Source organism: Schistocerca piceifrons, chromosome 2, assembly GCF_021461385.2.
Source record: "Schistocerca piceifrons isolate TAMUIC-IGC-003096 chromosome 2, iqSchPice1.1, whole genome shotgun sequence".
NCBI classification, from domain to species: domain Eukaryota; kingdom Metazoa; phylum Arthropoda; class Insecta; order Orthoptera; family Acrididae; genus Schistocerca; species Schistocerca piceifrons.
Genome location: NC_060139.1, coordinates 224,893,987 through 225,182,344, shown reverse-complemented (window position 1 = coordinate 225,182,344; position 288,358 = coordinate 224,893,987). Strand labels below are relative to the sequence as shown.

Sequence of the window (288,358 nt, the reverse complement as noted above, 5' to 3'; positions counted from 1 at the left end):
TTACCGATGCCACCGGTGATACATGGTCTGGAACGCGACACTGCATTACCGATGCCATTGTCCTGCGGCGAACCAAGGTAGCAGCCATTGCCTCTGAGGTCAGATTGACTGTCGAAAATGTTCGTGTCATCATTAAGGACAGATTGAAATTTCACAAAGTGTCCGCCCAATGGATGCCTCACGGTTTTCAGTCATCACAGGAAGCAGTTCGAATGAGACACGACTCTCTTTTCAACATCCGCAGAGCTATGCCAAAGTAGGGAATGAGTTCCTATCATATTGTTCACTGGAGACATCGTTTCATCACTCCTAACCCGAGTCAAAGCAATAAAATCTCTAGAGGAAGCATGCAGAGTTCTTGCCACCCAAAAAAATCGAAGGCTACCGACACAAGTGCTAGAAAGGTTACGCTTAACTCTTTCTCATGAAGAGGTATACCTTTTCATCGACTTCCTGCAGCATGGGGGAACGGTGAATGTGTAGCGATACTCAGAAGCCTCGAATATTCATAGAAAAGCGTTTAAATCGAAACGACCAGGACAACTCACCAGCGAGGTCATTCTGCTCTGTAACAGTGCAAGGCCCCATACAGTAAACACCGTCAGGAAGTTGTCTCAGATATTCAAATGGGAGGTCAGCAGTCACCCTCCGTACAGTCCTAAGCTGTCTCACTGTGATGGCATTTTTGTTGAGCCACAGAAGATTCTGCGACGCAGTTGATTCTCTTCAGATGAGGACGTCATGCATCAAGTTCAGAAATTTTTCTCAAAGCAGCCCCACGAATTTTACGAGACTGCCGTTCACTTCCTGGTGTCGCATGGGACGCGTGACTCGACAATTAGAACCAAGCACCTAATAGGATTGTTAACTAGGCAACTTTGAAATAAAGGTAGAGGTTTCTGCATATGATTCTTTTTTTAATGTCTGTCATATATTAAGGGTGAAATGCGATTACGTCAGTCTTTTCTCATCACGGAAAGATATAGGAAGTTACTGTCTGTTACCGCATCCATTTCTTCACCTACAGCAACACACGGACAACTGTATCTTCAGCATTTATGCCAGTGTAAGATACACTCCACGTGCTGTCATGCTCAAAAGTATCGGCACAACCGGCATTGCTTTCTACCTGATTTGTATTCAATCCACATAATTTTCTTGCAATCTTTAATCTCTTTTCGGTACAGTCGGTTGACTATACAAAATGTTTCCTACAAGAGACAACTAAAGAACACAGCTCTGTACGGCAATCAGTTCAAATGCAAATTAATACCGTGATAATGCAAACACCAGGAAACAAAGTCTTTAGCTTTTGTAAACTCAAATTTATTACAACCCATAACATTTCAAAAAGTAAGTTCAACTTGACATTATATGACGACATTTTTTTACTGGACTGGGAAACACAACGCCCATCCAACAACTATTGTCCCTGTTAAACTACCAAGTAAGATCTTAACTACGGTCTCAGTCACAAGAAACAATGTGTGTTTAAACTTGAAATGACACGACGTAAAGTTTATGTCGAACGGGAATTCGAACCCAGCACCTAACACGATAGTCAACTAAGCGTAACAAATGCTACATATTGAATTTTTTTCACCGGTAGTGAAATGGCTGAAACTGAAATGATTAGACCAATAATCCTTACTGGGATTCGAAACCAGCACCTATCGCCATCGTCCTCTAGCCACGAATAGACTTCAGGTATCTATTTATTTCACTAGCAGCAAGATGTTTGCAGGCCTCAAATGGAAATAACATGACGAAAAGTTGTGTGTGACTGGGACTCGAATCCCGCACATATCATTGTTGACTACACACTAAGAAATATTAACTACAGAATGCTTTTTCACCAGTAGCTAGGAGTAGCACGTGATGAAACGTTCTCTGTGCGGGGAAGAGAAACGTGCACCTATCGTTGGCTACACTCCGTACAAATACTTTCAGAAAAGACTTCTTGACACTTAAATCTATAGTCGATGTTAATGAATTTCTCTTCTTCAGAAACGCTATCCTTGCCATAGCCAGACCACATTTTATATCCTCTCTATTTCGACCATCATCAGTTATTTTGCTCCCCAAACAGCAAAACTCATTTACTACTTTAAGTGTCTCATTTCCTAATCCAATACCCTCAGCATCACCTAATTCAATTCGACTACATTCCATTATCCTCGTTTTGCTTTTGTTGATGTTCATCCTATATTCTCCTTTCAAGACACTGTCCATTCCGTTCAGCTGCTCTTCCAGGTCCTTTGCTGTACCTGACAGAATTACAAAGTCGCAGGCAAACCTCAAAATCTTTATTTTTTTCTCCATGGACTGTAATTCCTACTCCACATTTTTCTTTTGTTTCCTTTACTGCTTGCTCAATATATAGATTGAATAACCTATACTTTAGGTATTTCGACTTCTAATCAATGCTGTGGCAGCCTGTGCTACTGCGTCCTTGAAGCAGAAGGTGCTAACCATCTAAAGAAACACATTGCCCCAGTGAATGTATTCTTCAAATGGTTCAAATGGCTCTGAGCGCTATGGGACTCAACATCTTAGGTCATAAGTCCCCTAGAACTTAGAACTACTTAAACCTAACTAACCTAAGGACATCACACACACCCATGCCCGAGGCAGGATTCGAACCTGCGACCGTAGCAGTCCCGCGGTTCCGGACTGCAGTGCCAGAACCGCACGGCCACCGCGGCCGGCGAATGTATTCTTCCTCTCACTAGCTTAATGGAGAATTGGAAACCTTGTAGAATGTAGATGTAGATGTAGATGTCCAGTGTCATAATTTCTTAAATTTTTCACCTTCTGATCTAGCGGGTATTCAAATAAGGTTGCAATAAGACTTAAGATGGACAACTATGTGAGTATCGATTTTCTTCCTGGAGTGGTTCAGAACTATCCTACTAAATTCACTTGGTATTTTCTTGTAATTACCAATAAACGATCTGAACGTTTCTCACTAAAAGTTTCATACTGGGCTATTAAAATAATGATTTCATTCTGTGCAGAAAGACCTATCTAGGACTAATCTCGTGTCTTACTGTGGCAAAGAGGGTATACTGGAAGCAATCCCTGGCTCACTAGCTGTGAGGAACGTGACAACTCTGTTAAGTTCCAGTCTTGCTGACTTAGATACTCTGTCATATTTTTATCTCTTCTCTTACCGAGCTACAAGTTTCCTGTTCGAAAATAAGTAGGGAACTCTTAATCTCTCCATCTTAAGTCTTATTGCAACCTTATTTGAATACCCGCTAGATCAGAAGGTGAAAAATTTAAGAAATTATGACACTGGACATCTACATCTATGAGCCGGCCGAAGTGGCCGTGCGGTTAAAGGCGCTGTAGTCTGGAACCGCAAGACCGCTACGGTCGCAGGTTCGAATCCTGCCTCGGGCATGGATGTTTGTGATGTCCTTAGGTTAGTTAGGTTTAACTAGTTCTAAGTTCTAGGGGACTAATGACCTCAGCAGTTGAGTCCCATAGTGCTCAGAGCCATTTGAACTATCTACATCTATGTGATTACTCCGCACTTCATCGAACCACCTTCAAACTATTTCTCTATCGTTTCACTCTCGAACAGCGTACGGGGAAAACGAACACTTAAATCAATCCGTGCGAGCTCTATGATTTCTCTTATTTTATTATGATGATCGTTTCTCCCTACGTAGGTGGGCGCCAACAAAGTATTTTTGTATTCTGACGAGATAGTTGGTGACTGAAATTTCATGACAAGATCTTGCCGCAACGAAAAACGCCTTCGTTTTACTGTTTGTCTCCCGAATTCGCCTATCACACCGTAACACTCTCTCTCCCATTTCGTGATAATACAAGAGGAGCTGCCTTCTTTGAATTTTTTTCGATGTGTCCCGTCAATCCTATCTGATGCTGATCCCACGCCTCAAACCAGATCTCCAGAAGAGAATGGACAAGCGTAATGTAAGCAGTCTCTTTAGTACAACTATTCCATTTTCTAAGTGTTCGGCCAACAATTCGCAGTCTTTGGTTTGGTTTCCCCACATTATCTATGTAATCGTTGCAATTTATGTTATTCGTAATTGTAATCCCGATGTATTTAGTTTAGGGCCTTTAGATTAGTGTGATTTATCGCGTGTCCGAAATGTAGCTAATTCCTGTAGCACTCGTGTGGATCACTTCACAATTTTCACTATTTGGAGTCAATTGTCATTTTTCGCACCACACGTATAACTTGTCTAAATTTTTTCGCTATTGGTTTTGATCATCTGATGACTTTAAAAGACGGTAAATGACAGCATCATCTGGAAACAATCTAAGCCGGCCGGTGTAGCCGTGCGGTTCTAGGCGCTTCAGTCTGGAACCGCGTGACCACTACGGTCGCAGGTTCGAATCCTGCCTCGGGCATGGATGTGTGAGTTGTCCTTAGGTTGGTTACGTTTAAGTAGTTCTAAGTTCTAGGGGACTGATGACCATAGATGTTAAGTCCCATAGTGCTCAGAGCCATTTGAACCAATCCAAACAATCTAAGAGGACTGCTCAGATTGTTTTCTAAATCGATTGTATAGATCAGGAACAGCAGAGAGCCTTGGGAAAGGCAAAATATTCCTTCTGTTTTACTCGACGACGTTTCGTCAGTCACTACGAAATGTGAGCTGTGTGACAGGAAACCACGAATCTAGTCGCACAACTGAGGCGATATTCCGTAGGCACGCAGTTTGGTTAGAAGACGCTTGTTAGGAATGGTGTCGAAAAACATGGAATCAATTTGACATCCCCTGTCGACAGCACTCGATACTTCGTGAGTATAAAGAGCTAGTTGTGTTTCGCAAGAACGATGTTTTCTAAATCCGTACTGAGTATGTGTCAATAAATCGTTTTCTTCGAGGTACTTCATAATGATCGAACACTGTATATGTTCCAAAACCCTACTGCAAATCGACGTTAGCCTATAATTCAACGGATTACTCCTACTTCCCTTTTTGGGTATTGGTGTGACTTGAGCAATTTTCCAGTCTTTAGGTACGGTTATTTCTGTGAGCGAGTGGTTGTATATAATTGCTTAATATGGAGCTATTGTATCAGCATACTCTGAGAGGAACCTGACTGGTATACAATCTGGACTAGAAGCCTTGCCTTTATTAAGTGATTTATGCTGCTTCGCGACACCGAGGATATCTACTTCTATATTTCTCATCTTGGTAGTTGTTCTTGATTGGAATTCAGGAATGTTTACTTCGTCTTCTTTGGTGAAGAAGTTTCGGAAAGCCGTATTTAATAACTCTGCTTTAGTGGCACTGTCATCAGTGACTTCACCGTTGTTATCGCGCAGTGAAGGTATTGATTTCGTCTTGCCACTGGTGTGCTTTATGTATGACCAGAATCTCTTTGGGTTCTCTGCCAGATTGCGAGACCGAGTTTCGTTGTGGAAATTATTAAAAGCATCTCGCATTGAAGTACGCACTATATTTCAAACTTCTGTAAAACTTCGCCAGTCTTGGAGACTTTGTGTTCTTTAAAACATATATTTTTTTCTGTTTGCACTGACATAATTAAAATTTTTGCGAATCCACAGTTTCATCGCTTTATTTGTGGGACTGCATTATTTGTTAAATGGGCTTCTTTGTGGGTCTACTCCCACTGCCAGATTGACATATTTTTGTGGTAGTGCCAAAATGGTTCTTGGGTAGGAACGAAGGTTTCAAGTAGACACAGACCATATTGAAGTCAAAAGTGTATAATATCTTACTAATGCATAAAATTCTGGGAAGCTCATATTGCGAAGATTTTTATTTATTGAACTAGATTTTCGTAGTAAGGTTATTATGGTAAGTTGTAATTCATTTATACTAGCTCATTGCTTATTTTACACCACTTCTCATCGATTTATTGGTGATAACAGGAAAAATTGAGAAATAAATTAATCATCGACGGTATATTCTCTCCTGTTAAGTAAAACAGTCTAATAATGCTTATATGGTTTTTGGATTCCACATCTGTTGTAAGCTACTGATTTGGAGATAAAACACGTCGTCAGTCCAAGTTTAAATTACATTTTCGCGCTGAACGATATTTTCTTGACTCCATGATAACAAGCGAGAAAGGTCTAAATGTGGAGAACTCTTTACTTTGGCACCTAAGCTCAATAATATGAAAGTCTTGCTTATAATAAAGTCCTCTTTTGTTTAACATTATGTTTCCAAGGCTCATCCTCTTCATTCTTTTTCTGAAAGACTGTCATGCGTCTATGAATTCGCATATAAACATTAACGACATTGCTAATATTGGTATTGTATGGGCGTTGAGAATTTTATTGGACTCATGCTTTTACTGTGAGCTCAGAGATGTAATGGGAGGTACTATTCCTAGTCTGGAACCAGTTTTACCATATTTGATCAATATTTTTAAGTATTCATATATTAGCGCTTGCATTCCCTCGCCACGCTGGTGTTGCTTGCCAGCGGGCAGACAGAGCGGGAACTTAACGATAGGGGAATTCCGGACAGGATGCATTGTCGACTGCTGCTTCCTCAGGTGTCTGCACGGCTCGCTACAGAACCCTACTTATCTGTTTTAGCCGCGTCGCTGCACTGACCAGCAACAAGGTACAAACTCAATCTCCCTTTCGGTAATTAATACACTGACGGAAAAAAATTGCAACACCAAAAAATAATTAATGTAGAGTAATCAAATTCCGGGGGCACGTTTGTCTAGGTAACATACCTAAGTGATCAGCAGTGGAATATAACAGGTTTATGTAAGTGCAAGATAAGCCATTGCAAATTTCAACTGCTGGTACATTAATAACAGGCCTAACTGCCAGGATTTTGAATGTAAGTATGGAAACATGCACGCACTGTGCTATATAGGTGCCGGATGTCAGTTTGTGAGATGGAGTTCAATGCCTAATGCTCTTGATCGGTCAATGGGGGGACGGTTAATATTGTTTGTGGACGACGTTGGAGTTCTCGTCCGATAATGTCCCATATGCGCTCGACCTGAGACACATCTGGTGATCGAGCAGGTCAAGGCAACATGTCGACGCTCTGCAGAGAATATTGGGTTACAACAGCGGTGTGTCGAAAATCGTTATCCTGTTGGAAAATACCACCTGGAATGTTGTTCAGGAATTGCAGCACGACAGGTCGAACCACCAGATCGAGGTACAAATTTGCAGTCAGGGTGCGTGATATAACCACGAAAGTGCTCCTGTTGTCATACGAAATCGCACCCCACACCACAAGCCCATTGTGTCTAGCATGCAGACTGGTTGGTTGCAGGCCCTCAACTGGCCTCCTCCTAACCAACACCGAGGCAAAACAAACTTTCATGAAAAAACACAAGAGACCTCCACCCTACCCTCCAATGAGCCCTCGCTTGACATCACTGAAATCGCAAATGGTGGTGGTTTGGGGCCAGTGGAATGCACACAACAGGGCGTCTGAAAAAAATGGTTCAAATGGCTCTGAGCACTATGTGCTCGGTTGGATACAGATCTGGTGATCGAGCAGGTCACGGCAACATGTCAACGCACTTTAGAGCATATTGGGTTACAACAGCGGTGTGTCGACAAGCGTTATCCTGTTGGAAAATACCCCAGTGGAATGTTGTTCATGAATGGCAGCACGACAGGGCGAATCACCAGATAATCTGAGGTCATCAGTCCCCTAGACCTAGAACTACTTAAACCTAACTAACCTCAGGACATCATACACATCCATGCCCGAGGCAGGATTCGAACCTGCGACCATAGCAGCAGCGCGGTTCCGGACTGAAGCGACTAGAACCGCTGGGCCACAACGGCCGGCCAGGGCGTCTGACTCGGAGCCATCCTTGAAGTAACCTATTTGTAACAGTTCAGTTCGTTTTGGTGCTGCCGACTGCTCCTCAAATTGCTGCTGCAGATGCAGTGTGATGAGCCAAGGCCATGCGCCCTCTCGGTAGTGCCATGTGACCATATTAATTCCCGCTCTTCACGTGACTGTACGTGCTCGTGACCACCGCTGCCAGACATCACGTACAGTGGCTACATTCCTGCCAAGTCTTTCTGCAGTCTACATCTACATCTACATCCACACTCCGAAAGCCACCTGACGGTGTGTGGTGGAGGGTACTTTGAGTACCTCTATCGGTTCTCCATTCTATTCCAGTCTCGTATTGTTCGTGGAAAGAAAGATTGTCGGTATGCCTCTGTGTGGGCGATAATCTCTCTGATTTTATCCTCATGGTCTCTTCGCGAGACATACGTAGGAGAGAGCAATATACTGCTTGACTCCTCGGTGAAGGTATGTTCTCGAAACTTCAACAAAAGCCCGTACGGACCTACTACTGAGCGTCTCTCCTGCAAAGTCTTCCGCTAGAGTTTACCTATCATCTCCGTAACGCTTTCGCGATTACTAAATGATCCTGTAACTAAGCGCGCTGCTCTCCGTTGGGTCTTCTCTATCTCTTTTATCAACACTATCTGGTACGGATTCCACACTGGTGAGCAGTATTCAATCAGTGGGCGAACAAGCGTACTGTAACCTACTTCCTTTGTTTTCGGACTGCAATTCCTTAGGATTCTTCCAATGATTCTCAATCTGGCATCTGCTTAACCGACGATCAACTTTATATGATCATTCCATTTTAAATCACTCCTAATGCCTACTCCCAGATAATTTATGGAATTAACTGCTTCCAGTTGCTGACCTGCTATATTGTAGCTAAATGATAAAGGATCTTCCTTTCTGTGTATTCGCAGCACATTACACTTGTCTATATTGAGATTCAATTGCCATTCCCTGCACCATGCGTCAATTCGTTGTAGATCCTCCAGCATTTCAGTACAATTTTCCATTCTTACAACCTCTCCATATACCACAACATCATCCGTAAAAAGCCTCAGTGAACTTCCGATGTTATCCACAAGGTCATTTATGTATATTGTGAATAGCAGCGGTCCTACGACACTCCCCTGCGGCAGACCAGAAATCACTCTTACTTCGGAAGACCTCTCTCCATTGAGAATGACATGCTGCGTTCTGTTATCTAGGAGCTCTTCAATCCAATCACATAATTGGTCTGATAGTCCATATGCTCTTACTTTGTTCATTAAACGACTGTCGGGAACTGTATCGAACGCCTTGCAGAAGTCAAGAAACACGGCATCTACCTGGGAACCCGTGTCTATGGCCCTCTGAGTCTCGTGGACGAATAGCGCGAGCTGGGTTTCACACGATGTTCTCGCAGAAGGAAAATCCAGGTTCCCCTAGCCCTATTACATGACCGCATTCAGACTCAGAGAGGCGCTGCTAATAGCGTCTTCGTTGCTTTAAACTCACCACGTCCATTCCCAGAGGTAACTAACGCTCACGACCAGTACTCGTACTAACGCTCACGACCATTAAAGAGTGTATTTAAAGCAAACCTGATTTGCCTCCTCATAATGGCGCTACTGACGCGACTTTCATGCGACGTGTGCGACATTTTAATACACATCATCTTTCAGATGTAGAAACACGCCTTCTAACTTTCGTTTGTATCGCACGAGACCTTCTTGTCGATTTTTTTTTTTACTTTCAGGGTATACAGGGTGATTTAGTTGCCTCTACCGCTGGATTTTATGGAACACGAAACGCCTTCAAACACCACAAGCAGTGTTTTAATACTCCCTCGCTCCCTACTCGCAAACTATTAGTCCTACAGAAAAATTTAACAGGACCTTTTTGTAGGAAATTCAGTGTAGCTAAATTTTGTAATGGAATACATTTCCGATAGAGGCTGTAGTTTTCGAATTATTCAAGAAAAACATACAAATATTACATGCAAAAGCGGTTCTTTTCAACAGCTCGAAAACCGTGACCTCCAGCGAAAATGCATCTCAGTACGAATTTTAACTAGATTAAATTCCCTGCAAAAAGGTCGTGATCATTTTTTCTGTAGTACTAATAGCTGCACGAAGCAAGCGAGAGAATATGAAAATCTCGTGTGCTGTTTTTGAAGGCATTGCTGGTTGCATAAAACCAACCGGAAGGGGGTTGCTGACTCGCCCTGTATAATACATATATCATATATATATATATGAGACCCACTGCTTTAACATCACAGTAGGAAACCAGGATCCCAGTCCAATATAAAAATTTTCTTCACATAATTTCATGCTGAAACTTTCTATTTGAAATGTCGTTCATTGTAATAAATCTGAGTTTAGAAGTGCTGAAGATTGTGTCATCTGTAATAATGTGCTTCTTGACCTCTACATTATCGTGACATTAGTTTGCATCTGGACTGACTGCCATAGAGAGCTATGTTCTATGGTTGTCTCTGGTACTAATCATTTTGTGAAGTCAAACGTCTGTACTGAAAAGGGATTAGAGGCCCTGCAAGGAAATTACGTAATGTCGGTTGCATACAAATAAGCGGAACACCATTCTGGTTGTTCAGACATTTTTCAAAATGATAAGGCTGATCGAAAGCAGGATAGACGCAGTGATAACCGACGACCAATTTGGCTTTAGAAGAGGCGTAGGCATAGGAGAAGTGATACTCGACTGATGATTAATTCTTGAGAAAAGACTAAACAAGGCTGAAGACATACGATTATATAAGGTGTTTCACAACTCATGGTACACACTTCTAGAGGTTGTAGAGAGGACTTAGTAGGTCAATTTTTACACAGCAACCCATCTCCAGAAACGGTTCGTTTCCATGTTAGAAGAAAAACAAGACGTACAGATTTGACTCCTATTTACTTTGACATTACAACAGTTGTTCGAAATGACGACCACCAAGTTCGGTGCACGCAGTGTATATGTGCAGTAAGTTCACATAATCTCTGTCCATCACGCGTGGTGGATAGTTAATTACTTCTGCTGCAACCGTGATTCAGAACTTCCTCCGGCTGTACGGGGGCCTCGTAAACAAGACTCTTCAAGTGGCCCCACAAAAAAAGGTCAAAAGGGGTGAAATATGATGGGGAATTGGGTGGTCAAGGAAGTGGTCCACCTCGACCGGAAAATGTACCGCCGTGCCATCAGGCTGGAACCAGAATTGGTGCCGAATGTCTAGTGGCACATCTGCCAAAACTCCGCAGCACTTGTAGCAAGAATATCAAGTACCTGGCGGCCATTAGGCGGGGAGGAAGGATCTGAGGCCCAATCAAACGACCATCGCAGATACCAGCACAGACACTGCTGCCGAAGGTGTGCTGAAATCTTCGTGTACCCGTGGCTTTGTGGTTTTATTGATCCCAAATGTTGCTATTACAAGCGTTCAAAACTCATTCCGTTTCTAAATGCGCTTCGTCTGTGAACAAAATTCTCCTTAGAAACCGAGGAAAATCCACACGACAGTGTAAAAACAAAGTACAGAAATTGACCATGGGACAAAATTCACGCGGAGGAGTGGCGTGTACCTCCTGAGGGTGATATGCGTGGAGTTGCTGTTTATGCAGAACACCCCAGACAGACGAGTGAGACACATGCACGTCACGGCCAATGCCTCGAGTACTCGTCGATGGGTTTCTTCAACTGATGAAGCACTTTCTCTTCCAAAACGACAGTGCGCCGCCTTCTTGGAATACAACAGTTTGTTCTGTCGCTCGTGAACTTCCCACTTTCCCGCAGCCGTTTTTCTACTTTGAGAAACATGGGGAGAGTCGAAGGTACACTGTCTGGAAAATACTCATCGTGCAAACACTGAGCTTCTCTTCCATTACAGCGAGCTTCACCGGGAATTAACAACACATCGGTGTACCCTGAGACCATGTACTCTGGCAGTCTGGTATTTCAGTACTAGTCATCGTAATGTCAATTGACTCATCACCAGCAAGCATTAAAACAAGGGAAATAGCAGATAGCAGATAGAAGGAGAGGACATCACGTCACATCGTGTCGTCGTACCAGTCATGAATGTGGGTAGCGAGCTGCGATTGAGTAGCTCTTGTTTTCTTTGTAACACGGAAACGAATCGTTTCCGGACTTGGGTTCCTATGTACAACTTGCTCTACTAAGTCAACTCTACAACCTCTAGAAGTTTGTAAGCTGAATTGTGAAACACCTGTATACTGCCGTCGTCAGCTTAGAAAAAGCATTTTATAGGGTAGACTGAGGACTGCTTTTTGAGATGCTGAGAGAGAGTGGCATAAAGTATAAGGGCAGAAGAGAAACCCAGAGACTTTAGTAGTGCGTAGCGATCAGGAAGTCATGGACTAAGATCGCTCCCCAACGCTTTCTGTGACTAAAATAAGATACCAGGCATTGCAAAATATAATTCAATGTTTCATTAGAATATACACTGACGTGACAAAAGTCATTTGATGCCTCCTAACATCGTTTCAGTCCTCATTTTGCCAGGCTTAATGCAGTAAGTCGACGTGGCATGGTAGCAAGTCGCTGGAAGTCCCTGGAGAAACACTGAATCATGCTACCTCTACAGCCGTCCATAACTGCGAATGGTTGGCAGTGCAGGATTTTGTGCACAAACTGACCTCTCGATTATGTCCCACAAATGTTCGATGGGATTCATGTCTTACGATCTGATTGGCCAATGCATTCCTTCGAATTTCCAGAATGTTCTGACATGGCGCATTGTAATCCAAAAATTTCATCGTTGTTTGGGAACAGAAAGTCCATGAATGGTTGCAAATGGTCTCCAAGTATACTAACATAACGATTTATAGTCAATGATCTGTCCAGTTGGACCGGAGGACACATTCCATTCTATGTAAACACAGCCTATGCCATTATGGAGCCACCACCAGCTTGCACAATGCTTTGTTGACATTTTGGGTCCATGGCTTCGGGGAGCGGGGGTTCTGTGCCACACACTCGAAGCCTACCATCAGCTCTTACCAACTGAAATCGGGACTCATCTGACCAGGCCATTGTTTTCCAGTCGTCTAGGATCCACCGAAATGGTCACGAGCCCAGGAGAGACCCTGCATAGTATGTACTGTTACCAAAGGCACTCGTGTCGGTCGTCTGCTCCCGTACCGATGGTACATTAACGCAAGATTTTTGCCGCACCGTCCTAACGGATACGTTCGTTGTACGTCCCACATTGATTTCTACGGTTGTTTTGCGCATTGTCGCTTGTATGATACCACTGATATCTCTACGCGAACGCCGCTGCTCTCGATCGTTAGATGAAGGCCGTTAGTCACTGGCTTGTCTATGGGGAGAGGTAGAACCTGGAATTTGGTATTTTCTGCGCACTCTTCACATTGTGAATCTCAGAATATTGAATTCCCAAACGATTTGCAAAACTGAATATCCCATGCGTTTAGCTCCAACAACTATTTCGCGTTCAAAGTCTATCAACTCCCGTCCTTTGGCCGTGGTCCCGTTGGAAACCTTTTCATACGAATCATCTGAGTACATATAACAGCATTACCAATGCACTGCCGGCCGGAGTGGCCATGCGGTTCTAGGCGCTACAGTCTGGAACCGCGAGATCGCTGCGGTCGCAGGTTCGAATCCTGCCTCGGGCATGGATGTGTGTGATGTCCTTAGGTTAGTTAGGTTTAAGTAGGTCTAAGTTCTAGGGGACTGATGACCTCAGAAGTTGAGTCCCATAGTGCTCAGAGCCATTTGAACCAATGCACTGTCCTTTTATACCTTGTGTATGCGATTCTACCGCCATCTGTATATGTTCTTATCGCTGTCCCATGACTTTTGACACCTCAGTGTATACCTCCTTATGCCCGTGAGCTGAAAAGTGCAATAAAATGCACCTCTAGTTCAACAGTTGTGCATTTACACGATTCATCATTATCGTATTTCAAACATCGCTTTTCGACCCAGCTACAGAGTGGTCACAAGGTTAATTACAGCTTCAAATAAAATTTTCAGTGCTAGAAATATGTTCATAGCTGATCAGTTAAACATTTTAGGATCCATATTACTATACGACAGCTTTCTTCTTCATACATGGTACATTTTCTCTGTATTTTCTTTGCAACCTATAATTACTGTTCCGTATTTTTGTACCGTACCTACAAATCTTAATGGAGGTTTTCAGTTTTGCGCTGTTTTAAGACTACACTCTGCGGTTTGAGTGCTCCTCGGGTGACAGAACATTCCGCATCAGACATAAATGCTAAATCCACCATCGGTGAATGCGCGTTGTGTCAACCCGACAATAGCGGAAAATTTCTCCAGGAAACAGGTGACGCTCTTGTTTTTTGTTTGCTTCTGGCCTCAGTACTTACGTCGGTAACACACTGAACGAACAATGCTACAAATCGACGGTTTGTCGTAGCGGTCTCGTACGCGATTCAGGATTTCTTCTAGCCGGGAGAGCAAATTACCTGGCACGTTTTGTTCGTAAATTCGTACTGCTTCTTTATCACGTCTTCCGTGCGGGTGACGCTCCTCTTACTAGCGCTCTACTTTCGCATCTCATCCGCAGAAAAACCGCTCTAAACCCGTGTGATGAATAGTCCGTACTGTGAGGAGGAGAATTTCTCCTGTTCAGAGTTCGCAGCGGTGCCGCCGCCGCGTCTGTGGAGCGATTACTTTACTTCCTTAGAAATGTTATTTAGACCTAGCACCCATTTCGCATGCGATGAAAATTAGTGGATAAGTTCTCGGCTTGCTTGATTTCTTGTTTTGTGAATCTAAACGTATGGACATAAATAAATGGCCGTAAGAGGATTTTTATGAAGGATACAGATGGAGCAAAAACAACAGCTTGAAAACAGCAGCTTGACATACATGTTTAAAAATAACAATCTGAGATTTAGAAGGATCGTGTTCTAGTATAGAGGAAACTCTAACTGAAATATAACACACAATATGTAATATCGCCGCCTCTAGCGACAAGCACATTCTTTCCTTTTAATTTCGCAGAGCATATTATTATTACCCTTTGATCGAACCAAGTTATGTGTCCAATAAATTTTTCTGAGTTTGTGACCACATTGTCAATATGTAAAACTACCGAGGTTTCGGTCCCTGTTGCAAGTACTTAATTTTACATGTCCTTCTTGGTCACATAAATTTTTACATTTCACTATGACCAGTTTCGGCTACTGCTATCTTCAGATCTGTTACAAAAACAAAAAAAGTGTAACCAACTAACCTAGTTTGTTGACACTAAATCTATAAAAATCCTGGTGCTACATAAGAAAGATAAAATGTTTACGTGGATACTAGCTATACATACCATAAAATATTCCGATGTAGTATCAACGTCAAACTAAACATGTAGGTACATAGTAAGTGCTGGTGATGATCAGAATGCGTCTGGTATTTATGCAAGGAAACTGAGGCCTGAAGTGGGCACTATAGCCAGGCTACATGATTAACTAGTTTCGCAATTGTAATGGTTAAAATGTGCTGTGCGTAGTCGTTAATTAAAATTACCTCACATGGGTTCTCTGTAGGACGTTCTTGTTTTCCTGCTGTGGAACTTTCGGAGGCCCAGTCTCCTCGTCGCCGGCAGCCGGCGCACACAGAGAAGCCACGACGTGCCGCCATTGAGACCACACTCCAGATGTATTATAGACTATCAATTTTTGTAATTTTTAATTAATAGTCACTGCTTCGTTACTTTCCTTACAACTGCATTTATGGCAATTGATCTGTTCGGCTGGAAGATTTTCTTTATTTTATAGGTGTTTTTAATCTTATACTTTTTATACTGGCTTTTATACAACCGTATGTTTTACCCTGCCAGGCTGGAAGCTTCGCATTATTAATATTTGCACTTTTTATGTGGAACTATGGATCCAATTCCACGTGGAATATGTCAGTACATGTTTTATTATCAGACGCTCGTTTTCCCATGTGAAGTAATTTTAATTAATGACTACGCAAACCACATTTTAACCATTACAATTGCGAAACTAGTTAATCATGTAGCCTAGCTATAGTGCCCACTTCAGGCCTCAGTTTCCTTGCATAAATACCAGACGCATTCTGATCATCACCAGCACTTACTATGTACCTACATGTTTAGTTTGACGTTGATACTACATCAGAATATTTTATAGTATGTATAGCTAGTATACATGTAAACATTTTATCTTTCATATGTAGCACCAGGACTTCTATAGATTTAGTGTCAGTAAACTAGGTTAGCTGGTTATTAACTTTTTGTTTTTGTTTGTAACAGATCTGAAAATTGCAGTAGCCGAAACCGGTCATAATGAAATGTAAAGATTTATGTGATCAAGACGGACCTGTAAAGTAAAGTGTCAAAAATATGATCACGGACTAATTTTCAGACTTTATATCTTCAATTAATAACCTGTTTCAAGTGACCTTCTTCAGGGTGACAATGACGGTGGAAGCCTACGTTTATATTTAAGTTACATGTTCGTTATAAATCACAGAAGCGTATCTGTGCCAGACTGAAGGCACTCTTGCTTGTGCTGCCGAAGACCTTAAGCCACGGGATTCGATCTCATATTTATCTAAGCACATCTTTCAAGAACATCGGAAGGACAACAGATATTTTTCACGGTTTTTCACCAGTGTAAGACGGAGAAAAACCTTCTATAGTTCACATGTAATATTTCTACGAGGAATTAACCCTAAAGAATGAACAAAAAGCAACAGTACGCCTACCAGCAGCAGTTGTTGGCTAATGGGTTAGAGGCCAGTAGTAGTTTCACAGCGGAAGAACTGAATACCTAACGGAAAAGTAACATTCTACGAGGCGAAGCGTGGAATGTCAGAAGTCTGAACGTGGTAGGGAAGCCAGAAAATCTGAAGAGGGAAACTCAAAGACAATCTAGATATACACTGAGGTGACAAAACTTACGTGATACCCCCTACTATCGTGTCGGGAGACACGCTGCCTCTATAGTTGCTCACAACTGCAAAAGAGTTGCCGGTGGACGATGTTGTGCACAAACTGGCCTCCAGATTATGTCCCATAAATGTTCTATGGGATCCATATGGAGCGATCTGGATGACAAATCAGTCACTCGAACTGTCCACAATGTTCCTCAAACCAATCGCGAACAATTGTGTGCCGATTACATTGTTCATTGTCATCCATACAATTTCCATCGTTGTTTGGGAGCGTGAAGTCCATGAATGGCTACAAAAGGTCTCCAGGTAGTCGAACAGAACTATTTCCAGTCGGTGATCGGTTCAGTTGGATCCGAGAACCCGGTCATTTCCGCGTCAATACAGCCCATACTATTATGGAGCCAACACCAGCTTGAACAGTTGTCGACAACTTTGGTCCATTGCTTCGTGGGAACTGCGCCACCCTCTAACTCTACCATCATCTCTTACCAACTGAAATCGGACCTCATCTGACTATGACGTGGTTTTCTTGTCGTCTAGGATACAACCAATATGATCAAGAGCCCAGGAGAAGCGCTGCAGACGGTGTTGCGCTGTTAGCAATGGCACTCGTGTTGATCGTCTGCTGTCACAGGCCGTTAACGTCACCTTTCGCCTCGCTGTCCTTACAGATAATTCGTTGCACATCCCACATTAATTTGTGCGGTTATTTCATGTAGTTTTGCTTGTCTATTAGCACTGGCAACTCCATGCAAACGCCTCTCCTCACGCTCGTTAAGTGAAGGCCATGAGACACTGAGTTGAGAGGTAATGCCTGAAGTTTGGTAAACTCGGCACACTCTTATCGCTGTGGATCACGGAATGGTGAATTTTTAACGATTTCCGAAATGGAATGCCCCATGTGTCCAGCTCCAAACACCAGTCCGCGTTCAATGCCTGTTAATTCCCATCGAGCGGCCATAATAAGGTCTGAAACCTTTTCACATGAATCAGCTGAGTAGAAATGACAGCACCGCCAATGCACTGGTCTTTTATATCTTGTATATGCGATACTGTGGCCATTTGTATATGTGTATATCGCTATCCCGTGACTTTTGTCACGTTAGTATAGTGCTGTGTTAACTAAGTGAAATTGAATGAAGATAATGGTTTCTGGTCAAACGAACATATGTTAATATCAACAGCAGCAGGAAAAAGTGTAACAGGAGCATGTTCCTCACGAATAGGAAGGCACATGAATCAGCTCAGTAGAAATGACAGCACCGCCAATGCACTGGTCTTTTATATCTTGTATATGCGGTACTGTGGCCATTTGTATATGTGTATATCGCTATCCCATGACTTTTGTCACGTTAGTATAGTGCTGCGTCAACTAAGTGAAATTGAATGAAGATAATGGTTTCTGGTCAAACGAACATATGTTAATACCAACAGCAGCAGGAAAAAGTGTAACCGGAGCATGTTCCTCACGAATAGGAAGGCACATGAATCAGCTGAGTAGAAATGACAGCACCGCCAATGCACTGGTCTTTTATATCTTGTATATGCGATACTGTGGCCATTTGTATATGTGTATATTTCTATCCCGTGACTTTTGTCACGTTAGTATAGTGCTGCGTCAACTAAGTGAAATTGAATGAAGATAATGGTTTCTGGTCAAACGAACATACGTTAATATCAACAGCAGCAGGAAAAAGTGTAACGGGAGCATGTTCCTCACGAATAGGAAGGTCGGGCAGAGAGAGTGGCTTCCTGCGAACAGTTCAGTGATAGGATTATTCTCATCATAGTCGACAGCAAACCAACGCCAGCGTCAATAGTTCAGGATGAGATGAAGAAAGTATATGATTAAATTGAATGTGCAATTCTGCACATAAATAAGAATGTAATTCTAATAATTAAGGGTAAATTAAAATCTGTAGTAGGGGAAGAAACAGAGTTACAGAATAATATGTGTTTGGTAGTAGGAATGTGATAGAAAAAAGATTGTGTTCAACCACAAATGTGGGCTAGTAATAGCGAATACACTGTTCAAAAATCATAAGAGGAAGGTTTTTATTTATGCATTACAGACTCCTATGCTGCAATAGGCCTACATAAAGAAAAACTTCCCTCGAGGCCAAAATAATGTGAGTGGTCACTTGTAATTTTTTCTTCGGCGATATTACGAAAACAGCCTCAGTCTTCTCGAAATATCATGGTTAAAGTACAGACATCTCGTTATTTTATTCATTAAACTTTGAGTGATGTCACTACTATCCAAGGTGAATACTATCATCGAGACACCACAGCGACAGACACACTGTAGCAGGACTGTTGGAATATCAACATGATGGGAGATTACTGTTGGTCACTTCACAGAGGGCTGGGCTTCATACAACAGGTAGTTCATCGGAGATAAAACTATATTAGATCGTTGGAAAAGAAACCAATGAATTATAAGACAATGGATTCTTATGTACCAAACAGGTGTTTTTGCGCGTTAATGTAGAATTTCGCACCGTTTGCTCTCATCGTCTGGCTAAGTGTCGAGATATTGCCCCTACAGTTCTGTAAGAGGAGGCAATCGCTCTCTTCACAACCACATGGCTGATATAACAAGAAATAAATCTTTAGACGTCTATGAAAAACTTTGAAAATTTGTCAATAGAGCTCATACTCGCCCAATAGGTATGTCACAATTTCATATTACGACTGCTTGGTTGTGTTCTGTTTCGCAGCAGACTCTCGCATGTTTTTATTGAGTGCTGTTACGCAGTAGGAATAGATTAACCATGAAGCCGATCGAAAAATCTGACTCGCGTGACTTCTCGTGGTAATTTATACCCTGTGAAAAGCTGAACTGGGTCAGACACGAGTTCACACTTATCCAACAGCGCGCAACATATCGTACTAGGACACGGATCGTGTAAGATGCAGTCTGACATAGGGCTTGTGAAAGTCGAAATATGAGCCGTGAAGCCAGAGAAAAGTACTCTACATCAGATACACGGATCGATTGCGATACATTATCCGAAGTACCACTTAAATACGTGCCGTAACTCAGTGACAACTCACTCTTTGTGTTTTCAGGGCGGTCACATCCGTCGAATAAAGCTGCACTATGTTGATTCATTGCTAGATCAACAGAAGAGAGACGAGTGAACTGCTTTTGGAGGCTCGATTCTGCTCTTGAAGCCATTTCGACACACACTTACGGGGTGGTAATTATTGAACTATAAGAAATAAAATGTAAATTAGTTACAAACTACGGCATACACTCATTTTTTTCGACATGGAATCGCCACTACAGATACTCGGATTTAGGTTATGACATTTTCGATATGCCTACCATCATTGGCGATGATGTGGCGCAGACAAATAGCGAAATTCTGCATGACCCGCTGAAGTGTCTGAACATCAGTGCTGTCGATTACCTCAGTGGCTGTTTTCAGTTCAGCAATGGTTCTGAGGTTATTGCTGTGCGCCTTGCCTTTAATATACCCCACAAAAAGGAGTCGCATGTGTTCAGATCCGGAGAATATGGCGGCCAATCCAGATCCATGGTAGTTTCCTCTGGGTACCCAAGAGCCTGAATTCAGTCCCCGAAGTGCTCCTCCAGGACGTCAATCACGCTCCTGCTTCGATGGGGATGAGCTCCTTCTTCCATGAATGATATCTTGGCGAAATCAGGGCCACTTTGGATAATGGGGATGAAATCATCTTCCAAAACCTTCACGTACCGTTCGGCAGTCACCGTGCCATCAAGGAATATCGCGTAGTTTACCCCGCGACTGGACACAACACGCCACACAGTCACCCGTTGAGGATTAAGAGACTCCTCAATCGCGAAATGCTGACTCTCAGTCCCTCAAATGCACCAATTTAGCTTAGTGACAAACCGTTCCAAACTAAAGTGGACTTCATCGCTAAACCAAACCAAACATGTGCATACTAATTCCCATCATGCCCCGCGGCCAACTGTGCAGTATGAACGTCTTAACGCAAACCGTTCAGAAGTTATGACGATTTTATATCATATAGTTCAATAATTGACACCATGTATAAAGGTGAATTACAGCACATAATGATAATGGAAAATCTCGTTCTGACCTGTGAAGACAGTCTTTCTAGGCTAACATTGTTTCACAGGACGGATCCACACTGTGGTGCGTGGGTGGTCCCTAAAATTACCATGAAAACATCATACAGACTATATCATCGCTCGTTTTGTCTTCCATTCTTCGAATTCATGTTGGTTACCGAACTTCTGCCAACTAGTCGGCAACTAGTCGCGCTATCCATATCCAGCATACCATCAAACAATATCAAATTTTGACTGTGATTCGTTTTGCTTGATTTGTTTCTCTAAGTGTGTAGCGCCGTCTAAAAAACGAACGTTGACTGTAATTAGAGCAGTTAACACTACTGTTGCTTTCGCCTAACTAGAGAGAATATTGTTCCACCAACTTGTTGTTCCCATTTCGGCAGAGGCCGTTCTTGCTACTTCCAATTCTGTAAATTGCCATAAGATGTTAAGTGAATCACTTAAGCTGTCGCTCAGAATAATTATAGCCCCAGTCTCTGCCCACGACATCCAAACAACATTCTTTCAATTTTAAGAAAGAGAGCCGTTGCAGAGTTTCGGAGAAACACACAGGTCTGGGCAACTGGAAACTATTTATCTTCTAAAATGAGTGTAAGAAACAATGATATGTAAATCTGGCCTTTAATAAGAATTGTTGCGGTATTGTATACTTCTTGCCACAAGCCGAGATTGTATGTCATATTGATATAGTCCGTTTTTTATTCGCTTACTAATAATGAATAGTGTAAATTTTATAATTTCCTCTCTGATGCCAGTGTTTTCTATGTTTTTTACCCTTTTAATTCGCAGGGCGGCGTGTTCTAGATCGAATGTTTTCATGTGGATCCCAGTGATATGAGACCGGGAAGAGAATTTCAGTTGGATATACTTTCGAGATGATTTCCAGCTTCAGCATAAGCCTTACAACCAAAATAAACTTCATGAAAATAGTAGTCGGAACAGCAAGATTCGTGCTGTTTGAATGTACTGCTAGAGAAGATATACAGACTGGGAAAAATAAATCTTCCCAATAAAATATTTTATGCACCTTAAGGTAGGCAACCCAACTTGCGTCATCCACTTTTACTTTTCACGCTCAAACAGGATGTCCCTCCGAAGAGTCATCAGACTCCTTTTCTTTGGTGTTTTGGCAGGTATTTGCAATTTCGTTTTTGCAATGTGTAGCTGTCGTCATCCCAAAACTACTGCTCACCTAGCCTTTCATTCGGCACTTAGTGTCGACGGAAAGCGTCATTTTTTCCCCGTTACGAAGACAATGCTTTGTAAAGTGGATTTTTACGTGCGAATTCGATAGAATGGTCTCAAATTAGTCTAAAACGATATTAGTTTCTTAGAATGCGTTAACAGGGACATTAAAAAACGAAAAACGTCCAGTTTCCATCAGCGACAGCACCTCTCTGGCCTGCTGCTGCCATGCAGCAGCGCAGCTCAGTCCCTGGTGCGTCGCACTAGACTAATTTGCACCGCTCTATCGAATGAGCACTTAAAATTTCGCTTTAAAAATCATTGTCTTTCTAACGGCAACCGACTCCATCTACTCTTTGTAAATACATAAACACAGCGGGATGACTGCAAGAAATTTTAAGATAAGGTAAAAATAGCATATAAAGGCATTGAAGAGTGAATGTATCCACTCCACATATGTAGAACATCTAAAAAAAGAAAATGGCTATCGTACTGGGATACGGCGTCTTATTCCACAACAACAAAAGAAAATAAATGCTCTCTCTACAGCAGAAATGTTCAACCTCTGAGCTTACCTGGGCCACATTAGAAGCAGATGAATATTTTGGGCCGCACATAATACACTTAACACTAACAATAACCGCTGGAGAGAAAGAAGACTTTTGGAGGTATAGAGCTAACACATTTAAGAATTTATTAATTTATGATTCTTTATTCCCAAGAAGCAAGATGCAATTAATTTGTCATTTTAAAGATCAAGTACCATTAATAATTTATATGTAAGTAATTACAATTACAAGTACGTACTGTGAATAACAGTTCCATGAGGCGTCCTTGAATTATGGATAATGACTGACCTCCACATGTGGTTACTCATCTTCAGTCACAGTATCAAACATGCTGGCAATAATTCACCGCTAGCTCCTGTTACCTTGTTCCAGTTGGCAGTAGTTCCAAGACGACGACGTCCGCCATCTGCCGACAAGTACAGATCAAAGACAACCGTGTTATAAAGAACTATCTTTGCTGTGGGTGGAGTGTGAGAGGAATGAGCATGATGACCGTTGCGGAGCGACGATGGGCAAGACAATCAGCCATCACGTGCAGTACTAACATGTTTTACTTAGTTCCGATTATTTGAAACGGTAGTAAGTACACGCGAAAGTAAAAAGAGTTCGTTAATGCCCATTATAGAAACATTAATGTTCAGATGTGGATCTTATTTGTGGTAATGCATATGATATCAACTTAAACCTGTTATAACGGAATTGTGGTGGTATCAGATAGCAAAAATTGGTAATAATTGTAATCCACATGAAGATTTCTAGCTTCTACCGACTTGTAGTGATTAGAACTACGGTGAAAAAGGTTCTTTATCACAATTTTACAGAAATGACACAGCATTTCCTTGAATTTCCATAAATTAATTTCATTGTACGTCTCTAAATCTCTTGTTTCGCAGTTGAAACTGAAGTATGATTAAATTAACAGACCAGCGCATGTGACGGATTGGCGGGTTATGAGAGCGAGACTCTGGCGGTTGAAGTGTAGCACGGGCAGCAGTGAGATAGACCAATGTGAGAACAGCAGCGTGGACAAACGCTCACTTCTTGGACTTAAATGATACTTGCTATGGGCTACATGCGTCCCACGGGCTGCGGGTTGGACACCCTTACTCTACAGGAAGAATACCTCATGCAAAAGGCCATAAAACTGGAGCTTTTCTCAATGGCCAAAAGAGCAATAACAGAAGAAAAATATTCATATCAGCTCATAGTTTGCCATTAAAAAAAATTGACACACACACACACATACACACACACACGCGCGCGAGCGCACTCAAGTACGCCACCACCCTCGCTCCCTCCAACCCCACCCCATACCCTACTCCAGTCTCACTTTCTACAGCTCAATAGCCAAAAGCATATGAGCAAGAACCTATACAGAGTGTAATGCGTGTAAGTGCAGATATTTTTATATGTGGTACCTTCATGCGTACACACATCAGTGTGTCGGTTGTTTTTCTCTTCCTTGGACACTCTCCCAAACTGACCTTATGTCTTCTCCGTGGTCGTAACTGCACCACTAGGTGGACTATGCTTGTCAGTATTGACTAATCGTTTTGTGTCCATGTGTCCACACTTCCAAACCTAATTTGCTGACCAGGGGAAAATAAACATTAATGGATTGTCCTTACCACATGTAGCTGGAGGTACTACCCAACCAAAAACATACGACTTGTAATAGCTACAATTGTTATTATGCAAATGACGTAAATACTGGTGTTATGTTGTTAAGGACAACGATCCCAGTCACCAATGGAAATATCTGAACTTACACCTATTACAACCTGTAGGTTATGTGTAGAGAAATGTTTAAATGTGACATATCAACTGGAACAAACCTGTACTGTGTGCATCTAGTAGACACAGAACAACAGTTGGATGGATGAATAGGACATAAAATGAATTCAGGTGTAAAATACACAACAATGTAATTTTAAATAGAAATAGATTTAAATGAGCTGCTAAGAATCACTACAGCTCTCCTATCGAAATATGTATGATTAAATAAATTCCTTTGTGTTACAGACCACTGAAGATGACTAATATGAAAAGGTGAAACGTATTTGATGCACACAAATAAATTCGGTTGTAAAAGGTGGAATTTTTGTTATTATATGATAAAGCATAATTGGATTAAGATGGATTTCCACAGGCAGCTCACATATGGGAACCGCCTGCTGATTCACTGTCATGCCAACTTACACTAAGTTTCGGAAGTCAGAAGCCGTTCAACTTTCCTTCGTGATATCGCTTCCTGCGCCGTGACATACAAGCTTCAGCAGAACCGCTTGGCGGATCTGATCTCTTTCTGCTCTAATTTGCAACAAAATATGTCTTCAATCATTTGTTTATGTACATGAAATATTATTATCGTGTCAAAATAATGGGTTTAGTTTCAATTAATTAAATAAATACACTGTAAAGTGGCACAATGTTCTTAAACCAATGATAGGAATCTCATTTTAGCATCCAGCAAGTCCTTATAATCATTTATTTGTAGTAAAGTAACACACCATCGTTTGAAGTGAGAAAACGGATTCTGAAAGTATTATAACTGGAAGTGTGAACTTGATCAGGTCCACAGTACTGCAGAACAGTCAATACTGTAAAAGTACTTTTTATTTCAGTACAAAGAGAATAATTTTTTGCTTTACCCATTGAGCGTAAATATTAGAGTGAAATGGAAATTTATTTGTGGCATTAGAGAACTAAATGTAAAAGTGAACGCAACAGTGTTTGTATTGGTGCTAACTATGAGTAATGACTGTTCTGCACAGTAACATAAAGTTTGGTTACAAAAATAAGTGGCGTACAGGCAAAGGATACGTTATATTTACAGAGCCTTGACTAAACATAAAAACAAAGACAAAGCATGACTGTTGAGATGAAAACCTCAATTTTCCTCCAGTGCATTATAGATAGCATAAACTTTAGTTTCTGATCTACCTTCTGTGTATTGTAGGTAACTTAAAAAATTAGAAATTGTGTCCTTCCGAATGGTATTTATGTACTGCAGGGTCTCAAACAGCCAAGTGTAGCAATGTTCCGTGTTATTTAGTCTGAACTAGCGCGGCTACTCTTATTCTACTAGCGGAACTTAGATAAAGTAGTTTTCTTGTTTCAATAACTGTAAAATTTTATCATGAGTGAGAAGTGTGGGCTTTGCCGTAGGTTCGTGAGTAGTGGATTGCGGTGTGAGACTTGTTCGAAGTATTTTCACTGGTGGGAATGCAGTGGGGAAGCCAGTGAGCATTCTGGTGAGATCCTCTCCTGGAACTGCAGGTTATGTAGCCAGAGTAAGTTGATAGAGGAGCAGGAGCGTAAGATCTGTGCCCTTCAGGTGCAGTTGAAAAACGCAGACGAGGAGCTAGGTAGGATGAAGAGGGAGAAGGGGGTTGGGGAATGGGAGCTGGCTGTTAGCAAGAGATCTGCTAGGAGAAGGAGATTTTCAGATAGTTTTACTATTGGTGTTTGCAATAGATATGACCAACTGTCAGAGTTTAGTGGAGAGGAATCTCTAGTAGCTGTAGATGTAGGAAATATGCAGCAGACCTCAGCAGTTACGGTGGCTAGGACAGTTGCAAAATCTAAAACAAAGAAAAAGGTTCTGCTGGTAGGTAGTTCTCATGGTAGAGGTGTAGGTCAGCAGTTGCAGGAAGTGTTGGGGAGTGAGTACCAGGTCACCAGCATTGTGAAGCCTAATGCAGGATTGGCTCAGGTGACTGTTAACATAGGGGTTTATGTAGGGATTTTACTAAAGAGGATCAGGTAGTGATTGTGGGTGGGGCTGGTAACAGTATTGATAGGGATGGGGAGTATGACATAGATGGTGACCTGGAAAAGATAGCCACTCAGACTGGCAACACGAATGTGCATTTCGTTCAAAATGGTTCAAATGGCTCTGAGCACTATGGGACTTAACATCTATGGTCATCAGTCCCCTAGAACTTAGAACTACTTAAACCTAACTAACCTAAGGAAATCACACAACACCCAGTCATGACGAGGCAGAGAAAATCCCTGACCCCGCAGTGAATCGAACCCAGGAACCCGGGCGCGGGAAGTGAGAACGCTACCGCACGACCACGAGCTGCGGACTGTGCATTTCGTGGAACTGTTTCAGCGTCACGATCGGCCTCATGGTAATACAGCCGTCAAGCGTAATAACATGAGACTTGGGGGTGCGCTGATGACAGAAGGCATGAGTCACATTTCAGTGGAGTCGGTGGAGTCTATCAGCAGGACGGGTTTCACTAGACATGGCCTGCACCTCAACAGGTATGGAAAGGGGAGGTTGGCAAAGCTTATAGGTGACAGCATAGGTGGGGGTGGTGGGATCACTCATGGGAAAATTCCTGTACTAGTGGGTGTTAGAGCTGCACCTTTTTAGACTGAAGTCAGCTGATAGGTATTCCTGCTTAAGGTAAGTCTCTCTAACAAAGAAACCACTTTTGACAAAGCTTAGGTATCCGAGTAATGAGTGAATTAGTATATTTCATCAAAATATGCAAGGTGTTAGAGATAAAGTTAGTGAACTGCTTATAGATGTTGACTCTGAATTTATTGATATATCTGAACACTTCTTAAACAAGGAGATAATTCAGAGGCTTCTTTTACCAGGATGCAGGTTGGCTGGCAGCTTTTCTAGGAGCTCTACGCGGTGTGAGGGAGTAGCCATGTATGTGAAAAACGGTATCCCATTTGAGTCAACTGATGTTTCAAAGTACTGCACTGAAAAGGTGTTTGAATGTTGTGCAGGTGTGGTTAAATTTAGTGGAGTTAAACTTCTAACTGTTGTTATTTATAGATGCCCAGACTCCGATTTCACAACATTTTTGCTAAAGCTAGAGGAAGTACTTGGTTCACTTTATAGGACATACAAAAAGTTAGTTATATGTGGTGACTTTAATATTACTTGTATAAATGATTGTGCAAGGAAAAGGATGCTGGTAGACCTCCTTAATTCGTATAATCTTATGCAAACCGTATTCTTTCCAACGAGAGTGCAAGGGAACAGTAGAACAACCATAGACAACATTTTTGTTCATTCCTCATTACTAGAAGGGCATTCTGTTAGCAAAAAAGTGAATGGCTTTTCAGATCATGATGCACAAGTTTTAACTCTAAAAGATTTTTGTGCTGCAACACATGTTACATATAGGTATCAACTTTTTAGGAAAGCTGATCCAGTTGCTGTAGAGACCTTTGTAAACCTTATCAAGGAACAAGAGTGGCAAGATGTTTATAGTGCTGATACAGTAGACAATAAATATAATGCTATCCTCAAGACTTGTCTCGTGCTCTTTGAAAGTTGCTTTCCGTTAGAACGTTCAAAACAGGGTACTAGCACAAACAGGCAGCCTGGGTGGCTGACTAGAGGGATAAGAATGTCCTGTAGAACAAAGTGGCAGTTATATCAAAACGTTAGATACAGTCAAAATCTAAATGTAGCAGCCCATTACAAACAGTATTTTAAGGTGCTTAAAAAATTTATTAGGAAGGCAAAAAGTATGTGGTATGCAGATAGAATAGCCAAGTCTCAGGATAAAATTAAAACCATATGGTCAGTCGTAAAGGAAGTGGCTGGTCTGCAGAGACGGGTCGAGGGTATAGAATCAGTGGGTAGTGGGAATGTCCGTGTTACTGATAAGTCACATATGTGTACAGTATTTAATAATCACTTTCTGAATATAGCAGGTGAACTAAATAGAAACCTAGTCCCAACAGGGAATCATATAGCGCTCGTAGAAAAAAATGTTCCGAGACTGTTACCTGAAATGCTCCTCCATGATACTGACAAGAGGGAGCTTGAGTTAATAATTAAATCACTAAAGACCAAGAACTCTCATGGATATGACGGGGTATCTAGCAGAATACTGAAGTATTGTTCTATGTATGTTAGCCCAGTACTTAGCCATATCTGTAACTTTTCCTTTAGGAGTGGTCAGTTTCCTGACCGATTAAAGTACTCAGTAGTGAAGCCACTTTATAAAAAGGGAGACAGGGATAATGTTGACAATTATAGACCTATTTCTATGCCATCGGTGTTTGCTAAAGTTATCGAGAAGGTTGTTTAGACAAGGTTCCTGGAGCATTTAAATTCACATAATCTGCTGTCAAATGTACAGTTTGGTTTTAGAAATAGTTTAGCAACTGAAAATGCTATATTCTCTTTTCTCTGTGAGGTTTTGGACGGATTAAATAAAAGGTTGCGAACGCTAGGCGTTTTCTTTGATTTAACGAAGGCTTTTGACTCTGTTGACCACAAAATATTACTGCAGAAGTTGAACCATTATGGAGTAAGGGGAGTAGCATACAATTGGTTCGCCTCTTACTTTAAGAACAGAAAGCAGAAGGTAATTCTCCGCAATATTGAGAGTGGTAGTGATGTTCAGTCCCAATGGGCCACTGTTAAGTTGGGCGTTCCCCAAGGGCCGGTGCTGGGGCCGCAGGTCTTTCTTATTTATATAAATGATATGCCTTCTAGTATTACAGGTGGTTTAAAAATATTTCTGTTTGCTGATGACACCAGCTTGGTAGTGATGGATCTTGTGTGTCATATTGAAACATTATCAAATAATGTAGTTCATGAAATAAGTTTATGGCTTGTGGAAAATAATTTGATGCTAAATCACAGTAAGAATCAGTTTTTACAGTTTCTAACTCACAATTTAACAAGAACTGATATTTTTATCAGACAGAATGGGCATATTATAAGCGAGACGGAAGAGTTCAAGTTCCTAGGTTTTCGGATAGATAGTAAGCTGTTGTGGAAAGCCCTCAGGATCTTGTTCAGAAACTAAATGCTGCTTTATTTACCATTAGAACAGTATCTGAAATAAGTGACAGTTCAACACGAAAAGTAGTCTACTTCGCATATTTTCATACGCTTATGTCACATGGTATTAATTTTGGGGTAATTCTTCTGATTCAAAAAAGATATTTTTGGCTCAAACTGGGCTGTTCGAGCTATATGTGGTGTAAGTTCGAGAACCTCTTGTCGACCCCTATTCAATAGTCTGGGAATTCTGACATTGCCTCACAGTATGTATTTTCTTTAATGTCGTTTGTTGTTAGCAATATTAGTTTATTCCCGAGAGTTAGCAGCTTTCACTCACTTAATACTAGGCAAAAATCAAATCTACATGTGGAATGCACTTCTTTGACTCTTGTGCAGAAAGGAGTGCACTATTCTGCTGCATCCATTTTCAATAAGCTACCACAAGAACTCAAAAATCTTAGCAGTGGCCCAAACGCTTTTAAGTCCAAACTGAAGAGGTTCCTCATGTCTCACTCCTTCTATTCTGTCGAGGAGCTCCTGGAAGAGCAGAAAAATTAAGCAAATTCCAGTGTTACAATTCTGATTTTCTTTATTTAAATTTACGAATTGCGCCTGAATACGTTTCTTGTATTTCATTTTATCTGTTTCTACTACCGTGTTATAATTTCATGTATTGACTCGTTCCATGACCATGGAGACTTCTCCTTAATTTGGTCCCACGGAACAATAAATAAAAAAATAAAAATAAAAAACGAGTTTTAGACTTTTGTATAGATCTAGAAATGTGGCTCAGTAGAGTTTCAAAACTGATTTTTCTTACTCGAAAATAATTTGCGAACGAAACGTCGACCTCGACCGATAGTTCCCTTACTAGCGTATTGAATGTCTAAAAACGATTCCTATGAGGTACTCATTTTCATACCAAACATTTGTGGATCCATCTTTTCTTTGTCAGCATCTTTACAAGCTCTTCGTCTAATAGTTGGGCCACTGCCATACGAATAACGTCACTTGTCACCGTCTTGAAAGTCGAGTAATTAGCTTGTAATGTGGTTTGTAACGTGTCATCTCAACTCATGTGGATAGTATTAAAACCATGTGGAAAATTAAAAGGTGTGAATATGACAGCCTAATGTATTATGATGTTATATGTGTTGCGTGTATATTGTTACAGAAACAGACAGATTCTGGAGAAAGCGAGAAGCTGCCATGTCTGCTGGAACCAGAGATACTTGCGTAACCTCCCTACGAGAGGCAAACATGCAGCGCAAAAAGTTGGAACTATTCCACATCGTGGTGGCTTAATTTAATGATCTGTACCTTGTACCTTGTGACCTACTATCAGACTTTCGTACAAACTTCATCTACACGGTTCCGAAGATGGCAAGAGCCGACAAGTGCGAAGATTAACGCACAATCAGCTTTACAGCTCATGCATCCGAGTTGCTGACAAGAATAATACAGAAGAATGGAACAGAAAACTGGCGATTTGTTAGATGACGATCAGTTTGGCTTCAGGAAAGGGAAATACAATACACAGGCAGTTCTGACGTTGCGTTTCATAATGGAAACAAGACTGAAGAAACATCAAGAGACATTCATAGGATTTGTCGACCTGGAAAAAACGTTCGACAGTATAAAATGGTCAATATCATCGAAATTCTGAGAAAAAGAGGGGTAAACTATAGAGAAAGGCGACTGATGTACAACATGCATAAGAACCAAGAGGGAACGGTAACAGTTGAAAACCAAGTACGAAGTGCTCTGATTAAAAAGAGTATAAGACAGGGATGTTGTCTTCTGCCCCTACTGTTCAATCGATACTTCAGAGAAGCTATGTCGGAATTAAAGGAAAGGTTCAAGAGTTGGATTAAAATTCAGGGTGAAAGGTTATCTATCAGTGATACGATTTGCTGATGGTATTGTTACCCTCAATGAAGCCGAAGGAGAATTACCGAATCTGTTGAATGGAATGAACAGAATATGGATTGAGAGTAAATCAAAGAAGCACGAAAGTAATGAGAAGCAGCGAGAAATTTAACATCAGAATTGGTGATCACGAAGTAAATGAAATTAAGGAATTCTGATACCTAGGCAACAAAAGAAACCAAGACGGACTGAACAAAGAGGACATAAAAAACAGACTGGCACTAGCAAAAACAGAGTTCTCAGCCAAGAGAAGTCTACTAGTAACAAACACACGTCTTAATTTGAAGAAGAAATTTCGGAGAATGTATGTCTGGTGCACAGAATTGTATAGCAGTGAGACATGGAGAGTGGGAAAACCGGAACGGAAGAGAATCGAAGCATTTGAGATGTGGTGCTACAGAAGAATGTTGAAAATTAGGTAGACTGATAAGATAACGAATGAGCAGGTTCTCCTCAGAATCGGAAAGGAAACGAGTTTGTGAAAAACGTTGACAAGAAGAAGGGACAGGATGATAGGAAATTTGTTAAGACATCATGGAATGACATCCATGGTACTAGAGAGGGCTGTAGAGGGTGAAGAGTGTACAGGAACACAGAGATTGAACACATCCAGCAAATAATTGAGGATATAGGTTGCAAGTGCTACTCTGAGATGAAAAAGTTGGTACAGGAGAGGAATTTGTGGGTGGCCACATCAAACCAGTCAGAAGACTGATCCCAAAATGGACAGAGAGGAGTGCAGAGAGTACAGTGAGTACATGCGCTCTGTACCGAGTTGGTCTATAGAGCGGTATTGTTTCGGGAAGTTCAGCCTGAGTGTTGACTTACTGGTGATGTATGTGGTTCAGTAACCTTAAATAGAGATTTTGGTGAAGATTTACCGTGGTTACATTGAGTAACTTTTGTAAGGAAATTCATTGTAAAGGGAGAAAATTTACATTAGAATTTTTGGAGCTTTGGGAAGCAGCTAGGGTGTATTTATTCGATTTGAATCAAAAAGAGATTTTAAATGAATATTGCTTTATCACAAGTCGCCTTTAGTGGTTCGGAAATTTTGATTGGTAGTTATTTGGAGTTGGTTTTGTTTCCGATTCTGTTACATTTTTCGAGCTGGTGTCCTGCTGTGAACACACTTGTAGAGAGAGCTGTTTCAATTTTTTTGATGACCGTGGTATATGCTAGCTATGAGATCGAAAGACAACTCATTGTGCTGAATTGTTAAGCAGGCACTAGGCAAGTTGTCCTGGAACTGTTGGTTGGTGCATAAGTTCGTAGGGTTTTTTCATAAGTTTAATAAACACAATAGCTACACATTTCAGGGACATTAATCATAAGTAATATATTCTCCTTCACTATTAACAAGAGTCTGCCAATGTTGGGGTAACTTTTCGATTCCGCGACTGTAGAAATCTCGTGGTTTTGGCGCGAATAACTCGTCGATCCATATTCAGAGCGCATTTACATCTGGAAAGGAAGTTCCTTAAAGGTTGATGGACAGAGAGAGGAAAAGGTGAAAATCTGAGGGCGCAAGAGCAGGCGAATAACGTGGGTGCAGAATTACTTGCCAACCGAATAGCTGTCTAGCAGAATGCAGACGAGCATGATCATGGAGTACTACACTTCACGAAGTCCTGATCGTTGTTGTTGTATTGGGTCTGAAAGAGGTCTCAGTTGTTGACAATAAATGTCAGCAGTGTAGGTCACACCTTTGAGAAGCAATTCCCAGTACACCACACAGTGCTACTCCGCCAGATGCACGCAGCTTTTTGTGCAGGGAGTTGAGGGTGACGCCCTACATCGCTCCTGTCTGCTGCCTGTGTATCGGGTGAATGACTCATGCGTGCTCAGTGACAGATGATCCTGAAGCGGGTTCAGTCGAGTAAGTAGTTCCAATTTCATCCACCAGAGTCCAGTAGTGCACAGAGACATTCAAGAAACAGGTCAAGAGAATGTTTTGTGATTTTTTTTTATTTCTTGGAGGCTTTTTTTGTTTATTTATGTTTGTACGGTTTTGTATATGCTTTTAGTAGTGTGAATATGTAGATCATTGTTCTACTGATAAACGCTGTACGAACTAGAGTGAGAAATATTTAAGACAATCTGAATGCAGACGCTGGGGAATTGGGTATCATAATACGTTAAGTAAATTTATGGACAAAGGAAAGCTAATTCGAGTGCAAAGGGAAAATTAATAACGTAAAGTGTAAACAAAATTTTAGAAGGTTAAGTATTTATTTAGGAAAAAGCACAGTTCGAAAGTGTGTTATTTGTTGATTGGTTAGTCATTAAAAGCGCGGACTAACGCGGGAGAATAATGTTTTTCTATTGGCCTTAAAGAAAACTGACCAATCAGAACGGAGTATACCTTGCGCGTCTTTTCTCTTGGAGATATACAATGCTTACAGCGGTCTAAGGAAGTCGGAGCCTAGCCTTTCAATGGTATGGTCGTGTGTAGTATGAGCTCCAAGGAGGTTATAGTTGCCGGTTTTAGTTGTGCTACATGCCTCAATAGTGCTTTAAAGTGAAGGCATATTTATTCCGATGTGTTTTTTTTTTTTTAGAAAGTACAGATTTTTAAGCAATTTTGTGTATGAGAAAAGACAGTAATTTCGCGTGCCATATTGCGATATTGCGCAGATCGGCGACTAAAAACGTGAGTGTATTATACACTGATAACCTTAATAGTATGGCGAATATTTTCATTTAAGAACAATCCGTACTTAGTAGCTGTTCAGATTTCGGGAAATACGTTACCATAAACTTGCTATAGTGACTGAAAGGATTTGTGCATGACTGTATCAGGATTAACAAAGGCTTGGCAGTGAACCTGTAATTCTCTACTTCAGAATATACCGAAGTTTTGCCAGTATTTTCACCTTTCATTCAAAATCAAGATCTTTTCCCGATTCTTAGAACAGTTACGTTGTATGCAGCCTGATGCGAGTTGCAGTTCGGTAGGTTTCTGCTCGGCTTCCCTACTGGCGATCTGCAGCAACGAGTTCATAGGTAGGTGCAGGTAAAAAGGACGAAATGGTTACGTTCTATGCAGCCTGGTGCGAGTTGCAGTACAATAGGTTCCCGCTCGGTTTTCTACTGGCGGTCTGCTGCAACAAGTTCACCGGTAGATGCAAGTACAAAGGACATAAAGAACCGCGCCGACGCACAACTGTGGCGAGAAAACAGTTGAAAAGTCGTAGTTCATTCAATCCGTGGTCGAGAGAAATTTTGTGGAAGACCGTATAATGAATGACAATGCAAAATTTAGTAAATAGGTACACGCGGAATTTTGAACGGAACCCGTTTCGAGTCGCCGGAGAGACTTAACAACAAAGAAGAGGATATTAAAACAGTGGCAATAACAACGAGGGCGCATCGAGTCAGCAGCGCTCAGCGAAAGATAAGTTTGTTACATTTATTGTGTGTGTGTGTGTGTGTGTGCTGAAAAGCTGAGTAAAGTGGAAAGTGATAACGATTTTGTAAATACGATAAAAGACTAAGAACTCTCATTCAGTGTAAGTGCTTTGAAAACTAGCACGCCGGAACAGAGAGAAGGAGTAGATGTTAAAGTAAAAGAGGAGGTTTTTGAAGATATTTCTTTGTTATTTACGGACAGAGGAGTAAAAAATGGCTCTGAGCACTATAGGACTTAACATCTATGGTCATCAGTCCCCTAGAACTTAGAACTACTTAAACCTAACTAACCTAAGGACAGCACACAACACGACAGAGGAGTAGAATTTGCTTCAAGTATGTTAGTTAATGTAGCTAGTGGGGTTAATGTAAATCCTGAAAGTGACCTTAAGCTTGAAATCAAAAATGGCTCTGAGCACTATGGGACTTAACATCTGTGGTCATCAGTCCCCTAGAACTTAGAACTACTTAAACCTAACTAACCTAAGGACATCACACACATCCATGCCCGAGGCAGAATTCGAACCTGCGACCGTAGCGGTCGCGCGGTTCCAGACTGTAGCGCCTTTAAGCTTGAAATCGGTAACGACCAGTTGTGTGGTAACAGTGTGGGTAGCGTTACTGAAACAAATGTGTCAAATGTTGACATCGAAGTTGGTATAGTACCCCTGGAACAAAGTAAATAGGAAACAGTAACGCAGAAAATAGAACCTGGAAATATGCAAGAAATGTTTGCAGCATTAATGGCTTCTATAAAAGATGGACATACCAAATTGGCTGAAACCATTGGTTAGAAGATTGAAAAGTAAACTAATGATTTTAATGAAAAACTCGCAAAGCAGATTCCGGTTTTAAAAGAAATATGAAAAAATTGATTTGAAGTCGCTAGAAAGTAAAGTGTGTGGCAAAATTTCTCAAGTTGAGAATAACTGCCAACACTCCATTAAAACTGTAAAAAGTGAATTAACAGATGCCTTTAAAAAAAGTTGCTATTGGAAACAAACAAAGGGTAGATTTGATTAAAGGAAGTGTGCGGAAAGTGGAGGTCAAAATAGCGGCGGTAGAGTCTATATGTGTAAATGATCACAAATTGTTAGACAGTAAAATCGCCGGCCGGCGTGGCCGTGCGGTTAAAGGCGCTTCGGTCTGGAACCGCGTGACCGCTACGGTCGCAGGTTCGAATCCTGCCTCGGGCATGGATGTGTGTGATGTCCTTAGGTTAGTTAGATTTAATTAGTTCTAAGTTCTAGGCGACTGAAGACCTCAGAAGTTGAGTCGCATAGTGCTCAGAGCCATTTGAACCATTTGAACAGTAAAATCAGTTCTGAATATGCGAAATGTATGAATGAAGTAAACAGCGTGTCTGACCGAGTGGGTGTGTCTGAAGAAAATGTTCTTCAGCTAACTGATCAGGTAGAAGAGGTTGAAAATATGTTGGATGAGCATAGCAGTAGATTATACCAAGCTGAAACTAACCTCAGACATGGAAATAACAGTAGTGGGTGTAGTTTTGTAGTAGAATCGTCTGAAATGTCATGACAGACAGTTTTTAAATTTTGATCCAACAAGAAATGTACATCCAAAAGAATTTTGGAACGACTTTGAAGGTGTTCTACCTAGTTTGTGGTCAGACAGACAAATTAAGGTTTATTACGTCTAAAGCCTTGGGAGAGGCTAGAATTTGGAGGATTATCGTTACTGAACAGTACGATACTCCAGAAAAATTTAAAGAGGCAGTTTTTAAAGAACATCGGGGCAAGCAATACCAAATGAAGTTGCTAAATAGCTTGTGGGCTGGGTAAAGTTTAATCCCAGAAAGGAAAGCGTAAGAAAGCTTGCAGTAACGTGGATGACAAATTTGTTGTATTTAAACAATAAAGTCGAGCCAGAACAAATTGTTATGGGCCTAGAAGGTAAACTGCCCATGAACTGACGAAACAAAATTATTGCATCATAAATTCATTAGTTATTTGGAGGTGAGGAGTTGTTGTATGAAGAGGACCATTCAAATAGTAATGTCAGTCCACCAAATAATGCAGGACTGCGGCAGAATGTAAACGTTAACCGAACTGGCGTGTACAGTGCATACAGCAGGAGCAGAGGTGCCGGGAGGTGGCGTTATCCAGCAAATGACAGGCGAAATAATGGGGAGCAGGTGCACAGTTATCGATCGTATTCTCCGGTGCGAGAAGATGATGTTGCCCCAAGGCGATAGCAAAGAGGGTTAAACATAAGAAATGATACAAAACCCCATAATCCGTTAAACTGTTTCGATAGAAGGGATGTGAACGATTTGTTGGAGGAGGGTTCTGACACTAGCAATGAAATTAAGGTGTAGAGTCAGCCAGTAATTAGTCTGCAAGAGTGTAACGAAGAAGTACAGTGTTTAGCGGATAGTTAGAATCATTGCCAAGTAGAAATGAACTTGCAATAATGCCACTAATGGGGGTGCAGATAATTGTAGCAATAGGAAAAGTCAAAATAACCTGTTAAACACGAAGTTCTGTTGCCAGTAAAAATAAATGGTGTGCAAGTACTCCATAACTTTCTTGTAATCCCTGAACTATGTATGAAAATACTAATTCGCATAATTTCTTTAACCAGTACAAAGGGAGGTTAAATTTTAATGAAAATGTAGTAATTTTTTAGATAAATGGGAAAGCTGTGGTTGTACCATTACTCGAAAAAATAATTTGAGCAAAGAATAAGTAGCCAGTATACCAATTAGGTATTATAGAAGGATGGAAGATACAGAGGGCTGCAATGAGTATGGGGATCATGTGGGGGTGAACCCTAAAGAAATGAGGGTGGTTCAAGAAAAAATAGAACAAAAAGAAAAAGAGGTACCAGACTTAGAGGAGCATCAGAGGGACAAATTAAAAGAAGTGCTACTAGATCACAAAAATGTTTTCTTTAATCAACCTGGCTTAATCAAGAAAAATGAATGCTACTTAAATGAAAAACATGACACTCCTTTTTTCAAAAAACCTATACCTATCTCTGAACGCCACAGCGAAGTTGTTAGAGATTTGATACATAATTTGATTAAATGGGGAATTGTTGAAAAGGCTGTGAGCGTATATAGCAATCCAGTGGTTATGGTAACTAAAAAAGATGCATCTGTAAGATTGGTGCTGGACGCTAGGGCTTTAAATAAAATAGTTTTACCAGAAAGTGAACGGCCAGAAAACATCAATGAGTTACTGCAAAAATTTAAGGGACCTAATTATTTTACATCCATAGACGTGACGTGCTGTTATTGGAATCTGCCATTGGCCTGTGAATCTAGAAAATATATGCTTTTTTATTTGAAGGCAGATGTTATCAATATAAGGTGGTACCCTTTGGTTTAAATATAAGTGTGTTTGCATTTGTCAGAGCTATGTCACAAGTGTTGGGGGATGAACTACTTAAGAAAATAACAGTGTATGTAGATGATGTTTGAATTTCTACTGCCACATCGGAAGAACATCGTCTGAAAGAAGAGATACCATCTTCATGTAGATAAGGCTTACCGGCCATTGATCTTCTTCAGTGCGGATGCACTCACATTGCCCGAACTCTTACGGGAATCGGTTGACTGACTGCCGCGAGTAATGAGTATAGTGGGCAGGGGCACTTCAAACGTAGTGTGTGGACAGTAATTAGGGAATGTGGGTCTCATTGGGAGCGTGCCAGAGATAAGTCCCTGCAGTCCCACTATCCTCGGTGGCTCAGACGGATAGAGTATCTGCCATGTGAACAGGAGGTCCCGTGTTCGAGTCCCCATCGGGGCATACATTTTCAACTGTCCCCGTTGATATTTATCAACGCATGTAAGCAGCTAAAGGTCTGGATTTCATTGTAATTTCATGCTAATCAGAGGTTACTGGTACCTGTATAGTGTTAGGTATTTGTTTGATAAGTGCCACAACCAGCGATATCGTAATTTTTTGTGTACCTTTTGCAAAAGGCTTAGCAATACTATAGATATTTAACGTTATAGGATATGAATTTTGTTATTTATGCTCTGTGTAACTAATTATTTACACTGTAGAATAGAAATGTGGCGTTAAACAATTAATGAACATGCTTAATTTAAAGCACCATTGATATTTTGCTAGTAATAGTGCAGACTGGCACAGCGTTCAAGGACAAAGCAAAATAGATGAAATATTTTTCTCTTAGTTTTATCATCTATAATAAGGCAAACAGTTTACTCTGGAACATGTATCAGGAAAGTTAGCTTAAAGAACTGTGGAATTCTTATTGTACATTCTGTCAGACTGTGTTAATCCATTAGCAAGTTGTTGTGAAAAGTTAACATACTGTATAGGTGAGGAAGGACAATAATTTTACTCAGCCACAGGGTCAATAATGGCAAAGTTCAAATCTTTCGATTTTATTAGAGCATTATGAGATGTGCAAATTGCTGACCACAGTAGTTGGTCATTGGCAATTTAATTCTTTATCTATCTTTGTCCACTAGTTTCTTTATAACCCTTTACCATTCACCGTATTTAGGAACCTAAAACTCTGGATTCTCGGGTGTACTCAGATACGAATTCATTCTGAGACAGAATTTTAACCACGAGCAAATGGAACATGTGAAAGTCTTGAATGGGTACTGCATATCAACAATTCATTGTGCATTACCTACATTAGCACCTTCTTTCCGATCAGTTAGTTTTTCAGGTAAAGAAGTGAATCTAACAAGGAATTTGATATCAATAACACAAGTTAAGTAACTTCAACTCCTTCTACTAAATAAAGTAGTAGTTGCCATGACCACAGTGAAGGTATTCATCGAAGGTCCACAGGTCATCCAACAATAATGTGAGTCATGATCAGAGATAAAAATCAGAATGTAGTCAATGACATTTTGTGGAGGAATTAAAATTAGGGATGAAATCTGGTGGGCATCACTTCCCATAGTTTAAATCGATGGGTTCAGTGCACCCTGTGATTTTTCTTAAGTCTTTTCAGGTAGCCTCACACTCATCAACTGGGTAATTATAAAACCGTGAGGTTTATAGTAAGTCTTTTAGATGAAGACACTTCGCCTTGAGCCATATTGAATTTGATTTGATTTTCCACTGTTGAAAGTTTCGCCAAGGTGTTTAAGGCCGTGTAGTGAAATGACAGTGCTCAATGGAAATTGAAGTAAGAGTCAGCAGTAAAACGATATCTAAGTCAAAGACAGGAACTTTGTTGAGTGTCATTTTAACCAAGCATTGCACGTGGATGAGCCATTCAATGAAATGCATTTTATTAGGCTTTAATTACACCTTTACCTAATAAGGTGCAAGATTTGGTGGGTGAGAGGTGGGCACAGGCCCAGTCCCTATTAGAATTCCTAGACCATCTACATTATTTGAATAAAGACAAAGATAAATCTGGCATGAGATCATCTAACTGATTAGAAATTAATGGGAATGGCAATAAATTCAATAAAGGAAGGAGTAAATGACAAAGGGATGAGCATACCTTGGATGCCTTGCAATGTACTGTTCAGAAGAGATGTCAATCCACTCGTACTCATACGGATTTATGGACAGCCCTGCAGGATTCACGGTGTCAATTCCTCCAGCGCTGCTTCAGACATTATTGGAGTCCATGCCACGTCGTGTTTCGGCACTTCTGCGTGTTCGCGGGGTCCCTACACGATATTAGGCATGTGTACTCTTCAGCGTATTTGAAAGATAATATGATGCAAATACACGTGTATTTGCACGACTTTTTATTGATCTTCCAATGTTATTTGGCTGTTTAACTGATATTTAATGGTTCAAATGGCTCTGAGCACTATGGGACTCAACTGCTGAGGTCAATAGTCCCCTAGAACTTAGAACTAGTTAAACCTAACTAACCTAAGGACATCACAAACATCCATGCCCGAGGCAGGATTCGAACCTGCGACCGTAGCGGTCTTGCGGTTCCAGACTGCAGCGCCTTTAACCGCACGGCCATAACTGATATTTATTTTTGGAAGTTGAATGAATCTACATTTTGTGGAAACTTCCGTTAATACTATGTATATATAAGGTAGATATGTGTGAAAATACTTGGCTCATACTACAACTAAATAGATCATCATATCTTTTTGTTGAAACTAACATTAAAAACCCTAAAAATATCCAGCGTTACTGTATGAGTAAATATTGTATTATTGCACACGCAAGTATTTCACTTTAATGTAATGAGATCTTTAATTAAGGTTGACAATGATTATCACTTACAAGGGTTACTTACTTCCTACTCTCACTTATATTTTACAGGAGAATGTATGGCATTCCGGAGTTTAATAATTTCATTTGGAAAAGTATCAAAATCATCACATGCAAATAGCCTAAAAATGAGTCTATGTTATAATTATTGGCTTTAAAGTTTCGACACTAAATCTGTCTCTGCATAAGTCCATAAGCCATTTCTGATAGAGAACACTCAGTCTACAGCGGCGTTAGTGCAAGAGAGAGCTAGCACAAATGCAGTAATGAGCAGTAAATTTATGCAGTAGACAGCCTACCATGCAAGGAAGTCGAAAATGATGAGGCACTTTTCACCAACACACTTAACAGTTCTTAATTCACTGCATTTCACTTCAAATACATTAACATGCTTCACTTTCTCAAAAAGTTCACCTTCATGTACTTCTTTCAGAATATTTTCCTCAGTCTCTATGTAACTGACTTCCACACAAAGGGATATCTGAGTGAACCGAATAAAATGGTTTCAACACATGAAAGGGATAAACCCTATTTTCAATATATTCAGTTAATGTGTTATAAAATAAACCTGAGATGTTCAAGGGGTCAGAATCTTTGAACAAGCCATCTTCTTGCAATGTACTTACCAAAGGCTAAATTCTTGTAGTTTGAAAATTGTCATTCTTCCCCGACTTCATTTTCCTTAGCAGTATCTCCAAATTCTCCAAAACATCATCTGCTGATGTGTCTGCTGCCTTAATAGTTTTTATTGTTGGCCATGCTTTCATCAACAATAAAAACATCTCCAGTGGACTCTGAATAAAATAGACCCACAGCAGTGATCGAGTCTCCCTAAGGAATGATTATAAGTAGGACTTTTTATTGAGACGATAAATAAAATTTTAGTCCTTCATAAATATCAGTAATTCTGTGAACACCTGGTTCTAAGGAATGGACCTTTGTTTGAAATACTACCAAGTATCTGTTTATATTCCACTTCAGAAAAATCACAAAAGTCTTTTTAGTTCTTCAACATAAATTATGTAAATGTGGAAATATTGGAAAGTTTTGTTTAAAATGGTTTCTGTGTCTGCTGGGGGAATATCAGCATTGGCATGTACTGCACTATGTATTATGTATTCTGTACAACCAACACCATGAACATTGCTCTTCAGTGAAGGTTTACGTCTTGCAACAAAATTGTTTTGTCTCTTTCTTCCTGCACTTAGAAAGTTTGTACTGCAGTTGTCACTAAAGAATGCAACAAATTTATCCTCAGGTGGAATTTATTAATAAATTTATGAAGAATTTTCCCAATAAGATTTGTTATAACATCAGCCATTTCACCTGTTATGTTCTGGAAATTTGAATCCACTTACTTGATACAAAAATCTAACAAGCACTGTCATCATTTTTACAATTTTTTTATTATAAGTGTCCACAATAACTGAAATATACTTCACATCTTTCAACTCCAGAGAAATTTGATACAGTGTTTGTTGATACAACACATTCGCTGTAACAGATTCACATTTTGTTCTAGAACAGGTAAATTTCTACTCAGACAGTTTCCTGATGATCACAGCAGTGCAGTCCATTGACCTAGAGGAATGTCTTTCATCAGATAGTGAGCCACGTATTTACAATGCCACTATTCTCACATTTTGCAAGAAAATATATGATGCTTTACACTAAATTGCTAGCTTGTGTTTCTTCACCTTAATTTGTTGCACAATATCAGATTGACCTCCATGGTCGACTGAAAAAGTAGTTTTATATAACGTGCAAAATAATTTCTGGCTTTGCTGTTCTGATAGCAGAAATGGAAACTCAGTTTTAATTTCATCAAAAAACACATTTCTGTGAAAAGTTTGGAATACATCACATGTAGTCACATATCCTGTGACTCTAATGGTTTAAAACCACACTTCTGAATGTGGCGACCTGAAGCAACAGGCAATGCACAAAGAAAGCAGAAGCGACAAACTGCTCGCCATGTGAAAGAAGGTAAATAGTACCGACGAAAGAACTTAAAAATCGTGTTTCATTAAGTTTGGATCAATTAAACAGTGTAGTTTCCTTATTCTTAGTTATGACCACATTTGTTGTCCATTTGATTAGACTACACATTAAACAAAACATGCTATTTCAAAATATACAGTTCAATGAAAACAGGACAGTATACATCTTGTATGTATTTTGTGGGGACAGACAGTTGAGTTAGATAAGGGATTATAGTGAAAGTGTGCTAGCAATACTTTTTTCGTGTCAAGATAACGAGAGGAAGTTCTAAGTGCAAAGAAGAAGAATTGAGAATTTTGTTTAAGTTATCCACATACTAGTGCCACCTCAGTTTGATGAAATGATGTCCATCAGTAGCACCTGAAAGAGGAACTGGGGACAGCTCCGTGTTAATATCTGCAGCCAACTCAGTTTTTACTTGTATGCCTTTTACCTTGTAGATGAGAGACTAGCGCTGCAAAAGACAATAATAGTTACTGTTATCTACAAGATAAACTGTTTTCATATATCCACCTTTATTGGACTCACTCATAAAGCAGAGGAGGTAAAAATACCATGAATACGATTGTATCCTAGGATGTAGAACGCATCATATTATTACAGTAATAAACACATGTACAATGCGGTACAAAAAAAAGTAGCATTGTTGCGGGTGGAGCTTGTGTAGTACGCATTTCTGCCACTACGCGTCTATAGCACATCTCATTGCCAATACAGTACCACCTGTGTAGTCGACCTGGCTTGTCCTGTTCGTTCGAAGTGATTATTTTTGTGAACAAACTTGCAGCTGTGAAATTTTGTTTTCTACTCGGTAAAAATGTTACTGAAACTGTTTTAATGCTGAAAACAGCTTACCAAGGTGAAGTTATGGGAAAAACTGAAGTGTGTGAGTTTATTCCCTCAAGTCAGACCGTCAATCAAATCTTTTATTTGGACGTTTTGAGAAGATTGCGCAACAAACCCGGTTTGTTGCACACAGGAGACTGATTCTTCCACCATGACAACGCTCCTTCATACACAGCCATCGCTATTAAACAGTTTTTGGCTTAAAATAGCATTTTTCTGCTGTCGCACGCACCTTACTCGCCTGATCTGGCTCCGTGTTACTTTTTATTAGTTCCATGCAGGAAAAGAAGCATGAGAGAACACCGATTTCACAACATTGAGGGAGTCAAGAAAAAAATGGGGGAGGAACTGTCAGCCATTTCTAAAGATGATTACAAAAAATGTTTCAAAGAGTGGAAGCACCGTTGGGAGAAATGTATTTGTTGTAATGGACAATATATTGAAGGGGATAACATTGTTTTCTAAACAATTTGAAAATATATAGCTTTTCAAAAATAATTCCGGTTTCCTTGGTACCCTACTCATAAATAGTTGTGAGACTTACAATATAAATAATGTGTAAACAGATATATTAGAAAGCGAGGCTCAAATGTTCATGTAAAAACTCAGGTAATAGTAGTAATAATAGTCATACAAACAAATTATAAGGCTTACATTATTATTCATATAAAAACTTTATATCAGTAAGTGATATAACGGTGCTACAGAGTAAGTTGGCGTAGCAGTGCTTAAAATTAAACATGGTTCACGAAGTATTTACTGTTGTCAAAAAATTCCTGTAATGAATAGAAAGACCTTTCGAAAAGATAAAGTTTAAGCTGTTTTTTTATTTAATCATATCCCAATGACTGACTTAATATGAACTAACCGTTTTGTATAATTTTATGTTGGAATAATGTACTCCTTTCTGTACCATGCTGATCGTCAGATTTTTTAAATATTTTTGTGAAGTTCATATTTACTTCTTATATCATAATCATAACATACACTGTTTATTTTGTAAATTGTGCAGTTCTTGTTGACGCCACATACTTGTTTTGTGTGGGATGGTTGTAAAGTCAATACTTATTTTTAATTCTGATTCTCTTAGAAAGTGGCATCAGCTCTTGCTGGCATAATAATGCTGATTATTGTGAGGTTTATCATTTATGATTTCAGAGGTTGATTGAGTAGAAATTAAAAAATGTATGGCTGGTGTGCTCACACCAGAAGACAGAGTGAAGATTGTGCTAGGTATGAAGTCTTGTGACTGGTGGTGCACGTTCAGAGATGGCTGAGGCAAGAGAGAGGCAGGAATGCAATGCTTAACCGTAAGACAATAAAAAACTGTGTAAGAAATTAATGGCTAATAGTAGTGAGAAAGATACAAGTCGATCTGGAAGACCCTCAGTATCCAAATCAGAAGACAATGTGAATGTTGTTCAGCACATTTTTGAACAGAGCCCTTCAAAGTCATAAAGATAAGTTGCTAGCGAAAAGGGATTGTTACACCACAAATTAATGACCGTTTTAAAATGTGAGCTTTTTTTCAACTTTGGAAGTCGCATGATATGCAATGAAGACTGCAACAGGAGAATCGTATTTTGCAAGGTTATGCTTGGTTGGGGAAATTATTATCCTGATCTGTATGACATTATCCTGTGTTCTAATGAAGCATTATTTCACGTTGCAAGTTTTGTGAACCGCCACAGTTGTCATTATTGAGCAAGTTTGAATACAAACGTAATGTTTGAAAAAAATGCAGTCAGTACCAAAGGTAACCATCTGGTGTGGGATGATGTCAAGCAGCTTCATTGGCCGATACATGCACCATGAATGGTGCAAAATACTTGGAGATGCTTTAAACATATGTATACCCTGTGATTCAAGAATCTCAAAATGGTGGGGAATTATTGCTCATGCAAGCTGTAGATCTGCCTCCTTACATAATTACAATGAGAGAATGGTTTCATGACAATTTCCCTGGTAGATAGATTGGCTGCCAGAAACCGACATAATAAACTGTAGGCAGCCCTGCCATCTAACCCCATGTGACTTCTTCCTTTGGGGTTGGGTTAAGGAACATGTGTAAAAGTTATAACTGAAGGATATTAACAGTGGAGCAAAATATCCACGAAGTTTTTGCAAATGTCCCAGCTGAGATTCTAAGAAAAGCAGGGATTCTGTTCCTAAAAGATTCAAGGTTTGTGTGGAAAATGTAGGTGTATACATTGAAATGTAATTTAATAACCAAATGAACATACCAGTAATGTTCCAAATTGAAATAAAGCTATGACTAATTGTGTACTTTTTGAAACATTCATTATTACAAATAGGCCCTGAGTTTACAACCACCCTGTAGATTCACAACAATTTTTTTATTGTTGTTACAGTTTCGGTATTCGCTGTAGGGACAACTTCTCATATCTTCACTGTTAAAGAACTATAAGCAGCTACCTTCGTATCTCGATCACTGTATTTCTTGCTGTTTATGAAAAATTAACATGTGTGACTTCTATACATTTCAATAAATTCTGCAATAAACGTCCTGTAGTACTGATGTGTATAAGTCATAGTAAAATTCGCTATGCACAATCAGACGCGAAACTCTAGAATGTACATATAGCTGACTCAAACACATTTCACATGTTACATTTGCAGCGATCACCTGTCCACACGCTACGATATTTGTCTCCGCAGATGTTGTACATGTAGTAAGTTCATTGTATGTGGACGGGACCGCACCTTTATTTATACAGGGTGAGTCACCTAACATTACCGCTGGATGTATTTCGTAAACCACATCAAATACTGACGAATCGATTCCACAGACCGAACGTGAGGAGAGGGGCTAGTGTGATTGGTTAATACAAACCATTAAAAAATGCACGGAAGTATGTTTTTAACACAAATCTACGTTTTTTTAAATGGAACCCCGTTAGTTTTGTTAGCACATCTGAACATATAAAAAAGTACGTGATCAGTGCCGTTTGTTGCATTGTAAAATGTTAATTACATCCGGAGATATTGTAACCTAAAGTTGACGCTTGAGTACCACTCCTCCGCTGTTCGATCGTGTGTATCGGAGAGCACCGAATTACGTAGGGATCCAATGGAAACGGTGATGGACCTTAGGTACAGAAGAGACTGGAACAGCACATTACGTCCACATGCTAACACCTTTTTATTGGTCTTTGAACTGACGCACATGTACATTACCATGAGAGGTGAGGTACACGTTCGACGGGCGTTTCATAGGACGTGGAGGACACATAAATTGGCCAGCCCGTTCTCCTGATCTTACACCTCTGGACTTCTTTCTGTGGGGTACGTTAAAGGAGAATGTGTACCGTGATGTGCCTACAACCCCAGAGGATATGAAACAACGTATTGTGGCAGCCATCGGCGACATTACACCAGATGTACTGCGGCGTGTACGAGATTCATTACGCCAGAGATTGCAATTGTGTGCAGCAAATGATGGCCACCACATTGAACATCTATTGGCCTGACATGTCGGGACACACACTATTCCACTCCGTAATGGAAAACGGAAACCACGTGTGTACGTGTACCTCACCCCTCATGGTAATGTACATGTGCGTCAGTGAAAAAGACCAATAAAAAGGTGTTAGCATGTGGACGTAATGTGCTGTTCCAGTCTCTTCTGTACCTAAGGTCCATCACCGTTTCCATTGGATCCCTACGTAATTCGGTGCTCTCCAATACACACGATCGAACAGCGGAGGAGTGGTACTCAAGCGTCAACTTTAGGTTACAATATCTCCGGATGTAATTAACATTTTACAATGCAACAAACGGCACTGATCACGTACTTTTTTATATGTTCAGATGTGCTAACAAAACTAACGGGGTTCCATTTAAAAAAACGTAGGTTTGTGTTGAAAAACATACTTCCGTGCATTTTTTAATGGTTTGTGTGGTGTCACCGCTAGGTGGTAGATTAAATCGGCCGCGGTCCATTTAGTACATGTCGGACCCGCGTGTCGCCACTGTGTGATCGCAGACCTAGCGCTACCACAAGGCAGGTCTCGTGATACGAACAAGCACTCGTCCCAGTTGGACGGACGACCTAGCTAGCGACTAGATGTACGAAGCCTTTCTCTCTCATTAGCCGAGAGACAGAATAGCCTTCAGCTAAGTTAATGGCTACCAACTAGCAAGGCGCCATTAGCCTTACCGTGATTGTAATTAAAGTCTCCTGTGTATCGTCAAGAGCGATGTACCACAATGATTGATTAAAGATAAGTATTAATCTAGCTACGTACTTTTCTTCATAGCATTAATTACGTAGCCTGTTCCAGACTTGACGCCCGTCGGCGTGTGTGCACGCGTGTCTTTCCTTCGGCTACCTCCAGTGGCGTAACAGTATTGTTACGTCACAACAGATTGGCGACGAGAAAACGCTTCTTTCTGATTGCTTACATTTATTTGTGTCATGGCTTCGCCACATTCTCCAGATGTACTGTCCGAATTTTATCGCTTGCAGAATCAGCAGACGCAGGCGTTATTGGATGCCCTTGGACAGCTCGTCCAGGGTCAACGTGCCATTCGAACCGATGCGGCCGCCGCCGCTTCACCGGTACCGCAGCCACAACTTGCAGTTGCACCGCCTTTTAGGCACTACGACCCGAACCACGAGACTTGGCAGGAATGGTCCCGCCAGTTCACCTTCCACCTCGCCGCCTACAAAATTCAAGGTAATGAGCGGCAGCCGTTTTTGCTTTCTTGTGTCGGTGTGTCCACCTACCGTGTGATAGTGAAATTGTTTCCCCGACGCGACGTAGCAACTCTGTCCTACGAGGAAATTTTGTCTGCTTTAGATGCCTATTTCAAAGAAACAGTTAATGTGGTTGCAAAACGGTATACGTTTTTTCGTACAAAACGTACGGCCAGTCAAACTAATAGGGAGTGGATAGCAACATTGCAAGGACTTACTAGGGACTGTGCCTTTGACTGTGACTGTGGTCTTTCTTATTCAGATACAATGATACATGATGCAATTGCACAGAACGTTTCTGATGTTCGCATACGGGAGCAAATATTGAAACTAGTTAATCCCTCCCTTCAACAAGTGATCGACGTATTAGATAGACAAGACACACTTGACTGTGCTCAGGAATCTTTTGAAACTTCGCCAGCCGTGTGTAACATTAACCGGCCCGCCGGGCGAGCTGCGCGGCCCGGTCAACTGCCCTCGCGCAAACAAACGCAGCTGCCGCCGCGTTATAAGCCACGTGTGCCGCGCCAGCCCACAAATGCAGTGAAATCATGCTCGCGGTGTGCTACTAGACATTCGCGTGAACATTGCCCGTCACGCCAAGCTATTTGCTTTTTCTGTAATAGGAAAGGACATGTTCAAAGTGTTTGTCAGAAAAAGCTCCGATCAGACAATCACAATCATTCCAGGCCCTTTGCTTCGCGCCGGAATCGAACCAAGGACACTCAGGATCGTGGACCTTCGCCCATGGACATTCATGTAGTTAATTCCGATTCGTCCAGTGCCACTTTCTCTCACAGTGACTGTGTTCGTCCTGCAAAAACTGTGCGTCGACGTCGCCGGAAATCACGTCAATTAGCAAGTAATTCTGTACCAGTGTCTATTCAAGTTGCACAGAAAAGTCACTCTTGTCGTCAGCAGGACAATAAACTTTTTGTGGACTTAGACTTTGAAGGCAAAGTGATACCATTCCAGCTCGATACCGGAGCTGCAGTTTCATTGCTCAATCACGACACGTACAAACAACTGGGCGCCCCTCCGTTGCGTGCCGCAAATGTTCAGTTACAAAGTTATTCCGGACAGACACTTCCTGTGTTAGGACAGTGCACTTTTCTTGCAACATACAAGGGACAAACAAAACTTGTGTCGTTTTACGTTCTTCGTTCTTCTTCTGCAGTGAACTTGTTTGGCTTAGATTTATTTCAGTTGTTTAACATGTCTATTGTAAATCAGGTCCTATCAGTGCATCAGACTGTGCCTTCAGACAGTGTTTCTCGCTTATGTGACGAATTTGCAGACATTATTGCACCGGGCTTAGGTTGCGCTAAAAACTATGAAGCACATTTGGAACTGAAAGTAAACACGCAACCGAAATTTTTCAGAGCGCGCAATGTTACCCACGCATTGCGTGATGAGGTCGCCGGAACATTAAACTATCTAGAATCACAGGGTGTGAGTGGATGTGCGCAATGCCTCTTCCATTTCAGCTCCGCTTCATCGCTTGCGCCGTACAGGTGTTCCGTTTCTCTGGACGACGGAATGCGAACGCGCCTTTCGCCAGTTGAAATCGGCGTTGCTTTCTCATACCTGCCTCACGCCTTTCGATCCCCAGAAACCCCTTTTGGTGATGGTAGATGCATCGGATTTCGGGATCGGTGCTGTCCTTGCGCACAAAGTTGGCTCGCATGATCGCCCTATTGCCTTTGCGTCCAAATTGCTCTCGTCTGCGCAAAGAAATTACTCACAGATAGAGAAAGAAGCTTTGGCTCTCGTGTTTGGTGTTACTAAGTTCCATGATTTCTTGTATGGTCGTCACTTTACCATCATCACAGACCACAAACCTTTGACATCGCTTTTTCATCCGAACAAGCCTGTACCTCCACGTACAGCGCAGAAATTCATTCGCTGGTCTATTTTTCTCTCGCAGTACCGCTACGATATCTTGTATCGGTCCACTGCTCAGCACGGAATCGCCGATGCGTTCTCCCGTTTGCCTGTTGCTGAGGATAAAGCATTCGATTCTTCCGAACTTGCTTGCCTGTTCATTGATTCGGAAACCGATGAAGTGGTCGAATCGTTTCCGATTGATTTTCGTCGTGTAGCTACAGCCACAGCTGCTGACCCTGTCCTTGCTACTGTTTTGCGTTTTGTTGCTACGCAATGGCCTTTGTCAAAGTCTCGGATTGCGGATCCGTTGGTTCGCCGATTTTTTGCTCACAAGGAGAGACTTTTTGTTCGACGTGGTGTTTTGTTGTTGCGTTCTGATAATGATCAGTCCAGAGTCGTGGTCCCACGTTCGTTACAGTCCTCTGTCTTACGGCTTCTTCACCAAGGACATTGGGGTATAGTGCGAACGAAACAACTTGCTCGTCAGCACTGTACTTGGTTCGGAATCGATGCTGCGATTACGAATATGTGTTCTTCTTGCATGGCGTGTGCCGAACAACAATCCGCACGCCGCGGAAAGTCTTTGCATGGCCAAAAGCCACTTTCCCTTGGCAACGCTTGCACATCGATTTTGCTGGTCCATTCTGGAATGCTCGATGGTTGGTTCTGGTCGACACCTTCAGTAATTTTCCTTTTGTTGTCCGGATGTCTTCCACGACGTCCTCCGCCACCATCCAAGCGTTGTCTGCTATCTTTTGTATTGAAGGTCTTCCGCAGACTATTGTTTCCGACAATGGCCCACAATTCATGTCCGCAGAATTTGTCATTCTGCCAGGCCAATGGTATTCAACATCTGACATCCGCGCCGTTTTCGCCTCAGTCAAACGGTGCCGCTGAACGATTGGTCCGGACTTTCAAGTCACAGATGTTGAAATTGAAAGAGTCGCATTCTCGGGAGGACGCATTGTTGCTCTTTTTGTCTTCGTATCGCTCTCAACCCCGAGATGGTCGCTCGCCGGCTGAGTTGCTCCACGGTCGTCCTCATCGCACCTTGATGTCTTTGCTGCATCCGCCGCATCAGGTTCCTGTGCAGCGGCAGACTCCTGCTTTTGCTCCAGGCGACGTTGTATTCTATCGCAACTATCGCGATTCATGGCGTTGGCTCGCAGGGCGCATTCTTCGCTGCCTCGGCCGCGCGATGTATTTGGTTTTGGGGGCCTCTGGTGAGGTGCGTCGGCATCTCACTCAGCTGCGCCTCTGTCGTCGCACGGGTTCTGCCGCTCCCCGTCTGCTTTCAGCGACGGTGCCGTCAGGTCAGCGCCCTGGGGACCCATCTACTGGCTCGCCTCATCCCCAGGTGTTACCGACGATGCCTTCCATTTTGCCCCATGGCGACGCGCCGCCGCAGCAGCCGCCGCCGCCGCCGCCGCCGCCGCAGCCGCCGGTACTCCGGCCGGCGCCGCCCGCATTCGACGCTTCGCTGCAGCCGCCATGCGCCTCCCAGGGTCACGCGCCGCCGATCGCTTCCCGTGACCAGCTGTCCTCCGCCATGGAACTCCCGCCCGCTCCGGACAACATGACGTCATCGCGCGTCGGCTACCCCGACGCAATGGAGGTCGACCCTTCGGCCCCTCCTGTTTCTTTACGGGCGCATACACCGCATGTTGACGTGCACCCTGGACTAGGTTTTCAGGCGTTTCCTAGCTCCCCTCGGACCGAATGGCCGGGTGCGGGTGGCACAGCCTCGCCTGTTGTTAGGCTCCCCACCTCATCGCATACGTCAACATGGGGTCCTCCCCACGGCGGGCGGAAGCCTTATCTCACGACCGTTCGCCGATTTGCGGGGGAGGTATGTGGTGTCACCGCCAGACACCACACTTGCTAGGTGGTAGATTAAATCGGCCGCGGTCCATTTAGTACATGTCGGACCCGCGTGTCGCCACTGTGTGATCGCAGACCTAGCGCCACCACAAGGCAGGCCTCGTGATACGAACAAGCACTCGTCCCAGTTGGACGGACGACCTAGCTAGCGACTAGATGTACGAAGCCTTTCTCTCTCATTAGCCGAGAGACAGAATAGCCTTCAGCTAAGTTAATGGCTACCAACTAGCAAGGCGCCATTAGCCTTACCGTGATTGTAATTAAAGTCTCCTGTGTATCGTCAAGAGCGATGTACCACAATGATTGATTAAAGATAAGTATTAATCTAGCTACGTACTTTTCTTCATAGCATTAATTACGTAGCCTGTTCCAGACTTGACGCCCGTCGGCGTGTGTGCACGCGTGTCTTTCCTTCGGCTACCTCCAGTGGCGTAACAGTCTTGTTACGTCACAACAGTTTGTATTAACCAATCACACTAGCCCCTCTCCTCACGTTCGGTCTGTGGAATCGATTCGTCAGTATTTGATGTGGTTTACGAAATATATCCAGCGGTAACGTTAGGTGACTCACCCTGTATATACGTCACTAGAGGTACTGTGGCTGCGCTCCTGTCAAAGATATGCTTTGCTCTTCTCAAAGGCGTCGATAGATGTCTCTGTTGTCAAGTTACCATCACAGTCTAACACATACAGTCACAGTACTTCGCTCATTCTTGTTGTACAGTATGGCAAGTGGGCAGAAAGCTGCACTTCTGAGTACGATGTTGGATGACTGCGAATAGCAGCGCTTATATTGATCTGCAACTCAGTTTTTACAAAGTGAGCGCACATAGTCTTATGAAAACCTGCAATAAATACAAAATTACAACTCACTGACAGAAATGGATAAAATTAAGACATTTATCTTTCTTTAGTTTCCTAAGGATCCTGGAAGACACAAAACAGTACATTGCAAGGCAGTCTATTTACGATTTTCTTATAACTTACAGATATTAATGAAGAGAGTCGTTTTCTTCTAAGAACAAAAAATGGCTAGTAAATAGCAGAAGACCCGATCATTTGCAGATGGATCTTGTACATCTACTGAGTAAAGTTAAGTTTTCTTCTTTACACTTGCAGTCAAATCAGTGAATGTGAAACTCAGAAACTTGTACAGATTGCAATACCTATATTATTTAACATACCAAATAAGCCACTAAAAGTGTAGCCAAAAGGAAAACCGCATGGGCATTATAGTAAAACATCAAATGCAATAAAACAGTTTCACAACATATAACAAACCAATTCCACAACTGTTGCTTCATCTGACTCATAAGGGCAATAATCTTCAATAAATCGCTTCTGAAGCAAAGGTAATTGATTACTTTTAAAAAATATTTGTGTATTCGAAAGTTCAGTGGAGTGTAAGGAAGAATTCATACGAAATTGTTATGTGAACAACGAAAGTGCATACCATAATAAGAACAGAAAGTGACAGCAATATATGCTTTTCAGGCATGAAATATGTGTTTATATCCCCTTGCTGTCTGCAAAGTAATTCCCTGAAATTGCATTGATATTCGAAATTATTTCTTCATTTACAGGTTGTAGCACCTGTTAATGAATCAGTGAGATTCAGTTGTTTTTACATTGATTTCGCACTCATTCATACCTCTTGATAATTTACTAATGCTCTGAACGCAAAAATACAGTAACTATTTCATTAAATAAGTCAAAAATAATTGAAAACTAATATTAATCTTAGAGTTGGCTTTCCTGCCGCTAGGGGCGCTAGTGTCATTGAGTTGCAGACAGTAACAATTTTCACAGCAGTCAGTGCTGCGACTGTATATGTAAAACGGTGGTATCATCGTAACTGCAACAGCCATTCGAGCAGACGAATTAAAGCAGCTGGTTAATTCACTGAAAATTTGGAAACTATTGCTGACTTTTCTTTCTTTGAAAGTGAAAACCTGCCCACATTATTTACATAGTGGTTAGTGGTACGAAAAGTACTTAAGAAGCTCCACCAATGATAAATAAATGTGCTGATTGTGTGACGTATGTTCTAATTTATGTAAAAAGTTACAGATCACTGCCAGGAAATTAAACCTTTTGTTTTGCTCTTGAAAGTAACTGAAACAATGAGAGAAACGCCAGTATGAATATGCCTGGACCAGAATATATTTTGTCTACTTACATGCTTTATTTGGAAATGAAGTCCCCTGAATTAACTATTTTACAAATTTTCTTTTGTACTTCATAGGCAGCTGAGAGTGAGTCTAAGTTACCTCTTAATTTTTTCTGACATATGCCAATCTATCTCATATTTTTTTCTGATAGTGGATGATAGTTTATTTTTATCAGATACTCAATATATTTGCAATATACACTCCCGTTTCTATGTGTCGCGCTAAACTTTTAAGTTATTAGCAATGACAAGTCCCAGAAGTTCCCAGAAACGTGAAGGTGAATAATAAAATTTTTGCCAATGGGAGGGTATGAACCAGAATTATCACATTTGTTATTGCACTTCTTCATCCACTACTGAGGACGTTACCCACCACACAACAGGCTTATATAGAGAGTGTCTCATCTAAAACTGCCACCTCAAACACCTCTGGAACAACAATAAATATTCAAAAATGGTTTTTACCAGAATGAACGTACGGCAGAGGCTTAGGAAACCAAATGTTATGCGAAATGTTGAAACGCAAACAAATACTATTTTCAACACAAACTTTTGTGTTTTTAAATGGACACCCCCAATTATTTCGTATGCAAATCAATGGCATGAAAAATCACAAAAATAATGGCGTTGGTTGCATCACAATACGTCTGTTACATCCCGAGATATTGCAAAGTGAAGTTGACACTTGAAATAAGCACAGCTAGTGCACGTCCTGAGACTCCAGTGTGCACCTCACTCTGCCGTTGATCGTGATGTGATTGACGTACTGTCAGTGGAGTGTTAATGCATGGTGTCGTATTGTATGATAACACATCATTGGCCCATATTTCATTGACAGCACTCCTAAAGGGGGATACTTTAGCCCCTTCTTGAGCTGTACCTTACTTGATCCGATCCACCTCTTATAATGTGTAAAACAATGCGGTATCAGAATGATGAATGTACTGTGTATAATGTTTATTGTTGTGAAATAACGACTAGAGGTACAATTAGTGGTAATACACTTGGTTTCATGTTTCTAAACCTCATAAGTTCTGAAATACGTGGCGCGTAAGGGATAGCAACGGCGTCACATTTTCTGACGTAATGCATCGCATCTCGTACTATGCTCAGAGCAGGGGTTGCCTGCACTGGCGCCTGTATCCTGCCGTAAACATACCAATATCACACTTCAGTGTACAAGTGTCTCCTAATCTGGTCTGCTGAACTGCTCTCATACTGTAACGTAATTCACATCCGTTGCCGCATTAAAACCTGTTTTCTTGTGGCTTGTTACATTTGCCGTCATCTATTCGATATGCTGGCATTCAGTAAAGAAGAAAAATTTGATAATATTTTAATTTATGGCGAATTTTACAGGAATGCAACGGTAGCTGCGACACTGTATCCTGAAGGCTGCCCAGATACGTCACGTCGAACCATTGTCAACATCTGGAAGACACTCACTGAAACAGGAAGCTGGGCTCCCACAAAACGTCGATGTACAACGCCAGCGACTGGCAATGGGTACGAAATTGCTGTTCTGGCTGCTGCAGCGCACAATCCTAAGGTGAGTGTACGAGAAATTGCACGAGGTGTAGGAATAAGCCACAGTAGCTGTGCAAAATGTTGCATCGGCGTCGGTTTCATCCATTCCATGTCTCACTGCACCAAGAACTGTATGGGAATGACTTTGAATCCCACTCTGTGTTCTGTCGTTTTGCACTTCAGCAGTTGCAAGGTAATCCAGTATTCCTAAGCAATACGTTGTTTACAGCCGAGGCTTCATTTACAAATCATGGTAATGTGAATCTGTGGAACATGCACTACTGGTCGGTGCAAAATCCCCCCTGGATTCACCAAGTTGCTCATCAGTGACAGTGGAGTGTCAATGTTTGGTGCGGTATCGTTGCTAACTGTATTGTAGGTCCCTATTTTTACCGGGGAATATTGAACAGACAGCGATATCCGTCATTTCTTTAACACACACTAGCGCTCCTCATGGAGGATCTAGGTTTGGAAACACGTCTATCAATGTGGTTCCAACATTGTCCCACACGCAATGCAAAAGTTGCCAGAGACGTTCTAGATGATACATTTCCAAATAGGTGGATGGGACGGGGGAAGGGGGCGGGGGGGGGGGGGGGGGGTTCTGTGCGATTGACACCATTATTAGACCTCTTTCTCTGAGGCACAGTGAAAGACAGCATATCAGTAAGAGCCAACGGCAGTAGAGCATATGCAACATCATATTACTGCGGCGTGTGCGGCAATAACTAGAATCTCTACAATCTGTGCAACACTCTCTCGTTATCTGTCTGCAAACGTTTATTGATGCAAACGGAGGGCACTTCGAATATATGTTGACGTGACACAGTTTGATTGGTCAAGATGTGGGTGTCTTTTCTATGCTGAATGTAATGCACAACACACAGTTTCTGTGGGCGACAGGTCACTAGTAAATGTGTTTAGCAAACTGAATTCAAGTGTGTAATCTCTAATTGTAACTCTATTTGTCATTTCGCTAGAATAAACATAAATTTACAATTTGAAAAACGTAACTTTGCGTTGGACGTGTTACTTGTTTATTTTTGTGGGTTGTGCATACCTTCCCCTTGTGCGAGCCCCTGACACATGCAGCGTGAGGTGCACGCTTGAGTCTCAGGACGTGTGGCAGCTATGCGCTTCATTTATTTCAAGCGTCAGCTTCGCTAAGCAATTTCTCGGGATATAATTGACGTATTCCAATGCAACCAACTCCATTATTTTTGTGATTTTTCATGCTGTTGATTGCATACGAAATAATATGGGGTGTCCTCTTAAAAATAAACAAGTTTGTGTTTGTTTACGTAGTGGTTAATATCCTAATCCCCTGGCCGTTCGTTCATGCTGGTGAAAACCGTTTTTGAATATCTGAATATCTATTGTTGTTCCAGAGATATTTGAGGTGCGACACCCTGTATATAGTGTGAATCACATAAGTTGTAACACCCTTTTTGGTGAGCGATTGCACACATCGAAACACGGTTTTCGGCAAACGAGAATCGAGGGGCACGTATTTTTTGTTCAGTTATTGTTTTTAGCGCTAGTATCAATGGAGATATTTTGAAGCAAGTAATTTTTTTAAATGGAACAATATACTTTACATAACTGCATTCGATAGCTCTTGAGAAGACAATAACAGTGTTATAGCGTTTGTTAATGTTGATGTTGAAACTCCATCATAAAAAATCCAAAAATATCCTAGAATTTGACAGAACGGTGGCCGGAATCGGCATTAGCTGTGCGAACACAGTCAAGCAGAGCTCTTGTGCTTCGCTGTGTCAGAATGTCAACACATTTGCCTATTTAATGCATACACTGCAGGCCACCCATTTCTGTTTCAACGACCGATGACCTCGCAGTTTGAGCTCTTCCCCCAAATCAATCCAACCCAATATGCTTCAACATTCTTTACGTGCAGATATGCACACCAATGAGGAAAAGTTGGACATACTAATTTTATATGGTGAATACAAAAGAAATGCCGTAAAAACAGTGCAGCGCTATAGGACTATCTATCCGAATTGCCAATCTCCGACGCGCCACGTAATTGCACGAATTATTAAGACGCTAGTTCGAACAGTCTGCTCGAACGTCAAAAAGAGGACAAGAAAGAAGACTGCAAACGGCAGAGAACACGAAGAAGTTGTTCTGCTACGATGCTAATGAATCCGCGAAGTGGTACGAGATATATTCCCAAGGAATTTGGAATCAGCCAGTCGAGTGTCATCCACATCGACAGAATTTCAATCCCTATCATTTGTGAGTGAGTCAGGCACTCGACGATGTGATTTCGAACGTCTTACAGAATTCTGCCCTTCAGCAACTGAGAGACGACCCAATCTTTTTCCATAGTGTGCTCTTCACCGACAAAACAATGTGTACTAACCATGCTAATGTAAATTTGTGTAACAGGCACTTACTGAGCAGCCGAAAATCCACACTGGCTCCGTCAGGTGCAGCATCGACAGCCGTGGAGCTTAACTGTATGGTGCGGCATCATAGGAAATTACATTGTGGGATCTTATTTCATCTCAGACGTTCTAAATGGACATTCGTACGTACACTTTCTGACCAACATTCTGCCAGTTGTTCTAGAAGCGGTACCATTGGATATTCGACAGTGCATGTGGCTGCAACATGACAGTTGTCCAGCTTACTCATCCCATGTTGTAATGCAAATACTGAATGAGAACTTTCTTGGACATTGGATAGAACGAAATTCTGTAGTCAAATGGCCTACGAGGTCGCAGATTTGACTCCTCTCGATATCGTTCTTTGGGGAGCACTCAGAGATAAAGTCTATGACGAACCCCAACCAAGCCAGATGATATGTGTCGTTGTATCGCCAGTGCATGGTCTACCGTATTTTCCACTGTAATTACATCTGTTCATTGTTGCAGTGTACAGCTGGTTGCCAAGGTATTTTTAACAAAATGTTTAGTTCACTGAATGTATCCCATATGATATAATTTAGAGCAGTGTTGGTGCAGATAGTTGTCTGACAGCATGTATTAGTAGTGGACTAAAGAGAGAGCGAGCCCATTTTGTTAGTGAGAGTTGCCTATATCAGGGGCAGGTATGTACTCAGGGGTAAATCTATTGTTCTCCTTTGATTGACAGGTACTTAACCTATTGTTCTGCTAAAACCATCCCTCCTTTTGACTGACAGGAACTTAACCTATTGATCCCCCTGCAATCTCCCCTTACCCCCCTCGTCCCTCAGGAAACTGCCCCCTCACTGCTACAAGCACACTTTTCAGGTCTGAGTTATTAGAATAGCCGCTCTCACACTTGCCAATTTGATTGACTACTTAAATAAATTGATCAATTAATTAACCTCTCCCCTTCTGGTAAATCCCTTCCCCTCACACACTCCCACCAGGAAAGTGGAGAGAAAAAGACTCAGTTGAGTGGTCATTTGGAGGGAATTCGATTGTAGTGCATGGAATATTGTTTAAACAATTTAGACAATGTGTGGACTATTGTTTATTTAAACAATTTAGGGGGTTCAAGGCAGTGTATGGAATATATGGAAATTGGTGGAAATCTGGTGGAGACGAAGGATCTTATAACAGGAAATTCAAGGGTATATTGTTTATTTATAAAAATTAAGTTTGTGGGGGTTGGATTTCTCTTGCTCATCATTATCTGCTGTTTGGAAACATGTAGATCTTGTAAGAAGTAATTGCATGGGGAAAATATGTTGCATCACCTAATGTTCAGCACTGTACTCTGCGTGTCTTAACCTAGTGTTTGGCCCTTTATTGGCACTTAACATATTGTTCTGTTAAGTGGTTTTCCATGTCACCCCATTTACTTACACTATTGTACCACCTTTTATACCAAATTAAGTAATTAGTTATGTCCTCCCACCATTTTCTGGTACACTTTTCGACTTTCACACGCTTTTGAACGCCATTTCTGACGTGTTCTTCTTTGTCACTCACCCCCTTAAACTTTTGTACTGCGTTTTACATAAAAATTATGCAAATTAACCTAGTGTTCTGCACTTAACTTGCTGTTCTTCTCCATGTCACCCACTCACACATACCCCCCTCTTAAATATTGTACTGCAAACAACATACAATTAATTCAATATACTTCACATGTATGGGGGTAGATTTTTTTAAATTCAGCGCATCCTATTGGTTGGTGAAATCGATGGAATATAGTTTAAACAAAAGATTACTAGTAAAAAACACATCCTGCCTCTCGACACCCGACACCCATACTGCCAACTCCACACACACCCCCAGGCGTCGGAATGCACCGGCAGTCCCTGCCAAGTGATGACGCAGCCATCAGCTGCCAAACCACACGTAGGTGTCAGTTGAGGTCCCGCAAGAATGAGATGGCAGAATCTCTTTCATACATGATACCCGAGAAATACCGGTTGGAACACGTGTTCACCTAGGTAACGTTGCTGCACGATGATGCATAGCTGCAATGCGGGTCCAGCACCAAGAGAGGTGTTGCGATGCTTCCCAGAATAGCACAGGGTGCATTCTTCCTAAAAATACTAAAGGGACAGCCCACCCATCACTGAATTTACCCGTCAAAGTGCTGCTTCTGCCAGTGTGGGAGCACTGTCTGACCTTTCCTTTCTGCAGATGAGACTTTCAGCAGCAAAAAACTATTTTGTACACACCGCCATATTGCACTGGCAGTTAAAATCCGCAAAGGTGTCAACAAATCATCAAATACTGGGTGATCAAAAGGTCAGTATAAATTTGAAAACTGAATAAATCGCAGAATAATGTAGATAGAGAGGTACAAATTAACACACATGCTTGGAATGACATGGGGTTTTATTAGAACAAAAAAAATGCAAATGTTCAAAAAATTTCCAACAGATGGCGCTTCACCTGATCAGAATAGTAATAATTAGCATAGCAAAGTAAGACAAAGCAAAGATGATGTTCTTTACAGGAAATGCTCAATATGTCCACCATCATTCCTCAACAATAGCTGTAGTCGAGGAATAGTGTTGTGAACAGCACTGTAAAGCATGTCCGGAGTTATGGTGAGGCATTGGCGTCGGATGTTGTCTTTCAGCATCCCTAGAGATGTCGATCGATCACGATACACTTGTGACTTTAGGTAACCCCAAAGCCAATAATCGCATGGACTGAGGTCTGGGTACCTGGGAGGCCAAGCATGACGGAAGTGGCGACTGAGCACACGATCATCACCAAACGACGTGAGCAAGAGATCTTTCATGCATCTACTAATATGGGGTGTTTTTTTTTTGTTCTAAAAAAACCCCATATAATTCCAAGAATGTGTGTCAATTTTTACCTCTCTATCTACATTATTCCAAGGTTTATTAAGTTTTCTAATTTATATTGACTTTTTGATCACCTGGTACATACAAGACTCACAAGAATATTGGGAACCAAGAATATATTTACCAGTGTAACTATAATTAAATATTACGATTGCTGCTGCAGTCTGACACCGATTGATGTACAGGTAATGTCTCTTCTTGATGGCTGTAATTCTGGAACGAATCTCAGTATCTATAGCGCACGTAATTTTCTACATAAAGGTCTGTCTCATACCATCATGGTTATCGATGTGCTGAATCTATAAGTCTCTCGAGATAGGACACATACTCATTTTCTCTGGTCATGCCACAACATAATCCACAGTAACATTACACTGCAATATATACACATTTTACACAAACAGTGCAGTTATCCTTTATACGTCATACATATTTTATCCCTGTACTTACAGTTAAATATTACGATCGCGGTCTCAATTGGACGACCTTCGACAGTGAGCGAAGAATCGGAAATACAACCAGCTAACAGCTATAAATAGAAATATCTGTACCATTCTTAAGACTTGACATACTCCTGCCTTTACTATCACAGTATTCCACATCAAAACCATAACTTCCTTAAGACTGGACATAGTCATTTCTTTTGCATACTTCAGAACACAAACATGTAATTTATAAGCCTGATGTTCATAGTGAACTTACCACACATCCCGTACTACTAAGTATAACATTTCCTCAATAACTTACTGCTGGCGATACGAAATAATACTGACAAAAAATTAACAATGGGTGAACATGTCTCATAAGTTTTCTTGCGAGTGGTACCACTGTGTCTTAGAAAGAGAGGCGTAATCGTCTTACAGACCGCCAAATGTTAAAAAACACAACCATATTACCATCACAAGTGGTATTGGTTCTACAGGTGAATACAAATATCCTTGTTGAAAGCTATACTGGCTTTATAAATCTACGTATGACATTACATCTAAATGAATTGGTTTTTTTTTTTCAGACAAATACCGTGACACTGAATATAGACGGTGATCGCTGTAGTGTACAGTATCAGATCAATAGTGTGGTTACACGTCCCCAACGGTGCAACCTCTTAACAAAATTAACGAATTTAGAAGATGGTTCGGCTAAGGAGCATGGTATGAAAATGGTATTTTCAGTTCACTCACGCCGCCGCCGCTAGATATTTCACCAGTATTTGTAACGCATTCTGTCTTGATGCCGTGTCAGAGGTTCGATGATATATCGACTGGGTTATAGGTGATGGTTGATTGAGAAGAATCATAAACAGTAAATGGTGTGCTGATTGAGGTCATAAGAAATGTACACTAGCTTTTCAGATCTCTAGTGCTACGCTATCTGCTAGAAATGCTGTCTGGGATTTGGAGTCAAGTCTCCCCATTCAAGCACATACCGGCATTGGATCCTAATGAGAGGTCCTCCAACGATTTCAGCCACTGGTAAATCAAATTTCTGGTACTCTCATATCTCGAAATGAGTCACCTTTCTCGAACCTATCTGCTACAGTATAACTCCAACGTCGTTGTAGGCAATCCCTATGCATCTTGCAACTGCTGCCATTTCTGCAGATTTATGCATTTGATCATTCCAATTTAAGTCGGAACTGAGTAGAAGTCAGAGAAAGTTAAATCTACCACCTTCTGCAACCCATGCAGAAACAGGCTAAACTGAGTTACTGCAACAGGACTATGTTTTGCCCGTTCAGTGGAAACCGGATCTGGGAGTAGGGCAAGGATTTTGATACTGCACTGTGGTGCATCCCCAATCTACATACAAGTACTACAGATCCCTCTGTGCCCATTCACATCAATCACCCCAACATGCTATCTTCGTTATTCAGTACCATCCACCAGAGAAAAATTACGAACCATAAAGATACACTAACTTCATGTGATAGAGAACTCGGTAAGAATCTTACCTCATCTCTCTTCTCCCATATAACAAAAACAAATACCCCATGCGTGCCTGCATCGAGCACATGTGATGATCCTATTAAATGTACAGGTATTGATCAACTGCACAGACCAGTTTAAAGTTTCATCATCTGTATTGTAGGAGGATGATCGTATCCCCGCCGAGTATACTGTAAATTGCAATAGACGCTCCCTGTGTCCCTGTCTTGTTGTTTGAAACATTGTTTTTTTCTGCTGTATAACGCTTTGTACACTGCCATACATTATGTTTTTCCACCGCGACTTCAAGGTCCGTGTCAGGTTGAAACTGACATTAACACATTCTGATCCATTGCCTCACACAGAAAACTAGACAGCGCATGTTGTAAATCATGTTGTTACTGCTGCTACCATAACACACCACACACTCTGGATGATTTTAAATAAACTACAGTTGCAACAGGAAACTGGAAGAGTTTGGCGACGTTGTAGAGTGTTTCCAAACTGCATTCCGAAGGTGATTGATGACCTCTACATCTGTCACAGTGACAGAATAACTGATGGCTCTACATTCCATTTCGACTGATTCCTCAAAATGCAGTCATGTACGTGATCCCTGTTTTGATGTTAGCCATGCCCAGAAGGTGTTGCCCCTTCACTGAAATTCATCCTCCAACTCAAACATATGATGTTAGTCAATCATTATGTGGTAACCAACAGTGTGCTAGTGGGCGGATGGGATGGAAGAGATCCCGTTGATGTACTGTGATAATAAACGTCACAGTTGATAGTACTAACAATTTTAGCAATTTTACAGTAATTTCAACACCGATCAATGATGCTACAGCATGTTTCCCAATTTCAGTATCATAGCTAAACCATCCCTTCTCTACTTTGCGAGTATCATTGCAAATGTAGATAGGTGACTGTGCAGAATGTCCAGTCATTGTTAATTCTCGAACACATACATCATCAAAGCATACCAGACAGCGCTCTACATATTTGTGACACCTCGAGCATAGTGCTTAATTTACGATCCATCTCTATGCGGATGTGAGTCACAGAGAATTCTCACAGTCTTAGGCTAAAATTAGAGACTGAAAGATCCCGTCTTTGACCAGCCCACCTTGCAGCACTGTTACCAATTTAATCTCCAGCGGACCATAAGTAGACCTCTACAGTCCTCGTCTTGTGAATGAATGGAAGCTTGCCGAGTCCTCACCCACCCAAGTGCACAAAATTTCTCCAGACGCGTCCATGTCGAGGAGGTTAGCACCCCTTATCGGGGAATAGTAACAGATTTGAACGTGTTGTGATGTAATAGCAGACGGTTAAGAATAACAAGAAACAGGTGATTATTATGCATGATGGAGCTCCAGATGTCTGGAGTTCGAAGCATTTTACGTAAATTAACTACGTTATCAATTTTAAAGTATTGTTCTAGTGTCTGGGATCAGTACTAGGAGGGTATTGGTAAGAGAGAACGTAAACATACGCTCTCCTAAGGCTACACGATACTGCACTTAAAACAGTCTATAATGTCAGATCGCTTGAGTTCCCGAACCATCAGTCATGTGGAATGCAGCACTGTTAATATTCCAATGAAACTAATATATCTACAGCGCGTAACATACATCATCCTTGCAGGTTTCTCTACGATGAACTATAGTAACATATTGTAACACGCAAAAACTACTTCCTCAAAACAGTTGTTTGGTGTGACATGTGCACAATGTAGCTCTCCAGAGATGTTTAGCATCCACTGTTCACATACAATCACGGTTCAGAAATTATACTACGCTCGCATCAGTCGTATGTAATATGATGGTTAGCAACGGAGAATACCTCTTACATGGAAACCGATAAACACATAGCAGTGGCGTCAGAGACGTGAAATTACACGTCATGCCTCCACTAACTCTGTAAACAGGACATCTGTCAAGCAGATGTATACTTGGGGATTGCAGTGTCTCACAAACACCTATCGCTAACTTACAATCATCTTAGTTATGAAACTGAAGTCTCGATTTTATACCCAAGATGCGACAAGGGAATGGAGTACATCGCATAACTCTTCCTTCATTTAGAGGAATGTGTCGAAACAGGATGGTCACGTTTCATCACACATGAGATGGGAGTCCTCTGATGATGGAGAGATTTGCTGTTAACTATCACAAGTAGGCAGTGCTCTAAGTCAAATACAGAACATGTGGTTGTATACGATTCAAACGCAGACTATGTCACACATCCTGACAGAACAGCGGAAAAAAAGGTCAAATGACCTGCGTCAACATCTCCCTCCCTCTCTAGAATGCACCATCAGTCTGTCATTAAATCCTACCTCATTACAGCTCCATCTCAATCAATCATCCCATGCACTCTCTGTTATCCTTTAACACAGGTGCATGTAAGTTTAGAGACAAATTGTTCTCTGTTTCCCTTAAAAGCGTCAAATACAGTAGTCAACTCGCGTGTATCACTGTTACGTCAATAGACATACAGTAGAATGCTGCCTCGACGGAAAAAAGTAACTGTTTCCCTGGTTCCCTTCATTTCCAGGTCGACGATTTCTCGAATTCCTCATGCTGTCGCATACTTGTCCCCATGTACAAGAATTGTTCTGCGCCAAACGGAAGACACGCAATTTCTTCTTCAATTTCCCTCAATTTATACATATTTTCCATCATTTTTCGCAATTTATCGATTTTTTATGTCACTTATACCCACACGATCATGACATAACCTCTCGTTCCGTGTTCTAAACCTGCTTGTAAATGTAGTACAGCTGCCAACACCTAGCGCAAATTCACTGTTTTTCTGATCGGGAGGCGTAGTATAGCACTGTACTCGATTGCATCCAGTCGCCTCCACCCACACATTCCACTTTCGCAGTGCGTTTTCTCTGTTTTCTGTATGTCTGTATATGATGAAATAGTGGGCAGTAGTTAACGCTCTTGGTTGTGTGCTCTAGTGAAGGAATAGTGGTAAGCTTAACCTGTGTTCAAAGGAATACGGTGCCGATTTAAAAGACTGCAGTAACTGCGTCGGTTGGTCGCTGGTCGCGTCCAGGTAGGCTGACTACCGCCAAGAAGACACCGCCGCAATGGTCAAAGCATTGAAGACGGGCAATAAAGCAGAGGATGGGCCCTTGTTAGGCAGGAAGTCGATGAGACGACTGTGAGCATTCTGCGAGTTTCCGTGGGACAGATCACTGGCGCCCAGACGTCCAAATTCTGTTACAAAAACGTATTTGTGAAGGCATGAGGCTTTTAGCGAGTTTATGGCCATTCTTCGGAAACTTCGAAAAGGATGGAACAGGGGGGATAACAATTTTTATGGAGGGCTGTGGTTCCATCCTGGCCACAAAGCTGATTCTTTCTTTCTTTTCTCCCAGTTAACTTTACAGTCTGATTGGTCAAATCGGTGTATGCAGAGCAAGGAGCAGTCTCCCATCTTCGAACGCAGCGCTCCTGCTCGTGATTGGCTTGTGCTAAAGTGGAAGTAGTCTAAGATGTAAATGGGCTTTGTGACTGAGCTGGCGAGGAAAGCGGAGAGAAACAGAAGAGGTCACTCTTGCACTGGTGCTTCGCTAGTGAACTGCAAGTCTCTACCTAAATGGTGAGACTTGTGTCCTTTACTAGTGTGCCACTTAAAGCCTGTGCCAGTCACCTTCTGAACAATCAGAGGTACTGCTTCTAGCATCACGCACACAATGAATGATGCATGGGTGTACTTATTTGTCTTGAGTCGGCCGTCTAAACAGTTGATATATTCTGTCATGCATAGTCGTGGGACGGAGTCAAATTGGTTTGCCAGACCAGCAAACGGGTCCACCTGCACACTGGAATCCACCAGGGTTTGAGAGGCTCACATTCCGAAATAGCCGAATGCGAGACCACGTACTTGCATTTTTTCGGGTGCACGCTATTAATAACAGATTGCTATCATCCATGACTTCAGTCACTGAACGAATCATGGTGTGCCACCCTGACCAGAGAAGGGTAAAGTATTTGCTGCTATGGTGTAGGGCTCCAATATGTGTTTCTCAGCACCCTGTTCTTTCGAACCATAATTTTCTTTTTTGGAATAACAGTGTATAGATGATTGATTGTGGGGTATTTTTTGAGCCATATCCCGGATTCACGTGTATGAAGTCAGATGGAGCTATTAGTGTTCTGGTTAGTGTCATGTGTCGATCCCTAGCTGATCACTTTCTCCACCATAGACCCCATATTAGTGAAAGCGTTTGTCAGATGAAAATGTTTGTGTGACGTTTCTTTAGTCATTTTTTTGTCTTGTTAAGGATGAATAAATCCATTGTCATTTGTGGCCGAGCGGTTCTAGGCGCTTCAGTCTGGAACCGTGCAACCGCTACGGTCGCAGGTTCGAATCCTGCCTCGGCCATGGATCTGTGTGATGTACTTAGGTTGGTTAGGTTTAAGTAGTTCTAAGTTCTAGGGGACTGATGACCGCAGATATTATTAAGTCCCGTAGTGCTCAGACCCATTTGAACCATTTTTATTGTCATTTAGATCACAACTTCTCCCAGTGTTCTGATTAACATTACCGTCGCCATTTTTATTAAAGTCCTGATTACAAAAGAAAGTAGCAAGCTTGCAACTATACACCAATGAGGGGTGCTAACCTCCTCGACAACGGCGCGACTGGAGAAATTTTGTGCACTTGGATGAGTGAGGACTCGTCAGGTTCCATTCATTCACAAGACGTGGAATATAGTGCTCTACTTATGGTCAGTTGCAGATTAAATCGGTAATGGTTCTGCAAGGCGGACTGGTCAAAGACCATGCGAGAGGGTCTTTCAGTATCTAATTTTAGCCTAAGACGGCGAAAATGCTCTGTGACTCCCATCCGCATAGAGACAGATCGTAAATCAAGCGCTAAGCTCGAGGTGTCAGAAATATGTATAGCGCAGTCTGATATACTTTGATGATATATATGTTCGAGAATTGACAATAACTGGACATGCTGCACAGTCATCTATCTACATTTGCAATGATACTCGCAAAGTAGAGAAGGGGTGGTTTAGCTGTGATACTGAAATTGGGAAACATGCTGTCGCATAACTGGTTGGTGTTGAAATTACGATACAATTTCTAAAATGTTTTGCACTACCAGTTGTGATGCTTATTATTACAGTACATCAACGGTGCCTCTTCCATCCCATCCGCCCATTGGCACGGTCTTGGGCACATAATGATTGACTATCATCACATGTTTGAGTTGGAGGAAGAGTTTTGGTGAAGGGACAACACCTTCTGGGGATGGCTAGCACCGAAACAGTGATCGCGTACATGATTGCAATACGAGGAATCAGTCGAAACGGAATGTAGAGCAATCAGCTGTTCCGTCACTGTGACAGATGAGTTTAATTGTAGAGGACGTCAATCACCTTCCGACTGCAGTTTGGAAACAAACCACAATGCCGCCAGACTCTTCCAGTTTCCTTATGTTGTAACTGTCTTTTATTTAAAATCATCCAGTGTGTGTGGTGTGTTATGGTAGCAGAAGTAATAACATGATTTACACTGTGCATCGTCTAGTTTTCTGCTAGAGGCTATGGATCAGAATGTGATAATGTCAGTTTGAACCTGACACAGGCCTCGAAGTCGTGGCAGAAAAACAAAATGTATAGCAGTGTACAAAGCGTTATACAGCAGAAAAAAAATGCTTCAAACAACGAGACAGGGTCACAGGGAGCGTCTCTTGCAATTTACAGTATGGTCTGCGGGATGCGATCATCCTCTTACAATACAGGTGATGAAACTTTAAACTGGTCTGTGCAGTTGATCAATACCTGTACATTTAATAGGGACGTCACATGTGCTCGATGCGGGCACGCATGCGGTATTTGTTTTCGATATATGGGAGGAGAGAGATGAGCTAAAAATCTTATCGAGTTCTCTGTCAGATGAAGTTACTGGAGCTATTATAGTTCGTAATTTTTCTCTGTTCAATGGTACAGAATAATGAAAATATCATGTTGGGGTGATAGATGTGAATGGGCCCTGTGGGATCTGTAGTACTTCTGTGTAGTTTGGGGACACACCACAGTGCAGTATCAAAATCCTCGCCCTTCTCCCAGTTCCCGTTTCCATTGAACGGTCAAAGCATAGTCCTGTCACAGTAACTCAGCTTAGCCTGTTTCTACATGGGTTGCAGAAAGTGGTAGATATAGCTTTCTCCTACTTCTACTCTGTTCCGACTTAAATTAGAATGATCACATGCGTAAAGCCGCAGAAGTGGCAGCAGTTGTAGGATGCATGGGGACTACCTACAACGACGTTGGAATTATACTGTAGCAGATAAGTTCGAGAAATGTGACTCGTATCGAGATATGAGAGTGGCAGAAGTATGATTCACTAGTGGCTGTAACCAGTAAAGGACTTCTCCATAGGATCCAATGCAGGTATGTGCTTGAATGGGAGACTTGATTGCAAATCCCACACAGTATTTCTAGCAGATAGTTTAGCACTAGAGATCTGAAAAGCTAGTATACATTTTTTGTGGCCTCAATCGGCATGCCATCTACTGTTTGTGATGCTTCTCAATCAACCATCGCCTATAACCCAGTCGATATATCACCGAATCTCTGACATAGCATCGAGACAGAATGCGTTACAAATACTGGTGAAATATCTAGCGGCAGCGGTGGAAGGGAGTTGCAAATACCGATTTCATACCACGCTCCTTAGCTGAACCACTTTCTAAATTCGTTAATTTTATGATGAGGTTGCACTGTCGGGGACGTGTAACCACACTGTTGGTCTGATACTATACACTCCAGCGATCACTGTCTATATTCAGTGTCATTATATTTGTCTGGAAAAAAACACTTCATTTAGAGGTAATGCCATACATGGAATTATAAAGCCAATATAGCTTTCAACATGGATACCTGTATTCACCTGTAGTACCAAGACCGCTTGTGATGGTAATATGGTTGTGTTTTTTAACATTTGGCGGTCTGTAAGACGATTGCGCCTCTCTTTCTAAGACACAGTGGTACCACTCGCAATAAAACTTATGAGACATGGCCACCCATTGTTGATTTTCGGTCAGTATTATTTCTTATCGCCAGCAATCAGTTATTGACGAAGTATTATACTTAGTAGGAGGGGATGTGTGATAGGTTCGCCATGAGCATCAGGCTTATGAAGTATGTGTTTGTGTTCTGAAGTATGCAAAAGAAATGACTATGTCCAGTCTTAACCCTAGAAACACCAAGCACGGGCAAAAACTGCCCGTACATTTTTATTTTTTAAAAATGTCATGGCCAATATCCTTTTATGTTTTTGGGTCTTTTTCTATTTGTCTGTTACCTTATAATACAATATTCTGTACGTTTCTATGGTTAAATTTTTATAATTGCAAGTACAAAATAGGAATTTTACGCCCAAGGGCACATTTTGCCCGGGGTTGGTACCATAATTCTTATTATCTTCCCTACAACCACCAAGCATGGGCAAAATTCGCCCGTACGTTTTTCTTTCTTTTATTCAGTTGGCAACCTTGAACATGATTTTTACAGTGGTTTGTTGAGTTTCACTTTCATTGTTGATTTTAGATTTTCCATTAATACTATTAGCAGTTTGTCACAACAGAGCGACGCCTTTATTGTAAAGTAGATTTTGTAAGATGAGTTATAGAAGCTTGAACGACGCAGAGGTTCTTGTAGAACTATTATCAGATTGAAGTAATTTTGAGTCAGATCATACAGAAGTAGAAAAGGATACCAGTGAAGACGTGGAGGGCAATAAAGAAGAAACAGACCATGCAGGTAACGCTCCAAACAAATATGTTACAAGTTCTGGCAGAGTGTATCTTGCAGATGCTCCGAGACATAGTAAAAGGGATTTTGGTAACATAGTCCGTGAACGTCAAGGAATAACCAGTGCTGGGAAAGTAACAGGCATATGTGAATCATTTTCGGAAAATACTTGACCATACAAATGAAGAAGCTGAAAGAGAAAACGTATCCCTGTTAGCGATTCTAAAATATATGCATTGATGAGAATTTTAATTCTAATGGGAGTTTACTGGGACACCAATATTTCTTTATCTGATTTATGGTCAAATTTATTGGGAAGAGCGATTTATAGAGGAGCTATGGGTAAGACAAGAGCATGTCAGCTATTGAAACTTCTTCGCTTTGATGATGAAGGCACCAAGTCAGTAAGACGTGTACGTGACGAATTTGCGCCGCTGCCTGAAGTATTTGAAGTATCGAATGGAATATTCCCACAGTACTTCAGAAGTGGACCTGACAATACAATTGATGAAATGTTGTGTCTTTTCAGAGATCGTTGTCCTTTTCGAAGTTTTCCTCAAAGACAAACCTGGAAAGTATGGAATATTAGTGAGAATGCTTTGTAGTGCGCCTGAACGATACATATTAAAAATGGAAGAATATGCTGGAAAAGACAGTAGACCTGCCAGTGAGCGAGGTCCTCTTGAGATTGTGAAGAGACTGGTGGAGCCAATAAAGAATACAGGCTACAATGTCACAACTGACTGCTTCCGCACATCTGTGGAGTTCGCGGACATTCTCTATGAAGACTACAAACATCCATTGGTTGGGACACTCAAATCAAACAGGAAACAAGTACCGCAGGAACTTAAGACGACAGCAGGCAAAGAGCTATAGTCCTCCAAATTAGCATTCACAGACCCATCTTCTAAGAAGCCGCCGGTAACAATGCTCTCTTACACCACAAAGGAAAAACCAAAGAAAAATCTGTTGATATTGTCTACACAACATCGTAATGCAGGAGTAGAAGTTGATGCACCAAAAAAGAAAACACACATAAACCTGTACTATAATTCTACTAAGGGAGGAGTGGATGCCGTAGCTCAAATGGTTAGGACATACTCTGCAAAAAGGGGTACGAGAAGGTGGCCACTGCAACGTTCTACAGACTACTTGATATGGCTGCAGTTAACTCATACACACTGTTCAAGATGAATGCACCTAAATGGAATGAAGGGAAACCAAACGCCAGAAAACTGTATCTCCATGAACTTTTGAAACCATTCGTAGAAGAGCGAGCCATTGATTTGAAAGGACTCCAGTTGCCTATTATTTTTGCGATGGGAGAGATCCTAGGAAAGAAATTAGAGGTAAACAAAATTGCTGCAAATAAAGAACCTACTAGGAAAGCAAGGTGCTACTTGTGCTTGAGGAATGCAAGTAACCGGAAAGCAAGAGACAACATCACAAAAACCAAGTTAACATGTGGAAGCTGTGGGCGTCATATTTCTAAGACTCATTCAGAATCAACCATTTTGTGTGTAGGAGATAAATGTCATCTATAAGTGAAAATATTCTCTCCAAGTGAAAAGTGTTTTCCGAGAGTTTTCAATGTACAATAACATGTATTTTAGCAAGGGTTTTCATTTCTGTTTTTGAAATTTTCTTTCAGTGACAAAGCTGTATTCAGTTAATAGATCAAAGAGCAAATAGAAACCTTAGAGACCCTTTGTATTCAATTACAAACCTTCTTATCTTGTTTACACAAACTTTAATTGACCAAGATTTGACCATTCTTGGCTGTTATACTCACCCTATGAGTGTTAAAATATTAAGCTTTCAGTTATGTTGTCACTATTTCCTGTTAAACTAATATCTCAATGGAAACAGAATTACATAAAATAAATACATATTACAACAAATTACAAGATTAACAGCTTATTGTAACACGGGCAAAATTTGCCCTTGGTTGGTGCTCCGTGTAACCTAAAATACCTTGGTGTTTCTAGGGTTAAGGAAGGTATGGTTTTGACATGGAATACTATGATAGTAAAGGCAGGAGTATGTCAAATCATAAGAATGTTACAGATATTTCTATTTCCAGAGCAACAGCCGTCAGCAGGGTGTATTTCTGATACTTTGCTCATTGTCGAAGGTCGTCCAAGTGAGACCGCGATCGTAGTATTTGATTGTAAATAAAGGGATAAAATATATATGAGGCCAGTTTTTTTCCTAGGTCGATTCCGTCTATGCATGCTTGGAGTGCAGCGCCAGTGACCTATGGCGCGAATGATTTACGTTTCCGGCTAACGGCATTAGCTGTCTGAATGGAGAGGCCTGTTGGGATGTAGGAATGTAGCTTACTTAACCGTTTCGTCCTTTAGACAGCCGAATAGCTAACTAATACTTAGTTTATGTTGGACAGCTTTCGTCATCGCGTGGAAATTCAAGAAGATTTAATATGGACATGTGTTTGCACTGGACCGTTATTCCTTCCGATGTAAATTGTTCTGTTGACTGCTTCTGCACATTTGGCGCCTTTATTTAGTTGAGGGAACATCGACTGTGGCACGTGCATCTAACAGGTGAAAGACGGGTGGAAGACATATTTGCTGGTTCTGTAGACACGAGAAACACCTTAGTTGACTTTGGCCGGCGGCGTTGACCGAATGGTTCTAGGCGCTACAGTCTGGAACCGCGCGATAGCTACGGTTGCAGGTTCGAATCCTGCCTCGGGCATGGATGTGTGTGATGTCCTTAGGTTAGTTAGGTTTAAGTAGTTCTAAGTTCTAGGGGACTGATGACATCAGAAGTTAAGTCCCATAGTGCTCGGAGCCATTTGAACCATTTTTTTAGTTGACTTTGTAAATTATAGGGATAATTTGGAATCTGTTATATCACCGACATCGGTATTCACGAGTGGAAATATCTGTTTCCTCTAATTTTTTTCGAGCTGTCCCATAAAGGTCTTTGCAGACGGGATAAGTTTCTAGTTACACAATGGCTCACAATGATTTCTTAGTCAGGGAAAAATTGTGTGATCTGGGTGGTGGAAGCTGTGCAGGGAATGCGCTGACGCGAACCATGAATTGGCGGTCTGAATATCATAATTTTTTATACACATATGTTTGATAGACATAAATGTTATGCTGCTGTTTGAACGTAAAGGTACAGTGGCATATGTTCTGACATACCTTTGTGGGAAGTAATCGAATTACTGTTCACATAAAAACAAAAGAATTACGTATGTCTAGTCGTAATGGAAGGATAGATTGGACATGGTGAATTGTGATTTCAACGCACTGAGGAGTATATCTGAACCTAAGTGCTGATAGATTCATTTCGTAAACAGCTGCACAATATAGCAACGCAAGTGTTCAACTGGACCTGCTATAGTGTACAAACAGGTCGGGCAATACGGCTGTAATAATACGTCCCCTCATCGGAAACCCCTAAGCGTACCCTCGAATTTTCCTTGTTGTTCTATCGGTAGTGATGTTGATCACAGTACACCAACCTGCGTCGGTGATGTTTTTCCACGCATTACATCCACGGGTGTGATATTCTTTATCACATAGTGCCGGACGCCTGTCCTTCATAATGCTTGTTTGAGAAAATCTTGGCAGGATGCAACACCTTCCAGAAGCGCTGATTCGAAGACTTTTGTGAGATAATGTCCTAGGACTGAGGAGAATCGAGACATATAGGCGGTGTGAGTGTAGGTATATCATGACTTTTCTGGTGCTGTACAGATATAAAAGATAGCTGCACTGTTTGTGTAAAATGTGTGTATATTGCAGTTTAATGTTACTGTGGATTATGTTGTGGCATGACCAGACAAAATGAGTATGTGTCCTATCTTGAGAGACCTATAGGTTCAGCACATCGATAACCATGACGATATGAGAGAGATATTTACGTGGAAAATTACGTGCACTATAGATACTGAGATTCGTTCCAGAGCCACAGCCATCAAGAGGAGACAGTACCTATACATCGATCGGTGTCAGACTGCAGCAGCCATCGTAATATTTAATTGTAGTTACACTGGTAAATATGTTCCTGGTTCCCAATATTCTTGTAAGTCTTGTATGTATTTCATGATTTGTTGACACCTTTGGGGGTTTTAACTGCCAGTGCAATATTATGGTGTGTACAAAATAGTTTTTTGCTGCTGAAAGTCTCATCTTTTTACGGGTAAATTCAGTGATGGATGGGCTGTCCCATTAGGATTGATAGGAATAAGGCACCCTGTGATATTCTGGGAAGCATTGCAACATCTGTCTTGGTGCTGGACCCGCACTGCAGCTATGCATCATCACGCAGCTATGTTGCCTAGGTGAACACGTGTTTCAACGGGTATTTCTCAGGAGTCATGTATGAAAGAGATTCCGCCACCTCATCCTTGTGGAACCCCAATTGACGCCTATACGTAGTTTGGCAGCTGACGGCCGTGTCGTCACTTCACTGGGACCGCCGGTGCATCCTGACGCCTGGGGGCATTGGTGGAGTCGACAGCGTCGGCGTCAGGTGTCGAGTGGTGGGACGTGGTTTTTTATTAGTGATCTTTTGTTTAAACTATATTCCATCGATTTCACCAACCAATAGGGTGTAGCGAATTAAAAAAAAATACCCCATACATGTGAAGTATATCGAATTACTTTATTTGCATAAATTTTTTATATCAACGTGGTGTTTGTGGTACAATGTGTAACGTTTCCTGGCAGCACACACACACTATTAATAAACTAAAATTTAATTGTACTATATACGCCGCTATGAAGCAATTCGTATATACTGTAATTGTTTAACAAAAAATATTATTTAATTTTGTGTAAAGGACGTTGGTTATTATTGTAATATTTTCTGTAATAATATTCTCGATGTATTTATGATAGTAATATTTCTATACTCATAATGTAATTACGAAATATGTTAATATCTGCGATGAAAAAATGTAAAATATAGCCACAGAGGAAAATAATGTTGTAAGATTACAAAGAGACATTCACAATCAGAAATAGTATAAATAGCACTACATAATGTGCATCCTTTGTCGTCTTCCTCGAGAGCTGAGAGAGAGAGGGACCTGTGACGTAGCATTATATGAATGAGTAGACTTCTTTTGTCTGTATCTATCTTTAGCCGCCATTAGAGGAGAAATTATAAAGGGGTGTAATTTTAATTATGGTTATGGTCTAAATACATTATAATTTATCAAAATTGTGTATTACTAATGTAAATTAGCTTGCCCATGTCATCTATAATATTTCTTTAAAGAATTTTCAGCATTTTTAGCGATTATCGTTGGAGTTGTTGGGCTGTGCCGCGACCGAACGATTTGCAGTGGCGGCACATTTAAAAAATTGTTCCGCTATAAAATTAACCAAACCCGTAAATCGGGAGCAGGTAAAATTAGCAGTGAATTACGAAATATTTGTCTTTTACAGCGATCCTGAGGCTGACTGAATTTATTACTGGTTTTACATTTGTGCATTCATAGGCGGAAAACTAATGTTGAAGTTGTTAATCTGTTGGTTCTTTCAATTTCTAAAGCAAATAACTTAAACGTATAGTGAAGTGTGTTTTGTCAATGATAATTAAACGTTCAGGTCGGCTTGGCAATATTTAACCATTTTATGCTAACAGAGACAGTCTTGTGTTCCATAGCTAACGCCGGGAAAGAATTCAGTAAATATTTAAAAACCTACTGCATCTAGAAAATATGTGCCAAAGCCGAAATACGTAAAAAATTTAATTTAAATAATTTTCAAAGTCATAAATGTTATTAATCAGTTAGTTTAAATTTATCAGCATCAGAGGGTTGGTAAAGTTCACGTAATTTTAAATGTGCTTAATTCTGTCTAAATGAATTTTTATTACCACACGTAGAAAAAGGGGGTTCTACAACAAAGTTCGTGCTGAAAGAGTAAATAACAAAAATGTTTTAAGCCATTTCTTCCCCATTTTCATCCATTCATTTTTACATAATAAATATTTTTTTCCTCATTAAACTGGCGCCCAATGTGGGGCCCGAATAAGCAGTGGCCACAAAATACCCATGAGATAATTAGGGAATTATTGTAGTCGAACTTTGTTGGAGAACAATTAATAATTTTTTCATGTATTGTATGTATTGCCTAACCAATATTCTGTGGTAATACCTGTATATGATTTTTTGCATGAGAACACTATATACCGAGAGGCAAGCTGAAGAAGAGAGATCATTATATCAAAAAATTAATTACCTACCACAATACCAGGGGGCAGCTGCACCCAAGATAGATCACCAAAAGGTAAAGCTACAGTGTACGAGGGTCGGTCAAAAAGTAATGCCTCCCATTTTTTTTCTACTTAAAGAAATTAAGTTAAGTGAAAAATTTGAATTTGGCGCCATTCCTCAAACCTTCTTCTGCAATCCACTGCAGTAGTAACTTTCTGTGTCAACAGGTGGCAGCACAGCAGAAGTTTGTAAGATGGCCGACATCGATGTTCGTTTGAGACAGCGTTGTGTGATTGAATTCTTGAATGCAGAAGGTGAAACGCCCATACGCATTCATGAAAGACTGAAGAAGGTGTATGGTGTTGTGACAGTGGATGTCAGCACTGTTAGACGATGGGTTCGTCGTTGTAAGGAAGCTGAAGGGCAAACACCGTTGACTGACGAAAAGCGGAGCGGCAGGCCGGTGAGTGCAGTGACTCCACACAACATTCAGCAAGTTGATGACATCATTCGTGGTGACCATCGGATGACTGCAGATGAAGTGTGTCGCATTATTTCTCTTAGTAAAGGCAGTGTGATCACGATTATTAAACAATTGGGGTACTCAAAAGTTTGTGCACGGTGGGTTCCAAGAATGTTAACCGATCAGAATAAAGAGGCAAGGAAAACAATAGCCTCCCAACACTTGCAGCGCTTCCGTTTGGAGGGAGATGAGTTTCTGAAAAAAATTGTGACCGGGGACGAAACATGGGTGCATTTTTTTGAACCCGAATCAAAGAGGCAGTCAATGGAGTGGCGTCACACAAGCTCGCCGAGGAAGAAAAAATTCAAAACTGTGCGATCGGCAGGGAAAGTTATGGCAACAGTTTTCTGGGATACAGAGGGTGTGATTCTGGTTGATTTTTTGGAGCAGGGATGCACAATAAATTCTGTTCAATACGTCACAACCCTCAACAAACTTAAAGCACGTCTTCAGCGAGTTCGCCCAACAAAATCAATGGCAGATGTTCTTCTTTTGCATGACAATGCAAGACCACACACCAGTCGTCACACCTCTGACGAGATTGTCAAAATTGGATGGGAAGTTTTGCCTCATCCCCCATACAGCCCTGACCTGGCACCATCAGACTTCCATCTGTTCGGGCCACTAAAAGAAGCTCATCGTGGGATTCATTTTGAAGATGAGGAGGCCGTCAAAACATCCATGCGTCAATGGCTTAGGAAGCAGAGCTGTGATTTTTACCGTGCTGGGATACATGCCCTTGTTCAAAGATGGACCAAAACTGTAGAGATGGGCGGAGATTACATTGAAAAATGACAAAATGATCCTCAATGTTGTGGTTTTCAACCTATGTAATTGCATTTAAATTTCCTGACAATTAAACGTAGAAAAAAAATAGGAGGCATTACTTTTTGACTGACCCTCGTAGTTGTCCTGTGGGTAGTAAAGTAGCCTCAGTGCAGTGTTCTCGGATCATTAGTGGTGTGCTTATGGTTAGCGTTTTTTTTAAAATTACAGGACATTTGTGTAGTTACTCATTGTAGTATATAATAAGTGTGTTTCAACAAATGACCATTTCTTATGTGATTATGTCAGTGAAACCTGAGTGTTAGGATATTTAGTGCAGATTTTGTTTCTTTTGTTGACTATGCTTAGATTGCGTAGTCAGAAAACTATAAACATGGATAATGAACAACAGTTAGCAAGCAGTGATACCGAGTTAGAAAGTGGGGCACAAAGTAATGTTAGTGGCGTAGTTCAGGAAGTACAATGTGAGAATCTGTGGGCAGAAGGGCAAGAAATGTTGCCACTGCCAGCCAGTGATTCAGTTGAAAGTAGAAATACTGTGGCACCCACAAGCACTAGACACTGACCAGAGAGTGGTGAGGTGTCAGAAGTGCAATCATTAAGAGTTATGTTCGAGCGAATGCTCAATTTCCAAGCTACGTTTGTGCATGAAGAAGCAGAGCGTGACCAGTGATTGGTAGCTGAATTTGCACGTATGCAAGCAGAACGAGAAACGGAACGTGATGCTAAACAAGCAGATCGTGATCGATGCCAGCATGAGAGAGACTTGCAGTTAATGCAATCTTTGGAAGCTATGCAAAGTGAGATTATTAGTTTGAGACAAAACTTTGAAACCATACCCAAAGCGGTGCAAGAACTGAGCGAAAGAGTAGATAATATCCAGGTGGCTAACGCCAGTATCGTAGATAAAATCAGTGTACTGGCTAACAGGATGGAAAAATTAGAAATTGACACAAGTCGAACAATAGAGCGGAAAATGTCCGAACAGGCGAATAAAATTGAAAAGGAATCTACGAACTGGTTAGAGGCAAAAGACACCGACCTTAATCAAAACAATAGACGAGAAGGTGCACGCCGAGATTGAGGTCAAAGACGTGGGCTCGAGTGCGGAAGTCTTCTTCTTCTGTAGTGGTAAATCCAAGGATTGGTTTGCAACAGCTACAATGGCAGCTTGTCTCCATTCTGTGCGTCTTTCAGCTTTTCTCTTCATTTCTTTATAGGTGTTACATCCCACATCTTTCACGATTTGATCCATGTACCTCAGTCGTGGTCTTCCTCTTGGTCTTTTTCCCTCGACATATCCCTCTATGATTGTGTTCAGGAGTCCTTTATGTCTTAATAGATGGCCTGTAAATTGCACTCTTCTTTTAACAATGAAGCTCCAGAAGGTTCTCTTCTCACCTGCTCTTTCCAGAACCACTTCGTTCGTGACCTTGTCTATCCATTTTATTTTGAGCATGCGCCTATAGCACCACATTTCAAAAGAATTTAGCTTCTGCTGTTCCTCTGTCCCGAGAGTCCATGTTTCACACCCATAGCATGCCACACTCCACACATATGATTTCAAAAATCTTTTCCTGGTTTCAAGGCTGATGCTCTTAGATGTTAATACGTTTTTCTTCTTGTTAAAAGCAGCCTTTGCTTGAGCTATTCTACTTCTCACTTCTGCCTTGCTCCTTCCATCCCTGGTAATATTACTGCCCAGATAAGTAAATTTATCAACTTGTTCAAGCAGTTCATTGCCTACATGAACTTGGACTTTCACTTGATCTTCTTTGTCGCATGCCATTACTTTTGGTTTTGCTTTATTAATTCTCATATTATATTCTTCACCCATAACTTTATCCATTCTATTCAGTAGGACTACAAGATCTTCTTCACTTTCAGCCAGGGCAGCTATATCATTGGCATATCTTATCATATCTATTCGTTGGCCATGAATTACTACACCTGTCTGTGAATTTTCCCTTACTTTTTTCAGCGCCTCTTCAATGTATACGTTAAAGATAACAGGGGATAGTGCGCAACCTTGCCGGACACCTTTCCGTATCTGCACCTCTTCTTGTTTTGTCCGCCCACAGATAACTGCTGTCTCGTTTTTGTACAGGTTCCATATCATTTTTCTATCTTTATGGTCTATTCCTACTTTTTTGAGTACCTCAAACATCTTATCCCATTTAACATTATCAAAGGCTTTCTCTACATCTACGAAAGCTATGTATGTTTTCAGGTTCTTATCTAGTCGTTTCTCTATTATTAGTTTTAGAGCAAATATGGCTTCTCTGGTTCCTCTATCTTTCCGGAATCCAAACTGGTCTTCGGAGAGTGTAGCTTCGACTTTTTGTTCTATGCGTTTTAGGATAATTGAGGTTAATATTTTAGAGGCGTGAGTAACTAGGCTGAGTGTCCTATAATTTTCACATCTTGTAGCATTTGCCTTCTTTGGAATGGGGACCATAATGTTTTTCTCAAAGTCTGTAGGAATTTTACCCTGCTCGTACATTTTGAAAACAAGATTATACAACTCCTGATTCAGTTTTGCTCCTCCGGATTTCAGAAGTTCGGCTGGGATATTGTCTATACCAGGCGATTTGTTGTTTTTCAATTTTTTCAGAGCTAGTTCAAACTCTACCTTTAATATAGGTTCACCTATGTTGTGTGCATCTACTTCTGTTTCTTCTTCCATGATCTTTTCAGACAGGTCTGGTCCGCTGTACAGTTTTCCTATATATTGTTTCCATCTTCTTGCAACTTCATCATCGTCATCCAACATATTGCCATTTTCATCCATCACAGCCCTACATTTGTTTCTTCTGTCTCCAAAGCAATGTCTCACACATTTATAGGCCTTGTCGATATTTCCCTTGCTCATGTTGTCCTCAACTGAAATACAGAGATCATCAAGGTATTTTTCTCTTGCTTGTTTTGCCTCTCTGTTGATTCTGTTTTTCAGACTCTTGTATTTCTCTTGGTCTTCCTTCTTCACAGAATTTTTTAATTTCCTTCTTTCTTCCATCATATTTAGTAGGTCATTAGTGATCCATTCCTTCCTTTTCTCTGTCCTTTCTTTTCCTATTACTTCTTCTGCTGCTTCTAAAATACCAGTTTTTATTTTTTCCCATCTGCTTTGGATGTCATTGCAGCCCTGTGTATTTGTTTTCTTGTCTGTTTCTAGTTGATAGTGCTTCAGTGTATTTTCGTTTTCCAGGTTTGTCAAATCTCATTTACATGTACTTCTTCTTTTAATGTTCTTGAATTTTAGTTCAGTCATCATAACGAGTATGTGGTCACTTTCCACATCACAGCCTGGATATGATCTGCTGTCCTTAACTTGGTTTTTAAATCTTTGCTTCACTAATATGAAGTCAATTTGGTATCTGTTAATGTCACCAGGCATTTTCCAAGTATATCTTCTTCTTGGATGATGATTAAAGAAGGTATTTGTAATGCAAAGTTTATTTCTTTGGCAGAATTCTACAAGTTTATCCCCTCTTTCATTTCTTAATCCTAATCCAAAATTCCCTGCCACATCCTCTTCTTTACCTTCCCCAACAACGGCATTCATATCTCCCATGATGACAAGGTTTTCAGCTCCTTTAATTCTGCCAATTACTTCTTCAAGGTGGTCATACATCATGTCGATTTCATCATCCTCGTGCCTCGTAGTTGGCATGTATACTTGGATTATGATTGTGTCTCTTGGTTTAGTTTCCAATCGGACATAAATTATCCTCTCACTATGTTGAACAAATCCTTTTACTCTTAACCCCATCTCTTTATTGAAGATAATTCCCACTCCTGCAATCCCGGGACTGTCTTGTGCTGCTCCAGTGTGTATGATTCTGTAATCCCCTGACCAAAAGTTGCCAGCGTTTGGCCATCTCATTTCTGAGACTCCCAGTACATCAATATCCATTCGTTTCATTTCCATTTTCAAATTTTCCAGTTTACCACATTTAAGAAGTGAGTTGACGTTCCATGTTGCTATTCTTCTTACATTAATGCTTTTGGATTTTGGTATCTCTTTAGTTGTCCCCGCCCGGAGATCCGAATGGGGGACTATTTTACCTCCGGAGAATTTAACCAAAGAGCTTTCCATCATAAGCTGTTGATACTTGGGATACCCGCCCGGGTCTTTAATGGTGTGGTTTCCCGTTGCCTTCTCCATTCTATGCCGTTGGCCACCTTGTGGTTCCTCCGCCTTTAGGAGCAGTTTCCCACCCCAAGGGCAAGAGAGTGCCCTTCCTTCTAGCCGCTCATCCGCCCTCCTAGAAGGCCGTTGGTACTTGATAGAAGGTAATCTCCTTGTCCCGGGAGATATTCGGCTCAGTAGAAGTATAGGTTGGAAATGGAAGACCCCTAGCCCTCGAAACCTAATAGCGTCGGGGTTGGAAAAGAACAAGAGTTGGCCGAGGGTGGCCAAATAGGAAAGATAAAAGTGAGAAGCCTGGCATAAGTAAGTGGAAGCAATGCCAGTACTCAGGTTGAGGTAGACGAGAAGGTGCACGCCGAGATTGAGGTCAAAGACGTGGGCTCGAGTGCGGGACCTAAAAATGGCGATGCACACTGACATTCCGCGGTGGCAGCGGAATGTCAACCGTCGTCTTGCGGAGCTGAAAAACGGCTTGTTGCACGGCGACCCACAGGCGTGTGTGACGCCAGCCAGGTCCAACAATGATACGCATATAAATACAGCAGTGAAAAATTGCGACTGCGAGACAGAACAGGCAACTAATGTTCGCGAAACAAATAAATGTCACTCCAAAATAGTGATTGAAGAAAGCCTGATTAAAAACCGACAGTTTCAGATCTTTACAACGGAGAAGAAATCTGTTCACCCTGTAGTATTTATCAAGGGATTTAGAAACATTTTGCCTAGTGTTTGGAGTCATACACAGAAAATACAGTACGTTATGTCTTACATTCAAGGAGATGCTGCATTATGGGCAACCGAAGCAGCTGACAGTTACGACACATTTGAGCAATTTGAAAAGGCATTCTTGGTCAAATATTGGTCAACATGTATTCAGGACAGATTACGGAAAGAGGTATATAATCCAGAGCCGTATTCTCCACGATTAGGCAATTTGCGAAAATATTTTGAGAAATACATTAATAAGACCCGTTACTGGGACGAGCAGATTTCATCCCGGGATTTGATCAGACTTTTGAAATCACACTTGCCGATTCACGTAAAGGAGAAACTTATACACGTACCGGAGAACGACATGGAACATTTCTTGTCTGTTCTGGACTCGATTGACCTGATTCAGGAGGATGTTAAGGCCGCCTCTGAACAGGCTAGAAGTAACGGAAACGGTTACAGAAATGGTCGAAATAACACGCCTCCACCAAATAATGGAAACGGCGGAGGTAACAATAGGAGACAAGATTATGTACAAAACGGGAATAGAGGTAGAGACAGGAACGGCAATAGTCCGCCGGTGAACAATGACAGGAAAAGGAGGTTCGATGACCGATATGAAACAGGCACACCAAGCAATAGTAGATGGAAAAATGCCAGGGGGCCGTGGAACACCAATACCTATAACGATGCAAACCGAACTTGGCCACAGAACCAGAGGCCCAGTCCGGACCGGCAAAACAGTGAAAGATATGACAATAACCGACCGCCACCACAAAATGCGCCAATTGCGCAACCGTGGCGGCCGACGCAACACAACTTACACATAGTGGAGGTCAGCGACACAGAGCAGCCACTCCATCCACCAGTAATAATCCAACAAACTAGATTCAGCCGAGATACGCTCTCCATCGTCGGTTGAGGTTTGGAGTGAGAGCACCCCGACACAGAACAAAACATCGGAAATCTGTATCCTCAGGTATAATGACGGGTTACTGATGGGACATGAATTAATAACTGAACCACCCACGTGCATAAAGGAGCACAAAGACAAAGTAGAGGCGATAATAGGGATCAAAATTAACAATATCGATGTGCAAGCAATCGTAGATACAGGTGCTACTGTCAGCGTCATGAGTATGGACTTATTCAGAGTACTGGGGAAGGAAAAGCGTATGCTGACTTTTCCTGTGAACAATTGCAAAGTCACTGGAGCCATCAGTGCACAGCGATAAATAATTAAACTCCAAGTGTGGGTAGAGATGTATATAGGGGGAGAAGCCATAGCGTGCTCGTTCCTGGTAGTAAAGGGTTTAAAGGTAGCCTCCATTTTGGGGGTAGATTTTTTGAGAGAAAGGGATGCAGTAATCGACCTTCCTCGGGGAAAATAAAGTTTGATGAACACGGGTAGGTGGACAGAATTGTCCATGCTCAGATCTGAAGAGATACATGTGCCTAATTGTAATGCTATTAACATAAAATGTAGGAATCAGTGGATACTACATTTAGACAATCATTCTCTTGGACAAAATCTCTATTATTCAGACGTACAAGGTGATCAATTAAAAGCACATGTGGACGCACTTGTGAACAAAGTATCACATTCCGAAAATTTGAACTCGATGCAACAGCAGGATTTGGTACAGTAAAGGAACGACCAGGAATTGTTAAGGGATATCAATACAATATCGAGGTGAAGCCTCACAAAACCTGCTGTCGAGCCTCATACTCCATTCCTTGGTCCAAGAAGGTAGCTAAAGAAATTAGAAAGCTGATCGAGTGGGGAATAATAGAACCGTCTTTGGCCCCTTATAGTAGTCCTATGTGTTATGTGTAAAAAGGTACACCATTCTTTTGGAAATGAATGAACATTGATGATGTGTGATCTGTAGAGATAATGTACTAGTGTAGAAGTATTTAATTATAAGAATATGATTGACTTTCTCTTTTGTTTATGATTACTTGTGTTATGTCTTCTTTTTAATTAGTGTTAGCTTAAACATGCTCTAAATGTCTGCACAGATAATCCGATTAGTGCAATTATTTGTAGTGTTAAATTGTGACAGATATCAGTCAGGAGGAACATTTTAGTAGTGATTAGTTTGTGTACTGCATGATATTCTATATGTGTGTCGAACTTTAAATATTTCGTGGTACAGCCTTTTATATTACATATATATATATATATATATATATATATATATATATATATATATATATATATATATATATATATGTCTAGCTGTCTGATTGACAGGTTCGAACCCAGAATAATATTAATAATATGAGACCCTGAGAACTTTATTTTCAAACCAGTATTATCAAAGGGAGTAATGCACCCAGTAGTAACCCGAGGGCACCATGGGAGGCAAACTTATTGCAAATTTAAGTAACGCAAAGTTACGCACAAAGAACCTTCAATTGAAGCATGTGCAGATCGAATCAGTAAAATGAGCTAGCCTGATACAGTCCAAGTCAATTTTAGCCTACAGACACTACACTGTAGTTGCGTAAGACCTTGCAAGTAAAGTGAGACATAATTTCAAAGGAGTTATTGAACAATATGCCTGAATCCGGCTGGAATGCACAAATAAAATCTACTCGAACATAAATATAGATGATTTTTGGGCAAACTAATACGAAATTTTAATATTTGTTACCATGTACGCAATTATCACACACCTTGGTAAAGAGCGAACAAAGAAGTTACGAATGTGCTGTTACAAAAAAAATGCACAACGGACATTGTAATTGAAAAAACTTAAACAAAAGTGCAGTATTGTGTGGCAGAGACAGACAGTGACTGTCAAAACTGCAGCAATACGTCACGAGGTTGTTTTGAACAAGCAATAAGAAACTGTATCATTGCCGTGTGTGCAAGTGGACAAGGAACTAACACGACACGAACAGTGAGCCGATAATAGACGGGGGACCAAGCTAGTGTCAAACTATAACTTGTACTGTGCGTGTGTACAAAAAAAATATTCTTTCTGTGTCAAGGGACGCCAGGAAAGCGCATTGACTACAGAGATACATTTTGTTCTAAGGTGAAAACTTGCATGTGACTAATGACAAGTCATGACATGGTGAAAAAATATTGTGTGCCCATAAAACACGTTACTGTGACAACGAAACATTGTGCAAACCAGACTACTGAAGGTCTACTGAATAATAACTGCCATTAACTGTATGCATTCTTTCCCACAGCAGGAAAAATGCCCATAACGATAGTACACTGTTTGTGAACTTGTTGCATGTTTGCTGGAGCACTGCAAGAAGATGTCACACGGGCGAGCTGATATACAACGCGCATCCGGTTACTTCAGCCATGCAGCGGCCGCAGCAACCCGTAGCAGACCAGACAGCCACACGCCTCTCCGCGCCGTAGCTGTCAACACCGGGGGTGGTGACCTACACGGAGCAGACGCGCCGCGCCGCGCCGAGCGCCGCTCAACAATCACTCCGCACCGCTCACCAACTACAGCTTTATTGACATATTCCAAAACATTTACACAAAGTGCATAACATGTCAATGAACTCGATTTTTGAGAAACATTGAACACTTATTATGTATACCCGTAAATTGACGAGAGAAAATGAACACTAACAAGTGTAGGCGATGCATTTGTAACACGTAGGTAGTGAGAACATTATGAAAGTGACGTTGTACTAAATGATTTCAAAAAACTAAGTGATATATCCTAGGACAAGTGACCTCGCAGTATATCGCAAAATGATAATTACGAGTTGTTAAACTCACACAACAAACTTTCGTTGAACTGTATGTGACTGTGATATTATGTAACCATTGACGACAAACTGCTAAATCATTTGAAAACAATTACTGTTAAAGAGACAAGATTAATCATGAACCAACTGGGACGGCTGGGCTCCGGCACAGTTTTGCCCAGGTTTCCTGTCTGCCTTCGCCCAATTGGGGGAGCCATCAACTTGAACATATATAACCCTGGGACTAATTAAAAGAGCCATTCCATAAAAAAAAACGGAATTGTGAAGAACGTTACTGGCACCATTGTGTCAAAGTATAGAAACTCTTTGCCAAATGCTGCCAGGGGGCAATGTAACGTTCCCTGGCAGCACACACACTATTAATAAACTAAAATTTAATTGTACTATATACGCCGCTATGAAGCAATTCGTATATACTGTAATTGTTTAACAAAAATATTATTTAATTTTGTGTAAAGGACGTTGGTTGTTATTGTAATATTTTCTGTAATAATATTCTCGATGTATTTATGATAGTAATATTTCTATACTCATAATGTAATTACGAAATATGTTAATATCTGCGATGAAAAAATGTAAAATATAGCCACAGAGGAAAATAATGTTGTAAGATTACAAAGAGACATTCACAATCAGAAATAGTATAAATAGCACTACATAATGTGCATCCTTTGTCGTCTTCCTCGAGAGCTGAGAGAGAGAGGGACCTGTGACGTAGCATTATATGAATGAGTAGACTTCTTTTGTCTGTATCTATCTTTAGCCGCCATTAGAGGAGAAATTATAAAGGGGTGTAATTTTAATTATGGTTATGGTCTAAATACATTATAATTTATCAAAATTGTGTATTACTAATGTAAATTAGCTTGCCCATGTCATCTATAATATTTCTTTAAAGAATTTTCAGCATTTTTAGCGATTATCGTTGGTGTTGTTGGGCTGTGCCGCGACCGAACGATTTGCAGTGGCGGCACATTTAAAAAATTGTTCCGCTATAAAATTAACCAAACCCGTAAATCGGGAGCAGGTAAAATTAGCAGTGAATTACGAAATATTTTTCTTTTACAGCGATCCTGAGGCTGACTGAATTTATTACTGGTTTTACATTTGTGCATTCATAGGCGGATAACTAACGTTGAAGTTGTTAATCTGTTGGTTCTTTCAATTTCTAAAGCAAATAACTTAAACGTATAGTGAAGTGTGTTTTGTCAATGATAATTAAACGTTCAGGTCGGCTTGGCAATATTTAACCATTTTATGCTAACAGAGACAGTCTTGTGTTCCATAGCTAATGCTGGGAAAGAATTCAGTAAATATTTAAAAACCTACTGCATCTAGAAAATATGTGTCAAGGCCGAAATACGTAAAAAATTTAATTTAAATAATTTTCAAAGTCATAAATGTTACTAATCAGTTAGTTTAAATTTATCAGCATCAGAGGGTTGCTAAAGTTCACGTAATTTTAAATATGCTTAGTTCTGTCTAAATGAATTTTTATTTCCACACATAAAAAAAGAGGGTTCTACAACAAAGTTCGTACTGAAAGGGTAAATAACAAAAATGTTTTAAGCCATTTCTTCCCCATTTTCATCCATTCATTTTTACATAATAAATATTTTTTTTCTCATTAAAAATAGTTAAGGTAAAGGTACGTGTGAGTGGGTGACATGGAGCAGAGCAGCAGGTTAAGTGCAGAACGCTAGGTTAATTTGCATAATTTTTATGTAAAATGTAGTACAATAGTTTAAGGGGGTGTGTGACAAAGAAGAATGCACCAGAAATGGCGTTCAAAAGCATGTGAAATTCGAAAAAATCTACCAGAAAATGGTGGGAGGACATTATTAATTACTTAATTTGATATCAAAGGCGGTACAATAATGTAAGTAAATGTGGGGTGACATGGAAAACCACTTAACAGGACAATACGTTAAGTGCCAACAAAGGACTGAACATTAGGTTAAGACACACAAAGTACAGTGCCGAACATTAGGTTATGCAACATGTTTGCCCCATGCAACTACTTCTTACAAGATCTACATGTTTTCAAGTTTCCAAACAGCAGAGAATGATGAGCAAGAGAAATCCAAACCCCACAAACTAAATTTTTATAAATAAACAATATACCCTTGAATTTCATGTTATAAGATCCTTCATCTCCACCAGATTGCCACCAATTTCCATATATTCCATACACTGCCTTGAATCCCCTAAATTGTTTAAATAAACAATAGTCCACACATTATCTAAAGTGTTTAAACAATATTCCATACACTACAATCGAATTCCTTCCAAATGACCGATCAACTGAGTCTTTTTCCCGCCAATTTCCGGGTGGGAGGGGAGAGGGTTTACCAGAGGGGGAGAGGTTAATTAAGTGATCAGTTTAATTAAGCAGTCAATCAAACTGATAAGTGTGAGAGAGGCTATTCCAATAACTCAGTCCTGAAAGTGTACCTGTAGCAGCAAGGGGAGCAGTTTTCTGAGAGGTGAGGTGGGGAGGGGGAGGTGACAGGGTGAACAATAGATTAAGTGCCTGTCAATCAAATGGAAGGATCCTTTAGCAGAAGAATAGGTTAAGTACTTGTCAATCAAAGGATAACAATAGATTTGCCATTGTGTGCATACCTGCCCCTGATGTAGGTAACCCACACTAATAAAATGGGCTCTTTCTCTCTTTGGTCCACTACTTGTATTTTACCACTAAGAAGCATGCAGCCATGTAGAGGAAAAGAGAGGTCAAATTTTCCTTGTGACATTTAGATATTTAGTACAGTACTTGCTTTTTGTAGCATACAAGACCTCTTTATATTTAAGATATGACAGTTGATTTTTATGTTTTACCTCAGTAAATATTCGAGGACGCACAAAATTCAAATATTTTTGCTAAGCCCTTTTCGATACACTAGATTCTAGTGTATGTCATATTTCCATACGCAGCATGCATAGGTGAACCTGCATCCATATACAGCATGCATAGGTGAACCTGCATCTCGGTTCTAAGTAGGTTAAATGGGACATAAAGCTTCATTCTCGTAGTGCTGGCCTACCTTATGGCATAAAACCACACAGCCTTGTTTGAGACCTGTGCTTGGCAGTGTTTCCACCACAAATGCCGTTTGCGGCCACTGTGTTCTCACATGTTAGCACATTTCTAGAATTTTTGTTATGACATGTTTCAATGTCGACATTAACATACACAGTATCACTGTAATTGTCTTCTCAAGAGCTCACAAACACACTTAAAAAGGTATATGATTCCATTAAGAAATAATGTACTTGCTTCAATATCTCCAGTGTTACCAGCGCTAAAAACATTAAGCAAACAAAAATACACTTGCCCCTCGATGCTCTAATACAAACATATATATATATATATATATATATATATGGAAGTGAAACATGGACAATAAATATGCATAGATTAGACAGGAAGAAAATAGAAGCTTTCGAAATGTGGTGCTACAGAAGAATGCTAAAGATTAGATGGGTAGATCAAGTAACTAATGAGGAAGTACTGGTGAGAAGAGCAGTTTATGGCACAACTTAAGGGGATCACGCCCTGTCTATCTAGCTCATGTTAATTTAAGCAAGTATCTGACCCATTTGTGAAAAAACTATTTGATGCAGGACCTTAATATTTTTACTGTATGTTACATGATGCTAATAGAGCCAACTGTACTAAAATCTACTTTATCCATTTTATAGCTTTTAAGAAATACTTTTTTAAATTTATTAACAAAAAATATTTTTTCTGCAGAAAATATTTTTTATGAACTTCCTAATGGAGGAATATTAATGAATGTAGTACCAGAGGTGGCTTTTTATGTTATGCAAAGTCTCTATCATTTATCTATGATAGTTTCTGATATAATGAGGCATATGTACTGAAAATTTTAGTTTGTGGGAAATTGACTTTAAAGAAAAGAACTTTTGAAATTTGTTACTTACAGTTAATTAAAACTGTCCAGCTGCATATGCATATAATGGCCCTTCTTTGGCCTCTAGCAGGTCTTTCAGCTTCTTTTTCAGATTCCTGGATGTTTGTCTTTCTTTCTTGGCCATATTAAATGCAGACCTATCTGCATCGGCTATCCTCATTTTATCGCATTGTTGCAGCCCAGTGATCATATTTTCACCAGGATTAATTCCAAGCTTTTTCAGTACCCAACACTTTCCACTGTTACCACAATTGAATGTAATAACAGTATCATGAACTCCTAGTTTCATTGTATGCATGCCTACAAATACAGTTTCATGAAGGCAGTTCCAAATTATGCTGTTGAAACATTCATTTGGTTTCTGTGTCTGCATATGCAGACATTTCCTTAGAAGGTCAGGATGAGCCAAGCCTCTGAAAATGGGTTTAATTGGTGTAATAACAGCAGCAAGAAGAGAATGCTGGTGAGAATAAGATTCTCCAGTTGCCTGAGGCGTATTGTATATTCACCACAAATTTTCTCCTGATGGACACAATCCATGACATGGTTCACCATCAGTAGAGGACTTATGGAAGAATATGGCCCAAACATCTCTCTTCATAGCCTCCAGATTTTCTTTATTCCTTCTAACTGCCTGCCCATAGTATACTTACAAGTTTTCTATTTCAGTTTTAGTTAATTGACCCTGCCCGGTCAACAATTTTACATCTTCTAATTTTTTTTCCTCTCATATCAACAGCCTTGTTTCCAAACGTTTTTGAACATGGCCTACACTTTCTATTTTGCTAATAATGGCATCTCTGTAAGACTTAGAGTTCACCACATTGTTGTATGCCTTACTGTGACCATCGCTCAAATATTTGGTGTACCATATGCCTCTTGCTTCTCTGGAGCAATGAAATATTTGTTGTACTCCATGAACTTCCATACCACCACTTGTTCCTCTAAAATTCGCCACGCAGTTGGGTTCTTTATGTTAATTGACTTTGCAAAATTTGCAATATTTAGGCATTATCTCCATATCTAACACTTTAACAGTGTCTAAACTCATGGCAGTCACTACTCCATTCAGATAAGTATGTCCTCTTTTCTGCCAACTTCCATCAAGTGTAACTGCAATATCCAAACATCCATCAATTTCTTCCACTGATTCCCTGGCAGCCGTTTCATGCTTTCCGCACTGACCTCACATACAGCTTTCTCTAATATTGCAGTCAATTTCTCAAATTTATTTGGTGGTTGATGTAAGTTCGTCACTGAACAAAATGTTCTCCCTGCAGCCATGCCCTTGCCAATGGATCGTAAGGCATAAACTAATCTAGTATTGATTTCATAAGGGCCACTTGCATCTGGTTTTGAAGAACTCATATATGAAATCACAGCTGAGCATTTAGCGCAAATTAAATCCAAAGCAATTGCTAGGCCTTTCCCCCCACTGGCACTCTCACAAACTTTCACACTCTGTGACTCACCACACTGTCTACATTGTACAAATTTAGAAATTACATCTGATAATATTCTCAAATTTGTTATAATGTAACTGCACCCCTTGTCACTTACAGTAACTCTCTTGAAATGGAGAGAGCTTCTTTGATATGCACTTGTTGAAGAATTACAATTAGAAACATCATTGCCAGGTGACATAACCTCTTGTACAGAAAGCTTTCTAAACTTGTTTCCTCTAAATTGTCGTTTCTTGAAAATGCCTTTACGTTTCGTCACCTTCAATAAACACAACAAAACACACGAAAACAAGCACTGCAAATGTAAGTATAACAACTACTTGCAATCACACTTGAACAAAACGAAGCACGTGTTTGAAAGCTAGTTGTTTATAAACAGCAGAAACAAAAGAATACCGACTCTTGCATTCCAAGGATAGCCAACACACTCGGGAGTAAAAAAAAACCCTAACATGCAATGTAGGGTATATAAAAATCTGAAACATATGCAGAAAAATGTGTGACAGAAAAGTGGGTGTGGCACATAAACAAACGTGGCAGGAAAATGCCCTTTAAATGCTCGAAAAAAAATTTTTCAGCAAAATTCTTTTCGGACTATTTAAATAAAACCTTTATCTATCAAATATGATGAAAACCGAAAATCGATTTATTTGCGACCTGAAATATGGTGTGGTCCCCTTAACTAGAGGAAGTGGGGAGGACACATTCTGAGGCATCAGGAGATCACCAATTTAGTATTGGAGGGAAGTGGGGAGGGTAAAAATCGTAGAGGGACACCAATAGATGAACACACCAAGCAGGTCCAGAAGGATGTAGGTTGCAGTAGTTACTCAGAGATGAAGAAGCTTGCACAGGTTAGAGTAGCATGGAGAGCTGCATCAAACCAGTCCCTGGACTGAAGACCACAACAACAGCTGTATATAGCCCCCTATTGGGAAATTTTCAGCTATTTCTGAAAAACTTGGATTTTTTTATTGTGCTGTCTGTCAGATAGAGGAAAGCAAATTATTGTTTGTGGGGATTTCAGTGTAGATATTTTGAAAGGGTATGGTAGAAAGAAAGACCTTGAAGTATTACTTGGCTCTTTCGATTTTACATCAGTCACTGATTTTCGTGCTAGGGTAGTACAGGAAATAAGTACACTGATAAATAGTTTTTTATAGAACAAGAAAAAAAATTAATCAAATAAAAACTTTTCCTGTTAAAAGCGGTCTTTCTGATATTGATGCACAGCTAGTTACAATATATATTACATAACTCCACACAACAATGCAGAACAGTCCTCTAGAATAATGTGTTCAATTAATGATTTAACAGTTACAAATTTTCGGGAAAGCTTGCAGCACTTAGACTGGGATGAGGTGTTCAGGGAACCTGATGTTAATTTAAAATTTAACCTATTTCATGATACCTTTGTGAGCATATTTGAAAACAATTTCCCTAAGAAAAGGGTGAAGCATAATTGTAAGAAACCATCTCAAAAACCCTGGGATATGTATCTTACAGTTCGAAGGAGTAATGATCCATAAACAGTCAAACATTTTAAAAACTACTACACTGTAATAAGAAAAATTATTAAAAAGTCCAGAAGTATGTGAATTATGTCTGAGATTTGTACTTCTGATAATAAAAACAGTTTGGGAAGTTGTTAAAAGGGAAACACAACAACTGAGAGGAAAGGAAGACTTTATTTCTATCAAACTCAATGAACAGTTTGTTAAAAAAAGGCAGAAGTAGATACATTTTAAGAATTGTGTGTTGTAAATAAAACAGGACTGAACTGTTCATTAGAAAATGTAAGGCTGTATATGTAAGAGGCAATACCTAGGCAATTCGAAAAGACTGCAGTTCAACCCACTCTCCCATTGATATTAGTTAAATAATGAATTCATTCAAAAGCAAAAGCTTGTATGAAATTGATGGTATTTCCTGCAGAGTAATAAGAGCTCGTTCCCAAAAGATAAGTAGGATTCTTAGCCATAGATATAGTAGCTCACTGAAATATGTCACTTTTCTGAAGTGGCTGAAACATGCTGTTGCTAAACCACTGGATAAAATGGGTGATAGGCCTAATGCTAACAACTACCACCCAATCTCACTTCTGACAGCTTTCTGTAAAATTCTTGAAAAAGTAATGTATTCAACAGTAGGTTCACATATTTGTAAAAATGAAGGACTAAGAAAATGTCAGTTTGGTTTTCAGAAAGGCCTTTCAACAGAAAATGTTACACATACTTTCACTGATCAAATATTAAATGGTCTGAATAATCGAAGATCACCCATCGGGAAATTTTGTGCTCTTTTAACAGCTTTTGACTGTGTAAATCATGAAATTCTTCTAGATAAGTTCAAGTATTGTGGTATGTGTGGGACAGTGTACAAATGATTTAATTCATATTTAACTGGAAGAATGCAAAAGGTTGAAATTAACAATACAGATAATCTGCAAAAATCAGCAGAGTCCTTTAACTGGGGAGGTATGAAGAACAGAGTCCCATGGCGTTCAGTCTTGGATCCTTTATCGTTATTAATACATATTGATGGCTTGCCACTCTACGCTCATAAAGATCCAAAGATAGTTGTTTTGCTGACGATACAAGTATAGCAATTACACCAAACAAGCAAGAATTATCTGAGGATACTCTGAACAATGTCCTTCAGAAAACTATCACATCACACTCTGCAAATGGAATCTCACTAAATTTTGAGAAAACAGTATTTATAGTTCTGTGGAGTAAACGACATAGCACCATTGATAAATGTGGACTTTGAACAGAATTCTGTTGAGTAGGCAGAATATTCAAAATTTCTAAGTGTGTGCACTGATGTGAAATTCAACAGGAAGAATCACATTGATTATCTGCTGAAACATATGAGTTCAGCTTCCTTCTTGCTTCTCCTCAGCGATCGCAGGCCCTGTAGACCGCATGCTGCATCAACTATCTGCTTCCACCGCCTTCTATCTCTCGCAGTCTCTCTTCACCCTGTGGAAATTCCTAATGCACGGTGTCCTTCTCTATGTCATCTTTCCATCTTGTAAGAGGTCGGCCCAATGGTCTTGTTGCCTGGAGAGTTCCTTCAAATGTTTTTTTGGTGATTCTGTTGTTTTCCATTCTTGCCTCGTGTCCAGCCCATTGCAAGCTCCTACTTTTTAATTTCAAGATGATAGTGGGTTGCTTCATTAGCAGCTAAATTTCACTGTTCTTTCGAATTCTCCATATGCCATTCTCCAACACAGGTCCCCAGGTTTTTCTGATTACTTTACTTTCGAAAACATTCAGTTTTTCTCTTTCATTATTTGTAAGTACTATGGGGCACATGATAGTGTTGTATATCTTCATCTTTGTGGTGATTGACAAAGCTTTACTTTTGAGTGGGATGCTTAGTGAGTGCAGACATCTTAACCGTGAGGCCATTCTATTGCTTGTATCCATTGTTATGATATTTTTACTGTTGGAACGTGATCGAAGGTATTTGAACTGAAGAACTTTTCTGAATTTAGAATGTTAGTCAATTTTAAAGTGAGGATTTGGGTTTATTACTCGACCTATTTCCATATATTCTGTTTTCTCTTGGTTAATCAAAAGCCCCATTTTGCTGCCACTGTGCCTGAGAGATCTATACATGTCTTTCAGTTCAGCTACTTATGCTATTAGCGTTACTGCAATTTTGATGATAAACACATCAGTAAATTTGGCTACTATGCCTATTTTCATTCACTGCTTCCATCTGACATCATATTTTGGGGTAATTTATCATTAAGAGAAAAAGTATTCATTGGACAAAAGTGCAGGTCGGAATAATAGATGGAGCTCACTCAAGATCACCTCCAAACATTTATTTAAGGAACTCGAAGTATTCACAGTACCTTCACAATACATATATTCGCTTACGAAATTTGTTATTAATAACCCATCCCAGTTCAAAAATAATAGCAAAGTACATAGCTACAACACTAGAAGAAAGGATGATCTTCACTATTCTGGGTTAAATATGCCTTTGGCACAGAAAGTGGGTACTTGGCTGCTACAAAACTCTTCAGTCATTAACCAAATAAAATTAAATGTCTGTGAGATATCCAATCAGCATTTTGAAAAACTAATTGAAAGATTTTCTGAATAACAACCCCTTCTATTCATTACTTGAATTTTTAGATTTGAAGTAGAAATTGTATAATGATAATGATAATTATAGTAATTATATCTTGTAAAGAAACTTTATGTTAACTGACATATTCCACATCATTATAAAATGCCATGTTCATAGTCTATGGAACAAGTGTTAATGTAATGTAATGCACTTGCGGACGAACAACTCCTCACTGAATTCTTAACTTCGTTGTTCTCTATCCTATAGGCATTTCGTAAATTTCGGATTTTGGCTTTTATTCCATTTTCATCAATATGTGGTACATTTTCCCTCATTTCATTTACATGCTTCTTCCTTCATGTTTCTGTCTTTATAAGTATCACGATGAATAATCCACAAACATGTATGTTTGTAGAATTTCAGAAATTGCACAGTGTACTACAATGGTACTCTCTTTCAAATTCTGAAGGTGGCAGGGGTCGAATACAGGGAGCGAAAGGCTATTTACAATTTGTACAGAAACCAGATGGCAGTTATAAGAGTCGAGGGCATGAAAGGGAAGCAGTGTTTGAGAGGGGAGTGAGACAGGGTTGTTGCCTATCCCCGATGTTATTCGAATCTGTATTTTGAGCAAGCAGTAAAGGAAACAAAAGAAAAATTCGGAGGAGGAATTAAAATCCATGGAGATGAAATAAAAACTTTAAGGTTCGCCAATGACATTGTAATTCCGGCAGGAACAGCAAAACACCTGGAAGAGTAGTTGAACGGAATGGACAGTGTCTTGAAAGGAGGATATAAGATGAACATCAACAAAAGCAAAACGAGGATAATGGAATATAGTCGAATTAAGTTGGCTGGTGCTGGGGGAATTAGACTAGGAAATGAGACACTTGAAGTAGTAGATGAGTTTTGCTATTTGTGGAGCAAAATAACTGATGATGGTCGAAGTAGAGAGGATATAAAATATAGACTGGTAATGGCAAGGAAAGCGTCTCTTTAGTAAAGCATGGAAGTGAAACGTGGACGATAAATAGTTTGGACAAGAAGAGAATAGAAGCTTTCGAAACGTGGTGCAACAGAAGAATGCTAAAGATTAGATGGTTGATCACATAACTAAAGGGGCGGTATTGAATAGACTTAAGGAGAAGAGAAATTTGTGGCACAACTTGACTAGAAGAAGGGATCGGTTGGTAGGACATGTTCTGAGGCATCAAGGGATCACCAATTTAGTATTGGAGGGCAGCGTGGAGGGTAAAAATAATAGAGTGAGACCAAGAGATGAATACACTAAGCGGATTCAAATGGATGTAGGCAGCAGTAGGTACTGGCCGATGAAGAAGCTGGCACAGGATAGAAACCGGTGTCTGTTCTGAAGATCACAACAACTACAACTGCAACGCCCAATTTTTGTCACTGTAATTGCATTTCTGACCTCAGAAACCAAATAAAATTTTCTTAATGTTAACTCTCGAATGTACGAAAACACACTGTATGTCATTCGGCAAGAAGAGTCGTCTCGTGAAGACGACGAAAAAGTAGTGGGGGAAGCCAACTTGCGCAAGTAAGTAGACCCGGTTCTGCTTTCATTTCTACGTACGCCAGTGACGTACGCAGTGACGTTCGATTTTAGGTGTTTACATTGGCATCTATACTTACGTATGTCAAAGTGTACTTATGACACATGTCCATGTAAACTCCGCACATGTGGACGGGCCTCTATCGATTTGTGTCGCTAACTCACAGTGGAATATCTTTCATCCAAAGTTATACTCTGTTTGTTTACTGTCTGTCACGTAGTTGTAACAAGTAATACAAAGTTGGTTTTGTGTGTTCCATAGTGGTATTTGTGAACAAGTGAGTTCTTTTGCTGAATTCTGCTGTGAAATATGATTGTGCCACCGTCAAACGCAGTTTCTGATGATTCAGAAGACGACGTTGAAAATGCTGAAGTAGATATCTATCGCAGGAAGTATCAACTTCTGTTGGAAAGGTGTGAAGTATTACAGCAAGTAAGCATTAATATTTCAATAATGCTTGGAGTGTAAGCACGTGATTAGTGAATTTAACTTTGAAAGGAGCATGTTGAATCGTTTCAGGATAATGAAAGATTGGTGCATAGAATTCAGCATGTTAAAAGGATGCTGCGGAGGTACAGGAGGGACAGGAAGTAAGTAGATAATTTATATATTTCATATTAAGTGTATATGAAATCATCTTTTGCAATCCATTGTAGTTTTTTATTAGTCTGGCTTTTCTAATCAACAAAACTTGTTCAACTTACAAATATCAATATTTCATATTTCTGTATAAATGTCAGAGAATTAATAGATATGCTACGTTTAATATAGAAATCATTAACCAGGAGAACTTAAAAGGGTATGAGACGAAAACTAAGATAAAAAAATCCGTAGATCTTCATAAATGTATTCTACTTATTTACAGAGAATAGTTGCAAACAGCATTCAAATGTTCTGATAAAACACCATGCCCGATTGAAATTACATCTTTTTATATACAAGTGAAAGGCAAATTTACAATGGAAGCTGCATACAGTGTGTTTTTAACGAACTGAAAATGCCACATTTTTAAAAAGCTTTTACATTTGCATGTAGGCCTATGTAATTATAAATACTACAAGTTGTTCTAATGTACCACAGAGCCACTCTGCAGACATGTATAGGATGAAGTACAATCAAAGATACCCCATTTTTGTTTTTTCGTTTCTTGAATGTATTTAATATGGCTAAATTATACTCCTTAGATTATCCAGTAAAAGCGCCTTTACGAAGTTGGCAGCTGTTGTGTTGCTGTTTGTGACAAATTTTCACTCTGGTGTAAATCATTTAGCATTATGCACATGCTGCACAATCTGTCGTATGGTATTTCTGTGTAGCCTGTTATATGTATATTGTCTAGGTGTAAGCAAGATGAAATGTCCTATGTTTTGAGTACACACCTGTATGAATGGTAATTTACAGGACCAGTAACAATCAGTCACAGTTCATTGTAGTTCTGCTTATTGACTGAATTATTCAGTCGTTCTTTTCAAGTGAAACCAGCCTGTGGTCTTACTGTCAGTTGAACCTTGTACGGTAATTGTTTTTTCACCTGAAATTGTTCTTTAGTATTTTAGTTAACTGAACTATCCATTTATTCTTCTGAGAGAAACCAGTCTGTAATACTGCATTTCGCTGAAATAAAGCAGTGGTATACAACCAAGGTATACATACACGCAGAAGGTAGCCCCCCCTGTCTGAGTACGTGAAATCACATCTTGGGGTATGCCAAAGTTTTGTTTTAACTTATTACACATATTCATTTAACTATGCAGTGAATAGACTAATTCGTCTTTTCACAATTAACAACTGGTTAATATTTTGCTGTGGATTATGTTGTTCCAAATGAAATTAATACATAACTAATTAAGCTGATGTATCATTGGCAGTACAAAGTTGAGCAATTACAGCTCCCTTGCTGGTATGTGAAGATGAAAGGAACATTTCCAGATTTTAGTGGCTGTTTGCATTCTGTTTTACGGAAAAAGGTTTCAGAATGTCCATTAATGAAAAGGTTTTGAATCTAGCCATTGAGCATTTATTCCATCACTTATATGTGTTGAAGATGAATATAGTGAGCAGAAAATTATGTTACTAACAAATCGTACCCAAGCAGAGAAACCTGTTTACATTTTACAGCCTTTGAAAGGCAGTGGGTGTAGTATTTGACATTTATGAAGTATTATTCACATTTGCACATTGATACCTCAATTTCACAGTTAAGTCTATCTCTGGCCATAACTGTAAACAATCTATAACCTTTGTGTGTGGATCAAAATGCTGAAATGCTCATTGGCATGGGAATGGAAGAAATAATATAGCCTGATAAAAACGTGATACTTGAGGTAAATTGAGTGTGATACACTTTCTTGTGAGAAAACTGCTTCTGTCAAGTGACAGTATATGCCTAAAAAGCAAGTGTTCAGTCACTGAACAATTTAAATAATGTGTCTCATATGCTTCCTGTTCATGGTGCCACAGCATTCACCAAAAAGAATAGTTGGTAGTTGCATAACAGCAGGAGTAGAGAGAGGCAGAGCTTCAGTAAATTAAAAAAGTAATTGTTCTTTTACTTAAACATAAATCTGTACTGTAGCATCAATTATTAACCTTTTAAAATCTACCAAAAATCCAGATCTAATGCCAGAAGTACAAAACATTTATATTTAAGTGAATAAATACATAAATTTTGAAAATACCACATTTTAAGAAATATGTCTTTTATTCAGTACTCCTTGAAATGAGACGCATTATTTGTCTCTAAAAGTGTAGGTAACTGCAGTCATGGATCATATGCAACCAAAAAGGCTGAAAACTATGTTGGTGAAATTATTCAAACCTGGAGACCGAATGAGAACATTCATATAACCCTGAAATAACTATAAGAAATTCATATCAGTTGGTTGACACATATTGAGTGAAAACCGTAATATCTGGAGATTGAGTGAAAATATTCATATAGCTGATGTAGTGCAGAGACTAGTTTCATTCAACTTTTTTTTTTAAAAAAGAGAGAGAGAGAGAGAGAGAGAGAGAGAGAGAGAGAGAGAGAGAGAGAGAGAGATACTGAGAGACATTCGACTGGCCTATTGTTTGCCCCACTGCTACAAGCAGATCCATTAGATTTATGTAGACAGTCATTGCATACTCCTTGTAACATCAGTTTAATTAGGTCACACAAAAATGATAGCTGTTCTGGTTAAGATGTTGCCTCAGCCAAAACTCCAAAATCTTATATTGGCAGCTTTACCCCCTTATTTTCCTTTGTAGTCTTTTGAGAGTCAAGGTGTAGCATATGTTTATGAATGTGGAGACAAGCAAGTTATAGCCACATCTCCAGCATTCTTATGTGCTCAAAGTTTTTTGAGAATGTAGTTTACAACAGACTATTGGACCACTTCTCTGTTAATAACTATTAACATCAGCTTCGTTTCACATCCATAAAGTCTTCTCTACAACGAATGTAATGTATGGTCGCACAGAGTTCTGGTAGATCTTAACAAGAAAAGTTCCATAGTTAGCATTTTCTGTGATTTTTATCAGATTTTTGATATTGTAGATGTAAAATATACTGGGGGAAAATAATTAAAATGTCAGGGTGTCAAATGGGTTCCTCTTACATAGATTTGGTGATATAACAACCAGAAAACTGGAGGCCATCATCCCCTACAATTTTTGGGTCGACCTAAGCGTCCTATCTCACCCGTCGGCTTTGACCCGTGACGTAAGGCTGTTGTGGTGTGTGATGTTACGGCAGTGCGGAATTTAGTTTGTGAGAGTAGCGTATTTGTAGGTGTCGTTTCGATGCGATCAGTGGTGCTCCCTGGTGGTGTGTTAGGTGATGTTTTTGGTTTAGTTTGCAAATGTGGCGTCGTGTGTGAATTTTGGTAAATTGCTTTTTTTATGTCTTTGGTAGGTATGGATATGACTGACAGGGTCAACAGTTTTCGGTTGTCGGCTATGATGGGGGACAGTGCGTTGTCTCTAATAAATTTTGTTCAACTATTCGGATTTTTCGATGAAGTCGTGAAGTGTTCAGTATGTCGTGAAGAAATGAGGCTTACTTAAAGCTTCGGCGTCTCGGATCAGGGACGGCTGTATGTGGAGATGTCGTAAGGATAACATATCAAGGGAAGTGTTCGATCCCTAAAGTTGGTATTTGTATCGGGAGATGTTTATGAGCAGCTCAAGGGAAGTGTTAGGTCCTAATTTATGGGATCGGGAGCTGCTGTTGAGCTATATAGGTCAAGGTAAGTGTTCGATCCCAAATTTCTAGATCGGGAGCTGCTGTTGAGGTATATAGGTCAAGGGAAGTGTCCGATTCCAGATGATATTGTGTTTAGTGGTATTTGGGGAGTTTTGTGATGTTGGTTTTTTTCGTTGTTTTGTATGGGGGTGGGTGTCTAAATCTGTTTATATTTAGTTTTTCCCCACCCAAAAACCCCCTATTTCCCGTGCTTGTCCCGTTAGTGTCATTAGGCTTTTTGTGGAATGTGCGTGTGTTTGTTTTTCAATGTATTTTCGTCCTCATAATGTGTACGTAACGACTTTATATGCACCATATTGGAATCGTGGTTTATTGTCGTTTCCACCATATTTGTGACATCATGGGTCAAAGCAGATGGGCGGGATCGGACGCTTCGGTATTTCCCAATTTTCCCCTTTGCTCCTCCTGTATACTTACACTGCAAATTTCATGGCAGAAGGTACATAGTATTGTACCATTTGTTACGAGCTTTTTCCCCATTCCAATCACATATGGAACACAGGAAGAACGATGGCTTAATTGCCTGTGACCACGATAACATGTCTAATCTTGTGTTTGCAGTCCCAGTGGGTGCAGTTTGTATGGAGCTGAAATATATTTCTAGAGTCTTTGCGTAGTACTTCCTCTTAAAACTTAGTAAGTAGAATTTTGCTAAATAATTGATGTGTATCTTCAAGTTTCTGCAATTCAGGCTTTTCAGCATTTTTGGCTCTCCCATGAATCAGGCATATCTGATCCATTCATGCTGCAATTCTGTGTATGCTTTTAATACCCACAATTAGTCCTATTTAGTGTTGGTTCCACACACGTAAACAATATTCATAGATGGCACCTTAAGTCTTTTGTGAGTAGTTTCCTTAGTAGACTGATTGATTTTTCCCAGTATCCTTTCATTGAAGTGAAGACCGTCACCTGCTTTACCTATGACTGTGCCAATGTGATTATTGTGCTTCATGTCCATACAAATTGTTACACTCATGTAATTGTCTGAGTTGACTGATTCCAACAGTGACTCATTGATGCTGTAATCATAGTATAGCACTTTTCTGCAATTTGTGAAATGCACAAGTAACATTTCTGAATCTCAGTAGCAAGCTGCCAATCTTTGCTCCACTTTGTAACTTTGTCAGGGTTTGCCTCCACATTTTCACCCTTTTTTCGTACCTGATTGCTTTGATCTATGGCTTTCAGGATGTCATGTGAGGAAAGTGTGATTTGGATTTCGCATGACCTCTGTTTCGAGAATTCATGCTGTTTATTATGGAGGAGGACGTTCTGTTTGAGATACATTATGTTTGAGCTTAGAAACTGTTCTAAGATTCTACGCCATACGGACAGCAATGAGACCAAATGAGAATGAATCACTTCAGCTACCCTTCTTGTAAACGGGTGTGACCTGTGTTTTATTCCACTCTCTGGTGCACAGTTTTTTTTTCCTGATTGGTCTGTGGTCTGCTGTGGTTAAACTGGAAGCTAACTCACCACTTATTCTATGTAGATCTGACAGGGGTGCCTGGACACTTCACTGTCATGCTATTGACTGCCTCTACCAGAATTTCTTTTGGTTTTGTGAGAGGTGGTTTGATAAGATTGCAATACGATAGTCGTTGGAAGTGTCTCACATTGCTGCCCTTTTGATAGCCAAACATATTTCATACAGCATCTCTTTCTGTTAAGCGGTACTCACTGTTTGTTTACAAGTTTCCTTATAGTTAATGTACACCATGAAGAGTCCTTCCTTTCATGATCTACTCTACTAGGTACACATCTATCAAGTGTTTGGTCAACTTCTCTTTTAAGCTTGAGACACAATTCCTCTACATGCTCCTGCTCAGAGATAAATGCTTTGAGATGATTTTTTGTATATGATCTGGGCACCTCTCTGTCTGGATTGTTGAACATTTAAATCTTACTATTGGTTTTAGGTACCATTTGTATTTTAGTAATCATAGTTGCTACTGCTGTCTAAAGGTTATTGATTCTAGTTTCAAATGGCTGAAATGGTTCAAATGGCTCTGAGCACTATGGGACTTAACATCTGAGGTCATCAGTCCCCTAGAACTTAGAACCACTTAAACCTAAGGACATCACACACATCCATGCCCGAGGCAGGATTCGAACCTGCAACCGTAGGGGTCGCGCGGTTACAGACTGAAGTGCCTAGAACCGCTCGGCCACACCGGCTGGTCCAGTTTCAGAGAGATGACATCTGTTTGTTGCCATTCTTGTTAACTATTTGTTCCAAGTAATTTTCAGAAAAAGGAGTCAGTCATGCTGACCACTTATGAAACTGTAACCGTCTTACACTGTTGTGGGATGGTTAGTCTCTTCCAGTAATGACAGTGTGATAGGGAACATTTGTGTTAGAGGGTTGAGGGATTCTCTAAACTTTTATGTTTGATCCATGGGGCGAGAATGGTGTCTAATAGAAAGAAACAATTTTATAATGCCCCAATGATTTCATTTGCATCTTCAGTTTTTATCTAGATGGATCTGAATTTCTTGTCTGCTGCCACAAATACACCCCATCCTTTCCCATTGACTTGTTCTTTCAATGTATACTTAGATCTAGCCCCAAAATTTCACTGCTATTGATGCCAGATTTCAGTTAGCTTTCAGTATTTAATATGTGAGTCCCACTGCTGTTTAGGATTGCTTCAAACTCTTTATCTTTGTTATGAATGCCTCAGAAATCGATCACTGGGATTTCAGTAGTGTCATCCGTGGTATGCATTTCTTTGGGTCTTACACTAATACTTAGTGTCTTCTGTCATTATCTAGACTGAATGGATAGTCAACTAAAAAAGAAAAAAAGAAAAAAAAAACCTGGAGAGTATACCACATGCAGGGCAGCCTCTGATGAATAGTGGCTACCTGATGCAATTAGTTTCCACCCTGTACAAAACCTAAATCCTGTGGTTTCTGTGATGTGTTGCATGAGATCCCGACTTTGCCACCATTGTGTTGTTTACCAACAAGTGCACCTTCCATCGGGATAGCCTTTACAACAATCAAAACGTTCATTACTAGGCAAGGGGAAATCCTCACGTCATGTAAATCCACGGACGCCAGGAACAATTTTTGCTCAACATTTGGGCAGGCATTGTGGGTGGCAATCTGATTGGGTTGGTCCATCAACGTCCTTGACTTACCGGGCAAATTACCTTCACTTTTTGCAAGAAACACTACCCAGCTTGCTGGAAGGTGTTCCCCTTGACATACGGCGTAGGCCTGTGGTTGCAGCATGATGGGGTGCCGCACATAACAGTTGTGCTCTGCATGGATATTTAAATGAACTCTTCGATGGCCAAGTAATAGGCAGAGGTGCTCGAAGGACATGGCCTCCATGATCACCAGACCTTACACCACTGGACTTTTTCTTGTTGGGATTCTTCAAAGTTCTAGTCCACCCACCTGGATGCGAGCCACCCAGGAACGAAGAGGAATTAATGGGTTGCATTCAACATGCCGCCAGTCACATCAGGGCAATGCCAGGAATCTTTGAAAGTGTTAGACATTACCAAGCTTGTGCCACATCAGAGGGTCGCCAGTTCAAGCACCTGCTTTAAGTAAACAACATCCTAGCTACAAAAAAATGCCCTTTCCAGGGCCGACACAATTTGTAAGAGACTTTCTGTGTACGAACTGGTAGCTGTTGATGGATTTGTTCCCAATACGTCGTATCATGAAACCACAATTGTGGTTACTCAGTCAGTAAAATTGTACTGCAGTCAGCCTCAAATGCTGGTTCTCTAAATTTCCTCAATAGCGATTCATGAAAAGAACGCCTCCTTTCCTCTAGAGACTCCCACCCGAGTTTCTGAAGCATTTCCGTAACACTCGCGTGATGATCAAACCTACCAGTAACAAATCTAGCAGCTCGCCTCTGAATTGCTTCTATGTCCTCCTTCAATCCGACCTGATAGGGATCCCAAATGCTCGAGCAGTACTCAAGAATAGGTCGTATTAGTGTTTTATAAGTGGTCTCATTTAGAGATGAACCACATCTTCCCAAAATTCTATCAATGAACCGAAGACGACTAACCGCCTTCCCCACAACTGCCATTACATGCTTGTCCCACTTCATATCGCTATGCAATGTTATTCCCAAATAGTTAATCGACGTGACTGTGTCAAGCGCTACTCTACTAATGGAGTATTCAAACATTACAGGATTCTTTTTCCTATTCATCTGCATTAATTTACATTTATCTATATTTAGAGTTAGCTGCCATCCTTTACACCAATCGCAAATCCTGTCCAAGTCATCTTGTATCCTCCTACAGCCACTCAACGACGACACCTTCCTGTAGACCACAGCATCATCAGCAAACAGCCGCACATTGCTATCAACCATATCCAAAAGATCATTTATGTAGATAGAAAACAACAGCGGACCTACCATACTTCCCTGGGGCACTCCAGATGGTACCCTCACCTCCGAGGAACACTCACCATTGAGGACAACATACTGGGTTCTATTACTTAAGAAGTCTTCGAGCCACTCACATACTTGGGAACCAATCCCATATGCTCGTACCTTAGTTAGGAGTCTGCAGTGGGGCACCGAGTCAAACGCTTTCCGGAAGCCAAGGAATATGGCATCCGTCTGATACCCTTCATCCGTGGTTCGCAAGATATCATGTGAAAAAAGGCGAGCAGTGTTTCGCAGGAGTGATGCTTTCTAAAGCGGTGCTGATGCGTGGACAGCAACTTCTCTGTCTTACGGAAATTCATTATATTCGAACTGAGAATATGTTCGAGAATCCTGCAACAAACCGATGTTAAGGATATTGGTCTGTATTTTTGAGGATCCGTCCTTCTGCGCTTCTTATATACAGGCGTCACCTGTGCTTTTTTCCAGTTGTTTTGGACTTTATGTTGGGCAAGAAATTCACGGTAAATGCAAGCTAAGTAAGGAGCCAATGCAGTAGAGTACTCCCTGTAAAACCGAATTGGAATCCCATCCAGACCTGGCGATTTATTTATTTTCAACCCATTCAGCTGCTTCACTACCCCAGGGATGTCTATCACTATGTCCTCCATACGGGAATCTGTACGAGACTCAAACAGCGGTATGTTTGTACGATCCTCCTGCGTGAAGGATTTCTCAAATGCTAAATTTAAAATTTCAGCTTTTGTTTTGCTGTCTTCCATTGCCAGGCCAGACTGATCAGTGAGTGAGTGGATGGAAGCCTTCGACCCGCCTACCGATTTTATGTAAGACCAGAATTTCCTTGGGTTTTCAGCAAGGTCTTTTGCTAAGGTATGACGGTTGTAGTGGTTCAATGCTTCGCGCATCGCTCTTTTTACAGCAGCACGAATCTCTACTAACTTTTGCCTGTCCTCATTCTCCTGATCTTTCTTGTACTGTGAGTGCAACTGCCTTTGCTTCCTGAGCATTCTCCGAATTGCGCTGTTAAACTACGGTGGGTCTTTTCTGTCTGTAACCCACTTTTTCGGCACATACGTGTCCAATGCATGATTTACAATGTGCCCATAATTCTTCCACGTCCATCGTACTGGAAGTAAATGGAGTCAATTCATTTACTAAGTGGGATGCTAACAATTGGTTAACTGCTCTTTCTAGTAAGAATACCACCCCCCCCCCCCCCCCCCCCCAGCCTTCTTGACCGACTTTTTAACTTTCGTAACCATAGTCGTAAGGACATCATCTTGATCACTAATTCCTGTCTCAACACTGACACCGTCGATGAGGTCTGTCTGTTCGTGGCTACCAGATCTAAAATACTTTCATTACGTGTTGGCTGTTGATTTAGCTGCTCAAGACAGTTTTCAAATAATGTATTCAAAAGTAATTCACACGACGGCTTGTCTGTACCACCTGTAATGAACCCATAGACATCCCAGTCTATACTAGGTATGTTGAAATCGCCTCCGACTAATATAGCATGATCCGGGTACTTCTGCGACACAGAATGTAGACTCCCTTTGAATGATTCTAGAACTGTCACGGTTGAACCTGCTGGCTGGTAATAACACCCCGCAATTAACTTTATTTCCCGTAGCCCTGTTAAACGTGTCCAGATAACTTCACAATCACACTCTACTTCGACCTCAGTAGACACAATATTTTTGTCAACTGCAATGAAGACACCACCTCCTACAGTGTCTAATCTGTCTTTCCGATACATGTTCCAACCCTCACTGAATATTTCAGAACTTCCTATCTCAGGGTTCAGCCAGGTCTCAGTCCTGAGAATAATTTGCGCGCCATACGCTTCCTGGAGGGCAGTACGTTCAGGAACTTTATTCTGAACACTCTGAAAATTTACTGCCCATATCTTGATAGCTGAAGTGTCCTTATACTGAGCGCATCCTGATTTCCCTGCCTGCACGCCGACTGGTGAGTGTTCATCAGGACACCTCGCACTACGGCCTAGCCTAAAAAAAATCCATGTGCACGCCATAAGTACTCTGCTACCTGAGTAGCAGCTTCCTTTGTGTAGTGCACCCCTGACCTATCTAGGGGCGTCCTACAATTCCCGACCCAATACCATCACAGAGTCGACGAAGCCTCTGGTTGAGACCCTCCACTCGGCTCAAAACCAAAGGACCCCGATCCACTCTGGGAACGATGCTGCAAATAGAGAGCTCTGCTTGCACCCCGCGTGCGAGGCCAGCGGTCTTCACCAAATCCGCCAGATGCCTGTACGAACTGAGGATCGCCTCAGAACCCAAGCGACAGGCATCATTGGCGCCGACGTGAGCAACTACTTGCAGACGACTGCACCCCGTATGCACGATAGCCGCAGGCAAGGCCGCCTCCAAATCTTGGATGAGGCCCCCCGGCAGACAAACCGAGTGCACATTGGATTTCTTTCCAGCCGTGTACGCTATTTCCCTAAGGGGCGCCATCACCCGGCTAACGTTGGAGCTCCCAATAACCAGCAAGCCTTTGCCCCCGTGTGCCTGCTTGGGCCCTGCTGAAGGAGCGGCCACCTGCCCACTGACAGGATGAATGGGCGAGGCCAGCCAGCCAGCCCCCACATTGACCCTCCGCCTCGAATGCATTGTAGTCCGCCACTCACCCTGAGGTGAGGGTGGCCCCAACGCGCCGGGTACACTAGAAGGTGCCTCGACGACTGAGTCAGCGGACGCAGCAAGCGACACCTGGGGTGTCTCAAGCGACGCGCCAGACCCTCTGCCCGTCACTGCACCTCGAGGCAGCAGCCTGAAGGCGGCTGACCATGGCCAACAGCACACTCAGCTGCTCACGAACCGCGGCCAGTTCCTCCTGCGCCCACACACAGCATGCACACGCCCTACCCATCCTACTGCTAATATCTAATGACTGCGCAAATTTATGCTCTACGGCTATCAATAAGCAATATTACTCCTCTCGAATACGAGAATACGCAAGGATTTTATGTAATTAAATTTGCAAGCCCACAAACACTCGGAAAGAAATTAAGAATCAAACTACAAAACAAATATGAAAGCTCAATATGCAGCTCGCTACTGCACTGATACTTCACCAGCGGCTGCTCAAGGCTCACTGAGCTGTGTCAAAAGCGCGCTGACTGTCCAAAACAAACAACTGACTGACTAACCACAATTGAGGAAATTTAGAGAACCAGCATTTGAGGCTGACTGCAGTACAATTTTAATGCCGCCAACTTACATTTCGCAGAAAGACCACAAAGATAAGATAAGAGAGATTAGGGCTCGTACAGAGGCATATAGGCAGTCATTTTTCCTCTCGTTCTGTTTGGGTGTGGAACAGGGAGAGAAGATGCTAGTTGTGGTATGAGGTACCCTCCGCCATGCACAGCATGGTGGATTGCGGAGTAGGGATGTAGATGTGGAATGGATGTGTTGGGACCCCAGTGGATTCGCTCCCAGCCCCCCCCCCCTCCCTCCCTCCCTCCAGAATGGAAGGCTGGCATGCTACCACCGACCGTGCAGGCCACCTTGGGTAAATCGTGATCTCCAGCAGGCTAAGTACTCGTGGTCATGCATTGTCCAGAGCATCCAGCAACAGGGCAATCCTGCTACCAAGTTTCCGTAGTTTAAAAATTGTGCATTGTTGACCTACACAACATTATTAGTTTTGGTTCCTACTGGAATCAGCTATCCAGGGTTAAAATTTCATGACAAAATTTTTCTCCACCATGTGTGTATCAGTTCTAAAGCAGAAATCTGCTGTTAGGAATCTTACAACAGAAAAGGTAAAATTCCTTATAACTACAGCAAGACTAAGATAAGCTGCCACAGTGAAATTTTTGTTTTGAGAACTTACGCAAGTCACAGTATAGAATGGAAAAATTCTTCTGCAAGTTGTGTGCAAAAATTAACCACTGACTTTTATTTGTACTTCTTCCTTTTTAAGCAATAACATTGTGTATGATAGATGAGTATAATAAAAACCTAAAATATTAGGCATTAAATTTATTTTCTGTAGCTACTTATTTATTTACAGGGTAAGGCCATTCACAGTTCTAAGATTTTAAAGGTTAATTTTCTGAATATAGAGTTCTTTCTTCAGATTTTTGATGGACTGCCTTGACCAGCATGGAGATAATTGGCGGAATGCATACCTTCAGCTTTCATTAGATGAACCAAGCTCTTCTGCAACAGTTAAAACGGAGAAGCATCAGTCCAAAAATATAGAACGGACACCTTCAACAAAGGTATAGCACATATTTTCTTATTGACAATGAGCTTACAAACCTATTATCCGTAACAATACACTTATGAAAGTATGATGAGCCATCATGATTGCGAACTTTGACACACATGTATTATTATAATTTTTATTCTCTTTCTGACATGACTGAGCAGAGGTCTGATTTGTATTGTAAATGGACTGTAATATTAGACTGAATTTGTGCTCACTCAAAATTATGTTTGCAGTGGTGTCTGTATGATGTCCAGGGGAATTATGTACCTAACTTTTTTTAATTATCATTTGTAAGATCCACACTTTGGAACTGAATGCGTAATAAGCAGACTAATACTTATGTGAACCATATTCCATAGACATCTAGAGGAATCTCTCTAAAGTTGTCCAAGATACGATAGTGGAGTAATATAATAAGTGCCAAAAGTAATTGTATTGTAACAAAATGTAATTGCTTTCACATTATTTTTAAGAATTCCTGTGAAGAGTTCAGAATAAATCTTTAATTTACGTTAGTGTAAGGTATAATTAAGGACATCAGACTTCCTCATGTACAGCAACACAAAATCAGTGATAATTAAGAAGTGTAATGAAATTTGATATTTTCCCAATTCCCATGCAAAAATTTACTGATATTGGTAATTACTAATTATTCAATGTCGAAATTGGATCTTGACCTTTCTCTCGAGGCTTGGGTTTGTATATAATGACCATTATTTTCCTCAATATGCAACTGCTGACCTAGGCGTAATATTAACCAGTAACAATTTTATTCCCTGATTTAACATTCCTTATCCTTTACCACAGTAAATAGTACCAAAACCAATGATCTTCAATATGGTATTTCAATTATAAACTGCACATTTTTGTAGTGTGCAAGTATAAATACAAAAACCATCAAATAAAATATGTACTTCAGCTTTGCCAATGTGTAAATCAGCCACAAGAACTACTGCATTAAAGCCACACCGTGTGTTCAGGTGTGACATGTGGCCTGTAATTGATTAAGTGCTGTGATGATCTCTCCTTTGGCAAAAGATAACAGATTAGTCCCCCCATCTGTGTCTGTTACAGTGGACTACCAAGAGAGAGGTAATCATCAGCACAACCAATGGAAGGGTAACATTCTGTGAGTCAGAGCATAAAATGTCAGAAACTTAAGTGTGGTGGGGAAGCTAGAAAATATGCAGAGAGTCAAACTAGATATAGTGGGGATCAGTGAAGTGAAATGGAAAGAAGAGATGGATTTCTGGTCAGACGAAAATAGGGTCATATCAACAGCAGTAGGAATTGTTATGAATAGGAAGGTAGGGCAGAGAGAGTGAATTACTGCAAATACTTAAGAGATAGGGTTGTTCTCATCAAAATTGAAAGCAGATCAACACCAACAATAGTAGTTCAGCCACACATGCAATGGCCTAAGCATAAGATGAAGAGATAGAGACAGTATATGAGGATCTGAAATGGGTAATTCAGTGTGTAAAAGGAAATGATAACCTAACAAACATGAAGGATTGGAAAGTGGTAGTAGGAGAAGGAACAGCAGAAAGAGAAACAGGAAATTATGGGCTTGGTAGTAGAAATAACAGAGAAAGACCAATGGAATTTTACAGTGAATTTCAGCTGGTAATAGTGAATACACTGTTCAGAAATCATGAGAGGAGGAGGTATGTTTGGAAAAGAGCTCGAGGTACGGGAAGATTCCAGTTGGATTACATCATGATCAGACAGTGAATCTGAAATAGGAAATGATTTGTATGACAGTTTAGTACTGATGAAGAGAAGGCAGAAGCTGGAGAGATTCATCCAGAAGAATAATTATGGAAAGAAGTGAAATACTGAGGCTTGGCGAGATATGTTTGACGTTCTCTGGGAGTAAAGATAGTAGATAATGAATACCACATTAGGCAGTTCATCTGAAGAGGAATGGACGTCCCTAAAAATGGCAATTACATGTTAAGACAGACAAGCATAAATACAAAGAAGGTAACTATGAAGAAATGTTTCAAGTAATGAAGGAAGGTGGATATACAAAAATGTGCAGTGAAACTATAGTTCAATTCTTTTATCTTGGTGGCTCGCGCATGCCAGCCCAGACGCGGAAGATTGCTGCGTTGCCAGTTGCACACGACGCACGCGCCAATAGAAGCAGCGCCATAGTATAGCATAGTTCGCAAGCTTACGTGTAGGGGGAGCGCGCAGTTCATGAAGTAAAGCCACCACGGCCGCATTAACCCTTTCGCTGCTACAAAGACGTGCTCCCTGCATTCCGCGCTGTGCGCGATTTTGTCACTGCACTGCTCGCCTGTGCAGACGCATCGTGTTCCGACTGCTTTGACACTCTTATCAATCGATTCCACAAAAACTATTTGGCCCAAAAATTAGATTTTTACACATCTTCTTGACTGATACCTTCCCCCCATAAATGACTTAATTTTGTTTCGATGTTCAACACAGTTATTATGCAGCATTAACTACAGTAAACCATTGCACAAAATTTTGAAGAGTTTGCAGAGGTAAAAGTCCATAGAGTATACTTTCTGTATGGTCGATTTTAGTTGCCACAATGTTGAGAATGAAATGTGGACAAGATACCCAAAGTTCATATAAAATTTACTGTATAACAATAGCTCATTTAAGTACGACATAGGTGTCGTATGTAATATTGAGAAATATTCCGTCTTTCGCGACTGTAACAAAAGTTTTATTTACACTGAGCACATTTGGCTTTATTTTAAAGCACTTCAATCAATCAAAAGGAAGTAGACAAAATACATTAAACAAAACTGTGGACTTACAAAAACATTAGAACTTGAATATACCGTCTATCAGTGAAGTGCTCTGAGCTATGTCAAATATAATTTTTGTGTGTGGCACACACAAACATCATTTATTTGCTAAAACACTGATCTGCCAACACAAACGTTGAATATTGTGTTACCGCAGCACAAAACTACGAAAGGTGATTTGGCAATGGAGGAGACAAAATACTGTCCACTGAAGATGCTTCAAAAGAGAGAAACGCGTCTGGTCTAAATAAGTCCCTTATTACAGTTGCAGAAGAGTAGGATTCAGTAGCATTGGTAAAACTGCGACTGTGGAACAAAAACAAGAAAGAGAACATGAGTGCCATTGTGTATGTGCCATACCTTTCCTTGATTGAAGTGCTTTAAAATAAAGCCAAACGCATCCGGTGTAAATAATACTTTTATTACAGTCGCGAAAGATGGAATATTTCTCAATATTACAGACGACACCTATGTCGTACTTAAATGAGATTTTGTTATACAGTAAATTTTATATGAAATTTAGGTATCTTGTCCACATTTCATTCTCAACATTGTGGCAACTAAAATCGACCATACGGAAAGTATACGCTATGGACTTCTACCTCTGCAAACTCTTCGAAATTTCGTGCAATGGTTTACTACATTTAATGCTGCATAATAACTGCGTTGAACATTGAAACAAAATTAAGTCATTTATGGGGAGAAGGTATCAGTCAATAAGACGTGTAAAAATCAAATTTTTGGGCCAAATAGTTTTTGTGAAATCGAATGATAAGTGTGTCAAAGCAGTGGGAACACCATGTGTCTGCACAGGCGAGCAGTGCAGTGATGACAAAATCGCGCACAGCGTGGAATGCGGGGAGCACGTGTCTGCAGCAGCGAAAGGGTTAATGAAGAGACAAAGCACTAGAAATTTCAAAAAATTGCATTCAAACGAATATAATTTGTGAAGTAAGGCACTTCGATATTGTTTTTAAATAATGAAAATATTAAGCACCGCACAAGGTTTCAACTCCTAACCTTTCACGTAGGAGCCCAACACCTTCACTGTTACGCTAACGCACCTCGTCTGACTACACAACGCCACGAGGAATATAAGACATCACGCAGAATACTTACCAACAGTGTTTGCATGACTATGAATTACTCACACTTCGTCGAAGTAAAATAGGAAATAAACAATTACCGCTGTTCTTTATTGTGAAAAAGCGGTTCGTGAGAATGATACAAACACCTTTCCTTGCTATCGCCTGAATTAGGAGTCTTATTGCTTGTTTGGTTTAATCAGTTAATAGAATATGAAGCAATTGGTATAAAGAATGCTTTTTCCAAACTTTCTATAAAAGAATGTCTGCTATCAAGACATTGCTTTTGTTCTATTACTTTATTTATGACTGAACGTTTCTAAAACTGAAGACACTCGTCCATGCTCTGCACTGCAGTCGAGATGTGGCAACGTCGTTCTCTGTTCATTGGCTGACTGTGTTTTGTGACCTCAGATGCGCAGAACGAACCTAAACTTGGCCGCCAACATAAATGACACGCACTTTAGAATACAGAAATATGTCTCTTAGAAATGAAATAAATAGGAACTGCAGAAAAGCCTAGGCAAAATGGTTGTAGGAAAAATTTGAAGAAATCAAAACAGAAGTGGTTGTCAGAAGAAATGATTCAGCATAGAGCAGTCAAACAACCTTCAGTGAAATTAGAAGCAAGGGCATCAGCATTAAAAGTGGAATGGGAATTGCACTGTTAATCACAGAGGAGAGAGTGGGTAAGTGGAAAGAGTTCATTGAAGGCCAGTATAAGGGGGAGGATTTGTCTGATGACATGATTGAGGAGGACAGAGTAGTCTACGTAAGACAGTGGATCCAGTATTAGAGTCAGAGTTTACTAGAGCTTTGGAAGTCTTGCTGTCCAATAAGGCAGAAAGGATAGATAACATTCCTTCAGAATTTCTAACGTCGTTGGGGGAAGTGGTTGTTGTTTAGAATCTGAGGATGTAGACATATCATCGGACTTTCATAAAAATACCAGTCACACAGTTCCCAAGATAGCAAGGGCAGACAAGTGTGAGAATTATCACATAGTCGGCTTTACATCTCAAGCATCCTATCTGCTGGAAAGAATAATTAGCTTTAGGAAAAGTAAGGGCACAAAAGAGGCAGTTCTCAGATTGTGACTGATATTGTAACAAGACTTAAGGAAAATCGAGACATGTTCATATGTTTTGTAAGCATTCACCAATGCAAAGTAGTACAGGATGTTCGAAGTTCTGAGAAAAACAGGAATAAACTATAGGGAAACATGGATTAATATACAGCATGAACAAGAACCAAGACTGAAATGCTCAGATTAAAAAGGGTGTAAAACAGGGATGTGATCTTTCACTCCTGCTCTTCAGTATATACATCGAGAAAGCAATGGGAGAAATAAAAGAAAGGTTCAGAGTGGGCTTAAAGTTCATAGTGAAAGGATATCAGTGATAAGAGCTGGTGATGGTATTGCTATATTCAGTGAAAGTGAAGAAGAATTATAGGATGTGTTCAACAGAATGAACACTCTAATGAGTACAGAATAGGGTCTGAGAGTAAACCAAAGAAAGACTAAGGTGATGAGGAGGAATATCAGAAAAATGAGTTGATCTCTAAACATAACATGAACATTAGTTACTGTGAAGTAGATGGAGTTAAGGACTTCTGCTATCTTGGTCGCAAAATAACAGGTAACTGATAAGGCAAGGGCGACATATAAAGTATATTAGCACAGGCAAAGAGGGCATTGCTGGGCAAGAGAATTTTGCAATTGTCAGACATCAGCCCTAATCTTATGAAGAAATTTCTGAGAATTTATGTTTAGAGCACAGCATTATCTGGTAGTAAATAATGGACTGGGAAAACCCAAATAGAAGAGAATTGAAGCATTTGAGATTTGAAGCTACAGAAGGATGCTGAGAATGAGGTAGACTTAAGGTAAGGTGTGAGGAATTTCTCTGCAGAATTGGCACAAAACACTGGCAAGAAGAAGGGACAGAATGATAGGACATGTGTTAAGAGACCAGGGAATAACTTCGATGGTACTAGACGAACCCGTAGAGGGTAGAAACTGTAGGGGAAGACAGATATTGGAATGCAGCCAACAGATCATTGAGGACAGAGCATGTAAGTGCTACACTGAGGTGAAGAGTTGGCACAAGAAAATAATTTTTAGCAGGCTGCCTCAAACCGATCATAAAGACTGATGACTCTGAAAAAATCAACATGGTGTCTGCATGCTGGGTTCTCTTCTATCAGCCAATCAGTCCTTGGGCTACACCACAGATTAGGCTGCAAACCATGGAAAGCTGCTGAATTATTTTTAATGTAACAGTTTCCATGAATTTAAAGATCTGTCATGCACCAAGAGCTAAATTTGACAGGAAGTATACTAAATGTATAGTACCTTTAACAATTCATATTTGTCTATTCAGTACATTTTTGAAGGTAAATTATTTTGAAACCTAAAAGCTAGGCCTACAATATTAGTAATGTAAAATACATCTTTTATATTATTATGAATGTCACCTTTCCTAAGTTGATTATCTTTATTTACATTCTGGTATGAATAAATCAAGCATATCCAACGAGTTAGGAAATATATTCCTGCTCTATTGCCAGTACCAGTAATATTACGTTGCCACTGAAAATTAAAGTTTTGAAATAGAAAATGAGTCAGACTCACAGAAAATTTTGTTAGATACTGTGATGAAATATATATTATTTTGTTTGTTTACAGAACTTTACATAGGATCGTGTTGATGGATTTATTGGGTTTTTTATGCCTTCTCTTTTTGTAAAGTTGACTTAATAATCTAAGGTGAACAGTGTATGTTATGAAAGCTGCAGGTTGTTTTCATGACTCAGGGGAAGCATTCAAATAAATGAATGTAGCAAAGTTCCCGAAACCACAAGCAAATTATTGGCTGATACAGCTTACTTAACAGTCTAGGACTGAACCAAGATGGGCCTTTTCTCCCCAATTAGAAATGATGTCCATCTATGGCAGCTGGATGGAAAAATCATGACTTTATGGCAGCATGTTTCTTTGTCTTCCATTCCATAAAATTTGACATGACTCAAACCACTGGGGTTGAAATTCCACACTTTTTCCTCTTTTATGAGGTAGAGAATAACTTTCTTTTTCCAACTGTTTGATTTGGGTCCACATTTGAGCACACCTATAATGTTCTTCAGGGTTTACTAAAATTGCTTATCTGTTTGAAACTGGATGTAATCCCACCAGGCTGTAACAGATCTTGGTTCTGAATGGAAAAAAAGGTAAACTACCTTTGTCATTAAGAGAGGGGTGTCATTTGGGGTGTTGAGGACAGATGTTAGCAAAGTGTCATACAGCCAGGTTTACATTTACACTTATGTGGGAGTAGAAAAGTGTCCTTATAGCTTGTGACACACACTGAATGCATCCATTTTTGGACCGAGCCTTTTCCGCAGCTCGATAAGGGCTGTACAAGGAAGCAATAGAGAGGGGGGGGGGACACAGGGGCACGATTTTGGCAGTAGAGTGTGGAAGTTCATATCAGCCTTGACTGCAGGATGGTGTCAACAGTGCTGCTACACTGAGAAAATGACAATTTCTTGTGAACAGTGTGGCAGATGGGCAAACGCTATCTGTGTGCGATCGGTGAAGTCACAGTATTTTCTCTCATGCTCGCCAATGGGAAATCTGCATTTTAATAAAATTGAAGAGAGATATTTTGAGAAACTAGTGAGAATTCAGTAATGAATTAAAATTCTGCACACCATATTATGGGAGGGGGCAAATGGCCCCCTTACACCCGGCTCTCCACCACCTCTCCCCTTTGTGATTTTACAGGACACTAAAAATAACATTTAAAGAAACATTGTAAGTATAATTGCATAGGCTTCTGCAGCCAGATTCAGTTAACATAAAAGTTTTCTGTGTATGGCACCGCATCGTATTGTATAAAACTACTGCTGGAGAAAATAAATGTTTCAGCAATGGTTGCAGCGGCCTCCTCCTGGTTCTACTGGTGCATTCTAGCTATGCTGTCCCTTATATTTTGTTATTACTGTTCACTGCACAAACCATTACATCATAATTTTAAAAAGATTGTTCATTTCATTGGTCACGTAAGGAAGAAGGAGAGGGAACTTTATTTTAATAGGTTACTGTGGTGGAGGGAAAGCGTAACCTCTGTTATCTATTGGCTCTTGTATTGAGTGCCATGATTTGTGATAACCAGCGAATGAGAAGTTGGTTCCTGTTTACTAAGTGCTGGACGTCGGCCGCACAGCGGCAGTTACTCGCCATTAGTGCTCACGCCTCGTGTTGATAGTACGTCTATTGGGCTCCGATTGCTGGCAGCCAAGATGGGGCAAGCCTGAGTCCATCCTCTCTATTCACGTTCTTAGGGTGTTTAAGTATTTCGATGGCCTCTCTGATTTTGTGTTTTGTCATAATCGGCTGCTTGGCCGACACACAGGCTTCGCTAAATTTTATTTCTTTCACACAGTCTTGTTGATGGTCGGCCTCTGCAAATCTGTTGTGTTGCCCTAGACGAATGTAGTGCTCATGTTCCCAAACTAGTGTTGCTATCGGCCTGCCAGTCTCACCTATGTATGCCTCTCCACATTTGCATTCCACCTTGTGCACACCTGCAGTGTGTAATGCATCCACCCTGTCCATAGTGGAGCCTAGCACGTCATGGATCCTGTGACCAGGTTCTTCAGTGAAGCCTGTGAGTTGGCCAAGCAGCCGATGATGATGAAATGCAAAATCAGAGAGGCCATTGAAATACTTAAAACATCCTAAGAACATGAATAGAGAGGATGGACTCAGGCTTGCCCCATCTTGGCTGCCAGCAATCAGAGCCAACAGACTGCACTGTCAACACGAGGCGCGAGCACTACCGATGTGTAACTGAACACACCAGTAGACCCAGGAGGAGGCCACTGCAACCGTGGCCAAGGCGTTGGTTTTCTCCGGCAGTAATTTTATAGAATATGATGTGGTACCATACCCAGAAAACTTTTATGTAAACATGTTGAGTGTTGTTTTTGACTCCCAAGACACAAATTTGTGTCCAGTGCTGTGATTCTGTTGTGGAAGCAGACCCAGCAGGTGCCATCTTCATTTTCATGTTTGCGGCTCCAGAAAGTGATGTATTTTGTAGTTTTGTATTTGTCTGCATACTACAAAAATATGCAGTTTAATTGAGGTGCCACAATGAAGATCCCTTCAAAACACCCTCATTGTTGCTATGATTTGTCGTGTAAAAGTATCAGGAAATGTACTGTCAGTGGAAAAAACTGGTACCTCTATTCCAAGCTCAGGCTGTTTTAATATGGGTCCATTATTGAAGGAAAGGCGTTTTTAATGATGTATCTAGCAAACTACATGATCTTTGTTAGTGGTGACATAGCAGGGAGCCTGTTTAGTGTATTTAGAATACCAGGTACCTTCAGAGTAGATGTGCTGAAGGGATATAAATCCCTTTCAAATTTACTGAAAAAGTAACTTTCTAAGCCAACATAAAATATGGACTTTTCAAATTTTTGGTTTTGTGCTGTAGACAGTTTTGGCTTCCGTGTTCGAAATGGATTTCAAGAGACTGTTTTCACATTATTGAAAAGTGTTGACAGAGAAGCAGCACAGAGTCTTGGAAGAGAACATCATATTGTGACACTTACTTCGAAAACCTTTCGACAGTATTTGGTTGGCGAGTTCTTTAACTTCATAGTTATAATATAAATGTTTCCTTTTTCCAGTAATAGAAACAATTGTAATGTAATTGACTGCCATACTTTGATTTTCAATAAAACTCTGATAAACAATGAGTTAAGACAAAATAAAGAGCATTCTCCAAAAATAAGTTGTCATAAAAACACAAAAATTGGCAGTAACAAGAAACAATGTCCCTAAGTATGATTAATGGAAAAAATAATTTCTCTGGATTTAAAAATCTTTTGTAAACTGCAGCAATAAAATGTTATCAAAAAGATGTTTGAATGAAATTTTGAGGCAGGTGAGTACACTAAATATCTTTAAAAACAGTAATTTCAATAATAAAAGCAATATGATGAAATAGTTCATTTTATACCTTTGCTTTATTATTACCATGGTGTTGGGGTTTATTGTTAATATTATTGTATGGAATGACATGGTTAACAATTCAGATAAAATGAAAAGGCACTGAAAAATGGGTGTGAACATGGGTAAAAGAAAACTTTTGCCCTTTCAGTGTGCCATGTCCAGTATGTCAGTAAGCTTATGGTTAAAGCCTTAAGCTCTGCCAGAGGCAAATCTTGGGAAGGGGGGTGGGGGCTAAAATCCTGGATTTGACTCCAGTTTCTACCTAGCAGTTTATCTAGTAAAACACTGCCTATACAAATGTCATCTCAGTGCACAATTAGACTTCAGCAAGGTGTGGTCAGCTCAGTGTAAACACCATGACATAGCAGAGTAGCATATGTGCATTTCTTTATAACAAAAACCTAGAATTTCAACAGCAGTTGAGAGTTTTTACACTTTTCCTGTTGATTTATAAAAATAACATAAATTACTCGAGTGAACTTCGTCAATGCCAAGGTTGATACCTCGTGATTTGAACAAGAAAAGAAGTGGAATTGCAAAGAATCTCATCAAGAACTGGATGTAATTACAAAAGGAAAGCCACGCAAAGGATATGTTCCTCAGAAAAATAAGTTACAACTGAAGCAGTTTTGCGGTAAAAATATCAGTAGATAAAAGAATTAATATTTTGATCAGAGGTACCTCTGTTATCCCTAATAACCAAGATAATGGGTGGGAGAGAACCTAGTCACATCACCAGAAGAGATAATGAATAAGAGTGCGAGAAAAATTACAGGAAATAAATTGGTTAATGATATGAATAAAATTGCAGTTCAAACATTATCCCTGTAAGACTGAAGCTTAGAGGATCACAGTTATGCTGAAAAAGTAGTTGGAAGTGGAGTCATTCTTAATTTTGCACTGAGTGATTAATAGCAAGTAGTAACATAGGAACCTCATATGTCTAGCATCTCAATCATTGTTTGTTCCATTAACCGTTTTCTTCATTGTGTAAGTTTGATTTGGGCCATTAGTAATAACTTTCATACAACTGTGAGTAAAATTAGAGTACTAAAATATGAATAAGACCACAGACAGATCAGTTAAAGGGAGGACTGTTCACTAGTGAAGGAAATTGAAATCCATGTGAGGCAGAATATACTAGTATGAAAGATTCATGATACAATGAACAGATCAAAAGCTTGTTAGAATCTGAGGTACTAATTAACCAAAATAGGTCTCCCAAAGCTAAATACCTATAAAAATCAGAGAAGTCACATGAGGATTATATTTCATGAAAGCAGGTATGTTTTATTTGATAAAATTGAATTACTGCCTCTTCCCTGAGGGATCTTACTTATTTTCCTTCTGTCATATATAAAGGATCACATCTACAATTATATCTGTTAAAATTCTCTGTCCAGAACTTGAGTGGTGTCATGGGCCATCACATACTCTCTCCAATATTTTCAGAGCAGTAAATGATCAGACCATACTTCTTTAGTGATATTAATTATATCACCCAGTCTTTTAAGAACCAATATACCAAACTTTTAAATACAAACTAGAGAAATGTATCAGAAGTTGGTTTATACGTTATTGGAGCAATATTTTGGAGAATGGCAGGAAAAATTCTAAGAAGCTTAACATGCAACATAACACACTTGTGGAGAGTAGACTAATATGACAGACATTGCCCCTCACATAAATTGTTTTGAATGTATGTGTTAGATGGCTTTCAGAAGGTTTCATATGATACGATGCCTCATGGATTCTGTTAGCATCAAATTTCATATCATTACTATTCTCTGTTTATCCTCACTCTCTCCACATCTTGCTTTAACCACGGCTCAGTTTCATAAATGTCATACATGTAACATAATTATATATCAGGAAGAGTCAAATGGAAACTATAAACATATAAGAAAAGAGAGAATGTGGTAAACATGCTGCTAATGGTATCCTGATTGTTTACTCCTTGACAGCTGTCATGGAGATGTCTGAAGTAGCACAAAGATAGCTACCCCTTTGGCAACCAACAGTACTCTGTTATTTGGTTTCTCATAGTGTAAGTGTGACATGTATTGTAGTTTGTAAAGATCCAAGATGGTGTTGCATGTTTGTCACAGCAGTCTATGAATGAAGTTAGAAGTTCCCAAATGGTTGGGTGTCCATGGTCAACACTCTTTGTGAGGCACAATGCATTGTAACTTCTGAAAACACTGCAGTCATTGTGATATAAAATTGAAAGTGCCATGTGGCATTTAAGCAACCATAGTCATGGTTGATCACACCACACTGTGCATGATCTCCAATTTCACAAAGAGCGTGCTAGATAAGTGTCCCGGAAGTTGGCTCCTGAATTTTTGCAGCAAATTTTTTATGCATGTCAGCACCTTCTGCAATACTTCGCACAAGTATGTATTGGTTGTGTGCAAGAATCATTGCTTGTTTCATGAATGATTGCACAAACTCCAATTCTTTTTTGAGGCACTTTGTGCATTGAAAATGGAGGAAATTAGGCCAAAAGTGTTTCATCAGGAGACTGGACAGGTAGAAAACAACTGAAGTTATCCTTAGCACCTATTGGTAACCCAGCATTAGTATGAAATACATTGGTCACACGACTAGTGACAGTCACCAGAACATCTTAAACCAAGATTGTTATTCGATGAGCATAAAAGACCTCATAGTTTAGCCAGCAAGATCATCTTTCACACAGCCCAAAAGAGCTCACAGCTTTGTTGGCGGACAAAAGATGCATTTACCTTTATGTTTCTCCAATAATCTTCCTATTTTCAAAGAAACTTTACCAACATATTGGAAAATGACCATTCCCCTTTGTTCTTCACTTTGTCTAAGATGCACAATGAAGTGGTTGCTTTGGATGTTGGTCCACAGAGCAAGAGCCCTATCAGATTCAGACAGCGTATCTGATGAGATATGCCATCTCTGTACTGTATTTTTAGAGGATGGATATTCTGAACAGTAAAATTCACTGTGCCTTGCGCCCAGCACATTCTAGATGAAATGAGAAACTGGAATAAAGTGAAGAACAAAGAGGAATGGTCATCTTGCTGTAGGTTGGCAATGTTTCTTTGAAAATATAAAGATTATTAGAAAAACAAAGCTAAATGCGTCTTTTGTCTGCCAACAAAGCTGTGAGCTCTTTTGGGCTGTGTGAAAGATGACAGTGGTTTAAGAAGGCCTTGTGTCTGTAAGATTCCCTGCAGCTGTGGGCCATCATACATTCGACACACTTGTCATACTGTGGAGGACAGATGCGTTCAACATTGATGACACACACATCTGGATCAGCAGAGAAATCTGCAGCAGTCAAGCATTGTCTCAGTACAGGACAAAATTCTCTCATTGTCCTCTTGTACTGGGACAGCATTATTAAAGCAGCATTGGAAATTCACAGCTTACTAATGTGCTGAACAGGGACACAGAGCACCGACTTATTACAGCGTGGGATCGAGTGCTGGCCATGTTAAGATCACAAAGAGAAACTATTGGTTGTACAAGGGGTGACGCCGTGGTGGCGACAGATTTTCAGATGATAGCGGCAAGGATGGGCACACGCCAATGTGGATAAGTATATTGGCAGGCGGATCCCAATAGAGGCTGCTGGAGTGCAGCAGCACACAGTGTGACTGACAGATGCTGAGCATTTGTTGAAGTTGTTGGTTCATTGTCTGACAGGTGACATACACTATGTGATCAAAAGTATCCAGACACCCCCAAAAACACACATTTAGCATATTAGATGCATTGTGCTACCACCTACTGCCAGGTGCTCCATGTCACTGACCTCAGTAGTCATTAGACATCGTGAGAGAGCAGAATGGAGCACTCCACAGAACTCACGGACTTCGAACGCGGTCAGGTGATTGGGTGTCACTTGTGTCATACATCTGTACATGAGATGTCCACACTCCTAAACATCCCTAGGTCCACTGTTTCCAATGTGATAGTGAAGTGGAAACGTGTACAGCACAAAAGCGTACAGGCCGACCTCGTCTGTTGACTGACAGAGACTGCTGACAGTTGCAGAGGGTCGTAATGTGTAATAGCGACATCTATCCAGACTATCACACATGAATTCCAAACTACATCAGGATCCACTGCAAGTACTATGACAGTTAGGTGGGAGATGAGAAAATTTGGATTTCATGGTCGATCAGCAGCTCATAAGCCACACATCACGCCGGTAAATGGGAAACAATGCCTCGCTTGGTGTAAGGAGCGTAAACATGGAAAGACATTGAATCACAGTGCACAAAGTGGTGATCCGGCAGGGTGTGGGTACGGCGAATGCCCGGTGAACGTCATCTGCCAGCATGTGTAGTGCCAACAGCAAAATTCGGAGGGGGTGGTTTTATGGTGTGGTCATGTTTTTCATGGAGGGAGGCTTGCACCCCTTTGTTGTTTTGCATGACACTATCACAGCACAGGCCTACATTGATATTTTAAGCACCTTCTTGCTTCCCACTGTTGAAGAGCAATTTGGGGATGGCGATTGCACCTTTCAACATGATCGAGCACCTGTTCATAATGCACGACCTGTGGCGGAGTGGTCACAAGACAATAGCGTTTCTGTAATGGACTGACCTGCACGTAGTCCTGACCTGAATCCTATAGAACACCTTTGGGATGGTTCGGAACACCGACTTCGTGCCAGACCTCACTGACTGACATTGATACCTCTCCTCAGTGCAGCACTCTATGAACAGTGGGCTGCTATTCCCCAAGAAATCTTCCAGCACCTGATTGAGCTTATGCCTGCAAGATTGGAAGCTGTCATCAAGGCTAAGGGTGGGCCAACACCATATTGAATTCCAGCATAATCGATGGAGGACGCCACGAACTTTTAAGTCATTTTCAGCCAGGTGTCTGAATACTTTTGATCACATGGTGTAGCTGTCACTCTCACTGCCGATCAAGGTATCTGCACTACTGGTCGCACCAAATTTGATACGTTCATGCCTGTGCACTTTCTTCTCAGACTGGCATAAATAGGAGGCTTCAGTCACAGTCTCAACAATGTGTACGTCGCACCTGAAGATGGTGATCAGTTGCACTGATTAAACATTGTGGAAATTTCACATTGTCTTACATCTTGCCCAAGAACGAGGAAAGCCTCAAGGAACAAATAATTAATTTTACTAATGATGAGAACAAAAGAGGTTTGATAGTGCTGACAGAGATGATGACAGCAAAAGTTGGCAAGTTAAAGGTAAGTAAGTCAGTGGTGTCCAAATTATGGAAGAATGGACGCGATGCCAACTGTGTCAGAATTCAAGTATCGTGTCCTTTTGAGGCAAACTGAGGAGCCACTTGATTGAGAAGTAGTGGCTCCAATCTGGATTGAGACGTAGCGGCTCTGGTCCCATAAACTGACATATGTCCGGGAGAGCAGTGTGCTAACAACATACCCCTCCATAACCACATCCAGTCATGGCTGAGGATGACATGGCAGCTGGTCGGTACTGTTGGGCCTTCATGGCCTGAGTTTACTATGTAGATAAATGTATTATCAGGTAGCGATTTCTGCAATATGTTGAGCAATATAAAGAAAACTGCCTGCACAAACTTCACAGCTTTTGTCACACAAACCAGGACTTTTCCATTTATGGGGCTTGATTTTAGTAAATGGCTGAATGAATGAATAATTATTTGCGGATGAGAGAACAGTTCTTCTACAATAAAGTGAACTAAAGCAGCCATCGATTTATTTGTTTTTCATGATCACCTCACTGAGAACAAATGTTGCAGCTTGGCAGTGGCTGACAAGAATTGTCAAACAATGCTAGGCAACATTTCATTGTTGTGAATGAAGAGTTTTGTTTTGTTGTCAGTTCTCTATGATTGTAATAGGAAATCTCTGGACTGTCATGCAGAAAAAACTTAAAAATACATAGAGACAAGGAAAGCTGAACTTTTCATATTTTAAGGGAGCACCATCCTCCTCTTTATTCCACTGATGCTATCATTCCATTTGATGCTAAATTCCATACAAATGATCTGGAGTCTTGCAAAAGAGTATAATCCATAGTTTTAATATGTCAAGCATCTCATTCTTAACCTGAAAAAATAACAGCTGATGTTTTTGCTGCTAATAAATGTTGTGTGTCACCTACTCTGGTGCGAGCCTGTCAATGTAATGATACTTCAGTGACTTGTGTATCATATTCAAGTTGCTTTTCAGTTGCCATCAAAGGCTCCTTACACATGTTTCAACAAACACGGGACTTTCAGGCTATTAGCCAAATACACTACCCCACCCCTGTGCCGTGTGTTTGTGGGGCAACTTTTGGCACCCCATGGGCCTGATTCACGTACTTACTCATGGGCTGCCTCGTCGCAGCATGACAGCAATGCTCCAAATGCATAAAGTCAAAATTACAGTGTCCATGACTTTAATTTTTATGGGGTAGCACATTGATATGGATAGCACCTGTTTTTGAGGAAGGTCTCATTTCATGTGAAACCCAGATTTTTACCGTGGGCCAGGTTGAAGCCAGTCCTGGGCTACTGGTTGCCCACCTATGTTCTATACCACACAGTCAACTTGCATTTGCTGTTTTTGTGATACTAGATTTAGTGTGATGACACAGGAGACTTGGAGGGCTGTGCATCATGGAGAGAGGAAAAAAAAAAGTGTGCAATTTCTATTGCTACTACGGGAGAGATACCATGATGGTGACAGACAGAGAAACTGAAAATATAAAGTCATTCAATATGGCTTCAAACAAAACAGTAGATGACAAATCTACAGTCATTGTTGAGGAATATCACTAAGAAAGGTAGTTTTACTGATACGATCAGCGAAGTGTCATGAGCGGCTAATGTGAGAAATAGTCTACATTCTGGTCTTGCAGTAAATTGGAACTCCATTGTGCAGCACTTAAATACATGTGACAGCACTCCAATTTTAAGAATACTGGAGTGTATGCTATTGTTAACCCGCCCCCGCACTCCCCTCTGTGATTCTTGGGTGTAAACAATGGTGCTGCCACCATGGCCAGGTTACCCGTAAAAACCCTTTATTATTTGTCTTGATTGTAATTTCAGTATCATATTATACATAAGTAAATTTTCCGTACTTATAGGGAACTGCAGCAAGCGAGAAGATAAGTCGCAAATCTGGGAATAGTTCAACAGGAAAACGTAAAGGAACTAAACATGCTGATCCAAATGCTCCAAAACGGCCAGCAAACCCTTTCTTACAGTTTTGTCAAGAACAGCGGCCAATTGTTATGGAACGCTTAGGACACGAACAAAAAGGAGAAGCAGAAACATCTCGTCAAGAACTTACAAGGCAGTTAGCTAGTCGGTGGAACACCCTTCCAGCTGAAGATAAAAAGGTATTTGGATGCTAAATAAGCATTAAAACATACATGATATTTTGCAACAGTTGTTTAGTTACAATTATGTATTAGTGTCCTTGTGTCTGTCATAGATACAACCTTAACATAAAACATGCTCTTTGAAGTTTAATTTTTTCAAAAAAAAAAAAAAAAAAAAAAAAAATAAATAAATAAATAAAAGTTGTCATTGGTGGAGACAACATCATAAACTGTGTTTCATGTGCATTTTACTACAGAATACATGATTTTGTATAATGGTCAGGAACTGAAATACACAATTATTTCAAGCTTGCAGCTGCTTATGTCAATTTCTCTTTACTGCTGCTAGGAGTTTTTTTAATAAGCATTATTTCTTTATGGTAAGTACATAGGTAAGCTGTAATACCAGTAGTGTTATAATATCTTGGTACACGGCACTGTGTTACAGGTTTACTACGATATGTACGAGAAGTCAAAGGAGAAGTATGCAGCCGAGATGCAGATGTATGCAAAGCGTACCCAGACTCCTGTGGAAGATGATGTGTGAACTAAACTAACAAATATACAGCCACACATGGAATCAAACACACTGTTTGTTGTTATCTGTTATTTTGGACGGAGGTTAGGAGTGCTTTGTCTTCTTGTGTAAATTGAACACTGGAGTGAAATGTGACATTGGCTTGCAACCTCAGTTTGTCACTGTATTTATTTTCATGTCAATGTATCTAGAGGCAGTGAAGCCAATTAAAGATATGTGTAAGAAGAGCTTTCTTGGGGAAGTTGAAATAATGTATCACTCCAGTAGATACCTTTTTACTTAAGCTTGTTCCTCTTGAATGGATGGTGGCAGCTACAGCTTAAAGGCACAGACACCCATTACGGTACACTTGACCAATGATGGAACCTGTGTTTGTAAAGTAAATTTACAAAAAGAAGACTTTTACTACATATTTTTAGACAGCAGTAAAGGGCATGAGTTCTGTGTAGCATACTACGAGATGAAACATGGCTGCAAGATAGTGACCTGCTGCAGTAATCCGATTGTTGGTAGGTCTGGTATATCTATTCCATATGATACTCTGTCACATTACAGAGCTGCTTCCTGCTCCATTCATGGATGTGACATGGAAAGAATAATAAACTAAAAACTGTTTATATGACTGCAGGAATTTCTTTTTTTTCCTCCCCATGCTGGCTGTGTGTGTGGCTGTTCCCAAGAGGTGAACAAGATGTTCCCAGTTCTGGATCAGCAGAAGTTAGTTGGCTTTGACCCACTTGTGTTTTGTATCTGGTCACTGCCTACCTCAGCGATCTAATACAGAATTTTGCATATGTAGCCACAGGGAAGTGAATGTTATTCTGTGTTCCAAATCAGTACATCTATTGACAAGTGATGAAGCCCATCATGGGCAGCACCAGATAGACCTTCGCCCTCAGAGAATGGCAAAGGGTACTAGAACTATATAAATAAAGATTTGTTCCAGTTGTCGTCATGAACAGTGACATATAAGCAGGCTTCAGCTCTCTCAGAGTTTATAATTTTGCAAAGATAATCCTGGGAAATCACTAGGAACTACTGGCTAAAAAGAGGTAAATTTAAAATTTATGTACAGAACTTTCATCAACACTTATTTTTGAAGAACAAGAGCAACTTATTGATATTTTTTTCAGATTCCAATTGAAATCTAAGTTAATTTCCTCATTACTGCTAGGGTTTTGGGGCACATTGAAGCAGGAGTATCCACAAGTAGGTAACAAGACCCTGCAGGTTTTGATACTTGTTGCAAGATCCTACTTACTTGATGTAGGTTTTTTTTAGCACTGGCAGTCATCATCACGAAATACAGATTGCAAAAGACTGTAGAAAGAGAGAGAGATGCAAGTTGCAATTTCCAATCTTCTCTCAAGATTTGAAGAACTGATGACAAAGTTGATTGAAATGTGTTTCCAATAATTAATAAAGAAATTACTATACTTTGAAACATAAGTTTATTTACCCAATACTTTGAATTAGTTGTGATGTGCAAAAGGAGGCACAAGTATTTATGTTTCGCTGTGGACCCAAGACACTTAAAGACCAGTGCAGTGGATGAATAAAGCTGCAATAATATACATTGATTTTTGAAATCCCACCATAGCATAGTGGTTAAGTTATTTGGCTGGTATGCTGAAGCCAATGGACTCCCATTATTGATACTGCTGAATCAGACAGTAGCAACAATACTAATGAATTATGAATGGATGAGAAATATAATGAGACTGATTTAAAGCGATTTTTGTGCACTTAGAAGTCAGTATCACATGTTAATAAATGTTCAGAATTGTAATCAATCTTTTTATTGCTACACTGCAAGTTTTTCTACTGGTCCTCTTTAATTTTAAATTGGTTATGAGAACTGGTATGGAATTAGTAGCAATAAGCACCATCATTCAATATGAAACTAACCATTTCAATTCCACAAGTCCTGAAAGCTTTTGTTATATGCTCTCTTAGTTTTTAAGTATGTAAATAAGCAATATGTAGCAGTTGACAGCTGATATGGTGGCCAGTATCAGAATGCATTCATCTCCTTGTGAATACACTACAGATGCTACTTATAGTGGACGTATAACCTTGTAAGAATGCCTAATGAAACCTGTAGAACTGGTTAGCCCTTCTGGTCTTAAGTATTGATCATGAGAAAAGCTGTTGTTCTTCAGTATGTATGAAAATGTAGTGGCTAATCAGTATAGAAATATTCTGCAGCAAAATGATTTAATGACACATTTTGTACACCACTGCAATGTGAGCCATGGAAATAAATTTGAGTCACAGCATCAAACTACTTTAATATTATTTCTTATTCACAAGAATCTTATTCCATGCAGTGATATGTTGTGACTCACTAACAGGAATATAATACTCTTCTTGTATTCATTCTAATATCTTTCATAAGAGAATTGGCGACGCAATAAAGTTATTTCATAAACATGCAAAGTGGCCCTTTGCTGTATCTGATTAATCTTTTATTTTGCTCACATAGGTCTGTCACTTTAATAAATTGCGAAACATATGCTTTGCAAAATACTTCAGATGTACAGGGTTTGGGCAAAAATATGAAAACATGGCAAGAAATACATGCTTGAACAAAAGTGCAGATAGTAGCCAAGCTTACAGGTTGCACTGTTGTTCAGTGTGTTTCAGAAGAAAGTTTATATCTGAAGAGCTTTCTTCACTTGTGCAACAAATCAGTGTGTGTGTGTGTGTGTGTGTGTGTGTGTGTGTGTGTGTGTGTGTGTGGAGGGGGGGGGGGGGGAGGAAGCTACAGCACACATTTCCAATACATCTATACTGCGGGTTCATGAAATTCCTCTTGGAAACTGATCCCAGGAGGGGCGACTTAAATTGGCCTCCCTGCTGTTCAGATTTGAGCCCTATGGATTTTTTCTTATGGGGATATGTCACAGCAGAAGAGTATGCCAATAATCTGACTTCTCTGGAGGAAAATAAAGAAAAATAACAATAGTGAAGCGGCAGCCATCCCAGTTTCTGAATGCCAAGTTGCCATGCAGAATTTTGTTCATTGTTTAAATGAGTGAATAGGCACACTGGATTGCATTTAAATGACATGTTTAAGAAATGAATTCCTTAACTGTGTATTTCAGTAATAACAGGGTGTATACATGGACAAGGAAAAAAAAATTCCCGGATTTCCCGGTTAAAAATACACTTTCTCCCGGGTGAAAATAAACTATTCCCGTGTTAAGTTACTGTATACTTTTCCTCGGCACTGTAAAACTTATCAGTCATTTGAACGTTTATGGTTTTATACGCCAATGAAAAATTCCCGGCACTTTAGAAAACGATACTCGTGGGAGGGGGAGGGGGGGGGGGGAGGAGGAACACGTTCTGGAAAGATCTTTGATGTGCCGTGAGCTCGCCAGCTGATGACAGCGTAGGACACGTGATGTAGTCAGCCAATAGCAAGATCACTCTTAAGTAGCGCGAACACGCAAATAAGAAAAGTTAATGGTTTAAATTAATATACATAGTGTTGCTACAAGAAAATGGTTTCACATATAATCGTGGTCTCTAAGATCAATAAGCTGTAAGAGAAGCTAAGCTTCCACATATAATGTTGATCTTTTTGCACGTGTTACACTTTGAGATATATCACACTAATGTGTACTACTAAAATTTTTAATAACGACGTAAGTGTCTGATCTTCTGAGCTCGAAATTCTTCTAGATAGTCTTACTCAAAGAGTTGATTTTTAATTGAGAGTCAACCGCTCTGTGATTTAAGAAATTCATCGTACATTATCGCACGTAGTTCATCTTATGTAAAAGGAAATTTAAAAACCTTCAACGCAATCGAGGCGGGTGTTTAGTTTTTTAATATAATTTAAAGGAAATTTACTTTGAAAGTAACGCTTTTCAAACCACCATATTTTCCCGTGACCTGTTAGAAACTGATTCGTTTCAGCAGTTGCCAGAGAGCGCCATATAACAGGTGCCACTGCTATTGGGCAGCTATGATGATGCAGGAAGCTATTACATTCGTACATGTAAAACATTAAAAGATTTGCAGTATATTACAAAAGAAACAAGGCATCAGAGAATACTTCAAGAGCATTGGAATTTCCTGAACCATACTAAAATACATAATTCGGCTGAATGTACACATTCGTATGTCCAGATTCGGATCCAAATTTTCTTGATTACCAGTACTGTATTATCTCATGTTTGATTCTTTATTATGGCATAATAACATGCGAGCTAGGAGATGGAAAATGTGCACTTGAAATGCAGCGAATAGTTTAAACTAGCCAACAGTGTGAAATGAAACACTTCGTTTCAAATAAATTGACTGCCTCAGCGCTAAAGATTAATAAAAGCCAAATCTCTTTAGCAAACCGACAAAAATAAGTTCATTGTTGTGCAAGGTTATTAATGCTTGACTGTCAGAAAGATGGAAATAAAACCTGAAACTAATAACATATTTTAGTCTTCCGTAATTACGCGAACGTATTTTAATTCATTTGACGCGACACAACTGCGCATGCACAAGAGCCCGCCCGCAACTACTCAAACGAGTCTAATGTACACAGCTGTCATCGAAGGCAATTTGCTGTTAGGAGGCATTGCATAGTCTTCCTAAAGCCTTTGACACACTTTGCTGTTGGCAGACGCTCGTATGAGCACTATGTTTTGCTGTTGTATATGGCGAATTTACTGTGCTACTTAAGTTTTATTTTCGTTATTTTTTTTCTCATTCATGTTTTGTTGCTGCAGTATTATTCTGCAGAAGCGGGGTACAATAAAATTATTTGTTGGAGAATTGGTTCTTACCAGGCAAAATCACAAAAATTTCACTGAAAACTAAAACAAAGAAAAATTCCCGGAATTCAAAAAAATTCCTGGGTTTTTCCTGGGTTTCTCCCGGATGAAAAAATTCCCGGGTTTTTCCCGGATCTCCCAGTTGTCCTGGGTCATATACACCCTGAATAAAGATTTTGTCACAGGACTTCAATCTCTATTTTACTCTGACAGATCAAAAAGAAAGTTTCTTTTGAGACACCCTGTATCTGATCACCAATGGCACCTGTGCCAAGCCTTCAATAAGATGCAAGTGTCATTTGTGGTCAGAACAGTGCTCTGTGTAGTTGGTAGTGAAATTATTTAAGGACAAAGTGACTTTGCACATGGGAAAATTGTTGGTGCTCGTATGGTCAGTGCTTCATAACCAAAGTAGCTGAAGTGTTTGGTGTTTCAGGGAGACACCATACAAAGAAAGAGGGAAAATATAATCTGCTAAATCAGTGCACAAGTGTATGTTAAGTGGTCATGATGGTGTCCCTGAAGAGCATTGTGGCAAAAAATAAGAGAATGACAGCTACAAAAGGTGCTGCAGAACTGGATATCACACTTGCAAACCTTGTCAGCACTAAAATAATGTGAAGGAAGCTCCATAACTAGGGAACTGCAGGGTGACCTGGCATTCCAATCCACTCTTCAGTGATTCAAATACCTGCAACTGGAAAATGTGGTGCCAAAGCAATAAAACTTGGACTGTGGAGCAATGGAAGAAAGTCATTTGGTCAGATGTGCCTTGTTTCACGCCGTTTCCCACCTCTGGCAGAGTTCATAGGCCAAGAGTGAAACATGGTGGGTTTAGGTGATGATTTGGGCAGCCATATTGTATTCCGTAGGGCTCATCGATAGTCTGCAAAGTTGCACTAATGACAAGGATCACGTGACCATTGTCACTGATCAGTTCTGTCCCACTGTACAAGGTTTGTTCCCCAACAGTGCTACTGTGTTCCAAGATGGCAAGGGCCCTATTCACACAACTTGCGTCATCTAGAACTGGTTTTATAAGCATGAGGACGAATTGTCGCATCTGTCCTGATAATCGGTCACCAGATCTCTCAATATTATTGAGCCTTTGTTGTCTACTTTGGATGTTCGTTATCCACCTCCATCATTGTTACCTGAACTTGCCACTATTTTGCAAGAAGAATGGAATAAGATTTCCTTGAAAAACATGTAGGATCTCAATTTATTCATTCCAAGATGACTTAGAAGCTGTTTTGAAAGGCAACAGGTTACTTTAGTAGTATTAAATGTGGTAATTTTAGTCTAACCCTGTACATCTTGAGGTAAATAACGTACCTTATAGTGAAAGTTTGGCAACACTTTTTAAAATTACTCAGTTCTAACTGTGGATAGGATTATGTCATCATATAGACTAGCAAACTTACATTTTTATTGCACAATAAACTTACCAGCAGTATGTGATTATTAGCAATGGCTTTTCTGCAAACTTAGAGTTTGCCATTACAGTAAAAGCAAGGACAAATGTTCTTTTGCTAACACACATTATTTCTTAATTCAAAATGACTTCTTACAACAAATATAGTGGCAATGAATGATACTTCAGTGCCTATGTATTTACTTACTGTGCAATAAAATGCTGGAATGAATAATTACCATAATCCATTAGTCAGATTTTAGCATTTGGTCCTAGTATTTTTGGAAACAACAAGAATCAGCCAGCAGTTACTAAAAGGAGCTCTAGAAGAAACATTTTATGCCAATGTCTTCATTGTAGTTTGTTATGGAAAAGTGGAGGGTAGCGAGGAAGTTGTTTTACAACATGGTGCTCTGTTACTGACAATGATGCAAAGGCCTGTTCTGCTCTATAGCTGACAAATAAAAAACCATGATTTAGATTTAAAAGAGTATTTCAGAATGTGTGGCTGCTAAGTGGCTGTGATGGAGGCTGTCTCTCGACATGGACCCAACTCCACAGCTGCTGGGAGTACTCCCAAAGATGCAATCACAGTGGCAGGTGGTAGTGTGTAAAGCGATGGATAGCAACAGTGCTAAACTGGAATTTCATGACAATTTACAACAAGACGACGACGCCACATTGTGGCTCTCCAATAGTTGTTGTTGTTGTTGTTGTGGTCTTCAGTCCTGAGACTGGTTTGATGCAGCTCTCCATGCTACTCTATCCTGTGCAAGCTGCTTCATCTCCCAGTACCTACTGCAACCTACATCCTTCTGAATCTGCTTAGTGTATTCATCTCTTGGTCTCCCTCTATGATTTTTACCCTCCACGCTGCCCTCCAATGCTAAATTTGTGATCCCTTGATGCCTCAAAACATGTCCTACCAACCGATCCCTTCTTCTAGTCAAGTTGTGCCACAAACTTCTCTTCTCCCCAATCCTATTCAATACCTCCTCATTAGTTACGTGATCTACCCACCTTATCTTCAGCATTCTTCTGTAGCACCACATTTCGAAAGCTTCTATTCTCTTCTTGTCCAAACTGGTTATCGTCCATGTTTCACTTCCATACATGGCTACACTCCATACAAATACTTTCAGAAATGACTTCCTGACACTTAAATCTATACTCGATGTTAGCAAATTTCTCTTCTTCAGAAACGATTTCCTTGCCATTGCCAGTCTACATTTTATATCCTCTCTACATCGACCATCATCCGTTATTGTACTCCCTAAATAGCAAAACTCCTTTACTACTTTAAGTGTCTCATTACCTAATCTAATCCCCTCAGCATCACCCGATTTAATCTGACTACATTCCATTATCCTCGTTTTGCTTCTGTTGATGTTCATCTTATATGCTCCTTTCAAGACACTGTCCATTCCGTTCAACTGCTCTTCCAAGTCCTTTGCTGTCTCTGACAGAATTACAATGTCATCGGCGAACCTCAAAGTTTTTACTTCTTCTCCATGAATTTTAATACCTACTCCGAATTTTTCTTTTGTTTCCTTTACTGCTTGCTCAATATACAGATTAAATAACATCGGAGAGAGGCTACAACCCTGTCTCACTCCTTTCCCAACCACTGCTTCCCTTTCATGCCCCTCGACTCTTATAACTGCCATCTGGTTTCTGTACAAATTGTAAATAGCCTTTCGCTCCCTGTATTTCACCCCTGCCACCTTCAGAATTTGAAAGAGAGTATTCCAGTTAACATTGTCAAAAGCTTTCTCTAAGTCTACAAATGCTAGAAACGTAGGTTTGCCTTTTCTTAATCTTTCTTCTAAGATAAGTCGTAAGGTTAGTATTGCCTCACGTGTTCCAACTTTTCTACGGAATCCAAACTGATCTTCCCCGAGGTCCGCTTCTACTAGTTTTTCCATTCGTCTGTAAAGAATTCGCGTTAGTATTTTGCAGCTGTGACTTATTAAACTGATAGTTCGGTAATTTTCACATCTGTCAACACCTGCTTTCTTTGGGATTGGAATTATTATATTCTTCTTGAAGTCTGTGGGTATTTCGCCTGTCTCATACATCTTGCTCACCAGATGGTAGAGTTTTGTCATGACTGGCTCTCCCAAGGCCATCAGTAGTTCTAATGGAATGTTGTCTACTCCCGGGGCCTTGTTTCGACTCAGGTCTTTCAGTGTTCTGTCAAACTCTTCACGCAGTATCTTATCTCCCATTTCATCTTCATCTACATCCTCTTCCATTTCCATAATATTGTCCTCAAGTACATCGCCCTTGTATAAACCCTCTATATACTCCTTCCACCTCTCTGCCTTCCCTTCTTTGCTTAGAACTGGGTTGCCATCTGAGCTGTTGATATTCATACAAGTGGTTCTCTTCTCTCCAAAGGTCTCTTTAATTTTCCTGTAGGCAGTATCTATCTTACCCCTAGTGAGACAAGCCTCTACATCCTTACATTTGTCCTCTAGCCATCCCTGCTTAGCCATTTTGCACTTCCTGTCGATCTCATTTTTGAGACGTTTGTATTCCTTTTTGCCTGCTTCATTTACTGCATTTTTATATTTTCTCCTTTCATCAATTAAATTCAGTATTTCTCCTGTTACCCAAGGATTTCTATTAGCCCTCATCTTTTTACCCACTTGATCCTCTGCTGCCTTCACTACTTCATCCCTCAGACCTACCCATTCTTCTTCTACTGTGTTTCTTTCCCCCATTTCTGTCAATTGTTCCCTTATGCTCTCCCTGAAACTCTCTACAAACTCTGGTTCTTTCAGTTTATCCAGGTCCCATCTCCTTAAATTCCCACCTTTTTGCAGTTTCTTCAGTTTCAATCTGCAGTTCATAACCAATATATTGTGGTCAGAATCCACATCTGCCCCTGGAAATGTCTTGCAGTTTAAAACCTGGTTCCTAAATCTCTGTCTTACCATTATATAATCTATCTGATACCTTTTACTATCTCCAGGATTCTTCCAGGTATACAACCTTCTTTTATGATTCTTGAACCAAGTGTTAGCTATGATTAAGTTATGCTCTGTGCAAAATTCTACAAGGCGGCTTCCTCTTTCATTTCTTCCCCCCAATCCATATTCACCTACTATGTTTCCTTCTCTCCCTTTTCCTACTGACGAATTCCAGTCACCCATGACTATTAAATTTTCGTCTCCCTTCACTACCTGAATAATTTCTTTTATCTCGTCATACATTTCATCAATTTCTTCATCATCTGCAGAGCTAGTTGCCATATAAACTTGTACTACTGTAGTAGGCATGGGTTTTGTGTCTATCTTGGCCACAATAATGCGTTTACTATGCTGTTTGTAGTAGCTAACCCGCACTCCTATTTTTTTTATTCATTATTAAACCTACTCCTGCATTACCCCTATTTGATTTTGTATTTATAACCCTGTAATCACCTGACCAAAAGTCTTGTTCCTCCTGCCACCGAACTTCACTAATTCCCACTATATCTAACTTTAACCTATCCATTTCCCTTTTTAAATTTTCTAACCTACCTGCCCGATTAAGGGATCTGACATTCCACGCTCCGATCCGTAGAACGCCAGTTTTCTTTCTCCTGATAACGACGTCCTCTTGAGTAGTCGCCGCCCGGAGATCCGAATGGGGGACTATTTTACCTCCGGAATATTTTACCCAAGAGGACGCCATCATCATTTAATCATACAGTAAAGCTGCATGTCCTCGGGAAAAATTACGGCTGTAGTTTCCCCTTGCTTTAAGCCGTTCGCAGTACCAGCACAGCAAGGCCGTTTTGGTTAATGTTACAAGGCCAGATCAGTCAATCATCCAGACTGTTGCCCCTGCAACTACTGAAAAGGCTGCTGCCCCTCTTCAGGAACCACATGTTTGTCTGGCCTCTCAACAGATACCCCTCCGTTGTGGTTGCACCTACGGTACGGCCATCTGTATCGCTGAGGCACGCAAGCCTCCCCACCAACGGCAAGGTCCATGGTTCATGGGGGGTCTCCAATAGTAGGATGAAAAAATCTTCATACTACTTTTTGGGTCATGATGGAGCAGGTTGTTATAACATGTCACAAAGTTATGACTTTTGATATAAAATAATATCAGTTTATGCATGTAGAAACTGACACTTAAGAAAGTTCTCAAGCAACAAGGTCAACAAATTTGAAAAGCACTCCATGACACTAGGGTCATAGTGATAATCATTTATTTCTTTAATAGAGGCTATTTATTCATGATGAAGCATATTACTTCTTCTGTAGCATCACTGATAGGATATACCTGGGATGAAGTCCTTGTTTACCCTCCCACCATCAACAGGTTCACAGTAATGCAAACTGGAACAGTACAATAGTTTTAATGTGAACATTAGCAGCTATGATAACTAAAAAGAATGATGCAGGTTCTGAAATATTTTATGCAATGAGCTTTTTTCTTAGACTGTATTTAGCAGCAAACCACATTGTCACTAAAAACACAGAATAGGATGTGTGTGTCGATTTTTTTGTTGTGTGACTGACAATGCATTACATTGTCCGAGTGGCTCATTGACACTCATTCAAATTTCTTCTGGCTATACGTATTGCAGCACTGTGTACTGCTCACTTATGCAATGCTGTGACCATCATGAGTCACATCCAAAAGCAAACAGTGCTTGCGTTGGACAGCCAGTCTCATGGCAGCCACATGTAAAGATCACATCTTGCACCTTGCAGGTACCTTCTCATGAGAAACTATTGGACGACCCCCCCCCCCCCCCACACACACACACACACACACACGCACACACACGCACACACACACACACACACACACACACACACACACACACACACACACACACACACTCTGCACTCCTTCATTGAAATTGAAGCCATAACACACACAAATTAGTTTGGTTAAATGGACAGAACCAGTTTATTAACTGCTGATGTTTTATGACAACTTGACAGCACAGTATTTTAATCACAGCAATTTTTTTTACAATATTTTTATATACAGCAAAATATGTGAACATAAAAACCAATGTATTACAATGTAAAATTTACATTGAAACATTGCCTTTTAGTACCTTTTTATAAGTCTTCTGAAATTTTTATGCTCTGAAAGAGTCTTTCTCCTTTCTGATGGCTCCCATTGTAGCAATTGCTTCACTTAATCCGGCATGCTTCTGTACTGATGACTCATGTACACGCATAAATGGGTTTATTCGCTTTTCTTCACCTACAGGGGGGAAGAAAGCACACACATACCTAATGTAAAATATGTTTACACTTAGATACAGTTTTTATGTTAGTGTCAACACAAACTATTTCACTTTCACCAGCTTTGAATGGTCAATGTGAGAAATACAACAAAATAAATTGCAATGTCAGAACAGTGTAATAGAGTAGTAGAAATATTTGTAGATCTTAATAAATTTATAACATTTGACCAGATTAGGTACTATAAAATTCAACACAGTGTTTCCTGTTGTGCAAAATTGTGAACAATACAGGAAATTAAATTTGTGTGAAAAGATGACAAGCTGTCTAAAGAAGCAGAATCTTTAAACTTTAGGCAAAAGCACATTTTTGACGAATTTAGCAATTGGGTTTCATCAGCATAGCAGAAAAAAATGTTGATAATAAATTTTTGCAAGTTCGGAACAACGAAATGTTATGGCCCCTGTGCCTAAATTAGCATTAGGAGTACAGAATACTAAATCATAATCTTTAATAAATTAGAAAATTTATTGTATCCAGCAGCTTTGTACAAGTAACAGACTTCTTGGAGGCTCCTGCATATAGTACTTACTAAAAATTCTTCAACATGTAAGGTAAAAATGTATAGTTTCTGAATAAGGTGGGTATGTTTGAAAGTTAGGATAATAGTCAAGGAACAAAATATCCCAATAAGTTTGATAGGTAAGACTCCCAGATAATAAATTAACACAAGTATTCCTACTTTAACTACAAAGTCTCATACAAGAATTATCAAGAGAGAAGAAAATTACGATAATTGCAGATTTCAATGAAAGGAATAAGTTAGTCCAATGAAACAGCAGAATGTACTGATCAGAGTTTGGTATATAGTTACAGGTTAGATACAGAAGTGTGACTGAGCTAACTTAAGTTTATAAAGATAGATGTGTAATTTGACAGGATGATATTGATAAGAGATGGTTCTGTCTTGATTTGAAAATTTCCGATAATTCTGCAAAACATACCACTCCAGTAAAGAAAGCATGAACAGACATATTGTGGGCTTGGAGGAAGTAGTAAACCAGACACTGAATTGTTGTATTACAAGTTCTAAAATCCGACACATTTTCTTTGCACATCTTTAATGAAATCTCTCATCTGAAGTGCAATAAAAATGACAATCAAACTAAAGTGAATTACTTTTGGCAAATAAAAGTGTCAAGTGCTAAAAGAAGACAGCTATACTAGAACCAAATAGTAGTACAAATGAATACTTTACATCAAATTAAATAAAACTGCAAGAGTTTTAATGCAGGAGTTTTAAAAAAGATTCATCCAATTTCACAAGGCAATATCTTCTACATGGATGAAGATACATGAGGGGGTTAATTTCTCCCTTACCCATAGGACTAGAAAGTTTTTATTTTCAACCAACCACCCAGTTTTACAATATTGTGAGGTCGTACCAATTCCTTCATCATTCTTTAGTTAACACAGTGATAAGTTTTGTTGTCATACATCCATGTAAGCAGCAATAATACAAAATGAACAGCGAGCTAGGTGAGAAAAAATTCGTGATCTGTGTAAGAAAATTACCCAAATTCTGAGCTAGCAGCAAAATCCCACAATGAGACAGTTATCTAAAATATAATTAGTAATCAAATAAGTGGTTAGCAGAGATCTGATGCAACTTTGATGTTTAATGTTTCAAGTGGGTCACTACTGTGGGGTAACACTTGTATGTGACAACAGAGTGATATAATGAAACTTCATTTTATTTTTGTTTACTTAAACAGTGATTTAGCTCATATAATTTAATTTCATTTTGTCATTGTTTAATTGAACTCAGATTAAACTGTGATTTTGCTCATATACATTTAACTTCATTATACGTGTAAGTATGTCACGTGCCTGCTCCTGTTACAGGAAACGGCATGCCTGCCCAAGTGTTAGTGTAGGGGTTGTCTTACATTCACAGACAAAGCTTCAGAAAAAGAGGTCATATGCAGATTTGATTTGGAAAATTTGAATGGGTGGGAGAGGAAACACAAGTGCCAGCTTGGCTGAGCATTAGGGCAAATGTGAGATGCGAGGAGGGGAGTGATGAACAAGCAGCACATTTTTTCTTTCTGCCACCATGGGAATGTATGTCATATACATTCTTTGACATTGAACCTGGACGATAGCCAGCTGCTGTAGAGTCTAAGTCAGTACCAACCAATACATTGGACAAGCAACATATCCATACTGATAGTACTCTAAACCCACCTATGTGCACAATCTGCCAACACTGTAGGCTGCAGCAGTTTCTGGAGAAAGTTGTCTTCAGTTAGAGCTGTTGTGCGGCATCTACACACATGGTCTAATGGGTAACTGTATGTGAATCTGAATATGATGTCTAATGCTCGAGAGCACTTGTTGCCTAAATTTTTAGAGCATCTTTTGTCTGAATACTGGAGTCACGAGTGTAATGGTGGCAAAGCTACAACATATTTCATTTTTGGACACACCAGTGGTAACAGTTCTTGCCAATAAAATTTTTGAGACAGATTTCATGCAGAATGTCTGCTTGTGAACACCGCATGCACCAGAACTCTGCGAGTGGCAGTGCTGTGCTCCCTTTGCTTCTGTCAAAAGCACCACCTACTGATCATTGCTCTGAGCAGTATAAAATACTTTATTGCCAATGCCTTCTCTGTGTGATAGCAATGGAAATACTATCGACGACAGTGCTGCCAAAGCAGAGTTACCAAACACAGCCTTCCAAAATCCCTTTACCACAGAAGACGAAGTAAATATTCCTGAATTTGAATGAAGAACAGCTGCCAACATGAGTAATGTAGTAGATATCCTCATAGTAGTGAAACGGCTTAAATCACTTAACAAAAGCAAGTCTTCCGATCCAGACTGTCTACCAGTTATGTTCCTTTCAGAGAGCGCCGATACAACTGCTCCATACTTTGCAATCATACACAACCTTTCGCTCAACGGAAGATCTGCACCCAAATACTGGAAAGTTGCACAGGTCACCACCAATGTTCAAGAAAGGTAGTAGGAGTAATCCACTTAACTTACCAGGCCCATATTATTAACAGTGATATGCGGGAGGATTTTGGAACATATATTGTGTTCAAAAATTATGAATGGTTTACTGACACACTGTCAACAGAGATGTAGAAAACATCGTTCTTGTAAAACACAACTAGGTCTTTACTCACATGAAGTGTTGAGTGCAATTGACAAGGGATGTCAAACTGATTTATTTCTAGATTTCCAGAAGGCTTTTGACACTGCACTACACAAGCATCCTGTAATGAAATTGCATACTTATGGAATATCGTCTCAGTTATGTGACTGGATTCATGATTTTAAGTCAGAGAGGTCACAGTTCATAGTAACTGACGGAAAGTCATCGAATAAAACCGAAGTGATTTCTGGCATTTCCCAAGATAGTTTTATAGGCCCTTTGATGTTCCTTACTTATATAAACAATTTAGGACACAATCTCAGCAGCTGTTTTAGGTTGTTTGCAGATGTCACTGTTTCTCGAGTAGTAAAGATTTCAGAAGATCAAAACAAATTGCAAAATTATTTAGAAAAGATATCTGTATGGTGCGAAAGTTGACAATTGACCCTAAATAATGGGAAGTGTGATGTCATCCACGTGAGTGCTAAAAGGAATTCATTAAACTTTGGTTACACAATAAATCAGTCAAATCTCAAGGCCATAAATTTAGGTAAATGCCTAGGAATTAAAATTATGAACAACTTAAATTGATAGGAACACACAGAAAATGTTGTGGGGAAAGCTAACCAAAGACTGTGTTTTATTGGTAGGACACTTAGAAACTGTAACAAATCTACTAATGAGACTGTCTACATGACACTTGTCCGTCCTCTTTTAGAATACTGCTGTGCGGTGTGGGAAGCCTACCAGATAGAACTGAGAGTACATCAAGAAAGTCCAAAGAAGGGCAGCACATTTTGTATTATTGCGAAATATGTGAGAGAGTGTACCGGACATGATACAGGATCTGGGATGGACTCCATTAAAACAAGTGCATTTATCGTTGTGGTGGAGTCTCACAAAATTTTAATTGTCAACTTTCTCCTCCGAACACGAAAATATTTTGTTGACAGCAACCTACATAGGGAGAAGCAATTGCCATAATAAACTAACGGAAATCAGAGCTCGCACAGAAAGATATAAATATTCATTTTTTTTCCGCACACCGTATGAGCCTGGAATAATAGAGAATTATTGTAAAGGTGGTTTGATGAACCCTCTGCCAGGCACTTAAAAGTGATTTGCAGAGTATCCATGTAGATGCAGATGTAGTTGAGCATTGCTCCACAAAGAATTTCTATAATTTGAATTTCATTCTTGATACCAACAAGCTTCTATCTCATTCCTTTTTGTTTTAGAAGCAATTCTTCATGCAATTTTTTCATCACGAATTTGTGTGTTCATCAAGCCACTGTTAGTAACTGGTGTAGTGTGTGCTTTACTGTCATTGGTTGATTCCTTATGGTAAATGTATGCAATAGACAGTGCTAATACATTGTGGTGTGCTCTGTTCTATAGCAAACTAGGCATGCTGCACATTTTGAGGTCCGTGTATTAACTCAGGGCTAAGGTAATGCTGACTGAAAGTTATATTTAAGGTATTCAGACAGATTTAAACTAACAAAATCACCCAGTTTTTAAGCTACCCAAAGTGGAAGGAAGTTGTTAGTGCCAATGTCAGAAAATTTCTGTAGGGGTCTAGTTACTATTTCAGAGTTTTAACATGGAGGAACTACATTCATCATAACCAGTATGCATATTTCACTACTATTCCCCCGTCATATGGATACTATGTGACAAACAAAACTCAAATTCATGTATTTGACAGTTGATTCGAAGCTCTTCAGACACATTTTTATATTGATACAGCTTGGTTTTCATAAAGCAGGCAACTATATCCATTAGTACAGCTCACCGAGTCAAGATTGTGAGAAGACTTAATGTGTAAAGGTTTTCTTCGAATGTAATTAAGCAATTTCTTCTAGCAATTTTCAGCTCCATTAAATAAAGCAGAAAACAAGGACCTTGAGAGCACTGGTATGCACCACAATTAGAACTGACAACTTTCACTGCACATAGATCACAAGATGTATGTTGACCCACTGAGCTAACAAGATGCTGCTGGGAGAAGGTCTCTCTCATTGCAATATTGGTCACAGTGCCTAATAGCACAATGTTGCAGATAATGAAAGATGTTACTTATGTGAAGTATGTCATTCCTAGAGGAACGCCAAGTGAATTTAGTGGAATAATTCAGGTCCACACACCAAAATAAATGCACTCTGATAAGACTGCCAAATATTTGTAGTGATGTTGCCAATTCTTAGCTGTGCCAGAGGCAGATATGTAGTGAAATGCTTGTCATGCTCACCTTATATGGTCTATCAGAGGGGAGGCACAAGTCCATTTGGTTTTTATGCAGTGTTATCCCCTGATTCTTTCTAACATTGCCTTTCAGGCTATCTGTATTTAAGGCATTCACTTAGATTTAATCTAGAATTCCTCATTTCTGAAGCCTTCCAGCATGTTAACACCAGTATTATAGAATTTCAGAGCAGGGATAGCGAAGCTACAGATCTTAGTTTTCACTCATGCAGCATACGGCTTGTGAAACATTGAGGTATATAACTTTCCATCACAACTAAAATTTCCCCAAAATGCAAATGAATAAAACACTTATACTGTCAGTTTGCAACAAAGCTTACTTCACTGGACCAAAAGTAGTTGGAAATCAATCTTTCCCCATAAGCCATGAAAGAGTAAGGTATCAAAAACTTTGTCTCTCTAATTTCATGTGTCTAAATGCAATCTAATGCCGCATACAAACAGATTTTCACACTACCATGAGAATTCAGAAATACGTTGGTGCGAATGGAAGCATGAAGAAACATAGATAAACAACAGTTTGATGCCATGCAGCAATTTCAATATTCATAAGAGAAGAAACCGAAAATTATGTTCAGTAACACAGAAACTAAACTCTAGAATGAAATTTTAACTCTGCAGCTGAGTGTGCACTGATATGAAACTTCCTGGCAGATTAAAACTGTGTACCAGACTGAGACTTGGACTTGGGACCTTTGCCTTTCACGCCTGAAAAGCCATGTCTCCGCAATATCCTTTCTTCCAGGAGTGCTAGTTCTGTAAGTTTCTCAGGAGAACTTCTGTGAAGTTTGGAAGGTAGCAGACAAGATACTGGCGGAAGTAAAGCTGTGAGGACGGGTCATGAGTCATGCTTGGATAGCTCCGACAGTAGAGCACTTGCCCACAAAAGGCAAAAGTCTCGAGTTTGAGTCTCGGTCCAGCACACGGTTTTAATCTGCCAGGAAGTTTCAGAAATTAAACCGTAGATTTTGAACAGAGAGCAATTCTGTGTCTTCATTTGTTTTTCACCTTGAAATCTAGATTTAAGATGCATACTAACTAGCCTGTTCATTGCTTTTGTAATGTTCCCATATTGTTTGGAGGCTAAATGATGTAAAGAATCCAAATTAACATCTTTGATGGTTCCTTCAAATCTTTCCAGTGCCTTTTGTTTTCTGTTGTTGCTTGGAATTCGTAAAGCAGGCCAGTATGCCTACTCCCACGTGTTAGTGGAATGAGGTTGCCAGAGGCTTCTATTCGAAATCTTGTCACCCGTCAAACAAGCACTTGATTATCTAGACTTTCTATGTTAGTTTACATAGCTACATAAACAAAAGCAAGAAGAAATCCTAATTTATCCATTTGTATAAATCATTCAAACAACTGCAGAACAAACCCATCAAAAATAGTCTGCCACTTACAGTTTTAATACTGTAACTAGCAGCTGAGTCAATGGTAAATTATAGTCATGGTCAAACATTTACAGCTATCTGCAGCTGTGGCAGTGTCCATACTAAATATTCAACCACTGAGAAGTATACTGTGATGCAAATTTATCTTTTGTCACAGCATTGAACGAACAGAAATTGTTGCAGAGTTCTGCCTGTGTCACTAGCCTCCTGTTGAACCTCTTTTCTTATTGGGCTTTTCGTATTGCCCTGAAAACAATACACCAAGGTAAATGTGCATATTCTATGGGGAGAAACTTCCTACATTCTATTCCTCCAGAAACGCTCGTCTTGTGCGTCAGTATCACATAGTGATTGGATAGCTCTTGTGAGTGAACAATTCACAATAATAATAGTAATATTAACAAACTAACAATAAATTAAATTTATAATATCACAGAAGAAGGCTGACAATTAAAAATAAGTAATAACAGGCTGGCACAAGGCTAATGGTTTTTTTTTAGCGTTTTGTTACTAAATTCCATTCTGGCTATTAGCAGAGTAAAAAAGAAAAAACTGATATGATTCATATTTGTAGTCCAACAAGATCAACTGGCAACTACCCTTGCCTCAGATCACGAGGGCATGGTGCCATGGAATGAACATGACACTAAATTGTCATTGCTCTGGTGGTAGTTAATACAGACATTTCACAACATGACATACAAAGCTAATTGAAATGTAAGCACGGAATGACCACCTGGGGTAAAAAAAAATTACACTTACAACATTGATGTCACATAAATGTGATGACTATTCAGAGTACTGTATTCAGTAAAGGAAGAGAATATTACAGGAATTTAGCAGGATCACTCAGCGCCAGTCCCAAAAGTGAGTGAAAGATTGCAAGGCACCCAATATCGTCAGCCATAATACTGCCAAGCCTCAAGCACACTAGCAAAATGAAGAACTTCGTGGGCAACTCACAACGTCCTCACTGCTGTCCACAGCCTGCTCCGGTCCTCAGTGGTGTTAATCTAAGGGAAGATTTCAGGCTGACAGCAAAATTCAAATACTGTCAATGTTGGAAAGCTTTCTTAAAAAAAGAGGAATCCTAGATTAAATCTAAGTGAATGCCTTAAATTCAGATAGTCTGAAAGGCAATGTTGGAGAGAATCAGGAGATAACACTGCATAAAAACCAAATGAGCTTGTGCCTCCCCTCACAGTCCATATAAGTGAACATGATAGGCATTTGACTACATATCTGCCCCTAGAACAGCTAAGAATTGGCAACATAGTTGCAAATAATTGGCAGACTTGTCATAGCGCATTTACTTTTGTGTGTGTACTTTACTTCACTAAATTCACATTCCTCTTCCATTTTGATGACATATGCTGCATACTTCTCACATAAGATGGGAAACCAAGAGAGAAAATTTAATTTTTGAACTCCTGGAATGCCATACTTCACATGAGTAACAACTTTTCTTATCTGCAATGTTGCATTATGAGGCACTGTGTCCAATATTGAAATGAAAGATATCTGATCCCAGCAGCGGCTTGTTAATTCAGTGCTTTTGCAGATGTCTTGCGATGTAAGTGCGCCGAGAGTTGTCAGTTCTAATTGTGGTGTATACAAGTGCTCTCAAGGTCCTTCTTTTCCATTTTATTTGAAGGAGCTCCAAATTGCTAGAACAAATTGTTTAACTACTCCTGAAGAAAGGCGGTACACATTAAGTCTTCTCAAAAGCTCGACTTGGTAAGCTGTATTGATGATTATAGCTGTCTGCTTTATGAAAACCAAGCTGTATCAATATACAAATGTCTCTGAAGACCTTTGAATCAACTGTCAACTAAATGAATTTGAGTTTTGTTTGTCACGTAGGATTCATGTAACAAGGGAATAGTTAAGAAGTGTGCATACTGATTATGATTAACATAGTTACTCTGTGTTAGAACTCTGAAATAGTAATTAGGCATTCCTACAGAAATTTGCTGACACTGGCATTAGCTATATTAGGTAGCTTAACAAAATAGGAAATTTTGTTGGTTTGAATGTAACTGAATACTTCAAATATAACTTTCAATCAGTATTAAGTCCGCCATGAAGTCATACATGACCCTCAAAATGTGCAGCATGTCTGGGTTGCTATAGAGCAGAGCATGCTGCAATGTATTCATAATGTCTACTGTATAGTCACTGTAAGGAATAAACCAATGACATAAAATACACTACACCAGTTAATAACAGTGGCTTTACAAAAACTACAAATTTGCAATGAAAAAATTGCAGTAAGAATCACTTCTAAAACGAAAAGGAATGAGATAGAGGCATTAATAATAACATTAAAGAATTTAGTGAGGTATTCTGATTGGATTGCAAGCTATATAATTAATTTTAAGTCATACTCATGTCTTGCATATTTGTGTAGTACAATACCAATAATATTAAAACAGGTCATCTGTCTCTGTTTGTATCAAGAATGAAATGCCAACTGTAGATTTTCTGTGGAGCAATGCTCAACAACAGTAGAACATTTTATACTGCCCAGAGCAATGAGCAGTAGCTGATGCTTTTGACAAAGGGCGAGGGAAGACAGTGCTGCTGGTTTGCAGATAAATGGTCCCACAGAGCTCTGGCTCATGTTACTGGTCAGTACAGGTACTGTTTGGTGTGTCAGAAAGTGAATTATGTTGCAGCTGTGGAATCGCTACACAGACGTTGCATTCAGATGACACACAGTTTACTGCTAGACCACAAGCGTAGAAGGCACACAACAGCTCTAATAGAAGTTGAGACTTCCTCCAGAAACTACATCAGGCTACAGTGTTGTCAGACCATGCAGCATCCAGACAGATCTATCCTATTTAAACTGCAATTCACCTAAATCCACTTTTAGATGGAACTGGAGTGACTTTAAAATTGAACAAATACTCAGTAACAGAATGTGTTTCTGCAATTGAAAAATTAAACATGTCACTACAAATGGAACATTAGTGTCAACAATGGTACTAATTTGGCTGTTGATTTTTGAAATTGGCAACCTTTTTTTTAGCGGGAATGGGGGGACAGTGCAAAAGTAACTGAGGTCGTAAGTGCTCATATTAGAACACTAATATGAAAAAGAAGTTAAAGCGACTACACATTCAGTCCAATTGGTGCGAGGAAAGATAGCTAAGAACCAAGACTTCCTCTTGGAGGAAGGTCCACAAAATATGTTGTAGAGGTCCCGAACCAAAGATTAAATGTCTTTCACCATGTTGCTACGATGGATAAAAAGAAAAGCACTGTTGACAGACCACACGTCATTTCCTAAAATGATAGAACGTAGCTGGTTAAAAAAAGGGCATTTGGTCAGGAAATGATGAACTGTCAAAGGTCAATGACAATAAGCTCAACAAATGGTGACAATAAGCTTAGCAAATGGTGATGGCTAAAAAGACAGTGCCCAATATGCAACCTAGCTAAAATGATCTGCTTGTGGCAAGAGGGCTGAGAGGAGGTAGGGCAAGCTGCAGGGAGGGGTTTAATTACATGGAGCTTGTTCCCATGACCAGTGATGATGCCAAAGTGACACCACCTGCCAACAGATGGCAACACTGATATCATCTGAAGAAATAGAAGAGATAGCGGGCTAAGACAGGAGGACTGCAGCCTTGGCAGCAGTGTCAGCATCCTCATTTCCTGTCAGACTGACATGACCAGGAACCCACATGAACATCACAGTGGCTCCCTCAATAGCGAACAAGTGGAAGCTTACTTGGAACTGTTGCACTAAGGGATAGACTGCATACAGCACATACAGTCTCCGAAGGGCACTGAGATAATCAGAGCATATGACACAATTAAAAACCGTGTGTCGCCGGTGTACTGAGTGCCTGATAGAGGATGAAGAGCTCTGCTGTAAATAGTGAGCAGTGTCCTGGAAGCTGATACCAAAAATGTCTGTCTTAGAGCCATCAGTGTACACAAAGGTGCTACTGTTACATTGCGTGTGAAGGTCAAGAAACGTACAGTGATAGATCGAATCGGGAGTAGTTTCCTTAGGAAGCAAACGAACTCCAAGATGGGGTGCTGCAAGAAGCCGAGGCGGTGAGGGTTCAAACCCATCAGGAACATGGCAGGTATTGTGAAGTAAAGGTGCCGGAGCAGAAGCCAAAAGTGAACTCCAGGAAATAACAGATAAGAAGAGCGTGTTCAATACTGGCGGTGACATGAGTCATCAAAAAAGGAGGCATGGGATGGGTAGCCAGGTGTGGCAGGCAATAGCACGCATATCCACTGAGGAGAACATGAAGTCAGTATGAAAGCAACAGTTTGGCAGCTTCTGCATAGAGGCTCTCAACCAGGCTAATGTAAAAGGCGCCAGAGGCCATACGGATTCCATGATAGTGGATTGTATTAAGATGCTGTAAAATGGACGGACATGCAAATGAACAAACAAAACACCCTTGGTCTAGTTTTAAGTGGACAATGTATCAGTACAAATGGAGGAGGGTGGTCAGGACATTGGGTACAGCAAGCGGGCATGTAAGACGTGGGAGGACCAAGGAAGTTTTCTATCAAGCATAAGCCCCAGGAATTTAATAGTTTCAGGAATGGAACAGCAATAGGCCCAAGATGAAAAGATGATGGAAGAAACCCACTATGTCGGCAGAAATTCATACAAACGGTTTTGTCAGTGGAAAAGCAAAAGCCACTGTCGATGTACCACGAGTAAAGATGATTAAGACACCACTGAAGATGTTGCTCAAGGAGAAAAATCTATGGAGATCTGCAATAGATCACAAAGTCATTGACAAAAAGGGAGCCGGAGATGCCTGGCAGGAGACAGGCCATAATATGGCTACAGCGAAAAGGATTGCACTCAGGACAGGGTCTTGAGGCAGCCCATTCTCCTGGGTAAAGGTGTCTGACAAGGACCAACCGACGCGTACCATAAAAACTCTGACTTTTAAAAACTCCTGCAGAAAATGAGGCAGGCAACCTAAGAAGCCTAACATGTATAGAGTATGGAGGGTACCAGTCCTCCAGCAGGTATTGTAGGCTTTCTCCAAATCAAAAAACCATGGTCACAGTCTGCTATTTCCACAGCAAACTATTCATGACATGGGTTGACAAAGTGACGAGTTGGTCAACTGCAGAGCAGTGCACTCGAAATCCAAATTGCACAATGGTTAGTTGATCACATAACTTGAGCCACCATACCAGCCGTCCCAAGAATCATACTTTCCATCACCTTGCAACACAGCTGGTGAGAGAAATGAGGTGGTAGCTAGAAGGAAGGTGTTAATCATTACTGTGCTTAGGTATGGGTATGACAGTGGCTTCACGTCAGCCTCCTGGTAATGTGCAATCTGCCCAAATGCAATTGTATGCATGAAGGAGAAGTGCTTGCCACAACATCTGAATATGTACATCTTCTGGCCCTGGGGTGGAAGATTGGGATAAAGTGAGAGCATGATCTAGCTATGTAGCTCCCTCATGGTAAAGGTGACATTGTAACATTCACAATTGTGAGAGGAGAAGAGTATCACCCAAGCCTCCGTCACTCGTTTCTGAGGAAGAAAGGAGGACTGATAGTAGGTGGAGCTTGAAATCTCCACAAAATACCATCCTAAGGTGTTAGAGATAGCAATAGGGTGCAAAATGACATTATCTGCTACTGTCAGGCTGGAAACCACACAGTGGAAGAGGGAGTGAGACTGTCAAAAGAATGAGTAAATGATATCCAGCTAGCTTTTTTGCTATTATGAATACGATGACACTGTGTACGCAAATGTTTATAACAAATATAGCTCACCATTATAGGATGATCACTAAAACCGCAGAGAGCAGCACACCTCTGGGTGCAAACTGCATTGTGGCATGTGGCAGGGGACCGGAACACAGCAAGGTACAGATGAACTGCAAAATATGGAATGTTCTGCGGCAGTAAAAATAAAGTACTCTATCTGGTCATCACAACTGAGGAAATGATGTTTGCAGAAGGTCACCAGGGAAGAGTAAAACCTCCAGTTGGCCTTAAAAAGCCGCCAAGTTGGTTTATACATAGGTGGAGTAGGAGTCAGCAAACTGATAGTGCATGGGAAATGGTCACTTGAGTATATATCTGAGATGACGGACCACTTGAGACAACGGGCAAGGTGGGCAGTGGAGAATGAGCGGTCCAGATGGGAATAGATGTGCATGGAGTCTGAAATGAATGTGGGTGCTCCAGTGTCAAGACAGACAAGGCTGAGTTGATTGAGAAGGTCAGTCAAGAGCGCTCCTCTCTGACAGGTTGTAGAGGAGTCCCAAAGGGGATGGTGCACTTTAAAGTCACCGAGCAGGAGAAAAGGGGTGAGGGATAGAGCAATAAGCTGGAGGAAGTCTGCCCCAGTGACACCAATGGACAGAGGGATAGAGACATTGCAATGAGAAAAAGTGATGTGAGGAAGGATAACATGGACTGCAAAAGCTTGCAGCCAAGTGTTCAGTGAGACGGTTTTGCTATGAATGTCATTCTTGATGAATAGCATGACCCCCCCCCCCCATGAGATGGAATGCCATCCTCTGAGGTAAGGTCAATTCAGACTGGAAGGAAATGCCACATGTCTAAGCGATCACGAGGATGCAATTTTGTTTCTTGGAAGCAGAAAAAAGCGGACACTGGAATTCCAAGAGCAGCTGCGATTCCTGCTTGTTGGATCTAATGCCACAAACATTTCATTGGAGAAGATTCATAACAGGAAATGCGGACTAGGGAACAAATGAAGGGTAATCATCTAGACAGCTGCAGAGTGCCAGGCTTCGAAGATTCACTACTACAGGGCCCAGAGACTGGACGATCCTGTTCCGTAAGATCTACAGAGGCAGTGGCAATCTCCTTGGGTTGGCTTGCAGATTACAGGGCAGAAAAATGGTAGGTGGTGCGCACCAGCCAAATGGAGGTTGAATGGGTGAGGGTATCAAGTGGTGATACCACTGAAGAGGATATCCGAGTTGGGGAAGGAGAAGACCATTTGCCTGTGTGTGATTTCCTAGACGCTTTGTGGTTGTCAGATAAAGACTCAGATGTCTTTTGGCTGGAGGGGGTCAAAAAGCATAAAGTCTCCGTGGGAGTATTCCTTTTGTCTTTTCTGCCCTGCTGGTTGTGAAGCAGTTGATTTTGCCACTGGGGACGAAGATTTAGTAGCTTGCTGCACAGCTGTAGAAGGAGACGGGGATCCTATTGTGCTACTGGGTAATTTCACAACTGTAGTACTGAGCTGGACGTCACAAGCCTGCATCGTAATGTGCTTTGTGGATTGAGGTATGGTGAGAATGGTACTGTAAGTACCAGATGGTAAAATGTAGGGCTTTCAACTAGCCGACAAGTTGTGAGTGACACGGTAAGGTACTGCAGGATGGCCCACTCATCAGGGTACATGGGAGATTTGCGGGATGAGGCAGCATGGTCACCATCACAACTGACACTGCAGGCAGGAGAAGGCAGACAATCTCCTCGAGAGCATCTCCACCACAAGTAACACATTTGGCTGTGTTTTGAAAGGACGTGCGAGTGTGGTTGTAACGCTGACACTGGTGGCAACACCTTGGGTATTGGATATATGTTTAGACCATGACGATTTCATAGCTCGCTTTAATCTTCGATGGAAACGCTACTTAATCAAACGTGAGAAAAAGAGTGCATTTAGGCACTAAGGTAGCAGCAACCTTTTTCATCACCCATTGAACTGCAGTGACACCCCGATCAGACAGCTAAGTTTGTAATTTCTCCCTCTGCCAGACCATCAAGCAGTCAAATGTACATAACACCACACGAAGAATTCAGCATCTGATGGGCCTAAACATGAAGGGGATAGCTGTGGAGGAGCGAAGCAGTTGTTACGCTTGAAAACCACAATTGGTCTCCAGAAGCAAAGACCCATTATGTAAACAAGAGCAGGATTTTACAGGGCCTATAACTGGATCAACACCTTTCTGAATAATAAACAGATTAACCATAGCAAAGGACTGTCCTCCTTTGGTATATGATACCACGAGGAACCAAAGTGCAGCTGGGAGAGTCTTTGAATCTTAGCCTCATTCCGTTTACGTGTAGTGGACATAGACTAAGATGGTGACTGACTCACTGCACAAAAATATCCCCAGGATTTCCAGCATCTCCGATGGTGTGCTGTGACTAATAAAAATACAAACTTTTTTAAAGTATCCACCTGTCTCCTCCCTCCCCTCTCTCTCAGAGGGGGCTCAGCCTCCTTAGGTGATAGTTGACATCTCAGGTCACACACACCTTCTGAACTCACCAACTGGCATTTTGGAAAGGTAACAGCTCAGGTAACCACCCATTCCTAGGCCTGGCTGGTATCAGGGGGTACATGCGAAACCTACTTGTCGACCCAGGGCTGGGAATTATGCATTACCCAGTCACCTATTATGCATGGGCCAGTCTTTAGGAGTGCACAGGGAGGAAGAAGAAACAAAGAGAAACTTCAAATGCCGAGTGGAGGAAAGGTAGGAGAAGGAGAGTGAAGAAATAAAGAAAGAAGAAGAAACAGATGAGGGACTATTCTGATGCCAGACTACTGAAACTTCAGAACACATTGCCAGAAATATACCAGACATAGGAGGAGGAGAGACATGCAGCATGGAAAGGGAAGAGGTGCTGCAAAGGCTGGGGCCTGGTGGTAGCCAAGCACAAACTCACAAAAGTGTGATGAGCCCCCTGGGAGGCGGTTGTAAACAGTGTTAACACTTTTGAGATGGCACCTGGGACTCACTCAGCCACTGGCTATGAGCAGTGCCCCAGTGAGGCTCTCGCTCCGTCTCAAAAGTGCTAATCCCAAGCGGTACCATTTCCAACCGATCCATCTGCAGGGGGCCGGGAAGGACAATGTATTGTTGTCACCTAGTTTGCTTATACTGTCAGCACTGTAAGAACTGTAAATTGTAGCAATCAATAACAAATGGAAATCACAACTATGACTGTGAGAAAAGTGGATCTATGAGTTCATGATTTGTAAGTGGTTCACACACACAATATAATACTAATAGTATGTTAATGGTTATGCAAGAAACAGAGACCATAAAAAACTGTAAAACTGGAAGGAAATTTGATGTCACTGAAGTAAATGTTCATAGGTGGTGTCAGATGAAGAGGAAATTAATGAGCACTCGTTCTACAAGCCAAACTTTCAGGGGACCAAACCAGGGAACGTATCATGAATTGAAGCAGCTGGATCTCAGTACAGACACAAAAAACACAATTAGGGGTTCCCAATTATTCAAGAAATTATTTGAATGAAAGCACTGAGTTGAAAAGGAATTTTCTAGCAGCAACGTATCATCAGGCTAAGAAAATGGCATGACCATTTGCAAGGCCATATGGACAATGCCAATAAGAAATCTGTTTATTTTGATATGCTGTTAAATGTTACTGTTAATGTGAAGGGTGTTATAAGTGTTCCTACAAGAATTTCTGGCCATGTAGAGGCCAGAGTAACAGTAATGCTAAGGCTGTTAGCAGATTGGAAGAAAGATCGTACCATATCTCAACTGGAAAACCATACCGAAAGAAAAACTTCCTGCAGGGCCTATCTCCAAATGCCAAAAAAAGGTATTGATGCCATATGATCAAAGATACGATGGATGAAGTCTGTTTGGAATGGAATACCATGCTATTTGCTGAACACAAAGAAAATGTTGGTGTTGGATTATTTCGGGCAACACAGCCGGGAAGTTAAGGATCTGCTATCAAAGAACAACACAGACCTGGTAATAATTCCTGGTTGCAGAACTTCACAACTTGCAAGTAAGTAATGAAATAAACAGACCTTTTAAGGCTTGCCTGGGACAGATTTACACAAAGTGGTTTCTTCAAGGAGAACATGACCTCAATCCACATTTGGGCCAGTGGGGCCCTTACTGTCTGAGACAAAATATCAACTGAATTTATAATGAAAGGATCCACAAAGTGTTGCATATTCAATCCTAAGGATGGTTCACAAGATGACATGATAGAGGAGGGGGGCCAGGAAGGAAGAAACGATAGCAGGCTTACAGATGATGATGATGACGATGATGATGATGATGATGATGACAAGAAATGGTGGTGGTGATTAAAAACAGTAGTAACACAGACTGCTCACTTATATACTACACAAAAAAGGAAGTGAAGTGTTTATTTCTCCTCATGTTACCAAAATGTAGATAATCAATAAGTCACATAAGATTAGAATAGTTGTAATATTAACTCTTTTAGGTGGATGCTTTAAAAAGTATTTTTATCAGACAGAGTACATTCAAAGTAACAATTTTCTCAAGGACTCTCTCTCTCTCTCTCTCTCTCTCTCTCTCTCTCTCTCTCTCTCTCTCTCTCTCTCTCTCTCTGTGTCTATCTGTCTGTCTCGTTGATAAATATGGTATACTGTAATTACCAAGAAAAATATAAATACTTGTTTAACCAAATACAAAAGCCGCTGTAGACTGATGCAAAGAAAAGTTTATGGTAGCAATGAATGCTTCTGAAATCAATCACTTCATGCAATTCAATAAAATGTTTGTATTTGAATATTCAGTCATTTCACTAATCACATTTTATTATTATTGACAACAGCCGTGAAAGTCTTCGCACATACAATATGACAGTCATTCAATTATCACACTAGGTAGGTGCATAACTGTTCCACATTTTGTGTTTATCCTGTCTATGAGGCCACTGCACAAAGCTCACACCACCCCCAACTACCAGCTGCACAGGAGTGCTCTCCTCAATACCCAATATCATTCCCGACTGGAGCTACTGAACCATAACCATGTCCTTCTCCAGGACTTCGATCGTCTATCACTGTGCATGGAAATGAGGGCCATCCTACCCACAATACTTCCCACCCCTCCTAAAGTGATATTTCACTGATAATTCAACCTACACAGCATCCTGGTTCATCCCTATGCCACTTCCAACCTTTTGCCACAGACATCTGTCCCTGTGGAAAATCAAATTGCAAGACAACATGGTCATGTTATCCTTGGGAGTTATCCTTTCAACACATCCTTTGTTCTCATAATCCTCCTGCCCCATCTTCCACTAACCAACTGCACCCACACCTTCTACCTATCAGACGCTCCTTCCTCTGTCCTGTCGCACCCTCCCAATCCACTCCTCCATGTTATCATGGGCTGCACAAACTCAATGGTTACAGTGCTCTTATGTCACATTCCTACCCTGTGCACTTGCTGCCTCTCCCTCCCACATTCATTCATGTCGTCTTTTTTTTTTTTTTTTACTGTAGCTTAGCTTGTGAAAGGATTCATTAGAAAGCTACAGCAGTTTCTGTTATTAACTGTGGGCTGGGGAAGACAACACTTTCACTGTTCACTGAATTGTCTCATTTATACCTAAATTACAAATATTAACTCATTCCAAGCCAATTTTCTGATCACTGCATTCTCCTCAACTCCTAACTTACCTGTCAGGGCAAGGCAGCATCCACCTTTGAAACCTGGTCTGGCACGCAGTTTTAACTTGTCACACACATTCATTGCAACAAATACTATGACTACAATAAAAGAATTAATTCTCAACTAAATCCTTGTTTTCTATGTTTGAAACATGCTACCAATTTTGTGGTAATCATTCGGGGTTCCAACACCTTAGACACTTTATAGGCCAGACACAAGACAAAGCTACACCAAATCGGCCTGTACCAACGGTCTTTACGTTAGTTACAAATTAGCAAACATGTTGTCCCCTTCTTTGTATCTTTTCTACACAAAAAAGAAAAAAAGGTATGCAGGAAAGAAATATCAGTTAGCACCTAAGCACAGAAAATCTCTGTATGTTATTTGTGAAAGTCTTTAGATTTATGAAGAACAAATAAATCGTGTGTGTATTCATTAATCGTCATATTCCTGCGAAGTCTGAAATTTTTCTCTCTAAGGAAACAGAAAGAAAATTACAGAAGTCACACATTCTCTTTTTCATCTGTAAACGAAAGTAGCATGTGGAGATTAACTCCATAATAGCTTTACTTAAAAAAAAAAACACATCACCAATACACTGTTCCCATTTGCATGAAACTAAGTAAGTAGATGAATAGTTACCAATAGTTGATGGCACAGTTGGTTCCTGCTTTGAGCGTTTTCCCTGTGCCCATTCCATTTTTCTTTTGATGTCTTGGTTGGCAGGTTCAACATGTCCAGCAAATTTTAGGTTAGCAACTGTATATTCATGGCCACAAAAGACCCTCTGGAACATAAAAGTTGTAAATTGGAGTAGTGAAATCCTTTCATTTTTATGCAGATAAGCACATGACGACAAATGTAATTCTGGGCAATTTACCACTCTTACAATCATGAGCCACTAGTGGGTTTAAAACCTCTCAGTTTAGAAATCAAGTACATAATACATTTAATATCCCATATATTTATTTTGTCATGCGTGAATGTAAAAAATTATTCCTGGAATAGAATAACTGAATATTAATAAATGCCAGAGATTACATTTAGCTATTGAAGGACTTTACTGTCAGCAAAGTCGAACCTAGGCTGCCAGGCAGTACTATCCGCACCATTTTAACGTAAGGCTCTTTGTTTCTCTCAGTCTCACAGACAGGGAGGGTTCCCTAATCCTGCAGTGTGAGTGACCAGTTACACCTTTTTAACCTTCCCCAACCTACCACTCTTTCCTCCTTGATGAAGGAGCTAGTAGTTCTTGAAGGTAGACCCATGTTTTTTCCACTTCTAAATATTTCTGTTGGCAGTAATGAAATTTCATCTCCTGAGCAAAAATACTGCCAGCCACTCTGCCTCATTATCATTTCATGAGTTTCTACAGTAAATTTTCCTTTTGATCAAACATAACTAACAGTTTCAGCTATTAAAGAAAAATCAGTCAACAATACAGAAGACTTACCTTTCCTTTTTGTAAGAAAAAGGTCACACTGCACTTTACATGTACTTTTTCTTCATTGTGTTGTGCATTTACTCTCAATTTTGTTTACCCAATCAGACCGGTATCATCAGAATTTGTTTATTTACTGCAGTTATGATTAAAAATCATCTTGCCACTAATGTACAACAAGAGTGCGCAAAGAATCTTCCTTTACTAGTCAAGAACTGACATGCTAGCTCACTTATTACAATGAGCAGTTGTTACTTTATACTTGGGTGCCATTAATTTCACTCATATTACTTTTAAAACAACCATGTGGATAAAGAGGTACAATATGACCTCACTGATTCTTTTATGACATTTTGTGTGTTTCAGATTATGTGGTTTTTCTGCCGTTTAGCTCTTCCATGGAGGCTTGACAAGTCCCTTCTGCAAGAACAGCAGAAAAATATGGGCGTGTTGGAACAGTTGTTGGCTATGCTGACCCACACTCAGCCACCAGTTGTTCACCTGTTGCCATTCCCACTCTTTGATGATTCCACAGGAGACTTGCACGCTTATGAGAAGCAGATTCACCAACATTTCGTGACATTCCAGTTGGTTGACAAGGAAGTTTGTGAGACTATTTTCTTATCATGGATACCACCTTATATGTATCACTTGCTGTACCAGTTAGCTGCTCTCTAGGAACCAACTTCACTTTCTTTTGAAAATTTGTGTACTTTGCTGACCACCTATCACTGCAAGCGTATGCATGTGATAGCTGCTTATGTTGAATTCTACTAAATGTTGCTAACAGCCGCAGCAATCTTATCTTGCTTGGGTGGCCAAGCTTCAGAGCCAAAGTTGTAAATGTTGATTCATCACAGCTAATTCTCAAGAGTTTATGCAGATGCCATAGTCACAGATGCAATCACTCATTTGACACCAGGTCAAAAGGTACATCAATGCGGCCTTCAGATTGAGGACCCTATGTTGGAAGAGGGCGTGAATAACGCACATTTGTTTGAGCTCTCCCACACCAAGTGCCACCAATTACAGGCTTGGAATGATGCTGCCATTGTTGACAGTGTGCAGCCCCAGCACACAAGAGCCTAGCATGGGGGAAGAAAGGGGAGGTAGCCACAATACAAGCAAGTAAACCAGGCCGACACAGACAAACTCAGCATTGGCAGCAGGGACAGTGATCACCACCTCCTTCATGCCCCCTGTTTCGCACAACACAAGTGGGCAGCCGGCACCAAGCGGTGGGCTTCTTGTCCTCAGTATGTCCATCTCTGACAACCTCCCCCCCCCCCCCCCCCTCCCCAAGAGGCAATGGCCTCTGTTAGCTGTTAGTATCAATGGCTAATGTTTGGAGTCCCCAGTGCGTCTGCTATTTTTCAGTGTCTTTTAGACCAGGTTACAACGAATGTCCTTTATTACAGGAACTTCCTTGAGGATACTAACATGACAGCTACTACCTCTGAGGTTCACCCATGTAACCTCCGTTCTTTCTTTACTGTACTACAGGCCACAGGCCTCAAATGTAATCTCACTAAGAATCACTTTTTCCAGCCTTCCACTGTTTATTTGGACCATGAAATTTCCCAGCAGGGATTGTGCCCCATGGAGCAAAATGTTACCATTACAGCTTTTCCCCATCTGTCTGATCTACAGGAACTTTGAGTATTCCTAAGAAAGATGGCTTACTGTCATAAGTTTATTGCCACAGTGGCTATTATTGATCGCCCCCTTGCATTTGTTGCTTCGAAAACATGCTCTGTTTCTTTGGTTTGCAGCTTGTGAGCATGCTTTTGTGCAGCTTAAGGATAGTCTATGCTTTGTGCCTTGTCTTGCAACACTTCAGCACTGCAAGCATATGGTCATGGCTATAGACATTTCCAAATATGGAGTCCTGGCCCATCATCATTCAGATGGCTCTGAACAGCAACAGCTTATGCCTTTGCCCAGAAAACCCTCATGTCAGCTCAGCAACACTATTCTCAGGTGGAAGAAGAAGCACTTGCTATTGTCTAGGCCTTAAAAAAATTCCATGTGTTCTTATAAGATGCAACATTTCAGTCAATTACCAACCATAAGCCCTCAGTTTCACTGTTTAGCCCACAAGCATCCTTACTCGACAAAGCCACTTATCATCTTCAGCACTGGGCTCTGCTCTTGCCCCAATACAATTATGAGGTCCATTTTCATCCCACTTTGCAACATGTGACCATGGATGTTATGTACCGTCTCCCCATGGACCCTAACCCCTCATTCGACCAGGAAAAACTGCGTTGTTTCAACTAGAGACAGAGATGAGGCACACAATGGATGGCTTCTCAATCACCAATTCCCTTGTTGCTTCTGCTGTGGCTGCGGATCTAGCATTCCAGCAGGTCATACATATGATACAACAAGAGGAGCCCAAGCATCCGCCGGGCTGGGCACCAGACCCACTTTGGAATTTTTATGCACTGCGCCTTCGGCTCTCCCTTTTGAATGCCATTATTCTCCTGTCGATGGAAGGGCTCTCTGCCTACATCATGGTTCCAGCACCACAGCAGCAGGAGGTCCTACACTCATTACATCAGCATGAGCTCTAGCACAAAACTATTTGTGCGCCTGGTATGTGTTTTGGCTGGGCATCGATTGAGAGGTGAGGAGTTGAACACCTTGTCATGGCCTGCCCGAAGTGTTCGGAACAGCAAGTGGCACCATGCACTGATTTTTCATAGTGGCTGACCCCTACACAGCCTTGGGAAAGAGTCCGTATTGATTTCACTGCTCCCATCTTTTAGATACTTTCAGGTTATTGGAACTGATGATTTCCCCCCCCCCCCCCCCCTTCTTCTTCTTCACGGCATTCACTGTCCTTCTGCACTAGCAGACACGACTGTCAATGCCCTATCAAAAATATTCTACATAGAAAGCTTGCCTTGCAACCTTGTTTTGGATAATGGTTCTCAGTTTGTGGTACAGTCTTTCAAGGACTTTTGTACACATAATGGCATTTGCCTCGTCATGGTGCCTCCCTTCCATCTGCAGCCAAATGGTGAGGCAGAACAGTTCGTTCTAACATTAAGACGCAGATGTGCAAGTACACCTAAGACTTACTGGTTGAGGAGGTTCTCACATTTCTTTATGCTCTTACAAAACACTAATTGGGGCCAAAAGTCCAACCGACCATCTGCACAGCCATCATCTGCAGATCCTGCTCAACCTCTTGCTGCTGGGTAGGCATCCCCTAGAACCACACATTTCATTAACATTCACATTTGGCACACTAATCTGGCCCAGTGCATTTGGATAGTGCCCTCACTGGATCCTGGCCATTGTCCACAGCTGGCAGCTGCTACATCTTTCTGGTTCGCACCAAAGATAGACTCAAATTAAGCCACAAGAACCAGTTATATGCCAGCCACCGCCTCAGGCCACGAGGCTGACACATTGTTCTTTGTCAGCCCTCACCATTCCAAAGGTCGTGCCTGCCTATCCCATCGGTTGGGGCTTCCTCAGTGTGTTTGCTTCCTGTGTCAGGTGCTGGTGCCTCCCGTGCACTTAACAGGTGCTGCCTTCATTGGGGACAGAAGACAAGTCACCGTCACCAGAGCCTCTCCTCTCCTCTCCAGTCCCCTGTCATCACTGCCTGTGCCAGTGCCCCTTGTCATGGACTCCAACATTTGGATGGCTCCCACCCCATCACCAATCCCGTCAATCTATCGCCCTGGAAGCTGCAGGTGGATGCCATCATCACCCTCACTTTTGTCTGTATACATTGGTCCAAGAGGATTGGGAACTTCTCGTGCCTTCGGCTACCTCCCCCAGTGATGCCACAAATTTCTCTTCAGTCATAGCATTGTGTACAGTGATGTCTGGTCCTTCCCCCGCAAGGAATGAAGAGTAATAATCCACTGGCTACTACACCTAACACCAACAGCAGATGTAAGTTGGGCACTACAGCTGCACATCAGCAGCTAACCGGGAAAGCTGCCAGAGCAGCCTGATCACCAAGTGCCATCACCCGATCCAGTGTATGCCCACAGCACCACACGAGCAACACCTGATGGGGACTGCATCTTTATAAGGGCATGCACAGGGCTCCATGCTATCAGTTGTTTCTGTATTCCAGATGTGTAGTAACTTCACTGCATGCTTGTTATGTCACTCCGTGACCCAATAAATTGTATCTCTTATATGGCCACATGTTTCCTTGTGTTCCTAGTTAGAACAGTGTAACTGATTACTCTTGTAACGTAACACCTTACATATTATTATTACTGCCCATTTCAGAGAATATTTTCGAAAAGAAATAAAGATATGAATAGTAACAGCATGAAAAAAAATTCTACAAAAACAGCTCTCTGTCACAAATTTCTGTTGAGAAAAATTAAAAAGTTCTCTTTTTCTTGTTACTGAATATCATTAATGTTTTGTAATGAGTCTATAATAAAGAACACAGTGTTTAAATTCAGTGCAGACTATACCAGAAGATGTGATTACTATGATTCATCATTTGTAAGCAGAGGTAGTTTAAAGTCCAAGCATCACAAGCAACTTCTTGAGGCACCAAGCTAAGAAGGGCACCAAAGGGGCACTCAACTCCAAAATTTTCTTTGGAATTTCTAAAACCAGTGGGAGAAGTGGCAACCAAATGACCACTGAAGTTGGTTTGTAGAGTCTAACAGACTTCCAGAAAAATATTCATACAATCCCAAAGATAGCGAGACCAGATAAGTGAACAAAATATCACACAATCACCTTAACAGCTGATATATTCAAATTTCTGAGACAAATAACACAGGTTTGCAGAAGAAGAAAAAAAGAAAATTTAAAATCTGTAATATGATGACTTCAGATAATGTAAAAGCACCAAAGACGCAGTTCTGAGATTACGACCAATAATGGAAGCAGAACTTAACAAATATCAAGACTCTTTCACCTTCATTGGATAAAATGTTTGACAATGTAAAATTGTATAGCACATTCAAAATTCTGAAGAGAATAGGTGTAAGTTACTGGGAAAGATGGTAATATATACTATGTACAAGAACAAAAAAAAAAAAATCAGAATGGGATACTGAAATGAAGTGCTCTGTTAAAAAAAAGTGTGTGAGATAGGGATGTAGTCTCTTCCCTGCCCCCCTTTTTCTATATAGCTCACACATCAAAAGAACAATGATGAAAATAAATGAAATGTTCAGGGGTGTGATTAAAATTCTGGCTGAAATGGTAACAATGATAAGATTTGCTGGTAACATAGCTATGCTCAGGGAAAGTGAAAAAGAACTGCAGGACCAATTAAAGCGAATCAAAAAGCTTAATGAACACATGCTATGGATAGATATTAAATCGAAGAAAAATTAAAATAATGCAGTGTAGCAGAAATGAGATTAGTAATTAACTTAATAACAGAATTGGGGACAGCAAAGCAAATGAAGTAAAGTACTTCTGATACCCTGAAAGCAAAAGAACAGAAAATGGATGAAGCCAGGTGGACATAAAAAGCACACTAGCACACTCAAAAGAGGGCATCCCTGTGTTACCACAGAAGGATGTCACAAATAGGTTGACTGACAAGACAAAGAGATTTTCCACAGAACTGGCAACAAGAGAAAAAGATTGAAAACATTAATAAGAAAACCAGACACAATAATAGGGTATGTAAGACATCAATGAAAGTTAACGGTAATCAAGGCAGCAGCAGATGGTAAACACTATGAGAAAAGACAGAGACTGGACTATATCAAACAAATAATTAAGGATGATGGGTGTGAGTTCTAATCTGAGATGAAGAGGTTGGCACTGGAATGAAATTTGTGATCTGCTGCATTAAGCCAGTCTGAAGACTGAAAAGAATGCCAATTACTGTCTGGGTAAGGGAGGGGGGCAAATAAATTGTTTGTGTAGAAAAACATTCTCAAACCAGAACCAGCCCTGGATATAAAACAGAATGGAAATCAGGTTTAATGCTGTAATGACAAAATGGTCATTACAAACTGAGCATACGCTCAGATTGGACATTTGTATGGAGAAAAATTGACTGTAAGATTTAAAGTAACATCCCAGCATTCATTTTAATGTATGTAGAGAGATCACAGAAAACTAAAATTGTGATAGCAAACTCTGCTCCTATCAAATGCAAGTTTTGGGTCTTACGCTGTTGTAACTCTATAGAGCAGGCATGTGTAATCAAATGTTGCACACCTCCAAGGCTGGCCTAACGAGGTCCTCTCACATTGACACGGATAGCGCACTAAGAGCTGCACTGTGTGAAAAACAGCCTTATGTAAGCCGGCATGCTGGGCTGTCAAGCAGACTAATGTTTACATGATGACTGTATATTTAACTGTTAAACTGTGCTTTAATGTATTTTAAGGTTAAATGTGACAGTACGGATTCCTACTACATTCAGTTGGTGTACCTCTTCATGTGGATGCAGAATAAAAGTTGGTTGGTGGAAATTCCGATATTGTGTTTGTACAAACTAAGCACTGTTCAAGCTCACTTTGTGTATCATTTTAAGCCAGTATCAACTACTCATCCTTCATATGATACACTTTTTACATGCATTATTTGGTCCTGTACATTAAATTTGAATTATAGATCGTACTATAATAGTATCAAAATCAATATGACACAAAATGCTGAAGGTATATTTTTGGGCTTCTCTGGAGCTTAAAATACAATTTTGAACAAAAGAGAATTATCAGTATGGCTAGAAGCCCAAACATATACAGTCTCTCTATCACACCATTAAACTGTGAAACATCACACTAAATATTTCAGCAATTGACAGTACAGTCCTAAAAACATTTAAGTACAGATATTCACATGTTTGATCGCAAATTGATGCTGTCTGTACTGACGAAAATCTTATTTTAATGTATCAGAAAAATTACAACAGTTTTTCAGGAGATAATATGGTAAGGAAAATGCATAAAAAGCACATACTGTGTCATCAGGCAATGTTCCTAGTACTTCCACAAGGGCATGGTACATCTGTTGTGGTGTGCCTTCAAAAAAGCGTCCACAACCAGCTATGAAAAGAGTATCACCGGTAAATACAGCAGGTGCTGGCTCTCCATGTGCACCAACTACATAGCATATATGTCCAGAAGTATGGCACGGAGTAGCCAGACAGCGAATATGGAGATTACCCACATTCAACTCATCACCATGCTTGACCTTCCAGGTGAGTGCACCCACGCGCTCATCACCTCCTAAAACTTGCAGTCCTGCCACTTTCTTTGCAATGAATTCATTCCCTCCAGCATGATCCCTGTAATCAGTAAACATGTAAAAAATTACAGCTGTGACTGAAGAACTGGAAAATCAACTTTTTTTTAAACTCTTAGGCATACAGAAAATCATTTATGTTTCACTTGAACTAAGTAATAGTTTGTTAAGGTATCAAAGTGCAAAAAATTATTAAATAATTAAAAATTGTATAATGTCCATCATTTAAGTAACTACCAAAGAACTGTAGTTCTCGTTCTTGGCAGACACCGAAACATACTGACCATGATTTTTAACGAAAGAAGATATTGAAACTGTACTTCAGTGCAGCTTCAGCTTCAATGAATTAAAATTGCACATCTCACTTAATCAATATTAGTAGTTGGGCAGCTTCTAATAAATGTTTATATTTTATTACTATTATCAAATGCACCAACAGACAAAATTTATGAGGACACAACATCGAAGAATATTCAGTGAAAAATACAATTACATTTAAAATTAAGCAACATTTGATTAAATTGTCCACATGGCTTAAAATTGTAAGGGTTGCTTTGGCTATGTATGTTCAATTTGTTGGTTCTTATCCATTGTTTTGGGACACCGCAGAATGATTAAGCTTTTCGTGCACAAAAAACGTAACAGTATGTCAAACTTTAACAGCAGTAGCAGTGAATGTGTTGGAAGGATCCCAGATGTGCAGAAACTTAAAGTGTCTAAAATCTATAGCAAAAATCTATCCATCAAATGCCCACAGAACAGAACTGTTGCATCAGGCAACTTCTATTACCAATTTCAAAAACATGTATATCACATTTTTCTCAATGTTTCTTTCAGCAGTATCCATGTCAACATGGTTTTGCTTCACAATATTAGAAGTTGTTCAGGTGAAGGCCATTTGGGTCAAACTCTTAAAACCATCATTATTGCTCAAATATGTATTTTTTGTGTGGATGATCAAACTCCCAATATATTACAGGCAAATTAGTCTAATGTCCTGTATTTGGTGCTTCACCTCCCCACCCCCCACCCTCTTCCTGGGTGAAGCATTGACACACATTTAGCTCTTACCTGTTCAAGCCTTTTTATAACGCATCCTGCACTTTTGTGTGCAGAGAGGATAAATATTTGCTTCCTCCTCTCTCGGTCTCCACCGGTTACAAAGTCACTACATGTTTATATATCTTTTAGAGGGAGAGCAGAGCCCTTGCTACCTTCAAGTTGCATTGCACATCATGATATCCATCCCCTATAGCTTAATGCACAGTAGCTACCTTGTGAGATCAGAAAGGGAGCCATATCCCAATCAAATTCACACTGCAGGTGAAAGACTGTTGGTCTTGTACACTAACCAGTCTGAATGTGGTTTTTAGGTAGTTTTTCACACTCACTCATTTAGACAAATGCAGGACTCATTCCCAATTTCCATCTCATAAAATAAAATGTACAAATATTTAAAATACGATAACACATAGAATTAAGTTTACACTATTCACAGGCAGAGGGTACACAAGACTTCTCTCCCTTAAAGTAATTGAATAATGAAAACAGCAGACCCTGCATCACAGGACAGATGCTAGGAATCAGAGTTGGATTGTAAATTTTATCAGCACAATTCAAGACGAAAATATAACTTTGATATGTGCTTTTCTTGTTTAACGTTCAGAGTGGGATCCTTTACTCTGTTGCAAATGTCTCCAATAAGTCCTCATTTAATATGAAGCAGAAATTGAGAATACAAAAATGCATAAGAAAATAAAAAGGCACTTCATACTTTAATAGAAATTGAAACCCTTAGTCTATGTTTTCACGTGGCCCAGACTTAATAAAATGCAGAAGTGAGAAAAACGTAGAATTGAGAAAAATGTTAAGAAAAATGCTAAAACCAGCAAAATATAAGCAGAAACATATAAATGGCATATATAATTAAAAATCGTAATCCTCTCCAATAAATCATATAAAATCTATGTAAGTGAAGGACATTAAATGTACAATACAATGTTTAGACTATAATTTGTAGTAATGAATGTCATCAGTTCTTAAGAAAATCACATGTGTACTAGCAAGTAAACCCTGTCCAAAAATTAAAATTGGTGTCTGGGTATAAGTTAATTGAGCATATTTTCTGATATGCTTCGACTACAAGTTATACTTTGAAACAAGTGTTTTTGAGAGATCTTTCCTTAGTGATCACCCAGAAAAAAGTAAAAATTGATGCAACATGGTGAATTAAACCAAAAACTGTGAAGTACAATGAAAGACAAACGGCATCCGAAAAGGTGTGTGTGTGTGTGTGTGTGTGTGTGTGTGTGTGTGTGTGTGTGTGTGTGTGTGTGTGGCGGGGGGCGGTGGGGTGGGGGGGGGGGAGGGGGGTGTTACTTCTGCAGCCAATAGCAGTGCAATGTACTCTGGTGAGGTGAGCAGTGAGCACAGTGCTTATGGTCTTTTCCTTGTTCATTGTGCTGAGTGGTTGAAGCGGAGCATTCTACAATATTGCCTATGTGCACTGCTTTTACTTCGAACTTGTCGCTTGCTGTAGAGCAAACACAGCAAGTTTTGTGAAAACATGTATATACACACAAGTTTTCCTTCACATGTGGTACATATTTATACCAGTGAATGTGAAATACAGTTAAGCCTAATGTGATTTCAATGTTTCTTTGTCTGCCATCAGAAAGCATTAAAAGACATTGAGGACTACAACAAAGATGAACAAGTCATCATGCAACCATTCACTAAACACGTCCTGTTCACTACAATGCTGCACATAGCAAAGGGAGTAGCCTACGTTGGCTGCAGTCAGTAGGGGCACTGTACATTCTGGAGTCTGTCTAAGGGCTGCAAGCAGAACTACCGTAAGTAAAATTAATGCACAGTAGTGAAAAGTGTATGACGTACAACTATATATAAATGAAACCTAAGTGGAAGCTGTGGTCATTCCATTTGCAATACACCTATAGCATCCAACATGACAACTGTTACAAGCTAGTACGGAGAAGTGAAGTGTCGCACAGTGTATGCACCTGCAGTGTCATGTGGTGTAACAGCTGAATTGCTGCTGTCAAGGTTATGTCTGTGTCTGCCTGACCACCACCAGCGGCACAGTTTTTTTTTTTTATTTTTCCTCTAATCAGATGGAAATGTTAAATGAGAACATACTAGTATTATATTCATAATGAATCCCAGACTGTGTTAACACTATGATGAAGAATCGTTGTGGGTTGTGAACCTACATCCTTTCAATATGTCAACCATATCGTTATCCTTTATGCTAAGGCTTAATTGTACGACTGTTGTCTCAAGTCTTGTTTACCCAAGCCTCGTGTTGTTGCTGTGTTATTAATTGACATTTAATGATAAGGACACATATGGGATACATTTTCACTGCATCCTTGCTTTGAAATATCGTATTGTGGCACACACACTCCTATATAAATGAATAATTGAGATGCAAATACTCCACACAAAGTCATTTGCATGTGCTCACAAAAGTCTACAGTCTAAAGACCATTGGTAATGCCATGACTGCATCTGTGTCTATACTCTGCAAACCACCATGAGGTCAACGGCAGAGGATATGTCCCATTGTACCATTTATTAGAGTTTCTTCCTGTTCCATTCATGTAGGGAGAATGGGATGAGCGACTGTCTGAATGCCTCTGTGCACCCATGCTTGTGCATTCTCCATGCACAATGTTTATTCTTAAGTTTTTTATGTTCCATGTTTTTGGTTCTGTATTGACAATCTAGTTCACAATTAATTAGATTCCTGTTTTCATTGAATAAAGAGTTTCCTGTCAAGCTTAACCCTTTGGCATTGGATTAATCAGAATTATTAAGCTGATCAGTTTTAATTACACTGATCCCAAATAAGCTTGCTGTTTATCACTCTATACACTAGAAGCCACTGCATTAGCGTGACGTCGCCATGCTATACAGCTATTGACTGCAGGTGAAAAACGAACATCCAAGATGAGATAATCTGGCAGTATTCACCATATTTCACACTTTTCACTACATAAGCTATAATTTTTTTCTATTTTCAAGGTGAACTTAAATCAAAGAATCCTCAAAACTGTGTGGTTTAAGGTATAATTTGTGGCAGTAGTGTATTGGGAAATGGTTCGATTACCTCATTTTTACATGTGTTCGTGTGGTGTGGTGTGGTGGCGGCACTGACTGCTGGGTGACATAACAAGTCGCCAGCCAGTAAGAACTCGTTAGCTGGAAATGGTCAACGTTTCGTTGGTTCTGAATGAGGATGTTTTTCGAGAATCAGTGTTTGAATTTAAAACGTTGACAATTTACATTGTTACTGAATACAGTACATCAGAAATACATGCAGAAAGACGAGATTGAGTGGTAAGTGGCACAAGAGAAGGTGGATGGGCCCCTTCATCACATGTAAGCTCGGACCGGAACACTTCACATCGACTGTCCGATTTTTCCATTGCTGCCTCAACCTAGCAGTAGTTTTATCATAATTGCGCAGTGGAGCTAAATGTTACAAATTGTGTTGGCAAAGCTAATCATGGATTAAATCAGCATTTCTTTTCTCTTGTCTCCCCTCTCCACAACGGCGTAAAATATTCCCCTAACTCCGTCATCACCCTTGGTGTAAACCATCTGTCTTTTGTGCCACTCAACTTGTTCATCCACATCAAATGTCAAAAGGAAGAAAACAAGCAAGTCAAGCAAGACGTTGAGCAAGAATGCAGAGTCTTACTACAAAGGAACGTAAAATTAGAGAATATTTAGCATTCTTTTATGGGTTTTTCATAGGGGCTATGAATTTATGGTGTATGATCATGAGAAATGTAGAATCAGAGAACGTATAATCAAAGTTCCACTGTACTCCTTTGCAAAAATCAGCTCAATATCTAGATTTAAAAACTAAAGATGCCTACTAGTAGCTACATGAAAAGTAACAACAATCACGATTAACAGGCCTCCATTATTACAGCAAATAAATGTCGTTCATGATAAATATCTATATGCTCACATAGATATTAAGCTAAAATAAGCGAAACAGCGAAGTGGAACGACTAAAATTATTCAGTATCTAAGTAGAAAAGCAACTGATGACCCTAATTTAAAGAAGTCACATCAGCACTGGAGAAGAGGAAATGCAATAATGAAATGCTTGCAACAGATAACGTTTTAAAATCTGAGAAATTAGAACCAAGACAGTGCGCCATGTTAGAAATAAGAACAGAACAGAAACAGAAGCATGAATAGTCAAAAATAGGCATACTGAAAACATAAAAAGAAGCAGAAGTTGCAGCAGAGTTCATATATGCCATGACTGTTTTTACAGATGGTCCTGACTCTGATAACGTTAAGATATGCTTGTGATAGGAATGGAACAGGATATGCTCAGTAGGTGCATGGAATATATCTTGCAAATGAGCTTTTCATGACTCATGTGACTAAGGGGCAGGGCCATCAGTGGCATAAAATGTCCCAGTATATTTTGTATTTAAGATAGCTGGAAGTTTTCAGTTTTTCAGGCAGTGGTCAAGATGATGGGGAAAGTCTGTAACAATTACAATGGAGGACTGATAGCAAGAAATGAAAGCAGGTGTAACACCAGATTCATGTTTGTGTAGCAAACGTGCATCCTAATGTAGGTTTACCAACTACGAAGAGACGGGAGTGTTTCATCATAAACGGATGGCAACAGTGAACAGACAAGTACTGGTGTTTGTTAGTGTGTTAATCAGGACTTATGTGTAGAAATGAATGTAACAGATACGGAAGAAAACAATGAGAAAAGTGCCATAAGTTTCATTACAAGTATTAAGTGAATCTCATCTTTCAAATTTAAGTCAAGTGTTCTATTTAGATTCATTGTAGGTCCACACATTGCTACAGTATGTGCACGCTCTTGCTACCAAGTGTGAGGCTTTGCCAAACACTAATTTTTCAGCCACAAAATTTCTATACAATAAGAATTAGGTATGTCACAAGAAGTCTGGGTAACAGATATGCTACCCTCTCCCTTCCCACCGCTGCAAGCCTTGATCCATTACATTTGGGTGTTGTCATTTTTCACACACAACAAGGTTCCTGTAATGTAATGAAGAAATATCATTTTCTTTACCAGTGATGATGAGTTGTAAGAACAGTTGTTAAATTCACTCCTTCCTGCTGTACAGCCTGCAGTACTTTGTCAGGATCCACAGGATCAACAACAGCTGCTTGTTTTGTTGCTTCATCCACAATCTGAAATAAAAAGAAAAGAAAAAATTAAAAATGATAAAATGAATTCACAGAAAATGTAAAAAGTTCAATGTAAGTAACACTGAACTACTACACAGAACACAGACCTAACTTAACATTTATTACTTGCTCATTCATCCATCTCTATTGAATTTTTCCTTGTATAAACCTCTTTACTTCTAGACTAATTAACAGTAGTATTGTTGCAACACACATGGAATAACAACTGCACACTATTTCCAGAGCACAGACCTAAAGGATGGTATGAATGGATATATTAGTTTCAAAGAAAATGTAATAAACAGACTAGATTGAACTGTCATTTGAAGTCTTTTACATATAACCTTCTGCAATGTTCTTGCAATTTATTGGTATTTAGAATCATTCTTCTACAAATATTCACACTACAATCCATAAAATAGAATGTTTGTGATTTTTGTGGTCTTGAGTCTGAAAATTGGTTTGGTGCAGCTCTACATGCTAGTCTATCCAATGCAAGCCTCTTCATTCAGGCATGGTACTGCAACCTATATACATTTGAACTTGCTTACTGTATTCAAGCCTTGGTCCCCCTCGTCAACTGTTAACCCATACAGTTCCCTTCACTACCAAATGGACAATTCCTTCATGCTTCAGGATATGTCCTATAAACCAATTCCTTCTTTTAGTCAAGTTGTCCTACAAATGTCATTTTTTGCAATGCTATTCTGTTGTAACATGACTAAACAGCGAATGCCTCCATGGCCGGTCTAAAGAGACTGCTCACATCGACACAACCTTATGTAAGACGGCATACTGGGTCCTTGGTCACTGTAATGTTTACTTGACAAATACAGGGTGGGGCAAATAAAAGTGACCCTGATGAGTGGACATGATTGGACATGAATTTACACATTAACAGAGAAGAAAAAGACCTACAGTTACTTCCAACAGGATGGAGCAACTGCCCATACAACTGCCGAACCTTGGTGCACATTCACACAATCTTTGTTAGTAGAGGTCATATGGTCGTAGCCGCAGCTGGCCACCAGATCACCTGATCTGTCAGTGTGCAATTACTTTGTGTGGGGAGCCCTCAAGTCCAAGATGTATCGCAACAACCCTCAGCCTTCAAGAACTGCAGCAGAACATTTCAGATGAGACTGCAGCAATTCCGGTAGTCCACCTTCGCCCAAACAAGGCCAAGATCTGAATAGTGGTCACTTTCAACATCTACTATCATCAGGTTAGTATTGTATTTCCTTTCCTGTGCTGTGTTTCTTTGTACCCTGGCACTCTGTTCTACGGGCCACTTTTATTTGGCGCACACTGTACATATTTCACTGTTAGACTGTGCCCTGATGTACTCCTTGGCTATGTGTATTTGTGCTAATTACTGTGTCATTCAGTGTCTTAGTATATTCCTTCACGTGGAAGCATAATAAAAGTTGGTTGGTGGGAATTCTGATATTGTGTTTGTGCATCGTTACAATATTTTTGACAACAAGTGTGATATTCCACTCCACCTGTTTCATTTGCAGTTCACTGTGGCCAATTTGTCAATGGAAGAAATTCTTCAATACTTCGGTGAACGGCAGTGAGCTCTCACAAACCAGCAGCAGGCTCTCGCCATCACGCAAAACCATTTGGCAGCATCGTTGACGCACCAGGGTTCACAGCCACTGATGCAGCCATATCCCCCCCTTGTTTCCTCTGTATGATGATCCCACAGAAGACTAGGACACACATGAAAAATATCTTTGGCAAAATTTCCAAGCTTTTGATGTTGCCGACTCCAACATGTGTCAGACTTTGATTCTCTTCATGTTTATCACCTTTTGTGTCAGCTAGTTCCTCTTCAGGAAGCTGCCAATCTCTCTCACGATGAAATGTGTCAGCTGCTTTCTACTTAGCATTGTAAATACACTCATGTTGTTGCTGCTCATGTTGAGTTCTAGTGCAACAGCCATACAGAGCTTGGGCAGTGGAGCATCATGGGCTTAGCTGTTTGCCAATTTGTTACTTAAGCTCACCAAAACTCATATTTTGATTCCATGGTTCATGATGTTACAAAACACTTCGCCCCTGATAGAGAAGTTCGTGAATGCACTTTACAATATGCGAATCCCAGTTTTGAACATTGTCCAGTCTTTTGAAGTATCTAGGAAAACCGGAAATTAGATAGAAGTTTGTGGAAAGTAGCCACCATTGCTTCTCCTTCTCAGCTGCCTCAGTTAGATTGCAAGGGGAAGATGATGTTGCAGCCATGCAACCACAGTCTCTTCGGTGCAGTGGGCAGTGTTCTGCTAAACAGCCACAGCAGTCCACTTCACAACAGTGGCCTTGTGCCTCTCCTCCATCATGCCCTTATTGCTTTGTTCAACATGAGTGGGCCATGTGCACAAAGCATTGGGCGACGTGCAATTATTGTAAAATAAAGGGGGACATATTCTGCCAGTGGACAAATTTCAACCTCCTTCGTTAGATATGAACACTGATGTGGACAGCATTTTCCAAGTGATGGTAGCCCCAAACAAACTTTGTACTGAAGTACATCTTATGGACAAAATGTTAAAAATGAAAGCAGATGTGGGTGCCAAGGTACACAGCCTAGAAAGGTACGCCACTCCGGCGAGTGCACTCTGATTAGTCAGTAGCGTATTACATTACTTGGCAGCCAGCACTGGTGCAGTCGTGCTCTCACTAATGGAGAATCTTGCATTTTAAAACAATTTTTCATGTCTCTCTTCATTCCATTTTTAGCATTTCATTGATGATATTCAAGATGATTTGAAAGAAGTAGTTTTTGAAATATTCAAAAGGAAACGTTAAGCAGTAAAAGCACTGATGACAACACTTGTTAACATCCAAACTTAGCTGTAGATGATTGTTACCAAAACTTACGGCTTAAGGACGTGCTACGCTGAATACTTTACAGCCTTATGAGCTGCTATAGTTCACACACATTTACACAATAATATGCTAGAGACCACACCATTTGGCTCTTTAATAAAAAAATCTCATTTGGATGAAAGTTTCCATCACGCGTTTGCAATGCAAAATATTTGCTCCATGAAAAGATGCAAAAATTATTCTGAAATCTAATATTGCAACAAACCACTCATGAGACGGAGAAGTAAGCCCACCTTTCATGTTTGGCTGGTAGATTTGAGTGACATGACATTTTGATGTTTTAATTCCTAACGAACTGTTCATGCTTTTGCACTTGAATGCAATGTATCCCACCAAGTATTTTAAGACTTGGTGAGTAATGTCTTCACTGGAGCTCATTAAGATCACAATCTCAATGGAAATAACCTTCATCTGACGTATTGTAATGTGACAAGTCAGCTACTTTCTTCAACAACTCACAAGAAATAAAATTCTTGAATTCGCCTGCTGTTTCTTCTGCAGAAGTTTCCTCTTTTTCCTCTGCAATTCAAGCACCATGGGATGAAGGCATATTTGTTGCATTACCAGTCAAAATTAGTAAGTGAATTTCATTTTGAACCTTGAAGAGCATCGAGTTATTATAAAATGAGCCAAGACCATGAATTCTAGAAAATAAATTTTCGAGAATCTTGATTCAGTCTGGCAGTCAGGATGTAGGTTGCCACAGCACTTTTCACATCTACGAAAAGTATAAAAAGCACATTTATTGACATAGCAAATCCTTTTTGAAATGAGGAGACTGTTTCCTTCGCCTCGTCACATATTTGAGAAAATCTCCAAAAACCTGTTCATAATCTCTTAGCTTCTGAGGCTGAACCCATAATCACTTCTATTAGGTGCTTTCTGATCTTGGGTGTATCTTGAATTCAACACATCAAAAATGTAGTTTATCATTTCAATGAAGTTTCCTTCACAATCTTTGAGGAAGATGTATCTCACAGCTTGGGTTTTGTGACATGAAAATAGCTACGCAGCCATTCTAATGTTTTGACATGGACGTCCACTCACATTCATGTGAGCTTCCGATAAGTGACAGGTGATCAGGTTTATTTCTGTGTCAATTTCGTATTTTGTAGGATGGAACTCCATTTGGCTTCATCAAATTTCTTGTAGGTAGATGGAAAAACTCATTCTGCATGTCCCGTTTGCAATCCTGAGGATGAACATGTTCAGAACATATCCTTGCATTTTTAATATTGATCCTGTTCTCTAGTTTACAATGACACAACCATTCATGTTGGAGTTCTAAGTGTTTTCAAAACCAATAGTAAAGATTGCCCTTGGTTCTACGTCCAGAGTTGCTGTATTTAGCAACAGCACAGTACAATGTGTTTTTGCTCATTTCACTCGGAAAATACTGTGGATAACTAGCACGATTACAACAGATACCACTTTGTACCAGAATATGCCACAGGTCATGCACGATACTCAAGGAAGCAAGAACACAGCACTAGCAACAACGTGCGAGTCCTGTGAACACAGCGTAGTAGCTGCCCAGTGATGTCACAACTCGCCAGGCCGGGCAACCAGTAAACACAGAGGAACCCAAAGTACATCCCCCTGATGGATTTGAGAGTGACTTCGTTAAATTCTCAAACCTATGTGGACCTTTGATCACCAGCATTGTCTCCTCTCTCTTGTTAGTTGGTAAGTTACAATAAACATCAAATACCCATACTGGAACAGTCTTCTACTCACACTGTGTATACAGGTGTAGTTTGGCCTTTGACTTGTCTAGTAGAGGAAGATGTCAACACTGAAAACTTTTTTGGGTTAGATGCCTTCTAAATTTTAGATCCTCTATTTCTGACAAAGTGCATCTTTTATCTGATCAAGTTCCTTGCCAACAACTGGATGCTCTCTGCTTGGAATTTTCATCACTGTTTTTGGAAGGTTTAGTGTGTGCTACCAATTTTAAGGCTCACATCACAATGAAATTATTGGCATGCCCTCATTTTTTTCGTGCCTGCCCAATCCCAATAGCTTTATGAGAACAAGTCAAATCAGAGCCCGATCACCTCATCTGCTTGGGTGTTGCCAATCCTGTCTCCTCTAGTGAAAGGTATACTCCGTTAGTAACTGTTGCAAAACGTAATGGCAAGCCTCACCTTTTTGATGATTTTAAAAAGACTGTAAATTCACTGTCTATTTTTGATACCTACACCTTACCCTGTCAGGATGAACTCCTACCACAGCTTTCCAGGGACCAGCATTTTTTCCCGAAATAGAGTTCTCAGAAGCCTACTTGCAACTACATCTGGATGATGATTCTAAATGGATTCTCAAAGTGAATGCCCACTTTGGGCTATACTAATACCAACACCTGCCGTTCATGTGGCTAGTGTCCCTGCTATTTTCCAACAGCTTTTGGGGCAACCCATAATCTCCGTGCTGGGTTGCCTGGATGATATTGTGGTCTCCAGTTCCTCAATAGACAAACATTTGCAGAATATTTGTGGCTTGTTCATGGTGCTGCAGGCTACCAGGTTAAAGTATAACTTGGACAAATCATGATTTTTTTTCAGCCATCTATTGTCTATCTCAGTCTGGAAGTCTCACAGGCTGGCATAAAGCCTGTGCGCCAGCATGTCAATGCCTTTGCGGCTTTGCCACGTCCTACCGATGTCAAAGAGTTGCAGGGTTTTCTCAGAAAGATTTTATGTTACCATAAATTTCGTCCTGATGCAGCCACTATGGCTAGGCCCCTTAATGCTCTCTTACATAAAGAAGTTCTTTTCAACTGGTGGCATGCCCGTGATTGTGCTTTCACCATGTTGAAGCACTAAGCATCTTGCTTTGTCATCTTCCAAGCAGGCCAGATCCTCATTTTGGCCACAGACTCCTCCCAATATGGCCTTTTGGCTGTTCTTGTGCACAAATATGTGGATGGTTCCAAACACCTTACTGTGTAGTCTTTCAAAACCCTGAATCAGGTGCAACAGTGCAACTCAGATAGAAAAAGAAACTCTTGCTATTGTGTACACACTAAAAAATTTAATATTTTCATATACAGTTCTAAATTTAATTTGATTACTGATAAAAACCTCTGGTTTCTCTTTTCCATCCTTCAGCATCTCAACCAGAAAAAGTGACTCATCCCCACCTGCAAATGCTGAGCTCTTTTTTTGTCTCACTATAACTACACGATTCATTTCCGCACCATGGTGCAACAGGTTAATGTGGATGCTCTTTCTCGGCTGCCAACTGGTCCCAGTACAGCATTTGATCAGGATGAACTGTTGAGTTTCCATTCAGATGTCGAAGCCCAAAACATTGTGGATGGTTTCCAAATTCTATGATTTGGTGGCTGTCAGGTCGTTCAGTTTGTCCACCATGGCTGACTAGATAAACAACGGACTGGACATCAGATTCCTTGCATAATTATTATGCTCTCTGCCACCACCTCTACATTCTGGTTGGTGTATTTCTGGTGCCTACTGAGGAGTTGGCCCCATGGTTGTGATCCTATCTGCATTGCAGTGGGATGTTATGCACCTTCTCCATCTGAACCCCTGGGCTATTACTTGTACAGAATTGCTGGCCGAGGTATTGACAATTAGATCTCTCGTGTTGTATCAACCTGCTTGGAATTTTTTTTGTGGTTTTAGAGTGCCCAACTACAGTGGTACAGTGGTCATTAGCGCCCAGACTAAATTATGAATGCACTGTGAGGCACAATGTTAAAACAGCAACTGAAAAGGACAACACTATAAAAGGCACAGTAACAAGCAAGGGATTAAAAGAAAACAGCATAATCAAATGTCCTTAGAGAGGTTTGTCAAGTGGATAAAACGAAGAACGCGAGAAGCTGCTCCTGGGTCATCCGCTAAAATGTCATCCAGAGTACATGACAGGCCAAAATCAATGCACAGTGTATTAAAATTTCGACAGGACGTTAAAATGTGGCGTCCCGTCAGCAATTGCCCACATGGGCAGAATGGCGCCAGCACAGCCGTCAGCAGATGGTGGTGGCTGAACCGGAAGTGTCCAATCCGTAACCGGGCCAAAACGACCTCCTCCCACTGAGAAGGGCGTGAAGAGGTCGTCCAAGCTGTGGGGAGAGGTTTCACGGCCCGAAACTTGTTTTCAGTAAGTGCAGACCAATTGGCATGCCACAGCGGTAAAATGCGCTGACAAATGACCCTGCTAACATCAGATGAAGGCACACAACAAGAAGCTGTCCGAGGCTGGAGGACCGCAACCTTGGCCGCGGCATCTGCAGCTTCGTTTCCAGGGATATCGACATGGCCAGGAACCCACATAAAGGTAACCAGAGAACCGTCGTCTGCCAGCTGCGGACGAAAGGGTGAACCGGATACGGATCACTGAGGCTCTGGATGGCACTCAGGGAATCAGAGCAGATGACATAAGCAGAATGTCAGTGGCGGCGGATGTAAAGAACAGCCTGATAGAGGGCAAATAGCTTAGCTGTGAAGACTGAACAATGGCCATGGAGCCGGTATTTGAAACTGTGTGCCTCGACACTAAAAGAACACCCAACACCGTCATTGGTCTTAGAGCCATCTATGTAAATGAAGATCGTATTAATGAACTTCAAACGAAGTTCAACAAACCGCGAGCAGTAAACCGAAGCTGGGGTAATCTCCTTTGGGACCGATCTGAGGTCAAGCTGAACGCGAACCTGAGCCTGGAACCAAAGTGGCGTTTGGCTCTCGCCCACTCGAAAGGTTGCAGGGAGTGGAAAATCAAGTTGCTGAAGGAGGCGACAAAAGCGAACCCCAGGTGGTAGCAGGGCAGATACATAAAACCCGTATTGACGGTCGAGAGAGTTGTCAAAAAAGGAACGATAAGACGGGTGGTCGGGCATTGATAATAGCCGACAGGCATACTGACAAAGCAGTATATCGCACCAGTAGGTTAGTCGCAATTCACCGGCTTCAGCATGAAGACTCTCGACGGGACTAGTATAGAACACTCCGATCGCAAGACGTAACCCCGGATGTTGTATAGAGATGAGGCGGCGTAAGATGGACGGCCGTGCAGAGGAGTATACAAAGCTCCCATAATCCAGCTTTGAGTGGACAATCGACCGATATAGGCGAAGTAGGACGGTTCGATCCGCTCCCCACGACGTACGGGTGAGAACACAAAGGACATTTAGGGAACGGGTACAACAGGCAGCCAAATATGACACATGTGGAGACCAGCTAAGTTTCCTGTCAAATGTCAGACCTAAAAATTTTGTTGTCTCCACGAATGGGAGAGCAACGGGACCGAGATGTAAGGATGGTGGGAGAAACTCTTTATAGTGCCAGAAGTTAATACAGACCGTCTTTTCGGCAGAAATACGCAAACCATTGGCGACACTCCAGGAGTAAAGACAGTCAAGACAATGCTGAAGACAGCGCTCCAGGAAACATGTACGCTAAGCGCTGCAGTAGATGGTAAAATCGTCCATGAAAAGGGAGCCTGTACATTAGCTGGGAGGCAATCCATTATTGGATTGATCGCTATGGCGAAGAGAGCGACACTCAAAACTGAGCCCTGTGGCACCCCATTCTCCTGGCGAAAGGCGTCGGACAGGACAGAACTCGCACATACCCTGAACTTCCGATCCATTAAAAATGCGCGAATAAAAAGAGGGAGGCGACCATGAAGGCCCCAATGTATGCATGGTGTGGAGAATGCCCGCCCTCCAACATGTGTCGTAAGCCTTCTCCAAATCAAAGAACACAGCCACTGCCTGGCGCTTCCACAAGAAGTTATTCATAATGAAGGTAGACAAGGTAACCAGATGGTCAACAGCAGAGTGGTGCCTACGAAATCCACATTGTACATTGGTAAGTAGGCGTCGAGATTCGAGCAGCCAAACCAAACGAGAGTTAACCATTCGTTACATAACCTTACAGACACAGCTGGTAAGGGAAATGGGTCCATAACTGGAAGGCAAGTGCTTGTCCTTCCCTGGCTTAGGAATCGGAACAACAATAGATTCGCACCAGCATATGGGAACATGACCCTCAATCCAGATGCAATTATAAGTACGAAGAAGAAAACCTTTACCAGCAGGAGAAAGGTTCTTCAGCATCTGAATATGAATAGAATCAGAGCCCCGGAGTGGAGGACCGTGACCGGGCAAGTGCACTTTCGAGTTCCTGCATGGTGAATGAGGCATTGTAACTTTCATGATTCGAGGAGCGGAAGTTAGGTGGCCTTGCCTCTTCTGCCTGTTTTTGGGGGAGGATGGCAGAGTGGTAATGAGCGGAGCTCGAAACCTCTGCGAAAAATCGACTGAAGGCATTGGAGACATCCTCAGGGGCCACAAGGACGTCATTCGTGACCGTCAAGCCAGAAACTGGTGAGTGGACCTTAGTGCCAGATAGCCGGCGCAGGCTACCCCAGACAACAGAAGAAGGAGTAAAACTATTGAAGGAGCTTGTGAAAGCAGCCCAGCTGGCTTTCTTGCTTTCTTTAATAGCACAACGACACTGCGCATGTAATCATTTATATTTAATACAAATCGCCATCATAGGGTGGTGTTTAAAGATGCGTAAAGCACGTTGACGAGCACATATAGCGTCTCTGCATGCTGTGGTCCACCAGGGGACCGGTACATGACGTGGAGAAGAGGTAGTATGAGGGATGGAATATTCAGCAGCAGCGAGAATGACTTCTGTGAGGTGTGCAACCTGACTATCGCAGCTTGCGACGTTTTGATCCTGAAATGTCGCCCTGGAAGAGAAGACCCCCCCGGTCTGCTTTGGAGATGTTCCAACAAGTTGAGCATGGAGATGGGGTATGATGCAGGAGATGGATAATACAAGGGAAGTGGTCGCTCAAATACATATGAGGAAGAACTTACCACTCAAACCAACGTGCAAGTTGGGTAGTACATATAGAGAGGTCTAAATGGGAATAGGTATGAGTTGTGTCCGAAAGAAAAGTAGGGGCGCCAGTATTGAAGCAGACAAGATTGAGGTAGTTGAAAAGGTCTGCTACCAGGGAGCCTCTCGGGCAGGATGCTGGAGAGCCCCAAAGGGGATGGGCAGACAACAAAAATGGTGCAGGTAGCTGAGCAATAATTTGCATCATGTCTGCCCTAGTAACGGCAGATGACGATGGAGTGTAAACAGTACAAATGGAAAATGTGAAAGTGAGGAGAGTAATGCAGACGGCAACTGCCTGCAGATCGGTGTGCAATGTGATGGGATTGTAGTAGATATCATCCCGGACCAGCAACATAACCCCTCCATGAGCCGGAATACCTGCCACAGGGGGTAGGTCAAAACGCACAGAGGTATAGTGTGCCAAGTCAATACGATCGCATGGGCGTAGCTTCATTTCCTGGAGAGCTACTACGAGCGGACAGTGCAAGCGTAGCAGCAACTTTAAGTCCTCTCGGTTGGAGTGAATGCCGCGAATATTCCAATGAAGAAGTGGCATTGTGGGAAGAAAATCAAAAAGGAGAAGCAAGAAGGGGTCACCTCAAGGGCCACTGAGGGCCTGGCTTCGAGCAAGCACTGCTGTCGCTATCAATAGGAGGAGAGTCATCATCCATTTTTTCAATAGGTTCATCGGCCATCATGTTAAGATGGTCGGGAGGGGGAGCTTCCTCCGCCTGTGAACGGCCAGAGGTTCAGCTACCAGTGATGCGGCCAGGCGAAACGGATGATGGCCTGGGGCAGCAACTGCTGGGTGTTACAGGAGAAGAAATGCACCGTGGTGGAGAAGAACTTTTCTTCCTATGAGCCTTCTTGCAAGGTCATTTAGTCGAAGTACTGGTCGATGGCTGGGAGTTCGAGGTACGTAAGAAGTCTTCACGGGACGGTTCTTTCTTGAAGGCCCATGCATCTGACTTCTGGGTCTTAGTCTTGGCAGAAGCTGATGAAGGTGCTTGTGTCTTAGGGGTGATGGGAGGAAGAGGAGACGTTGACCGGGCAATCTCAGCACTGGCCGAACGGAGGTCAGATCGCATGTCTGCGTCGATACCTCCCTGGTAGGCCGAGGAGAGGCGAGGATGGTACTGTATTTCCCCGCTGGGAGCAGCGTGGGCTCCCTACTAGCAAAAAGCTTGTGAGCAGCCGAGGTGGACATTTTCTCTTTGACCCGAATTTCCTGTATACAGTGTTCAGCCTTGTAGATGGGACAGTCGCAAGAGGACGCTGCATGGTCACCCTGACAGTTCACACAACGAAGAGACAGAGATGGACAGTCACCCTCATGGGCGTCCCTGCCACAAGTGACGCATGTAGCCGCATTAGAACAAGATTGGCGGGTGTGTTTAAAATGCTGACACTGGTAGCAGCGCGTGTAGGTTATACCGATATGTTTACGTAATGTGTATACATAAACATACAGTTATAAATGTCCCCATTCGTAGTCGCTAATTGTAACAATATGTTTACTTTTGTGCTGTAACATATAGCTACAATCAGCGGTGGAAATATATTTGCGAACGCTGACCGTGTGCGGCTGTTTCTTGTTGGATCGTCTGATCAGTCGGAAGTTGCATTGCAGAGGAGAGTAAATGCCTATTCAAAATATAATTATTTTTGGATAGCTCAACATGAATTTCCTAAGGGACCGTAGTTTATAATGCATTTACCAGTAGAATATGGCACGGAGAAAATATTTCGCCACATACAACTTCCGTCCGAATTAGGCGAAAGAATTCGTGACTGTGAACTCTCTATTTGGCAGAAACATAAAGAAAATTATGTAACTTCATGAAGGAGTGAGACATAGATTCTATATTAAATAAATAGTCCATACACCAGTTCCATTTAACTCTGAATTTATGGCAATTAATAGATGAACTTACACTGCAATGAAGGATTTAACATGGATGCCGTTTTGACTGGCACTTCTCTTCTCGTAATGAAAATAATTCCTTTGACGTTTTCACATACACGTCGCACAATAAATTTACTGCTATGCAGTATTGCACTTTTACTTTACACTAAAATAATATTATTTTTAACGCTAATAATACGGCGGCAAGACATGCGCGTCCGACACAAGAGACAAGAGAAGAATGAGTAAGTGTTCATCGAGAATATATCTCGTACATCAAAAAAAATTGTGTAAAAGTGTTCTTCTTCTGTCCATTTTTCGCGCCGCGGTTTTCAAAGTCAATAACTCACTGCATCTCTGACGGCGCTTCGACAATAAACAAGTTACGTCACAGGTCGTTCACCTTTTACATTCTCGCAACATCATTTGCTAACTGTAGCTGTTGTCGAGTGACTGCTCGATTAGTGAATGATTTAAAAAGATAAGGCAACCACATAATGTTACAGGGTGTCAGGACATAGGGGTGAACAGAAATAACCTCATAGCCTGCTTTAATGTGCGACGGCAGCTGAACACTATCAAAGGTCAAGAAAACTGTCCAGGTCAGTACAAGGTCATTGTCGAACTTTTTCATGACCCTATGGACAGCCGTCACGTCCTGCTCAGCGAGGAAAGACTGAATCTCCTCATCAGTCGATCCGTCGAGTGATCTGGTAGATACCATACCACGCGACGAATTCAAAGTGCGGTGAGCCTCCACCTGGACAGGGAACGTGTACAGGAGTGTGGCCCTAAGGAGTTTTTGTGCCTGAAAGGCGCTCTCAGTTTCCAACAACAAAGTACCGTTATGCATCCTGGTACTAGGCTTGACAGGTCTGGCTATGGCATCTACGCCCTTCTACACCTGTCCACACCTGCGCCATTTCAGAATGTATTCTCCTGTAATGATGACATGACACCTGAACCAGCAGTCGTCCCTTCCAATGATGACATAGACGTCGCCACAATGAATATTTTTCCCCAAGGGGGAAGGAGTCTAATAAACCTAGACAGTATGTATGCATAATTAAACAGTGCGTGCCTCCATGGCCAGCCTAAAGAGGCCACCCCAAATCAGCAAAACAGTCTTATGTAAGCCGGTGCACTGGGAGCTCAGCCACTATAATGTTTATCTGTCAAAGTTATACTTCACTTTTAGATTGTGCCTTAATGTAATGTTCTCCTTGTTTATGTGTGTTTGTACTAATACTATGTCATTCATTGTCTTAGTATACATGTGGGAGCAGACTAAAAGTTGGATGGTGGGAATTCTGACACTGTGTTCGTGCATTGTTACAATGGATCCAGTTCCTCCTAACTAGTTATCTGATCCAAGCAACTAATTTTCCCCTACATTTCAAAAGATTGAATTCTCTTCTTGTTTGAACTGCTTATTGTATAAATTTCACTTCCATACAAGGCTACGCTTCCCACAAATAGCTGCAGAGATGACTTTCTAACACTTAAATTTATGTTTGAAGTTAACAAACTTCTCATTTTCAGAAATGTTTTTCTTGTTATTGCCAGTTTGAATTTTATAGCCTATCTACCTCTGCTGCTGTCAGCTGTGTTGCCAAAATAGCAAAACTGATTTACTACTTTTGTCACATTTCCTATGCTAATCTCCTCAGGATCATCTGATTTAATTCAGCTACATTCAATTGCACTTTCTTTATTGTAATTGAGGCTCATCTTATAACTTCATTTCAAGAGACTATCAATTCTGTTAAACTGCTCTTCCAAGTCCTTAGCCCTCTCTGATAGAATCAAAATGTTGCTGGCAAAGCTAAAAGTATTTATTTCTTCTCCCTGGACTTTAATTCCTTATCCAACTTTCTCTTTTATTTCCTTTACTGCTTGCTCAATGTGCACACTGACTAACTCTTCAGGGAGCACACTGACTAACTCTTCAGGGATAGGCAATAACTTTGTCTTATTTATTTCTCAATTACCACTTCCCTTCAATGTCTTTCACTTTTATCACTACATTCAGGGATCTGTACCTACTGTGAACAACATTTCATTCACTGTATCAATGTCTTTCACTTTTATCACTACATTCAGGGATCTGTACCTACTGTGAACAACATTTCATTCACTGTATTTCACCCCGGCTACCTTCAGAATTTCAAGGAATGTATTCCAGCCAATATTGGCCACAGCTTTCTCTTGCCATAAACATGAATTTGTCTTGAAACTTCCTGGCAGATTAAAACTGTGTGCCGGACTGAGACTCGAACTCGGGGCCTTTGCCTTTCATGGGCAAGTGTTCTACCATCTGAGCTACACAAGCACGATTCACGCCCCGTACCCACAGCTTCACTTCACTGCAAAGTGAAAATCTCATTCTGGAAACATCCCCCAGGCTGCGGCTAAGCCATGTCTCCGCAATATCCTTTCTTTGAGGAGTGCTAGTTCTGCAAGGTTCGCAGGAAAGATTCTGTAAAGTTTGGAAGGCAGGAGATGAGGTACTGGCAGAAGTGAAGCTGAAGACGGGGCGTGAGTCGTGCTTTGGTAGCTCAGATGGTAGAGCACTTGCCCGCAAAAGGCAAAGGTCCCGAGTTCGAGTCTCGGTCCAGCACACACTTTTAATCTGCCATGAAGTTTCATATCAGCACATACTCCGCTGCAGAGTGAAAATCTCATTCTGGACAAATTTGTCTTTCTTTAACCTATCTTCTATGATAAGTCATAGGGTCAAGTAGTGCCCCACCTGTTCCTACACTGCTCCAGAACCCAAACTGACCTTTTCTGAGGTCAGCCACTCATTTTTTCCGTAAATAATCCATGTCAGGCAATTTGCAACCATGACTTAAACTGATAGTGCAGTGATATTTACAACCATCAGTACCTGCTTTGTTTGAAACTGGAATTATTATATTTTCTTGGTGTCTGAGGGTGTTTTGCCAGTCTCTTCCATCTCATGCATCAGATGGAACAGTTTTATCATGGCTGGCTCTCCATTCAATCTCAGTAATTCAGAGGGAGCATCTCCTACTTCATGAGTCTTGTTTTCACCTATGTCTTCCAGTGCTCTGCCAAATTATTTTCAGAGTGTCGTACCTCTCACCTCATTTTCATCTGTTTCCCATTCTCTTTCCATAATATTATCTTGAGAAATGTTTGCCTTATATGGATGTGCTATATATTACTTCCATCTTTCAACCTTCCCTTCTTTGGCTGGTACTGGTTCACTACCTAATATCATTATGTTCATAGAGATATTTCTGTTTTCCTCAAAACGGTTCTCTAATTTTTCCTAAAGGTGGCACCCATCTTCCCCAATGTTGTGTGTGCTCCCACAGCTTTACAATCCCCCTTTAGTCAATCCTGCTTTGCCAGTTTGTACTTTGTCATGGCTCCGGGATACATTAATTCAGTCAACTTTGTGATTTACCACCACATTTATATTTTATTTTCTTTGCATATTTTGCTATCCATCGGGAGCTCTCTTGAGCACTTATACCTCTGCTGCCAGTACCACTTGTCTTCTAATGAGGTAGAAGAGAGATGAGAAAACAATGAAAGAAACTGAATGACACAGTCAGGTTCGTTTTCATATTGGCAAGAAGCCCTACTCCATGGTGAGCAGTGTAATTTATGAGAGAATTGCAATAATGCAAATAAAATGGTTTACTAGATCCAGATTTTTAGTAATTACAAAGGTTTACTATGGCTACCTTTAGAAAATGAAGCTACTGCAAGTCAGGAGATAAAAAGTATTTTTGGTATTAAGAGGAAAGGCAATGTGATAATTAAAAAGGCACGGCGATTATAAATTCCTGTCACTCCCATATTTAAAAAAAAATGTATTCCTTTTGGCTGCATCATTTGCTGCTATTTTTTGTATTCTCTTTCTGTTAATTAAATTCTATCTTGTGTGTTTCGACTGGGAGTAGTTTTCTCTATCATAAACAAGGAGATTTTCACAATGAAATATTTTCAAATATATAGCTTGTTTGACTTACCAAGTACATGTAATTGTCCTGCAGTGCAGACAGAACCTGGACCTTCATGTTTGGGAGTAGTTCTGATTGAGTTATACTATGAGTGCCTCGGAAGCCTACAGATTTCCAAGCTGAAACTGTTCACATAATTTTTTATAGATAAGAAATTCACTTTTCGTAAAACTATAATATAAACAAAAGAAAACTTGTCATATAACTTGTCAACAGGTTTTCTAACAATAACTTCAATTTCACAAACATACATTAAGAAGAGTCTTTTTCCCTATCCTTTTGTAATGGTTTATTATTCAGTATCAACTAGTGCCTATTTATTTGTCGAGTCAGTGGTATCATCACTGACTCCTCCCTACATTTCACTAGCTTCAGTACACTATACTGTTTTCTATCACTTAAATCATTTGGTAACTAAATGAATATTACTACATACAGACTGGATTCACCTCCACTTCCCATTCACTTACATCATGCAGCTGACATTTCATGCTGAAGATGTGTCTTACCCAGTTAGCTTTCGTCTTATAAACCCCAGATAGTATTAATTCAATTCAATTCAATTTCAGTATTATTTGAAATCTTTTCTGATCACTTTACTTTTTTCCATTATTCTCTGGCATCACATCACCCACTTCCTGGATGTTTAGCCTACAGTTTCGCTGGTCATCAGAACCCCCTTCCTCCCCCACTCTCTACCTCCTCCGCCCTCCTCCCTCCCCCCTCTCCATCTTCCTCCCCCACTCTCTCCCCCTCTGCCCCAATTTCAGAACCACAAAGAGCAGTTCTTCAAACTTGGTGTCTAGGCACTAATTCTCTTCTGCCTTTCAGCTTTTGGAATGGCAATCCTTGTCCAATATATTTGATACTACAAGCATATTATGATAATCTGAGTCCTTAAATATTTGAAACAACCAACATTTTCTAGTGCACAAGTTACCATGATGATATGGAAGTTCTGTCATCCTTATACACACATTGGCAATTGAATTTAGCCATACACCTATTATCATGTAAAACACCTTCCTATCTGGTGATGAAAGCAAAAAACTGAAATCGTTCAGAGCCATGGCCATTCAGCCTCCACCCACAGTTAACAAGTACTGGTTGTGGTTGTGTTCAAGGCAAACACATCTCACACTATCACGTCACAGATGTGGGATTGTGATCACATAAGCTGGGAGACTACAGAAGCACCTTTATACTGACACAATTTGGGAGTAATGGAGTATGTGGTGTCTTGCTGAAGACACGGCCCCCACCTTGAGGGTACTGTAAACAAATAAACAGATGCACAGACCGAGTAGTAGATTCCTGTATAATTTCACGGTGAGCGACAATGACCGACTTTCATGGATCTCATTTCATCACATCTCAACATTCTTCCACCCCATCCCCACCCGAGACAATCACCCACTTGAGAAATGCCCTGCTCACAAGAAGACTGCCTCACCTTGTTGTTTCTGACTTATTTGTACTCTGCCAATGAAATGTGCTGAAATTCATCAGTTCGGAAGAATTTTTCCTTGCTTTGAGCATCCAGTGGCAATGTGGGGCTGGGGGAGGGGGCTGGGCTGTAGGGGGAGGGGTGAGGGGAGAGGCGGGGGAGTGGTGGTGGGGGGAGAGGGGGAAGGGTGAGATGGGGGAGTGGTGGTGGGGGGAGAGGGTGGGTGGGGGGAGAGGGGGAAGGGTGAGATGGGGGAGTGGCGGTGGGGGGAGAGGGTGAGGGGTGGGGGGAGAGGGTGAGGGGTGGGGGGAGAGGGTGAGGGGTGGGAGGAGAGGGTGAGGGGTGGGGGGAGAGGCGGGGAGTGGCATTGGGGGGAAAGGGCGAGGGGTGGGGGTGTAGGGGGAGGATGGGGGAGAGATGGGGAGGGATAGGTGAGAGGAGTGTGTGAGAGGGGGTGACGGAGTAGGGAAGGGAGGGAGAGAGAGTGTGAGTGGGGGAGGGAGAGAGAGAGTGAGTGGGGGAGGGAGGGAGGAGAGAGTGAGTAGGGGAGGGAGGAGGGAGAGAGTGAGTGGGGGAGGGAGGGAGGAGAGAGTGAGTAGGGGAGGGAGGAGGGAGAGAGTGAGTGGGGGAGGGAGGGGGGGGAGAGTGAGTGGGGGACAGAGGGAGGGGAGAGAGAGTGAGTGGGGGACAGAGGGAGGGGAGAGAGAGTGAGTGGGGGACAGAGGGAGGGGAGAGAGAGTGAGTGGGGGACAGAGGGAGGGGAGAGAGAGTGAGTGGGGGACAGAGGGAGGGGAGAGAGATTGAGTGGGGGACAGAGGGAGGGGGTGTGAGTGGGGGAGGGAGGGGGTGTGAGTGGGGGAGGGAGGGGGGTGTGAGTGGGGGAGGGAGGGACGGAGGGGGTGTGAGTGGGTGGAGGAGGGAGTGGGGGAGGGAGTGGGGAGAGGGAGGGAGTGGGGGAGGGAGTGGGGGAGGGAGCGGGGGAGGGAGCGGGGGAGGGAGCGGGGGAGGGAGCGGGGGAGGGAGCGGGGGAGGGAGCGGGGGAGGGAGCGGGGGAGGGAGCGGGGGAGGGAGTGGGGGAGGGAGGGAGGGAGTGGAGGAGGGAGGGAGGGAGTGGGGGAGGGAGGGAGGGAGTGGGGGAGGGAGGGAGGGAGTGGGGGAGGGAGGGAGGGAGTGGGGGAGGGAGGGAGGGAGTGGGGGAGGGAGGGAGGGAGTGGGGGAGGGAGGGAGGGAGTGGGGGAGGGAGGGAGGGAGTGGGGGAGGGAGGGAGGGAGTGGGGGAGGGAGGGAGGGAGTGGGGGAGGGAGGGAGGGAGTGGGGGAGGGAGGGAGGGAGTGGGGGAGGGAGGGAGGAAGTGGGGGAGGGAGGGAGTGGGGGAGGGAGGGAGGGAGTGGGGGAGGGAGGGGGAGGGAGGGCGGGGGTGGGGGAGGGAGGGCGGGGGTGGGGGAGGGAGGGAGTGGGGGAGGGAGGGAGGGAGTGGGGGAGGGAGGGAGGGAGTGGGGGAGGGAGGGAGGGAGTGGGGGAGGGAGGGAGGGAGTGGGGGAGGGAGGGAAGGAGGGAGGGAGGGAGGGAGGGAGGGAGGGAGGGAGGGAGGGAGGGAGGGAGGGAGGGAGTGGGGGAGGGAGGGAGGGAGAAGGAAAGAGTGAGAGGGGGAGTGGGGGAGGGAGGGAGTGGGGGAGGGAGGGAGGGAGAAGGAAAGAGTGAGAGGGGGAGTGAGGGTCGGGGAGAGAGAGTGAGTGTGGGAGGGAGGGGGAGAGAGTGGGGGAGGGAGGGAGAGAGAGTGGGGGAGGGAGGGAGAGAGAGTGGGGGAGGGAGGGAGAGAGAGTGGGGGAGGGAGGGAGAGAGAGTGGGGGAGGGAGGGAGAGAGAGTGGGGGAGGGAGTGGGCAAGGCAGGCTTTGTGAAGGTGTTCTGACAAGATGGTCCAACTTAGAAAATAATCTGATCGATATGCAGAAATGATTTGGCAGGGTGGGCAGCAATCTGCAGTTGTTTGCTGCTGATGCTGTAGTGTACAGTAAGGTGTTGAAGATTAGTGATTGCAGGAAGATACATCACGACTTAAGTTGGTGTGATGAATGGCAGCTAGCCCTGTTGCTGTTGTTGTTGTGCAGTCCAGAGACTGGTTTGATGCAGCTCTCCATGCTACTCTACCCTGTTTATCTTCTTCATCTCCCAGTACCTACTGCAACCTACATCTATCTGAATCTGCTTAGTGTATTCATCTCTTGGTCTTGCTCTATTATTTTTAACTTCCACACTTCCCTCCAATACTAAATTGGTGATCCCTTGATGCCACAGAATGTGTCCTACCATCCGATCCCTTCTAGTCTAGTTGTGCCACAAATTCCTCTTCTCTCCTATTCTATTCAGCATCTCCTCATTAGTTACATGATCTACCCATCTAATCTTCGGTACTCTTCTGTAGCATCACATTTTAAAAGCTTCTATTCTCTTCTTGTCTAAACTATTTATCGTCCATACACTCCATACAAATACTTTCAGAAAAAGACTTCCTGACACTTCAGTCTATACTCAATGTCAACATATTTCTATTCTTCAGAAATGCTTTCCTTGCCATTACCGTCTACATTTTATATGCTCTCTAGTTCGACGATCATCATCAGTTATTTTGTTCCCCAAATAGCAAACCTCATCTACTACTTTAAGTGTCTCATTTTCTAATCTAATTCCCTCTGCACCAACTGATTTAATTCAGTTACATTCCATTATTTTCGTTTTGCTTTCATTGATGTCCATCTTGTATCCTCCTTTCAAGACAATGTCCATTCCGTTCAACTGCTCTTCCAGGTCCATTGCTGTCTCTGACAGAATTACAATGTCTTCGGCAAACCTCAAAGTTTTAATTTCTTCACCACGCATTTTAATTCCTACTCCAAATTTTTCTTTTATTGCTCGTTCAATATACAGATTGTATAACATTGGGGATAGGCTACACCCCTGTCTCACTCCCCAACCACTGCATCCCTCTCATGCCCCTCAACTCCACCGTCTGGTTTCTGTACAAATTGTAAATATCCTTTCAGTCCCTGTATTTGACCACTGTCACCTTCAGAATTTGAAGAGAATCTTCCAGTCAATATTGTCAAAAGATTTCTCTAAGTCTACAGATGTTATGAATGTTGATTTCCCTTTCCTTAATCTATCCTCTAAGATAAATCGTAGGATTAGTATTGCCTCATGTGTTCCAACATTTCTATGGAATCCAAACTGATCTTCTCTGAGGTCGGCTTCTACCAGTTTTTCCATTCGTCTGTAAGGAATTCATGTTAGTATTTTGCAGCCGTGACTTATTAAACTAATAGTTCGGTAATTCCCACACCTATCAACACCTCCTTTCCTTGGGATTGGAATTATTATATTCTTCTTGAAGTCTGAGGGTATTTCGCCTGTCTCATACATCTTGCTCACCAGATGATAAAGTTTTGTAAGGGCGGGCTCTCCCAAGGCTATCAGTAGTTCTAGTGGAATGTTGGGACCTTGTTTCGACTTAGGTCCTTCAGTGCTCTGTCAAATTCTTCACGCAGTATCTTATCTCTCATTTCATCTTCATCTATGTCCTCTTCCATTTCCATAATGTCACCCTAAATTACATCGCCCTTGTATAGACCCTCTTTATCCTCCTTCCACCTTTCTGCTTTCCCTTCTTTGCTTAGAGCTGGTTTTCCATCTGAGCTCTTGATACTAATACAAGAGGTTCTCTTTCTGCCAAAGGTCTGTTTAATTTTCCTCTAGGCAGTATCTATCTTACCCCTAGTGATATATGCCTCTACATCATTATATTTGTCCTCTAGCATCCCTGCTTAGCCATTTTGCACTTCCTGTTGATCTCCTTTTTGAGATGTTTGTATTCCTTTTTGCCTGCTTCATTAACTGCATTTTTACATTTTCTCCTTTCATGAATTAAATATCTCTTCTGTTACCCAAGGATATCTACTAGCCCTCATTTTTTTTATCAACTTGATCCTCTGCTGCCTTTAATACTTCATCTCTCAAAGCTAGCAATTCTTCTTTTACTGTATTTCTTTCCCCTGTTCTTGTCAATCGTTCCCCAATGCTCTCCCTGAAACACTGTACAACCTTTGGTTCTTTCAGTTTATACAGGTCCCATCTCCTTAAATTCCCACCTTTTTTCAGTTTCTTCAGTTTTAATCTACAGTTTGTAACCAATAGAGCATGGTCAGAGTCCACATATAACCCTGGAAATGTCTTACAATTTAAAACCAGGTTCCTAAATCTTTTGCTTACCATTATATAATATATCTGAAGCCTTCCAGCATCCCCAGGTCTGTCTCACGTATACGTTTTTTCATGATTCTTGAACCAAGTGTTCACTGTGATTAAGTTATGCTCTGTGCAAAATTCTACCAGGCGGCTTTCTCTTTCATTCCTTACCTCCATTCCATATTCACCTACTACGTTTCCTTCTCTTCCTTTTCCAACCATTGAATTCCAGTCACCTATGACTATTAAAGTTTCGTCTCCCTTCATTATCTGAATAATTTCTTTTATCTCCTCCTGCAATTCTTCTATCTCTTTGTCATCTGTGGAGTTCGTCAGCATATAAACTTGTACTACTGTGGTAGGCTTGGGCGTCATGTCTATCTTGGCTACAATAATGCGTTCACTAAGCTGTTCATAGTAGCTTACCTGCGCTCTCATTGTTTTATTTATTATTAAACCTACTCCTGCATTAGCCCTATTTGATTTTGTATTTATAACCCTGTATTCACATTGAGGAAATATTAGACACAGCACAAGCAGGGTTCAGAAAAGGTAAATCAACAATTGACCAAATATACACACTAAGACAAATATTAGATGAGAATTGGGAACACAATCAGGATACCTTTTGCCTGTTTAAAGATTTCAACAAAGCATATGAAAGTATAGTAAGAGAGGAAATGTGGAGGATAATGGCAGAGTATGGGATACCTGAAAAGCTGATAAAGCTAACTAAAATATGTGTGATGGAATCACAGTATAGAGTGAAAGTACGGGGGAGGGGGAGGGAGGGGTCTCAGAAGCACTTGAAGTAAAAAGAGTAGAGACAGAGAGATATTATATCACCAACCCTGTTCAATTTGGTTCTCAACAACAGCCTGAGAAGAGTAACATGTGAAAGTGCAGGAGTCACCACAGGAAAAAAGATAAATGTCCTGGCTTTTGTGGATTATATTGTGCTGACAGGAAAGAACATAGAAGACCTGGAGAAAATGCAAACTGTGCTAATGGAAGAAGCTAAGAAAGTAGGTCTAAGTATAAATGAAAGTAAAACAAAGCTCATGGTAGCAGGAAAAAGAGCTGATTTAGGACCAAACCATCTAAAAATTGGAAATCTAACAATAAAGAAGACAGACACATTCACATACCTCAGTGTCAACATCAACCAACAAAACCTTATAGAACAAGACATAGTAACAAGAATTCAAGCTGGAGGGAAATGTCTATGAGCTATGCACAACGTCATAAGATCAAAGTTACTATCTAGGAAGGCAAAAATATAACTATATCACACCATCATCAAGCCAATAGTGTGCTATGCAAATGAGACATGGACCGTGACAAAGAAAACGGAGAAAAAACTCATCAATTTTGAAAACAAAGTACTGAGAAAATTATATGGACCAGTGAAAGAAAACTAACAGTGGAGAATAAGGAAAAACAGAGAACTCAATTGTACACACTGCCTGACGTCATAGCAAGTGTGAAAATTAAGAGACTAAGATGGTATGGACATGTGAGAAGGAGGAGGAGAGGGGGAAAACAGGGTAATAAAGGCTGTAATGGATGGAGAAGCTGAAGGAAAGACACCATTAGGACGGCCAAGAATGAGATGGAAGGACAATACCATGGGAGACATGCAGATATTGGGTCTGGGAGATGAAAATGGAGATGACAGAAAAGTGTGGAAGGCTCGAGAGGGTGTGGCGAAGGACCAGCTGCAGTTTGTGTGGCCAGTAAGTAAGTATGTATTCATTCACCTGACCAGAAGTCTTGTTCCTCCTGCAACCGAACTTCACTAATTTCCACTATAATTAACTTTAACCTATCCATCTCCCTTTTTAAATTTTCTAACCTACCTGCCTGATTACGGGATCTGACATTCCACACTCCGATCCTTAGTAGTCACCACCCAGCGATCCAAATGGGGAACTATTTTACCTCCAGGATATTTTACCCAGGAGGATACCATCACCATTCAACCATACAGTAAAGTTACATGTCCTTGGGAAAAATTAAGGCTGTAGTTTCCACTTGCTTTCAGCCGTTCACAGTACCAGCACAGCCAGGCCGTTTTGGTTAATGTTACAAGGTCATACCAGTCAATCATCCACACTGTTGCCCCTGAACTACTGAAAAGGCTGCTGCCCCTTTCCAGGAACCACACGTTTGTCTGGCCTCTCAACAGATACCCCTCTGTCGTGGTTACACCTATGGTACGGTTATCTGTATCGCTGAGGCACACAAGCCTCCCCACAATGGCAAGCTACATGGTTCATGGGGGGAGGCAGCTAGAGAGAGTGATGAGTGGGAATATCAAACCTGTAATGTTCAGAAACAGTATTACTAGTGTCCTGATACATGCAGGTCATTTAAATATCTGGGCATAACATTGCAAAGCAATATGAGGTGGAAAGAGCATTTGAAAACTGTGGAAGGGAAGGCGATTGGTCGACTTCAGTTTATTGAGACAATTTTAGGAAAGAGTAGTTTACCAGTACAGGAGACCATATATAGGACACTGGTGCAACCTGTTCTTGAGTACTGCTCGAGTGTTTGCGATTTGTACCAGGTCAGACTGAAGGAAGATATCTAAGCAATTCAAAAGTGGCCTGCTAGATTTGTTACCTGTAGGTTCAAACAACACGTGTTACGGAGATGCTTCGGGAAGTCAAATGGGAATCCCTGGACGGAAGGCACCATTCTTTTCAAGCAACACTACTGAGAAAATTTAGAGAACCGGCATATGAAGCTGACAGTAGAACGATTCTACTGCTGCCAACATATATTGCACAAAAGGACCATGAAGATAAGATACGAGAAATCAGGGCTTATGCGGAGGCATACTGCAGTCTTTTTCCCTTGCTCTGTTTGTGAGTAGAACAGGAAAGAAAATAAAAAGTAGTTGTACAGAGTACCCTCCACCCCGCACAATGTGGTGGCTTGCGGGGTACCTACATAGATGTCAGAGAATGTGGTGGTCAGAGTGATTACACTCCAAATGAACTGCTACTGGGACACAATTTCTGAATGCCTTTGCATGGGGTGAATACCCTGTCCAAGTGAAGGATATGGTGAGTTGAGTGTTCAGGGTAGCTGAGGATGTGTATTGCACAGTTCAGCAGTCATTGGTGGCAACTGAGCAGTTGAGGAGGAATCAAAGCATCTGCCAGGAGGCTCAGCTTGAGGGATGATAGTTGCAACTCAGAACCAAGAATGGTGCATTAGGTACAGTAGCTGTAATGCTAATTTGGCCACTGATCCATAAAGATGACCACCATAATCCAGTCAAGACAGAATGAGGGCTTTGTAAACATAAAAGAGGGTGGATCAGTTCGCATCCCATGACGTACGACACACAGTGGAGTGCATAGTGTTTCAACTGGCACTTCTTTTTAAGCTGGCAAATATGTGGTAGCCAAGCCAACAGCATAGCAAATAATGGTCCTAAAATGCAAGATGTCTCTTCAAGTATGAGCCATTCATATGAAAATATAGGATGTGGTTGAGCAGTTCTATGTCAGCAGATGTGCATAGCACGTCTTGCCTGTCAGAAACTGGATGCCATAGGTGAGGAACCAGGACCATGTATTCCTTGCAGCAACCCAAAGCAGACACTCAGCAACACTAATGGCTGAAGAAAAGTAGTAAATACATGTCAACATATAGGAATGGTGACAACAGGCCCCACAGCCTCTGCTAGTTTGTTCATTACAATGAGAAAAAGGTTCACACTCACTATGGATGACTGTAGGATTCCATTTTTCCACACACTGTAAGATGGGCTGACTCAAATATGAAATAACTGAAGCTAAAGAAACTCATGGATAAAAACTGGAAAGGACATCTGAAAGCTCTCTCATACAAGGTGGTAAGGATGTGGCAATGCTATCAGGTGTCATATACCTTTCCAAGTCAAAAAGACAGCAATGAGGTGTTGGAAAGTGGCAGAAGTCATCCTTACAGTGAGCTCCAGATGAATTAAGTGGTCAGCTGTGGACCAGACTCACGAAACACTTATAAGGAGTTGGACAAAATACACTATGTGATCAAAAGTATCCGGACACCCCCAAAAACATATTTTTCATATTAGGTGCATTGTGCTGCCACCTAATGCCAGGTACTCCATAACAGTGACCACAGTAGTGATTAGACATAAGAGAGAAGAATGGGGGGCTCCGTTTAACTCACGGACTTCGAACATGGTCAAGTACTTGGGTGTCACTTGTGTCATAGGTCTGTACGCAAGATTTCCACACTCCTAAACACCCTCAAGTCCACTGTTTCCGATGTGGTAGTGAAGTGGAAACATGAAGGGACATGTACAGCACAAAAGCGTACTGGCCGATCTCCTCAACTGACTGACAGAGACCGGCTGCTCACAAGCCACACATCAAACCGGTAAATGCTAAACGACGCCTTGCTTGGTGTAAGGAGTATAAACATTGGATGATTAAACTGTGGAAAAACAATGTGTGGAGCAATGAATCACAGTACACAATGTGGTGATCCGATGGCAGGGTGCAAGTATGGTGAATGCCCAGTGAATGTCATCTGCCAATGTGTGTAGTGCCAACAGTATGTGTAGTGCCAACAGTAAAATTTGGAGGCAGTGGTGTTATGGTGTGGTCGTGTTTTTCATGGAGGGGGCTTGCACCTCTTTTTTTTTTTTTTTTTTGGCACTGTCACAGCACAGGCCTACATTGGTGTTTTAGCACCTTCTGCTTCTCACTGTTGAAGAGCAATTCGGGGATGGCGATAGCATCTTTCAACATGATCTAGCACCTTTACAAAATGCGCGGCCTGTGGCGCAGTGGTTACACGATAATAATATCCCTGTAATGGACTGGCCAGTATAGAGTCCTGACCTGAATCTTATGTAACACCTTTGGGCTGTTTTGGAACGCCGGCTTCGTGCCAGGCCTCACCGACCAACATCGATACCTGCCTCGGTGCAGCACTCCGTGAAGAATGGGATACCATTCCCCAAGAAATCTTCCAGCAACTGATTGAACGTATGCCTGCGACAGCGCAAAATGTCATCAAGGCTAAGGGTGGGCCAATGCCATATTGAGTTCCAGCATTACCAATGGAGGGCGCCACGAACTTTTAAGTCATTTTCAGCCAGGTGTCAATATACTTTTCATCACATAGTGTATGCCTCATCTCAAGAGATTAATTAGTGTAGTTACTGGTTCGCCATTCATTTGATCAACTTACATAGAAAAATCTTGAGTCTGGTAAGTCTAAAGCCATTCATCTCATACCAGTTTTTACCTGTGTTGTTCAGGATAGACAATTGTGCTTTTCCTCCACTTGGTTTGGAACTCATGCTGACACCAGATATGGTTAAAGGTTGCAGAAACATCATATCAGTAAGTCACAGATAGGTGGTGTACTATTTGACTGTGACTTCTAACAGGTCCCATTGTTGTTTTATGGCCAGGAGTCAGAGTGCTGAGGAGTTACCATCCACTGTAAGAAGCTTTATGTAGTCCCAGCAACCACGTAGTAAATTACTGGATCTTATCCACAACCCTTATTTTGTAAAGACAGAATGTGCAGGGATGATTTCTGGATGCAGATGCTCGAACAAAATTTGCTACAAAGAGTTCTGCAATAACTGTAGTGTTGGCATTAAAAGTACCACCTGAAAAGATACCAAGAATACTTGTTAGATGGCTGTAGATACAACACACCTTAGCCATCACATGTTACGAAGAGATAAGGTTCCCCATGTAGTGACTTGTCTCCCCCAAATTCCTTCTGGTGTTTACACGATGGTGTGTCGTAACAAGAGAGCCTTTGAAAGGTAGTAAGGTTTTCCACTTAAGGGTGATATTCATGTTGTTTAAGCACCTCATCCATTGTTTGCCTTTGCAATTTCCAGTGTCCACTATGAGACTTGTTTCCAAGGAGTAGCTCCCAAGAAAAGGGGAGGTCATTAATTTTGCTGTTGTTAATATTCTGGTAGTTATATCCTGTGGTACGTCAATATTTCCTTGTGGAGTAGCATCAGATGATAGGGCAGCACTGAACACATGCCAATCAGCTTTCTTATGGGCCCATCACTGTGCATGCTCAGTCAGGTACAGGTCCACAAGTACCAATGTGACACAGCTGATGTATTTTAGGGTCAACTCTTATTTTTGATATAGTTACAGAGATTATGTAGAACAAATGGATATGTTTCTGAGAACCAAGTTTCCTGAAGGGCAACATATACTGCTGGGTAAAATGACAGCATCTGTCAGAGTTCTGATAGGTGGTGAAAATAACTATTGCAGTCGGTGACGGCTGCAGATGTATCCAGGAGTGGTGGGAAGGAGGTGAGAAGATCGCTCACCTTTCAGCTTCTGCATGTACCACCTGTTGAGTGGGAACTACACTGACATGAATTGTTTTGCTTTAGGGCACAAAAAACCAACTGAAGTCATACGTGTCCATGTCAAAACTATAGAACATGAACACAGGGAGGAGTTAAATGACTATATGTCTGCCCCAATAGACAGAATAGGAGACAGCTAAAAACAGGCAAGTGGAAAAAGGGCTAAAAGAAACACCATACAGAAATGGTGGTCCAAAACTAAAAATGAAATGGCCTCCACCATATTGCTTCAGTGGATAAAAAGTAAAATGCGATCAACAGCTCGCGCATCATTTGCTAAAACAGCTGATAAATCAGGTGGCAAACCCATACTGGAACGTACATGGTTTAAAAAAGGGCATTCCATCAGGAAGTGGGAGACAGTTAAAATTCGGGCGCAATGTGTACAAAGTGGTGGGGTGACGCCACTTAGCAAATGACAATGGCTAAAAAGGCAGTGCCCAATACGCAGCCGAGTTAAAATAATCTCCTCGCAGCGGGAGGGCCGAGAGGAGGTCATCCAAGGTGCTAGGAGAGGCTTAATAAGCCAAAGCTTATTCCCGTAAAGGGAGGACCATTGGTGATGCTAAAGGGACACCAACTCCTGACAGAGGGCAATGCAGAGATCATCAGAGGGAATACAGGTACTCGCAGGCTGAGGTAAAAGAACTGCAGCTTTGGCAGCAGCATCAGCATCCTCATTTCCTGGCACACTGACATGACCAGGAACCCACAGAAACATGACACTTTCTCCACCACGAGTGAGCAAGTGACAGATTTCCTGGACCTGCTGCACTAAGGGATGGGCAGTGTACAGTGCACATACGCTTTGAAGGGCACTAAGTGAGTCTGAGCAGAGGACACAATTGGAAGGCCGTGTCGCCAGATGTACACTGTTGCCTGATACAAGGCGAAGAGCTCGGCTGTAAATACTGGAGAGCCGGAAGCCGATATCAAAAGACAACAGGTGCCAATGACGAAGGCACACCCGACCCCACGGTCAGTCTGAGAGCCATCAGTGAATACAAAGGTAATATCGCGATGTTCCATGTGAAGGTCATGAAACTGAAGGTGATAGACCGAGGCCTCTTCACGAAGCCAAGGTGGTGAAGGTTCACAGCCACCGGGAAAGGTGCAGGTAGTGTGAAGTAAAGCCGCCGTAGCAAGTGGCGAAAGCAGACTCCAGGACGTAACAGAGAAGAGGGACAAGCCCCATACCGACAATCAAAAGAATCATCACAGAAGGAGGTATTCTTTCCTGGCTGGAGGAGAGGAACTGAGGTGCCAGATGCAGGTCCAGCAAAAACTGCATCTGCATTGTGAACCGGTGTGAGCAGTTCTCATTCCCCACTCACTCACTTTGCACATGACATGGAAGCACATGATTGACAACTGTCTTACTCACCATAACATGGACAAAATCTTGCTGAGTGTAGTCGACAGGAAAGTGGCCATGTCATGCAGTTAAGGAAGGAAGGAAGGAAGACAGGGTTTAATGTACATTCGACATTGAAATCATTGGAGATTCCTTTCAAAGGAACCATCCAGGCATTTACCTGAAGCGATTTACGGAAAGCACAGAAAATTTAAGTCTGGATGGCCAGATGTGGGCTTGAACCATAGTCCTCTCAAATGCAAGTCTGGTGTGCCAACCATAGTACCACATCGCTCGGTTGCTGTTTGCCTGAGATTCACCTAGTATTACCACAGCGACTGAGTATGATTATGTATAAGGAAGATTAAAGTGATAATTCAATAAGGAATGTTACTGAAAATCATTGATTTCATTATGGAACTATAAATTTGTGGGCAGCTGATGAAATAATGCTTGCATTGTCATGACATTTATTTTGGACAGAACCAATGAAAGGATTTATAATGAGGAATGTGACAACTGACTACTGTCAACACAGTTTATAATTAACAATAAACTTCAGTCCAGCTACACTGTAGGCTCTCTTAACTACTTCAAGCAAATTATCCAACAGGAGTCATTACAGCTGACAATTGAACTGCACTGACCAGAAAGAAGAAGGAAGCACAAGGTGTGGTGATACGGGTAGCACACTAGACATGCACATACTGCAGATTCGCAGTCTACGTGCAAGTGAACGTGAGCGCACGACATCCGTATTCAGCTGTATCATTAGGAGGGGAATAAGAGATCATCTTCGACAACTTCCGCCAAGCTGTAGGAAGTTTATTCACTGTCTCTCTTGCACACCACAGCTGCATGCAGACCACTCTACCTGCAGGGCTCTACCCAAGAATGAAGGTGATCTTGTCTCGTTGTTGTTGTGGTCTTCAGTCCTGAGACTGGTTTGATGCAGCTCTCCATGCTACTCTATCCTGTGCAAGCTTCTTCATCTCCCAGTACCTACTGCAACCTACATCCTTCTGAATCTGCTTAGTGTATTCATCTCTTGGTCTCCCTCTACGATTTTTACCCTCCACGCTGCCCTCCAATGCTAAATTTGTGATCCCTTGATGCCTCAAAACATGTCCTACCAACCGATCCCTTCTTCTAGTCAAGTTGTGCCACAAACTTCTCTTCTCCCCAATCCTATTCAATACCTCCTCATTAGTTATGTGATCTACCCACCTTATCTTCAGCATTCTTCTGTAGCACCACATTTCGAAAGCTTCTATTCTCTTCTTGTCCAAACTATTTATCGTCCATGACTACACTCCATACAAATACTTTCAGAAACGTTTTCCTGACGCTTAAATCTATACTCGATGTTAACAAATTTCTCTTCTTGAGAAACGCTTTCCTTGCCATTGCCAGTCTACATTTTATATCCTCTCTACTTCAACCATCATCAGTTATTTTGCTCCCCAAATAGCAAAACTCCTTTACTACTTTAAGTGTCTCATTTCCTAATCTAATTCCCTCAGCATCACCCAATTTAATTTGACTACATTCCATTATCCTCGTTTTGCTTTTGTTGATGTTCATCTTATATCCTCCTTTCAAGACACTGTCCATTCCGTTCAACTGCTCTTCCAAGTCCTTTGCTGTCTCTGACAGAATTACAATGTCATCGGCGAACCTCAAAGTTTTTACTTCTTCTCCATGAATTTTAATACCTACTCCGAATTTTTCTTTTGTTTCCTTTACTGCTTGCTCAATATAGCTTGAATAACATCGGGGAGAGGCTACAACCCTGTCTCACTCCTTTCCCAACCACTGCTTCCCTTTCATGCCTCTCGACTCTTATAACTGCCATCTGGTTTCTGTACAAATTGTAAATAGCCTTTCGCTCCCTGTATTTTACCCCTGCCACCAGTCAACATTGTCAAAAGCTTTCTCTAAGTCTACAAATGCTAGAAACGTAGGTTTGCCTTTTCTTAATCTTTCTTCTAAGATAAGTCCTAAGGTTAGTATTGCCTCACATGTTCCAACATTTCTACAGAATCCAAACTGATCTTCCCTGAGGTCCGCTTCTACCAGTTTTTCCATTCGTCTGTAAAGAATTCGCGTTAGTATTTTGCAGCTGTGACTTATTAAACTGATAGTTCGGTAATTTTCACATCTGTCAACACCTGCTTTCTTTGGGATTGGAATTATTATATTCTTCTTGAAGTCTGAGGGTATTTCACCTGTCTCATACATCTTGCTCACCAGATGGTAGAGTTTCGTCAGGACTGGCTCTCCCAAGGCCATCAGTAGTTCTAATGGAACGTTGTCTATTCCCGGGACCTTGTTTCGACTCAGGTCTTTCAGTGCTCTGTCAAACTCTTCACGCAGTATCGTATCTCCCATTTCATCTTCATCTACACCCTCTTCCATTTCCATAATATTGTCCTCAAGTGCATCGCCCTTATATAGACCCTCTATATACTCCTTCCACCTTTCTGCCTTCCCTTCTTTGCTTAGAACTGGGTTGCCATCTGAGCTGTTGATATTCATACAAGTGGTTCTCTTCTCTCCAAAGGTCTCTTTAATTTTCCTGTAGGCAGTATCTATCTTACCCCTAGTGAGACAAGCCTCTACATCCTTACATTTGTCCTCTAGCCATCCCTGCTTAGCCATTTTGCACTTCCTGTCGGTCTCATTTTTGAGACGTTTATATTCCTTTTTGCCTGCTTCATTTACTGCATTTTTATATTTTCTCCTTTCATCAATTAAATTCAATATTTCTTCTGTTACCCAAGGATTTCTATTAGCCCTCGTCTTTTTACCTACTTGATCGTCTGCTGCTTTCACAACTTCATCCCTCAGAGCTACCCATTCTTCTTCTACTGTATTTCTTTCCCCCATTCCTGTCAATTGTTCCCTTATGCTCTCTCTGAAACTCTCTACAACCTCTCATTCTTTCAGTTTATCCAGGTCCCATCTCCTTAAATTCCCACCTTTTTGCAGTTTCTTCAGTTTCAATCTGCAGTTCATAACCAAGAGATTGTGGTCAGAATCCATATCTGCCCCTGGAAATGTCTTACAATTTAAAACCTGGTTCCTAAATCTCTGTCTTACCATTATATATTCTATCTGATACCTTTTAGTATCCCCAGGATTCTTCCAGGTATACAACCTTCTTTTATGATTCTTGAACCAAGTGTTAGCTATGATTAAGTTATGCTCTGTGCAAAATTCTACAAGGCGGCTTCCTCTTTCATTTCTTCCCCCCAATCCATATTCACCTACTATGTTTCCTTCTCTCCCTTTTCCTACTGACAAATTCCAGTCACCCATGACTATTAAATTTTCGTCTCCCTTCACTACCTGAATAATTTCTTTTATCTCGTCATACATTTCATCAATTTCTTCATCATCTGCAGAGATAGTTGGCATATAAACTTGTACTACTGTAGTAGGCATGGGCTTTGTGTCTATCTTGACCACAATAATGCGTTCACTATGCTGTTTGTAGTAGCTAACCCGCACTCCTATTTTTTTATTCATTATCAAACCTACTCCTGCATTACCCCTATTTGATTTTGTATTTATAACCCTGTAATCACCTGACCAAAAGTCTTGTTCCTCCTGCCACCGAACTTCACTAATTCCCACTATATCTAACTTTAACCTATCCATTTCCCTTTTTAAATTTTCTAACCTACCTGCCCGATTAAGGGATCTGACATTCCATGCTCTGATCCGTAGAACGCCAGTTTTCTTTCTCCTGATAACGACGTCCTCTTGAGTAGTCCCCGCCCGGAGATCCGAATGGGGGACTATTTTATCTCCAGAATATTTTACCCAAGAGGACGCCATCATCATTTAATCATAAAGTAAAGCTGCATGTCCTCGGGAAAAATTACGACTGTAGTTTCCCCTTGCTTTCAGCTGTTCGCAGTACCAGCACAGCAAGGCCGTTTTGGTTAATGTTACAAGGCCAGATCAGTCAATCATCCAGACTGTTGCCCCTGCAACTACTGAAAAGGCTGCTGCCCCTCTTCAGGAACCACATGTTTGTCTGGCCTCTCAACAGATACCCCTCCGTTGTGGTTGCACCTACGGTACGGCTATCTGTATCGCTGAGGCACGCAAGCCTCCCCACCAAAGGCAAGGTCCATGGTTCATGGGGGGATCTTGTCTCATAACAAACCAAATTATTCAGATGGCCACCAGTGTCTAACATTGGCAGAGATGTGGATATGTTAATCCTTTCTATAGATGAGGGCCAATTCATCATGCTTGCAAAGTTTGCTGTCATTCAAACTTTATCTAGGCATTCATATTTTTTTTCTTCAGTTTTTCCCTGCTACAAACATGAACAACAGTCAAGGGTTTTGTACTCCTATATCTTTCCTTCTGTCCGCCTTTAAAATGAGACTGTTCTAATACCAACAGGAATGTTGCTCTCCGCAGTTGATACATATTGGCAGTGGGTTGTACGGAATGCTCTCATGCAGCAGCTGTTCACAGTCTTCACAGAAGCCATAAAAACAACACACAAATATTTAAACCTTTACTTTGATCTTTTCAGGCAATACACTGCCTTTGAAAGTCAAAATAAAAAGTGCTAGTTATATTACTGAGCTTCTGAAAGACGAGCAGTGCCGATGACTGAGTAGAAGTCACCATTTTAGTCAGGACCGGGGCACTACGCAATTTGCTTACTGATATTAATTCCCTGAATTTTTGCTCAGTTTTCTGCTAAAAAAAGAGCTCAACATCAACTCGGGTACAAATCAAGTATTGAGGGCATTTCTCACCCTATAGTGCAATGGGTGTCTTATGTGTTAACCATTGCACACAGTCCCCATGCCCCATAGTTAAAAGGAACATACTCCTTGGCATGCATGCTTGCAATGTTTTCAGCTCTGGTGCCAATAATGCATTCCCTGCATTGTAAGGGGGGCTATGACTGGGTGAGGAAACATAATATCCCCTCTCCCTCCCTGTGGACTGGCTACTACATTAGGTTTTGGGCACCTAATTCAATCCAATAACGTAAAAAGTGCTTAGGACAGGATTGCACAGCACATATGTGTCTTGTTAGGTGACCTTCCATGCACTACTCTAAAAGTTTGAAAGAGTGGAGGTCAAACCTGGAAATGAGGACCAAACATGAGTGAGGGAAGTAAGTCTGGGAAAACAGATGGAAGTCAGAATAAAAAGGTAGTCAGAAAGGACGGCAACACAGGAAACAAAAGAGAACTACAATGACTTTGGAATTGTGTGCTTGTCAAGCACGTACTCTCAAAACAAATGTGAGCAACTGGGAAGGGGTTGATGTTTAGGTAACTGACAACATCATGAAACAGTCATCTGATAACTACGTCAATTTGAAACTTAATGTGTCCAGACTCTTCCACGTGTCCAATTTAAAACTTCTTCCATCTTAAACTCAATAGTAACTTTCTGATCATGCAGACGTAAGTCAACAAACGTCCTCCCTTTAATTCCCCCCCCCCCCCCCCCAAAGCATGCTCATCGTAAATTAATTGTTCCCACCAACGCATTTTCAAAGGAAGATGATCTCATTTGGAATAAAAGTCTGCACGATATAATGAAAAAAATGGCTTTCTGACACTGTGCAGAAAGGGAAAAAAACTGCAACATATGTTGCCTCACAAAATAAAATTATTAAAACATTATCTGGTATCGTACTTGCTGCAAAGAGAGAGGTGAAACAGAGTTTGGGGAGTGGAAGGTGTGGAGTAGTGTTAGTGGTAGTGGTAGTGGTGGCAGCAGCATTGTTGGGGATGGGGACAAAAGCAGCGGTAAGATATACGAGGGCCGTTCAGAAAGTAACCTCCGGTTGATTTAAAAAAAAACACCAAGTTAAATAAAAATATTTTAATATATACATCTTACAACTACATCTTTGCACTATTTTTCTACATAGTCTCCATAGCGATTGAGGCACTTATCGTATCTCTTCACAAGCTTTGAAATTCCTTCTGCATAAAAATCACCCGCTTGTGCCTGGAGCCAGCCTGTGACCGCATCTTTGAGCTCTTCGTCGTCATCAATCCGCTGTGACCCGAGCCATTTCTTCAAATGCATGAAGAGGTGATAATCACTTGGCGCCAGGTCTGGGCTGTAAGGTGGATGGTTGATAACGTCCCACTTGAAGGACTCAAGAAGGGCCGTTGTTCTGCGAGCAGAGTGAGGACGGGCGTTATCGTGCAAAAAAAACGATACCGGAAGTCAGCATACCACGGCGTTTGTTCTGTATAGCCCGTCGTAACTTTTTTATTATTTCACAGTACACGTCTTGATTAATGGTCGTACCACGTTCCATGAATTCAACCAACAACACCCCTTTGGCATCCCAAAACACCGTTGCCATCAGTTTTCTGGCAGAAAAATCTTGCGAGGCTTTTCTTGGTTTGGTAGGCGAATTTGAATGTGCCCACATCTTTGATTGTTCTTTTGTATCAGGGTTCATGTACTTAATCCAGGTTTCGTCACCGGTCACGATTCTGTTTAACAATGGTTCTCCTTCGTCCTCATAACGTGACAGAAAGTCTAATGCAGAGGCCATTCTTTGAGTTTTGTGGTGGTCAGTAAGAATTTTGGGCACCCATCGTGCACAGAACTTACGGTAACCCAATCTTGCTGTCACTATCTCGTACAAGAGAGCCTTAGAAATCTGTGGAAAACCAGTAGACAACTCCGACATTGAGAAACGTTGATTTTCACGAACTTTTGCATAAACTGTCTGAACGAGTTCATCAGTCACCAATGATGGTCTACCACTCCTCTCTTCATCATGAACGTTTTCTCGTCCACTTTTAAATAAACGTACCCATTCACGGACAACTCCTTCACTCATAACTCTTGGTCCGTACACGGCACAAAGCTCATGATGAATAGCTGCTGCAGAATATCCTTTGGCTGTAAAAAACCTTATGACAGCACACATTTCACATTTGGCGGGGTTTTCTATTGCAGCACACATTTCAAACTGCCACAAAAACTAAACTAGCGCAGGTACGACGTTCACTCGACCACGGCTTGATGCCGACTGACCTGTTGAGTGCGTGAACGCACAGATGGCGTCGCTACTCCCCCCACAACCCGCACTGTGACCAATCGGAGGTTACTTTCTGAACCGCCCTCGTAGATGTACAGGGATGGGTTGACAGACACAGTAAAACCTTGGACTGAACCATCTAATGCAAACATTTTTGAAGATAATCTGGACTGGATTTTCCTGGTATCCAGATTCTTTCAATTGGTTACCTTTCAAAAACATATTCACATTTTCGTCTTTTAGACACGTAGTAAACCTAAATTACAGAATCTTCCACAACATCTGAATTTACTTTGACATATAACATTTATCTGTTACCACCTGTTTTCATCACAGCTATCTTGATGCAGACGAGACTGTCACACGCCCACTTCAAATCCACAAACAGCAGTACTTGGATATTATTAACTGACTTTTTTCCGCCACAAGAAATCTTCTCTCCCTACAGTTTTATCTTTCCTGCTGACAATTTAATTATATAAATACACCACTGGTAGACGGTCCTGATGGTCTAGCTGTAAAGCAGGTGAGAGAAAACTGAATGGAAACTGGGATTGGATCCTGGCTGGACAACAGAAATTTTCAGTATGCCTTTAATCTAACCTTTACCTCTCAATGATGAGAGAAGTCACCAGGTTTGAATTCCATGTTAAACGGGGGATATCCTTTCCGTAGTTGGATGAATGAAGTCGATTAGGGACATGCAATCACCAAGGTGGCATCCAATTGAAAGACTTGCACCCTGCCACCGCGCCACATGTCATTATTATTACTATTAGTCTCATTACTGCCTTTATGTCTATTACCCAAACATAATCATTCACAAGTCTGTTATCTTTATCAAGGTCTATAACTAACTATATCAAAAGAAGACTTTGGAAATCTATAAGATTATAAGGAGACATAATTGGCTGGCCAGTACCTACCTTCATAAAGAGAAATCTCAGTATTGCATGACAGAGTGATTTGGAAGTACATTGCAGAGCACTCAGACCACACTCGGATGGGCTGAACTGTTGTACTTTTAAATTTGTCCATCAACAATATCCATGACACCATGAAGTTCACAATGGAGATAGAAACAGATGGTACCTCGACATCCTCATCAGCCATAAAGAAAATGAATGTCTCAGCCACAGTGATACCACGAACCCATCCAAACGGACTGATATCTGCATGTTAACAGCTATAACCATACATCAACAAACATTCTGTTCTGAGGACCTTGATGAAACAAGAGGAAGGTGGAAACCTGCCAAAGGAACTGAGCCATTTACAGAAAGTATTCAAGGAAAATGGCTACAAGAGCCACCAAATTTCGCAAGGTATCTTTCCGAAAACACATAAGCAGAAGGACCCGAGGAGGACTCTAAGAAACTTGTGTTTTTGCCATTCTGTGGCTCAGTAACAGGAAAATTTAGCCAGCTACTAAATAGGCATAAAATCATTTCAGTTTTTAGGGATCTAGCAAAAATCTGGCTACTTGTGAGACCTGTGAAAGACGGCATAGGTCTCAGAATACCATGTACATCTGGAGAGTTTTATGTCAAACAGACTGTGTGCACTATCGAACAGCGCAGTGTAGAACACTAGAATGCTCTAATTGTTGGTACCCTGAGAAATCAGCGGTAACAGGGAATGCTCTAGAAAACAGGCATCACATTGCATTCAATGAGTCACCTGTTACTGGGCTGCTGTAATAAAAGAAGCAATTGAGATAAAAATTTGAGACAACACCCTCAATAAAGATGGCAGCCTGTGGTTAAGCACAGGCTGAGACACAGCCATTCAAAGTTTAGTTCTCATGTGTCCTTGAGCCTCTGAATATATAGACAATTATCTATGTACTCAGTAGACCTCTGGATAGTGTTGCAGGTGTAAATCTCCGACCAGAACTACTCGCTGCCAGCTATTCCAATTTCCGATTGCAGACCACTCTGTTTACAAAACTTTAAGTTTGTTAGAAACTCAATCACTGGAGACAAGAGAGGAGACTCAATCACTGCTTTTATTTGTCAGTGCAAAATAACGTATAATGATTTTTTTGAAAAGATTTTAAATTTAATATATAGAAGAGTAACTGGTAGGCTCCCGAAAATCTACTGTGAATTAAGACACTTACAAGCAAATTTGAGTTTCAATCCATCCTTGATGATTTTGCTGCTCGTGGATGATTACTGTAGAATCATTGTACCACTGGGGAAACACTAATGATGTGGAGCTAACTGCCCAAAATACTTTAAACAATGCTCATTCTGCCTCTAGGCTTTACTTGTTACTGGAAGCTCTTGGTCTCTGAATAAAGACTGGGTAAGGACTTTGTTCCAACCCCTTCATTCTCTAACAGAACACAGTTCATGAGAGATTTATCAATGTAGGTGTTTAAAAAACCATTCCTTACACATACATACCCGACCTACCAGTAGCTGAAAATTTTGATTTTATATAAGCTGCACAGAATAACTGTATGATGAGAAGTGTCTTCATAGATATTGTTCTCTTGTACCTTAGGTGTGAAGAAGTGCCACCTTTTCACCAGTTTGAAGTCCATTAATTTTGTAAACTGTATCAAGGCTACCAATGAATTGTTGGGTAATATACTGTAGACATGTAGGTGTGGTTGAGAGCTGTGCTGTGAAGGTCAATTAAAATAAAAAAGTTGGAACATTTATTGGCGAGGACCTTTGATTATATCTTCTTACGGTAGGCATTACACAATTCACTATAAAATCACTTACTTGACACAGAAAACAGTATTGAGATAAGATGAACCACAACATTACGGAAAACCAGTTGTATTTGTGGAGTTGTTTGTAGATATTAATCCTTGTAGAAGTAAACCTAATCAGACAATGATAAAAATAAATTGCATATATAAGTCTGCAATCATGTTTACATATTTTATCCGAATTTCCACCATGGTTTCATTTGATTCTAGTTACATTGCATGTTTTGCCATACAGCCATCACCACATACAAACAGAAGCAGTATGGTCTCGAATCAAACACTAGTTTGTGACATGGATGGTACAGTATCTGCTGAAGATATGCAGTGAACAGAGTTCTCAACAGCTGTATTAAAATAATACTTCTGTAATTGAAACTAAATAAACAGAGTGTTTCACTCCAGAAGGCAAAAGCTAACAAAAGACTTCTCAAAAAGAAAATATTAATTGCTACGTAATGGCACACTGTTCAATTTCACAATATGGTTCAAAGGTCTGTAGTTCAATCTCTGCCAGTCCCATGATTTTTTCTGTCTGTTGTTGCTTCTTTCACCTTTGGAAATAAGTTGTGTAAGTGAAAAATATCTGGATGCACCATAGTTCACAGTCCACCTACAGCTGTAGGTCCCTCTGTAGCTGGCAGAGAAACTTACACTCACTAGCCTGCGAACGACAAGATAAAACCATCTCTAAAACAACCACGACTAGTGAAGCACTGTGGTGGTTAACCCAAACTCTGGGTTGAAGACAGCTTTATGTTTTTTAATAACTTGTGACGAAGCAGGCCGGGATCTCTTCACTTCCTTTCGTTTCACCATCCGCCTCCTTAAATCCATTTTTGCCTCATCACCATTAACATGCATGAGTATAATCTGCATTTCCATAGGAGTGAGTGAGTTTGGCCCTCAGTATTTTAAGGAATATAGCACCATGTCTAATTTTGTGCTTAGTTTTGTCTACGTAATTAATTTCCTAATTAATTTCAACCATCACTAGTTAATACGTTTGTTATAGGGTATTATAGGTTCGCCGATGACATTGTAATTCTGTCAGAGACAGCAAAGGACTTGGAAGAGCAGATGAACGGAATGGATGGTGTCTTGAAGGGAGGATATAAGATGAACAACAACAAAAGCAAAACGAGGATAATGGAATGTAGTCGAATTAAGTCAGGTGATGCTGAGGGAATTAGGTTAGGAAATGAGACACTTAAAGTAGTAAAGGAGTTTTGCTATTTGGGGAGCAAAATAACTGATGATGGTCGAAGTAGAGAGGATATAAAATGTAGACTGGCAATGGCAAGGAAAGCGTTTCTGAAAAAGAGAAATTTGTTAACATCGAGTATAGATTTAAGTGTCAGGAAGTCATTTCTGAAAGTATTTGTATGGAGTGTAGCCATGTCTGGAAGTGAAACATGGACGGTAAATAGTTTGGACAAGAAGAGAATAGAAGCTTTCGAAATGTGGTGCTACAGAAGAATGCTGAAGATTAGATGGGTAGATCACATAACTAATGAGGAAGTATTGAATAGGATTGGGGAGAAAAGAAGTTTGTGGCACAACTTGACCAGAAGAAGGGATCGGTTGGTAGGACATGTTCTGAGGCATCAAGGGATCACCAATTTAGTATTGGAGGGCAGCATGGAGGGTAAAAATCGTAGGGGGAGACCAAGAGATGAATACACTAAGCAGATTCAGAAGGATGTAGGTTGCAGTAGGTACTGGGAGATGAAGAAGCTTGCACAAGATAGAGTAGCATGGAGAGCTGCATCAAACCAGTCTCATGACTGAAGACCACAACAACAACAACATAGGGTGAAATCAGTAATTGTTTCTAGACTTAGATTCTATTGTCAACTTATAAGCAAATATAAATTCTTTAATAATTATAAACATTTGGAAGAACTACTAGAATTCTTAGAGTATTTATTTGACTTTATTAAAAAACATATTAGCAAAGCCAGCCCTTACTTAATTTTAAAATAATTACCAGTTTTGTCAAAAGTATTGCTTGTATAACTATATCTGTTGATTTCATTATGTAAACAAATAATTCCACCTAACATTTGTGATAGAAGGAAATATTAAAAAGGAGGATTTTTGCGGTGTATTCAATTAATTGAATGAGTTATGTTTTAATTGTAATTTCTGTAACTTAAACATCGAACAATGTATAGTATCAGTGCCTATTGAAGTGAGGGTATATGAAGGACCGATTTTTGGTACCGAGACAGTCAGCCCATGGCCAATTTTCAGACGGTAATTGTGCTGGCCATATAATTGTGTAATATCGGGTTTGTTAACAGTGAAAGTCAAGAACTGTGAAACGCCATTGTGCAACTGTTGATTACATCATTTACCGTAGCCAGTGTTGAACTTCCACCCCCCCCCCCCCCCCAATTTTTTAGCCAGTATATCAATACAGTACATTGACACCGAGGACTCATCGAAGGAATAAAGCAGGGAAACGTCACAAACTGACTGCAGAAAGAAAGCCACTGACACAGACTACTCTTGCAGTATTACAATACCAAATGTATTGGAAAATGGATATGAATATATCCAGTGACATAAGTTTCCAACACAATCAAGGATTAGGAACAATTTAATGGTTCTCTGCAATCCAAACAGACCTCAACTAAATTGTAATGATCACAAGTTTGTTTTTAGAAAACTGATGCTTGTTCATAATGATACTGACTTCAGAAACTTATGACTCTTTCTTTTTGCTTTCCTCGATTGTGACAGCAGATTTTATATAACTAGCTCTGCAGATGACAAATTTGAACAAGTATGCGAAGATATAAAAGATGATGGAAATTTAATTGTTGTGGAGAACAGGAATTCAACTGTAGAAAAAGGGAGAGTAGGAAGAATATTGAGAGACTATGAAGTGGGGGAAAGGAATGGCAGATGAAACCACGTAATACACATTTGCATGGAGCATAATTTAGTAATTGCTAAAATTTGCTTTAGGAAGGTGGTTGTAAATGCGAGAGAAATCAGGAGGCACCAAAAGGCAACAGCTAGGCCTACGTTATATAGTAGTAAGGCAGAAACATTGTAACCTGATTTTAAAGCATAAAACATTTAAGGTTACAGGTGTCAGCTGATAATTTACTGGTTTTGAGCTACTTACTACCAAATGACGAGCTATTGAATCAAAGAGAGAAAAATTTATGGCACAACTTTACTAGAAGAAGAAAGAGGGAGGGAGGGAATCTACATCATCAGTTGGCGATTTGAACTAGGCTACTGTGCTCCTGAATGTAGGTCCAACATCACCTCGCTTTGTAGTCCTGTAACAGGCGTGATACCAGTCTGACAATAAAGCAGAACTTGAGGAAAACATAACATTTAAAACATAGATCTAATGTTAAAGCTCGTGGAGTGCTTACTGGTAACATCTTCAACTGGAAATGATATGCCACAGACTACATTATGTGTTTCATGTTCATATCAAAACAACTACAGGTTTTGTGATGAATAATAAACTTAATTTACTTTGCATATACTCAATTTTTATTATGTGACATTATTATTTTGTTGTCACAATATGGTTAGATTAGGCATTCCTGATCACAAAATGTGCATTTGAGAATACATATGCACTGAACAGCCTTCAGTTACCTGTAATCAACTGTTTAAGCTTGTGAACATCTGATGATGGGTTCCTCTCACCTTCAACTCTGAGTGACCAGTTCTCTCTCCTCCACCCAACTTCTGGTAAAAATATGTATTAGAGTACCCTTGCATTTTTCAGTATGGCGTGCATGTAAACAGTAGGCTTCACTAACGGTCAATTTTCTATCATACTCCAATTTTCTGTTTTCATGAGTTAGCTTCATCAACTCACAACCAAATTGTCAACTTCCAACCTAATCTAGACCTTTGGCTACACTACAGATGAATCTGTCACCACAACCAAGATTTCAGGGGAGGTTCAATATGTAACTTTAGCCCAACTTCTGACAATCCAATCTCATATCCTTCCTGAAGAAGGAATGTGTGCTTGCTACAGCTAGGAGCATTATTTATACTTTAGGTGTTTCATGAAAGACTACTGAGAGTTGCACCTCATTGAAAGTAAGTACTGGACAAATCTCTATAGGTATTCACCACACATTTACTCATTCATGAACCTTATTATCAACTGTTCAGAATCTGAAAACAATGACAGCAATCCTAAACAGAACCTCAAGAATAAAAATTACTTCTGCTGCCAAGTTCTTAAGTGTCTTGCACAGAAAGAGGCTAATACGCAGTGATAAAAATATCCCACAACTTTTCTAGAGTGTGAGAGAGAGAGAGAGAGTAGTAGTAGTAGTAGTAGTAGAGGGGTTTTGGGGGCGCACGACAGCAAGGTCTTCAGCACCCGTGCAGTATCATAGTGAGACGGGTGTCAAGAAAAAAAAAACCCTCAGAACATTGACATAAAATGGAACATAAAACACGGGGAACAATCATTGAAAAAATGTGCTCACCCACACCGAAGCGTGGGATGAAGCAGGGCGTCAGCAGTAAAACATGGACAACACAGGAAGAAAATTGTAGAGGGAGCTAAAACAATGTAGCAGATGGAAGTGGCTGGCTGACCGCAAGGAAAAAAGGGGAGGAGTCAGCCACTCTGCAACACACTAAAACCTCCAGCCTAAAAGTTTAGGCCAGAGTCCAGACACATCACAGAACTTAAAAACCCTAGACACACACGTCTCATCGTCAGCTAAAACACAAGGCAGATCCCCATCAACTTGTGCTTCTGCCCTTGCATCACGGTATAAAATGCAGTCTGTTAAAATGTGCCGGACAGAGATGTGCACACCACAAGCGTCACAAAACGGAGGATCTTCCCGCCGTAATAAATAGCTATGCGTCACAGGACAGTGCCCAATCCGCAGACGTGTGAGGGCCACCTCTTCCCGCCTGAGCAACCGGCAGGAGGAACGCCACGGCCGAGTGGTTGACTTTACCGACCGCAGTTTATTGGCCGACACCGCCAGCCATTCGTCCTCCCACAACTCCATGCACTTCCTGTGGAGTGCAGCGATGACTGACTGCAAGGGGATAGGACACTGGGCCACATCATGCTCTCTGCAGGCCTCCTTGGCAGCCCGATCAGCCTGTTCATTGCCCCATATGCCGACATGACCAGGCACCCAGCAGAAGGATACCTCTTTACCCCGCTGTTGGAGCAAGTACAGTTGGCTATGTATCAGCTGGACCATCTCTTCAGTCGGGTACAGGTTCTGCAGCGATTGTAAGGCACTAAGAGAATCGGAGCAGAGAAGAAATCGATCGCCCCGAACACGATGCATCTGCTCCAGTGCCGTCAGGATCGCGTGGAGCTCCGCTGCGAAAACGGTATATTCAGCAGGGAGGCGAATCCGGGTAACATGGCCAGGGAACACCACAGAACAGCCAAGGAAACTCTCCTGAGAGAGAGAGAGAGAGAGAGAGAGAGGGGGGGGGGGAGTTATTACTTCTAGCAGCTACTCATAAACCTTTTTTTTTACTCTTTCCAATCCATCTTCCTGGGGCAAAAATATGAACATCTTTAATACTGGAAGTACATACAATTCACACTACCTGATATGACACATTCATTGGAAAATGTGAAGGGTCTAAGATATTTTTTTACATTATTCTTAAGTATTAAAACTGCTACTACTCCTCAACTGCAAAAACAATTTTTCAGTTCCATAGAGTCTTACTGTTCTTTTGGGCTTAGTGCACTTTGACAACAATTTGTGTTTCACAATACTGAGTATGGGACTAAAGCGTTACAGAAATAATTACTATAAGAGCCTAACATGGAATCAATAAGGGAAGACAATGTGCTTATTACACTTCTACCAGTTATTTGGAATCCAGGAAAACAACATTATTCACTTTTATAATATAATAACTATTCAAGACTTATATAAGCATTGGACATAATAAAGTGAGACTTTCAGAGGCAAAATAAAGTGTAGAAGAGCAGTACCTACTGTTATGTATGTAATTACAAATATCCCACACCAATAATATTAGAATAAGATTTAATTAAACCAAGAATTCAGCCAACAAACCATGTAACTTGTTTTGTTAATGCATTATGAATGAAAACAGCTGGCCAATTTATCATAAGCAGCTCATATGATATTCAATATGTTGGCAACCAATTTTGATATATATTTGGTATGGATAGAAACAAATTATAGCCATTGTGACGTAGTTAAAATGAGTAAAAACAATTCTGAGAATTTGGTCTCCCCATGCAGCAATTCACTGCTCGCCAATACATGATGATCATGTGTTTAAAGGAACTAAGCTTTGGGTCATCAGTCTCACTCGACAGTACAACTACTGAAGAAATAGTCTACATGTTTTGACCGTCATACACAAGAAAATGATACCCCACAGTTTTCTGTAGGGCAATCTTGTATCAACAGTCTACCTAACTATTTCTGTTGAACCAGATGCAAAAGCAACTTGAGATTGATCTCAGCACAGCGTGTAACTTCATTCAACGAAATTATTTACTGTCGACTGTATTCCATACATTAAAACTGTTTACATCCAGTTATAAATAATTCTTGTATTTAATCGTTGTTCATCATTTAATTGTGGCGCACATTTAATAAGCTGAATTAATCTGCTTGTGACAGACCATTAAAAAAATTTCATCGTCTATAAATTTAATATTGTTGATATGTAAATTCATACCAAGATAATTTTGCCCTTACATTTTTTGATGAAATGACTACTTGCAAACTGAACGTATTTTAGCATTGAGTCAATATTCAAAAGCGAGTAACTGTACGAATTACGAATGTGTACTTTAAACATTACCACCTCGATCGAACGATGTAGGCCCCTAATTCACTTCATATCTAGTAGCACCTCCAACTACAGAGCATGAAAGATCTGTACGAAGACTGATTTTTTTGTCATAACAGAAGAATGTCACTACTAAACAGACTTAGACCACTGCACGGAACGGAAATTATATACAAATTATAATTTATATAAAAGCACATTACGTGAAAGTCCTAACGCAGGTAGTCCAATTTTAATAACGTTCTTCAACGCAAACATATCCTGTTTCGAAACTAAGCCGGTGAGCAATGAAAATTATCTAGCTTACACAAGTAATCCTTTGCGAGATAATCCTTGATAGCAGAAAATCAGTATCAGAAAGCACTCCTTCAATCAAATAACTACTAGTCGCAATCAATCAATATCATCGTCGTATCCTCAAGCCAGTCAGCACGACAGTAGTCGGCACCAAGTCGTACCAACTATGGTACCTTAGCTTTAAGGAATTTGACTCACCTTTAAAGTAAGCTGCCGTAAGATTTGTAACAACTCCTGTTGGCAAGAACCGTACAATGTTATTGAACATTGCTCCACGAACGCAAAAAGGTGGGAGACGCTTTTGCAAACATGAACTGCGAACAACTATTCGAAAAATGACCACAGGACATAAATTTCATAAACCATTACCGCCGTGATAACAGGTGTAAACATTCAAGATTGCAACAACGCTCCTACGAAACACGCAAGCACGCTAAACTGCTTGCAGGGTCACTTTCTTCTTCGCTGTTTTCATAACCTTGAATGTCTAATGTGAAATTTCATTCTGACTCATGAAAGTTCGCGCTCGTCTACGCAAAGCACACACATCATTCGGTAACATTTTGTTCGATATCTGAACGGTTTAGTCGTTAGAACAAAACAGATGTTTGTTGAACGAAAACGAATTTCACTCTGTTCAGATTGTGCAGATATAGCTGACGTTAAGCTACTTTCATACAGGCAAAAAAAAATCGGAAGTAGTAGGAATGGAAATAAATTCGTTAGACAAAGCAAGTTAACGGTTCACGATGAAAAGAAAGATACAACGTGAATGATTCATGTCTCAACATGGAAAGCAATACATCAAAATCGATTTGGCAGGTTATAAACAACAGCATACGGAAATGTAAAACTAAAACCCATAACTTCAGACGAGAGAGTAAAGTGACAGAAGATGCTCAACAGATTGCCAATACATTTAATAAATATTATGTTGTCATAGTAACAATCCTAATTTAAAGTATGTGCAACTGAAACACTAAAAACATAAAAATGTCAACTAGTGAAAAGACACCCAGGAACAGAAACTGAAGTGAGAAATATTATTAATAAATTAAAAAACAAAACAGCTGGTGGTACTGAAAGAATTCCAGGCACGGTGATCAAATTTAGTTCCACCAGTTTAGATACTGAGCTATCTAACATTATTTAATATTTCTTTCTGAACAGGGATGTTTCCGTCAAAACTAAACTTATCCATAATAAAGCCATTCTTCGAAAAGGGTAGTGCAGCTGAAATAAATAATTGCAGACTAGTGCCATTATTGACTGGTTTCTCTAAGATAGGTGAGGAGTAATGTACAGCTTCATGAATAAAATAAAATATTGACTAATGCTCAAAATGGGTTTAGAAAAGAACAGACCAACAGAAACAGCAGTCTCAGTTCATGAAAATAGCCCAAAATGTCTTGTATATGAATGAATCAAGCTGTGGGATATTCTTCGATTAAATATTTGATCTAATCAGCCATGACTTACTGCTTATGGAGCTAGGTTGTTACAGGGTCCAGGGACTGGCCTTCAAATTGTTCAAGTCTTATTCATCTGATAGACAACGGAGAATCATGAAGGCAAATTACAACGAAACTAGCTATGGAGTGTCCCAGGTTTCCGTGTTAGGCCCTTGTTCTTGGTATACATAAATGATTTACCAAACCGTCCACACATACAGTGATGTTCGCCAACAATGCAAGCATTTTTACAAAAGGATGCACTGATTATGATCTACAATAGAATGTCTTTAAGATAGTAAATGAGGCAGGAAAACAGCTTTAAGGATAAGGCTTTAGTCATAAATACAAAAATATGTATGGATGAATTTTTGCAATATTAGACAACAGTTAGTAGCACAAAAACTGAGTTAGGGAACTACGCTATTGCACACATTTCATACACCATATTTCTAGACATGTAGGTGGATGAGCACTTGAGATGGGAGAAGCATATAGAAATTTTGAATGAAAAACTAAGTAAATGCTGTTACGTGCTAAGAATGCTTCAGGACTGTTGCAGCATTGAATCATTGATGTGTGACTTTTATGCTTATATCAACAGCTTGCTTAGATATGGTGTGATCTGAGGAACACAGGTATGGCAGAACAAACTTTCAAACAGGGGATATTGGAGTAATGTAAGAAGTTCCCTGGAGAGGATAATATAAGGAATTCCCTGAGGAGGGCAATGAAGGGAAATATTTAAAAATTTTAAAATAATTACACTAGCCAAATGTGTGCTATCTGAAAAATCATCCGGAATTTTCGGTATTGAACAATCAGGTTCGTAACTACAAACAAGAAACAGAAATGATTTTCACAGACACACTCACAAAAAGGCCCATCACCAAAAATGTATACATTACCAGCGCAAAATACTTTTTAGTGCATTGCCCACTATAATAAAGTAAATTAAAGAATTTCATAAATTCAAAGTAGAGCTAAAACAATTCTTAATAATATATACCTTTTATAATGCTGAAGAGTATCCAAATATGAAAAAGTAAAATTATTTACATTTACTGATGCAAGACGATTGTATTGCCAGGTAAGCTAGCAGCTTACTTACTTACAACTTAAAAATAATAAATTTTACTCTAGCTAGTCCTGGCTGTGAACTGACTGCATCCGTACTATGTATATGGTTAATGGGTGAATAAAGAGACTGAACTGAATTCGCTGAGACAAACCTTAACTGAACACACTCAATATTTTCTTAAATTTACTTCCATCACACATGAGCTTATGTGTTCCACTAATAGTTTGGTAGAACTCACGTAATTAATTTCCGTATATTGTGTTGTCAGGATGGAAAAGAATTTGTGGATCAGCTATACAGAAACCAAGTAGCCTAAACTACTCTATGCCTTAGTTCCTCAAAGTATTTTATAAACAACTACAGAAGAGACAAACATGAATGAACAAGAGTGCTAACGTAAATTTTTCTCTTTCTCAAGAAATCCTATGACAAGAAATATAAGCACAGACAGTGTTTGAATTGGTAAATAGCTGCACTTGAAATCAACTAAATTGGGAATCATTAGCTGAGTGAGATCTCAGATGGTACAGTAAATCCACTTCAACATACATAAACAGCCTAAAGCCAGCTTGTTTTATATTTAGTGTTTTTAATCAGCTTTCTACACTGTTTAATTTTCTTGTGGTGAGCTCAGATGTGTGTTCAGCTAACAAAGTTTACTAAAAAATCCGCGGCTCAGTGTCTCTGCTATATGGTGAGTAGCAACTTTCCTTTCACAATATTGTCACATTCCATCCTGGATTTTCCATTGTTTGATTTGGGCATTAGTTTTTTCAAGAACTTTGTGTATTAATAAAATTACAAAGAAGTAACTTGAGAAATGTTGTTTCTAGGGAATTCCTATCTAATAGTACTCAAGAATTCTATACAGTTTTGAACTGTATTCCACAGTAAGCCTAAAGTTGAATGACATATTGTACCGACCATTAGAAAACTGTTTTTATATCCAATCACGTAGAGCTCTTTTGATACAGTAATATGTGATTTTTAAGATTATAATGTTCAGATGTTAGCAATAAAGCACGCTAATCTGTAGAGTATAAATAACAAAAGAAATATTTCTTGAGGAAGAAAAGCAGCCTGCAGCAAATTTTTTCTTTCATTTGTACTTTGAGTTCATGACAATGGGAAAACTGAACTGATCAGGCAAAAATGACTGGTACTGCCTGGTACTAATGTTTTTGTTGAGGTTGTACGAATTCCAATGTGGGTGGCTTATGGATTGAAGCTGGAAGCCAGTGGGTAAAGTTAAAATGAATCTTATTTGTAATAACGGAGCACACATAAAGATCATCTGCGTACAGAACAATTGTTCACAGTGAATGGAGGATGGCTAGAGTACCAAAGATATTTCTCTCTGGAGGAGGGCTAAACTCATGGCGCTTCCAAAGAGTTTTATTATGTGATATTTCATGTCATCAATAGTGAGTCCCCCCCCCCCTCCCCCCCAGAGACCCCTTCACCTAGCACTGGAGGGATGAGGCTGACAAACGTACCAGCTACTCGCATGTTTTTCACACAGTACATTACTTCAGCTGTGCTGTGAAACAGGACATAACTGGTCCATTTCTCAATGAAGAAGTGATGGTGCCAACCCCCTGTTCCCCAGTCTTTAGTCCAGGTGGTACTGGCTAAGGTCCTCAGGTTCGAGTGAAGTTGTCAGATATGGTCATAGTAAGATTGCTGACTAGTGTCAAAGTCGTCAGGTTGAGGCAATGGAAGCATCAGTTGTGGAAGTGACAAATGAGGTGGCCCATTACCATCCCTCTCTTGTTGTGTGTTGTCCTTGCCTGAGCAGCGTTTGCTTCATCAGTATTGTGTGGATCTCAGGAAATCCAGGTGGGTTTATGCAATGCATGGAGATGGTGACCATAGCATGTTGAATGTATTAACTCCCTGTTTCAGTACCGGATGCGGGCCAGGATATGGTAGCTGCAGTGCTGATCCCAGTGTATCATCTTATAATGTATTCACAGTCTGCTAGAGTATTGTGTATGGATATTTTTGGAGAGCAATGGGGTTGTGGTGACGATATTCTTATTCACACTCTGGACTAGGGCTGGTACATCTGTAGTGGCCAGTGGTTATACTGGAGAGATGAATTCTGCCAGTAGTTTGAGTGGCTTCCTGTGTAAAATCTCTGCTAATGAAGATTGGAGGTCTTCTTTGAAAGCAGAATGAAAGACAAATAGGACCTAGGATAAAGACTCTGTCCACTGGTCCTTATGGCACATAAGTGCTGTCTTGAGTGTTTGATGGTACCATTCCAAACATCTGTTGCTCTGCAGACGGTAGATATTTTGTAGATTGGATGGGTGGCAGAGTACCACTTTGGATAGAGTAGGTGAGGTGTTCATTTCTGGACACAATGGTAAGTTGTTGAAACCGTAGAAAAACTTTGGTTTATCTTTCTTCAGGGCTTCTCGTGTAAGATGCATATTTGGTATCCCCTTCAGAAATTGAATTAAAGTACTGTGATCTCTTTAAAATAGTTTTCTTAAGTTAGTACCATTCCTGGGTGTAAGGTGTAGAAACACTTTAGAACAACTCATTGCTGATACAAAGAATGTTTTTTGGCTCAAGAGCATGCCATATGGGCCAAATGTATGCTAATTTTGTTGTTGTGATTATATGTTGGTGCATAAGTTTGTAGTGTTTTTGTTTTACATGCTGATATTCCATTTGCTATGGGTTTATTTATCGATTGTCTTTTTTTAGCTGCTGTTCACTGTTGCAGGCTAGTTATTAACATCACAGTTTTATGTTACTGTTGGTAAATTCTGTTATGTCATAGAATGGGTGGTTTCTTACCAGTCTTGCAGTGTTTGTTTGAATGCCTGTTCTGGTAAATCTTGTGTAGTTTGTGGAAGCTTATTTAATAAATTGTACCTCATGAGTTCATAGCTGTTAAGTGATATTGACAGTCTGTAGCATGGAGTATAAATGCATCTATTGATTCTTGTGGTGTAACACTGAATACTTTCTCTGCATTTTACTTCTGGTAACTTCTACTTCCGCGAACTTCTTCTTTGTATAAATTGAAACACAGTATATGTATAAAGATTTTTTGTTTGCAAAATGGTTTACAGTGTGCCTTTTATGAAGAACCCATAATTACCCTAGTAGCTTTCATCTGCAAGATTAAGATGTCATGCACACAACTTAGAGTTACCCTATAAAATAATATTACTTTGGAAAAATAAAAAATAGGATGCAATAACATTAGATTTTAGGCTTGTAAGAAGCCTTAAAGAGATGAAAATGGCCATTTCAATCCCAGGACCCACAGGATTGAAAGCACTGGCTAAGAGGTACATTGCAGTTCTCCAGACTGGCCGAAGAGATTTCAGTCAGATTGCAGAACGTTGTTGTATGACATCAAGTGTGAGTAGAGACTGATTCTTCTGTATTCTTGTCCAGAACTGAATGAGACTTGATCTCTTCATACATGGAAACCAATTAGCTAATCACATAAAGCCCACTAGATTAAAAATACTAAGTGACTGGCTGTGGGTGTTACGCCTATCCTCCATCTTCAGCAGCAAGTCGCAATCCAATCATTCTATTCTGTCACTCTTTTCAAATATTTGATGTCCATGCCTTTCTTTGTCCACCTAACCTTCTCCCATGTGAGTCCTGAATCAGCACATAAAACTAACCCCTCCCCAATCCCCTTCTGCATTTGTTACCTACAGATCACCTACGTTTCTCACAAACCCAAAACCCAATACCCCTACCACCCCCCACCCCCCTGGAGAATCACTGTACGATGCTGTTCTACACCTGCCCTTTCTCCACATACTACCCTAAAAAAAAAAAAAAAAAAAAAAAAAAAAAAAAAAAAATCTGTAATTGCTCTTCTACCTGAATGTGAAATTTTCCTGGAGATGTACCTATCCTTCCAGACCCAACAGGGAATCCTTCTTCTCTGTTGCAGGGATTCACTCCCCTCAGTCTGTTTCGAACACCTTGTTTTGGTGTCTTCCTAAAAATTCTGATCTCTTTCTCTTCTACATACAACAAATGGCATGTACGCCCTGCCACAAATCCCAGCCTCGTTTCACACCTCATTCCCAAACCAGGATACCCCCACGTCTCACCCATCCCTACTTTCTGTTAGTTACATAACTAAACATAACCAACAATGGCAAAACCAGTGCAGTATATCACTTTACCAGGGTGGAGCGGCTGTCAGACAACCACCCGAAGTACATCCAGATCAAGTAAATCTATCAAGGTGAGGTTTTCGCAATCATAAGTTATAGTGGTCAATGTGATGTAATTTATGATGGGCATGAGTAATGTTTAACATTTGTAGCTGCCTAATTATAACACCAACTTTCTTTTAACAAGATTGGGTTATGTGCTTTTTCTGTGGCACTGGAAAGATCCTCCGAAGGGGATTTCGAGATAAAATGAAGAAAGTGAGGCACCTGGAAGGAAAGGAGGAAATGGAATGAAATTCATGGGTTGGGAGGTTAAGCGAAGTTATTTCAATGACTAAATACAAAATTGAATCAAATTTCCAAAGAACCTAGCAGTATGAGCCCACTTATCAGTATTACATTGCACCCTCTTTGACCTGGGTGCACACACTGATTCGTCTGGGAAGAGTTCATAAAACTTTTGTATCCTTTTCTGAGGGGAGTTGGCCCATAACTTTTATAACTAGCCCTTGATATCTTGTATATTGGCACTGGGACAGAGTTGACATCCGAGTTGGTTTCACAAATGTAACACAGCTCGAAGAAACTTATACTGTACGTAGAAAGAACTGTTACAGTATAGCACAGAAGGTAACAGAAGGACAGACTGACCAAATCTTCGAACACTGCACACCCATCGGCCAATGTTATTGTAATACTGTACTCCTTCCGGTGATTTAAATCGCATCGAGCACGTGTGAGATGCATTACCGTCGTGTACTGTAGCAGTTCTTTCATTGTATGATCCAAGTTTCATCGAGCTATGTTACCTGGCAATGATACGTCATTGGAAATTTACTTTCATCTTTAAGTTTTTCACACAAGTGTATCTTATGTTTGTGTGCTCTGGAATATTGGTTCAAATGGCCCTGAGCACTAAGGGACTTAACTGCTGTGGTCACCAGTCCCCTAGAACTTAGAACTACTTAAACCTAACTAACCTAAGGACATCACACACATCCATGCCCGAGGCAGGATTCGAACCTGCGACCGTAGCGGTTACGCGGTTCCAGACTGTAGCGCCTAGAACCGCACGGCCACTCCGGCCGGCTCTGGAATATTAGATGTTTGTATAAATAACAGCATTCTGCAATGTACGATGTTTGTGTAAATAGCCATACTTCTCTGTTCACGTGTTAAGTTCTGTTCCGGCTGTTATGTTGGTATTCGTAATAAATGTGCTGTCTATGCCAGCTGTTGTATTTCATTGATGACCCAGCTTTCGGAATTGGACTTGAGCGCGGCTACAATATGACATTATCGCTATACAGTAATGCCTACAACACGTTTAAATTATTTTAAAGTCGCTTCTATGTGATTTATAACACCAGGTTGAAGACTCTTTCCATTTTCCTTTTGTGTTGGACGAGACGGATGAAATAACAAGAAAAGAAAAGACTTGCAGACGATCAGCCACATGTTTATGTACACATGACGGTGACTCGAATCATTGTGTACGCTAACTATATGATTATCTCGCTTTATTGGATCATAAGTCATCTCACATTGACACTGACAGTGAAGAACACGCTTGCTTTTGGGATAAATCTAGCTCTCCGCTAAAGCGCTGCGTAGTTCTTGCTCCTGCAAGAGGTGCCTCCGAGCCAAAAATACATTGCTTCGCTGTGATAAGATAAAATCTGATAGTTATGTTTACTAACAACGGTCAAAGGCAGATGTGTTTCGCAATCACCTCTTGACTTGTATTTATTCTGACCAACGTCGGTTTTTGCGCGTAAATACGACAGCAAATTCAAAATACTTTAATATACATTTAACATGCCATTGCTCATAAATAGAGAAACGGAACTCGTCGTATTTCTGCATCGGCTGATATTTGGTAGAGACGGATGGAAGAAGCGGAACATATTCCACGTCTACGTGCTTAAGGTTACTGTGCAATTCGTTATTAAGTGTTTGGCAGAGGGTTCTTAGAACCATTTTAAGACCATTTCTCGAACGTTTCACTTTCGAACAGAACGTGGGAAAAATTAACACCAAATTATTCCACGCGAGCTCTAATTTCTCTTATTTAGTTACGATGGTCTTTCTCCCTACGTAGGTGAGAGTTACCAATTTAGGTGTTCGAAGTAGAAAGCTTGTAATCGAGGTTTCGCGAAAAAATCTCACCAAAAAGAAAAAGTCTATGTTCTAATAATTGCCACTATAACTCGCTTAACGTATCCGTGACGATCTCTTCCCTATTTCGCGATACTAAAAAGTGAGCTGTCCTTCATTGAACGTTTCTGATGTGCTCCGTCAGCCCTATTTGGTAAAGATCCCGTAATAAGCAGCAGTATTCCAGAAGAGAAAGGACAAGCGAAGTGCAGCCAGTCTCTTCAGTAGATTTGTTGCAACTTCTACGTGTTCCGCAAATAAAACGCGGCCTTTATTTCCCCTTTTTTTAGTAATCATTTGGAGGACTTCGCACTTTGTTTAGAATCAATTTCCACTTTTCACACCATGCAAATATGTTGTCGAAATCATTTTTCAATTCTTTTCGATCTTTTGAATACCTTGCTAGATGGTAAATGACAGCTTCATCAGCAAGCAGTCTATGAGGGCTGGTCAGAGTATCCTAAATCGTTTATGTACGAGGGCTATTCGGAAAGTAAGGTCCAATAGATCGCAAAATCTGAACGACGTGAAAATCCGACGAAGCTTTTATTAGACGTGGTGGGCTGTGTGTGCAGTATGCCTGTCGACGTGTCAGTTCTGATAAGGGAACCTCCCCATCGCACCCCCCTCAGATTTAGTTATAAGTTGGCACAGTGGATAGGCCTTTAAAAACTGAACACAGATCAATCGAGAAAACAGGAAGAAGTTGTGTGGAACTATGAAAATAATAAGCAAAATATACAAAGTGAGTAGTCCATGTGAAACATAAGCAACAACAAGGATAATCTGAGCTCAGGAGCGCCGTGGTCCCGTGGTTAGCGTGAGCAGCTTCCTTCGAGTGAAAAATTTTAATTTTTGATTTTCAGACAATTATTATCTGTCCGTCCGATGCGAGGTAACTGCGCCGTAGTATGGGGACGCTACACGTAAACAAAGATCGAAACACGCGACGTCAGTCGACTACAGCGCACGGAAGAGAGAGTATTCCTGCTAACGAGGCTCCCTGGCTGGCAGTTGACTGTTCGCTACTTTGGACGAGAGTGCATTAAATACGTGAGATGTATTTCGTGGGCAATATGTTTTCGGTTCCCATTGGAGAGGCACGTCCTTTCTTCTACTAATCACACGGTTTTGCGGTGCGGTCGCAAAACACAGACACTAAACTTATTACAGTGAACAGAGACGTCAATGAACGAACGGACGGATCATAACTTGGCGAAAATAAAAAAAAGTTAACTTTTCACTCGAGGGAAGACTTGAACCAAGGACCTCTTGCTCCGCAGCTGCTCACGCTAACCACGGCGCTTTTTTTTTTTTTTTTTTTACACAAATGGGCATTTTTTTTAATAGCCAGATATCCCAGCCACTTTTTTAACAAAAAGGAAAAAAAGGATTTTGGAAGGTTTGTTTTTCTGCCTTTTTTATTTTTATGTCATTTTATTTTTATACAAATGGATAAAAGGAAGGCCGTTCCTCTTCGGCTACATGAACAGAATAATAGTAAGTCGTCCCGTTACGACATAGGATGCTCCATACTATAGCCCGCTGCGAATTTTTCGATGACTGTCTTCTCGTTGCTGTGTTGTTTCCGTTGTTTGTTCAATCTCATAAAAAAAAGAAGGAACTGGGAAGAGGTGCTACGGTTATCTTCTCATGTCATCGATAATCCAGCTGCGAGGCGGATTATGGAATGCGCTCCATAGAAAATTAGAAAAATATTGCCTGTATTTAGGGTTCTTGACGATCGCACAATGTCGTTAGTTGAGGTAATACCAAAAATCGGGTACTGTCTTTTCGCCATTACCGAATAGGTAATGAGCAGCGTGGCCGCTGATCCACGTCACAGAGTTCGTTTTTGCTCTTGGGAAATAAATCTTATCGGGGAAAATAAGTGATCGGGTAGTTATCCTGTCGGGAGTCGTGCGTGTGAGAAAAGCCAATATCTGACGCACCAAATACCAAACGTACTTTGCCGACCCGCACTCGAAACGATGTTCATCCGTGTCAATCACTTGGCATGTGGCACGCAAGGGTGAATCAGCGAGGTGGATGGGATGTAGGCGGGACTGGCACAACTGTTCCCATTAACAGGTACGTACCATGCAGATTGCACGTCAGTATCAAGGGTGCTGGCATTCACTGCCTGCCACACAGCGCACCACTTTGTAGTGGGGTGTTTGCTTTCAATCACATTCGGCGTCTTGTTCATTTGCATGGCAGCATATATCGCCCTCGTCATCATCAAGCTTGTGGGTAGTAGTGCGGTGCGGATGTAGCTTAATTCAAGGAAGAATTGGCTAATGCTGAAGAAAGGTGCTGGGATGTCCGATATCATCACAGGGGGTGCGAGTGAGATTGGTCGTAAGGCTTCCAGTAAGAGAACTTGTGAGGCACGTTGGACTTCGTCGCCACAGTTGCAGGTGACAGCTGACGAACAGGGCCTTCGCTCTGTTCTGAACATGACAAAGGCCTAAACCCTCTCTGCTCCTCGGGAGGGTTAGGGACTCGTAACGAATCTTAAATAACATGCCCGTATTAACAAAGGATCCCAAAACCGCCAACATGCGGTGAGCCAGGGTAGGTGATATCGGGAGTATCTGTGCAAAATGGGGGATACGTGACGCCAAATAGACGTTAGCATATCGTGTCCGTTGCAGGAGGTCTAGATGTCTCAGACGGTGGTCACTTATTCCTGCTCTCATCTGATTCAATAAACGCCTATAGTTAAGGGCTGTTGAAAGCTTCATGTCAGATATGAAATCAATGCCAAGACAGCGGATTGTGTCACTGATTCGTAGCGGTGCGACGCTCTCGTCGGGTAGGCCTCTGCCTATAGACAGGGCGTGTGATTTGATTTGTGAAGATTGAGATGGCTCCCCGATGCCGCGCCGTAGGTCGCCACCCACGCCAGTGCTGCACGAACATCGTCATTACTGCGGAGAAGGAATACCAGATCATCCGCATAGGCAGTGCAGCAAAAAGTGTAACGCTCGTGACCTCAGATTATCCTTGATGTTACATATCTTGCGGATGGACTACTCAGTTTGTGTATTTTGCTTTTTTTTTTTTTTTTTTAGTTCCACACAACTTTTTCCTGTTTTCTCGATTGATCTGTGTTCAGTTTTTCAAGGCCTATCCACTGTGCCAACTTATAACAAATCTGAGGAGGGTGCGATGGGGAGGTTCCCTTGTGAGCGCACAGTGAGCACGTAAAGGTGCCTAGAACAATAGTGTCTCTCGCTGAGTATGGGTGCCCACTGAGAAGTTTCGTCTGGTTTCATGCAGCGTCACATAACGTACCTGTCATGAATTTCGTTCTTCATGACACACACTGCAGGGGCAATGAGGACTCCCCTGCAGTGTTTTCGATGGGAAGTATTTGATCATCCACCGTACAGACCGGACTTGGTTCCCTCTGATGTTCATCTCTGCTCAGATGAGCTATGAGGAAAACATTTTGGCACAGAGAAAGAACTGCATACCACCGTAGAGAAGTGGGGGAAAGCACAGGCGGCTGCCTTCTACTACAAGGAAATTGGGAAGTTGGTACAACACTACGACAAATGTCTAAATAGGAGCGGTGGCTACGTAAAGAAGTAGCTATAACGTCTAGCAAACTGTTACAGATAAAACGTTTTTGATTTTCACTGTGGTTTCCCTCTCACTGCCGATCAGACCATGCTTTAGAATAGTCCTCGAAGATTATGAACACAGAGTGCCTGTAACTCTTCCTTTAGAATCTGAGATAGCACCACCAATTACTAAGAAAAATCACCTTTCTGATAGGAAATCATGCATCCAGCCGCACAGCTGAGACAGTACTTCACAGACACTCAATATGATTAAATGCCGATTGTGAGGAACGGTGTCATTAGCATGCCGGAAATCTGTAAATATGGAATCAACTTGAGAAGCTTGAATGGTTGATTTGGAGGAGGTGACCAAACAGCGAAGTTAAACTTGAGAAGCCTGTATATAGCACTGATTACCTCGTATGAATAAAGAAACACCTGTATTTCAGAAGAACGATATTTTCTGAATCTGTGCTGTGTATGCGTCAATGGGTCGTTTTGTTCGAGGTATTTTATAATGTTTGAACACTGTACACGTTGCGAAATACTACAGCAAAACGACATCAGTGGTATGGGTCTATAATTCAGTGGATTGATTGTATTTACTTTCTTGTGTTTTAGGGTGAATTTCCTGACAGACCAGAAACATGCATCAAATAAGATTTCTGGCTCTTAATTACATTTTAACTGCAGCACACTGTTGCTTGAGAAATTGTATCTTGTTTCACGGCGTGACTCTGAACGTATACGACCTGATATCTGTTTTCCATTTTACTGAACTCCAGAGAAGCTACAGAGAGGGAGAAAGTACATGAGGGCATAGAATTGGTTATAAAGTATGTAAAGGAAGATGTAAATCTAATAAGTATGGGTAATTATAGCGCCGTAGCAGGGGAAGGATCAGAAGAAAGAATTATGGGACAATATGGGCACATTAGTAGGAGTAATAGAGGAGGTTCAGCTAGTATTAAGGAATACACTGTACATAAATCACAAGAGGGGGAGGTTAAGTTAGAAAAGGCTTGGATATGTGGGTAGATTCCAATTAGATTACACCATTATTAGACAGAGATTCCGAAACTGGATAATAGATTACAAGGTATAACCAGGAGCAGGTACGTGTTCAGAGCACAATTTAATGATGATGAAATTGATGAATGGTAGATTACTGCGGAATGATGATATACATTTGAAGTTCGCTAAAGATGCAGACACTGTAATAATGAATAGCAAAAGGACAGTTCAACTGAGAGGACGGTTCAGCTGATGAGGAATGGAGAATTCTAAAAAGGGCAGTCGCAGAAGTTGCACAGACAAGAATACTGCAATATAGTTCACATAGGAATGAATTAAATTCTATGTGCTTGTAAGTCAAGGTGAAGCAGCTGCAAGAAAGATGTGAAAAAATTGAAAAAAGAATTGAACCTTAAATGGACTGATTCAGCATATAGAAAAATAAAAATAAGCTTCAGAGCAATTAAAAGCAAAGCTGTCAGAATTAAAAATACAAGAGAACTTGCGCCATTAAACGCAGATGAGAGAGTGGATGGATGGAAAGACTAAATTGATGACCTCAATATCGACGAAAAATTGTCTGACGTGATCGAAGAAGAAATGGGTATCAATGTGGAAGACATAGGGGTCTAATATGAGAGTCTGGGTTTTGCAGAGTTTTGGAAGATTTTCGAACAAATAAGGTGGAAGTACTTCTGAAATCACTGGTGAATGTAGCAGTCAGTATTGGTTTGTAGAATCTGTGAGACTAGAGACGTATCATCAGCTTTTCGAAAAAATATCATTCACACAGTCCCATAGATAGCGAAAGCAACAAGTGCGAAAACTATCCCCCAGTCAGCTTAACAGTTAATGCATTCAAGTCGCTTGTAATATAAGGGGCATTCAAGAAGTAATTCAACACTTTTTTATCTGCCTCTTTCGGTTGAAAAACACGGTATTTGTTGTGGGACTTCGTGGACTATTTGTTGTGGGACGTCGTGGACTATTCCTGTTTCAGTCCCTATAATTTCGTGAAGATCCGATAGCTGGCGGCGCTGTACGTAGCCTTCAAAATGGCGTCTATAGCAGAGGTGAGTTTCAAGCATAGACTTGTTTCAAGCAGAGAGTTGTCATTTAGTTTCTTTTGGCAGATAACCACAGCATTGTAGATATTCATAGGCGCTTGCAGAGTGTCTACGGAAACCTGCCAGTGAACAAGAGCACGGAGAGTTGTTGGGTGAGGCGTCTGTAATTATCGCAACAAAGTCGTGCAAAACTGTCCGATCTCCCGCGTGGTGGGCAGCCGCACACGGCTGTGATTCTTGCAATATTGGAACTTGCAGACACTCATTCGAGATGATCGACGGATCTCAATGAAACTCGTTGCTGCTCAGCTGGACATCTCTGTTAGCACTGTTGACACACACGTCCACCAGTTGGGATACTCAAAGGCGTGTTCTGTTGGATCCCTCGCCACCTAACAGAAGACCATAAAGAGCAATGAAGGACCGTGAGAAGTTTTTGCGCATTGCAAGGCTGATTTTAACTTTTTCTTGATCATCCTCACAGGCGATAAAATGTGGGTTCATCGCCTCGAATGGGAAGCAAAACTGCAATCCACAGAGTGGCGCCACCCACTTCTCCTCTGAAGAGAAAATTCAAAGCTGCTTCCTCAGCCAGTAAAGCTATGGCGACGGTCCTCTGGGACTCTGAAGATGTTATTCTGTTCGATGTCCTCCATCATGTTGCCACGATCAACTCTGAACCGTATTATGATACCCGCAGGAAAATGAAGAAACGACTTCAGCGTCTACATAACCACAAAAATGCAAATGGATTTGAGTGGTACCACGCGGTCACGCAGGCTCTACCAGTAAGGTGTAGTAAGGCCGTCACACAGAACGGAGATTATGTTAAAAAACAGAGATTTGTAGCCAAAAGAAAGGGGTAAAATATTATGTACAGGAAACCTGAAAAAAACCAACCTGCTTTCAGAAAACACGCGTTGCATTGCTTACAGAAAGCCTGCTGTAATAAACAGAAGAGTGGAAGAGAAAATTAAGAATGTGGTACATGACGATTTGTTTCGATTTAGGCATGACAGACGCACTATAGAGCCAGTTCTGTCGTTACACTATTTTTCGTACGCCCTGCTTCCATTATCAAGTGCAACGTCAGAATTGCCTTCCTGGTGCCTTTACCTTTCCTAAATCAAACTGATCGTCACCTAACGCATCGCATCGTCCGCCGCTCGTGGTCTCGCGGTAGCGTTCTCGCTTCCCGAGCACAGGGTCCCGGGTTCGATTCCCGGCGGGGTCAGGGATTTTTCACCTGCCTCGAGATGACTGGGTGTTTGTGTTGTCCTCATCATTTCATCATCATCCAGGAAAGTGGCGAAATTGGACTGAGCAAAGATTGGATAATTGTACGGGCGCTGATAACCACGCAGTTGAGCGCCCCACAAACCAAACATCATCATCATCACCTAACGCATCCCCAATTTTTTTCCCATTTCTATCTAAATTGTTCTTGTCGGCAACTTGGATGAATGATCTAGTAAGATGGCTGGATTGTGGGGACGGTGGCAAGCTGGCTGGATTGCGGGGACGGTTTTCTTCAGAATGTGCGATTGTATGGCCCCAGTCTCATAGATTCTACGAACTAACTTGAATAATCATTTAGTTGCCACTTTCCCCAATGATTTTAGAATTTATGCAGGAACGTTATCTATTCCTTATGCCTTGTTTGATAGCAAGTGTTTCCAAGCTCTATCAAGCTACATACCGATGAAAAGATTACAATGTTTTAGAGAAATTTATGTTCTTCTATTTTTTATCGAACTTCGTACTCCAGTTTAGTATACACCAATTACGAACGTAATTCTATTTATTTTCAGAACATTGCCTTTCTACGCCTCTTGACAACCAGTCTGCGTACTTGCTACGTCAGAGAGGCCTGCCTCCTTCCTTAAACTACGCCTAGAAACGCCGACGGAGAAAGTGACGCGGCGCGCCGGCTTCCTTCATTTCCTGCGAAACTGCGCTCGCACCCAATTTACGGCGGCGTGAAGCGCGCAATCGTCGGCAACTGCCCGGCGTAAATAGCGAGCAGCCGACACGTGACGCAGAGCCTTGTCTGCGTAGAAGCTCACAGAATAAGCCAGCATCCAGTGCGGTTGTCTGGAAGCACTACAGAGCGGGAAATATGGAGGGTGGTGAATACTACAAGCGCTGCGTCCGACTCTGGCAACATTTGTGAACGGGGCAATCTATTGAAGACATACATGACGCCACCCGATTTGGTTTCATAGCAGCATCTGAAGCTCAGGAACGCGTGAGTCACTTCATAAAAAACAATAATCCTGTAAAGGTGCGATAGCCAGGAGCTAGGTAGTGGAGTTGTAACGAGCTGGATTAGCTAAAAACTTTAAAATGCATTTATTACACATAAAATTTCCCAGAGGATAAAAAGCACCTTAATCACATCTTTAATTTGATCGTGTCCACATTGGGCTTAAATAAACAAGCTATAAAATTATACGTTGTTCACTTTGGAAGTCAGGTCTGGAAGCTGGAGAGATCTATAGAGATTGAATAAGAGTCCCTCACCGTTCTTTCCACCAACCTGTCGTCTTCTAAAGTTGTGTCCCCAGCGCAGAAGGCAGCTCGTTCGCCGTGGGGCCTTCTTCGGCGGAGGCTGCTATGCTGTCATTTAGAACTTGAACCTGTGTTTGTGCTATTTTTGTGGGATGCCACTTGCCCAGGTTAGTCTCTGTATCTACAGAGGGCAAGATCTATAGTACTGACAATGACGGTAGGCGACACCTCTCATTAATGTATCCTGTTTGTTTATATTTTAAAATATCACTTTTCACACTGTTTTCTACGACACTCGACATAGCTTTCTTAACACTGTGGTAACTTTTCTGCAACTTCCGACATAGAGTACGACATGTCCGTCCGAAATAGAGATACACGTCCGGCGCTCCGGAACACCCGAAGCAGAGTGAGTAGCGCAGCCGAAGTACTTTGTCTCCCAGGCGCGCCAAAGCGACTTGAAGGTGTCCGAAGCACTTTGGTTGTAATATAATTAGTCTTATGTTTGTCAAAACTAGTGAAATTTAATAAACAGAAACGGTAGACGCGTAGGGTAACCACGTGAGATTGTCATACTGAAAACTGCGTTAAATACAATGAAAAGCATATAAATAATTAATAAGAGAAGTTGAGCGGTTTGGCGCCTAACACCCGAAGGTACCGACCAATCAGAAGCAAGTTCAGTAACATTAGCGGAGTCTCCCACGGGAATGGTACATACTGTACCATCTGCTGCTTGTACCTCACTCCACTTTTGTACCATATGCTCCTTCACGTGTATCAAGCTGTATCAAGGCGAGCTTCTAGCAAGATAAAATACTGGTGACCATAGCCAGGAGTATCACAAAGCGTAACAGAAGAAAACTGAATCGTTACTTCTCATTTAAGCCTTGAAACGCTCTAGAAAATTACTGTGGCAGCAAGAGAATTCTTACAGTGACGAAATTTACTAGTGACCAAAGTAGATCCCCAAGACACTAATAAAATTAAAAACCGGTTAAAAGCTTACACAGCATTCTATTAAATGAATTACTTTCTGAGCCACTTAAATAATTAAATTTTACACATCAGTAAGGCAGCACGTTGTTTGAAGAATTACAGTCATAACACTTACGCATCACCCTCAGAATCAGAGGGTGCTGTCGTGTCCTGACATAGGTGGGAGAGGGAGAAAAGGGGTTACTGGCCAGTCTGCGCTCCCCAGCGGTGCAGAGCAGAAGGCAGAAGGACAATTCACAGTGAAGCCATTTAATTGTTTTCTTCTATCTGAGCCAACACTTGTACAGGCATTTACTAGAAATGCAGGTGGTGAGACTCGGTAGGAAACTCGTTGTGGAGACTCTTGGACAAAGAGGATTTTGAAATAGTTGTTTATTCCAGACAGGACTAACTAATACACTGGAGGCTAGCTGTAGGGTTAGAAAAAGCATGAATAACACTGTTACAGAAGAAGCCAGTGCAGAAGTTCCAGGAGTGGATGCTAACCACAGTGGCAGACACTAGTAGCATCTTAAAGGCAACAACTTAGTTGCAAAACAAAATATATTGAATGTGACGCTGTTCGCTGAGGCATTCCAAGTGAGAGAGCAGATTTACGCGGAGCTGGACCGAGGCTGGAGTCGACGGACGCGAATTCGGCACCCAGATGGTCTGACTGAGATCTCCGCCAAAATGCGGAATCTAGGGGTTTTAAAAGAGTCGCGTGAGGGCACTGTGTTTCCCACTTAAAACCACCCAGCCAATCCCTCGTGTCTCTTGTAGGCGCCTACCAATCACGGTTTAGTTAGGTCTCCTCTACTGCTCCTAAGGCGGGGATGTTGCACTAACTAAGTCCGTATTTGGTATCAACATTGTTCAGCTGAAAGCTAAACGTAACTGCTCTGCCAAATAAGGCTTGTAACATTATTGCTATACGTCATTTAGCCCCGCCCGTCGGGCTTCCCGGAGTAGGGGCTACTAGGTCAAGAGTTTTTGGCGTTTTCGCTCTTTTTCTAACCCTTATGAACCTACTGACGTTGCTGTTTTCAAGGCCGGTATCAGGCTGGCTTTATACGCTAGTATGTGCCTGTTGGTTACAAAGTTCTACGGTGGCAACCTACCACAGCGTCTAGACGACATATGAAGTTACATGTTAATTCCCTGAAGAGTAACTAGCGCCCTGGGACCGCGTTTGGGGGCGTCTGCATTTTCGCGAGGCTCTCCCCTTGCGGTTTATTTCATGTAACAATATCTCTCCTAGTTTCGTCTGCCCTCAGTATCGTCTCTGCTTCCGCGCCTTGGAGTGCCTATCCTCCCTTCTCACAGCTTCAAGACAACACTGCAGTAGCAAGGAATAATCAATATATTACAGTGCAGCTATTGGCATCAGGTGACGGAATAAATACACTTAACGGTAGCAAGGGGCCACCAAGCCTTGATATACATAATGTTCGTCAGCCAACAGTACAAGCTCTAGGATTTACAAGCACAATTACTAAGCTACCTGGAACACAAGAAAGAAATCAAAGCACAAGTTCAGAACAAGTGCACGTATACAATTTAAAATGAACCCGTTCAGATTTCTACAAACGAACAAAATTTAAGTACATGGACTTAAACATCCATTGTGTTGATTAAGGAACCGACTCAAAATAACCATTTAAATGTATCAACAACTCCGACCAGTTTCTCACAGAATTAGGTAATTATTTAACCACTGTGACAGTTTCAAGTCACCAAACTTTCCCGCCCTCAGCACACTTAAATTGATTTGCAAGTATCAGAACGAATTTTATCACAGCCTGGGTAACTACACTCAGCTCGTTCCAGGACTCTCTTCCGCTCGGCTCGTTTCAGGACTCTCTTCCCTATTGTTTTTTCAATCTCACGGCTGCAGACAATGAGAGTGCGATAAGGCTGGAAGGATTCCCCGAAAGAGTAACAGTTTCCCAAGGAAATTTAACATTGCCATCATTAAACAAAGTAAATCTCCCCAGCAAGGGGACAAATTAAATCGAATCCACGCCCTGCCGTATCACAAAAGCCATGGCTCCTCCCAAGGCGTACAGCAGAAGTTTCCGTACGCTATGCCACAGGCCTGCGAACTCTCTCGTTGCGACGCACTTCGAAATAATACGACAGTACGGGTAAGAGCGCACCGAACATCTGCTTCCAGTGATCTCTGTACTACCTGGATGTTGAACTTTTGCTGTCTGATAGCGTACTAGCCATAGATGCTCATATTTAGTTTCTTTACGAACTACAACATGGCTGCCAGGAAATGTCTCTAGAAGACGAAAAGAAAATACTTTTCGATTCCGCTCCCACTTCAGCCACTTACATTACATGTTGACATGATGTTCAAAACAAGAAATCAGTCGACGATTCTCTGTCACGTAGAGACCGATGGAAATTTGTTTGCCAAACTACAACATGGCGGAAGATGCAAAGCACACGAATCTGCAGACATGCTGCAGTGCTGTACTCAGAGACCAGACTACTACATCCAGGTTGTATAGAGATCACTGCCCGCTTCCCTCCATCATACCCTTTGGGCACAAACCATAGAGTATGGTCACAACCAAAGAGTTGACCACTACCGATGAATGAGGCAGAGAGGGTATTCGCGCGAAGATAAATCGAACTGCCGCGCCACAGCTTAAATCCACTACGGTAATTTGTCGTTGTTGTGGTCTTCACTGTGAAGACTGGTTTGATGCAATTCTCCATCCTGGCCTGTCCTGTGCAAACCTGTACGTAAATTCTGCAACTACCATCCATCAGACGCCGCTTCCTGTACTCAATCCTCGGTCTTTCAGTACAATGCTTCCCCCCCCCCCCCCAAACTTCTCTTTATTACGCAGCTGATTATTACTTTTACACTGGTGATTAATAGGTTAGACTCAACTGTATGCAACTGAATAAAGGCATTATTTGTTTTGCCAGGCGCATTTACCTTCAATTTAGCAAGACGCCATCAGTGGCTGTGTATATGCTGATATTGTTATACGCATACTCTTGCTGTACTGCTGCTGAAGCTGTTGCTCTGTCTGTAGCTTCACCAACAGTACAGAAAGAGCACAAATCGAGCAATGTGAACTCCCACATCTACTGACGGTACCTCCCTGCACCTGCAGTGTACTCTGTCGTCAGATCTGCCACATTTCTCTTACTTTACAGAGAGGACGAGACTGCGACAACCAAGTTCGTGATGAGGCGTAGACGTTCGACACCCTGTCGTCTACTGGTGGCTTCATTCTTTTTAACCCACTTTACTTAGATTCTCAAGCGAACTGTCAACTAGCTTTTAAATTTTGAAGTAACACCCTGCATTCACTTCTGTACAACAAATTGGGTCATACCAACGATTGATATAGCACATAAGCAGGGATCAGTAAATAGGGTGGAATACTCCAAATTTTTGGGTATACATCTTGATGAAACCTTGAATTGATGGAAGCGTGTTACTGAGCTTCTCAAACAGTTAAGTTAAGCTATTTTAGCTCTTCGTGTAATTGACAATCTTGTAAACAAACGAAACAACTTCGCCCCATATTTTGCATATTTCCACTCAATAATGTCTTATGGGATAATTTTCTGTGGTAACGCATCACTTAGAAAGAAAGTACTGATTGTACAAAAGCGAGCACTTAGAATGGTTCAAATGGGTCTAAACACTATGGGACTTAACATCTGAGGTCATCAGTCCCCTAGACTTAGAACTACTTAAACCTAACTAACCTAAGGATATCACACACATCCATGCCCGAGGCAGGATTCGAACCTGCGACCGTAGAGGTCGCGTGGTTCCGGACTGAAGCGCCTAGAAACGCTCGACCACGAGCACTTAGAATAAATGTGGTGCCCACCTACGGACATCATCTAGTCACCTATTCAAGAAGCTAAGCATTTTAACTGCACCCTCGCAGTACATATATTCGCCAACAAAATTCGTCATAAATAATCCATCGCTTCCAGAATGAGATTTTCACTCTGCAGCGGAGTGTGCGCTGATATGAAACTTCCTGGCAGATTAAAACTGTGTGCCCGACCGAGATTCGAACTCGGGACCTTTGCCTTTCGCGGGCAAGTGCTCTACCAACTGAGCTACCGAAGCACGACTCACGCCCGGTACTCACAGCTTTACTTCTGCCAGTACCTCGTCTCCTACCTTCCAAACTTTACAGAAGCTCTCCTGCGAACCTTGCAGAACTAGCACTCCTGAAAGAAAGGATATTGCGGAGACATGGCTTAGCCACAGCCTGGGGGATGTTTCCAGAATGAGATTTTCACTCTGCAGCGGAGTGTGCGCTGATATGAAACTTCCTGGCAGATTAAAACTGTGTGCCCGACCGAGACTCGAACTCGGGACCTTTGCCTTTCGCGGGCAAGTGCTCTACCAACTGAGCTACCGAAGCACGACTCACGCCCGGTACTCACAGCTTTACTTCTGCCAGTACCTCGTCTCCTACCTTCCAAACTTTACAGAAGCTCTCCTGCGAACCTTGCAGAACTAGCACTCCTGAAAGAAAGGATATTGCGGAGACATGGCTTAGCCACAGCCTGGGGGATGTTTCCAGAATGAGATTTTCACTCTGCAGCGGAGTGTGCGCTGATATGAAACTTCCTGGCAGATTAAAACTGTGTGCCCGACCGAGACTCGAACTCGGGACCTTTGCCTTTCGCGGGCAAGTGCTCTACCAACTGAGCTACCGAAGCACGACTCACGCCCGGTACTCACAGCTTTACTTCTGCCAGTTTGGAAGGTAGGAGACGAGGTACTGGCAGAAGTAAAGCTGTGAGTACCGCGCGTGAGTCGTGCTTCGGTAGCTCAGTTGGTAGAGCACTTGCCCGCGAAAGGCAAAGGTCCCGAGTTCGAGTCTCGGTCGGGCACACAGTTTTAATCTGCCAGGAAGTTTCAATCCATCGCTATTTGCGAACAACAGTGATGTCCATACCTACAACATTAGATGGAAAAATGATCTTTATTACACATTGTTAAAACTGTCAGCGCCTCAGAAAGGAGTTCAAATGCAGCAACAAAAATTTTTGATCATTTGCCCAACAACATAAAATGCAAGCCGTTTCTACCATTAGGCAAGACTAGGCAGCTACCTAGGGTAGCAAATTTTAGAGGCGGCAAAGGGCGGAAAAAGAATTAATTTCAAATCAAGCAGCGAAAAAATTGAGCGAAGTAGCAAAAAATGAAAAAGAGGAAAAACTGAAACACCAGATCGTTTTCAAAAGCTACAGAACAGTTATTAATAAGTCTTTACTTACTTTGACGAAAGTAATTACATTGCCTCCACCTACTTCAAAACTAAAGCAGCCGCTACTGACAAGGGAAACTCCCCATCGCACCCCCGTCAGATTTAGTGGTGTCAGGTAATGGGCGAGTTGTGGCGCCCTGGAAATATTCCAAGTTCAGAGTTTGCGGCCGGCGCTCGGGCCGCTCGGCAAGCCGCGGCTCATTAGCAACCATGTGATGCCGCACAACGGTCCAGGGACTACGTGGCTGGGAATTCCATGGTGATGCTGTGCCGATGAACGAGATAGGCCGGGAGTGCCACAGATGGCGGACTCCGTGAAACCTTAATGGCAGACATTTCATAGTTCATATAGAAATTAATGGTAGCCAAAGGAATCATGATACCTCAAAAAGAAACATGTACATTACTATTATTTGAATGGAAATTCTGATGGTGTAATCAGATTTTCAATATTTTTATTAGTCTAAAGTTTAGTATCTGATGATAAATTATACAAGTAACACCCAGCAACGAACTTTCAAAATCTAAACGGTTCATCCGATTATGTCGATCGATGTGTCTTTAGAAGGCTATTAGTGTAAACCCAAATTGGTATAAATTACAGGCATGTACTTGAATAGTACATGAGAAATTGGAGGTCAAAGTGGTTGATTACTATCAAACGCATCAGCTCATAAGTACTCCATAGTTACAAGAAAAAAACGGTAGAGCATGCTTATAAATATATTTCTTCATCTATATATTTGTTTATATCCGATATATACTATTCATGAAGAAATTGATCAAATATTTTCTGTGTTTTAGAAAGCACAGAGACAATTATGCTACTGGCCTACCTTTTGTTTCTATTCCTTTGATATACACTCCTGGAAATGGAAAAAAGAACACATTGACACCGGTGTGTCAGACCCACCATACTTGCTCCGGACACTGCGAGAGGGCTGTACAAGCAATGATCACACGCACGGCACAGCGGACACACCAGGAACCGCGGTGTTGGCCGTCGAATGGCGCTAGCTGCGCAGCATTTGTGCACCGCCGCCGTCAGTGTCAGCCAGTTTGCCGTGGCATACGGAGCTCCATCGCAGTCTTTAACACTGGTAGCATGCCGCGACAGCGTGGACGTGAACCGTATGTGCAGTTGACGGACTTTGAGCGAGGGCGTATAGTGGGCATGCGGGAGGCCGGGTGGACGTACCGCCGAATTGCTCAACACGTGGGGCGTGAGGTCTCCACAGTACATCGATGTTGTCGCCAGTGGTCGGCGGAAGGTGCACGTGCCCGTCGACCTGGGACCGGACCGCAGCGACGCACGGATGCACGCCAAGACCGTAGGATCCTACGCAGTGCCGTAGGGGACCGCACCGCCACTTCCCAGCAAATTAGGGACACTGTTGCTCCTGGGGTATCGGCGAGGACCATTCGCAACCGTCTCCATGAAGCTGGGCTACGGTCCCGCACACCGTTAGTCCGTCTTCCGCTCACGCCCCAACATCGTGCAGCCCGCCTCCAGTGGTGTCGCGACAGGCGTGAATGGAGGGACGAATGGAGACGTGTCGTCTTCAGCGATGAGAGTCGCTTCTGCCTTGGTGCCAATGATGGTCGTATGCGTGTTTGGCGCCGTGCAGGTGAGCGCCACAATCAGGACTGCATACGACCGAGGCACACAGGGCCAACACCCGGCATCATGGTGTGGGGAGTGATCTCCTACACTGGCCGTACACCACTGGTGATCGTCGAGGGGACACTGAATAGTGCACGGTACATCCAAACCGTCATCGAACCCATCGTTCTACCATTCCTAGACCGGCAAGGGAACTTGCTGTTCCAACAGGACAATGCACGTCCGCATGTATCCCGTGCCACCCAACGTGCTCTAGAAGGTGTAAGTCAACTACCCTGGCCAGCAAGATCTCCGGATCTGTCCCCCATTGAGCATGTTTGGGACTGGATGAAGCGTCGTCTCACGCGGTCTGCAAGTCCAGCACGAACGCTGGTCCAACTGAGGCGCCAGGTGGAAATGGCATGGCAAGCCGTTCCACAGGACTACATCCAGCATCTCTACGATCGTCTCCATGGGAGAATAGCAGCCTGCATCGCTGCGAAAGGTGGATATACACTGTACTAGTGCCGACATTGTGCATGCTCTGTTGCCTATGTCTATGTGCCTGTGGTTCTGTCAGTGTGATCATGTGATGTATCTGACCCCAGGAATGTGTCAATAAAGTTTCCCCTTCCTGGGACAATGAATTCACGGTGTTCTTATTTCAATTTCCAGGAGTGTATGTTTATTTGATTTGTTTGTGTATTTAATAATGTGTGTTAGAGCGTCTTTATGGTCCAGCCATAGGAATATTTATTTAATTTCAAGTTATTTAAATGTAAATCCAGTATGTGTTTCAATATGTTTGTGAGTGTGCGTTGGCTTGAAGACATGGTAGGAGCGCTCTAGCCAATCACAGCGCTCGTTAATGGAGAGACTGTATGGAAGTAGGGGAGGAGCATGGGGTGCTGGACAGAAGACGGAGGTGCTGGACGGAAAACAGCGACGGGGAGACACGGGAAAGACTTGCAGAGTGGAGCAGTTTGCGCGTGGTCGCGAGAGATAGAAATATTTCGTAGTGCCGACCTGTGCACTTGTGAGATTTCCGTAGCTTTCGCGGTGAAGACGTAGTATGCGTTTAGAAGAGAATATCTCGCAAGCTATGTTGTTGCTCATAACTAATTGCTTGAAGATGAATCTATTGTTTCCCTGTTATTCAACTTATATATTATTTAATTGCTGGACCATCGACACCAGTAAGTGTTTTGCAGTAATAAATGACATTCTTAAAGGTACTTCTGCTATCGTACTCATTATTCAAAGTCATTAAAATAGTACCTGCAGATTTTATTTAATTGCAATCTTTCATTTATGAATTTCTGTGTCACATTCAAAATTCGCAATTGCCGAGTGATAGGAAGCTTCGACCGTTCGATTTATGTGTATATTCATATTGAATACTGTAGACTCAGCAGTATATGGCTTGTAATGCGGCAACTACGTATCTCAGCCCCTAGACAACGAAACCAGCCAGAACTTTTAATATTTCAACCCTGAGTCTCAGAGTACGTAGTTGAGGGCTATCACATTCATTTTATTTAAGAATGTCGGCAGTGGTAAGATGACCCAGTGGACAGCTCGCCAAAACCTGAACTCCGACCAAGCATGAAAACACGAAGAAAGTGTACTGAACTGTGAAAAAAAGTAAAACAGAAAAAGTGCACGGTGCAAGAACAAGAAATGTAATAAAGAGGAGAGTGCAACAGCAACGACGTCGTGGGTAAGTAGTCATGACGTCGGTTTGCCATGCGGGCGAGCTGTGTTCGACAACTCCCTCCTGCCATTTACTTTTTTTTTCACATCATTATGAACTGTCTGTCCGGTCATTGAAATGTTTGTTCTTTTTCTGTAGTCTTGCAAACTGAGTACAGAATATGAGTCATGTGGTAAAAATACGTTACCGTCGCAAGTAAATGTGATGAATAGTGAGAACAGGCGAGACACCACATATATGTCTCACAGAAATGAAAACAACAAGTAAACAGGTGTGAACTATGTTGCAACATAGGAATTCAAGAATCAAGAGTTCCAAAACGGAACGCTACATCAAAAACGTTAAAAACTTATGTTGTGGCAGAGCACAGAGAAACTCTGTGATTGTGAAACTGTTGCATTCATTTGTTGCAGTCTATGTGACAAACTATTATGTTTTCATCATTTCCTTTGGAGTGATCACATTTACGTGCACACGACCACCTATATCGGGCAAGGAGGAATATCTCATTCACTTACCAGTCGTACAAATAAGGCGCGTCGATAAGAGACTGCTGTCATAAGACACACGTACTGTCGCTATTGCGTGTAAGACACACCAGACGTGTTTTCCGGTGGAGGACTCGGTTGACTCGTCGCCTTGTCATCAAACGTTTGCGGTTACCAGTCGAAAGCCACTTCCTTTCGGCTGCTAACAGATTAGTTGTGCAGAATCAACTGTCATTTAGGTCCCTCGCTGTTGCAAACAGTCGTTACACCACTACACAGATTCAAATTTTGAACAAAGAGGACAGCGAAAAAAAAAAAAATGGCTTGAGGGAGGTTTGAATACAGCTCGTTAGCTGGGCAACCCAACAACGTACCCGCGTAACCACGATGCCATTTCTGTATGGTCAGTTGTGTTGAGTGATTCTGCTGATGTTTTTAGTTCTACTATTTTTTCTGTGGATAATCGATCAAGTATTCACAAGCTGGGTTTTGTATTTCTCTGTCAACATATCTGAAAGGACTAAAACGTAGACGCATTTCATCATACCTATACTTGTACATTAAATGAGTTGGTGCCTGTAAGTGTGTCTCTGGCTGTCTAAGACTCGCAGCAGGAGCGAAAAAATGTATTGTCTTTTCTCAAACAAATTAGCTGTCGTTTTCTCAAAATTTCACGTTCACGCAGATAACAACCACGCAGGAAGTATCATAACTTATTTATCGAAGGGACATAATTGTCCAAATTGTGTGCGTTGTACTTGTTAGCTGTTGTCTTAACATCATTTACATATTAGCGCATACTATCGTGTCCGTCTTGTATATTGCACTTTGCTGACGGTTGCATTTGCACAAATAACGTGCGAAAGGACATTTTATGCTTTAGAGTGTTTAGAGACTGTGCTTCGCGCACTGTAAGGACAAGAACTCTTAGAAGCATTCGTAGTCTTGAACATTAACTCAGATATTACTATAAAAATTGATATTGTGTTTCATGATGAAGTTATAAATGAGTTAATCACGTCATCCAAAAATTTTACGAAGTTGTTGACTCATAAGTCAAGTTTCAATAAAATTCGCTAGACACTTAACTTCGTACAAAAGGGTTCTGTATATTTTATAATTTTATTATTAAATTGCAATTCATATTAAAATTTTAATTGCAGTATTACCTGTATTAAAATACAAACGTCAGGATACGTAAGAATTTATTGACTTCGGTTTAACGACCGCCGTGAGTAACTCAGTTGGCTATAGGCAGTCGTCCGTTCCTAATTTAGTGCCACTGATGCTAGGCAAGGGAAAGAGCCAGTGCCTTTAGTAAACACAACATTCATGGCTCACCGGGATTCGAAACCGGACCCATTTCAGACGAATGATCGGAAACCAATCGCTTGGACCGCTGTGCCACTGGAGCAGCTAATAAAAGTTGCAGAACTCTCAACAGAAAATGCAAAGAAGGCGTCATTTACTTATTTAATCTCAAGAAAGTGGATGCTGAAAAAGATGAGATTTATTCCTTGTTCTAAAAATGTTTCAGTTAAAATAGAAGAGAAATGATTATCCAGATGAACTACACTGCTGACCACTGTAAATGCAACACCAAGAAAGACAAGAGGTAGCACAAAAAAATTTATTTTGTAGATAACATGTTGACCAAGTATCAAATGATTACGTTTACAGACGTCCGTGACATGTGGTTCCTGCCAGAATCAGTAGCCAGAGTAGCCGCCATTGTTGGAGATCACCGCTGCCACACGTCTCGGCATTGAGTCAAAGAGACGTTGGACGTGTTCCTGGGGTACAGCAGCCCAAGCAGCTTCCACACGTTGCCAAAGATCATCTGGTGTGGCAGCTGGGGATGTAATCTGGGTCACTCGTTGAGCAACCATGGACCACATGTTTTATATCGGCGAAAGATCCGGAGAGCGAGGCGGCCAGGGAAGCACTTCAATCTGGTTATTGACGAAGAACCTTTGGACAATGCGTGCCACGTGTGGTCGCGCATTATCCTGTTGAAATATGGCTGTGGCCGAGCCCTGAAGGTAAGGAAGGACAACTGGCACCAGCACCTCGGATATGTAGCGCCGGCTATTTAAAGTACCGGCAATGCGTACTAGAGGCGTGCGTATCCAATACCGCCCCATACCATAATACCCGGTGCAAGACCAGTATGGCGGTGCATAATGCTGCTGTCCAGCATCCTCTCTCCACGGTGTCTCCACACTCGAATCCGACCATCGTGGTGCTGCAGAGAGAAGCGTGCCTCGTCAGTAAAGACAACGTCATTCCATTCCGCCGTCCACATCCGTCTGTCATTACACCACTGGCGACGGAGACGTCTGTGGTTCTGCGTCAATGGTAGACGAAGCAATGGACGTCTTGCGGACAGACCACTCTGCTGTAAACGGCGTCGAATGGTACGCGCAGACACTGGATGATGCGTTACAGACGCATTGTGCTGTGCTATGGTTCGGGATGTCACTGAGCGATCCGTCACTGCCATGCGCACAATTTGCCTATCAGCACGTGCAGTGGTGCACCAAGGTGAATACGATCGATCACGTCGGCCCGTCGTACCCTCCTGCATCCAACGGTCACATATCCGCATTACAGTTGTTTGGTTTCGTCCAACACGACTAGCGATTTCTCTGTATGATAATCCACAATCTCAGTAAGCCACTATCCTTCCTCTGTCGAACTCGGATACTTGATCAAACGATGTTGGCTGTTGTCTACGAGGCATAACTGATCGTCTTGTGAAACAACCACAAGGTAAACACACGTGCCGAACGTACACTCGTCGAAATCGCCAAGCCTTAAATGGCGCTATTAGGTGGCGCCACAGGCGCGCGTGATGTGCGTCTGCGCTGAAATTCTAATCAGTTGCATATCTCATCGCTGCAAACCCATGGTGTAAATTTCACTTGATTCGGATGCTTCCTTCAGGGTGTTGCATTTACGGTGGCCAGCAGTGTAGTTTGTTGCTTCTGCATGTCCGCCATCAAGTATAGCATAATTTTCAGTACAGCATAAATTCTTAATTCCGGGGAAAATTAATTCGTACTAGAAAATAGTCCCGACACATTTATTAGTACATTTTCTTGCAATTAAATAAAATAAGTAACTGCTGCCAAATTTGGTTGCAGTAGTATATTAAGGCGAGCCGGAGGTGGTCAAATCCAAAAAATTACGATTTTTTTTTGCTTCCGAAAATTAATTGGAACATTCCTCTTTAATGTAAACTTTAAATTATTGTTCTACTCGCCCTAGAAGTGGAGTTAATACCATTTTCCCCCACGCCTGCAGAGGAAATGGGCGGCCGCTGAATGCATCTAACACCCTCTCGTGACTTCCTGGCGAACTGCTTGGGATTTTCTCGGCCTGTTACGCATACAGCGCCTTATGTTACGCATACAGCCAGTGTGCAAGGGTTGGCTACATTGTTTTCTGTGACAAATGAAGCGCTAAGAGCGCGGAACATCGTCTCTTTGCTGTTTACCGTTTCGAATTAGTTCAGTGTTGCGCCTGTTGTTGGTAGTATTATACTTCTTGTGTAAAGCGTTGTTCTGGTTACGATGCCACGTTTTAGTAACCGTGTATATAAGAAGAGGAGGAACGTAGGGAAAAGAAAATTAACACTAATACCAAGTTGCGATACTACAATTACTGAAACAGTGCGTTCTTCTGCTAAGCAACACGTGGCGGGCTATAGGCTTGTGACATCTTCTAGCAAGAAGCTGACTGGTGGAAGTGACAGATTTCGTGAATATGTTAGTGACAGTGATGATATTAACGAAGTACTGAATATTGGATTATTATCTTCTGTGCTGAAAGAAAGTGTTCTGTGCAAAACGTGTTCAAGTGTAGGAGTGGGACTAGAGATAACATAGCATTTTGGTTTAGCTTGTGAGATGAAGATAATCTGTGCATGTTGCAAGTATCAAGTGACTTTCTACAATTCACATGCCAGTCTCTTTGGTGAAAATGGACGATCTAGAGTGTTCGACTTGTGTATGGTCTTCGATCCATTGGAAAAGGGTCTGCTGCTGGTAAACTGTTTTGTGGTATTATGAACTTGCCATCGCCTCCAAGCAAATTTGGGTACTACTGTGAAGTGGTAGGATCCTCTGTTGAAGATGTGGCTTTGAAAACCATGAAGGAAGCAGTGGAGTAATCTGTAGAAATGAACGATGGTTCTAGGGATTTGGTACTGGCATTAGATGGTTCCTGGCAAAAGAGGGGTCATAAATCCCTGAATGGGGTTGTAACTGCTACTTGTGGTGATAGTGCAAAAGTGATAGATGTTGCAATATTATTAAAACAACCTACAACCAAGGGAACAGTGTGAAGTGTGAAGTTCTGAAGGCATTAGGATTTACAGCTGGGGTGAACACTGTACGAGCACTAAGAAATATTGACAGAGAAAGGATAAGAGGAGCAGAAAGAAGAGAAAGGCATATGCAGTATGATGGAACAACAGGCCAGAAAAGAAGACAGAAGAGGAAGCTTTTGGAGGAGGAAGAAGAAGACCCTGATAATACATCCTATAGTGCAGGAATGTATTGAGAAACTTTGACAGCCATTTCCCGTAAATTAGAATTTTTCGAATATAAGGAACATTTTCTCAAAATCCACTCAAGCTAGAGAGATGAAATTTTTATACAGCATTCCTAGTGGTCAAACTTACATTGTAACACAGCCATTTTGGCAATATGTTCAGTAATTTCATTTCAGTTTAATTATAAAGCAATTATTTGTAAAAAAATTGGGTCATTAATAAAAAAAATAATTGTAAGGAAACTAGAAAAGATACTCCAAAATCCCTCTGTCATAACTGCAATACTAAACCACTCTATATGTACAAAAAAATTCAAATTTTTCTTTTTGGTAGTTTATTCATAAATGTTCCTCAAACTTAGTGATTTTGACATGGGCAGCATAGGCACCTCCGGCTCCCCTTAAATTGAGTTCTAGTTTAAAATATTCAGCATGTTCTTCCTACTTCAATTATTTTGGGAAATTTCATAAATTCATAGCAAAAAATAAGAAACCGAGGACTTGTCCTCGATCAGTTTTAAAGGAACAGAAGACAAAGCATGAAAACTGAGAACTGTCCCTAAAAATGAGGACAAATGGTCACCTTAGTTTAATGATTAAAACTATAGTAGGAGATTCGCATTGTTGTGGCATTGGATGTTGGTGGTGGTGGAGGGATATCCGGAGATCGACAGCAGTAAAAAAGAGGGGGTATCATTTATTCAGTTCTCCCCTAGGGCGGCAAAACACCTAGCAACGGCCCTGATAAAATGTCCAACAAGTAGCGAAGCAAGTTTTGTATCTAATTTAAAATCATTTCTTCTGGACAACTCCATCTATTCTGTTGACACGTTTCTACTTAAACACATGTAGCCAATTCCAGAAAGTGTAATTGCATGAGTTGCACTAAAAATAATAATGTGTTCATTTATGTTAACACTAACCATGTATATAACACATATTCTAGAAACTGACTCGTCACACATCATTTTGATAAAAGAATCTTCAAATTATCTTTGGAACATGTAACTAACTAAATAATTAACTAACGTTGCCGTTTCGACGTACTGGTTCCCAGACACTAGGCTATGATAATTAGTCCTTTCTCAAAGTCAATTTGTCAATATATTTCTCAGGAAATTAATAGAAATGTTTGTGAGGTTAGACCCGCATACAATGCCTGAACACACTCTTTCCCGCGTAGAAGTGTACAGATGTGGAAATGATTAGTCTCTTCCCACCCACTCCAGAATTTGTGACCAGTGCTATCAATTGACTCAAAGGCCCTATGGTGTAAATATTTTTACCATGGTTACCGCTGCAAAAGACCATTCATAGCAGATGCATTGTTTGAAACAGTGCAGCTGTTTGCACATGGACTCCAGCGGCGACCGTTGTATTACGATCTCATCGTCACTAATATCACAAATCTCGTATGTCTCTTAACATAATGTCTCCTTTCAGGTCGTATACAGAATTACCGTAATATATGTGTAATAGGAAAACAGCTAAGTTAAACAGTAAATACCCTGGAATCATAGGAGACATCGGATTTCCGAAGCAACTTGTTTTTTATGCAGGTACTGTTTCAAAATAAAACGCAGTAGACTGTTTTCAGCCGATACTTGATGAAAACATTGGAAAACTGCTTTTGTACGTGGACCTTCGTAATAGGCGGTTAAACAAAATGGTAAGAGGCCAACAGGTTGGTTCGAAAACCTCATTGTTTTAGTTGGTAATGGTCCATTTGGAGGTGGTATATTCTTTATTTTTTCTGAGTTATCCCGTGAGAATGGGCTTCCTAGGCCAGCTATTGTGGACCCACTGTTTAACGTGTAGTGTAAACATTACTATCACTTGCTATTTTTCCACATGAATAAAACATTGCTGTTGCTGGTACACATGTTTAAATCCAGAGTAATAACCTAGAGCTACAGCTGTTCTGTTTATGAACATTTGGATTGTAGAGTCAGCTACAATGATCGAACCACTGACTGTCAATATACTGAATGTACTTACGAGAAGTCAAAGGGCGAATTCCTCAAATACAGTGTGAACCATAAAAACCCATGAAGGTCACGATTTAAAGAAAAGCAAACTGCGCCGTTTTCTGTGACATCTGACAGAACAATATTAAATTATGAAAATCAGAATAGAATGTGTGTTTAGTGAATTCTTTGAAAGAAGTCATTTCCCACGATGTCCTTTTTCTTACACAAAACAAGCACTTTATTTTATTATGGATTAGCTATTCCCACCGCCCACTGCACATGTGATTATTAAGCAACGTTACAGAAAATTACATTATATTCTTTCATTTGTCTGCTTCTCATTTTTTAAAATTTCTAACATGTTAGCCTTTAGTGTGTATTGTTATTTCAAGATTCATGCTGACCTATTTTATTGTAGTTAGGGTACCAGTACAGTGGATTAATCAGAATATTGGTTTCACTTTTTCCGTTGTAGATATAAGAACCTCACATCTGTAATTTCACTACATGTCACCATTTGATGGGAATATGTGACGCAAGTAGAACCCGCAAGTTGATATTTCCACATTGCTATCCTGATCATGGTAAGGTGATGAAACGATCAAAAGAACAAAACAAAAGTTATGAGGTGAATGAAGCAAAGAGCCACTATGAAACACCTTAAAATATGCTGTCTTTAACTGATAGTTCGTGTATGAGTCCAGATAACATCCCAAACTCCTGTGCTTGATTTTGATTGCAAGAGGTCGAATGCGGTTAATCTCGGATTTCTTTCAAGTAATATGATGTGACTGCATTCTAAAGCATCAGGCAGAGTATCATTACTTTGTTTTACTTGTTACCGTGATGAAACTGGGCAGATCACTGTTGCAGTGATGAACTCACTGGAACTGTAATCGTAAATATTGGGGAATAAACCCTCCTTAAGCCATTCACATTTGTTTCACGTTTGTTGCTGTTGTGGTCTTGCAACCAAATACTGCTTTGATGCAGCTGTCCACGTTAGTCTGTCCGATTCAAGTATCTTCATCTCTGCATAAACATTGTAGTTCATTTTTACTTGAAGATGCCTTCTGTAATAAAACGCTTGTCCCCCTCTACAGGCGACAGACTAAACAGGATACTAAGACTCCTTGGCAGGTAAAACTGTGTACCATAAAGCGACTCGAACCTGGGACCAGCGACTTCCTACTGAGCTACCAAAAACCCGACTCGTGGTTCGCCCTCACAGGTTTACATCCTCAAGTACCTCTTCTCCCATATTCCAAATTTCACAGAAGTTCTCCTGCATACTTTTTAGGACTAGCTATATTGGAAGAAAGAATATTACGGAGAAATGGCTTACAAGCGGACCATCAGAGATGTTACTCACAGTTTTTGATGAGTCTTAGGTATGTTGTAGAGGAACCTAACCTGAGTTCCTGGCCGGTAGCTTTTCACACGACGCCCCTAGTTTCCTAGAAATTCTGTGTTGAAGCTTTATGCGTAATTCCTGTACCTGTAATGATAGCCGTACGTGGAGCAAGCGAGCATAGGGCAGCGGTTAACGTCACAGTTACCCACAGGCATTAGGGTTTAGAATTATGACTTAGTACAATTTTTTTTAAGTTTCACAGTACAAAATATCGTTAAATAATACATGTCATGTCCGTGAGCGATTGTGGACAACACGAGGCAAGGGCATATCTAGGATACTTAGGAAGCCAATGTTGCCCAAATACTGGGTGATCAAAAAGTCAGTATAAATTTGAAAACTGAATAAATCACGGAATAATGTAGATAGAGAGATACAAATTGACACACATTCTTGGAATGACATGGAGTTTTATTAGAACCAAAAAAATGCAAAAGTTCAAAAATGTCCGACAGACGGGGCTTCATCTGATCAGAATAGCAATAATTAGCGTAACAAAGTAAGACAAAGCAATGTTCTTTACAGGAAATGCTCAATATGTCCACAATCATTCCTCAACAATAGGTGTAGTCGAGGAATAATGTTGTGAACAGCACTGTAAAGCATGTCCGGAGTTATGGTGAGGCATTGGCGTTGGATGTTGTCTTTCAGCATCCCTAGAGATGTCGGTCGATCACGATACACTTGCGACTTCAGGTAACCCCAAAGCCAATAATCGCACGGACTGAGGTCTGGGGACCTGGAAGGCCAAGCATGACGAAAGTGACGGCTTAGCACACGATCCTCACCAAACGACGCGCACAAGAGATCTTTCACGCGTCTAGCAATATGGGGTGGAGTACCATCCTGCATTTTGGTTCTAATAAAACCCCATCTCATTCCAAGCATGTGTGTCAATTTTTACCTCTCTATCTACATTATTCCGTGGTTTATTAAGTTTTCAAATTTATACTGACTTTTTGATCACCCGGTATTTGGAATTTTAACTACAAACCACAAAAGGAACACACATAAAGGAAAGCGAGCTGTAATGATAGATGTATTAATGTGACTATTTTTGAATAATCTTGCATGACATGTTCTATTTACTTATCTTTTGTACGATGAAATTGGAAAAATAACTTACATACGCGTGATTATTCGAACTCTTAACATTTATGTACCATTTATGTAGCACATATAAATTTTCGTGCTGTATATATTTAAATAATACGTAGCCCGTGTCTGTCCGAAAGTTTATTGGAGTGTAGTGTAAAAGTAGGAAAAAATAGGACAAGAACTTTTAGAGATATTTAATAACAACATTTCTCCTTTATGTACGATATATACTTTTATGTACCACAAATATTAAAGAATATGTGACTAAGTTTATCCAAAGGCATATTAGAGCATCATCGAAAAACTGAAGTGAAGGGATCAGAAAAATTTTGAGTTCGCTGCTATTACACTTTCTCCCCTATGTTGTAGATATTTATGTACCATATGTCTTAAAAACATGTAGCCTATATCTGTCCGAAAGTTTATTAATTATTAGAGTATAGTGTAAAAAACTGGAGTAATATCGTAAAATATTTTGTGAGAGTTTTGTTAACAATCTTGCGCATTGATTTAGTGTATATATAAGTATATAGCATACATCTAAAAAAGTGTAGCCTGTGTTCGTCGGAACATTTATGGGGGTATCGTGTAAGAATTTAAAGTAAATCGTTTCCGTCCATTCTTTTGAGGGGACCATAAAATCGCGCCCGTCTTTTTTATGTTTTACTGTAGACTTCCTTGTTGGATCTGTTTTGGTGGATGCCGTTCTTTTACTTGGATCCTGGGAGTCTTGTAATGATTTTGCGCTCTTTTATCTCCGGTTCTTCGAGGAGTCTTTTATCGGCGTTTAGGGATAAGTTTTCGGCTGCATACTAAACTACTGGCTTCAAAACTGTTTCGTAGTGCCTTATCTTAGCGTTTTTGGAAAGGCATTTCTTGTTGTAGATCGTGCAGGATGTTTTTTAAGCTGTTTCTAGTTTTCGTATCCATTCCACTAAGCGCTTCCTTGTCCAGTCCATTTTTCATGATGATCTCACTCAGGTACCTGAATTTGTCTACCCGGGCGATGACCCCATATTTGGTACGGAGTTTTGGTGGGACGTCTTTAATGTTAGTCAAGACTTCTGTTTTCTCAAATGATATTTGCAGACCAGTTTGTTCAGAAATTTTTTTAAACAGTTCGATTTGAACTCTAGCCGTATCTGCGTCGTTTGACAGAATGCCATGGTCATCGGTCTACCTCTTTATATATATATATATATATATATATATATATATATATATATATATATATATATATATATATATATATATATTGCAGTTGTCAGTGATGGCGGTATATTGTTCAGACTATGCCTCTGACGAAAAATAATTATCGCACATATCACACACTTTAGACTTTAGTAATCCTTTCTTTCAGGAGTGCTAGTTCTGCAAGGTTCGCAGGAGAGCTTCTGTAAAGTTTGGAAGGTAGGAGACGAGGTACTGGCAGAAGAAAAGCTGTGAGTACCGGGCGTGAGTCGTGCTTCGGTAGCTCAGTTGGTAGAGCACTTGCCCGCGAAAGTCAAAGGTCCCGAGTTCGAGTCTCAGTCGGGCACACAGTTTTAATCTGCCAGGAAGTTTCACTTTAGTAATCATCATCATCATTTAAGATTGATTATGCCTTTCAGCGTTCAGTCTGGAGCATAGCCCCCCTTATAAAATTCCTCCATGATCCCCTATTCAGTGCTAACATTGGTGCCTCTTCTGATGTTAAACCTATTACTTCAAAATCATTCTTAACCGAATCCAGGTACCTTCTCCTTGGTCTGCCCCGACTCCTCCTACCCTCTACTGCTGAACCCATGAGTCTCTTGGGTAACCTTGCTTCTGCCATGCGTGTAACATGACCCCACCATCTAAGCCTGTTCGCCCTGACTGCTACATCTATGGAGTTCATTCCCAGTTTTTCTTTGATTTCCTCATTGTGGACACCCTCCTGCCATTGTTCCCATCTACTAGTACCTGCAGTCGTCCTAGCTACTTTCATATCCGTAACCTCAACCTTATTGATAAGGTAACCTGAATCCACCCAGCTTTCGCTCCCGTACAACAAAGTTGGTCGAAAGATTGAACGGTGCACAGATAACTTAGTCTTGGTACTGACTTCCTTCTTGCAGAAGAGAGTAGATCGTAGCTGAGCGCTCACTGCATTAGCCTTGCTACACCTCGCTTCCAGTTCTTTCACTATGTTGCCATCCTGTGAGAATATGCATCCTAAGTACTTGAAACCGTCCACCTGTTCTAACTTTGTTCCTCCTATTTGGCACTCAATCCGTTTATATTTCTTTCCCACTGACATTACTTTCGTTTTGGAGATGCTAATCTTCATACCATATTCCTTACATTTCTGATCTAGCTCTGAAATATTACTCTGCAAACTTTCAATCGAATCTGCCATCACAACTAAGTCATCCGCATATGCAAGACTGCTTATTTTGTGTTCACATATCTTAATCTCACCCAGCCAGTCTATTGTTTTCAACATATGATCCATAAATAATATGAACAACAGTGGAGACAGGTTGCAGCCTTGTCTTACCCCTGAAACTACTCTGAACCATGAACTCAGTTTACCGTCAACTCTAACTGCTGCCTGACTATCCATGTAAAGACCTTTAATTGCCTGCAAAAGTTTGCCTCCTATTCCATAATCTCGTAGAACAGACAATAACTTCCTCCTAGGAACCCGGTCATATGCCTTTTCTAGATCTATAAGGCATAGATACAATTCCCTGTTCCACTCATAACACTTCTCCATTATTTGTCGTAAGCTAAAGATCTGGTCCTGACAACCTCTAAGAGGCCTAAACCCACACTGATTTTCATCCAATTGCTCCTCAACTAATACTCGCACTTTCCTTTCAACAGTACCTGAGAAGATTTTACCCAAAACGCTGATTAAAGAGATACCTCTGTAGTTGTTACAATCTTTTCTGTTTCCATGTTTAAAGATTGGTGTGATTACTGCTTTTGTCCAGTCTGATGGAACCTGTCCCGACTCCCAGGCCATTTCAATTATCCTGTGTATCCATTTAAGACCTGACATTCCACTGTACTTGATGAGTTCTGACTTAATTTCATCCACCCCAGCTGCTTTATTGCACTGCAATCTATTGACCATTTTCTCCACTTCCTCAAACGTGATCCTATTTCCATCATCATTCCTATCCCATTCTACCTCGAAATCTGAAACATTACTGATCGTATTTTCACCTACATTGAGCAACTCTTCAAAATATTCCCTCCATCTGCCCAAGGCATCCACAGGATTCACCAGCAGTTTTCCTGACCTGTCCAAAATACTTGTCATTTCCTTCTTACCTCCCTTTAGTAATGAGTTACGAAAATCGCGCAGTCTCCAATGTACAAATCTGGAGACGTTATAGCGAGTGAGAGCCTCAAGGCTTCCCAAAATAAGACTTACGCACAAAATTCTTACATACATAGAATGGCTTAAAACTATACCCTTGATAAAGAGGACAAGAAGGACCTACAAAAAGATCAGATAAATTATTCAGACAATTTGGAGAGAAATATATTTAAGCAGAAATTTAGCAAATGGGAAATTAGGCCAGAGAACGAAGCTCCGAAGAAAGCAGGAACAAAATGGACAGAGGAAAGGAAGAGAGCCCATGCAGACAAAATAAGCGCGGTGCGGAAGAAAAGGAAAAAGAATCAAGAAGCTTTGCATGATCCAACAGGGTCTAATCGCAAATTATATGTATATCTTCAGAAGATCAAATCGACTCGCAGAATTGTATATACACTCCTGGAAATTGAAATAAGAACACCGTGAATTCATTGTCCCAGGAAGGGGAAACTTTATTGACACATTCCTGGGGTCAGATACATCACATGATCACACTGACAGAACCACAGGCACATAGACACAGGCAACAGAGCATGCACAATGTCGGCACTAGTACAGTGTATATCCACCTTTCGCAGCAATGCAGGCTGCTATTCTCCCATGGAGACGATCGTAGAGATGCTGGATGTAGTCCTGTGGAACGGCTTGCCATGCCATTTCCACCTGGCGCCTCAGTTGGACCAGCGTTCGTGCTGGACGTGCAGACCGCGTGAGACGACGCTTCATCCAGTCCCAAACATGCTCAATGGGGGACAGATCCGGAGATCTTGCTGGCCAGGGTAGTTGACTTACACCTTCTAGAGCACTTTGGGTGGCACGGGATACATGCGGACGTGCATTGTCCTGTTGGAACAGCAAGTTCCCTTGCCGGTCTAGGAATGGTAGAACGATGGGTTCGATGACGGTTTGGATGTACCGTGCACTATTCAGTGTCCCCTCGACGATCACCAGTGGTGTACAGCCAGTGTAGGAGATCACTCCCCACACCATGATGCCGGGTGTTGGCCCTGTGTGCCTCGGTCGTATGCAGTCTTGATTGTGGCGCTCACCTGCACGGCGCCAAACACGCATACGACCATCATTGGCACCAAGGCAGAAGCGACTCTCATCGCTGAAGACGACACGTCTCCATTCGTCCCTCCATTCACGCCTGTCGCGACACCACTGGAGGCGGGCTGCACGATGTTGGGGCGTGATCGGAAGACGGCCTAACGGTGTGCGGGACCGTAGCCCAGCTTCATGGAGACGGTTGCGAATGGTCCTCGCCGATACCCCAGGAGTAACAGTGTCCCTAATTTGCTGGGAAGTGGCGGTGCGGTCCCCTACGGCACTGCGTAGGATCCTACGGTCTTGGCGTGCATCCGTGCGTCGCTGCGGTCCGGTCCCAGGTCGACGGGCACGTGCACCTTCCGCCGACCACTGGCGACAACATCGATGTACTGTGGAGACCTCACGCCCCACTTGTTGAGCAATTCGGTGGTACGTCCACCGGCCTCCCGCATGCCCACTATACGCCCTCGCTCAAAGTCCGTCAACTGCACATACGGTTCACGTCCACGCTGTCGCGGCATGCTACCAGTGTTAAAGACTGCGATGGAGCTCCGTATGCTACGGAAAACTGGCTGACACTGACGGCGGCGGTGCACAAATGCTGCGCAGCTAGTGCCATTCGACGGCCAACACCGCGGTTCCTGGTGTGTCCGCTGTGCCGTGCGTGTGATCATTGCTTGTACAGCCCTCTCGCAGTGTCCGGAGCAAGTATGGTAGGTCTGACACACCGGTGTCAGTGTGTTCTTTTTTCCATTTCCAGGAGTGTATATGAGAGAGAGAGAGAGAGAGAGAGAGAGGGGGGGGGGGAGGGAGAGAGAGGGAGCCTCTAGGCTTCTCAAAATAAGATTTACGCACATTTGATCTTCTGAAGACTTTACTACACGGTAAATGACAGCATCATCTGCATGATCTCCAAACAACCTAAGAGGCCTGCTCAGATTGCCTCCTAACTCTATGCTACTGTATATAGACAAATTGTAGTTAACGTTGTTACCAAAAGTCTGGAAAAGTTCTTCATCACTTTACTTCAGATTTTTTGACGACACTCTAATAAACATTCTGATGGACAAGGCTAGAGAATCTGAGCAGACCTCTTAGGCTGTTTGGAGATGATGCTGTCACTTACTGTCTAGTAAAATCTTCAGAAGATCAAAACGACTCGCAAAATAATTTAGATAAAATCTCTGTATGGTGCAAAAAGTGACAGTTGACTTTAAATAATGAAAAGCATGAAGGCATCCATACGAGTACTAAAAGGAATCCGTTAAATTTCGGTTATACGATAAATCACACAAATGTAATGGCTGTCAATTCAACTAAATACCTGGGAATTACAATTACGAACAACTTAAAGTGGAATGATCGCATAGATCAGCTTTCTCCCCAGAGAGCGAAAATATTTTGTTGTGTCTCGCTTCGTAGGGTGTGTAAGTAGGCTGTTTAGGTTTTTTTATTGGTAACGCCACCTCTGTATGAAAATCACTGGCTGTGCTGTGTGCAGTCTGTGGCTAATTTGCATTGTTGTCTGCCATTGTAGTGTTGGGCAGCGGCAGCTGAATGTGAACAGCGCGTAGCGTTGCGCAGTTGGAGGTGAGCCGCCAGCAGTGGTGGATGTGGGGAGAGAGATGGCGGAGGTTTGTAATTTGTCATGAACTGATATATATATTATGACTTGTGATGATATTAAGGTAAATACATTGTTTGCTCTCTATTAATATCTTTCATTTGCTAACTACCCCTATCAGTAGTTAGTGCCTTCAGTAGTTTGAATCTTTTATTTAGCTGGCAGTAGTGGCGCTCGCTGTATTGCAGTAGCTTGAGTAGCGAAGATTTTTGTGAGGTAAGTGATTTGTGAAAGGTATAGTTTAATGTTAGTCAGGGCCATTCTTTTGTAGGGAATTTTGAAAGTCAGATTGCGTTGCGCTAACAAAATATTGTGTGTCAGGTTAAGCACAGTCGTGTATAAATTGATCAAAGGGGACGTTTCATATGTCGACCCTTAGCCTAGGATACCTCACTGGAATCTTCTGATTTTTTTCTTGTAGTTTGTGTATTTAGTGTAGCTTTTGTTTATTGCTAGCGCGTAATTGTAGAGAGAATCTCCTTTGTAGTTGCAGTCTTTCATTGTTGTACTGTAAAACAGTTGTGGCATGCATGTAGATTTGCACCAAGTATTTCGCAGCTGCGCTGGTAATTAACTAGATATTATTTTCAGTGCTATGTTAATGTGTTCTCTTATTTTTGATCTTCAAATTGTGCTTTTCTTTGTTATCGTGTGAAATACTCTGACAATAATGGCGTGTGAAAAACGTAATACTAGGCTCCAAAGTAAACTGAGAAATGACAGTGAAGACGAAAGCAGTGTGTTAACGCCACCATGTAATGAATTAACAAATATTCAAAGTAGTAATTTGGTAACTGTGCATAGGGAAATGGAGCGGGCGTCAAATAATGGTGTAGACATTGAAACATGTAGAGAACAGGGAAGCATTATCGATCGATCGGTCGGCAACAGCTCGCCTCAGGAATCCGAAATGACAGGAAACAATCTCGCAAATACTGTAGATTCAGGTTTTGGATCCTCACCGTTTTCTCAAATAAGTCAAGACACATTTTCTGCTTGTCAAAATGTGAATGTTGCCGGTGCAAATGCACTGCCGAACAGCGTAGAGAAACAGATTCCAGACACTAATACATTATTATTGCAATTAATGCAACAAATGGAACAAAATCAGAGACAAACACAGCAACAGTTAGACACAGTGGAACAAAATCAGAGACAAACACAGCAAAAGCTTCAAAAGTTAGACACAGTGGAACAAAATCTTAAAAAGTTAGACTCATTGGAGCAAACTCTTGAACAAACACGTGAAGATTTAACTACTGAGTTACATAACATTGAATCTAAATGTCAAAAAGTCTGTAATGACGTAAAAACACAAATTTGTGAGCATTTTCAACCTATTTTTTCGCGGCATGAAAATGCATTACAGAATCATGAAGCAGCCATAAAAGAACTGCAAGCCATTGTTCATGAAAATCATGAGACCTTGTGGGCTAAAATTGACTCAGTTGCATCTACCGATACGGTTACGCAACTTGCAAAAACTCAGGAAAACTTAAAGGACACAGTAGAAAGACACATGGAGGAAATTAGTTCATTGTCAGAGAAAGTAGTTGAACTTTCGGATCAGCTAAATAACTTATCTACAAAGGTAGATGATGATCTGAATGACACAAGACCTGTAGCCTTCACTGACACTGAAGAGTGCGAACAAATTAGGAAATTCAAACAAAATCAGAATCAGATTAATACGCAACACCAAAGAGAAATCCGGGAAGTACAAGATCAGCTGGCACAAGTAGTACAAGAATTACGTATTTCAGAGGACACTCGCGCTCCAACACGGGAAGAGGGACTTAGAAATACGGAAAAGCCGCAAAATAATAACACAGGGCATTTCGGAAGTTATGAAAGAAATTGGCAAGGTACACCGAATTTTGAGATGGAACCGCCGACACGACGTAACTATGACCGATATGCGACTCGCCGACATGATGACTTTGACTATAAGCTGTTCATTACTACACGTAAATTCAAAACATTTAAGAATTCTGGCAACGACATTCATCCACAAGCATGGCTCCATCAATTTTCTCATTGTTTTCCTCCCAACTGGTCATTGGAGCACAGATTAGAATTTATGTGTGGCTACTTAGAGAATGAACCAGCTGTGAGAATGCGATCGGTCATTCACGATTGCCACAGTAAAGGAGAATTTTACCATGTCTTCCTCTCAGCATATTGGTCGCAAGCTACACAAGACCGTGTAAAACATGGCATCATAATGATGAAACATTTCGAACAATCTGAATTCTCCAGTCTTGTGAAATATTTTGAAGACATGTTGCACAAGAATCAGTACCTGTCAAATCCATACAGCCCCTCAGAACTCATCCGCATTTGCTTAATCAAATTACCTGAACATTTACGACACATTATTTTGGCAGGACGTTGCAAAGACGACATTGAAGCTTTTCAGGGACTGTTACAAGAACTGGAAAGTGACACTGACAATCGCGGAACGCAGGAGCACAACAATTACAGATCACATCAGTCGCAATTCCGCGATGAAAGAAATAATAACTGGACGCGACAAGGCTATTCTCACAACACAAATCGTGACCAAAATAGACACCACCCGTATGACAACCGTTGGCAGAGTAGTAATAACTACAGGGAAAGATCACCTCTCCGTGGTAATGACTATCACAGAGACAATAAGAGAAACAGACAATATGGGAACCAAAATAAATACTATCAAGGGAGACAGAATAACTTTAGACGCAACGGACCAGCGCGCAGTTACGATTCAGGGAGAAATTCTCCACCATGTGACCGACAAGAAAGAAACTATGGAATCTACCGACATGACGACAGACGATATGATCGTAACGACAGACCTGAATTGCATCAGAACTGGCGGGATTCAAACAGAGCAGGGCCCTCTCGTCACGGTGAATTTGTAGAAGTTAGGTCTCCAAACCCCAATAACGACGCGCGCCAACAAAGAGACAATAGGCAATGACTCACACCGCTAGCAGCCACAAAACGTTCTTATGACACTAACGACGCAGCTGCCGTAGCTAGTAATTACGTAAAAATGGAAGATATTAGGGACATCTTACTCCAAGAACACGACGTAAAACATAACAACGTTGCATATCCTGTGATTTGCATTACAGTAAATGACGTAAAATTTACGGCAGTACTTGACTCTGGCAGTCCCATTTCAGTAATCAGTGAAACAGCCTTTAGCAAATGCAACAAATCGAACGATTGCCCCACACTTCCGTTACGTAAGATTAAATTACAAGGTGCAATCTTTGGAAAAAGTGTAGATGTACGCCAACAAACCAATTTAGAATTCTTTTGTCAAAGCCACAGCTTCTCTATGAACTTTCTCATTGTTCCACTATTGTCGACGGAAATTATATTGGGAGTAGACTTTTTGAATGAATACAAAGCAATCTTAAACTTTCACGATGCTGAAATAACTTTAGAAAAAGAAGGTAAGTCAATAGCTTTGAAATTTGAAGATTGGCTCTCAAACCATGATGAGGAAATTAATCGGCTTTACGTTCTGTTAGACAACAGTTCGGAATTTTCTACGGAACTAGACACTAACAATCACTCTGCAAGTACTGACAGGGATGATATCGACGGCGCATTTGACACTAATAAGTTAATTCAGAATAAAATTCAAACAATTGAGAATTGTAATGACAATGATAGGCAAGACCTTTTTGAGATTTTACAAGCACATTCCACAGTTTTTACTTACAAAACAGGAACAATCAAGGGATTTCAATACCAATTTCGTGTTCGTGAGCATACTAAATTTTGTGTTAGACCATATGTAATTCCAGCACATTATAGGGACCGTGTTAGAACAGAAATACAATCTATGCTTAATGAGGGCATTATTGAGCCTGCAGTAAGCTCATACAACAATCCATTACATGTTGTTGAGAAGAAAAATGGATCGATCAGGCTTGTCTTAGATTCGAGACAAATCAATACGATCATTATTCCTGAAACAGACAGGCCGCAAACGTTAGAAGAACTTCTTCAAAATTTTAATGGTGTAAAAGTGTTGTCTTCCATTGATCTCAGATCCAGCTTTTATCAGATCGAACTTCATCCAGAATGTAGAAAATACACAGCTTTCCTTTGTTTCGGCGTTTGTTATCAGTTTCGGAAACTTCCCTTTGGTTTGAACATTTCTTCGGCAGCATTCATTCGTGGGCTAAATTCCATATTACCTGAGTTCTTAAAACGTCACATCACCTTATATGTAGACGATATTCTGATAGCAGAAGCCTCATGGGAACAACACAATCGCATCCTCAACAGCGTGTTACATATTTTTGCAGAATCTGGAATTACAGTTAACTTGGAAAAGTCTGAATTCGGTAGGTCAAAGGTGAGGTTTTTGGGACATATTATTTCTTCTGAAGGCATTCAGCCGGATCCTGAAAAGTTAGAAGCAATCAGAGCCATTCCAGTTCCATCCACAAAAAGACAAGTCCGCAGTTTTCTAGGTCTCGTAAATTTTTACCGTCGTTTTCTGAATATGCAAATTCTTGTTACACCAAAACTTTGTTCTCTCACTGGAAAAAATACTGTTTGAAACTGGGACGAACAAGCACAATTGGAATTCAATTCTTTGAAAGAAGCGTTACTTCACGCGCCAATCTTAGCTCATCCAGATCTGTCACAAGATTTCTGCCTTAGCACGGATTCTTCTAAAGTCGGTCTTGGTGCCCATTTATTTCAAGAAGCCATAGAAAATGACACTACCATTCAGAAAACCATTGCTTTTGCTAGCCGAGTGCTAACCAAATCTGAAAAAAAATTATTCCGTTACTGAATTAGAAGCTTTAGCTATCGTTTGGGCATTTAACAAATTCCGTTTCTTTCTTTCTGGTAAGCACGTAAAAGTGTACAGTGATCATCGTGCATTACAATTTCTTATGTCTTCAAAATTAAATCATGACAGGTTAAAACGTTGGGCATTGTTTCTACAAGAATTCCGCTTCACAATAGTCTACATTCCCGGCAAGGAGAACATTGTTGCGGATGCACTGTCACGCGCACCGGCTGGGCTTGAGAAAAGTAACACAGAAGGCAACCTCGAGAAAAATTTCAGTATTCTTTACATTCAGAAAGTCGCCTTTGAAAACTTCATCACCACATCATTAAAGGACATTGCTCATGAACAAGATAAAGATCCGATTTGGAAGGACATCAAGAGCAAATGGCATGAAAAGACACACACACAGATTAGGCATTATTACCTGGTTAGAAACAACATACTCTTCAAACGCTGCACTGTTGATGACAAGCTATGGGTACTTTGCATTCCAGACGATTTTGTTAATAAGCTCATTTGGTACATTCATTTCAGCTACGCACATTTTGGTCCACGAAAATGTTATCATATTCTTCGAACGACTTGTTATTTTAACAATATGGAAAAAAGAATTCGAAGAGTCTTGTCTATTTGTAAACTTTGTCAAAAGGCGAAACCATCTACTGTCTCACATCGTGCTCCGTTGTTTCCTATTATTCCTTCTAAATTAAAAGAATTTGCGGCTGTTGATCTTTTGGGACCGCTTGTCAGAACATCCAATGGATTTTCGTACGTTCTAGTCGCTATTGAACTTACTTCAAAATTTGTTTCTTTCACACCGTTACGTAAAGCCACAGGACGGTCTGTATCCAACGCCTTTGTTAAAAATTTCTTACGTGAAGTTGGACACGTTAGTAAAGTCATTTCAGATAACGGACCGCAATTCAGATCTGCTGTTTGGTCACGCATGCTTCGCAACCATAAAATCAAACCTGTTTTTATTTCATTGTACTCACCACATTGTAACCCCTCCGAACGGATTATGAAAGAAATCAATAAGCTTTGTAGACTTTATTGTCACAGAAAGCATCAGCATTGGGACAGATATTTACACTTATTTCAAAACGTGCTGAATGAAATGCCTCACGACTCCACTGCTTTACCACCTACTCTTGTACTAAAGAATGAAGAACCACCGAACAGAATCAGAGAGCTTGTACCTTTCCCAAATACACGTAAACTTCGACACAAAGACATAATTGATTTGGCTCTTAAAAATATAAAATCTGCAGCAGACAAAAGGAGAAAACTACACGGTAAAGCAAATACAAAGAAATTGTATATTGGTCAGAAAGTTCTCATTAAAGCTCATTCATTGTCACATAAGAAGAAACACTTGAGTCACAAATTCTTTCTAGTTTACAATGGACCTTACAGAATCCGACGTATACCACATGATAATTGCGTTGAAGTTGAAACTCTGCGTACTAGGAAGAGTAAAGGTTTACACCACATTTCACATGTAAAACCGTTTATTGAAAGATAATCTGCTTTTTAACTTTGTCATTGCCATAAAACTTTTCGCTTCACATTACTAATATGCTTTGTCAGATTTAGAATCTGTTAACATGTAACAATGTTTGAAGTTAAATATCCAGTCTAGAACCTAGGGAACATTTTTAAACAGAAATTACGAATGCATTGTTATAGTGAACAGACGACACAGTGCTGTATTTGTACATTCTTGCTTGTTAGTTGCACGATTACGTAACGACTATCAGGCTTACATACTTAGGACACATACTATATTGGTACTGCTAATGAGATTTTAATGCAACATTTTGGTTTACTTGAAAATACATTCTGGGTTTAAAGTACTTTCTGTGAGATACCAGACGACAGAGTGATTAGTTTATGTGACAGCTACACGATTTTTATCACGACGCTACTAATGAGTGACAATTTACAATGTTGATTTTGCGGTGTTTCTGTTTTATATCTGCACAGTTTTTCTGTATTATTCCGGAAAGTAAAACATGTTTTAGTAGTAACTTTTATGGTGTAGCTACAAGGAGACAGCCTTTTCTGTAGCACAACAATACGTTACAGCACAGTACTTTCTTCATCACAACAATAAGCGTAATAACTACGATATCTATACACAAAGCATTTTACTTTTGTTTATCATGAGGTAAGTACATTGACTTTAGCAGAACTTTGCTTACAGAGGACGATAACTACGACAGTTCCACAGAATTATCTTACAGCAAGACGCGCATTTAGCGCTACAGGACACGCATTTGAGTGATCAATTTTATACTTAAAACATTTATTTTTAAAGATTTTTGAATTACAAAGAAAGTTTTCCGTGATACATTTCATTCCATTGCTGTAATCTGTAACACCTGAGGGTATAATTACATTAATCCTCAGGGGGGTACACGCTTACTTTGTGTACCATGTGTGTGGCAACCACAAGGAACCCTAGCTAATATGGTATTTGCTTATACAACTTTACACATCGGTACCATATTTCTCTAACACACAAATTACACAGCTATCTGATTATTTAACTGAGAGAGACAAACATTTATTTTACTACATCAGTGACACATGTTTACGCAATTATACAGTTGGATAACTTCACACTTATGAAACTGTATTTTGTCTGTACTTTGTAAACTGTTCATATTTTTTCGGAATCATTGTGATACTATGAGAGCTTTGAATGATGTATTTGGTATGAGATCATGATTTTTAAAGTACGTTTGAGGCAGCTGACACTTTTGACATGAGCAGAGAATTTTTTTAGGCTTAGAAATTATTGGAGGAAGTTACGACGATTTTGAGATTTGACTGAGGTGTTATGATGTTATTATTACGACGACGATGTGTATTATGTTGTTGAGGAATGTTTATTATGCTACGTATTTCTCATGATGAAATATTGAAGAAGTGTCGACGAATATGTATATGTATAATGAGGTAAGGAATAATGAGTAGTGTTTAGGGACTCTGATTTATGAAAAGGATGTTGGAAACCAAGAAACGTACTTTAAGAGTTATGAAATGTGTGTGTATATTCGTGAATGTATTACAATGCAGACGAAAATTTTTTTTGGACACTGTTATATCAATAGCATTTTGTTTCTACAGATTTGTAACGCAAATTCTTGACCTGTGAAATATTTTTATATGCGACTGTCTCTGTAGCGGAAACTGCTGTCGTAAATATTTCCGTAAGAAAGTTAACGGACCACCTACACATAATGCGTCGTGGGCACCCAGCTGTGTCAGACGCCTGGAGAAAAAGCCATTAGCGCGTGCCTTTCAGAGCACAGGAAAACACCTGGAGAACAAGCCATTAGGGTGTGCCTTTCATCGCTAATGCGACACCCTCGTTACTTGAAAACATATGATTACTCGCACTTTGTGCTAATTGCTGAAATGCTTATGAATTGATGGGAAATATTCGTACATCTGCACACCTGATTATGACAAGTGTCTTTCTATGAGAGTTGAGAGCTACTGACTTACGAAATGCCACATGACTATTGAATGATGTTTTTATGCTTTGGTTTGCGTAATTGCTTATTTCACTTGATATCTGGTTTCCAGCTGTGTTGCAGCATTGCTTTTATAAAATAAAATGCATTTGCTAATGTGAACACTTTCTGTCAACAGATCTATTAAATAATTATTTTATGATCCACATTCTTTAAAAAAGGAGCACTTGGAAAGGAAAGAACAATAAGAAGGAACTAGTAACTGCATACATAATATTCTTTTCAAGTACATGGTAATATTTCTTTTACAATAAGTTGTTGTGGTGCACCACTTTAATTACATAGACATTAAGATGTGAATATACATTTCCCTTATCTGCATTGTTATCTTTAGTGTACTATTTTTTCTGCTTGAGCTATGTCATGTTTAGATATAAGCTGCTGTTTGCCAGGCATAGTGCTACTGAACTTTAATTTGTGTTACTCTGCTAAGCCAGATTTATTTTTTGTTTGCTGCATTGCCTCATATTAGTTGTAATGTTGAATTGCTTGGTAATTTAGATTTACTGTAGCTTGCTTTGCGATTTTCCATTTTTTTTATTGCTGTTTATATTAATTGTTTTATGTGCTGCTGCATTGCCTCGTTCCTTAGTTTAGTATCTGAGCTCAGTAGATTTAAGTTAGCTTAAGAGGGGGTAGACTATATAAGAACCTAACTATGAAGAATAGGGAAAGAATGCTTTGAAAGTTATATGAAAACGATTTGGGCCTAAATGAGTATTGCACAATGAGCCATATTTCTTTTGAAAGAAATATGGTTAGAATACAGAAAACAGGTTTAGGTAGGATTTTCTTGGAAATAAATGTTGAGGTGAGAAATGTGTGAACATATAAATACAGAAAGCATGCTTAGATAGAATTTTTTTGGTGGAAACAAAGGATGAAATAAGAGGAAAGATATATGAAGTTTTGGGTTGGACTGCAGTACCAAATGTGACACTGAAAACGAACCCTGTCCTTTCCTATTGGTGTTATCCCACTATGTGTTTGTGTACCCTTGTGTATTTGTTTTCTTCCTGTCTCTGTGTAGTTTCATAGAATTTTTTCTTCTTTTAATATTAAGCTACATTCACTATGATGAGGAATACTGTTATCCTCAAATATAATTGGCATTAATAATATGTTATTTACTTTGTAAAGATATTAGACATTATTCATTCTGTTTAAATGCTAATGTGTGAAGTTGATGTTTCAAAAGTTATTGTGATCTTCTATGTATGTACTCATGTCATAATTCCACTGATGTATATGTTTATTTCTATTCTTTTGTAAAGCCCCTATTACTACAAATGTTATCTGTATTATTATGTTTTTAATGATGTATTTTGTACCTTTGTTATTGTATTCTTATGTTATAAAATTGTAATTGTCACCAGTTCATGATATTATTAACTTGTTAGTTACATTTCACTGCACACGTTTCTGTTGGTCATAGTATATGGATAATATGTGAGAAGTTGGGACTGTGAGTGTTTGCACGTGTGTTAATAACTCAGCAAGGGACTGGATAACAGCATTGCTGGATCTAAGGACAATTCCAGAAACTTTGTGAGTGCACAAGTGGTGGTTTATGGACTTGCTATATTCTCCGCAAGACTCTTCGATGGTGAATGTGCACCTGCACAATCGCAACAGATGGCTGCTGGCCATTTCTACAAGGACTGCAGTGGGTCTGCACCTCTGGTGGCCCACCAGTACCATTATCTCTACAAGGACTACAGTGGGTCTGCATCTATGATGACCCACCATGCCATTATTTCTACAAGGACTGCAATGGGTCTGCACCTCTGGTGGCCCACCAATACCGTAATCTCTACCAGGACTACAGTGGGTCTGCTCTGTGATGACCTACCTACCAATACTCTTCAAAATTTCGACTGACTCTGCTGTGGGTTTGCTCTGTTGTGGCCCATTACCTGTCTGCATGTCGAGAGTCAGCACTGTCTTTCCATTGGAAGGACAACACTACTTCTTCAAGACTGCATGGAAATCCACTACTTCTGTGTGCATTTTCTTTTACTGCTCAGACTTTGAGAAAAACACTGCTATTCTCCTGTTATGTACGATTAGGACTGTCTTTATGGACTGTGAGACAATTTTAGCTTTTGACCAACATTGTATCAATAAGTGTGTGCATTTGATTTCTTTGTTATTGTAATTATGAAAAAAAAATTTTTCAAATCTGTATTGGCCACTGCCCAATCCCATTTGTAAAAATTTTTGTGGGGAGCATGGGGGCTATGTAAGTAGGCTGTTTAGGTTTTTTTATTGGTAACGCCACCTCTGTATGAAAATCACTGGCTGTGCTGTGTGCAGTCTGTGGCTAGTTTGCATTGTTGTCTGCCATTGTAGTGTTGGGCAGCGGCAGCTGAATGTGAACAGCGCGTAGCGTTGCGCAGTTGGAGGTGAGCCGCCAGCAGTGGTGGATGTGGGGAGAGAGATGGCGGAGGTTTGTAATTTGTCATGAACTGATATATATATTATGACTTGTGATGATATTAAGGTAAATACATTGTTTGCTCTCTATTAATATCTTTCATTTGCTAACTACCCCTATCAGTAGTTAGTGCCTTCAGTAGTTTGAATCTTTTATTTAGCTGGCAGTAGTGGCGCTCGCTGTATTGCAGTAGCTTGAGTAGCGAAGATTTTTGTGAGGTAAGTGATTTGTGAAAGGTATAGTTTAATGTTAGTCAGGGCCATTCTTTTGTAGGGAATTTTGAAAGTCAGATTGCGTTGCGCTAACAAAATATTGTGTGTCAGGTTAAGCACAGTCGTGTATAAATTGATCAAAGGGGACGTTTCATCGCTTCGTAGGGTGAAATGATATTGTATTAAAATAAGAGGAATCAGAGCTGTGCACGGGAAGATATAAGTGTTCGTTTTTCCGAAGCGCTGTTAGAAAATGGAATTTGTAGATGTAGTCGTAGAACGTGTTGAATTTGGTGGATTTCGTATTTGTACTTGTTCGTTACGAAAGTGCGCAATTTAAATGAAGCGCCGAATTAAAGATCTCTGCGAAACGCGTAGTTTAAGGCGTGATACGTTATAGTAAAGTTACAGGAAGTCTGATATGGGTGTATATAACCGTTTATATTACAAGTCCAATAATATATTAAAATATGCTATTTCCACTATTTACAAGAAAATGTGTTTAAAATTCCAGTGACTGTATGTAACTTTGGAATATAGCCATTTCTAATTTTAATGCTTACGGCTGTATCGTGAGAGGTACAGCGTTCACCAGAGTAAGATACTACAGTAATTTTTTTTCCACTTTTCGGTGTGAAGGTCAAAGTAGTCTAATTAATCTGTAGCAAAAAATATGCAAATGAACACTCGGTACGTCACATTATTTAATTTCACGTCGACAAATTCAGTGAGTGCAATTAGCTGATATTAAGCCACACATTTGTTTTCCGTACATAACGCAGTGCATGATGGAGATATTTGTCGCTTTCCGTCTGTTATTCCATTACGTTTAAAGCGAGGAGAAATGCATGTCTCTTTGCCCCAATAATTGTCATAGTGTCTTTTACACTATTTTCTTGACCCCTGTCCGATATAGGGGAGCGAGGGGCTTGTTACAATTTTCATGAAAACTAACGATCCATTGATGAAATTGCTATTAAATAAAGATGAATGGATGCTGTAACTCTTCCTCTACCAAACCAAGTAAAAATAATACCATAACTATTGGTCATTATTTTACAATCAATCATTTGCTAGAAAAAGGGCGGTGTTACAACTTACGTTGTGCTTGGGGCAAGTTGTAACGTCTACCGGGGCAAGTAGTAACGGCCAAAAAAAAAAAAAATACCTCTAATCATTTATTCTTTGTTTATTGTTAACAAAATTGACATCTTTCTAAAGTAGGTATTATGTAATTCTTATCAAAAATCAACTTAAATACACTTTTTAAGTACTCAACACCTAAAAATTAAGTCATTAACAGTTTTATTTAGTTAAACACTACTTATAATTATCATGGCACTTTCCAATCACAGTAAGTAATTAAATTATTTATATCTAAGGTATGCTTCGTAATTATCTCTTTTTAATATCTACCTAACAAAATATTGCACTTTTATACGAATCAACATTTGGCGGGTTTCATTATAATGTAATTCAGTCTTCATCTGAGCTACAATTAATACAAATAAAAAGATATAGTGTCTCCTGTAACACATCCTATATGTGCCCACATCTTACAAATGCAACACTCGATCCAATCTTCTTTATTCGAATCTGTGTAAATGTCACCACATACATACCCTCTTCTGATTCAGATTCTGAATCTGAACATAAAATCTGTTTTTTAGCTCTGTCCACCCCGGTTTTATGTTTTGTTGACTTACCTTGGCCTTTCCCCTTCCCCTTTCCTTACCTTTTCCTTTAATTCTGTCATCTTTTTCTGTTTTTTCTTCATCTTTTCCTCATATTACTCTTGTAAAGCTTCTATTTCAGGAGTGTCCGTCAATACTGTAGATTTTCTTTTGCGTCTGCTATTTGTATTAGCTTTTCTTGGTGGCGCCTTTGGTAGCGGTCTAATCTTCAATGGCGAAAAAGGTTTTTGTAGACTGGAGGAACTCGGAGTTGGTTCGTTCGCAGTTTCGATTTGGCTTATAATTTCCGTGGTGCTGATATCTAATTCAGGGGCAGAATCTAATAGGTTTTTCAAGATTCAATGACAAATTTTCTGTGACATATACGACATCTGGCTCTTGTGTAGGATCTGGACGATCAGTAACATAAGATGGCGCAAAGTCGAAGCCTTGGAAAACATCAGCATTCAAAGGCCACACACCAGAAGCTTTAAATCCACTCACAATATTAGCAGGGTTTAAGGCAAGCAGTGACGACTCTCTCACAATACCTGGGATGTCATCGTTTTCTCCGTATTGTTGTGCATCCAAGCTGTCTGTGTCCTATTTATGTAATTTTTAAAAGGGCCGTACACTCCTACGCGTAAAGGTTGCAAATTGTGACAGCAGTGCGGGGGAAACGATTACATGATGACATCATTTTTCTTTGGCTTTTTCAACAACTCCAAAATTCACGTGTGAGCTATGGTTATCAAGTAGCAACAGAACTGGCTCTTCCTTGGTGGATTTGGAGTGTTTGATAAAATGATCCATAAAAATTATAAATTCTTTTTCGGTCATCCATCCAGAGGAATTACCAGCTCCAATGCAATCTGGAGGTCCACCACGAATAAACATTTCAGAATATTTGAGCCTGGGAAAAACGAACATCGGTGGGATAAAATTACCCGCAGCGTTAGAGGCTCAAGCAAGTGTTACAAGAGTTCCCCTCTCAGCCGATGTGATAGCTTCAATTTGCTTTTGGCCGCGAGCAGCTACTATTTTCTTAGATTTTTGAATCGTTGTGACCCCTGTTTCATCAATGTTCCGTATTCGGGAAGCATTAAACTGATATTTTTGGAGAAGTCGCTGATATATTGCAAAGAATGAATTAACGTTAGTCTTATTGAACGACGTCGTTCGACTTAAAGACGTCGCTTCTGGTGTCCTTAAAGATAACTGTGGATTTCTGCGCATGAAATTTTGGAACCAGTCAGTACCAGCCATGTTATTTTGATGCCAAGGAGGAGGAGTGTTTTTAGCATTAAGCTGCACAGGCATTGGTAAGCTAGTTTCCGTTTTTCTATAGGAAGTGGTCCAAAATATATTTCGGCGCACTTGAGTAGGTAGGTAGCCATCTTACCCTCTTCTTCTGCAGTAAATACTTGTCTAGGCTTAACATAACCAACTCTTACACATTCATTATTCTTCTTTTTCTTTATGTATCTATAAAGAGAGACGTGACATAATCCGAACGTCTGACTAGCTTTCCGAATACTGCATTTTTTTTTCTACAACTTCAGGTGCTGCTAACTCGTACACTTCTTGGCTTTGTGTTACCCGCGCTGACTTTCTTTTATACACCCTCATTCTAGAAGAAATGACAAAAAAGTAGGTTTCTACATCATAACGTGGGGCATGCTGTAACACGTTACAACAAGCCCCGGGGTTTTGTTACAACTAACCCCCATGGTATGATTTTTAAAATTTATCAAGATAACTATTTAAACAATTTAGCAATCTGAAAAACTGTTGCACATTATCAGAGATAGATAAATTTGAATGTAAATAAGATATAGAAAGTTTGCAATTAGTCGATAATAATAACGCAGACCAAAATGTTACGACAGTACAATTTTATATTACCTGGCAAAAGTGAAGCGCGTGCACACCCGCTCACTGCGCCGGCCGGCGGGACACTGGCTACGGCAACATGATGCGGCGCGGTTTATAGGTCAAATCGAGTCAAAGAAATACGCTAGTACAGTTTAAGATCCTAGTGAAAAGAGCCTGTTACTACTTACCCCTGTTACAAGAAGCCCCTCGCTCCCCTATGTGATTTGTTTACCGTCTTCTTCAAATACGGGTCATGGAAATTTAACCAGCAGCCAGTGGCGGTTCGTGACCAAAGAAGATGGTGGTACACTTTGCTCACGAAGGAAAACATTAACAAAAAAGAGAAAATCAGTACACTGCTCATGTTTTGTAATGCCTGATATAAACAAAGCGGTCGCTCGTGTCACTCCTGCATCTACTCATAATAAAACCAAAAGGTGTACACAGAAAAAAGTACTATTTTTGCAGAATAAAAGGAATTCAAATCAACTGCAGCTCTATATACTCAAAAAGTGGTAGGCATGCCTTACTAACCTTTTTCAGCAGGACTGATGTTAACGCCATTCGATTTTATCTCTGAATTTAGATGTGGTGATGATCACTTGTACAGGAACTCTATTCTTCTTTCCTTCTTTGATTGAAGTCTGCAATTCCTAAAACGAGGTCTCGTTCAATAGAGAGCATCGCGAGTGCTGATAGTCTTTCTTGGTCCATAGTATTCCGAAATAAGGTTTTGATGCGTTTCAGCGAAGAAAAACAACGTTCGGCTTCTGACGTGGTCATTGGAATTGTAATTATCGCTTTCAGGAGCTTCACAGATTCTGAGACAGTGTATCACAGAGATTGTTGTCTGTTATGTAATCCAGCTCAAAGCTCCACACATGCTTTTGAACTCCTCTCTTCCATAAATAACAGAGAGTTCTGTTCGAAGTTTCCTTGCTTCCAAAAAACAGTAGCATTCAATAGCAGCTCTAAAGAAGTTTCTGGAAAACTGGAAGAGTACGTAGCGAATTTCCCTGGTAGAAAGAGAGAGGCTGCAACTAGGTGTCCAGTGAACTTGAATCTTTCTTTTGCGTCGTAACTGATGGCATCACACACTTCTTTTGCCTCCCGCAGTAGATTACACACCGCTGTGTCATCTTCAGTTCTCCCTCTTTTATGGTACTCGTGTAAACCTGTTGAATTTTTTCTCACTCTTTCCCTAACGTTCGTAATTTCACGCTCCAAAGCTGTCAGCTGATTTTGTGCGTAAGTTGGGTCAATATACCTTTTTTGTAGCTGGTTAGACAAAATATCCACATGGATCATGATTTTATGAAAAAAATGAAAGCCAGAAAAATGAACTTTTCATCCTTCAAAATTGTTACTAAGCCACAGGCTTGCAGATCGTGTTCTCATTACACGGTCAAAAACGTGACCTTTGAAATATTGGCAGCCCCTGGAAAAACAGGAGAACCAGTCATGTCAGAATTAGGCCAGATAAGACGAACGTTAGCTCAAGATTTACCTGAATGGCGTCAACAGATAGTTGATGAAGTTCGTACACTAAAATGTCAAGTTGAAAATTCCCCACCTTCCGTGTCAGGAGAGTGGAATAATTCACCACGATGTAATGAACAACAGCAGGTACATTACCGTTCACCATTTGATAACGCTCAAACTCATAGTTCTATAGAAGCACAATGTAACCAGAGTACCAGCCCACCCACTTTTGTCAGTTTGATGCAGGAGGAAAGTGTGATCAAACATCGTGTTTTTCCGACCTTTCACCCACAGAAAAGAGAAATTCATCCTATAGCGTTCCTCCGAAATTTTTCGGGAATTTTCCCGAATAGCTGGAGTGACCGCCAGCGAATTCAATTCGTTAGTGGATTTATCGTAGGCGATGCTGCCTTATGGGGAACCGAAATGGTCGACTCTTGTAAAAGTTACAAAGAGTTTGAACAGATGTTTTTAGCTAAATTCTGGAGTTCTGGTGTGCAGCAGCGCCTGAGAAAAGAGGTTTACAACGCCGAAGTGTTTAACAGTAAGCGCGGTAGTTTGAGAAGATATTTTGAAAAGTATTTAGCAAAAATCAAGTTCTGGGATTCGCCGGTCACCGCCAAAGACGTTATTATGATTCTAAAAACTAAGCTACCGTTTGCGATAAGAGAAAAGTTAGTAAACGTGACTGAGGACGATACGGACACTTTCCTATCTGCGTTAGACTCGTTAGATCTGATTTACGAGGACGCTAGAGTCGATGTTGGCAACGCCCATTTCAGTGCAGGCGGCCAGCACAATACAGAATACGCAGGCAACAATGGTGACCGAGCGAGAGCGCGTCACAGCGACAGCCAGTACCAACCCCACAACGGTTTCAAAAATAAACACACTACGTACTCCAACAGCAAATACAAAAATAAGTACAATAACAGCCAGAGATACAATCCAATATATAATTTGTCACCACCTCAGTACGAAAATGCACATTATAACACACAGCCCCAGCAATATGGAAACACGCAACCGATCAACGGTAATTATCAAAACGATCAGTCTTACGATTCAAATCGTCAGTGGAAAAGAAATAAATGGCATAATCAAGGTGGAGACCAATGTACACCTTTCAGTAACAGTTACAATCAACACAAGCCACAGTAAAATACCTTTCAGCCACAAAATATACACTTCACGCAACAAGCGAACGGACCTTCGGGAAGTCTGAAGCCTAAACGCCCGCATAATACGCAAATTTATTATGCGCAAGCGAATACGCCAGGACAACAAGATCCATTTCCAATCGAGTTCGTACCACAAAACCAACACCAGTTCCAGACGGAAGAAACATTAAGAAATATAAATCAGCAGGAAAGTAAGCGTCGAGCGGAGAATTAAAAGCAGCACCTTTGAGCCACCTAGAGGATGCTGCAGGTTTGAATGGGGGCACCCTGTCCCTTAGTCCACACGAAATTAAAGCAATTAGGTATGACAAAGAGAAAAACTTACGGGATGATCTAGTAGCAGACACTTGAGACGAAAGACAATGATGACGTATGGGACGAACAAGTTCAAGCTTCCATAAGAGTATCAATTGCCAACATACCAGTAACAGCCATTGTAGATACAGGAGCTAATATAAATGTCTTATCTTTATGTTTATTTAAGCAAATATCCTCTGTATACAAAGTTTTATCACTTCCAATTCAAGGTTGCACCGTATCGGGAGCAATTGGCCCACTAACACAACTTGTAAATCTTCAGACTCAGCTTCAAATCCAGATAGAGTCTATTTCAGTAACGTGCATTTTTCTTATTGTTAAAAACCTATCAGTGCCATGTATCCTGAGTATGGAATTCTTGAGGCAGACGAAAGCTAAAATTGACATCGAGTGTGGAAGCTGTACTCTAGTAGCGAGCCAGCAACAAGTAACTGTAAATTAGTTAAGAAGTAAGGTGAAGACAAACTTTGGGGTGGTTCAAATAGCAGTACGGCCATGGACTAAAAGACAACAGTACAGTCAGACAGAAGACATGACAGATCTTGAAAGTGTTAATGACGATGAGTATAAAGACCTAATTCCCGGTCAGAATGAATTATACGGTAAAGCTAGTGAGTCCATTGAGTTATCCACACAACAGAAGAATGAGCTTTACAATTTGTTAACAGATTACGTTGAAGTATTTTCTAAGAAACCTGGACTAATAAAAGGCTTTGAATATCGAATGGATGGCCTGCCCCATTCAACCTACTGTAGAACAAGCTATTCCATTCCATATGCGAGACGCGAAGCTGTCAAGTGCGAGATCAGGAAAATGTTACGCTGACATGTGATAGATGCATCTCATTCACCTTATTCGAGTCCTTTATTGTCTGTACTAAAATCAGATAGTAGCGTAATGCTAGTCCTAGATGCAAGATTAATCAATAAAATTATAGTACCCATAAGAACGAGACCAGAGGCTCTTGAAGAGCATCTGCAGAAGTTTCTTGGAGTTAGTTATTAGTCAGGACTCACTTTAAACCATCCCTGTTGTTAAAGAAGAATCGTTAAGTGGCAACACATTTATGAAGGTCCCTTTGTGATAATGAGGAAACCACACATTGGTTGCTATTTGTTATCTGACACTGCCACGAATAAAATCGAAGGATTGTTCCACCATCATGATTTAAGAAAATTTTATAACGCCAGGAATTAAGTTAATTTAAGCTGTAAGAAAATTTTAAGGTATTGGAGATCAGGATTAACCAATGGGTAACAAGAACGGAACTGAACTGACTACGGACGTTAACCGGTGCTAAAAGGAAACCTTATGTATTAAAACAACGCGTCTGGAAAATAAAATACAGAATAAGTTGTAGACAAGTATTTACATGAATAATCTTTATGTAAACAGGAGGACATGTCCTAGAGGCGATTTTCAATTTTAGTTATAAGTTAGTATGTAAGAAAAATGATGTACTCGAGAGGTATTAATTAGCCCTGAGGTACTAAAATGAGGAAAGAGGAAGGAGCGAATAATGCACTTCTCTCACTAAATAGTAATTTGAGAATGAGCAGGAAGGACCGAATAATGCACTTCTCTCACTAAATAGTAATATGAAAATGATGATTATATGTGCTTAGTATTAGTAAGTGAAATTTAATCGAGGACAAATTAATGACCTGTTTTAAAAGGAAATACTTAAACGTCCAGACAAAAGAAGATTCTATTCCATGAGGTTATTCCCTATTTTCAAATGTGACGTAAATAAGGCACCACCTGTTAGCGCAAAACAGTCGGTAGATTTAACTTGTAAGTTCCAGCACAGTGCTGTGTCAGCAATAAATAACATCTCTTTGAAGTAAACAGATATCTAGGATTAAGCATGAACAGATTGATAAAGCAGTGCAATTGTTCTAAAAATGCCTGACGTTAACCTTAAGTAAAAGCGTGATGGAATAAAAAGGAAGTTTATTATATAATGCAAAGTAAGATGAGTCCAGACTATAAACAAGCTGAGTAAAAGAATATATGAGTAACATGGTTTATTATGGCAACTTCACGGTACTACTGAGCATTAGCGATACTGCAAATTCACAAGCTAGCAGCAAATAGAATAAGGATCTCGCCCAAGCTTCACAGGTCGCGACAGCAGCAAACAACAACACTCTAGTGAGAGGCTTATATATACAAATGATAATTAATACCCAAATGCGTAATGCATAAACTTGACTTAGTCTAAGAAATGAGCAAAGAGTAGTAACCAAGCTGCAGCAAGATACATATTAGATATACATGCTTGAAGTGATAGATTTTATTTCAAGTGCGCACTGCAATATTTATTGTTTTCTCTGTGATTATGTGATTATTGAATCCCTTTCCTAAGTGCAAATCCTTTAAGATCTTTGATCCTATCCACTCCTCAGGATCAACTTGTAAAGATGCACGTGTGCTTAGGAAGTGAGGCACTACATATAAAAATGAGTAGGTTCGCGACGCGCATATTGCTTTTGTAATGCGCAATGTAAATTAAATTTTCGACCTGGTTGAGGAGTAATTTAAATTCTGTCGACGATCTGCGAGTAGGCCCGCTTTTCCCACCTTTTCTTTTTCGATTGTTTGTATTTCTACACGAAATTCAGAGGTGGAATTGCTATTTTCAAATCTGTCCTCGAACTTTCTTTAAGACAAGCACATACGAGAAAAACTTTTGACATAAATGAAGCTCCCCTCACAAGTCACTAAATTAAGACGAGCACTAAAAAAAAATGTATTGGGCCTACAATATGAATAAGCAGGCGTGATAAAGATTACTATGAATGAAATTAATTTGTAAAGGAGATTAGAATGGATTTGGTCAAAGAAAAAGGACTTATAATAGCCTACCTGTGACCGTAGGCATAATTAAAAAAAAGACTAATTAAGTGGTCAATTAGATTATCTCTCGATTTAAATGAACTCTTGTAGATATTAGTATGTAAATCAACTTGTAAACACTGTGTGATATTATGAAGCGAGAATTTCTTTTAATACACCGTTCACGCAGACGCTCACCACAGTGCAAGTGAAGTTTTAAAGTTCGACGATTTTCAGTGGCAGTATTCTACTGCACCATATGTGTGAAAAATTCGTTAATGTGTGCAGTGTGTAATAATCAGTGTCATTCCACACATGCAGTTGCAGCGGTAGCTACCAGTTACCTGTGAATCCGTAACTGGATAGTGGACAGGAAGTGATGTGAGGCAGTTTCGGTGGCAGAAGCTCCCTCCAGCAATCTAAAAAGCACAAAGCCACGATCCGCCGAACAAAAGCGACGCACGGCACCCTAAGCGCGAAATCAACGCTCTGCAAGAAAGCTCCGGTCATGTGCGCGCGCACAGACTGAATTTCAAGATTGCTCGCAACAGTGGAGGCGGACAGCCACCACGTGACGAAATAATGTAAACGTTCAACCGCCAACACAGTTGCTGTGCGGTACATTCTGTAGCAAAAACATTCACACCCAGTACTGAAAACATTTTGTATGTATCATAAACCTTCCGAGAGACTCTAAGATAGAGAAGTTAACGTAATTATTATAATGACTGATTGTACACAGAGACAAGTCACAAGGTCACCTCTGAACACTGTTGAAATGTAAACTTTAATGAGAGGTCACGATACGAATGAAAATAAGCACACGGAAATACGTCAAAGGATCCGATCCTTCCTATATCCCATCCCACATGTACATAAAATTAGTTTTGTAAGCTATTCTAATATAAGATATTTTATCTGTTTCATATGTGAAATAATTCGGAGAGCCACACTCGAGCCCTGAAAGTGAAAGATATGGACTTCCTTGTCGAAGCCATCACCAGTGGCCGCTCTACAATCCAAACTATCATAAATAATGTATATGCGACGAAAATAAATGTATAATTAAGTGCGACGACGGACAAGGCAATCAATCGACAAGACGATGACAATATAATGAATACTGTGAAACACGTATGTAACGTAGCAGCGATGGCGAGGCATTGCAGAGTCTCTGACCAGAGAGCCATTTATCGTGGCTAGTCTGCGCTTGACCGCGCGAGTGTTGCGAGCAGTACGCTAGTAGTAGTCGTGCAGTACAGTTGCGAGCAGTCTGTCAGTGGGCAGTCTGTGAGCAGTCCAGTATGTCGGTAATAGCAGTCGAGTGCAGTTGTGTGTGAGGAGTCGGCGAGCGTCGACATGGCATTCTGGTCAAGATGCTGAATGAGGTATATTGTTAATTAAGGTAATCATCAGATAATGTAAAGTTTGTTTATTGTAATTAATTTTCAACAAGTGCCCCAATAATAATTTTAATTTCAAAGCAATTTTTACAAAAAAAAATCATTTAATTACGATTTCCTTCATTTCCCTTAAAGAAAAGTTTCAGTTAAATTTAAAAATAAAAAAAAAAAATATTATTTGCAATGCAGTTCCTCCAAGCCGTGCGCAACAATAAGAGCAGAAATTTGACAAGCAGTTTCAATGAGGTAAGAATTTAATTCTGATTGTTTTGCACAGGGCCAAAGATCGATATTTCGGTTTAATTGAATTATCATTATCACTGAGATTTTCTTATCACTGAATTGACTTTCATTTTTTTTGTGAGGAACTTATACTCGGGTCAGATTGCTAATTTTTGTTTAATTGTCATTGTCTGTAGATTTCATTGCGGGAGGTTACACTTGGCTCCCATTTATTATTATATTTTTTATTTAAATATTTCTGTGGGGACGATATTGCTTCTTGGCTCCTATTCATTTTATATTTCTGTCTTTTAAATTTTTGTGGGGAGGTTACACTTAGCGCAATGTCCATTAGCGATTAAAATAATAACTTTAAATTTTTGTGGGGAGGTTACACTTGGCGACACCCAGTCCAGGATCGTATTTCGTTGAGAGTCTTTTGAAAAACAGTCAGATATCTGCTCTTATTTGCTTAGTATAATTAGGATTTGGCGCAACGCTTTTACTAATATTGTGACTTTCTTTCTACAGGTCAACGGCAATTCGTTGCTCTGTTGTATTTGTTTGTTGCCTTTTTGCATTTGTGCTTATTTGTTTTGTGAATATTTGTGACTACTGTAAAAATGCCGCGAAAGACTGTGAATAGTGTATCGCGAGGTATTGTGAACGAAATTACCGACTTAAGCAACTTAACCGATAGTAATTGTGACACGCAGTGTAATGATGACAATCCTGCGTTCACTAACAATCAGTGCATTCCAACCACTAATGATGACTTTTATCTTAATGATGAACAAACGAACTCAACTGTCTCCTCTGTTAATTTGACGACAATTGATGACGCGGGACGCCCTATTGTAATGAGCGATACCCAGCTTAACACACCCGGTTTGGAAAATTCAAGTAACGTACAGACAAATTTTTCTAATGAAAATGGACAGGGTACTGAAAGTACGACGGATCCATTTAATTCCGAAATAGTGAGTGACAGTGTACGTCCGACTGATAATCCTTTTTGTAAATTGCAGAATGACCAAATGGTCACACAAAGCGCGACAATTCCAGGTATACAATCAAACAGCACAGATAATGGAGTAGGTAATGTTACTTTGGATCAATTTATGGCAATAATGCTACAGTTTAGGAACGAACAGAACGAAAAACAAGACAAACTTAGTGAACAGTATAAACAACTTAATGAAAAACTTGATGAGCAGATCAAACGACTTGAAGAAGAGTACAAACAATTTAGAGAACAGAACAAACAATTTTCTGAAAGTATTAAACAGCCGAGAGAAAAACACGATAATGTTAATGAACAGAACAAACAAGTTAGGGAAGAGATTACAGCTGTTACCGTTCGATGTCAGGACACTAAAGAACAATTACGTGTGGATACTGAGGCTTGTGCTAACAACAGTAATAAAGAAGTTGGCACTGTTGCACAAGAATTAAGTAGCACACGTGTAGGCACAACAGAATCACATGAAGACGAAGTTAATGCAGTCACTGAACAATGCCGTAAAAACGCAGTACAGATACGCGACGAGTTTAATTTAGAGCCACTGGAAGTTTCACACACTCTGAATACGGAAATTGTTAATAAAAGTGAACGACACAACAACCAAATTGGCGAAAATATTAAAGTAACAGAATTAAAAACTATTTCAGTCACCAATACGTCACAGAATCCGCCACGTTGCGAGCATTTGTCTGACTCACGCAGCGTGTATAATGTGAACAATTTACAGAGACTACGCGAATTAAAATCCGAACAGCTACGCGACTTAAAATATGAAAAGCTACGCAACTTGAAGTACGAAATGACACAGACGAACAGATTCACTCACAAACCCGAACGTGTTTTCAAATTCAATGACGAGAATGTAGATTACGAGCAATTTTTATCCGCCAGAAAATGTAAGGAATTTAATAATGGCAGAACACAGATACACGATTTGCACTGTATACGACAATTTATTTTTGTGCTTTCACCGCTGTTGCCTGTAATGCAGAAGCTAGCTCTGAACCAGATGCGACAATTTATTTTTGTATTTACAACAGCATTGCCTATAATGCAGAAATTTGAATTAGCACGGATACAACAATTTGCTTTTGGAATTTTACCGCCATTGCCTGCAACGCAAAAGCTAAAATTTATTTGCAGTGCGTAAATGACCTCAGGGGATTCATTACGCTTTAATGAATATGTGCCGTAGCGAGCATGGGGCCCCGAGCTGTAGTAGTGCTGTTTCATCTTTAGTTTTCTGCACTGCTGCCTTCTCTTCTACTATCCTTTATATCTATCAAAACTGCTCTTTAACTATTGCTCTACCTAGTATTAAGAAACGAGTAATGAAAACCCGATGTGACAATCTTTTACCGAATGTGACAATTTTCAGTAGGCACTCCCGTAATGACAACTACCGCCGTAACTTTAATAACAGATAAAATCGTAATCATCAGTATGTACAAAATTTTCGGCAGTCGCAACCACATTTTTGTAACAATAGATGTTTTTCACCGCAACAGCCTGAAAGTCAACCGCTTAGCATACCTAACCAACAATGCAGTCTACAAGGTCAACCAAACTTTAATGTTTCGCCGCGTACACGTATAGTCCCAGCTCCAACAAATAGTAACGCATGGCAGCAAAGAAATAACTACGTACAGACAACACACCATTTCAATTCCTATCGCAATGCGCCGTATAGAAATTACTATCATGACAGACGTAAAAATAACGAGCACAATTTTCAGCGTACATTTAATAACAGTCGATCTTATGAGCAGCAACAACATCAGCAACAACATATTATGATGAATGAAACAGACAATAGGTGTCATCTATAGCGTAACACGTCAGTAAGAAATAACAGAACAGTTCATATAGTGGATATGCCACAACATTCTCCCGTAAATAATAACACGTACGATAGATTTTAACCAGATACAGCACAGATTGCATATTACAGTAACGCAAACATTACTTTTGACACGCAGAATTTTGTTCACGAAAATGTTATTAATTTTGACGCCATCCGACACACGTTTACATTAAGGACAGAATTACGACGTATGTAGACGACATTCTTATCGCAGAAGCTAACTGGTCTGAACACAATCTGATTCTTGAAGAACTGTTACAAACTTTTCGTGCACAAGGACTTACAGTTAATCTTAGTAAATCGCACTTTGGCAAAACTTCCATAAAATTTCTTGGACACGTAATTTCAGCAGAAGGCATTGCACCTGATCCGGAAAAACTTCAAGCTCTACGTGACATTACTGTTCCTACGACAAAAAAAACAATTACGCAGTTTTTTGGGCTTAATTAACTTTTTTCGTAAATTTATTCATCACTATGCTTTAGACACACCCAGATTATGCCAATTAACAGGTAAAAACACTATTTGGTCTTGGGATAAGCAAGCACACTCTGAATTCCTGAACCTGAAACATACTCTGTTGAATGCACCACTTTTATCGCACCCAGATCTTACCAGAAATTTTTCCATTGCCACCGACAGTTCCAACACTGCTTTAGGCGTACACATTTTCCAGGAAATTGAAGAAGATGGTTCAACAGTAATTAAAAACATCGCATTTGCAAGTCGCATTTTGTCACCTGCTGAACGAAATTATTCCGTTACAGAACTGGAAACATTATGTGTTGTATGGGCTTTTACGAGATTTCGGCACTTTCTTTATGGCAGACATACCACCGTCTACACAGACCACAGAGCAATACAATTTTTACTTTCGGCTAAATTCACTCACGACAGATTAAGCAGATGGAAACTATATTTACAGGAATTTAATTTTACAATAGTTCACATTCCCGGCACACAAAATGTTATAGCAGACGCACTATCGCGTTCTCTCAGCAACAATCAGCAAGACGTAGCAACCAACTTCTGCAAAGCAAATTTCAGTGTCATGTACATTCAGCAAGTTGCATTTGAAAACTTTATTTCATCGTCATTACAGGACATAGCACAAGAACAAAATAAAGACAACGTGTGGAAAGAAATTAAACACCTTTGGCAAGATAAGAATAATGTTACGATTAGGAACCACTACACTGTACGCAATGACATTCTGTTTCGCCGCTCTCATCCTGACAGCAACAATTGGTTATTATGCATTCCTGACGAACTGGTTAACAAATTAATCTGGTACACTCATTTAAGTTACGCACATTACGGAGCAAGAAAATGTTTTCTTGTACTGAAACAGAACTGTTATTTTACCAACATGGAGAAACGTATACGACGAGATTTAGCGTCTTGTAAAATTTGCCAGAAAGCTAAATCAGACACCACTTCACATATTCCTCCTTTATATCCCATTGTACCTGTTAAATTAAGACATATGGGCGCAGTAGATATTTTTGGTCCGATTCCGAGAACTAACAGAGGTTTTTGCCACATCTTTGTCGCTGTTGAGCTCACTTCAAAATTTGTTACTTTCACTCCGCTACGCAGAGCTACTGCTAAAACTGTTTCGAAAGCATTTGTAAAACATTTTCTATTTCATGTAGGGCATGTGATGAGAGTAATTTCTGACAATGGATCTCAATTTCGTTCTAGCATATGGACACGCATGTTACGAGCCAGAAACATTTCTCCGATCTATATATCCAAGTACCATGCTTCTTCGAACCCTTGTGAACGGTTAATGAAAGAAATTGGTAAGCTGTGCCGAATATACTGCCACAAAAGACATATTGATTGGGATACACACATACTCTCATTCCAAGATGTAATTAATTCCATTCCAAATGAATCCACTATGCTATCTCCGTCTGTTATATTGAAAAACGTTGAACCACCAAACAAAATTAAAGAATTAGTAAACTTCCCCAAATGTCGTCGACTAAGACACCACGAAATAATTGACATTGCGCTGAACAACATCAAACGT

The 288,358-nt window shown here is 40.8% G+C and overlaps 2 protein-coding genes and 1 non-coding gene across 6 annotated transcripts; 1 reads left to right on the top strand and 2 right to left on the bottom strand.

Moving 5' to 3' along the window:
* Positions 1–98,290: 98,290 nt before the first annotated feature.
* Positions 98,291–129,002, top strand: LOC124774902 (high mobility group protein B2). The gene is made up of 5 exons (XM_047249565.1): positions 98,291–98,543; positions 98,631–98,701; positions 110,867–111,011; positions 127,998–128,252; positions 128,683–129,002. The coding sequence occupies exons 1-5, from the start codon at positions 98,421–98,423 to the stop codon at positions 128,779–128,781; spliced, it is 693 nt and encodes a 230-aa protein (XP_047105521.1). The 5' UTR covers positions 98,291–98,420; the 3' UTR covers positions 128,782–129,002.
* LOC124774901 (hydroxyacylglutathione hydrolase, mitochondrial) lies at positions 110,755–219,932 on the bottom strand. Of its 4 annotated transcripts, none has more exons than XM_047249561.1 (7): positions 219,494–219,932; positions 188,979–189,094; positions 173,168–173,289; positions 166,780–167,107; positions 159,057–159,201; positions 140,036–140,187; positions 110,755–110,949 (listed from the first exon to the last, which is right to left on the bottom strand). In XM_047249561.1, the coding sequence occupies exons 1-6, from the start codon at positions 219,561–219,563 to the stop codon at positions 140,060–140,062; spliced, it is 909 nt and encodes a 302-aa protein (XP_047105517.1). In that variant the 5' UTR covers positions 219,564–219,932; the 3' UTR covers positions 110,755–110,949; positions 140,036–140,059. The 4 variants fall into 4 exon arrangements, with proteins under 4 accessions (XP_047105517.1, XP_047105519.1, XP_047105518.1 ...); XM_047249563.1 differs by lacking the exon at positions 219,494–219,932 and adding an exon at positions 219,306–219,444; XM_047249562.1 differs by lacking the exon at positions 219,494–219,932 and adding an exon at positions 219,202–219,319.
* A 21,403-nt stretch (positions 219,933–241,335) lies between these two features.
* Positions 241,336–241,410, bottom strand: Trnas-cga. The gene has a single exon. It is a non-coding gene; the product is annotated as a tRNA-Ser (tRNA).
* Positions 241,411–288,358: the final 46,948 nt, after the last annotated feature.

Excerpts from the sequence above, each read along its gene's own strand:
- LOC124774902 (XM_047249565.1), top strand. The coding sequence starts at position 98,421 with ATGATTGTGCCACCGTCAAACGCAGTTTCTGATGATTCAGAAGACGAC. Across the intron at positions 98,544-98,630 it reads GGTGTGAAGTATTACAGCAA|GATAATGAAAGATTGGTGCA; the intron begins GTAAGCATTAAT and ends GAATCGTTTCAG. Across the intron at positions 98,702-110,866 it reads AGGTACAGGAGGGACAGGAA|ATTTTTGATGGACTGCCTTG; the intron begins GTAAGTAGATAA and ends TTCTTTCTTCAG.
- LOC124774901 (XM_047249561.1), bottom strand. The coding sequence starts at position 219,563 with ATGTTCAATAACATTGTACGGTTCTTGCCAACAGGAGTTGTTACAAAT. Across the intron at positions 189,095-219,493 it reads TACGGCAGCTTACTTTAAAG|TTTCAGCTTGGAAATCTGTA; the intron begins GTGAGTCAAATT and ends TTATGTGAACAG. Across the intron at positions 173,290-188,978 it reads AGGACAATTACATGTACTTG|ATTGTGGATGAAGCAACAAA; the intron begins GTAAGTCAAACA and ends TTTTTATTTCAG.